At 38.4% G+C, this 272500-nt stretch overlaps 1 protein-coding gene across 4 annotated transcripts; it reads left to right on the top strand.

The window, feature by feature from the left end:
* Positions 1–80991: 80991 nt before the first annotated feature.
* On the top strand, positions 80992–200625 carry trps1 (trichorhinophalangeal syndrome I). 4 transcript variants are annotated; one of them, XM_081377142.1, is made up of 8 exons: positions 81008–81277; positions 86245–86304; positions 86621–86930; positions 113729–114549; positions 117265–118358; positions 129850–130432; positions 190394–190516; positions 197252–200625. In XM_081377142.1, exons 3-8 carry the CDS (start codon positions 86918–86920, stop codon positions 198362–198364), a joined length of 3747 nt encoding a protein of 1248 aa, XP_081233268.1. In that variant the 5' UTR covers positions 81008–81277; positions 86245–86304; positions 86621–86917; the 3' UTR covers positions 198365–200625. The 4 variants fall into 4 exon arrangements, with proteins under 4 accessions (XP_081233267.1, XP_081233268.1, XP_081233269.1 ...); XM_081377141.1 differs by lacking the exon at positions 86245–86304 and having other exon boundaries at positions 80992–81277; XM_081377143.1 differs by lacking the exons at positions 86245–86304; positions 86621–86930 and adding an exon at positions 100118–100167.
* The last annotated feature ends 71875 nt before the right edge of the window (positions 200626–272500 follow it).

The following is a 272500-nucleotide window of genomic DNA, read 5'->3' as shown; positions in this document are numbered from 1 at the left end:
AATTTAAATCGATTTTTTTAATTATTAAATATATATATATTTCATTACATTTGCCAAGCCACAGTAACTGGTTGATTTAGTAAAGACCGTACTAAACTTTTATAAAATGAAGATTCTTTGATAGAAATCGTGTTTGATAGAAAAAGTGATTATTTAATTTAATTTATTTGATTCAATTTTTAAATTATTAAATATTATATAACACTCATCATTATATTTGCCAAGCCACAGTAACAGGTTGATTTAGTACAGACCCTTAGTTGGAGTTTGCTTTTTAGAAAAAAATTACGGGAAGGATTTATTTACGGCAGGATTATTATAGTTCAACTAAAAATAAAACTATATTTTTTTTGGTTTATTTAAATAAACGTTAACTGAAATAACATAAAACTCAAATTTTCATTTAGTTTAACTTGATTTACTAAAATAAAGTATAGACATTTAAAAAAAAACTAAAACTTATAAATGACAAAAACACAATAAAAAGACTGAATGATACGGCACTACAGGTTACAGTCTGACGTAAAATTAGGAGTTCATATCTAGTTGCACTAGAAATAATCAAAATGTTCTGTAAATGATGAATATACTCCTGTATAATAAGTTAATATCTTGATTCACAGTTTGCATTGTTTGTTTTTTAAAGCAGATCTGTGTTTCTGAGTTGTGGCGTTCGCAGCGAGGCCTAACGTGCCGTCGCGTGTTCATACACCTGTGGGGCGGACGTGTGATGAATGCTGCGACCCGTCTCAGGTGACAGGACTAACTGGCTCCGAGCTGACAAGAGTCCCTGGAGAGTTTATCCAGACCCCCCCCCCCCCCCCCCCCCCCCCCACACACACACACACACACACACTGTCTAAAGTGGTAGGGGCCCGTGTCGTAATATATATATGTCAGTGGCTAAGTGACGGCACCATGGACTCATGGACTCCAGCGATGGTGGACATCGAGGACATGATGGGTCCATTTGTCATCTTTCTGTCAGGGTTCCTGGGGTGTTACGGGGGCGCTGATGGATTGGGCCGAGGGAGACGGTGGGTGGGTATTGATTTCAACCTCTAACTTTGCCAGAGAACCACAGGGAGCCGTAGTTACTGTATACCTGTTGTTGTCAACACTTGTTTGACGACTTTGTGCAACTTTGCCGTGAAACATTTGCTCATGAAAATAACAAGTTTATCACTGTGTTCACGCCACGGTGTTCTTTTTTTGTCAATGATAACAAAGCTGAGACCGTTTTAGTTAAAACATACGGTAGACAAAAATATGGTGAGAAAATATTATGCATTGTTTTCTGTAACAATGCGGAACATCAACAATGAATAACTATGACATTAAGATTTCACAAAATTAATAATTATGTGTGTGTGCGTATCAGGAGATCAGGTTTTCACAACATGGACAGTTTTTGCAAATTGTTTTTGTGAAATATTGATATGTTTACACTTATATTGTATGCATTTATTGATATAAGCAGTAATTCTCTTTTTTATTTATTATTATTAAAAACGGAGTACTGACATATTAATTTAATTAACTGCAAGTTTCCAGAGGTTTCAAGAACTGCATGTTCTTCAATAAAAATTGATTTTATGTCATTTTTAGCAATCAAATTTATAGAGATTAATGATATCAACTATCATTTATTAAATCAAATACTTTTATGTCATCCCGAGGCCCCGGACCCCTGAACTAAAGTGTTATTTTCAGTGTTAGGGAAAGTTTCTTAATGCATTACAATATTGCGGTTCTCATTGTAACTAATCGAGAATCAACCAACGGTAACAAAATGGCCATGAGTAACACACTTATCCCAGCAAAACCTGACAAAGCGTCTGTTGCTGTTGTTAATTGGCCTTTGCGGTTTTTAGAATTACAACAAACATCTGTAACACTTTATTTCAATGCTCCACTTTAGACATTCTACTATCTATAAGTAACTCTGCAACTACATGTAACTCTCCTAAGAGACTGTCTGTTTTAAATCTGCTTACACTTTATTCTGATAATCGCCACAGACAATCTACTGACTATAAGTAACTTTGCATGTACTTATTCTACTAACCCGAGTCTACCAATACTCTAATGAGAGTTAGTTTGCATGTAGTTGCAAAGTTACTAAGTAGAATGTCTAAAATGGACCGTCGAAATAAACATCTGCTTATACTTTCCTTTTTTAGGAAAGAGACAGTTTTAGTTAAAACATACGGTAGACGAAAATATGGTGAGAAAAAAAATGATGCATTGTTTTCCGTAACAACATGGAACATCAACAATGAATAACTATGATATAAAGATTTCACAAAAATATATATATAGATGTGTGTGTGTGTGTGTGCATATCAGGAGATCGGGTTTTCACAACATGGACAGTTTTTGCATATTGTTTTTGTGAAATTAAATTAATATATCAGTAGTATATATACTACTGATATATTAATTTGATTAACCACAATTCACAAGTTTCGGCTTATTCTTCAATAAAAACAATAGTTTATTGAGGAGGGAAATATGATTTGAATTAACATCTTGAATTTTTTCTGCAATACAGTTTTGACATTAATAATATTAATTATAATTGTTTTACTTATAGCTAGTAGAATGTCTAAAGTGGACCATCGAAATAAAGTGTAACCAAACATCTGCTTATACTTTCCTCATTAGTTCATCTCATATAAAATGCCAGAGATGACAAAATAGCATCTGAATTTGATGTAAGAATAGCTTGTTTCATGTTAAATCGGTGTAATCAGATCATCACCTATGCGTGACGGACTGACAGCCCAATATAACACAAAATGATGAATCACTTTTTTCCCTCTGCTCTTGTCTCTGTGGTATTTACTGATCCGTGCGCCGACAGAAGCGAGGCAGAATCAGATCGAAATCCTCGGCCCACACATGCTGTGCATGCTGGGAAGGGGTGATAAAAACTTAATTGCCGAGTGCTGCTTTACTGTCGTGTTTCTGCGGTGAGGCCGTGAATAAATTCCCCATGACAATGTCTGTGTTCTGTGAGTAAACACAACACTGGCAGGTCCTTGTTTGCATATTGTTAATTTGTCCACGTCGCAGGTGCTCTGGAAACCGATGTCAGCCGTCACGCTAACCTTCCACCCGCCGCCCACTGACATGTTAGCATTTGTCTGAGAAATGCCAGGCCACGGATGCGACATGGTGTGGTTTGGACCCGGGTGATGGACCTGCATGGGGTCCAAACACAGTTTTAAACACGAAACAAACCCCCTGTTTGGGTCTGATGAGGCCTGACTTAAAGATGTGCTGCACTCCATTTGCTGAAGTTGTTTCTGACGACAGTCGACATGAGGCGAGCTGTCAGTCAGATCCAGTCGTGTTAACTGCTGTTGTAAAAGAGTAAGCCGTCTGTAAAAAGTTTAGTGGCTATAGGAAAATACATGGATTGATGCAAAACGAGAAACTGGGGAGGGTTGCAACATTGTAACATCATCAGTTTAACCAATTATGAATGAGCTGACTGTATATATATATATATATATATATATATATATATATATATATATATATATGTGTGTGTATATGTATGTGTGTGTATATATATATATGTGTGTGTATATGTATGTGTGTGTGTATATATATATATATATATATATATATATATATATATATATATATATATATATATATATGTATGTATGTATGTATGTATGTATGTATGTATGTATGTATATATATATATATATATAATTTTATTTATATATTAATCGGATCCAGAATAAAAGTTTGTGTTTACATAATATATGTGTGTGTATTGTGTATATTTATTTTATATATATAAATACACACATATGCATGTATATATTTAAGAAAAATGTGTTATTTATATATAATAAATAAATATTTAACTTATGTCTAAATATCTATACAGTATACACAAGCAAATATTTACTAATATATACATACATATGTGTGTATTTATTAATACAAAATTATTATACATAATAAACACACATATATAATACATATGTAAACACAAACTTTTTTTTTGGATGCGATTAATCGCGATGAATCATTGCCCAGCACACACACACACACACACACACACACATACAGTATATATATATATATATATATATGAGTATCATCCTCCTGAAGTGATGGTACAGTAGAAGTTGTTCAGGAAGTATCTGTGCAAAATGATTTAAATGACTCTAAAAAAATGTTGGGTGTAACATTTCGTATTTATCTTGATTTGTGATCATGTTTTCTGTTCTATTGGTGTTACAACTTGATTAAATTAATTGATTAATTTGTTAATTTTAGACATACACTACCTTTCAAAAATGTGGATTTGTTAATAAAAAAAAAAGAAATTAATAATTTTATTCAGCAAATGATGCATTAAATTGGTTTAAAAGTGACAGTAAATATGTTTATAATGTTACAAAAGATTCTATTAAATTCTGTTCTTTTGAGCTTTCTATTTATCATATAATCCTGAAAAAAATGTATCACGGTTTCCACAAAAATATGATGCAGCACGACTGTAACATTTGATAATAATCATAAATGTTTCATGAGCATCAAATCATCATATTAGAGTGATTTCTGCAGGATCATGTGACACTGAAGACTGGAGTAATGATGCTGAAAATTCAGCTTTGATCACAGGAATAAATTACACTTTACTGTGTATTCACATAGAAAACTTTGTTTTCTGTTTTTACTGTAGTTTTGATGATAAATGCAGCCTTGCTGAGCCTTTTACATTTTACACACAGTATTTTGAAACTGTATAGTGTACATATAGATTTCAAAATTATTTTTATTTGTAGTAGACATATATAAATATAATATATGTGAAGACTTCAGATGCAAAAGCCTCTAAGAGCCATCTGAAATTTTCTTCTAAATGAGCATTTTTTTCAAGCTCGTATATTTAAGTTCAGTAATTTCACTTTAATGACAATTAATAGGTCATTTTCATTGCCATTAAAGTGAAATAGTCTTCATATATGTTTTATATCAGTTTGTTACAACACTTTCCATTGCACCCTATTATATTAATTAGAGCAAATAATAACTTTTCACCATCCTCATGTTTAAGGATATGCTATTTAAGATTTTAAACTTATTTTGCAGCCCCAGTTTCTCCCTCAAGGCTTCTGTGATTCACTCTGTGAGTTTGTGTTTGTTCTGTTGATTGTTTTTTTGGCCGGTGTGAATGTGCTGACTAACTCCTGTCATGCTTGTGCTCATATCCCCAACATTACAACCACAAATCCAAACCGAGAGACTCTTATTGATCTGTCAAAAAGGTGAAAAGCTACAATCACTAACACACCGCAATACAATAAAACCTGGAGAAAGTCGTTTGCTCGTACAGCTTACGAATAACTTTTTTGATATGTGGGTGCCAGTTTGGTTTCGTAGATTTAAAAGCAGGTTTTTGGGAATGACAAGTATTTGTTTCGGCGAACAGAGGAAAAAACAATCACATGATGCCTATTTTCAGCTATTACTGGCGTAAATCACGAAGGCGACCGCGCTGGAGTCAGAGTTAAAGGTTTAACCGGAGACAGAGTGGATGATGGGATTGCAAGGTACACTCTCAGAAAAAAAGGTACAAAAGCTGTCACTGGGGGACAGTACCCTTCAAAAGGGTTCTGATATGTACCATTTAGGTACTAATATGTACACTTTTGGAACTAATATGTACACTTTTGGAACTAATATGTACACTTTTGGTACCAATATGTACCTTTGAGGGACTAATATGCACTCTTTAGGTACAAAGGTGTACCTTTTGAAAAGGTACCGCCACAGTGACAGCTTTTGTACCTTTTTTTTCTGAGAGTGTACGTATATATGGACTGAAGAATTTGAAAGGTGTAAAACACATTTAATCTTGATGTGTGTGTGGGTCAGGTTTTGCCTGCATGACTCAAAAAATATAAAAACCTAAAATCAAAGGGAACATTAGCTTAATAAATATTTAAATTATGTTTTTTGCACACAAAGTTGCCTAAAATAATGTATTGACTGCGCTCTGGTTCAGCTCATAAATTTGCTAATTTTATTATTCATAACAGATCAGTCCCTCTCAGCGATGATGTCTCTTGGCCGGGTTTGTTGTTTTGTCTCTGAATTAGCAGTCTCAAATGTACGACACAGATGCATTTTCCAGAAGACTATTTATAATAGTCCTGAAGTGTATCTCCAGAAAAAAGAAAAAGAAAAGCAGTATTATGGGAAACGGTCGTCTGTCCCTGCCATTCCACACTATATTGTTGTCCATGATTTATCCGCCGTCTGTAGACGTGATGAATTTTCCAACATTCCCAATATCATTTAGCCAAAATGTGTAACTGGAGTCTCTCTTCATCAGTGCGATGTTGCTTAACCATTTTTTAGAATATAAAATACACTCTGTCAGTATGTGAATGCTAATTAAACTAACCACTAGAAAAAAGTGCATTACTTCTTTAAAAATCACTAATTTGTGGAGTCGTTCTATTGCAGCGGCGCCTATAGCTCTATAGGTTTCCTTTTGTGTTAACACCATTTTTCTTCTGCTGTCCCAAACCGACTTGTTCTGATTAATTAGCGTCTGAAGATTATCGAATGCAGGCACATTTGCTCGGCTCGCAGGAGTGTGTGAAGAAGTGTGTAAGTGCATCCAGATATCTGTTAATTGGCTCTCTGGATATTCTAGATGTGCTTTTTGTCTCTTGTTTTCCCTCATATCTTTAAGATCCCAACAATTACTCCAAGAGCCCGATAAGAGATATGATCACCGTCACGAGCGGCGCTCTGCAAACACAGCGTGACGCAATAGCGTTTTGCACTTTCTGGTTGGTCGGCTGCTCGTGGATTAATTATTCATTTACGGTAGTTTTGTACCTCAAACTCAAATTAGCTTAATTGAATCTTGCAAATATCACACACACACAATTGGGATATCTTCTGCACAACAGCTAGTTTTCGCTCATAATAGAGCATCTCCAAATGGCATCATTTATATCATGTCGGTTAATTAGGCAGCGGATTGGACTCAAGCGCAGGGTCATTGTTTATTTAAAGATTTTTCTTCTGCTTTACTCGCTCTGCAAATATAGAGAAAAGATGCACTGTGAAATATTTATCAATTCACTGAATTCTCATCTGAAAATGTTAAGGAGTATTTTTTTTAATGTTCTTTACAGTAAATAAAATCCCTGCCTTTACAAGCGTATGTTTTAGTGAATGCTGAATGGCATGAGTGTGAAATGGATCATTAACGTTTGCATGTGAAACACTAAACTTGGTTAAGGTGTTTCTCTGACTAAATTATTTGGCAAAAAAAGACAACTTACAGATACAGGTTTTATTTTACTATGCAAACACAAAATGCATAGAAAAACAAAAAGCTGTATTAATAACATATTAATAACATAATATTTTGTTGGTTCTTCCTTGTTTTTCCTAGTCCGGACGTCACTTTTGGCCAGTACTGTATTGCAGAAGTTATTGTGAACAAAGTAAAAACACAGTACTTTGCCAAAACTCTTTCTAGCACAATACGGCAAGCAAAAACATTTGCAATTTATTTGCAAAAACAATTTTTTGTTTTTGTTCTCATATGCTGGTGCAGAATTATGCCGTGACATTATGCTTTTATTGTCCTTTTCTAAAATGGATATTAAGTGAAAAGTACACCAACACATGAAATTCCAGATGTACTTATATTTTTAAATATGTACTGTACATATCCAAATAATTCAAATAGAATGTGTATTTTTATGAAAATGATCAACTTTCTCAGCATGTCCCACTTTCATCATGCATTGAGAGAAATATGAACATTAAGCTTTCTCTAGTATGTCACCAGTGATTAATATCACTTCATAATCTATTAAAACTTAATTTATTATTGTATACTAACACTATACCTTTTCTATACGTTTCTATACTTTCTAAACTTTTTTTTTTTTAATTTCTGTGTATTTTAAATATCTCTTTAAGGTTCATAGCCTTTGCAATAAAAATGTTTCCTGTTATATTTCAATATATTTTATCATCACTTTGCATCTACAGATCCTCTTTAAAATCTGAAATCTTGTCTGCTTGAATATTTCATCTGTAAATATGTCACTCTCTTCTGTCTGAATAAACAGCTGTCCAAACCCGTGAAGCAAAACAAGAAACACTTTTAAACGATTTTGTTTTCATTGCTTTCTCGTTCACCTTAAGTAAGGTCATTTGAACAGATTTTTCTGCTTTAACTGATCGAATTTTTCACTTTCTTGAATGTTCTCTAATATCAGATTTCACAGCAGACTGTGGACTTCACTTCTTCTGTCCAGAATAACACTTCAGATGTGAATGAAAAGAAGCCACTATAATCTGGAATGGCTTTCATTTTTTCAGACGGTAATATTGGTTCATCAATAACGTTGAATTCTGTTGCAATTCATGTGAATGTAGCAGTTTCCAGCAGCCGAACCACCTGTACTGGTGCTTCGAGGTCTCGTAATGTGCAGTGCGTACCGTCTAAACGCACACCTGCTAGACCCATTAAATCTGCAGAATGAAACTTTTCCAAGTCCCAACAATTTGACGATTTAATAGTGATCTATAAAAATGTGTGAGAGGGGCTCACGGGGAAAAAGCTGAACAGCAGGGCTCTCCAGAAACATATCGGTTCAGCGCCTGCACATTATAAGAGCCTGGCTCTCTGGCTCCAGTCTACGGGAATAGTTTTCTATGCAGACTGTGTGTCTCTCTCTCTCTCTCTCTCTCTATATATATATATATATGTACACCAATCTGCCCTCTTCCCCCATTCTGTCGATTTTGCTCCACTTGTCTCCGTTACTCTTTTGCTCGCTCTTTTTTGCAGACAGCTGAAAACTGGAGTGGTGGAATAAAAGGGATCATATGATGCAAAATGATTGACAGAGGCGGTACAGTTTAATGAAAGGGAGGAAAGAAACTGGCCTAATTTCTGCAGGTGAAAGGGATGCTGGGTAATCTGAGATGAATCAACATCCTAGTGAACAGTTTTGATAAATTGACAGCACATGTCGGCACCGATAGCCTCATGGCCAGCGCTGACATATAGCGTCGCTGCGCTTCAGGCGACCCGAGTTCAAATCCCGGCTTGTGGACCTTTCCCGATCCCATCCCCTGTCTCTCTCCCATCTCGCTTCCAGTCCACTCTATAGACCTTCTGTAGCTCCGCCCCTTTTCAGCACTGCGCTCGTTGTCTTTTGACTTCCGGTCGGTATTTTCACAGCGATCTCTGCGTATTTATGAATAAATGTCTCGTTTTAAAATCTTCCCGGTCTACTGACATTCGTTAAGACATCTGCTTTAAACATTACCTCGTTTCTCTGGCGCATAAGGTCTATACTATCCTATCACAATAAAGGCAAATATCACCAAAGAAAAAAATAAATCATTAAAAAATAAAAAACAAGTAAATTGATAGCTCATGTCTGAGCGCGTCCAGCATCTTTACAAGCGAGCGAATCCTCCTCGGGTGAAGATTGTCAGCGGTGATTATGTCAAACGCAGACATTTAATCCGTTTGGAGTGTTTAAGGTTTAGTGCGACAGAAATGAAGCAGAAATGTGCAATTTTCTTCACCCATTTTGCTTTATTTACTACTTAACCACATCAAAACATACTTGAGCCTAATTGTTGCTTCTCATAGTTGCTGCTTAAAACAACAATTACTATTTCGCCAATGAACCGTAGAGTCGAACCTCAAATGCACAAATTTCACAGTATTTGCTTTCAAAGCCCAGACATTTGTTTTGTTACTCATTATGAACAATATCATTTTGATTTGCATTTTCTTCAGGACTCCGTCAGATGACGGCTCTGCAGCTGTTTAATATTGTGCATCTCGTTTTCAAAAACTTGCACTTTAAAGTTGGTGTTCTCAGGACACTGAAACGTCGTTGAAGACGGTGTCGTGTAAACGGCCCCTAAGTTAATGACTTTTTACAATGGAAATGAATCAATTAAAAACTTACTTAAGGTAGACAGACAGTTTCTTCTAGAGCTGCTGTACAGCCAAAACAATACGTGTTGCATTAATTTCCTGTAAATCTGCTTTGAAACAATCTGTACTGTAAAAAGCGCTATATACATGAAGGTGACTTGACATTGAGATTTTTGCATTTAGCAGATGCTTTTATCCACAATGACTTCTTGTGCATTCATTTTGTCAAACATTTTTCAGTATGTTTTTTTTTGTGGCAATTTAACATATTTGCAATGCTTTTTTTCTACAGTTTATTATTTAAAGAAGAGTGTGTGTGTGAGTGTGTGTGCGTGTGAGTGTGTGTGTTTGTGAGTGAGTGTGTGTGTTTGTGTGTGTGCTTGCGTTCGGGAGTGTGAGTGTGTGAGTGAGTGAGTTTGTTTGTGTGTGTGTGTGTGTGTGTGTTTGTGTGATCAATGAATAATTGTAATTAGTGTAATTAATATTTCTCAGGAATCTCCTGTTCTGAAATATCTGCATGCTGTAACGCAGGCCTCAGCTGTTGTTGTAGTTTGCAAACAGACAGAAGACACACCCGAAACCTTTAAACCTCACAGACAGCCCTAAAATATTGTAATATAATTATGTCCTATAGGGGGAGCAAATCAAGCCATGATCAAACTAGGAGGAGTTTTTACATTTTGAAAATAAGTTTTAGAAAGAGTTATCTTCTGCTCGCCAAGGCTGAATTTATTTGATCAAAAATACAGTAAGAACAACAATACTGTGTATAAGAATTTTTTTAATTAATATTTTTTATTTTATATTAATATTTTATAACTTATTCCTACGATCAAAGCTGAATTTTTAGCATCATTACTCCAGTCTTCAGTGTCACATGATCCTTCAGAAATCAGTATAATATGATGATTTATTATCAATGTTGAAAACAGTGGTGCTGCTTCATATTTTTGAGGAAACTGTGATAAAAAATAAAAATAAAAAAGATTCTTTGATGAATATAAAAGTTCAAAAGAACAGCTGTTTATTTGAAATACAAATTTCACTTTTGATCAATTTAATGCTGAATAAAAGTATCAATTTAAAATAAATAATAATACAAATAAATAAATATATTATATATATATATATATACATATATATATATATATATATATATATATTATGAATAATGTATACTATAAAATATGAAAAAATACAATATTATATTAAATATAATTACATTTAACTTATTTTAAATTATATAATATATAAAATACAATTTACAGGACAGTATAATAAATATTATTCATTAATATTTAGTATAAATAATTAGATGTTTTTATTATAGTAAAAAAAAAATACTTCCATAGGCAAAGTAGTGATTTGCTAGTAGTAGACGGTTACAGGACAACATCAGAAAGTAGTGAGTTAAAGTCATGCATGACCAAAATAAACTTTTCCTGTCACATCACAGCAACAAGAAAAGCAAAAGTAAAATATATATTATGACACAATATTCCATGAATACCATGAATACTTTTATTTATGCATTATTGGTATTGTCTTTCACTTTCAAATTTACTGTTTAATCTCTTTTAGAATTTGTTCAATAACACAAATAAGATGTGGATCCCCTGTAAGGAGTGCGGAAGCGTGTAAGCGCCTCAGGCAACGAGCACTTAACTGAGGCCTCATTCAATACTGGTAATACAAACTACAGTATATCATAAAAACGAGCTCTATCCCAAGCGGAATAAAACAGTCATAAATGCAGCCTGCCGTGTCATGGCACAATTTAGGAGACTGAATGCAAACGTACCTCTCGGAGTCATTAGCCTGAAGTTGGCTGGCTTGATTTGTGTAGGAGAGTGTGTGTGGGTCAGGAGTGTGTGTGTGACAGGAGTGTGTGTGGGTCAGGACAGACCCTGAAGGACGAGTGACGGTGGTCGGAGACGAGCTGATCTAACAGACACGTGAGATAAGACTGAAAAATAGCATTGCAGGTTTATGCTGTCCTATCAGTGAGATGTAGGAAGGAAGGAGGGAAGGGAGGAAGGAAGGAAGGAAGGAAGGAAGGAAGGAAAGGAGAGAGGGAAGGAAGGAAGGAAGGAAGGAAGGAGGAGGGAGGGAGGGAGGGAGGGAAGGAAGGAAGGAAGGAAGGAAGGAAGGAAGGAAAGGAGAGAGGGAAGGAAGGAAGGAAGGAAGGAAGGAGGAGGGAGGGAGGGAGGGAAGGAAGGAAGGAAGGAGGAAGGAAAGAAGAAAGGAAGGAAGGAAGGAAGGAAGGAAGGAAGGAAGGAAGGGAGGGAGGAAGGAAGGAAGGAAGGAAGGAAGGAAAGGAGGGAAGGAAGGAAGGAAGGAAGGAAAGGAGAGAGGGAAGGAAGGAAGGAAGGAAGGAAGGAAGGAAAGAAGGAAGGAAGGAAGGAAAGGAGGGAAGGAAGGAAGGAAGGAAGGAAAGGAGAGAGGGAAGGAAGGAAGGAAGGAAGGAAGGAAGGAGGAGGGAGGGAGGGAAGGAAGGAAGGAAGGAAGGAGGAAGGAAAGAAAGAAGGAAGGAAGGAAGGAAGGAAGGAAGGGAGGAGGAAGGAAGGAAAGAAGGAAGGAAGGATGGAGGGAGGGAGGGAGGGAAGGAAGGAAGGAAGGAAGGAAGGAAGGAAGGAAGGAAAGGAGGGAAGGAAGGAAGGAAGGAAGGAAGGAAGGGAGGGAGGAAGGAAGGAAGGAAGGAAGGAAAGGAGGGAAGGAAGGAAGGAAGGAAAGGAGAGAGGGAAGGAAGGAAGGAAGGAAGGAAGGAAGGAAGGAAGGAAGGAAGGAAGGAAGGAAGGAAAGAAGGAAGGAAGGAAAGGAGGGAAGGAAGGAAGGAAGGAAAGGAGAGAGGGAAGGAAGGAAGGAAGGAAGGAAGTAAAGAAGTACGGAAGGAAGGAAAGAAGGAAAGGAGGGAGGGAAGGAAGGAAGGAAGGAAGGAAGGAAAGAAGGGAGGGAGGGGGAAGGAAGGAAGGAAGGAAGGAAGGAAGGAAGGGAGGAAAGGAAGGAAGGAAGGAAGGAAGGAAGGAAGGAAGGAAAGGAGGGAAGGAAGGAAGGAAGGAAGGAAAGGAGAGAGGGAAGGAGGGAAGGAAGGAAAGAAGGAAGGAAGGAAAGGAGGGAAGAAGGAAGGAAGGAAAGGAGGGAAGGAAAGGAGGGAAGGAAGGAAGGAAGGAAGGAAAGAAGGAAGGAAGGAAAGGAGGGAAGGAAGGAAAGGAGAGAGGGAAGGAAGGAAGGAAGTAAAGAAGGAAGGAGGGAGGGAGGGAAGGAAGGAAGTAAAGAAGGAAGGAAGGATGGAAGGAAGGAAGGAAGGAAGGAAGGAAGGAAAGGAGGGAGGGAAGGAAGGAAGGAAGGAAGGAAGGAAGGAAAGAAGGGAGGGAGGGAGGGAGGGAGGGGGGAAGGAAGGAAGGAAGGAAGGAGGGAGGGAGAGAGGGAAGGAAGAAAGGAAGGAAAGGAGGGAGGGAGGGAAGGAAGGAAGTAAAGAAGGAAGGAAGGATGGAAGGAAGGAAGGAAGGAAGGAAAGGAGGGAGGGAAGGAAGGAAGGAAGGAAGGAAGGAAAGGGGGGAGGAAGGAAGGAAGGAGGGAGGGAGGGAGGGAAGGAAGGAAGGAAGGAAGGAAGGAAGGAAAGGAGGGAGGGAGGGAAGGAAGGAAGTAAAGAAGGAAGGAAGGATGGAAGGATGGAAGGAAGGAATGAAGGAAGGAAGGAAAGGAGGGAGGGAAGGAAGGAAGGAAGGAAGGAAAGCGGGGAGGAAGGAAGGAAGGAGGGGGGGAGGAAGGAAGGAAGGAGGGAGGGAGGGAGGGAAGGAAGGAAGGAAGGAAGGAAGGAAGGAAGGAAGGAAGGAAGGAAGGAAGGAAGGAAGGAAAGGAGGGAGGGAGGAAGGAAGGAAGGAGGGAGGGAGGGAGGGAGGGAAGGAAGGAAGGAAGGAAGGAAGGAAGGAAGGAAGGAGGGAGGGAGGGAGGGAGGGAGGGAGGGAAGGAAGGAAGGAAGGAAGGAAGGAGGGAGGGAGGGAGGGAGGGAGGGAGGGAAGGAAGGAAGGAAGGAAGGAAGGAGGGAGGGAGGGAGGGAAGGAAGGAAGGAAGGAAGGAAGGAAGGAAGGAAGGAAGGAAGGAAGGAAGGAAGGAAGGAAAGAAAGGGGGGAGGAAGGAAGGAAGGAGGGGGGGAGGAAGGAAGGAAGGAAGGAGGGAGGGAGGGGAGGAAGGAAGGAAGGAAGGAGGGAGGGAGGGAAGGAAGGAAGGAAGGAAGGAAGGAAGGAAGGAGGGAGGGAGGGAGGGAGGGAGGGAAGGAAGGAAGGAAGGAAGGAAAGAAGGAAGGAAGGAAGGAAGGAAGGAAGGAAAGGGGGGAGGAAGGAAGGAAGGAGGGGGGAGGAAGGAAGGAGGGAGGGAGGGAGGGAAGGAAGGAGGGAGGGAGGGAGGGAGGGAAGGAAGGAAGGAAGGAAGGAAGGAAGGAAGGAAAGGAGGGAGGGAGGGAAGGAAGGAAGTAAAGAAGGATGGAGGGAGGGAGGGAGGGAGGGAGGGAAGGAAGGAAATAAAGAAGGAAGGAAGAAAGAAAGAAATTAATACTTGTGAAATTAACTTGTTCAATCATGATGATTTATCTCAAAGTTCAAGAAAGTGTGTTAAACCAAAAGTCGTTGAGTCTCACCTCAGTCGACCGTGAGACCGTCAGCGATCAGCTCATACCTGAGCGATCGATACTCTTCTCAATTAACCATGAACAGTGGGATGATGTCTGTAACTGTGAAGGATTATTAAGTGATGCAGTTCTCCAGCTAATGAATCTGGTGAAGGATCTGTGCGCTGCAGAAGTTGGTTATGAAACCATTCTCTGTTATGGAGCAACGGTTTAGAGTGAAATTGATCCTTTAAAAAACATCCAACATGGTCTCATCCTTCCCTTCAGACAGCTCGCTCTCGGAGAATGAGCCATTCAATGAAAGCTAGAGAGGTTTTTTGTCCAAACAATGGAAGTCAATAATCACAAAACGGTTTGTTTACCAACATTCTTCAAAATGTTCCACAAAAATAAAGAATTCCATGCAGGTTTGAAACAACATGAGAGAGAGCGAATTTTTACCAGGACACACACACACACACACACACACACACACACACACACACACACACACACACACACACACACACACACACACACACACACACACACACACACACACACACACACACACACACACTCACACACACACACACACACACACACACACACACACACACACACACACACACACAAATGAAAGCTGGTTGATCATAAACACATTCTAAATGTGCATATTATGTGAACATTAAATTGCATATAAATGCACATCCACAGATATATCATCTTTGTGTGAAATCGACGTCAGAGTTTGACAGGGTCCGTCTGTACCTGCTCATTTCTTTTTCCAGGGCTCGGGTATGTTGAACTAAAATAAGGCCGCCACAAGAATTCGCTGTGATGTTTCTAAAACCACTTTTCTGCAGATGTCATTTTAATTATGTAATGTCAAATCCGCACTACTTTTCTCTTTAACCCGTTTAGAGAAATGCTTCTTGTTTACGGGGGGAAAAGAAAGATGTATTCTCGTTGCACAACGCTATGAAGGAATGTTTAAACAGGATGCAGGTTTTTATAAGACTGGCATCAACGCTCGTCTGCCATGAATCATTCCCAAAATGATTCGAAATGCACAACAGGTTTATTAGTTTGGTGACGCATTAAGTCGAAGGAAACATTAATGCTGCTGCTGTTTGCATGTTCCCTGGAGGATAATGGCACAAAGTGACAGCGGCAATAAGTGAAAATAATCACTAGTGACACTTAACTGGACTCTTGGCACGAGCCACGACTATTCACCAGTCATGCCCGATGTTTCATCACGGCGACTTCTGACCACAGAGAGATGGGAACATTTCTCGACCCATGATGGCAGAGGCACAAAGCCTTGATTGTGCGGGTCATTAAGTTAACTAGTCTATTTTGCCTCAAATGGTCTCCGCTGTGAGTTAAGGTGAGGTAATGTTTATATAGCATTATACCGCACCACTTTCTGAAAATGAAAAGCTCACAATAGCCATATTCACACGCCGTTTTTCAGTGGAGATGGAGGGAAAGAAGGAATAAATTCTATATTCCTCCACTCTAATAGGTGTAATTACATTGGTGATATGGTAATGTAGAGTCTGTGCGAGGGGAACAAAGAGCCGCTTGTACGGCGCTGGCGAAAATCAGATGTTAATGATATTTCAGGACCTTGTTGAGTCTGGACAGCAGGGCTGGAGCACCTCGAGGGGAAATGACTTCCATGCCGAACCTATTTCAGCCCGTCTGACTGATACTGAGGGGGGGGGGGGGGGACGCGTTGGCAGACGATTTATCCATTTTACAATCTGGCCAAAGTGTGAAGTTAGGCTTTCAAGATGCCTATTTTTCCAGACGTGGCAAAATTCGTCACATTCAGGTTTACTGATTAGAGTTTTTCCCTTTATGCATGTCATTCCACATATACTAATGTTCAGAAAGTGAGATCAAGTGTTTCCCCGCCAGCGTTTTCTTGAGAAAAAAAAGTTGCCTGCATTTTTCCACAAAAGTTTAATGGCCCCCAGAATATTTGGTTGTATAATATCTGAATATGCAATATATTAAAAGAAAGAAAATACTCTCTCCTTTATAACATTTATTCTAGCTTTATGCATTCCTTTTTTAACAACACTTGAATGTGGGCAAGTTTCATTAAAAAGCAACATTTTGAGCTGAGAAAATTGCGTTTTTGTCAAAGACTAGATCCAGATCCGATTCAGAACGATGATGAAAACACAATTAAAAGTCCTGTTCTCGTCCTGGGTCGACGTTTCATTCAGTAACATTAGACATGCTTTATTTTACATATGCTATCGCTTGTTTCTGCTTCATCTTCACATGTCTTTTGATCTGGAGAGTCTGTACTCTTTCAGAAGATGTGTAACAGCGCCCCCTACCGTATAACAGAGAATACACGGAAAGCCAGAAAAATTCAGTCAATGGCGAGGAAAGAGTTAATAGTCTTAATCAGCAATTAAATTGATCAAAAGTCACAGTCAAGACATCTATAAAAAGATTCCCTAGTCTTTTGAACTTTCTATTCATCAAAGAATCAAATAATAATAATCATAAATGTTTCTTGATCATCAAATCATCATATTAGAATGATTTCTGAAGGATCATGTCACACTGAAGACTGGAGTAATAAAAATGAAGCTCCGATCACAGGAAAAATGACATTTTACAATATATAGTTATAATAATATAATAATATAATATTAATGCTCAGCAGCCTCGATAAGCACGAGAGACCCAAAAACATTAAAAAAATCGTAGCGACCCCAAACTTTTGGTAATAAGGAGAGCGGGAAAGGGCCCTCAGCGCGCACATAACCCAAGTCAAACAGTTTGCACTGAGCCCTTTTTTCTAAAGATAATTTGCACTTGGCTCGCTGTCGTTATGAGCACAGAAAATGCCAGATGGATTTTCCACAGCGCTCCCCTTGATGGGGCGTGTGCTGGACAAGTCTTGCCAGACAAATCCAGTATGAGTTTCTGTACCACAAAGGGCACTACTGTTTCATAAAGGAGTGGGCGAATGCCCAACAAACAGGGCTGAGCGTTTTAAGTTCACCGTGGGCTTTTACACAAATCTACCGTGACAAATACTCCGCCGTAAGGGGTCTGGAGATAAAATGAGTCGAAGGCAAATCACCAGTGCGAGTCTATTCTCAGAAAACAGCTGAGGTTTGAATCTGACTCGAAACTGCACTATTTTTCCCCAAATTTCGTACACACGTGTAAAATAATTTAAGATAATCCACTGGAATGAAAGACAAACATCCCACAGTAAACATGGCAATGAGAAGTTCTTGAAGCTCTTTAACGTTAGTCGACGTGGGAGGGATTCGGGATCAGATGCAGTTTGTTAAACGTCAGGACGTTAATTGTGTCTTTTGCCACATTGCGACTCAGAAGCTTATTACCTGTGCGACTGCAGTTTCCCAGGATTCACAACTCATTAGAAGATGCGTCCCTCGAGCTCCTATTACGGATATAGAAATCTCGGAAAGTCATAGTTAGCTTATCATTAATGACAAGACATTAAGTTGATATACAGTTCACACGCTAATTATAAAATAAAGCTGTTTTTACAGCAAGACAGCGAAACATGTTGTTTGTTTTTTAGACAGCACGGAGGAAAAGTTTCACCTTGCTGTCAGAGCTGAGAATAATAATCACTTTTATTTGATTATTAAACTTTTATTAATAGAGGAGCGTTGCATGTGATTTAGTGCGTATGTATAACTTATTTCAGTTTTATTTGTTCCCTTTCAAGGGAACTCCCGTTGCGTCGAGAATGACGCTATGGGGAACGCTTTGCGTGATGACGTCTTGAAGCACATGTAAAATCAGTCCAATGGTGTGGCGGAACGTCAGAGGCGGGTGACGTCACGTACCAGGAAGCTATAAAAGCCAGCTTTCTGAGTCTTCAGTTGCGCTCTGTGTGAAATCTGTCTGTATATTTGGTGTTGTCTGTCTATATCATATATATATATATATTCAGTATGGCGAGCGAGCAGCAGTTTAGAGTGTGTGTCCATCCCTGCCCGCGTTATTTAACGGGAGGTGACACACACACTCTTTGTGTTGTTTGTTTGGGAGAGGAGCATGCCCAGTCAGCACTCGAGGGTGGTGACTGTGTGCATTGCTGTGCGCTTCCATTGCGTACGCTCCGATCCCGCTTGGCTCGGTTCAATCCCGACCACGCTCCCCAGGGCTCGGGTCCCGCCGCTGTCGAGGCACGGCGTCGATCTCAGACCTGGGGTTCACAGATGGATTTATCAGTGGATGTTGAGACGGGCTCTGCCTTATCTCAGCATCCGTCTGATAGATCCAGTGCCTCTTATCAGGGTGTGGAAGCACGCGCTGCGGTTTCTTCCCCCCCGATAGAGGTACCAGTACTGCAACTATCCAGCTCTGAGGAGTTGGATGTTGTGAGTATTGTAGCTGAGTCTGAGGATTCGCCACCTCAGTCTCATGCGTTTGAGGAACTGCTCGATGTCATTACTAGAGCTGTTGACAGACTGTCTATTGAGTGGCCAGAAGATAGGCAGGACGTTCGTTCGAAAAGTAAGCTCGACGAACGCTTCCTGCCATCTCGTGCGCAGCCCCAGCGCAGGAGCCTGCCGTTTTTCCCCGATCTCCACACCGAGGTGTCGAGATCGTGGGCGAAACCAGTGTCATATCGAGTGTATACTGCACAAACATCACACTATTCATCCATTCACAATTATAAAGAGCATGGTTATGGGGAGATGCCGAAGGTGGAAGAGACGCTCGCGAGCTATCTCTCTCCAGCAACGGCATCTTCTCTGAAGGCTCCTGCACTTCCATCCAAGCCAGTAAAAGTTACTTCTTCCCTGGTTCATAAAGCTTATGCCGCCGCCGGTCAAGCTGCAGCGTGTTTACATACAATGTCCATAATGCAGGCTTACCAGGCTGAGTTATTGGGTGATTTTGAGGAGGGCGGGGGTATTAGTGCTGATACGGTGTCTGAACTGCGTAGAGCCACGGATTTGTCTCTCAGGGCCACCAAGGAGACGGCTAAATCCATCGGCCGCTCTATGGCAGCCCTGGTGGCCACTGAGAGGCATCTGTGGCTTAACTTAAGTGACATAAAGGACAAAGAAAAACATGTTCTTTTAGATGCACCAGTATCCACGCAAGGGTTATTTGGAGACGCAGTTAATAGTGCTGTAGCGAAGTCACAAGAAGCTTCAAAACAGGCAGCTGCACTTCAGAAACTTCTCCCCCGCCGTTCTTTCTATGAGGCTGCTGAGCGGGAGCAGCCTCACTCCTCTAAAAAGAGCGCTGAGCACCGCGCCACTCAGAAACAGAGCGTTTCCTCCCGTGCTCCCCCACAAAAATCTCGGGGACACGGAGGGCGCTCTCAAACCCAGCAGTCTTCGAGGGGTAAAACGGATCTGCGGACCGTTATTACCGCCAAGAAGGCTGCTGGGAAAAAGTCCTGATGTCTGAGGGCTCAGGACAAATGAGGGTAGTCCCCCCGAAGCAGAGCGGTTAACACCTCTTTTCACGGTGCCCGTCTCTCTTCGGTGCCCTCAGGGGACCGTTCTGCCAACCCTGCCGCCTCTGGCGTTACAGGGCGCAGCGGTCTCCGGCGAGCACATATCTCAAGGTCCACCCGGAAACGTAGTGGCCTCGGGATGCCCGCCCCCTCTGAGGAGGGTGCTAGAGCAGTCTGTTTGGTCGTTCCCTGCCGGTGCGCCGTTACAGGGCGACGAACCGACTGCTCAACAGCAGGAGAAAAATACGGTGCCGTCTCTCTTCGGTGCCCTCAGGGGACCGTTCTGCCAACCCTGCCGCCTCCGGTGTTACAGGGCGCAGCGGTCTCCGGCGAGCACATATCTCAAGGTCCACCCGGAAATGTAGTGGCCTCGGGATGCCCGCCCCCTCTGAGGAGGGTGCTAGAGCAGTCTGTTTGGTCGTTCCCTGCCGGTGCGCCGTTACAGGGCGACGAACCGACTACTCAACAGCAACAAAATCCAGAAACCAGTCTCGAGAGACTGGTACCTCTAGTAGAATCTTTGACAGCGTGGAAGCTACTGTCAAATGTTTCTCGTTGGGTCCTGCAGACCGTGGAAAATGGGTATTAGATACAATTCTAGTAACGCCCACCGCGGTTTATGGGGGTCCTGCCCACAATGGTGGGCCCCGAGCAGGTTCTGGTTATGGAACAGGAAGTAAACACTCTGTTAGAGAAAGGGGCCATAGAATATGTACCTCCCTCCAACAGGGAAACCGGGTTTTCAGCCGGTACTTCATAGTTCCAAAGTAGGACGGGGGATTGCGTCCCATTTTAGGTCTTCGAGGTGTCATGCAGCTCAAGTTCAAAATGTTAACATTGAGACAATCGTGCCACAGATTAGTCCGAGGACTGGTTTGTCACGATAGACCTCAAGGACGCATATTTCCATCCGTCCGTGACATTGGAAGTTCCTGAGGTTTGCTTTCGGGGGCAAAGCATACCAATATCGAGTTCTTCCATTCGGCCTGGCTTTATCACCCCGCACTTTCACCAAATGCGTGGATGCAGCTCTGGCGCCTCTGCGCCTCCGGGGTATTCGCATCACGAACTACATCGGCGATTGGTTGATTTTAGCTCAGTCGCATTAGATGGCAGTTCAACATCGAGATGTTGTTCTCGCCCATATGAAAGAGTTGGGGTTACGGCTGAACGCCAAGAAGAGTGTGCTTTCTCCACTCCAGAGGACCACTTTTTTAGGCGTGGTTTGGGATTCAGTGTCGATGCAGGCGCGCCTGTCATCGCCACGCTTCGATCCTGGCAGCTGTGAGAAGTGTAAAGCTAGGCCAGCTACTCACTGTCAAACAGTTCCAGAGACTGTTGGGTCTCATGGCAGCAGCTTCCAACGGGATACCTTTTGGACTGCTGCACATGAGGCCCCTGCAGTGGTGGCTCAGGACCAGAGGGTTTTTCCCCGAGGGGCAACCCATTTCGCACAATCAAGGTCACGCGGTGATGCCTACGTGCCTTGGTTATGTGGAAGAAACCTTGGTTCCTGTCCCAGGGCCCAGTGCGGGGAGCTCCTTGTCGTCGCAAACTGCTAACGACGGATGCTTCTCTCACGGGTTGGGGAGCGATCCTGAGGGTCGCTCATCTCAAGGTCTGTGGGAAGACCATCATCGTTCCTGGCATATCAATCGCCTAGAGATGTTAGCTGTCTTCCGGGCTCTGAGGAGCTTTATCACAGGTCTCAGGGGACACCATGTGTAGTACATACGGACAACACGTCGGTAGTCGCCTATATCAAGGGGGTTTGCGCTGGCACGCCATATCCTCTTGTGGTCCCAGGGGAAGTTGCTGTCACTCAAGGCAGCCTACATCCCCGGGGTCCAAAATATAGGAGCAGACACTCTGTCGAGACAGGGGCCGAGGCCCGGGGAATGGTGGCTCCACCCCCGAGGTGGTGGAGCTGATATGGAATTTATAAGTGGGTCTGTTTGCGTCTCGAGAGACGTCTCACTGTCCACTTTGGTTCTCCCTCACGCATCCAGCTCCTTTGGACTGGATGCTATGGTGCAGACGTGGCCGAGGCTACGTCTGTACGCTTTTCCCCCAGTTGCTCTGCTCCCGGGAGTTCTGGAGAGAGTTCGCAGGGACCGGGTTTGCCTGCTTCTTATAGCCCTGCGCTGGCCGGGCAGAGTATGGTTTCCCGATCTTGTGTCGCTCCTCGACGGGCCTCCTCTGGAGCTACCCGTCAGGAGGGACCTTCTGTCCCAGGCGGAGGGCTCGATATTTCACCCCCGCCCAGAACTGTGGAACCTGTGGGCTTGGCCTCTGAGGGGGCCCAGCTCATAGAGTCAGGTCTCTCAACTGAGGTTGTTGAGACCATTCTACAGTCCAGAGCTCCCTCCACGAGGAAACTTTATGCCCTGAACTGGAGAGTATTCACCTCTTTGTGTAGTGACCGTCGGTTGGATCCAGTCAACTGCCCAATTGGTACAGTTCTGGAGTTCCTGCAGGACCGGTTCACTGCAGGTCTGACCCCGTCCACCTTAAAGGTTTATGTGGCGGCCTTAGGTGCTTACCACATTCTTTTGGGTGGAATGTCTGTGGGGAAAGACCCCTTTGGTATCTCGTTTCCCTCGTGGCACTTGGAGGTCCTCCTCCCTTTCGAAATCGGACCAGGAGGCTAATAATTTGCTTGCCCTGTTCGGGCGTTAGACGCGTATGTCCACAGAGCTGCCCTGTGGCGTAAAAGTGACATTTGCTCCCCTAACAAGGGAGGTCCAGTGTCTAAGCAAAGAATGAGCAGTGGGTGGTTGAGACTATCTCACTTGCTTATGAGGTGGCTGGACAGCCTTCTCCTTTGGCTGTCCGGTCGCACTCTACGAGGAGTATGGCGGCCTCTAAGGCCCTTATATCAGGAGTTTCGTTACAGGACGTTTGTGATGCGGCAGGCTGGTCCTCACCGCACACTTTCGTCAGGTTCTACTCTCTGGATCTAGACTCTGCTCCAGGGTCTCATGTTTTGTCATCCTAGTGCTGCTCTATTAGATTACACACAGGACAGACATTCGTAGCTATGGAGGCGTTGGTATAGACGTTCCCCATAGCGTCATTCTCGACGCAACGGGAGTTCCCTTGAAAGGGAACGCCTCGGTTACGACTGTAACCTCGGTTCCCTGAAGAGGGAACGAGCGTTGCGTCGCCTTGCCATATCTCCTTCATGCCTGTCAGCTCGACTTCAGACTTTTACGAAGCTTTCGTTTTCTGTTTCGGGCCGGCTTTTATAGCTTCCTGGTACGTGACGTCACCCGCCTCTGACGTTCCGCCACACCATTGGACTGATTTTACATGTGCTTCAAGACGTCATCACGCAAAGCGTTCCCCATAGCGTCATTCTCGACGCAACGCTCGTTCCCTCTTCAGGGAACCGAGGTTACAGTCGTAACCGAGGCGTTTTCTTTCAGGAGCACATTAAAATGCAATTATTGTTTCAAACATATTGCAGGACTGTAAATTAAATATGGCATTTAGTCTTAATAGTGGATCACCGATGGTTGTTTTGGGTTGTGATTTGAGAGAGTATTGAGAGACGGGGCTAGTTGTCACACTTTTTTATTTATTTTTTACTTCAGTGAACATTTTTTAGGTTTGTTGAAAAATTGTGAAAGACTAATTATTTTATAGACCACATACTTTAAAGTCTTGTATGAAATGAAACACAAATAAAACAAACAAGTGAACATTTCCACTGTTATTTCTCAGGGGAAAATAAATAAATAAATAAATACACTTTTTCTGTTTTGTATTTTAGAATTTTATAAAACACACACACACACACGCATACAGAACATAAAAAAAATCATAAATGTTTCTTGATCATCAAATCATCATATTAGAATGATTTCTGAAGGATCATGTGACACTGAAGACTGGAGTAATAAAAATGAAGCTTCGATCACAGGAAAAATGACATTTTACAATATATAATAATATAATATTAATGCTCAGCAGCCTCGATAAGCACGAGAGACCCAAAAACATTAAAAAAAATCTTAAATCTTAATCTTAAAACCCCAAACTTTTGGTAATAAGGACTTTAAAGTCTTGTATGAAATGAAATAGAAATAAAACAAACAAGTGAACATTTCCACTGTTATTTCTCAGGGAAAAATAAATAAATAAATAAATACACTTTTTTGTTTTGTATTTTAGAATTTTAGAAAACACACACACACACAGAACATACAAAAAATTATTAATAAAAAAAAATATTTTCTGCATAACGCATGGTATTTCAGCCCTTGTAAACATTGTGATAGTATTGCACACTGCACAAGAGTCATGCACGTTTACAGCTCGCGTGAAGCTGTAAATCTGTCCATCGTTCTGTAATCGGTGTTGTATGAGTGCGGTGACATGTTTTCTGCGTCAGGTTCCACATGTTTCTCAAGCTTTGTCAATCTGTATCCATGCAAACAATTCCAAATCTGAATCTCAATACTCGTAATGTAAACACGGCCTTCTAATCTGTCTCTCTGAGTTTAGCAATCGTGCCCGGTCTTAATCTACGTGCCGGCTCGGCTCCTTTCCCTCTGCTTTTAGTTTGGACGCGGAGCTTTTATGTGGCATATTGTCTGACGCTCTTTGGAAACTGAAATGCATTACACCATATGCTGCGCTGCAACTCATTACGAGCAGTGTCTGCTTCAAAGGCCTGCGACAGATTGATCCTCTGTACTAAACCCACACTCAAATGCATTGGAGGCTGGGCTTTAAAAGGAATAAATCAGGTTTGAAATTGTTAACTCTATGTGATAATTCCTTGCTGGTACTGCTCTGAAAGCAGAGCTGCCTTGAGTTCCTGTAAAAGAGTTTTTTTTTTCGTTTCTATATTGTTTTTAATTAACACAACCGATCTCTCTGTCACTTGCTCTGAATGGTGACAGCAGTTTTTATTGCGTATGAAAATCTAGTATGAAGCTTATTGCCGGTGAAATTCCCCGAGCTTTTTGAACAGGGGCAACGGGGCAACTGTGAATAATTTATGTCCATCTAAGCGTAACAGTCTGTGGGAGATTTCATGCATCAGTGTACATTTTTAGCCCGAGTTTGAGATATTTAGCGGAGAGGAAAGGAAAATCATAATATTACATCAACCCCTCCCCAGCATGACAGCGACAGAACACAGCTCCCTTTATAGATGGCTATTTTAGTGTGAGTACATGCATATAAATGGATCTGATACACCTGCAGGCTGACATATACATACAGATATCTCATATGAATATATACATTTTGTCATATGACTGCGCAGCAGGTACAGGAGGGTCTCGTCCGGAACATCTGGCGTTCAGTAACGTCTTTGTGGTTGATAGGCTTGTAAAAGCAGAGACAGAAAGCACCATGTGACTCAACCGTAAAAGTGTCACAGTCCATTGCACTAGAAAAAGAATAATCAGTCATCAACTTCTTCAAATATTGGAAAACACTTCACTAAGCTGCCATCTGTTTTCGATGTAATCTGAATAAAAACAGTGTGATGTCTCAATTCTTTAATTGTAACTGTTTTAATATCTATTGCTTCGGTCCTAATGGTTTTACATTTAACCCTCTGGTGCTCCACAAGTGGCTGTCAAAAATATATATATTTTGAAATTAATGTGCTATATTTTAGTTTGATTATGTTTTGTATTTTTAAGGGGTTCTATGGTGCTACATTATATTTATGGCATATATATATATATATATATATATATATATATATATATATATATATATATATATATATATATATGAAGAGTTCAGATGCAAAAGCCTCTAAGTGCCATCTGAAATTTTCTTCTAGAATGATCATTTTTATCAAGCTTGTATATTTAAGTTCAGTAATTTCACTTAAATGGCAATTAACAGGTAGTTTTCATTGCCATTTAAGTGAAATTACTGAACTTAAATATACAAGCTTGATAAAAATGATCATTCTAGAAGAAAATCTCAGATGGCACTTAGAGGCTTTTGCATCTGAACTCTTCATATATATATATTCACTTGACAGATTTTTGCACAAGTGAAAAAGTAAATAAAAGTGAACCTAAAAAAGTTATAGAAGTTTAAGTTTATTGTTATGAAAAATGCACAAAAATACAATACATTTTTTTATTGGACTATAAAATATATATTTTCCAGTACATGTTTTACTCGAAAACTGCAAGAGAATCAAAGCCTTAAATCTGAACAAGTCATGTTCCAAATTTGAGGTTTATATCTCAAATAATGAGCTTTCAGTGAGATTTTGTTTGTGCGCTTACAAACGCTTAGTAGATGAAATCAGTTTCCCATTCATTCCCATTCGTGGTTCATTTATGACCATGAGTGGGACCATTTTTTTCAGGACCATTTAACCTTTTTGAATCATGTCCATGAGATTTTTTAACAAGTGGCAAAACCTTTACCAAGTTTTGTACCATTCCAATAAAGTAAAAACAAAAAACAACATTTTTCAGTCAAAAACGAACAAAGAGCACCGGAGGATATGAAGACGTTAAAATGATTTAAATTTGAGTTAAAATGAATAAAACAATTAATAAATAAAATATATTAAACTAAACATAGATACAAATAAAAATAAATAAAATAAAATAAAAATTAAGGAAAAAATGCTTTAAAAAAAAGAAGTGTATTTTCACCTCATGCAATGTTTAGCAAACATGCATGCACCATCTTTAATTCTGTAACAAAATAAAAAAATAAAACCTGAAAGTATTTTTGTGTTAATTTACATTTTATTAATTTCAAATATTCCCTTTATTCCCATTGGTTCATTTTGTTCCGTTTCGGAATGCTCTTAATCAATTCTTTGTTTATCATAAACAGATGCCACAGTTTCTTTTATTGTTAAACTTTGTTTACAGTGTGAATATTACTTCAAAATGATGGACATGACAGTCTGGGAAACAAAAGCAACATGGATGGAAACTAAAACATACTCTCCCCCCCATCCCCCCCCCCCCCCATCATCTGGTAACAAGCCTTTCAGTTTTTCTGATTAAACACTGTTTATACTGTTTGTCTGTTGTATGATACTGTATAAATCTCTAAACACTCAATAAATCCAGTGAAACTGTACCTAAATGTAGGTCAACTTCTAGACGGGATAAACAGAAAACCAGAAATCCTCTCACAAATTACACTGATTTAGAACTGTTGAGCGCTCACGGAGTCTCCCTCTAAAAATACTTTTCTTTTTTGCGAAATTTAGGATGAAAAAACATGGAAATCTGTCTTCATTCAGTCCCACTCAATTTATTCCAGAAATGAAACACTTTTATGTCCTTACACGCAAATGTGGGCCTCCACCGAGAGATCTCAGTGAGCATCGGCGAGCATGTGTGTCCTATTTGGGTCTTACAGTAACGTGCCATCTGTATTTGTGCTTGTAATAGAGTGATTAATACCGGGGAGAACATCATCACACACTCAGGCTCCGGGTTTTAGGCTGGACTATCAGCATGCAGCTCAGACTTTCATGTGCAGATCGGCAAATTGAACCCAAATGCTCTAATGATGTGCTTTTGAAATCATTCCTTATCTTTCATATGCAGTTACTCTCTGAAAACAATGAGGATATTCTTGCAGGCTGCTGAATATGGTTGTGAATATTCAGCAAGAAGCGGATCCGTGCTGCGTCCGTCAGAATATTTAGAGGTAATCGATATGACCCTGATCTAGGATAAGTGTTGGTGAAAAGGTCAACCTGGGGGGTCGTGATCATTTATTTGCTTGTTCATAGGTCACATCGAGTCGGAAATCTCTTCATTGACTCTTTCAGCTGATAATGGACTTTGCCAAGGAGGGGTCACTGACTTATGCAGTATCATTGACTTACATTGTTGTATGCAGGCCAATGTTTATTGAAGTCTGTTTTTAATGTCAAGGAAAAGTTTTTTTGGCCACTCTTGAACATTTCATTTTACTAGTAAGCTTTAAATAAATGAAAAGAAAAAGAAATCAGCTTTCTGGGAAGGGAATGTTACAGTTCAGATTTCTTCAGACAGACAGCAGACTGTGTGACTCAAATCTGATACGTTTTTTGTAGTTCTGAACAGCAAAATCCCTTGTGAAATCCATTTTTTTCTGTGGTTTAAAATCATGTGATTCAGTCTGAAGGATCCGAACTGATTTCAAGTAGTTTTCTTTTCTATTCTAGGTGCAGCATGTGTCACAAGTCATAGAAAAATGCAGTCATTTTCACATTTTCACACCGGTGAAGTATGTAGTTTCTGTGACACTAGTGACCAAACTCTCCATCTCCTACAGTAGCCACTCCCCAAACTCTCCTTTTGCTACAGTAGCCACTCCCCAAACTCTCCTTTTGCTACAGTAGCCACTCCCCAAACTCTCCATCTGCTACAGTAGCCACTCCCCAAACTCTCCTTTTGCTACAGTAGCCACTCCTTTAAACTCTCCTCCTGCTACAGTAGCCACGCCCCAAACTCTCCTCCTGCTACAGTAGCCACGCCCCAAACTCTCCTCCTGCTACAGTAGCCACTCCCCAAACTCTCCTCCTGCTACAGTAGCCACTCCCCAAACTCTCCTTTTGCTACAGTAGCCATGCCCCAAACTCTCCTCCTGCTACAGTAGCCACTCCCCAAACTCTCCTCCTGCTACAGTAGCCACTCCCCAAACTCTCCTCCTGCTACAGTAGCCACGCCCCAAACTCTCCTCCTGCTACAGTAGCCATGCCCCAAACTCTCCTCCTGCTACAGTAGCCACTCCCCAAACTCTCCTCCTGCTACAGTAGCCATGCCCCAAACTCTCCTCCTGCTACAGTAGCCACTCCCCAAACTCTCCTTTTGCTACAGTAGCCACGCCCCAAACTCTCCTTTTGCTACAGTAGCCACTCCCCAAACTCTCCTTTTGCTACAGTAGCCACTCCCCAAACTCTCCGTCTGCTACAGTAGCCACTCCCCAAACTCTCCATCTGCTACAGTAGGCACGCCCCAAACTCTCCTCCTGCTACAGTAGCCACGCCCCAAACTCTCCTCCTGCTACAGTAGCTAGTCCCCAAACTCTCCTCCTGCTACAGTAGCCACGCTCCAAACTTTCTTCCTGCTACAGTAGCCACGCCCCAAACTCTCCTCCTGCTACAGTAGCCACTCCCCAAACTATCCTACTGCTACAGTAGCCACACCCCAAACTCTCCTTTTGCTACAGTAGCCACGCCCCAAACTCTCCGTCTGCTACAGTAGCCACGCCCCAAACTCTCCATCTGCTACAGTAGCCACTCCCCAAACTCTCCTCCTGCTACAGTAGCCACACCCCAAACTCGCCTCCTGCTAAAGTAGCCACGCCCCAAACTCTCCATCTGCTACAGTAGCCACTCCCCAAACTCTCCTCCTGCTACAGTAGCCACGCCCCAAACTCTCCTCCTGCTACAGTAGCTACGCCCCAAACTCTCCTCCTGCTACAGTAGCCACTCCCCAAACTCTCCATCTCCTACAGTAGCCACTCCCCAAACTCTCCTTTTGCTACAGTAGCCACTCCCCAAACTCTCCATTTGCTACAGTAGCCACTCCCCAAACTCTCCTTTTGCTACAGAAGCCACTCCCCAAACTCTCCTCCTGCTACAGTAGCCACGCCCCAAACTCTCCTCCTGCTACAGTAGCCACTCCCCAAACTCTTCTCCTGCTACAGTAGCCCTTTTGCTACAGAAGCCACTCCCCAAACTCTCCTCCTGCTACAGTAGCCACGCCCCAAACTCTCCTCCTGCTACAGTAGCCACTCCCCAAACTCTCCTCCTGCTACAGTAGCCATGCCCCAAACTCTCCTCCTGCTACAGTAGCCACTCCCCAAACTCTCCTTTTGCTACAGTAGCCATGCCCCAAACTCTCCTTTTGCTACAGTAGCCACTCCCCAAACTCTCCTTTTGCTACAGTAGCCACTCCCCAAACTCTCCTCCTGCTACAGTAGCCACGCCCCAAACTCTCCTCCTGCTAAAGTAGCCACGCCCCAAACTCTCCATCTGCTACAGTAGCCACTCCCCAAACTCTCCTCCTGCTACAGTAGCCACGCCTCAAACTCTCCTCCTGCTACAGTAGCCACTCCCCAAACTCTCCTCCTGCTACAGTAGCCACGCCCCAAACTCTCCTCCTGCTACAGTAGCCACTCCCCAAACTCTCCTCCTGCTACAGTAGCCACTCCCCAAACTCTCATTTTGCTACAGTTGCCACGCCCAAAACTCTCCTCCTGCTACAGTAGCCACTCCCCAAACTCTCCTCCTGCTACAGTAGCCACTCCCCAAACTCTCCTCCTGCTACAGTAGCCACTCCCCAAACTCTCCTCCTGCTACAGTAGCCACGCCCCAAACTCTCCTCCTGCTACAGTAGCCATGCCCCAAACTCTCCTCCTGCTACAGTAGCCACTCCCCAAACTCTCCTCCTGCTACAGTAGCCATGCCCCAAACTCTCCTCCTGCTACAGTAGCCACTCCCCAAACTCTCCTTTTGCTACAGTAGCCACGCCCCAAACTCTCCTTTTGCTACAGTAGCCACTCCCCAAACTCTCCTTTTGCTACAGTAGCCACTCCCCAAACTCTCCGTCTGCTACAGTAGCCACTCCCCAAACTCTCCATCTGCTACAGTAGGCACGCCCCAAACTCTCCTCCTGCTACAGTAGCCACGCCCCAAACTCTCCTCCTGCTACAGTAGCTAGTCCCCAAACTCTCCTCCTGCTACAGTAGCCACGCCCCAAACTCTCTTCCTGCTACAGTAGCCACGCCCCAAACTCTCCTCCTGCTACAGTAGCCACTCCCCAAACTATCCTACTGCTACAGTAGCCACACCCCAAACTCTCCTTTTGCTACAGTAGCCACGCCCCAAACTCTCCGTCTGCTACAGTAGCCACGCCCCAAACTCTCCATCTGCTACAGTAGCCACTCCCCAAACTCTCCTCCTGCTACAGTAGCCACACCCCAAACTCGCCTCCTGCTAAAGTAGCCACGCCCCAAACTCTCCATCTGCTACAGTAGCCACTCCCCAAACTCTCCTCCTGCTACAGTAGCCACACCCCAAACTCGCCTCCTGCTAAAGTAGCCACGCCCCAAACTCTCCATCTGCTACAGTAGCCACTCCCCAAACTCTCCTCCTGCTACAGTAGCCACGCCCCAAACTCTCCTCCTGCTACAGTAGCTACGCCCCAAACTCTCCTCCTGCTACAGTAGCCACTCCCCAAACTCTCCATCTCCTACAGTAGCCACTCCCCAAACTCTCCTTTTGCTACAGTAGCCACTCCCCAAACTCTCCATTTGCTACAGTAGCCACTCCCCAAACTCTCCTTTTGCTACAGAAGCCACTCCCCAAACTCTCCTCCTGCTACAGTAGCCACGCCCCAAACTCTCCTCCTGCTACAGTAGCCACTCCCCAAACTCTCCTCCTGCTACAGTAGCCCTTTTGCTACAGAAGCCACTCCCCAAACTCTCCTCCTGCTACAGTAGCCACGCCCCAAACTCTCCTCCTGCTACAGTAGCCACTCCCCAAACTCTCCTCCTGCTACAGTAGCCATGCCCCAAACTCTCCTCCTGCTACAGTAGCCACTCCCCAAACTCTCCTTTTGCTACAGTAGCCACGCCCCAAACTCTCCTTTTGCTACAGTAGCCACTCCCCAAACTCTCCTTTTGCTACAGTAGCCACTCCCCAAACTCTCCTCCTGCTACAGTAGCCACGCCCCAAACTCTCCTCCTGCTAAAGTAGCCACGCCCCAAACTCTCCATCTGCTACAGTAGCCACTCCCCAAACTCTCCTCCTGCTACAGTAGCCACGCCTCAAACTCTCCTCCTGCTACAGTAGCCACGCCCCAAACTCTCCTCCTGCTACAGTAGCCACTCCCCAAACTCTCCTCCTGCTACAGTAGCCATGCCCCAAACTCTCCTCCTGCTACAGTAGCCACTCCCCAAACTCTCCTTTTGCTACAGTAGCCACTCCCCAAACTCTCCTTTTGCTACAGTAGCCACTCCCCAAACTCTCCTTTTGCTACAGAAGCCACTCCCCAAACTCTCCTCCTGCTACAGTAGCCACGCCCCCAAACTCTCCTCCTGCTACAGTAGCCACTCCCCAAACTCTCCTCCTGCTACAGTAGCCATGCCCCAAACTCTCCTTCTGCTACAGTAGCCACTCCCCAAACTCTCCTTTTGCTACAGTAGCCACGCCCCAAACTCTCCTTTTGCTACAGTAGCCACTCCCCAAACTCTCCTTTTGCTACAGTAGCCACTCCCCAAACTCTCCTTTTGCTACAGTAGCCACTCCCCAAACTCTCTGTCTGCTACAGTAGCCACTCCCCAAACTCTCCGTCTGCTACAGTAGCCATGCCCCAAACTCTCCTCCTGCTACAGTAGCCACGCCCCAAACTCTCCTTTTGCTACACTAGCCACTCCCCAAACTCTCCATCTGCTACAGTAGCCACGCCCCAAACTCTCCTCCTGCTACAGTAGCCACGCCCCAAACTCTCCTCCTGCTACAGTAGCCACTCCCCAAACTCTCCTCCTGCTACAGTAGCCACTCCCCAAACTCTCCTTTTGCTACAGTAGCCACTCCCCAAACTCTCCTTTTGCTACAGTAGCCACTCCCCAAACTCTCCTCCTGCTACAGTAGCCACTCCCCAAACTCTCCTTTTGCTACAGTAGCCACTCCCCAAACTCTCCTCCTGCTCCAGTAGCCACTCCCCAAACTCTCCTTTTGCTACAGAAGCCACTCCCCAAACTCTCCTTTTGCTACAGTAGCCACTCCCTAAACTCTCCGTCTGCTACAGTAGCCACTCCCCAAACTCTCCTTCTGCTACAGTAGCCACGCCCCAAACTCTCCGTCTGCTACAGTAGCCATGCCCCAAACTCTCCGTCTGCTACAGTAGCCACGCCCCCAAACTCACGCTATAGGTTGATCTGGAAAGAGATTGACAGATCTGAGTGGACTGCTCGAATTTTGTTGGTGCCTTTGAGGCTCAATGTTTACACTTTTGGGGGAGATAAACCCATGCATGACAGTACTCTGGGTTTAGATAATGTATTTTAGCATTAAAAAAAGGTTCATAGTTGAACATCGTCTGCACACTTCACTAGCAGTCTTGTGGGCCCTTCGGGAAGGGAAACACTGAAACAGTTGCTTACTTTAATTGACTATGAGTCCTGAACTGCCCTTCAAGGGCACAGAAGTGCCATTTGGAATCGGTCCATTCTGTCCATCCATAACCAACAGATACAATCTTTGTCTAATTACTGCAGCCAGTCCAATGACAAAGGAAAAAAAAAAACCTGCAAAGTAATTTAACTCTGTGTGCATTGATTGAAAGTAATTAAAGGCTTTGAAGTGAGAGCTATATCTTTTCAGATGTGAGATCTGTTGAGCTGGAAAGCTTGAGATTAAGATGTTTTGCATCAGCTTTCTGTAGCACTGGAGAATATGAAAGAAGAAAAATATGTGTAATGGAGACACAATGGCATGACAGAAGTGATATAGCAGGCTCTTCTTTATCAAAAGAATTGGCTGAAATGATGTTTCTCAATGTGACATGAGGAACGAGAATGGCTATGAATAAAGATGAGGATTCTTGCCCAGTAAGACTGTATTAGTAGAAATCAAACAACCGATGCGTGTGAATGCTAATAATGTTCAGAAATAGACAATTGTGTTTCCTTGGAAGACCTCTTCCTTATTCTGAGCTGTCTGGAAGTATGTTCAGTAGAGTTTCAGCTCAGCTTTAATACACTGTTGTCAATTTAAATGTAAAATACCCAGCAAATGTTTATGTCCTTCTATTTCAGTAATGGTTTTATGGTCAGTTTTCCCCTCAGGATGTCAACTGTCTTCCGATAGGAACTGAGGGATTTGACGGATCTGTTGAACCATGTTAAAACTTTCAGATATCGTTTCGATATTGTAAAAATCTATAATGCAATGTGTTAAACAAGCAAATAATTCAGCATTTTCTTTATTACTTACTTCATTCAAGTGATATCGTCCTCCATTCTGCAATCATTTCAAGTATGAGATTACTTCTATATTTATGCACTTGGCAGATCCAAACTACTCAGATTGCATTTAGGATATGAATTTGATCAATTCATGCATTCCCTGGAAATCAAACCCATGACATTGGCGTTGCTGCTATTGTAGCTACATGAAAGCATTATACTGTATGCATAACATTGGCTATACTTGTATAAATAAGTTAAAATGCAAAATGCATTTAATATATTAATGTATTGAACATAATTTAATTAAATATTAAATATATTTTTTTACATATACACTACCGTTCAGTAGGGGGTCAATATGATTTTTTTTAATGTTTTTCAAACAAGTCTCTTATGCTCATGGCTGCATGTGTTTTTTCAAAAGTACATTACAAACAGTAATGTTTGTGAAATATTTTACATTTTAAAATAAACTTTTTTATGATTTTAAAATGTAATTTATTCCTGTGATCAAAGCTGTATTTTCAGCATCATTACTCCAGTCTTCAGTGTCACATGATCCTTCAGAAATCACTCTAATATGATGATCTGATGATCAAGAAGCTTTAGTTTCAATGTTGAAAAGTTGTGATACGCTTTATTTTTTAGGGTTCATTGATGAATGGAAAGTTCATTTATTTGAAGTAGAAATCATTTGTAACATTATACATGTCTTTAACGTCACTTTTGATCAATTTAATAATGCATCCTTGCTAAATAAAAGTATTAATTTCTTTAAAAAGACAAAATCTTATTGAACCCAAACTTTTCAACAGATCATATTTTTTAAGACATCTCAAATCTTTAGGTTAGTGTGTTTCAGTCTTGGATGAAAAAAAAAATTGCGCTGAATATTCACATTTGGTGTGAAAGGACCATTTGACTGCAACTATCTTCAAAACCCTGAATGCGTTGTGAATGTGCTGCAGTTCAAGCTGAATTAATCAGAACGTTTGAGGAATATTAGCGCATTTCTCCTCGCAAGCACACGACAAACGGAAAGTGACAGCAGTAATATGTTTTCAATGGGACATAAGACAACTTTAGAAGTTGTGCTTTCCAGTAGAATTGCAGTAAAATGGAGGTAAAATGAAGATTGAATTGAGAATTCTCATCTGCCGCTGCTCCTCCGCTTTGTTCGGCCCAGTTTGAGGGTGTTCGCTTCTAGGGAGCATGTTTGCCAGAAACCTCAAAGAACATCTAAAACATGTTTCTCTCTCTCTCTCTCTCTCTCTCTCTCTCTCTCTCTCTCTCTCTCTCTCTCTCTCTCTCTCTCTGACTGCAGTGAGGGCAACACTGTCTCTTCTGCAGAGGATTATATCCCAGGAGCATTCATGACCTTCATAGTCTCACTGGAGAAGCGCTTGTTCTGAGAGAATTGGATTCTCTTTGTTGTGTCTGTTTCTTCATTCTCTTTTTAGACTTCTTAGTTAAGCAAGCAGGAACAGTGAGCCAGAACACTTCTATTAACACTGGTCTGTTTAACTTCTATCATCCTCATGGCCCTTCTAAATGATCATAACAACATCAAATATATGTGAACTGTTTTGGCACCACTTAGCACATGTATAAATAGGTATAAACACACATTTATGGAGGTTTTCTTAATTAATACTAGACTATGAAAACATGACATCCCTTTATCAAGGACCTCCATAGACATTGTTGATGCAACTTCTTGTTGATACTTTCAGCTTCTGCAAATACATTTTTTTCAACCAGATGTTACATAGCCTGGAAATCCAGACCTAAATGTGAAAGATTAAAGGTCTGGCATCGACTAATGAAAATCGGCCAGCTCGAGGGGCGGCACCAAGCGTGCATTTGAAAATCTCACTGCACACAATTGGATAACACTACGACCAATCACAACAAGCCCCATACGCTTAGCTACCAGCGGCGCTAACTGGTAGATTAGACTCTTGCCGTATCCGATCGGCAAAACAGCAAAAACGCCCTTCTTGCAAAGGAGCGATTCGAGCGGCGTCTTCTGTTCTTCTTTTAGATAAAGAGCCGAGTCTAACTTGTTCATTGTAGCGGCCAAAGCCGTTTCAAACAACTGGTGTTCATCCATAGCCATCTTGCAATGTTTACTAATGACTTCGACGTCACAGCGCTGTCGTCATCTCGCCTCTTGCCCGCCTATATCAGATAACCCGATGTGATTGGTGCAGCTCGGATACAAGGGCATATTTAATGAGCATCATTACTCAACGCCAGAGTAAACTCGCTGAGAAAATTCAACTTGTGCTCTCGCGAGAACTCTGGATTTCAAGGATAGGTGTTACATAGCGCCGTGTTGAAATTTTCATGCAAAGAAAGCATAAGAATAAATTAGATATGTTTTCCACAATATAATATGCATATGTATTTTATATATTTTGAGACACAATATGGATGAAATATAACTGAAACATTATGTAGCAATTCAATTTACAGTCCTGAATGTGGACTTGGCAAAACGAGTGACATTTTTGCTGTCAAGTTATAGTCAAAATGTTTGAAAATTATGTGAATTCTTCAACTACAGTCATGCTCTGCAAAAAATGCATGACCTTAAAGCAACACCCCACCGAAATAGGGTTTATTCACCATCTTTCCTACATTTAGATAGGTGGGCAATCGCATTTTTGTCTCAGTGCATGCATTGTTTTAGTTTGGCAGCGCCGCCGCTAGTTTAGCTTAGCATAATGAATGGAATCCTTTGTTGCCAGCTAGCATGTCGTGAGTAAAAGTGATAAAAAATAAAATAAAATAAAAACCCAATTACTTCTTGCGGCCTGCGTATTCACAACGAGTACAAATAGCAATGCAGATTAAGATGCAGATATTGACTTGGGACTATATTGGGGTGAAGCATAGAGATGTCACGCAAAACCTTGCGCCCACGTAGCAGTGTTTCACCTGTGCTTCACCCCAATATAGTCCCAAGTCAATATCGCCTAGTCTTAATCTGCATTGCTATACTCGTTGTGAATACGCAGGCCAGAAGAAGTAATGTGTTTTTTATTTTTGGATCACTTTTACTCACGACATGCTAGCTGGCAACAAAGGATTCCATTCATTATGCTAAGCTAAGCTAGCGGCGGCGCTGCCAAACTAAAACAATGCATCCACTGAGACAAAAATGCATTTGCCCACATATCTAAATGTAGGAAAGACGGTGAATAAGCCCTATTTCAAAAAACGGCGGAGTGTTCCTTTAACTACACATAAGAGTAGCCTAAGCTTCTTTATAAGCTGTCACTGATTACAGTTTTCTGCACCTATAGAGTCTTCCAGCCCGTTTGATAAAGCAGACGTGTTTCCTTCTGTATGATTAATCGATCCACTTTTTAGTACTTCTACTCCCTCCTCAGACCGCCAGAGTAACTCCTCTTTCAGCGATACAGACACTCTGAATTATTAACCTGCAAAACAGCCTTTTAACTTGCTCATGATAAACAGAATATGGCCTTATGCTGACTGATTTAAAACTTCTTGCCCTCTCAGGCCTGTGGAGGAGAGGATGTGGAGAGAAATCCTGCAGTGTGTGAGGAAGGCATGTCTTGACTTCTAAGATGGATCGCAAATCAATAATCAGTTCAGGAGATTCATGTGCTTGAATTCATAGTCCTCCCTCTTTCAAGACTCCAGAAAGCAACGAAAATAAATGAAAATGCACACTAATAATTTAAAAGCTAGTTGAGAAAACCTTGTGTGCATCCATTTGCAATCTTAGAGTACGTGTCAGGAAAATGGCTCTTTTTAATAAGTCAGTCAAAAAGATTCACGACTCGTTTTGAACTCAAATGATATTTTTTGCCTATTTCTTGTTCTAAATGACAGTGACTTACTGTATATTTTAATGTATATATTTAGAGTCATGAGATTTATTATTGAAACGTGGAAGTCTAATTATAAGGTTGAATCGACTGCAAAGGGATGTATTATTTGGCTGTCATGTTGGAAGTATAACTTTATTTTATTGTATTTTATTGACTTTTTCCCCTGAAACCCTGTGTTGTGTGTAGCTTAATCATATTAAAATGTGAAGCGTTGGTGTTTAGCAACTTACACGGTAACTTTAAAGAAGCCACACAGTTCCTCTTTCATCAGCGTTTCGGTGGAAATATCCCGTCTCCAGCGCTTCACGTAAACCCTTTCACAGTCTGTTACATTGCAGAAGATGGAAGTCTGATAAATAACCTCATTACAGGAGTTCAAAGAAAGTGGTCATGGATTGTCTGGAAGTTTCCATAGGCCGTGAGCCGGGTTCTCTGTTCTCCAGCTGCAGGCCTGCGTCTACAGTATCTCATCAATTCTGAGCTGATTGGGGTCACGTACCGTGAGGAAAAGATATGCTTTAGGGCTCCAAACACTGTAATAATGAGACCTCCTTTTTCCTACATTACCGAGGACAGACGTTGGTGAAATGTGATCACATATGTTAATGAAAACCACGATCACTTGCCATGTGTCCCAAATTGTATAGGCATGTTGTCAATGTGCTTTTATTCATCATAATTTCATTAACGTCGAAACTTTTTGAAACTTTTGTGTTGAGTCCTGATGACCATTGTTGTCCGCATGATCAAACACCATCATTTACTCATCCTTATATTCTCCCAAACTCACAGTACTTTCTTCTGAAATGTTTAAAACTGTGCATGATGTTCTAATTTTTAATAGAAAGTCATGCAGATGTGAAACAGAATGAGGGTGAGTAAATGAGACTTTATTTTTGGTTGAACTATCCCATTAAAATTGGTGTTTTCATGCATGAACACCTTTAGGATGAGCCTTAATTTTTCAAAATTTCCTCATCACAGAATATTAATTAGATGACCTAAAAATGTAGCAGGTCTCAAAAAGGATTTTTTTCAGGCCAGATTTATACTTTTACTTTGACTTGTTTTACTTACATTTTCACTGGCCCAATCACAAAAGAAGGATTGTTATTATTATGATTATTATTATTCAAGTGATATTATTTAATTTCTATATGTATTTTTTATATTAATATTTATAATATTTAACTGAATGGTTATTTTAATTTTTGTATTAATATTTATATAAAATATTTGTTTTTACAACTTTTTTAACTAAATGCTGGCATCATTGCTGGCCATGAAGTTATTTATTATTATCATTATTTAATATTTATAAAAAAAAAAACATTAAATTATTGTTGTTATTATGTTTCAAGCTTAAAAATCTAAATGCATTTTTATATTTTATATTAACTGAATGGTTATTTTTATTATTATTTTTTATTAATGTTTATAAAATGTTTTTTTTTTTCTTTTTCTTTAACTAAATGCTGCCATCATTGATGGGCATGAAGTTATTTATTATTGTTATCATATTGTTATGTTTCATGCTAAAAAATATATAATATATATATATATATATATTATTTATTTATTTTTAATAATTTTTTTACTTTACTTTTTTGACTAAATACTGGCATCATTGCTGGCATAAAGTTATTTATTAATATCATTATTTAATATTATTAAATTTTTAAAAAATCATAAAATGATTATGTTTCAAGCAAAAAGCATTCTCTAGACATGAATGATTCTGTCAAAGTGACCCGAAAACAACCTATAATCAATAATCCAGCAATTTATCTGATAAAAGAGATGATAGTGGAAAAAGGAGGAGACAGTGTGGAAAACTCCATGCCTGAGTGATCAGAGATGATTTGAGGATGAAGTATTGACAGGAACATTTTCTCATCAGTTCCTTTGGATGGAACAGACGCCAGTGACAGGAGAAAGACGCAAGGCTTTTATGGAATATCAATTCTCCCGCTTTCCCTGAGCTTCCATGGGACATGACAGGGAATTGGTTTTAAGAAGCGACGGGTCACCTGCAGTTTTCATAACTGAGAAGTGAATGGCAGGTAAAACTCCTAATGCACATGTCCCGAAGTGAAACTTGGGATGATGATTTTCATCTCATTTCTTAGTACCTTTCAAATGTTGAAATACTCCAAGACTGAGTAGTCTACTTTTCTTAGTGACTCTAAAATTGGCTGAATTTAATGCATGACTTGTTTAAAATGCATGAAATAGGCCCCTTCTCTTCAGATGGGCAGATGTTCTCAACACAAATTTGTTGCTATGAAAACCGAATGCAAATGTTATACTTTTCCTCAGACAGAAAAGAGTTTCAAATCATCAAGACCATTTTTCATTTAGTCTCATTTTGGCCTTCACAGTTTGAAAGCGAAATTGAGAGTGCTTGCAAGATCACATAAAGGAACAAACCTTGGCGTCTCTGAATATATGGTTTGAGAGGTACAGCGTGCAGAGGAAGCCTGAGAGCTAAAAGCACTTCAGAGGTCTTTTCTCCTTAAGGTTTGCATGAGATCAGACTCTTTATACGTGCAACAACTTGAGAGTGTGATGAACAAGTGATATTGCATCAAGTGTTCCCACTTATCACCCACTTTTCCATTCTAGGCCTGTTTCCATCCAAACTTTTTAAAATGAGCATAAAAAACGAATGCGCACGCATGCACATAAACTACGGTGGAAACACATTACCGAATAAATCCCTCCATGTGCATCAAAAAACCGGAGATAACCGGACTAACCAGCGGACCAGTGGCATCGCAGCGTCTCAAATGTTTATTTGGTGGCTCTGAAATGTCAAAGTCTGTCATCAGAATGATTTGGTTTAATTCCCTCAGAAGCGTCTCACACGATTGTGTTCACAAACACCAGTATCCGAATCCAAGAGAACATGACAGCGTTTATTGTGTTTCGTCTCTGAGACAAACTCATTTATGATGGAGGGAAAAACAGCCAGATTGCATCAACTTCCATTTTTATTACAGACATTTTTCTCCAATTTCCCATGAAGCGATGATTTTGCTCTCTTGAACACGTGGGATGGAAACGCTGCTTTATTCGCAAATGTTTCTTTAAAAAAAAATGCATTTATTACTAATTTTATTAGAAATTGTTTTGAATTTTATTCAAATGGGAGTCTAACTGTGAGAGTGCATCTTATCTCATAATTCAGTAATTTCATTTTCTCATCCTTTCTCTCATAGTCCCGACTAGTTTCTTAGTCTCATCTGATCTTCTGTCATCTTGTCTTGTTGACACTCATATCCTTTATTATAATCTCATCTCTCGTTTCATCTCATCTCATCACGTTTCCTCTCCATCATCTTCTTTCTCGTCTCCTCTTCTGTTCTTTTATATCTCATATCATCTCATCTCGTCGTATCATTGGACGTATCAGTTCTCGGTGAATGTGGCGTCCCAGTCCAGATATCAGAGAAACACAGAGTCCATAAACGTCCCGTGGCGCCGATAGGCCCTGCTCTCCTCCATCACTGATTAATTAAAGATCTCTCAGACTTATGTAATGTCATCCAGCTTGTGCTCCATGTTCAGGTTAGGCTTGTTCTCTTCACAGAATCCCTACTTACGATAATGGGTATGGTAATCCTTAGGCCAACATTCATGAATACAAGACTGAATTATACTGACATGACACCAACAATCCATTTAAACAGCCACTGAGAGCAGCGAGCTTTGGCTTGACACCTTTGCTTATGTTTCTGACTACTGATAGTTGTCTCTGTTCATCCTGAGAGTCAGACTCAAACAGATGTCTTTTCCTCGTCCTCATTTACACAAAAGAGCGAAGATGCCTCAGAGTTTCATTGCTGCCGAGTCCCAGAGGATCGCTTTAATGCGAGAGAGAGTGGCCGAAAATGTTCTTCTTGTATGACAGCCAAGATCATCAATCATTTTCCTTGTGATTTCGAATGCATGTGAATCCAATTTAGTGGATATTCGCTCTACAAAGGCTCTGCTAATGCGGTGCATAATCTGCTGGTTACACAATATACTGTGAACCAATAAGCAAATGATGTTTTGCCAATTTGATTGATATATGGAAATATGAGAAAAGTTTGTGCATGAAAATTCCAGCTGACATTGACAAAGATACTTTTTTTTCTTTCCACCCGTTCTCCCCTAATCGCAAAATCCACTGCACTCATAACATCAAGTGGGCAACAAATGAAAAATAGCTACACCACAATAGCTGGCAATATATTCGTCCATCCTGGTATTTGGCAGACTGCAGATGTGGCTTTACAGTTAAAGGGATAGTTCACCCAAAAATGAAAATTCTGTCAGTAATTACTTGCCCTCATGTTGTTCCAACCCCGTAAGACTTTCGTTCATCTTCAGAACACAAATTAAGATATTTTTGATTAAATCTGAGAGCTGGATCACTCCTCCATATAGGCTTCTATGTTATTGAAACTTGCCGGCCCAGAAAGTTAGTAAAGACAATGTTTAAAATAGTCCAAGTGACTACAGTGACTCAATCATAAGTTTATCAAGCGATGAGAATACGACTTTATTCAACTATTGATTTTCCTCTGTGTTTCTCTGAGTGAGTTCACGTAGTGTAACAGCGCAGCGCTTCTGGGTTTTACGTCAGAACGGAGGCTCACTATTGGCCGACGCTGGTCATGTGTGTGATGCTGGCCAATAGCGAGCCTCCATTCTAACGTACAACCCAGAAGCGCTGCGCTGTTACACTACGTGAACTCACTCAGAGAAACACAGAAGAAAATCAATAGTAGAATAAAGTCATTATTTATGTTTGTTTTTTGCGCACAAAAAGTATTCTCGTCGCTTGATAAACTTATGAGTCACTGTAGTCACTTGGACTATTTTAACGATGTCTTTACTAACTTTCTGGGCCGGCAAGTTTCGATCCCATAGAAGCCTATGGAGGAGTGATCCAGCTCTCAGATTTAATAAAAATGATCTTAATTTGTGTTCTGAAGATGAATGAAAGTCTTACGGGGTTGGAGCAACATGAGGGAGAGTAATTACTGACAGAATTTTCATGTTTGGGTGAATGAACCCTGTAATGTTCTGATATTTTTGTTAAACTTAATAGTAGATCAATGTCGAAATGCGATGCTTGAGTGCCGTGTTATTCATTATCACCAGTGCTGCGGAGTTTATAACTAAAAGCGTATTTCTTCATACAAGTTATGAAATTATTCAACAAGTTTTAAATAAACAGTGCTTGGTGTAAAATCCATATCCACATACACATCACATTGGACAATACATTATTTTCTATTAATATACTGATTTCCATATACAGTCTCAGACTCTCTTCAAATAACATTGGACCCCATTGGCTTTCACTATGAAAAAAAAAAAGATATATAAATATTATATATTTTTTAAATGTATAGTTAACCTTTTGTTAGCTTGTAGCACAGCTATCTATGTTTTGTTTAGCTTGACTGAAGCTAACCTACTTTTAATTATGAGTAGTTTGTACCATAAGAAGCTACAGTACCGTTTCAAAGCAGCTTCTCCACTGTTTCTCAGATCTGTGAGGTGGAAGAGTTTCAAGCAAACGTTGTGTAAGTGAGATATGAACAGTCCTTCACAGATCCCACAGGAGCAGAAACAGGCTCTATATGCTGCATCTTAAGTAAACACTTGTCATGTTCCAAGAACAAGATTACACGTGTCCTATATTAAGATGTGTCCCTTGAACATGCTTTTGGAATTGTTTAACTGTATGCTACTGATTAGTTTAGTTCAACTCTATGTTTTATTTCGTGAGGCAGTGAAGCTATGCAGTTCCCACAAAAGCTTTCTTTGTTTTCACACATGTAAAATCCCCCCGTTGACCTTTTGGCGTCACGTTTACAGTGTGTGTGGTGAACTCCAGCGAGGCCTGAGGTCATCAGTGGACATGAACACATGCACTTCACAGATCCTGAAAATAAGCTCAAAATGCACAGCATTCGGATCCAGTCAGATCAGTACAAATGCAAAATGGATGTAATGGCATTCTCTCTGGAGAAAGAAAAAACAACATGCGTTTTTGTTTCTGCTGTTGAAGTATGTGGTTTTATTTACTGTAACCATTTTATAAAAACATTTCCGTTTTTTTTTTTGTCTGATGCATTTAATCTGTCTGTTTGCAGGCTTTTTATCTTCTAGCTAAAAGCATAGATATATTAAATCAAGGGTTTTCAAACAAGGGGTGCTGCAAACTATCTATCTATCTATCTATCTATCTATCTATCTATCTATCTATCTATCTATCTATCTATCTATCTATCTATCTATCTATCTATCTATCTATCTATCTATCTATCTATCTATCTATCTATCTTCTAGCCATTTATCAATAATTGTTCTAGACGTTTATCAATAATTCCATCCATCCATCCATCCATCCATCCATCCATCCATCCATCCATCCATCCATCCATCCATCCATCCATCCATCCATCCATCCATCCATCCATCCATCCATCATTTCTGTTAATTTGATCGTCCATAATTTTTAGGCCTGTAGATTTTATTACATTCAGATTCACAGAATGTGTTAATATTATTATTTCACTATGCTTTCTTAAGTCAGAAAACATTTTTTTGTACAATTTTTTTTTCTTTTTTTTTTTGCAAATATACACACTGTACCAGTGTGAAATATACAAATACTCTAGAGGTATCTAATATTCCATTTTTTTTTCATAACAATGAACAAAAACTAAATAAAAATAATTTCTAATCAAATGAATTGTGGTTATGTATTGTATTTAAAACACTATTTAACAGTGGGAAAAAAACTGCATATAGTTTTGTGGAGAAAACAAATCTTAATATAAAGCTTTTTAAAACGTTTGCTTCAGTATAATGACAAAAACAAAAAAAAAAGACAAAAAAAATAATGTTGTCATAATATCATTTAATATTTCCCTCTGAAAGTATAAATGTGTTTTAGCTGCCGTTATATTTTAGGAAGGGGTCAAAAATGATATTTGGGATCATAAAGTTTGAATTTTAAAACTCTTCTATTAATTAAAACAAACAAACGGAATGTTTGGAAGATTTTTTCCTTTTAAAAAACACGACTCAGTCATTACTAAAACCTGGTTGAATGTTTTTTCAGTAGAGTCGGCGCTGCTTGGTTCTGGTCTATCCCAACATGCCCACTGTGATTTCTGTTTCTGAAATGTTAATGGCCAGGTCTGGCACGAGGTTTCGAGCGGTGCTCACGCGAAGAACCAATCAGACGGCAGTCATGGTCCTGATTGGACCCACAGCAGCAGAAGAACCGGCTCGCATCTTGATACGAGAGCGCGGGGCAATTTCTAATCTGGTGAAGGGGAGTTGAAAGGAAAGTGGAACCCTGGGTAATTCAGCACAGCAGCGACAGGCTTTTCCATTTGGACCCCAGGCTATAGCAGGCGAGTCCTCACATTTCGCAGGTCTCCGTGGGATTAGCCATTACAGTGGTGAAAAGCAGAGGTCTGCACCAGCTAAGGAGATCAAAGCCATTTCTCTTCAACCAGGACCATGCTAAATGCACAACTGGAGAGAGACAGATGCAGACCTACATGCCCTGACACATAGAAAGTGAGAAACTGAGAAAGACACTTTAAAGAGAACTCTTGGTTCTGTCTTCTTCACTCCTCCCCTTCACGTTCAGCACTTCCGTGTTTCATTAGATGTGTCGGGGATGAAAGAGTGAGGGATTTCTCTTCTCTGATGCATGCCTCTGCTCAGCTTTGCCTCAGATGGACTCGTGTCTGATTTGCTGCAAAGACACAACTTGTTCAATAAGTGCATGACATGAATTAGGATCGCACACAGCACATTTACTTCCCAATCATGAAACGAAACAGTGCTAAAGAAAACATGGAGTTGAAGAAACTAGTAGCAAATGAATTGAAAGGTGGTGGTAGAGCGGTCAAAGAAATATTCTGGTTTAACTCTCTCAATTCCCACGCTCGTGGAATTGATTATTAAAATTAAATAACTTATTAAAATATTTGGAACTTGTGGTGTTTTTTAAGGCCAGTGAAAAGGGAAATAATTAAAATTCTGTCATCATCATTTATTCTCCCTCATGTCGTTCCAAACCATGACTTTATTTTTTCTGTTGAACATGAAAGAAGATATTAGTGAATGAAGAAACGTTTCACTGTCCATAGAGTGAAAGTCACTGGTAACCAAAACATTTTTTCTTCTTCTGTGGAACACAAAAGAAGATATTAAAGAAAGTTTTTCTAGCTATTCTCAGCTCTAAATATTTCATTGGTTAGAAATGGCCTTTTTGAGTGTAATTTCTATGAATGTTTTTATTTTTTTATCCCAATGCATCTGACATCCAGGCTTCCATTATGAATCTATTATTGCATTTTTTTCCCCCCCACAAATTGAGTTTAAAACGTTTAAAAAACGTTTAAATGACTCGCTGTTGTAAACAGATGGTGTGCCACAAATAAATAACTGGAAACGTTTTATTTTAAAGGGATAGTTAACCGAAAAATAACAATTCTGTCATCATTTACCCTTCCTCATGTCGTTCCAAACCTGTAGGACTTTCGTTCATCTTCATAACTCAAATTAGGGTATTTTTAATGAAATCTGAGAGTTTTCTGTCCCCCATTGAAAGTCTAGGTAACCAAACCTTAAAGATCCAAAAAGGTCATAAAGGGGTCATACACCGAATCCACATATAAACACTCATAGAGCGACTCACAAACAAGCCTCATTAGTTCTCATGTTTGAGCTTCTGTGTTTATGGTGAATCACTCTGAATGTGTTTGTGTATCAAAACCTAAATTAAATCTGTTCATTATATAAAGCAATCGAAGACTTTTCACAAGACTTGGATTAAACCGCTCGATTCACATGGATTTGTTCTGATTTATTTTTGAATCTTTTAAGTTTTGGTTACCTGAGCTTTTAATAAAGGGGCAGAAACATCTCAGGTTTCATTGAGAATATATTAATTTGTGTTTCAAAGATAAACAGAGGTCTTATGGGTTTTGAATGACATGAGGGAGAATAAATGATCGCTCTGTAAAAAATATGATATGATCAAAGGCATGGCAACATATGTTTTTACGTTACTTTAACTCATAAAAATGATTTAAGTTATATGAGATTCAACTCGATTTGTAAAGTTAGTTTAAGAATTTAATAATAATAATAATAAACTATTTTCTATAGCTCCTTTAAAAGTAGCATCTCAAAGCACTTCACAAGAATGAGATACCATACAAACAATTAATTAATGAAAGGGGAATACAAAGTAAAACATACCATACAAACAATGCATTAATGAAAGGGGTATACAGACAAAGTAAAAAAAATAAAATAAAATACAAAAAGCATACTATCAAAAGTTCAACAAGTAAATACAAAAATCTAATGATGTTTTATTAACAAAGTTCGGGAGGAGCACGTTCAAATAATCAAGCAATCAATCAATCAATCAATCAACTCATCAAACAATTACCATGTCTACACTATCAGCATGAGAGGAAGCATATATATATATTCACTCTGTCAACTCACCTAACTTCCTTGACAGTTTTCAGCATCCCTCCACCACCCCGACTCCTCACTCTTGGCTTGTTCTTTCACAGCCAGGAATACGGGGGGAGTACTCTGGGTTCGGGCCAAATACCGAGCCCGGAGCCCTCTCCTCGGACAGCACGCCAAATACGCATTTATTCTATCTGACTTATTTGTAAGTGTGAACTCGTGAAATAATTTTAAGATAAAAGTTTAATTGACTATTTGATTATACCTAAACATTTAAGGCAGCAAAGTTTAGGTGGACATTTTTTAGAGTTTGACAAAAATTTCATTTTTGGCTGAACTTTCCCTTTAAGATAGTGCAGAGCTGAAGTATGCAATTAAATCCATTATCACCACCAAACAGAATCGCAAAAGTAATTATTGCTTTCAGAAGGCTTCCCCGTCTGGCCCCAAACACTCGCCATCGGTGAAACCTCCTGACAGTCCGATCTCTCGGAGACAGCTCGAGTCTGGGAAGTGGAAGTGTGGCTATGGCCAAACCTTTCTAATTTAATTGACTGGGACCTCAGAAAACTGGCAAAGGTTGCCAAGCTCATTATCTGAAAAAGATCAAGCTTTTAGCGTTGGTGCAGGAAAAGCAAGAATATAATTGAATGAGTAATTGGAATACAGTTATGTCAGAGAGCTTTGTTCCCTGTTTGCGGGGACTGTGTCAAGGGATGAACATAATTTGTTGCAACTTGCTCGCGTGAGGCGGGAACGAGGAAGAGAGAGACCGCGTTGAGTTCCAGTTACTGTAGAAACACGCTAACTACTGCAGTTACTACGTTCAGTACCTAAATCTCTTGAAAGAAAGTTTACGTGTTACGTCTGGAGTGTGTTTCCCGTACAACAACATAACTCGATGCTTCACTACTGTACGATACATCGTTGAATAAATCAACTAGCCAGTCACGACTGTTTCCCGAAACCATACTGTCGCAAATTGGTCGTTCAACCACGTTGGTTAATGATGTCTCGCATGTGATGGAGTAATAACTTTCTTTAATGAATCTGTTTGAGATCGAATTAACGCTACTGTAGATGTTTTGCTATAAATAATGGACATGGCATCTGAGGACTATTTCTCATTTTTCTCAGTTATTTCCAGATTCAATCATAGGCCCGTTCTTACGCACCAGAGCACGTTCACACATGCGCACTCTTCAAAAACAGTGATTTAAATCTCTTGACAAACTAAAAGACTAAATAAAAGATATACTCACCTAAAGGATTATTAGGAACACCTGTTCAATTTCTCATTAATGCAATTATCTAATCAACCAATCACATGGCAGTTGCTTCAATGCATTTAGGGGTGTGGTCCTGGTCAAGACAATCTCCTGAACGCCAAACTGAATGTCAGAATGGGAAAGAAAGGTGATTTAAGCAACTTTGACTGAAATAACCACTCGTTACAACCGAGGTATGCAGCAAAGCATTTGTGAAGCCTCAACACGCACAACCTTGAGGCGGATGGGCTACAACAGCAGAAGACCCCACCGGGTACCACTCGTCTCCACTACAAATAGGAAAAAGAGGCTACAATTTGCACGAGCTCACCAAAATTGGACAGTTGAAGACTGGAAAAATGTTTCCTGGTCTGATGAGTCTCGATTTCTGTTGAGACATTCAGATGGTAGAGTCAGAATTTGGCGCAAAATGAATGAGAACATGGATCCATCATGCCTTGTTCCCACTGTGCAGGCTGGTGGTGGTGGTGTAATGGTGTGGGGGATTCTTGGCACACTTTAGGCCCCTTAGTGCCAATTGGGCATCGTTTAAATGCCACGGCCTACCTGAGCATTGTTTCTGACCATGTCCATCCCTTTATGACCACCATGTGCCCATCCTCTGATGGCTACTTCCAGCAGGATAATGCACCATGTCACAAAGCTCGAATCATTTCAAATTGGTTTCTTGAACATGACAATGAGTTCACTGTACTAAAATGGCCCCCACAGTCACCAGATCTCAACCCAATAGAGCATCTTTTGGATGTGGTGGAACGGGAGCTTCGTGCCCTGGATGTGCATCCCACAAATCTCCATCAACTGCAAGATGCTATCCTATCAATATGGGCCAACATTTCTAAAGAATGCTTTCAGCACCTTGTTGAATCAATGCCACGTAGAATTAAGGCAGTTCTGAGGCGAAAGGGGGTCAAACACAGTATTAGTATGGTGTTCCTAATAATCCTTTAGTTGAGTGTAGATTGTACTGAATGTCAGCTTGCTTATTTTGCTCAAGATAAGGATTTATTGAGTCCACATGTCATGCAAACTAGAAACTCTGCTTCTAACCACAGGTCGAGATCTGTCGCTCAAACACACAACTCTGCGATGCTGTTTGCGAATGCTCGTTGGAACGATGGTTTCAGGAAAACACCGACTCGTTGAACTGCTGATAATGATGGAAGTTGCGACCATATTGGCTAACAATGCTTTCGGGAAACACACCCCTGTTGGGCACAACGGGCGACGAGGTCTCTCCACCTTTGCCAGTGTTGTGCAGAATTTCGACTCCCTGCCAAATGATGACCCCCCTCGTTGAAGTCAGTCCCTGATTGCCTAATCCTAACCCCACCCCTAATCCTAACCCTTCCCCCACAACTAATCCTAAATCTACCAATACTAGGGGGGTAGTAATTTGGCGGGGGTCAGAATTCGGCACAACACCTGATTTTGAGAATCCGCCGTACACATCGCTAGTGAAATGCGTTTATCCTCCAGACAGAGTTCGCCCATTAGCTTCCACGTTTCACATGCGTAGATTGCAGTCGGGACGACAATTTGTGAATCCTAACCCATGCATAAAAAGAACAACATTTATTTGAAATAGAATCTAGAATCTTAGATCTTTTGATCAATTGAATGCATCCTTGCTGAATAAAAGTATTAATTTCTGTTCAGTTAATCTCTGTTGACCATAACGTTTCTGTCTTATTTTCTATTTTTAAAGATGTCAACAAAGTGAAGTCAAATATTATGTGTATTTTTCTTCACCATCTGGATATGTGCATCTTCCTGGAGAATTCACTGTGAAATTGTGCAGTCGCCCAGTTTACCACCGTTATACACCGTTATTCCACCAGAATGCTAATGAACTTGATAACTTGCAAGTTCATGGTAAAATAAATAAATAAATAAATAAATATTCTTCACATTTTTTAGTGAATACTTTGTGCTCATTATGAATCTCTTTTATTGTATTATCGGTGTGACTCGTACTCATTAAAATCCTCACTGTCTGCATTATTTTTATCAAAATGTTTCCTTAGTGAGGAGACCAAGTTCAAGCTCAAGTTACTTTATTTGTACCCGGAGGTGGATTTTGTTTGCAGGAGTCCTCATACACACATATGGAAAAACAAAGGGGTGAATATCACACATCATTCAACTTAAGACAGTAAAAATTAGGAAATGACAAAAATTTGATTTCAATTAAAAATAAAAATAAAAATAAAAAGTTCTTACTGGTCCAGAATAATTAATACATACATAAAAGCAATAATAGAATAAAATAAATGACCATATCAGACGTCATTGATAGGATTGTCTTTTGAGAAGGTTATGACTGTGATTTAAGAAGTTAGGAAGTGTGTGTGATCCCTCCAATCACATGACAAATGATGTAACAGTTCTGCATCTACATATTCATCCTTACAAAATGTTATTATTATAGTAATATAGAAATTTTAAACATCATGCATTTAGCTCTTTTCCATGCAATTACAATTAATGGGGACTTAAGATTTCAAGCACCATAAAAGTGGTCCTTATTTATGCATGCATTAGTCTTCTATAGCCATTAGACAGCTTTGTACATATGAGGAACATTGAAATTTGGATAATTTTTTTTTAATTGCATGGGAGAAAAAAGCAAGTATGTTCTTTGAAATTTCTAATTTTTGGGGTTTCAGACAGTCATCACATCACCTTTGTGTGAGAGCAAAGCAAAAATACTGGTTGAAAACATCAGTGGTGTAAAATATAATGGCAGTAATATATAGTAACAGGCAAATATATCTTCACAACAAATTAAAAACATAACAATTTAGTTCTTAATATATTATTTTGAAGTATATTTATAAATAACACTAATGAAATGTACTATTTTTAATACAAAATCCTTATTGTTGTACCCATGATGTGAAGTGAAATTTATTTATTTTGTGACTTTTGTTTCCTTTTTGGGTAATCTTTTTTAAAACAATAAATATAAATATATACAATAAAGAATAAATATATTACTGTATATATGAACAAAATATGTTTTCAATTTTATATTTACCTATGTGATGAACCTTAGGTAGTAAATATAATGGAATTAATGCAAAAATATCCTCACTCAACAGCCGAGTGTTTAGTCCCACTGGGCGTTGAGTTGAAACTCTAATTGACATCCCGTGACACAAACGAGAGGTGATAATTGCCTTGACAGGCAAAAAAATTAGGCAGGTTATTTGGAGCAATTACTATGCTTTTTGTGTCTAGAACATTCGGATGCGCCTGTTACGCACTAATGGAAAGACTAATTAGACATTGTTACATTAGTTACTGATATCTAATTATTTGATGTAATTAAGCACAGCCACAGGAAAGATGTAATGCACTGACAAATTATTTGACGTTTTGATTTGACTTTTGTCCTGCTAAGGTGATGCAATTGATTTCTCCTCATGCGTGTATATAAAACATGTTTGCTTCCTTTTCAGAGGAAATAAATGTAGATTTTCAAGGGATAAAACATTTTTGCCTTGAGATAATTAATCTTGTCCTAATCTGGTCGAGATAATTAATCTCCTGTTGATGTTTGATTTATGTGCCACATAAATTGCTGTGCAACACTGGTTCACGTCACACAGTTTGTGTGATTTATTTCAAGCTCTCGCGGCCGTACAAATATTTTAATTTGCAAAACACCGCAGATTAAAAGTAAATCACACTTAAAATCCCACTTCATTACACATTCAAACGCACTATATTGTATCTGATAACATTATTAAACCCAGAATTCCCATGTGCCAACATAACTTGGTACCACTGATTAAATATGCATGTGTCTGTCTCAGGCCTTTAATTCTCTCTCCACTACAGCACAGGGTTATAAAGACATTTTTCACCATTCAGGGTTACATCAAAACCCCTATGGGTGACCTTTGATAAATAAATATAATCCTCTTTATATGTCATTGTCATTTTGTGATTTAATAATTCATGCATCAGAGGGTTAAACTTCAGTCATGCTGCTTAACCTGCAAAAAATAAAAGCAGGTTGACAGAAAAGCGGCTCTGTTGAGAGACGTCGAGCGGAAAAAATGACTTCTCCTTCATATATTTGCCCAGTGACTCAAACCGTGACCCCGTCACCCTCAGATAAAAGACGTCACATTTCTCTGTTCAAGAATGGAGATGTATGACTTGAATGGGGCTGCAGTGAAACTGTGTGTTTGGATGAAAGCAGGAATATTCATTGCATTTTGCATGAACATTTTTGCATGAAAGAGCCTTCAGGTTTGTTAAAAGATCAGCTAGTGGCTGCTAACTAGAAGACTTCTGACTGGATATACAGGGTACAAACCTCGAGCTTCATCTCCTCTGAGCAAGGCACTTAACCCTAGATTGCTCCATGGAGACTGTCTCTGTAATAAGTCTACTGTAAATCGCTTTGGATGAAAGCATCTGCTAAATGACTACTTAACATCCTCAATATACTGTATTGAATAGCTGCTGCCGAATGGAAAAATTGTGGAAAAGATCCAATAATTAGGGGCTCACATTCGTCTCATGATGTGCTCGGCTTTGGCTGTGTCAAGCACTAAATACCTCAACGCAGCTGAATGATTATCAGAGATCTTTTTGGCATAGATTGCTGCAGTTTAGTATTTCTGCTTTGTTCTCATGCTCCAGTGAGGTCTTGGCTGCATCGGTTTAAAACTGAGAAAACATCAGATTTACAGAACGGTCAGGAACACAGAAGCCAGGAGTAAATTGTCAAATTGCTCTTACTTTCCTCAAACTTAAACATTTATATATATATATATATATAAAAAAAAAAAGCTTTTGCATTTGGTACATTTTAAATTGTGTAATACTTCACAATATTGTTTTTATAGTTTTTTTGTGATAAAATAAATGCAGCCTTGGCGAGTGCGCACACGCACGCACACGCACGCACGCACGCACGCACGCACGCACGCACACACACACACACACACACACACATATATATAAAATAAAAAAATACATATATATATAAAATAATAAAATGTATGTGTATATGAAGAGTTCAGATGCAAAAGCCTCTAAGTGCCAGCTGAAAATTTCTTCTAGAATGATCATTTTTATCAAGCTCGTTTATTTAAATTCAGTAATTTCACTTAAGTGCTCGTAAGAAAGTGCACGTGAGTAAGTGCACATAAGTAAGTGCACGTGAGTTAAGTGTACATAAGTAAGTGCACGTAAGTGTACATAAGTAAGTGCACGTAAGTAAGTGTACATAAGTAAGTGCACGTGAGTAAGTGCACGTAAGTGCACGTGAGTTAAGTGTACATAAGTAAGTGCACGTAAGTAAGTGTACATAAGTAAGTGCACATAAGTAAGTGTACATAAGTAAGTGCACGTGAGTAAGTGTACATAAGTAAGTGCACTTGAGTTAAGTGTACATAAGTAAGTGCACATAAGTAAGTGCACGTGAGTTAAGTGTACATAAGTAAGTGCACGTAAGTGTACATAAGTACACGTGAGTAAGTGCACATAAGGAAGTGCACGTGAGTTAAGTGTACATAAGTAAGTGCACGTGAGTAAGTGCACATAAGGAAGTGCACGTGAGTTAAGTGTACATAAGTAAGTGCACGTGAGTAAGTGTACATAAGTAAGTGCACGTGAGTAAGTGTACATAAGTGCACGTGAGTAAGTGTACATAAGTAAGTGCACGTGAGTAAGTGTACATAAGTGCACGTGAGTAAGTGTACATAAGTAAGTACACGTGAGTAAGTGCACATAAGTAAGTGCACGTGAGTAAGTGTACATAAGTGCACGTGAGTAAGTGTACATAAGTAAGTACACGTGAGTAAGTGCACATAAGGATGTGCACGTGAGTTAAGTGTACATGAGTAAGTGCACGTGAGTAAGTGTACATAAGTGCACGTGAGTAAGTGTACATAAGTAAGTGCACGTGAGTAAGTGTACATAAGTGCACGTGAGTAAGTGTACATAAGTAAGTACACGTGAGTAAGTGCACATAAGGAAGTGCACGTGAGTTAAGTGTACATAAGTAAGTGCACGTGAGTAAGTGTACATAAGTAAGTGCACGTGAGTAAGTGTACATAAGTGCACGTGAGTAAGTGTACATAAGTAAGTGCACGTGAGTAAGTGCACATAAGTAAGTGCACGTGAGTTAAGTGTACATAAGTAAGTGCACGTAAGTAAGTGCACGTAAGCGCGTTCTCATATACACTATATGTGATAATAATAGTGTGTCCTTTTGATGAGAATTCCAGCAATTCTCCTTAATTCCCATTCTCCTCACACTTACTGTGAGTGACACGAGCAGCGGGAATCAGTCAGATCTCACGGCTTTGAGTAATGAGTGGTGTGTCAACCTGTACGAAGCCTCCATCAATACTGAACGACTGCGGTGCGATTACAGTCTAATGTAGACCCGCAGAGAAGCCTCGTACGCAGACCCGCAGGACGGGAGAGACAGTGACAAAAGAGAGGACACGTGACACGGACTGAGAATCAGCAATCTCAGGTGTGTGACGCATATCTCAGACTCAGACTGACTGACAGGTTTATGGTGTCGTGAGGCCAAAACATGACTGATAATTCCATCAGTGACTGTCCAGTTCAACAGACGTCCTTCAAATGTGTTGCAGTTTTTCAGTTTCAGATCTTGGTGTCATGGCCATTCAGGCACGTGACAACTCACATTTTTGAGCCAAGTATTTTGAATGCAACTCACACAAAAAAAAAATTCTTTATATTTGTATTTCCATAGACATAATGATTTTTATACTGCCAAACTGTATACTCTTACAATAACCCTACCCCTAAACCTACCCATTTTTACATTTTCGAAAAACATCACTTAGTATGATTTATATACAGTTTTCCTCATGGGGGCCGAAAAAAGTCCCTACAAGGACAAGGATTTCAGATAATGCCATCAATGTAGGATTTAACAGGACACACACACACACACACACACACACACACACGCACTCACGCACGCACGCACGCACGCACGCACTCACTCACTCACTCACTCACTCACTCACACACACAAATTTATAAAAACTTACTTATTTCCCTAAAGGGTTTTCTTTTTAGACATAATGTTTACAACTCATTTTGTAGAAAATGAATGCAAAATGCATTTACAGCAAAACACTTATACAGTAGAAGATTATAGCAGACCCGCTGGGATGGCCGGGAGGTTTTAAAGGAGAAATGTGAAGATTGTATTTTTATTAAAGAACACATTATTTCCATTTATTTTTCAGTAAAAAAAAAGTTTTTTGCTAGAGCTGTTGTGACGTTTAAATACTTGTGAAATCTTGGTACTCAAGTCTTGTGAGCTATTATTATTATTTAACCATATATGCACACACACACACACACACACACACACACACACACACACACACACACACACACACACACATATATAGTGAATATAGTATCAGTCTATGGAAGTATTTCAGTTGATGCAAAGTTCCTAAGAGAAAAAAAAACATGCTTTTTATGACCTACACACACATATTCTGAAACAAACACCCACACAAATCACACAAGCCGTTGTCAGGATGTGTTTCCCTGTGTAAACCGCTTCAGCTCACTGAGTTTATTGAACGCAGTGCTGCCTCCTACCAAGAGGTCAATGAAGTGCAATTAGTTGTCAGTGGGATTCATGTTTATTCTCTAATCAGGAACATTCAGAAAAATCAAACAGTGACTGTATTGTGCTCTTTTAATACATGCTCATTCATAACCGAAGCGCCGGCAGGAAACCTATGCGATCCGATGACTGTATTTCTCATGCGTCCTCAGCAGTCAAAATGGCGGCTCTTATTGACATCGAACGGCTTCAGCGCCTTCGCATAATATGAGGCCTAAAAATTCTGACACAATTACACTCTCCTCTCCAAACGAGTCTGTGGGCCGGATCTGAGGGCGCTCGGCCCGTCTCGCCTCAGAAAGCAAGGCTATTTTGTTTGGCACGGGCGTCTCGAGTCTGAGAGAAACGAGACCTTGTGTGAGCTCGAAACCGCTGGGTTTCACTCCTCCAGTCATTAGCAGAGAAAACTGGGCATTTCCTAATGACTTCACACTTTCCAACGCGTGGGTTAATCCATCTCTACTCAGGCTAGCTGTGTTGGAAAGCGTATAGCCACGAAAGAAGGAATAAATCTCTTTCTGTGCCATTCCGGAGTCAAAATGAGCTCACGAGCTTCAGCGAGAGCTCATTTGCGGTTGGTGAGATTACAAAACGGCGCACTGTTTTATCTGGTTACCCCGTAATATCTCTGCAGATGATGCCATATACATTCATGATCATTTTGGTTATACCCATAGAGTGTCACCGGGCAGAATGGACTCATTTGAATTGCAAGGTTAAATGACTCTCTCACAGGTTCATCATGGAGTGTGTGTGTGTTCATTACACAAGAGGATGAACTCTTTGTTTTGCTTTGAATGAAGCGGTGCTTCTCCATTAGGTGTTGAATAGGTAAATGGTCTTGATTCATATTTGAAAGCTGTAATCAAATAACCGGCAGTGACTCTCTTCCACACCGCATCCAAGTGGATCGCCGCTGCTTTGCAATCACACCCAAGCGGGAACTATTAACACTTATGAGAGGAGAATGCTTGGAAATTGGATTATTTTCCAGAGGGGAAATGTCATAGTTTTAAGTTACACTGGCTGAATGCTAACCGTTTTGGTTTTCGAGCTCTCAGAAGTCTCCGAAGTTGCCCTTGGATTCAAGATGCATTATCCACAGCCAACTGTATTGATCAAGATATGAAAAAATGAATCAGTTATGACGCCGTGCTCAAAGCAAATGCCACTGAAACTCCTTAAATAATAGTTTCTTTGTAAATTGTTGTTATTGATTTCTGGATTCCATGTCCTTGGCTTTTTACATCTAAACTGTATGTGGGAAACTGGATTGCCTGCAAAAGATTTAGATTTTTTTGATTTTTTTTTTTTCTCGTCAAAGCTAGAATGTAAATAAAGACAGAAGCAAATGTCAGAGCCCAACACTGGCATTCTGAGATGTGGTTTTCCTCTCGGATACAAAATAAGTTAAAGATGAAGTTTGGCCTCAAGCTCCCTTTAGATCTGAGCACAATCAATTTTGCTCTGGGCCTGTAATTCGAGGCCCGCTATGTCTTTTTTTTCTCTCTCTCTTTCGCTTTTTCTCTGTTTTTTGTCATTTTATGGGAAAGCCACATTGGCATTGTTGTCGTGACTGCTTGCAATGGTGGGTCTCAGCGAATGGGCAGAGATGGATGAAGTTAATGACAGTTTGTGAATTTGGTCTGAAGAGGCCCCGGCCTCACTCCTTCAGTGGGTTACAAATGAAACCATTCATCAGTGTCAGCTCTCAAACATACATATACATTTGAAGATGAAAAGGAGCCATTTAGCTCAAAGGATGAAATTATGTTTATCTGTAAATATAACAAACCCACTTCACAACTCAAAGCAGAAGGACGCAGGCGAACCTTTGATGGACGGATGAATCACTTTTTGATATTTTAAAGCGAGGTATAAAACCATCTGAAGGAGCTGATGTTGTATATTAATGTATATTACAAATCCATAATAAGCTACTCATCTTTTTGCAGTCCCACCACAGAACAGTAAATATAACGTTTCATGTCCTCGCTCTTTTTGCATTTGGATTATTTTTTAAATATTTTATTAAATCCTTCATATCATATTTAATTATCTATGACCTGAAAAGCAGCTTGTACATTTCTGGCCTACTTTAAAACTTCCCAGTGCAGCACTTTTAATGTCATGTACTACTTGTGTTGCATTTTTCCTCAAAAGTTTCTTTTTGAATAAGTGTCTACTAACCTTGCCGGTACAAAGACTAGTCCAAGACGGTTAGTTCTTGTTTGGCTGATTAACCAGCGTACTTTGACCATGTTGACCAAGCTTGCGGCAGTTGTTAAGCTAGTCTCCTACAATAGGCGTACATGCATCCAAGGTAAAAAAAAAACAAAAAAAACTTGAATTTTCTCATAATATTCATTACAGCATCAGCTCTTTTTTTTTCTCACAGTGTCTGAAACGGTTTGATAAAGGATTCGGTCTCTCTAAACCCCGCCTTTCTGAGAGCCTCCTCTGCTCTGATTGGTCAGATGGCCTAGTCAGTTGTGATTGGTCGACCGAATTCCAGCTCTCACTTGATCACAGTGATATGAACAGTAACGATGGCGTGGGTTTTACCGTGCATTTATCAATCTCACCAAAGTAGATTTGCTTTGTCAGCAGAAAACAGCGTCTTCTCGACACGAACAACACGAACCAAACTCTTCCAGTCTCAGATACACTAGTGTTTGAGGGCGGGGCTAAGCAGATGTTGTTTGTGGGCAGCCAATGAAGACCATAGGCTGGCATTATGCAAATTTGTTACAAACCCAAGTATGTTTGACGACTTGTTTCAGGCGGTTCAGGATCGAGTCTTTCTTTTAGGACACAATAACTCCATTTATCTGCACTTTTATCTGTGAACCTTTTGCATTCACAAACAGCTTACACACGACATGAAAGGTAATATCTAAAAAAAAAAAAGCATAATCGGGTCAAAACCTGACCAAAGTAGTGAAAATAACCTTTTGTGAGCTCTGAGAGAGTTGTGTGTTGTTCTTAAGTGCCCAAGCAGGACCTTTTAAAAGTAACACTATATCAATGGATAAAACCCAATCATGGTTTCGTGACTAAAGGGTCATGGGTGAAAAACATTTTGGCTTTTCCAAGAAGCTTTTAGCATTTGAGAACCAAAATAGATAGGCACAGGTAGGAAAAAATGACCCGTGCATGTTTACTTACAGTATGTGTGAGGAAATGATTCCCAATGCTGTCAAAATCTATACGAATGATATATAAATTACACCTCCCTCAACGGCTTGAGGAAACAGTCTTATTTCCATATTTGACTGGTGTCTGGCGCATACCCTGATTATAGCACATCAAAATATATTAATGAAAACATCACAGTTCCTCAAGTCTCTCTTGTCTCTGATACTTTATGCTCTGTTATGTTTTCAGTGGTGTATGTTGATGGATATATTCATAAAGGGAATTCGCTGCAAAGCATGTTTTCGGGGAAAATCCCCTTGCATTTCTGATTGTCTTTTGGACATGTTCAGGTTTTCTTAATCCAGGTTTCGACCCTGTACGTCTATGAGTCAGATCGCTTACTCGTGACAGGTTAGCGTTCGCTATGTTGATTCATTATATTCAAACAAGACCCTGGGATTTGGAATGAATCATAAGCTGATGGTAGATCAATATCTTGTTTGCAATTGATTCATTCATTTATTTAAGTCCACACCCCACAGTCATTCAAGTTCACAGACTGTTCAGCTCAGGCTATTGATCCCCTGGTAGTTGAACTGATAAAAGATGACATGAGTCTGATTTGAGTAGTAATGACGTGTTTCAACCGATGGACTTATGCTATGGCAGTCTGTCGGAGCTGTATAATACAGATGTACATTATACAGAGAGTGCATTACTGATTACATTAGGTCTTGGATTGGTGTTGGGGGTGCTAGTATATATATATATATTTTTTTTTTTTTTTTTTTTTGATGTCAGTGAGTTTTTTTTATTTTATTTATACTTTAATCAGTAGGATGCATTAAGCAAAAAAAAAAAAAAAAAAAAAATCATCACAATATTACAATATAAGACACAATATAAAAAATATAAAACAATATAAAATATAAATAATATATTAATATATTACAATATAAAAAAAAACATAAAAAATAAATACAAATATGAAGCAGCACATCTGTTTTAACATTAATAATCAGAAATGTTTTTTGAGCATTTTATTAATTTATTTATTTTTGGCTGTTAAAGTTAACACAAGCCCTAAAATATAAAAACATATATTAAAGTTTTAAATGTAAATTATTGACATCAATTTTCATCAAGTTTGATATTACTCCTTCATTCTTCTGTCTAAAGACTGATCATGAGATTAATTGTGGTTATTTTATTCTATTAACCACTTGCTTTTAAATAGTTTTTAATAGTTTTGTGAATAATAATAATACACTATTTGATTCAGTATAATGACAACATAAAAGCTAGATATTTTATTATGTGAATACTTATTATATTTAGTTGTCATTGTGATATTAAACAGCATTTTTCTCACACAGAATAAATGTTTAATCTATGGAAATACACTATTGTTGAAAAGTTTGGGGTCAGTAAGATTTGAAAGATGTGCTTTTAAAAGAAGTGTCCTATATGATCATCAAAGGCTGCATTTATTTGATCAAAAATGTGCTAATATGTGCTACATTACTCCGGTCTTCAGTGTCACATGATCCTTCAGAAATCATTCTGATATGATGATTTGCTGCTAAAAAAACAAAACATTTCTGATTGTTAATGTTAAAAACAGATGTGTTTTTAATGAATATAAAATTCAAAAGAACAGTGTTTATTTAAAATAGAAATTTTATATTGTAATATTGTGTAATATTGTGATTTTGTTGTTGCTTTTTTGATTCATTTATGCATTCCACTGATTAAAGTATACATTTCTTAACAAATAAAATACTGACATCAAACTTTTGAACAGCAGTTTATGAATGCAATGGGATCGTCACATTTGGGGGGTCCTTGAAGGGTCCTCCAAAAGCTGAAACCCTCCGTTCCAGTCATTTTGCTGAATCAGAAAGTAATGCATCGAACATGTTCCTGCTGAAAGTCGTTGTACTGATCGAATGCAGCTGTATTCTTTACTTCTAACTGCAGTCTAAATGCAGGTGAATCTCTGCTGGAGAGTCGGGTGTGTGTGTGTGTGTGTGTGTGTGTGTGTGTGAGACAGGAGGAAGGCTCAAGATACATCGCTGTGTGTTTGATAAATGTTAAAGGAGTTGAAAATTTGCCGCTTCATCTGCTCTGGATTATTTTGCAATCAACAAGCATATTTTCCTCAGTGAAACGCTGTCATCGGCTGTTTCTGCGAGCCATCCCTCCGTGAAAGTCTCCTGGGTCGGCCTGTGCTCCACTGGTATGTGCAGTTCATTACTCTCTGCTGGTGACCAGACCTGAGCGCTCATTCTTCACACGCTGAATGTAGATCACAGCCACTCAGGATCTGATTCGCCAAACAAGCCAGAGAATCTTGCTAATCAAGGACGTGAGAGGATAAAAAATAGATCCACAGGGACATACTTACAGACTTTTAACCTTCTTAACCTGCTCAAAGGTGCACTATAGAGCTTTTTTATGTTCAAAATGAACAACATTTAAATAATCAATGCACATCAATCATTCTTCCAATATATGTTTTTGTCTTACCCTGATTCACTATGGTAAGCCTGTTATAAGTGTTTAAATGTTAGCCCGAGCAGGATTGAAATCCGTGCATATCTCGTCATATCCGTATCCGCCCATATCCTAATATCCTAATACCTTGTCAATTTTTAAATCAAATTTGAAAACATATTTTTTTTCAATAGCTTTTAAAATATCTTGATTTTTATTTTATTTTTATGTGATTGTTTGTCTTCTTGGCCTTGTAAAGCACTTTGGTCAACACCAGTTGTTTTTAAACGTGCTATACAAATAAAATTGTATTGCATTGTAATATGATTTAAACAAAGAATGAAATAAAATGCAAAATGATTTATATCAATTTTTCAAAAATGATGGCGTTTGTATGCAAAAGCATGCATTTTGTAGCATGCATTCACATGCACCACCATGCAATGTGTGGGAAAAACATTACAAATCGAGTAAATATAATTTGTGAACATTTATTATTTTTGATTGTATGCAATTTCAGGTCAAACTGTCATTTTTAAATACATGCATTTTTTGTGTGTATTTAGGATAACTAAAGTGCTAGCTGAAATCAACTCTACAAAAAGACAAGCAAGTCAGCCATTTTATTCACTAGACGTGAGATGTGGTGAAAATGACCTGTAATTTGATGACAAGAAGAAAATATGATGATGATGGTTATTAGACAATGTAGTGAGAGTGTGAAAAGTGTGTTTTAAGGTTTATTTTCTAAAAGTTGAAGAAACATGCTTAAAAGTCGAATGTCAATCACATTATTTGCCTCCCAAGTTTTAGGCCGTGTTGCAACGTGTTGTGAGGAATGAAGCAGATATGTGAAGGTCATTGTGGGCAAACAGGCTTCTTAAGTGAACAGTTAACCATATTTTTTTTTTGAGTATTTTTCAGTGTTCCAGAATGAGTACAAATCTTGTGGCTTGTTCCTGTGCTTTGTGTTCTTGGACCGTTATCAACTCTCTCTTAGCGAGATGGGCGAGCGTATTGCGTGCCTTTCGACTGACTCCGACAACAACAAAAAATGAATAATTTTTTTTTATTTTTTTTATTCAGGAGCTTTCATAACTTTATCATCTTCCAGGCCGGAACGAACGGCCGGACTGTAATTATTACAGCAGCGACACTGTGTCGAGAACAGCATTCGGTCACCAGACATCTCCCACTGGCTCTGCTGTGACCCAGCAAACGTTGTAGTGGTCAGCTCTGTCGCCTTAGGCTGGAAAGTTGTGGGTTCCCGATGCGCGCCAAGTTTGAGTCAGTCCGCTCCTAAATCTAAAAAAAGAGGACTTGACGGTCAGACGGGCCGACCACAGAGACATCAGTCGGCCCAGGGTTCCCCTGCCTTCTCATGAAGCCTGTGGCCCGCCAGCCCATAACAATACAGGTTCAACCGGGCCAGCGAGAAGCGCGCTGGGAAAGACATTAGCTGGGAATAGCTTCGACCGGGACCCGCGCAGGGCGTGCAAAGACGTTTATGGGAACAAATATCGCCTTTTTTCTCATTGTTGTTGTTGTTTCTCGCTCTCTTTTCATCCCCACCTCGCTCTGTTCTTTTACATTTTAATACCCGCCTTTGAACAGCCCTTGTTTGATGAGGTTTTGCGATCTCCTCCCTGTGTTCTCTTTAATTGCCCGCGTTCAGTTTTCCAGCAGGGTCTCTAAAGATGAACGGCGTTTGCGAGCAGGGCAGTCGTGACTAGCGGCTAGGATCTGCGTGCCTGAGAGTATTGCCTTACTGTGACCACAGCTCTTAAAAACAGAAAATCCATCTCCAGTGTTTTGAAGGGAGGGGAAGAGCCATAGCAGAGATAAGTCAGCAGGGTTTGTCAGAGCGATTGGCCTGTTCTGGCAGTCTCAGAAAACGCCCATAGATCAGAAGAGATGCGTCTCAGAATGCGCTGGAAGATAACTTCCATTAAGAAACGTGTCATCTTATTTATTCATCCCTCCGTTTCAGTCACTATCCTTCTACCGAATCGGGACACACATGAAGTGCTGAATTTATGATTCCTTCTGGATGTGTGGTTGAGTGTTTTTCGAAACAATCAGGTTCTCCCGCCTCAAATCAATTATGCTTTGACCAAGTAACTAGCGGGACTAGCAAAGACAGTCCTCTGCTTCTTGGGCGTAATTGACTTTGGCATGTCTGCGTATTTGGCTTGGCCGAGCGCCTGTTACAGCTGTGCGGGAAATATTTCCTCAAGCTCGTTCTCCTCTTCTTCTTCTTCTTCTTCTTCTCTGGAAGATTACATTGTCTTTCTGATGTCTGCCAGCCAGCAGATCTGTGGCACACGGGTCAATGACGTGACGCTCATCTGCTCGTTTATTTAAAAGTGCATTGAAAATACAATCACTTTATTACACTCATTCTATGATGAGCATGTTTTTCCTTTTTTGAATTCATTTGAAAATTAAAGAATTTTCCTGTCATCAGGAAGAATATTTATTTATTTACGATATATTATTCATTCACAAAGAAAATTGGTGTCCTTAAAGGTTGGATTTTTCCTATTTTTTTAAATTAAGGCATTAAGTTCAATTTCCAAAAGATGATTTTTTATTCCTCTTTTTAGTCAACTTTAGCATGGGTGTCTAAACTTATGCATAGCACTGTATATATATATATATATATATATATATATATATATATGTATATATATATATATATATGTGTGTGTGTGTGTGTGTGTATCTATCTATCTATCTATCTATCTGTCTGTCTGTCTGTCTGTCTGTCTGTCTGTCTGTCTGTCTGTCTGTCTGTCTGTCTATCTATCTGTCTGTCTGTCTGTCTGTCTGTCTGTCTGTCTGTCTGTCTATCTATCTACCTATCTATCTATCTATCTATGTGTTGAAAACCCAACAAAGATTATAAATCTAAAAACGTACGTGTTTTTAATGCTCTATATGCTGTACTGCCGTCCACAGTGTCCAGAGAACAGATCGCTCTCATCAGTGTGCAGCGCTGCATTATATAACATCGATGATGGCGATTCTCAGCCCTCAAACGTGGCCTGTGATTGATACTGGATACCATCTATTTCTTGCTCAGCCACTGGCACTCACGCCGTAGATGATATTTCTTTCAATTGCCCTGCCCGGAAAATGAGGCCAATGTTTCCTTTCTTTCCTATTACCTTTCGAGACGCAGAGCGAACGGTGAAAGCAAAAAGAGGGCTAAAGCGATGGCAAAAAGCGCTCACAAGAGCGATAGAGAAGCGAGTGAGACATCAAATAATTCTCCAGCTTGACAGGACATGAAGTACTGGAGCTAATTGCAGGGATCAAAGAACAAAGGAATTCACTCAGACATGATTTAATGGAGGCAAGCCAGGAAAACCTGTTTCAATTACAGCAATGAGGGATATTCAAGCGGCCAGCAGAAGAGCCGGAAACTGCCCGTGGGGAAATCTCTGGCCATTGAGAGGAGAGTGAACGCTGAGAGCTCACACTCGGTAGGATAGTGCACAAATCAATCACTTGGGCGGTGGGCTTCAGCCAATAACACGTGACAAAAAAAGTAGATTGAGGTTAGGAGTTAGAAGTAAATCACTTCAGGGCATCAGCAGCCGATACTTTCTATCAGATTAAATGAGAAGGAGAAATAATCTGAGCGATGATGCACCAAAAAAATGGAGGATAGAGGATTTTTCTGCTGAGAAATAAACGTGCAATAGCCTTTGTTTGCTCAGGGCAAGAGGTAAAAACCCTTCCTTCCTCCAGAATGAAAGGCAAGGGGAAATGCCTGCCGGTGACAGGAAGAAGCAGATGCAGTAAGTGTTATTGTTGCAGAAACGTTGATGATTTTTTTCAAACCTGATGTTTGTCCACAAGGTTATTTGCTATGAAATCTTATCTGTGTGTTTGCGTGCAGAGAAGTCATTTTATGACAAATATAAACATTGGTTTGCATCAACACTTCTCTCAGGTGACTTGACAGCGATTGTGTGCGGCGGGAAGGAAACGTGTCGTCTGTTCACACCAGGAACGAATGTGAAACGGCTCCTGTCCTCATAATCATACAGAGTCACAATAAAACACTTGAATTCTGATTGGTCTGTATGAAATGCGTCTCCAGGAATCTGATTTGAATTGGATTTCACACTGTCCATTCATTTGGTTTGGATTGAATTGTAAAAATCAATGTCAATGGGTAGATAATCAAATTGCAATTGGATATGCAAAAATAAATAACAAATCTTGGAATTCCATGTGAACAAAGCAACATATCTATCCCACAGTCTCACTGTAAAGTAGATTGTGGAGTACAGAAATATATTGACAATATTTCATTTATATGTGCATATATGTATTATTGATATTATTATATTTAATAATAATATATCATTTTTTATTAACAATGATAAAAGAGGAATTTTTATTTTATTAGGATCATAATTTGGTTATTTATTTATTTAGGGGCCGTTTACACGACACGTGAAAACGGAAAAAAAATGTATGCTGGCAACTTTTTTCAAAAACGTTGATATGTAAATACATAAATTATATATATAATATATAAATACATCTCATCCCTGTCTGCTTTTGGTCAGCAAAAAAATAGTCCCATCCCAAACTCACCCCACTGTTTGAACAGAGCAATAGTGAAGCACACAGAGTTATTTATTTATTGTTGTCTCTGCATATTAAGTTGAAATAGGTGTTTTAACATAGAAAAGAATCACACGCTTCAGCTTTAAAATCGACTGTGTCTTCTCAAATGGATCTTGGCTCTGCCTTTCTATCTTTGTTGAACACAAAAGTCCCCTGTCTTCTCACTGATAGAGAGCACTTGCAGAGATAATGGTGAGAATCATCAGAGGGCATATCAGCTGTCCCAGATCACCTCTCTAACTCGGTTACTGTTGGAAAGGGTCTTGCATCGCTGGCCTGGCTGCTACTTAAGACGCCCCTTCAATTCCCCTCTCAGCTAAGAGCATATTTTCTACATTAGCATCACAGACGTCTGCCTCCGCCACCGACTGCACTCGTGTGTCACGCCTAAAGGGGTCAAAGTTGAGCTACTTAGCATGATGGACCTGTTAGCCCCTGCTGGTAGATGCCATAACTACAACATCATTTATTTTTTTCATGGATAAGCATTCAAAAGTACTAGGCAACATGCATATCATAAGAACTTCATTAGATTTCATTATACAACAGTTAGTTCCGGTCCTCGAATTTGATTGGTCGAACAGAATTCCATACGGTCCAATGGCACTGAGACTTTTTTACTGTTTGTAATGTATCACTCCTCTTTACACCTGTGCATTCGCTCATGGAAGCTTCCTCGTTACTTGTGGTGCAATTAGAGAATTGAGATTCCCAAGATGTCTGGGTTCGATCGGTTTCCGGGTCACGGGCTGGAGGATGAAGGGGCGAGAAAACGAGGAAGCATCCACTTTCAACCTGATTTCTTCGAGGGGAGGGATCTTCTTTCGATCTAATGGACGACATAAGTTTGCGCAATTTACATGTGAACGTGCCCGGAGACGACGGAAAAGCACTCGAAGAGCATCAGCTTTCGTTTCTGCTCTGACAGCCTCAAGACCAGCCGAACGCTGTGAGTGTGTGTTAGAAATCAGGAATGGTGAGAGAACATTGTGCTTGGGATGTTTTTCATCTTCAAACCAAACTTGGGTCTTCAGCTAACAAAGCTTAAATCCCGTTCAGCTAGAGCGCTTCCCATAAAGTTTAATGTTAGATCAGTAGGCAGAGAGTAGACAGTGTTTGTGGCTAGTTCGAACACATTCGATCACGTGAGCGTTTACACTACGAAAGCAATCCGGTCGAATGCGTAATCTACTACCTCTGGGAGTGGTGGAAATCAGACAAGCTCAAAACGTTTTAGACCCCGTTTACACCTGTATTTAGTGTCGTCCACTTGTGATCCGATCAACCAAAACGCATCTTGACACCAGGTGTAAACAGTGCCATTATGTGTATTAGACTCTTTTCGCAGGTTACACAGTTCCACCAGTAGATGGCGACAAGTGACAAGTTTTTAATAAACGATACAATTTGTTCAAACTCTCAAAGCGAAACCCCTCAGGGCTGCGTTGAAGTCCTCTTTTTTATTCCCTTTCCTCGCTAACTTCCCTCCGTCTCGTTCACTCGGATGTACGTCATTGCTTACGCTGCACAAGTGCCCACGACTGTACTGGCGAAACACTTGCAATGTGTTTAAATGGAGCGCACTAAACCTTTGATCACTTCTGGGTAAACTAAGTGCGAGTGAGTTACTGTTGTGACGTCACACTCGTGTTGCATTGTGGTCTATGAATCTGCATGAAGTACACATATGAGGATCCTCTGTCAAAATCAAGGGGTCGAGGGTCTGTCAAAATAAACTTCCCTCCTCCACTTAAAAATGGGAATGCTTAGGGAAGTTTGCAAGTGTATGTCTAAAAGTGGAGCTAAACGCAGCCCCATAGACTCGAAAGACTCGAGAGTTTCGTTTGAAACTATATCCGTTGGCGTAACTGACAACATTGTGTATTAAATGTAGGCTAGTCAAAATGTTGAACTATTGTATAAAAGCTGCATCAATTACACTAAGTAGATATTTTTTTCCTAGTGAATGAATTGTTTTGGGATTGAATCGGTTTTCAGAAAATGGGAGTCATGCTTGGAGCAAGTTAAGTTTCACATTTGAGTGAACCGACACTTTAATATGTGGCGACCACCACAATAACAGGAAGCATAAATGACTCAGATTTCCAGTTGCATCGTCATCTCTTGTCCTTTACTAGATTCAACACAGTCATTATAGTCGCTGGTCTCTTGGTGTCTTTCTGCAGCACAAATGATGTATTCATACTGCAGCTATCTGAAATGCCTTGACGCACATGTTGTTATTGCAGACATCTACTAAATGCAGCAAAGCACTTCTTTATTGTTATTGGTTCTATGCCAGAAACCACTCGACCAGTGCTGTCCTTGACTGAATCACTTGCTGTTTCGTATCTCACCCTCTTTGTTCATTGGTTTTAATTTGATTCCGTACAGTGTTCTGTGGATCATAAATGAAAGCAAATCAGTGATAGTTAAAAAGAGAAGAAGACTAATTCACTTGAACAGATTCGTGGCTAATGTGTTTTATCTGATCTGTTTGCCGTTGCATGAACACGTAATTTATCGCTGCCTTTTTACATGCGAATGATTAAAGGGAAGGTGCGGCGAGGATGATAAATGTGTCTGGCTGCATGTTCATATCAGCAGTCCTGTATCATTAGCATGGTGGGAAATGATGAGTCACCTGCTGTTTAACCAGTTCCTGCTTTCACTGACACACAGGAGAAGAGAAACCACCGCAAGTGCAGACACAGACACACCTTTTCCTCTTGTTTCCCTTCTTTCTCCTACAAACAGATCTGCCACTAAAGCAGCAGGTCTACTTCCTACAGGCAACAAATGAGGAAGTGATTGCTGAACAGAAATGAAGCTGACGAGGTATAAAGCTGAGCAGGGCACAAAGAAATAATGACCTGTGATACTAAAAACAGAGGGGTTGTGTTTGAAAGAGCCCGATTTAAACGTATTAAACCAGCCTAAGCCGGTTTGAGCCTGGCCATAGTCGAGTTTGATGGTTTTGACCGAGCCCGATCTCACGGGAAAACGTACAAATTCTACGAGGTGGCTTATTCGTACGAATTCATACGACCTGGCTCGTACGAATTAGTACGATTTTTGCAAAATCGTACATATTTTACGAATTGGCCAATTCGTGTGAATTCATACGAATGACCTACTCCTGACCCCGCCCCTAAACCTACCCATCACGTGGGTTTAGACAAATCGTACAAATTCGTACGAGCTAGGTCGTACGAATTAGTACGAATTAGCCAACTTTTTATTATTCGTACGAATTCGTACGAATTGGTCGTGAGATAGCGTTGTTTTGACCTGTTAAAGGCACTGAAATTCTGTCATCATTTACTCAACCTCTTTTTGCTCGAGTCTAAACAACTTTGGATAGTGAAGAACACATATTCACTATTAACTATATACGACTTTTGCCTAATTTACTGCTTATCGATAGTTAGTAAGTTAGTTAGGTATTGGTTAGGATTAAGGGATGTAGGATATGCTCATGCATTTATATGTGCTTTATACGTACTAATAAACAGCCTATAAAATCCCTTACGAAACAAAAATATATTGCAATATACTAGAATTTATATTGCAATACATTAGAAAATATATTTCAATGTATCAGAAACTTCCTCATATATTTGAAAATATATAGCAATGTATGGATGGACAACCTATTGCTATATATTGATTCATATATTAAAATACATTGATATACAAACAAAACTGTATTACATTTATTGCATGTATGTTTAATTTGAAACAAAGTATTTTTTATGAGTTAAGCAAGCTCATAGTCCAAATCAAATTTTTGCATGACATTCATTATATTTTACATTATATAGCCATATGGATGGGCCATATATGGCTATGTATTGATTCATATATTGTAAAATGTAGATGAGAGTATTATAAATTAAATTATCATTAACAGCAGCAATTACAACATTTTTTTTTTTTTTTTTTTTGTACACTTTGAATTCCCCCACATGACATTTCATCCTCAACATGACCAAAGTCCAACTTTCCAAGCGCACTCAGGCTACATTTACACGGAAACGATCTGAAGAGAAAACGCAAAAGTGATCACTTTTTATTCTGCGTTTAGACGAGCGTTATCGGGGGGAAATCTGCGTGCATATGGTGACGCAAAAGTGTGTGAAATTCAATGTAGTATGCACTCCAGGCGGCTAGGTGGCAATGTGAAGCACTGATCGGTGCCTTCACTGTCTAGCAAACTTTTGCGTTTTTACCATTTAGACGGAAACGCGACGGTGGAGCGTTTAAGATTTCCACTCTGGAGGGTGGTTTCACTTTTTTGCATTTTTAAGCCCCGAAAACGCCGTCGCCGTCTAAACGAAAGGCACATCTGATAAAATATTTTTACGTTTTCACCCGCGAGCGTTCTCGTGTAAACAGGGCCTCAATCACATTTTTTGTTAAGAGAAGAAATGCTTTGGAGAAATGCTCTGTGCTGCTGCCTGCTGTTTCATCAGATCTGCTCTCATCTGACTCTCTCTCCCCTGCTCACACTGGCAGCGGCGCCAGCGCGATCTGAATGCGCCACTCCTATTGGCTCTTAGCACCATAACATAACACTGCACTAAAGGATTGTTGTCCTGTTTTTTCCACTGAGGGATTGTTCTGTTTTTGTTGCACTAAAAACTGTTTTATTTGTTTACAATGAAGAACAGTTGTCATTCAGCTGCTGCTTTTATAATAAACCTCATTCAGTTAATGTGAACTATATCGATGTCTTATTCAGTCTATTATATTTTAAAATATATGACAGACATTGTACATTAGATTATTTCATATTTACCATGTATACAATATATAATATGATAATTATATAATATATTATGTAATATAAATCAATATATTTTTCAACATATTTAATATATGTTCCCATATAAATCTGATTATATTATCTTGTACATTGAGGTATATTATTGCATATAATTTTACATATATATTTACATATATATACAATGCCTCTTCCAATATATAATTTCATATAATGTGGGATATATTTCAATATACATAACAATATATTAAATAGTATAATAATATGTATTTATTCAATATATGAAAACGGCAATAATTGCAGTATTGTCCCATATATTGCAATATATAACTTACATATATAATATATTATTATATAATATATCATATGATATATTACTATGTCAATTTCACAATATATGGAGACACGTGAAATATATTGTCACGTAATATATTGAGAAATATATTTTTGTTGCGTAAGGGATGCATGCTAATAAGCAACTAGTTAATAGTGAGAATTGGTTCCTAAACTAAAGTGTTACCCTTTGGATATCATTGACTTTCATTGTTTGTTTGTTTGTTTTTTTGTCCATGCACCAAGATCATTTTTAATAATTTCTAGCCATTTTTATAATGATATTTTGTAATATCTTTGGGTAAACTATATTTTTAGGTAAACTGTTATTTCCAGCAAGACCATCAAAACTAGATAAAGCATTAGATTTTCTTGTGTTATTCCTGAGAAATTTGCATTCATGCATTTGCCAAACACTTTTATCCAAAGCAACTTGCATTGCATTCAAGATACACATTTTATCAGTTCTTGCTTTTTCTGGGAATCAAACAGAAAGCTACAGGAAGAAATGTCACCCAAGGCTTGATAAATATATATTTGACAGCATTTCATGTGCAATATTTGATCTGAATCTTAGTCTAACTCACTCTCTCGTTAGATTCAATCTGCTCTTCCTTATCCTGTTATCTCCTGATCCATTTTCAAGATACATATAATATAGGTTATATATATGATTGAGTCATTTGGAATGATCACGATAGCACGAAATTGTGTGATAAGTTTTCTGCTTTGATGTGAGTGCACACGGTGTTCTTGAGAACAGAGTATATGAGATACAGATAGGAAGACTGATAAGCAGCTCTGTCAGCATCTATCGCAGAGAAGCCTTATAGATTGCTCAGGAACATTAAGGTAGCCTTACACCTGCTAGCTAATCAAAGAGAAAATGGTGATTAAAACCTTCATGCTCACGGATTGGTGATGACCGGTAATCCATAGCACTCAATCAGTTACAGAACTGAACCTCTAAGAATATTTATTCTATTACTTTCTTTTGAAGTCGTGCTCATCTTCTCCCAAGATGGAATGAACATTCACTGCACAGCCACTTTTCATCACTTAAAGTGCTGCAAAGTCCATTAGTATCCTCTGTTATTGCCTGTGTGTGTGTGCGTGTGTGTGTGTAATGAAGTAACATCTACAGGATGTACATGAGTGGAGGAGACAGAGAGAGAAAGAAAGGAGAGAGATGGAGCACTTCAAGGCACAATAAGTATTTCGGAGTCACCGAGGACGTCATTGAGAGAGAAACTACTGGAGTGAAACCACACAGACCTGTTAGTGATATGGAAGACACTTAATTGAAGACCGTAAGCTGCGGAGAGAAAGGTAATCGTTCACCCTTATGTCGTTCCAAATATATATACGACTTTCTTTCTTTTGTGTTCCACAAACGGAGAAACTCAAAAGACTATTTTCCATGCAATATGACATCAATAAGCCATAACTTAGTGTTGAAAGCAGAATCTCGAATGTCCGCTCTCGCTCTACTTTGTGATCATGAATCAGACTGATTTGGTTCTAAAGTTCTACTTACTGACTCATTGATTCACACTCTCAGAATAAAAGGTCTAAAAGCTGTCAGTGGGGTGGAACCTTTTCAAATGGCACGCTTTTGTACATAAAGGGTGCATATTAGCACCTTAAAGCTACATATTAGTATCTAAAAAGAACAAACGTGTACAGTACCTTTTGAAAAAGGTAGCACCCCAATGACAGCTTTTGTACCTTTCTTTCTGGGAGTGCAGTACATACATGACTGTGTGAGTCTGTCATATTGACTACTTTTATGATACATTTGGGTGTGTGTTTTGTTGTTGCCCATTTAGCATTTATTGTAATTGTATGGAAAAGAGCAGCCAGCACAGTCATATTTTCTCTTTTTGTTCAACGCAATAAAGTCATACAGGTTTGGAACAACATGTGGTTGAGTAAATGAGGACAGAATATTCATTTTTGGATGAACTATTCCTTTGATGACAAAGCCAGTATGAATTTTTTTTTTTTTTTGAAGGTTTTATTTTCAACTTAGGTCAAGCAGAGCCTCTTTCCAGAAATATCTTGTATTAATTAATGCATTATTAATTCTACTGATATTGTTTAACCAAACGTTTGCTTGGCAGACAAGCTGTGCAAGAGGTCACCTGACTGCCATTGTTGAGGAAATTAAATAATTAAAATGGCAAGTAACCAAACAAAATTTCTCCAAAATTTCGCCGACAGATTTCTCCATCACTTTTTCAAAACTCCTTACACAGTGATCACAACATAAATGATGACATCTTTCAATTCACATGAATTTGTTTGTCACATAGACACAAACATTGGCTAAACTCTATGTACTATACAGGCCAATTAGTTTATATACTCTTTTCAAAACTCTTAATCCTCAGTTCAAAACCTAGCACAACACACACATGAATAAGACAGAAATTTGAATAATTTCTACAGTAATACCATATTGAAATATATTCTGAATCTTAAAAAATCAAATATCAAAGCAATTAGATGTAACTGAACACCTGCAAAAGTGCTTATTTCAGTTCATTACCATCCATTCAAAAGGTGATGATTCAGTTTTGTTCTGTAATGCAGACATTGGCCATGTCACATGTAAGCAGGAGAGTGTCATTCTTGTTTTGTAAAGAAACTACAAAAATGCTCCCTGATATATTAGTGTTTTTAGGTGTGTGTTTTATGATTGACAAAGTGTGTTTGTTGAGTGACAACCTTTGCTAGTGTTCTGGAAAAATGAGTAAATGGAATAAAACTCACTCACTCGCACGCACACACACACACACACGCTTGTTCGCTCGCACATACACTCACTTACTCACTCACTCACTCACTCACTCACTCACTCACTCACTCACTCACTCACTCACTCACTCACTCTCACAAACACACACACACACACACACACACACACACACACACACACACACACACACACACACACACACACACACACACACACACACACACACACACACACACACACACACACACACACTCACTCACTCTCTCACTCTCACACACACACACACGCACGCACGCACGCACGCACGCACACACACACACACACACTCACTCTCACACACACACACACACACACACACACACACACACACACACACACACACACACACACACACACACACACAAGCTCACACACTCACTCACTTACTCACTCACACAGACACACACACTCACTCACTCTCTCACACACACACACACACACACACACACACTCATTCTCACTCTCATTCTCTCACACACACACACACACACCCTCGCTTGCTCGCACGAACGAACGCACGCACACTCTCTCTCTCTTTCTCTCTCTCTTTCTCTCTCTCTCTCTCTCTTTCACACACACACACACACACACACACACACACACACACACACACACACACACACACACACACACACACACACACACACACACACACACACACACACACACACACACATACTCTCTCTCTCTCTCTCTCTCTCTCTCTTCACACACACACACATACATGTTACGTTTAGTTGTTGTTTTGGTTTCATTTTCATGGACTTTTAATTTGTTTCTCATTATTTCCTGTGTTTCTTTGGTTGTCGGAATTTTATTCGTGGAAATGTTCTCACCTTTGAACTCTCTCCAGTTTTAGCTAATGGTCTAATTAGTGCTGACACAGTGAATCCTGATATATGGAAGCCTTGCTCAGTCTTTGGGGCTTTATAGCTCTCCCTCTCTATCTCACTCCTCTCGGCAAGCCTCGGTTTAATCACTACAGCTTCTACAATACTTTAAGAAGAACAAAAGTATGTTCTAGAGACTCGGCTTTCAACGCAAATGCCAGCTCTTATTCATTTGATGCTGTGAAAGTGTTTTGCTCCCATCTTCTATTTTTGTTTTTGGAGGACGGGCAAAAATAATATAATTATTCATGCAGAAATGTATCTGAAAAATGTTTTACTCAAGTATAAAATTGTTTTTATTCTGGCCCTCCATCTATCACTTATTTTGCTCCTTGGAGTGCAAAAGTAATGTAGAAGAATCACCTTGAGCCGTTCTTCCAGTTCAAATTTCCCTTTTATTCAGAAGTTACACTCTGCAAATTCCATTACGATGCATGGCTGAACTGAATGGTAAAATTGAAAACTGCCCATTTATGAATCAGATTTGTGCCACATATAAAATATCGCCTGCAGGAGATGTACGTTGGGATTGTGATAGTACAAGACAATGCAAAGAAAATGATTTTTCTCATAATCAAAATTTCTGTTTTAGTTCAAATCCATTAGTCTCTGTTCATTCTGCTGTGATTACATGTGAGGAATCAATATTTAATTAAAAAAACTGTTGTTAATCGTTTAATAAACAACCCCCCAAAAATGATGCAGCACTAAAAATGAATATGCACTAATATGACATTTGTTTTATAGGGTTATATTTTTACTCACAGAAAAAGACTACTTTAAAGTTAAGAAACATTAAAAAAGTCTTTCTTTCTTTCTTTCTTTCTTTCTTTCTTTCTTTCTTTCTTTCTTTCTTTCTTTCTTTCTTTCTTTCTTTCTTTCTTTCTTTCTTTCTTTCTTTCTTTCTTTCTTTCTTTCTTTCTTTCTTTCTTTCTTTCTTTCTTTCTTTCTTTCTTTCTTTCTTTCTTTCTTTCTTTCTTTCTTTCTTTCTTTCTTTCTTTCTTTCTTTCTTTCTTTCTTTCTTTCCTTCAATATAATACTACATTATACTATTACATACAAAACTAATCAGGGAAGACCATTAAAATGCACATAAAAACATGGCAAAAGTGGATATGCAAGCCAATCCGTACATAAATATAAAGTGCTTTAAAAAAAAAAAAAAAGTCAAACCACTAACCAAATCCAAGCACTAAAAATAAGTTATTCCTTAACTCTCCTCAGATTAGTGATTTAAACGGAATGTACATTGCCTACAGATGTGCCTATACTGTTAAACCCATGCCGTGAATACGGATGAATCCAGATATTGTGACCGTGTGTTTTATTGTAACACTGTAACGTTCACTGGCTCAATGAAGGGCACGAGGTGTTCTATAAATATGACATATGATGAGTCTGGCCGTTAGCATGGACAGAGGAAAGGCTATCCTGAAACACTATCAAGCTCAGATATGCTCAGATGTAATATGTCTAGCAGAATGTAACCACCAAGACTAAAAATATTTCAGTGACGTTTACCTCATGGCATGATATCTCTATCTGAAATAAACAACACTGACTTGACTTCTCAGGTTTCATCTCTGAGAAAGTTTCGTCGGTACACCTCACGGGGTGGAGAGATGAAGCCCCCAAAATATGCTTTTTTAACAGTAGTCTGAATAGGGTTTTGTGGAACGCTGGAAGGAGTTCATGGAAACATGTAAAATATAATTTATGATTGGTTGAACGCTTTTTATGATATATGCATTTATATTAAATCAGTGAGTGGAACGTCTCTGAGGGAATTTTTCTCTGGGCCCATCATTGCTACCTGTGTCAGAAAAATAAAATAAAAATATTATATTTATTCTTTCAATGTAATCATGTTAATCCCTGGGAAACAATATTAAAAATGTTGGAAATCAGAGACGGTTTATTTTTTTTTTATGTTGACAGATTAGTTGTGTTACTTTTATAAGACAAATTCAGAGAAAGGAAAAAATAAACACAAATACAAAAATCATACATAATGCATTATTTTTCACCACTTTTTCCATTCATTTGAATATTTTTGCAAAGAAAAGAAAAGAAACAACTACACTGTGCACAATTCATATGCTCCTGAATTTTCCAATATAAATAATCACTCTAGCTGAGAAAGCCTCCCTGATCTTTTCACGTATTTCTTAGAAACTGAAATTGTATTGTTGTGCACATTTACACTTACAGTAGTGATCTAAAAATAAAGCAAAAATGAATTAAAATCTTCTGCTTTAGATTGATATGTCTGATTCACGTTTTAAACAGCTAGTGCAATATTAGTGATAAACTGCTGTATCTAAAATTTGTATTTATATTTATTTAAAACATTTTATTTATTTGAACTTCAAAATAAAATTAAGCAAAAACAGTAATGCTCTAGAGTCATTCATTTAGATACACTACTGCCAAGATTATTATTTTTGTATTTTTTTATGTGTGTGTGTGTGTGTGTGTGTGTGTGTGTGTGTGTGTGTGTGTGTGTGTGTGTGTGTGTGTGTGTGTGTGTGTGTGTGTTTGACAACAAGTGGTTGGTTCATCTTGAGCTTGTTATTGTAGACATGACTGGTAATTATGGACCTTTGGACTCATGGTTTATAGTTTTTTCTTGGATGAGCACAGAACTTTTAAAACTTAGAAGTGAAGTAGAAGTGAAGCATCTGGACCCCAAAAACATGTCAACATTTTAAAATGTTATGCACTTTGTATTATCACACACACACACACACACACACACACACACGCACGCACGCACGCACGCACGCACGCACGCACACACACACACGCACGCACAGACAAACTCACTTGCAATTTAGTCCTATATGATTTAAGCAAATTTGTAACTTTTTTTCATAATCAAGTTTTGCCTTTGCTATTTCATGTTAAATGGTCCGGTGGTATACACATACTCTCAGTGATCATTAATAGGCTACTCCTGCATGGATATTAATTAGACAAGAATGATCAAAATGCTGTTTACAGTAGTTTTAACTGGAGTATAGTATGTATTTCACACCACAGGACATGTCAACTTCCCGAAAGTGTCTCATGTCAGCTCTACCCTCATAGTTGTCAGAAACATCAAGTGTGTTCTGCTAGTTATTCCTCACTGAAATGAACACCTGTCAGTAAATGTTCACAGAATGACAGAGCGTTTCATTTCACTTATTTGGTTTCAGTTCTACATTGCTGAGCACTGTGGGAGATTTAAACAAATATGTGCCAAAAATCATACAGTGAAATGTATTAATATATTTAATTTATTAATATGCCTTCATCCCACAATATTCCCACAAACATTCTGATTTGCATTTATTAAATGTGTTTATAAATATTATTCTGTATATCCCTAATGTGTTTGCTAGGGTTTTTTTTTCTCTATTTTCTGACATTTTTTAATAACCCCGCAGAGAGGTCGACAGTACTAGATTGACTGCAAATAATAATAATAATAATAACCCCTTTGAGAAAATTACAGCTTGTCAACTCAATTCTCAAAATGTGGCTGTGACTCCTAATTTAAGCTCTACAGTTAAAAGGGGCAGTCGGTACTTTTTTCATTCTTTGCATGATTATATTATTTTTTTAGTTGTGTGTGTGTAGATAGATAGATAGATAGATAGATAGATAGATAGATAGATAGATAGATAGATAGATAGATAGATAGATAGATAGATAGATAGATAGATAGATAGATAGATAGATAGATAGATAGATAGATACTATAAAAAACTCAACAGGCCAGTTACTGAAAAATCATGATATAATTTTCACGCTGCACTTAGCATTGTTTTTTCTTTGCTGTCGGAACAGATGTGTGAACCAGTGCTTGAGATGGCTTCAGATAATCTCAGTGTTTCTTCAGTGTTTCTTCATCAGATCTCAGTGTTTCTCATCAGATCTCAGTGTTTCTTCAGTGTTTCTCATCAGATCTCAGTGTTTCTCATCAGATCTCAGTGTTTCTCATCAGATCTCAGTGTTTCTTCATCAGATCTCAGTGTTTCTCATCAGATCTCAGTGTTTCTTCAGTGTTTCTCATCAGATCTCAGTGTTTCTCATCAGATCTCAGTGTTTCTCATCAGATCTCAGTGTTTCTTCATCAGATCTCAGTGTTTCTCATCAGATCTCAGTGTTTCTCATCAGATCTCAGAGTTTCTCATCAGATCTCAGTGTTTCTTCATCAGATCTCAGTGTTTCTCATCAGATCTCAGTGTTTCTCATCAGATCTCAGTGTTTCTTCAGTGTTTCTCATCAGATCTCAGTGTTTCTCATCAGATCTCAGTGTTTCTTCATCAGATCTCAGTGTTTCTTCAGCAGATCTCAGTGTTTCTCATCAGATCTCAGTGTTTCTCATCAGATCTCAGTGTTTCTCATCAGATCTCAGTGTTTCTTCATCAGATCTCAGTGTTTCTCATCAGATCTCAGTGTTTCTCATCAGATCTCAGTGTTTCTTCATCATATCTCAGTGTTTCTTCATCAGATCTCAGTGTTTCTTCATCAGATCTCAGTGTTTCTCAGCAGATCTCAGTGTTTCTCATCAGATCTCAGTGTTTCTCCATCAGATATCAGTGTTTCTCAGCAGATCTCAGTGTTTCTTCATCAGATCTCAGTGTTTCTCCATCAGATCTCAGTGTTTCTCCATCAGATCTCAGTGTTTCTCAGCAGATCTCAGTGTTTCTCCATCAGATCTCAGTGTTTCTCCAGCAGATCTCAGTGTTTCTCATCAGATCTCAGTGTTTCTCATCAGATCTCAGTGTTTCTTCATCAGATCTCAGTGTTTCTCATCAGATCTCAGTGTTTCTCATCAGATCTCAGTGTTTATTCAGTGTTTCTCATCAGATCTCAGTGTTTCTTCATCAGATCTCAGTGTTTCTCATCAGATCTCAGTGTTTCTCCAGCAGATCTCAGTGTTTCTCATCAGATCTCAGCGTTTCTTCATCAGATCTCAGCGTTTCTCCAGCAGATCTCAGTGTTTCTTCAGCAGATCTCAGTGTTTCTTCATCAGATCTCAGTGTTTCTTCAGCAGATCTCAGTGTTTCTTCATCAGATCTCAGTGTTTCTCATCAGATCTCAGTGTTTCTCATCAGATCTCAGTGTTTCTCATCAGATCTCAGTGTTTCTTCATCAGATCTCAGTGTTTCTCATCAGATCTCAGTGTTTCTTCATCAGATCTCAGTGTTTCTCATCAGATCTCAGTGTTTCTTCATCAGATCTCAGTGTTTCTCATCAGATCTCAGTGTTTCTTCATCAGATCTCAGTGTTTCTTCAGCAGATCTCAGTGTTTCTTCATCAGATCTCAGTGTTTCTCATCAGATCTCAGTGTTTCTTCATCAGATCTCAGTGTTTCTCATCAGATCTCAGTGTTTCTTCATCAGATCTCAGTGTTTCTTCATCAGATCTCAGTGTTTCTCATCAGATCTCAGCGTTTCTTCAGCAGATCTCAGTGCTGCTGCTGGAGTTTTTCAGTGGTCACTGTCCCTTTAAGAGCGCGCGCTCTAGGGTGGCGCTTTCCTCCGCAAGGGCTTCTTGATATTAATAGTGTTGGTGTCTTGAAACTGACGTAATGCTTGGAGTCTGAGGTCCTGACAAGCGATAACATTTCTGATAAAGAACTGAGATCACTGCAAAAACCAACCTCCTTTCTTCCACCCCAGACTCAGGCGTTTTTACTATTAAACACAGTCTCCCAAGATTTCACGTGTACAGGAGCAATTCGCAATCTTACATCCCCATAAAAAAGAAATCATTCCACGAGATCAACAAACAAACAACACAAAGACGCTTCATGGCTCACGCCAAAGCTCCACCATCTTTCAGACTGCAAAGACTATTGCAATTTAATCAACAGGTAAGGAGAAAGCGAATCAATGAAGAACGATGTGGTTTTAGCTGTAGTTCCTGATGAATGTTATGTAATGTTGAGAATGATGAATCAGTTGAGTGCTACTTTGTAACGAAAATAAGAGCTCGGCTCTTCGGATTTCGAATTTTGAGGCTAAATTGCAAATTGAAATCGGCGACTTGTTACATTGTATCTCCCAGTAGTTGAGAGAAAATACTACTTTTTCCTTCCCATTTCTTTTCAGCCATTCTGTGTTGCAATGCGTTTTGCGCAACATAATATCCACAATGTAGCAGTTTCTCTTGTACGTTTAAGCCGCGAGGCGCCTTTTATTTGCATTGTTTATGCGTCGCAAGAAGCTAAACGGGTCCTAAGTAAAGTTATAGAAAGTTTCATTGGTGTGTAGGCTACTGTTTTTGCCTAAATGATGCTGAATGGCGCTTTCCACACAAACTTCGAAAACTTTCCGTATCCGATGATGTACGATAAGAAAACGCGTAGGCATGGCAACGCACTGAATGTTATATTTTCCACACACAAAGAAGCACAGGTTGTTTACATGACAAGTCTACGGATCGTAACGGGGGTTTTATCGCTATTTTTTGCGGTTTTATTCGAAGGCAGGTTGCGAAAAGATGTCTTTCTGTCGTTTCATTGCGTCTTTCGAGGCTATGGAGACGAGCAACAAAAGTTTATGAATAGCGGTAACGAGTATTTCTCATTTGGATGTGTGTTTTTTCGTGAATTGATAAATGATGGAACAACTTTATATTTGTTTTGTGGAGAACTTTCACACTTAGGTGTGTAGGTGTGTGTGTGTGTGTGGGGGGGGGGGGGGGGGGGGGGGCTGTAGTTCACAAAGTTTATTGTGGCGTGATGGAGCTTATCTAAAACTTTTCAAGGAATTTAAATATCTCTTTCTACCCTCTGAAATGAAGGCATGCATATAGAAATTGTACCTTTTGTCTTGGCATGTACAGTAATGCTTTTCTTGTTGATGTTATCCATCAACAGAAACTTTTTTTGAGTCAGTACAGACAACAGATACACACTTAATATGTCTTCTAGTTATGTGTGTATTCATATCCTATACATTTTGTGTGAATAGTTTGGATGTTCCTCAGTTCTGCAACTAGAGCCGGGCGATATACCACAATAAAATCTTTCAGATCATTCGATATCGATGATTAGCACGATAAATGTCACATTTTTATTTCTTTCAAGTTTGATGTTTGCTCCTAAGTGAATTTTGTAGAAACCAGACAGTTAATTGTGGTTTTAAACCACTCTTTATTGTAAGAACATGACACAAACTTCACGTTTTTAAACTTTTCCAGCCATTTTTCCTTAACGAAATGTATCTAATTCTAAATATATCTATCTAAATAATATACTGTATATTTCTTAGTGTCTGCATGTGCTAACAAGTGATATTGTTTCAAGGATTGTGTTATTTTAGTTATGTGTGTACTCGTATCCTATACTTTTTGTGTGATTATATGATATAAATATATTGTTTGGACATTTTTCACTTCTGCAACTGTGGTAATGTTTCCAGTTAATTTGGTTTTACAATCACTTTCACATTAGAATGTCATTAAGTGTGTGGAAACAAGTATTTATCTTCAAACTGATAAAATCACCCACACTTCACTTAAATGTGCCGTATCAAAGCGTAACCTGTATATCTGATTGTTATGATACAGATTCCCATGTTGGTTCCAGTAGATGAGTTACGCTGTTTCCTGTAAACTGTGAAAGTTGCCACACTCGGGCAGTCTGGAAATGATATGCTCTCTTTTTCTGTCTTGAAATGGTTTGTCGGTAAATGTTTCTTAATGACAAAGCCCGTGCAGGCTCATCATTTAGAGAAACTCTCAACTGTACTCATAGTTTCAGACACAGTCAACAGGGAATCTCAGCTCTGTCATCATCAGGCTTCTGCAGTCACAATCACTTTATCTGGTAACACTTTACAATAAGGTCTCATTTGTTAACATTAAGTTAATGTATTAACTAACATGAACTAACAGAGAGCGATACATTTGTTAAAGCATTTATTAATCTTTGTTAATGTTAGTTAATAAAAGTCCAGCTGTTCATTGTTTGTTCATGTTAGTTCACAGCGCATTAACAAATGTTTACAAATACAATATTGTATTAGTAAATATTGAAATGGCCATTAACTAAGAATAATACATGTTGTAGAAGTATTGTTAATTCTTAGTTCATGTTAATGAAACCTTACTGTAAAGTGCTGCCTTTTATCTTTACTCTTTTTGCAGTTGCATGATTATTTTTATAAATCTTTGAGGACTTTAAAATAGTATTTTTGTGCATCAAAAATATTGACCGATATTTTATTTTATAACTGATAACGATACCAAATATTTGCATGTTTATGTGCCCAATAACCAATATTTATGTATTGGTTTATTTCCGTTTTTGATGATTATATATCAACAGCATTGAACTGAACAAAACACATTTTAAAATCTATAATTTCTGCACTCCCTCCTTGCATACAAAACAAAACACACTTCAACGTCAATAAATAGTGCAAAAAATATAGTGCACAGTCACTAAAGTGTCGTTTTTAAATGATATATTTTATCAGGTAAACTAGCAGGTAACATAGCATGTCAAGATAATTCTAACAAATGGATTTCTTGAGTTTTTAGTCATTTTACATGTGGAACAGTCTAGAGATCAGAAGAAAGAAAAAATATCTCCATCTGCTTGGAATATTATTTCATTCCTTGTTCATCATGTGATACACGTAAATATGCGAATATCCATTCAGCGGTTTACTAGATTCAGTTCTCAGTCCACACAGAAGAATAAGATCCACATGAGTTGTCTGATAAGGCGCGTTTGAAGTGATTGAAAAGCTTGAGGTGTATTTGAAATGTAAATGACTCCACATCTGTGAGCTCTTTGGAGAGAGGCAATAGATCAGCGCTGTATAGTCAGGAACTTTACGGCTGACAAATGAATTTGGGCCTTGGTGGAGGGAGAAAGCAGCAGTGGGGGTCTTGCATTTGTTCTTCGTGGCTTCTGAGTTTGCACAACTTCTTTTTGGGCTAACTTCTTACCGCATCAAGATTTGCCACTTGTGTCCCAGATTCATGTGGCGTTGGTGCCGTTGAATAAGAAGCCTGTAGAGAAAATAAATGGTAGGGGACTTTTTTTTTTTAATGACAGAGATAGAATGGCTCACGCTAGTGTTTGCACATATTGTAAGTAGTTGATGACCACAAAAGTTACATTTTTTTCTTGGTTGTTAGAAAATATACTCAGACCAGATGATTATTTTTGCATATACTTTTTATTCATTTGTTGCTCCAAAAAAAATAAAATAAAACCCTGTGTAAGTTTGAATAACTTATAAGGATAACTGAATAAGTTTTGTTTGTGATTGTGAAACTCAAAATGATTGTGTGTTGTTATTTCAAACTTAGCATTGCAGTGAACGACACAGTATTTTATTCCAGGCAAGTGTTTTGAAATGATGCTTCAACGACTTTATAGAAATTCCTTTTTGTTTTGTTTTTTCGTGGTTAGAAATCTCCAAACATGGGAGACAGGGAAACTTTAGAATATTGTTTTTGTAGTCGCCTGATGAAATGCCAAGGTTTGCAAAGAGACAGCTCCTGATAATTGGTGCCCTTAAAAGCTTTTATAACATATATTTGATGTAGCCTGCATATGAATAGCTCGTCTTTTTTTTTTTCCTCCGGATTTTCAAGAATAAAAGAGCCGCAGTTCACAGAGGTCGTCCCTTGTCTCGTCATATGCTTTTCATCCTGTTTTTAGCAGTGTTTTGAAGTCACTAAATGGCTCTGGATGTGTGCTATAGACTTGTTATGGTGAGTTATATTGTAAGGCTTGCCATTTCTCACTAAACTTTCATGCAACACGAATGGATTTGATGCGAAATAACTTGTAAAGTGCGTTTTTGTGTGGGCGGTTGGTTTATGAATCTAACATTTATCTCTTGTTTTTGTCATTTGAATTTAAGTGAAATCTTGTTCTCTTTACCTTTTTTTCTCACACCCTGCGTGGGAATGAAACGCAAGGACCTTTGACCTGTGGTGTCATAGCAACCTCCTTTATCCTGTGAAAAAATATAGATTTAGCTTCTACATATCTTTGTGAATATCATGTTTTGATGGCTATTTCTTACATGTCACAGATGCAGCTGAAGTGTGTTTAACGACTCCCACAGATAAGACACAGTTTGGGTCTCTGACTCTGTCAGAGCTGTTTGACATCACTTGTTAGGCTAATTATGTGGCGTGTAATATTTTAGTGGTTAGCGTACATCTGGTAAAGTTTGCTGACTGAAAACTCTCGTATTCCCAGTAGAGTAGAGTAGGTTGCACTGTGAAACGAAGAAAAATAAGTCAAAGTTCCCCTAAATCTTCATTCTTACTCATTGACAAAAACTATTTTTTGTGTGTTTTTTTTTTTTTTTTGAGGAATTAAAAACAACTGACATTTTTGTTGCATATGCAAGATAAAGCGATGCGTGACGACAAACCTTTTATTGGTTGGTGTGGTTTTTCAAAAGCTAGCGGTTCCCGTTAGGCTAGCTTTTCATATGAGTTGGCTTCCCTGGACTTTTTTTTTTTTTTTTTTAAGACTAAAGTAAAAGTATTAATTTGCTTCAAGCTTCATCCCTCAAGCCTCTGTGCTCAGCTTTCATATCAAAAACTTTCTGAAAGTTTTCGAGCCAGCATTGCCCACTTCCTCTCCTCCCCATTCCGATGTGCCGAGTTTAGTTCATCCGCCGATCCTCTGGAACGCTGATGAGTCAGTTTAGCCTTTTTCTTTCTTTCTTTCCTTTCTTGCTATCACGGTGTGTGTTCTTCTACCTCGCAAACAGATCTTCATTTAGCTTTTTACGTCTTTTTTTTTTTCTTCTCTCCATCTCTCGGTGGCTGAATGTTCTCCATCTGTGTGGTCTGGAGACTGGTGCGGTTGACTATTGCTAACCTGACACAGGTTGGACAGAATGAGTCGAAGAAAAGGTTTGTTGGGGGGGAGGGGTTACGGCGGTGGGGGAGTTTTCCTTTGAGAATGTTTGTTTTCCTGTTTCCAATTTGGTCGGCCAGAAGGCCCGTACTGTCAGAGCTCCCATTCATGAACCCTGCTGTCAGACTGCCTGAGTACATGACGCAGGATTTCTCTCAGCTCTCTCTGCGTGCAGTGTGGTGTCCATGTTGTCTTTTGGTTAGATCCTTCTTTTCTAAAGTTATTTTATTCTGTGAATGCATGCTTCTTTAAAGTTGCTGTTTACCCAGAGCACTTCCTTCTCGCTGAACATGTGCGGTTTTGTTGTTACAGTGATCGAGAAGAACGGTGTGGTTTGGTCACCCTTCGCACCCAGGATCATCTGCACCTGTGAGGTCTTCTGAGAAAAGGAAGTACGGGACGGGCGCATTTCACAAGCGACGCACGTAGAGCGAGTAAAAAAAAAACTTTGTGAACACTGTGGGGAAAAAAATGGAATGATTCCCAGGCCAGAATGGATGTGGAATAAAGGATACCTCGGAGGGCTCCTCAGGGAAGGGTCTTTGGATACTCTGCCAGCTTTGATATCTGCCTCCCTGTTGGATTTGAGTGTGATAATGCTATAACCCAATGCTTAACAGAGGTATGTATACGTGCGATTGTGTGTTATGAAAATGCAGGGATTTCTGGCGGCGTGTGGCATTGTGGTTTTCCATGCAAGTCATGTAGCACGCACGTAAGGACACAGTTTTTGTCTTCGGGTTTTGTGTTAGGGTGATGTAGCTTTAAAACCTTATTTATGGTAACTTTTAACCCAGTCTTCCTGTAGTTTAGCGCAGTAATCTAGACCGCTAGATAGCTCAAGCTGTTAAAGCGCTTTGATCTTCAGCAAGGCCATCATCCCCTGCTTTGGCGTTTATTACGTGGAACAGTAGAATTTACTGACTTTCTTTTCCCTGACTTTTTTTTTTTTTGCCTATATGTGGGTTTTCTCCAGGGTAATAAGAGGCCACACAAGCAGTATTTTCTTTTTTGTGTTGTACATTTGTGGACCAGGTGATACTGTGGTCTGGTATTCTTCTCTGCCACTGTGTTTGTGGAACGCTGGACTTTTTTTTCATCGCTCATAAAAAAAAAAAAAATGCATAGAAGGATATAGATAAAGTTACCAGTTTGCTTTTTTACGTGCATTTATTCTTATAAATGGTTGATTATCCTATGTGCCACCCAAAAGCAAAAATAAATAGTTGTTTGCATTAGTTGGTTTTTGTGTTTTAAAGTCACGATCCTCAGTTATTTAATTATATCATAAATCATCATAATTGCATTAAACGTTGGGAAATTTTAATTTTGTTTTTAGAAGTGGTTTGCCAGCTTGCTCTGTACCGCATGATTTTCAGTCGAGCTAATGAACGTAGAAATGCAATAATCTGAAACTTCTGAAAGCGTCCGCATTCTTTGCGGTCTGGGTTGTCCTTCTTAAATGAGGTAATCTGAGAGGGTGTTATAGATGGCTGTTTTCTCCTGTGCCGAAATCTATAATAAACGACCTGTAACGGCCAGTGATTAGGGGATCCAGTCTTTGTGAACGCTGCCACAGTGGAGGTTTCTCTCGTGTGCCCTGCCGTTTCAGCAGATTTGCGTAATGTTAAACACATGCCATCTTCTCCAGTCTGGATTTCAGGGGAAAACCTGCTCTCGGGGATGGTAAAATGTGCTTGATGGTTTCGGTTGGTGTTAGGCGTGGGGGTGAAGCTGAATGGCAAGATTAACCCCATGGATCCTTAACCCAGAACTACGACACAGGCTTCTAGGTCAAGGGTCACCTGAGATCCCTCAGTGCTAATATGGGGGTCCAGGGGCCCCTGATGGGGCTTACTGGGTTGTAATGCGTTTGTTAGTCTTTTGAACTATTTTTTTTTAAACAAATTGTTGCCTGTCTTTCTCTGAATTTTGATGTGCTTTAGTGAAAATAATTATTTATATTCAATTTTAATAGTGCACTTTTTTTTTTAAATAGTTTTCGCATTTGAATCATTGGGATGCTGATCAGCAAGGCTACATTAATATTACATCAATATTTACTCAACAGATTCTTCTCCTTTCAAACATGACTTGATCTATTTCCACAAGCCCATATGTTTATAAATGCCCAACCCCATTTTGCTAATTTAGTGTTAATTTGCTTTAAAACTTGGTGTATTTGGTTTAAACCCGTGCGTATGACCCAGACTAAACCCATAAATGCTAATTCATGGCTGTGTTATTTACTCCAGCCGATGATTCTTCACTGTGATTTACTGATATTACACATTTAGCAGTATGTGGTGTGTTTGCACTAAAGTAGCCTATATTTTCAAAATGACGACTATTTGACCTCAGCCCACTTTTAATTGCATCTAACCACACAGTAGGCATTAGTTATGCTCATATCCTTATAGGCTCAGCTGTTATGCGCTGGACCATCTCTTTGACTCGCATGCCCGTTTTTGGGTATAAACATGGATTTATGCTGTGAGTTAAAGCTTATGCTTATTACTTGTACCTTGCTTTGTATAATTTGGTTGAGTTATGGTGGGGGAATTTGAGTGGTCTGCATAGTTCTCCAGTAGGTGCCTGTGTGATGTATGGCGTGCCAGTGTGCCGAGGGAGGCAGACGGCCAAATGTTTTCATAATGTTCATTTAAAAGTCTGATCATTCGCCTCCACCTCTTTCTCGGTTTTGCTGTGCATATAGAAATGTCTGATGCAGCAACACTTTAGTCAGCCACATAATGCTCAACCTCCAGTTTGTTACTTTTGAGTAATATAATGCCACCTAAGAAAAGTTTTTATTTGCAGGTAAAAGTGTAATACGCGTTTCTTCAGACGTGGAATTAGCATGTGAGCGTGAACCGGTTGTAAATGCAATGGAAATTCCACATCTATATGCATTTCAGGCCTGCTAGATAAACAGCAGAGCCTTTACGAACTGAGAGGTGACGGTCGTGAGCGCGCCTAATGAGACTCTCTAGTTCGACTCCAGTATTTGCCTGTAAGAATACAGTGAGCTGAGTTATTACAGACTTTTTGAGATGGTTGCAAAATGGCGGTAATGAGAGAGGAGCGATCCTGCCCGCGAATGGCGATGCCCGGGTCGTATTCGCCTGCCAATTAGCCCGATATTCCTCCACTCGTGTGGCACCATCTTGCAGTAACCCCGAACCGGCACCGAACTAATCTAATTAGATCGAGAACACAAAAATGATCCCGGACCACTGGCAGAACGCACAATAAGGGAGCAATTTATTCTCGCATGGTGTTAAAAAAGGAGGGAATGGTTGAGTGCAGGCCTGTTGTTTTTAGCAGATTGTTTCCGCAAGGCCTGCTCCATATGGTGTCGGAGAGGGGAGAAAAAAGCCCTGGAGAAGGGGGTAAAGAACAAGGGGGCAGAGAAGCTGCAAAAACAAAACTTCTCCAGTCAACCCTCTCTAAATTAAAGGGTAATGCCGAGCACACCGCACACTCAGGAGTTGTTTGTTTAAAAAGCCAAACTGCATTAATCAACGTCTTCATCTTCATCGCTAACAGCATGATTAATCTGCTGATTTTTCTCCCCGCCATTCTTTTTTTTTTCTTTCTTTCTTTCATTCTTTTTTTTTTTTTTTTTTTTTAAGTAATTGCCAATCCAATGAGCAGCTTTGACAGAGTGCTTCTGACCACATTGTTCACACATTGAGTGATGCCTGCACAGCGTCAGTGCACAGCAATATTATGCTTTTGGTTCAAAGCCCAGGTTCAGTTGCATAGTGTAATGCAGATCGTATTACGTGTTTCTGATACAATATTGTAGCTACTTTAAACCTGCAATAACTCTCTGAAGCATTTGCGCTGCGATCTTCTCCCCTCGGACCTTCTCAGAAGCGCCCTTTTGGCCAACTTTACCGTAGTTGAATAGCGCCTGGAGGCCATTGACAGGAGCCCCATGTATCCTGGCCGTGTCTTTGGCAAACACAAACAGTAGCCTTCTAAAGATTTCTCCATTTGTTTAGAGGAAGTCCCAGAGGCTTGTTACGCTCCCCAACCCCCTTCTCTTGTGGCTATCAGATGTTTATCCTGTACAAGGAGGGCAATTTACAAATGTAAGTGTTGTCACAACACAGGAGGAGACAAAAGGCGTCACGTCAGGCAAGGATGCACCTCGGTGTAAGAGCGCCATTATTTTGCAGATTAGGAGGGTTCAGGTGAATGTGGGACTGAGTGGCACAGCTACTGTTTGCTGTGATTTGTCTTTCTCCGTTCAGATCGGAGTTCAGGTCTCTCAAATGTCCGGAATGTGTACTTGATGATCAAGGATAGTTTTAGATGTCATATAATACAACTTCAAATCATACTGTTGAGTAGGCTTTTGATAAAACGGTAAAACGGTCTTTTTTCTTTATACTAGTTGTGTTTGATAAGTCATTGCTTTTATTTGTAAGTGCTTAATGGCTGATTTCAGGCTTTAAGCAATACATTTTACACCAATGCCTAAACGGGCATGATTTGATGAAGCAAAAAGCGATAAAGGTGATCTTTTCTAGCAAAAAAATGTTTTTTTTTTTCAATTATTTGCTCTCTATTTCTGATCCTATGGAGTGTATAACCTAATTTTATTTTCTTGTTGGCTGTTCTAGTGTTGCATCATACAGTATTTTTGCTATGAGCTTAGTGATGGTTCCCAAAAAATTAAAAATGATCAGTTACTCAAGTCTTTCTTCTGTGGAACATAAATTGTCATTTTAATAAAGTTTTTTTCTTGTGCGTACAGTGGAAGTCAGTGCAAACAAACTGTTTGGTTTCCATCATTCTTCAAAATATCTTTTTTGTTTTTGTATACAGATGTATGTTTATTAATACAAGTTTAGAATGACATGAGGGTGATGAATTGACTTAATTTTTTCAGTGCATTTAATGCTACCCATACACTACACAACTTTCAAAGTCTTCTTTTCAGACTACACACTGTAACCATCTGTTGTCACCGATGTCAGTTCTAGTCTAAATACATTTCACACTGCAAGAAGTGTATCGCAAAGAGATATAGATATTTAATCTGCTAAATGTCTTTAGGCATCGGTGATCTTTTAGGTCACATATTTGATAACTCATAGTGATTGTCAATCATGTGAAAAAGCACCGATTTGCCTCAGATTTGTTGGTGATATGCCTTAACTGACAGCGAGTGTATAATCAGGGCTAAAATTGTGTAGGTAAAAAAATTACGGAAAGTTAGGGTCTGTAGTTTTGCAAATAAAGAAATTTGGTCACACTTTAGATAAGGGTTCAATTCTCACTATTAACTAACTATATTAACTGTGACTTTTGCATCAATAAACACCTATTTACTGCTTATTAATAGTTAGGGTAGTTGTTAAGTTTAGGTATTGGGTGATTAAGGGACGTAGAATATGGTCATTCAGAATAAATGCATAAATATGTGCTTTATGAGTACTATTAAACAGCCCAAATCCTAGTAATATGCATGCTAATAAGCAACTAGTTAATAGTGAGGATTGAAGAAATGTATATTACTGTTTGCGATGAATGTGTTAAAGAACATGTACACTTGCATGAGATGAATACTGTTCACTTATTTAGGTAACCTTCCCATTATTGCATGCTTTAGCTCGTAGACAGACCTTAAAAAGAAGTCTATGGTTAATGGGCGCAAAAAAGTAATCACGAAATTTTTCGAATATCTTTCAGGCTTAGCAAACCAGACACTAATAACTGTCTGTGGTCAGACTTCGGCCTCCGATAGGCATCAGGCTGGAGGACATGAAGGCAGGAGTGGGTTTACTCTGTTAAACACAACACTATAGTGAGTCCTACAAGCTCCCTCTCCCCGTCTCCCAGACTGAACTCTGCTGGCTGTACTTCGTCTATGTCAGGGGAAGATATAGAATTAGTAGCTTACCAGGCATCCCTCCCCTCCCCATCACTACCCACACCATCCCATAACTCTTCTGGCAGGCCCAGGGAGCTGGTTCCTCATCTGTGGAGGCCGCCAGTCTCAACACCTATTATGGTCAATGGGCCTGGGTCCCTGTCAGGGCCTGCTGCCTTTTTGATTCACCACTCGCCTCGGATTCTTCCCCAGGTCGCCGTCTTTTTTCACCATGTCTTCGACTTCCAGATAGGAGATAAAATATCCATAAACAGCACTTGAAAGAGAATGTAAATGTTTATAGGCTTCCTGCAAGACTTATCTGATATTGTTCTTATTTATATGTCGGGGTCGGTTGACTTGGAGGCGGTCACGACGGCCGAACCGGAGCCAAGCAGCTTTTAGTGCTCCTTCGGCTCGTCCCTGCCAATTGCAGAGATTTAGGCGGACAGTTGGATGGTGGAGGACCGAGCCAGTGACACCAGGCTGGAAAGTATGCGGTAACAATACAAGTATGATTCGCTTCAGCACCTCCCACTACCTAAGCTTCACTCCAATGTAGGGCATTATTTGGGCAATCATTTCTCATCCTGTAGTTATATAATGAAGAAGCAGTGTTTCTCAGCCACTTCTTCAATGAGACAGCTGGGTCTTTCTCATCTGTTTGGTGCAGTTTTCAATGCACCTTGAGGTAGCTTTTGAGTTTTTTTGGGACCAGTTTTCTAATTGTAAAACAATTTCAGATCTATTTCGAATTATATTCTCTCTACATCATGTGAATACCGTGACTGCTCTAGATTTGTCAACAAACCTGACACCGTACGTTACCTCTTTTCTGGCATTAGACGGTACACCAAGGCACTCAGATTTCCCATGCAACATTGCTGTGCCATAAATCTGCATGCTTCGACCTGCATGCTATAGCTAACTGGGCCGCTGACTCTTTAGGAAGCTGTTGAGTGGAGAGCCAGGCGCTTGTGTAGGCGCCAGGGATTGGATTTGTCAATTGTGCTGATATGTTGGGGGCGATCCGAGCCCCAAGCGCTTCACTCAAGGTAGAGAGTTATTGTAAAGAGGCTCAAATGTAAAAGCTGTCTAGCAAACAGTCATACTCTTACACGCATTCACATGCACTTGCACGTACAGGCTTTACAGTCATTATATTTAGATGAAAAGTGTAATATTTGCTCTTATACAGTTACACAATTGCAACGAGACCAATTATGGCTCTCTAGTGCAGTGGAAACCACACACATGCGCGCACAGACACTATTACCTGACCTTTTCTCTGACAAAGACATTGCTAAAGAGAGAGAAAGCTAATTTTTTTACTGTCTCAAACATTGCCCACTGCTCATGTCTGAGGCGGGGGTTATAAGAGTCCAAAGAGGTTTGCATGATTTCAGCAGAAATTAAATTGTCATGGTTCTCAATACCAATTTTGAGAGCACAGTAATATATGCAATGGAACACACTAATTTAAAAGTTAAATGTCATTGTAAATATTAACAAATTAAATGAATACAGTAGCACGTAGCCTTCGAGTATTGTCCTGCTTTGCTTTAAAAAAACTATACTTAATTTTGTTAGCCTAATTTTGTGTGCACATCAAAATTGTGTCATTCAGAATGACCAGAGCAATATTTGAGATGCTATACATTGAAATTTTGCCAATATTTTTCTCCCTGAGCAAAATTTTAGTCACACGACTAATTTATTTGATAAATGTGTTTCCATCGTGGTTTATGTGCATGTGTTTTTATCAAATACATTTTTTTATCCACCTTAAGTGAGCATTTAAGCTTTTTTATGCACAGATCTTCAGATCTTTTTATGCAGTTTCCCTTATTTCAAACTTTTCCCAAAAATATGTGGATAGAAACTCGGCTACCAAATTGTGTATTTTGCACAAACAATACTGAAATACTGTTATATTGTTTTTAACTTTAGTATTGACTTTTTCTGTATAGTTTTATTTAGTACTGACTATTATAGTCACTACTTTTGACATCCCTATCTCCCAGTATTGCATCTATCTTTCACATCACAGGTGATCAAGCGCTCAAATCCTGCAGGAGTTTTTCCCGTCTTGAGGAGGCCATGTTCACCCAGCCTAATGATATGCGGCCTACTTCTCATGGTAAAAAGGCAGTGTGACAGACAGTTTGTGTTATAGATAGCGGTGACTTCAGACCTCTGCATGTCTAAGGTATCATCTCCGTCCTCAGTTTACTTCAGCCGTCTTGTTTGGGATGCCCTTTCTGCTAATAGTATGAATAGCTTGAGACCTAGTCGAGAGCACATGAGGTGGCATGTTTCTCTGCCGTCAGGTCATGCTCCTGCTTTCGATTTCTTTTCACGAGAAGATACGGTACTTTTTCAGTTACAAGTAAATCTTCGTGCATTGCAGCACAGAAACGAGTTGAGCTTCAGTAAGTGTTGAATGAGGCAGAGTTCCCATGATGAGAGCTATATGCAGGTAAGTCTTTGCATAAGGATCACAGATGGTATCAGAGGGTGTGGTTGTTTCTATCAAACAGCTCTGATGACTAATCGGTCCCAAGGCTATATGGCATTTGAAAGGAGAATCATTGTACTATGTAAATAGAGGAATCTTGTACAACCAGTGGGGTTGAGCTGCTAATCTTTAAAATAGAAAATGCTCTACGTACAGCACAAATGACTTGATGCTTGGTGGTTGGTGGTGCTTTTTTAGTCTTGGTGGTGGTGAAAGAGCCATGTTTACTTAGGCAGTGCAAAGTGTCCTAGGTAACTTGCTTTGTGTACAAGGGTGGAGATACCAACAAGTAGCAACTGACAAAGAATATGGTGTGTGTGTGTGAAGGTTTATCTGAACTGTTTGTGAACTACACGTGTTCAAAGGACCTGCCTGTACTTAGCGCCAGCAGCTTTTCCACTGATGAATCTCAAGGTTAAAGCCCTTATTGGTATGTTAAGCGAGTCTTTCCACACATGATTGTGTGCAAATATTTAGTCAGAGATGCCAGGTGACTTACCTGACTTTCTCAAAAAGCACTTAACTGTGGCTAATCACATCTGATCACGTTTGGAGTCTCTCCAGAGAGGCAGCAGAGAGACTCAATTACAGCAGGCCTCGCTGTCACCAGGATCTGCCTCTGGTTGTGGTTCTCTGGGCGATGTGATGAAGATAATGGGTTGTTGTTTTTTTCCCTACAGTGGCTTGAAAAGATTTCCTCAGCAAGTGACATTTTGTAAACGATGCTGCAGAAACGACCTTTGGCCTTTCACATTCAGCCAAACCAAGTGTCGACTTCCTAAAGGGATGTTCCAGGTTCAGTACAAATGTGTGTTTGTGAGATAATGTTGATAATCACAGATTTTGTAAAAAAAAAAAAAAAAAATACAGTAATTGAACTATACATGTTTTGCATTTAAAAAAAGAAATAAAAATAAAATAAAAATGTACACAAATGCAGTTAAAAATATTATTTTAGGGATATGAGAATTTTGGCCGATACCGATAACCGATAATTCTTTATATATGAAAGCCGATAACCGATATATTGGCATTCCATTTTTCATATAATTTTTTTAGAGCCTGATTACAAAAACAAAGGTCTCACCATTAAAACCATGTCCCAAGCACTTCGACATAAATCAAACAAAATTGTACAGTAGCATAGATTGAATCAGTGTAAGTTTTAACATTCATTTTACACTCCAATGGCCAACTTTCCTTACCAAAACACAAAAAGCTAAGACACTTTCCTTACTGAAGTGTCTCAGATAATTCATTATTTATCAGCTTTAAGATATCGGCCAAATCTTCTTATTGAACCGTTAATGATAACATTAAAAACGAACATATATCGTCCGATATATTGTGCATCCCTAGTTTATTTGTGATGTAAAATTATAATTTTGCAATGTTGTCTTTTGCATGCATCCCGTGAAAGTTGAGTGATTTTACATGGTCATGATGTAAGTACAAATAGTGAATTATTACAGAATTATACGGTTGATTGTGAATTGTCTCATGCTTTAAGTTTGTGGCGTATTTTTAAACTGAGGGACAAATCGGAATTATTTGCTGTGCTAATCGACATTATGCCACAAATGCTGTTGATGGAACTTGACTTGAACTTGGAACATTCCTTTAACTGTGACTTGAACGAAGACCCTGTGACTTGCTTTTGAAGTTTATTTTTAGACTCGCACGCAAGATATTACTGTTAGATTTACATGTGATAAAACACCTCTGCTCTCAGTCTTGTTTATTTATTTACTCAGAGTTCCCCAGTCTCAATGGAAAGTCAGGTAGTCGGTTTAAAATGGCTAGAGCCCTTTAATGAGTTTGTGAGTGTTGCTTTAGAGAAGCCTGAGGTATGTCGCAACGTTTTGTGCTTTTAACTCAGAGGGGAAATGCATCTCAAGCTGTGGTTTACTGTTGGTTTCACACTGTAGCTGCAACGGCTTGCTTTGAATAGTAAAAAAAAAAAATCATGCAGCACAGGAGTCGTCTCAACTTTATTTAAAAACTTTCTACCTGTGTTCAGTTTTCTTTTTGTCAAACTCTCGTTCAATCATCTTCTCAGCTCGTCTGAAATCTCTAGTTGTCTTATCTCGAGAATGACTCCATGTTTGGTGGGCTGCAATCAGACGTTTCCTCCTGGGTAGGACATCGGGGAGATGTCAGCTCGTAAAAACCTCATAACCATTTCAATCATCAAGGTGCAGAGAAGGAAATTAAAGCTATTGTTCTGCCTGCAGGGCCGTTTTAACTGTCTCCGAGTCCTTCATGGGAAAGTTAAAAAACATCACAGAGCGGGAGGTGTTCTGCTACTCCATAAACGGAGGAGTGTGAAAAGAGGAGAGCGGCCCAGAGCAGGGGGAGAACAGAGGGACCCGAGCAGAAGTGATTTCTCTGGGCAGCACATTAGGCAATGAACAATTACGTCTAACTTTTCCTGTTGCTTAATAAATATATTTTTAGATGGGTACCACAGCACTGCTTGATGTTTCACACATGTGGTGTGACTTGCTTTCTCAAATACAGAACTATGCAGAGCAATTAATTAGTTGTGCTGTTTATATAATGACTTACATTTTACCTTTTTATTGATTTTTTTTTTTGACATGAATTGACATCTCAATTTTTAATTCAACTATATGGCTCCAGGTGGCGCCTAAAAATCTACCAAAAGTATTATTTTACGAGTGATATTTTTGCTGTGAATTGTTATGATTTAAAAAAGAAAAGTCAATCACATCTTTTTTTTGGGTTGACGTATTAAAATTAGACTATGCACATCAAAAAACAACAAAAACGTTTCACTCAATGAGTTTGAGGCGAGTGGTAAAATGCGTGCGGGGAAAGCAAGGATTAGCTTTCCATGTCAGCAAAACTTTTTTATATCAGTCCTCATCTCTGTTGAACGCAGTTGTGCCAGAATGAGAGAGAAAGAAAGTGATGGACAATGAATGATCACCCAAGTAAAAGTGCAGACAGGCATTGTATGTCACGCACACAGTGTGGAGCTAAAAATATCCATAATTCTTGTTTTAATCGATACTAATATGGATTATTATTCTCAGAAGCTTTATTATATGCTGTTTTCTGTTGACGTGTGAACATTATTTGTAGCGCAGTTTTTTTCATTTAGAAGCTTAAAATCAACATAAGTAAAAATTGGCTTTTTCATAAGTGCACGTTATTCCATAAAATACATTTTTCGTCTTTGTGATCTTTAATCAAAATTCCATAACTTGCTCTTCCTCTGATATGAATGTCCTTTTCCGCTGATGTCTCAAATAGTTATTTAGGCAGTGTTGTAGCATGCATTTGATCTGGGTCTTTTCTGGTTTATAATGCCAACTCTTCAATTCCTAAATAAGTCCTGTCCTACGCCCCCCCTCGTTGATTGTCCTGTTTCACTCTTACATGTCACATCAAGGAAGTAAATTGTTGCAAGCGGCAATTCACGTAAACTTTAAAAAAGCAGCTATTTCTCAGGTCCTTTATGTGGTCTTTCTTCCCATCTGTCTCTCCTTCCTTTCTCTCTCTCTCTTTTCACACACACACGCGCACGCTCTCACACACGGTGGCGTTGGCGGAAGCCTGTTATCTGCAGTTCTCTCTAGAGCGCGTGATCCCTGGCCCTGTCTGGCAGCTCGGGGCCTGTGATCACAGGAAGCTTAAGGGAAGCAGTTGTTCTCTGTTGTCTCCGGTTCTAGCGTGCGCTGATTGAGTGCACAGGGGCCAGGTCATTCAGACAGGGGCCCGCTCCTCCCCTCCCCCTACACACTGCCTGACTGGAAGCCCGATTCGGGAGAGGTTTGGGAAAGGCTTGGCTTAACTTCTTTTTCTGGTATAATGACACTCTGGCCAGAAGGTTCTGGGTTTGGCAAATTAAGCAGGTGGTTGTGATTGAACAAGGCGATTGTGTGCTGTATGCTCACATGCAAGTAAGAAAATTGTAAGAGTCACTAGGGTTGCAAAATTTTGGGAATTTTCAAAGATGGAAACTTTCCATGGGAATTAATGGGAATTCAAGGGAATTAACAGGAATTTATGGGAATAAACGGGAATAAACTGGGAATTTTCAAAGTTGAAGGTTGGCTCTTCATAGGGAACTTAAATATAGTTGAGGAAAGTATATTTTAGCATAATCTTGACTAAAACAAACAGATGCCATTCAAATACATTTGAATATCCATGCCATTCCTCAATCACATGCACATAGCACACTGCTTACTGCAGGGCTACTGAGACCACACCCCCTACTGGCACTGTGCACTACTGAGACCACACCCCCTACTGGCACTGTGCACTACTGAGACCACACCCCCTACTGGCACTGTGCACTACTGAGACCACACCCCCTACTGGCACTGTGCACTACTGAGACCACACCCCCTACTGGCACTGTGCACTACTGAGACCACACCCCCTACTGGCACTGTGCATGCCTCCATCACATGTACAGAAGCCCAAAGACTATTGAAGCCACACATTTGAGCCTGTGGACTAAACAAAGTGAAGTAAGTTTTGATGATATTATGGGGAAATATATTTATTAAATGTTTAAATTGCAAATATCACATAAAAATGTATTCATCTAGTAGATAGCAAGCTGATAAGTTAGATTCTAAATAAGCAAGCATAACTTTATTTACCACATAAGTAGGGCTGGGCGGTATGACGGTAGCTATATATCGTTTCTACCGCAGAAGAAAATGTCAACCGTAACAGATTTTTTTATTCCGTGTATACCGCGACATGTAAATAAGTAGGCGTGGTTAACTCAGCGTGCAGCTTGTCTGAGACTGGGACACTGATATTTGTCAAAGAAACATGAAGAAAGACCAAGAGGATCCACAAAAGGAATTACGTTTTCAAAATTAACGTGATATTTTCGGGGGGGGGGGGGGGGGGGTGCAGAAGTCAACTAGAGCAGTGGTTTTCAAAGTGTGGGGCGCAAGGTTACTGCAGGGGGGGCGCGGGAGATCAGCAAAAAATAAATAAATAAAAATACAGCCGTTACGTTACGCGTTCAAGTGCGTGAAAGCGGTAGTGATAGCGCTCTTCTTTTATAAAGCGGCAACGAACGGCACTGAATCGTTCTTCTTCAGACCGTTGGAACAAGCCCAACATTGAAGTTGCTCGCCAAAGAAAAAAACCTCTTCAGCGGACCGAATCACGAGCTGCTATTGTGAAGTGCCGCGCGCGCTCTGGTAAGAAGACCAACCAGAAGCTGAGCTCGTGAGGCACTCTCCAAAGATGCTATATATTAACTTTTAATTATAAATTAAAAGTTAAAGTTCTGGTTTATTATTCTCTCTTACTGTTGATTCAATGACATGACAAATTAAAACTATTCCTGTTTTTCATTGCACGTTATTATTTTATTTTGTAATTTTTTTATTTTTCATTTTTCAAGGAGAAATACAGAAAGCAGGCCTTCAATGATTTCCTAGATCGAAGACACTTGTAAGTTTATCATTGCACGTTTTTCATTGTAAAAAAAAGTTCCACATATATATATATATATATATATATATATATATATATATATATATATATATATATATATATAATTAAAAAAAATTGGGGGGGAGGGGGGGCGTCAGATTTTTTTAAAGGTTTAAAGGGGGGCGCGACCAAAAAAGTTTGAGAACCACTGAACTAGAGCAGTGCAGCACACTGAAAGTTTAGAGAGACACACAAGCTCACAACGGGGCTTACTTGACAACAAGTTCATATATCAATATTCTAACGAATAGAAATAACCTTAAATAATGTATCTATCCGTCTCTTATGTGTACAGTTACTTTCAGAGTGGACGCGCAAGCGGTTGCCGTGGTAATGAATATTTCCAAAATTCCCCAGCTTAACTTCCCATGGAAATTTACCGGAAACTTTCCGGAAATTTACCGGAAATTTTCCGCCCCTTTGCAACCCTAAGAGTCACTCCATCAAGTTATATTTTTGGCCTTTTTATGGCATTATTGGATAGGACAGTGGTCAACCGATCTTTCTGATATGATATATATACACACATAATGTTTTGTCATGAAACTCTAGATAGCACTGTCCTTAACTCAATCTGCTTGCAATCACATTGTACAATTGTACGACAAATGAGCTTGTTCAGCGCACTTTCAGAAACCCTCCACCTTCCCCAGCTCCACCTGTATAGATCTGCTACTGGTAATGAATGAATGTTATATTGTACAGCAACAGCATATCTTACTTGCTCACAGTGTGTTGTTGAAGTTCTGTGCTTAATCTGTAGCAGCAGCAGATCTTTTCCGCCAAGACCAAATATATTAGTATTGTCATATCAATTACCATGCCAAAAACTCTTGAATTGTCATTGCAGAAATATACTGTATATTCACTTAATTTCAAAATGCATTTTAAGGGTTAGTCATTGTTAACTTTATTATAAACTTCATCACTATTTTCATTTGAATGAAACATTTTTCAAAAGTAGTGCTGAAGTTTAACAAGAATTGACTAACACGACTAACATCAGTAGTTATGATGAATCACTACCGACAGTTGTTATTATTTATATTCCCATTTACAATGAATGCTGTACAAGAGAGGGAGAGAGATAGTCTTTTTAAATGCAATGTTTGCATGCCATTATGTATATATTCCTGTTCCCACACATGAATGTTATATTGTTTTGACATTTCAGATCTATCATTTATTGTGCTGTAATGTTCAAAAGTTGATAAGGGTTGATAAGTTTTTGAAAGAAAACACTCTTATGCTTACCAATGATGCACTGATTTAATCAAAAATACAATAACAGTTATATTGAGAACTATTATTACAATATAAAATGATTTTGATCAAATATATTTTAAAACTGTAATATATTCCTGTGATCAAAGCTGAATTTTCAGCATCATTACTTCAGTCTTCAGTATCACACGATCCTTCAGAAATCACTCTAATATGAAGAGTTGATGCTCAAAAAAACATTTATTATTATTATCAATGTTGAAAACAGTTGTGCGATTTTTTTTTTTTCAGGATTTTTTGATGAATAGAAAGTTCAAAAGAACAGCATTTATTTGAAATAGAATATTTTGTAACATTATAGACATATTTACTGTCACTTTTGATCAAGTTAATATATCCTTGCTGAAGTTTCTTTCAGAAAAAAAAATATTTCTTACTGATCCCAAACTTTTGAACATTAGTGAAACGACATGATAGAGAGTTCAACAAATATTCAGCATTTGATTTCAAAAGCAACTACTGGTAAATCATTAAAATAGCAGCTTCCTCTATATTCAGATGTTATGATGACACACTGGAATGCCTGTCAAGCATGTTGCGGTCGAGTGCAACAGGTTTACATGTTCTGTAGTCTGACTTCAGCTCAGTTGATTAAGAGAAGAAGTGGAGGGAGGTGGGTTAAAACTTGCCAGCACTGCCAAAGGCAACAGTTTTTGGTGGTGCGTCTTTGATGTGAATGAGTTCTCATGAATAAACATGAAGGGGGGGTTGTGTTGGTTGTATTGTGTACCATTGACATGCCACGTAAAAAAGGGAAAAAAAGTCACAGAGAGGCAGTTAGTCACGGGCCCTTCTTATTGAGCACGTCACCCTTTCACAAGCTGCCTCATGGAAGGAAAACAGGGGGTGAAGAGAATTATGGGAAAAGCTCTTTATGTCTGACATGCCAACCCCTCCTCTCTCTTTACTCCACAAACACACTCTCTCTCTCTGTCTCTGACGTTTCTCTGTCACTCTTGTACTTTCTCCCTCTTGTATGCTGAAATGTCTCATTGCTTAAAGGGATGGTTCGGAGTAATTTCAACCTAGGGTCCTTTGCACCATGACCTCGAGCCAAACAAGGTCCCTTTTTTCCCTTGGTCGAACATTATTAAAGTTAGAGCTTATTTAGAGATATCAGCCGAATGGCTTAGTGCAGGCGCTAATGGATCCAAGGCTGTATCTCGTAAATTACCCCACTAATAATGCCCGGAATGGCACCAAACTTCTACAGTAGTACAAATAGGTTCTGTACTCATAAAAACGAGGCATTGGAAAGTTTGTAAGTACATCAGGAGTTTATTTAAATAACACTTGCCTGACAACTAATGCTACCGCTAACCCGGACGTCAAGGTCACTTCCGTGATTTGGGAAAAGCCTGTAAAAGTCCTGGCAGAAAACGAAGCATAAGGATGTAGTGTAACGACGCCCAGTTCCAGGAATGCACTAATATTTTGTTGGTAGTACCAGTTTGTAACAATTATTAGTAAACACTAAGTAGCTGTAGCATGAGCCGTCAGGCAAGTGTTGTTTAAATAAACTCCTGATGTACTTACAAACTTTCCAATGCCTCGTTTTATGAGTACAGAACCTATTTGTACTACTGTAGAAGTTTGGTACCATTCCGGGCATTATTAGTGGGGTAATTTACCAGATACGACCTTGGATCCATTAGCGCCTGCACTAAGCCATCCGGCTGATATCTCTAAATAAGCTCTAACTTTAATAATGTTCGACCAAGGGAAAAAAGGGACCTTGTTTGGCTCGAGGTCATGGTGCAAAGGACCCTAGGTTGAAATGACTCCGAACCATCCCTGTAAGTTGAGGGGACTTCCTGTCACTGAGTTGTGTGTTTCCAGGCTGGATGACTTTAATACAAACACTGTGGAATGAATCATCCTTCAAAAATCAAATCTTGTGTTTAATGCACAGCAGTAATTAATTGTGAAGATAAAATTGAAAGTTGTGAGGTCTAATTTTCTACCTGAAATGCATATTTCATATGTACACTACCGTTCAAAACTTTTCTTAAAAAAACAAACAAAACGTAATTAATACTTTTATTCAGCAAGGAAGCATACAATGTATCAAAAGTGACAGTATTTTTTTTAATGCTCTAAAATATTTGTATTTCAAATAAATGTTGTTCTTTTGAACGTTATATTTATCAAAGAATCTTGGAAAATGAAAATAAAAAAATTCAGCATGATATAATGATTTCTGAAGGATCATGTGACACTGAAGACTGGATTAACAATGCTGAAAATTCATCTTTGATCACATAATATAATCACAGTTTACTCTATATATATTATTCACATAGAAAACAGATATTTCAAATTCTAATATTATTATATAATGTTGTTTTTACTTTATTTTTGATCAAATTATTGTAGCCTTGTTGAGACTGTCTTACCGACCCCAAACTTTTGAACAGTAGTGTAGCTTCTCAAATCAATGTTTTCCTTCCCTTTTAGCTCAGGAATAAAAAATGAGGAACACCATAGTCCTCTTTGCTATTATCCCCCCCCCCCCCTTTTTTTTCCCTTTGCATGCTGATATTTCAAAGTCAGTGGAATATTGGGTGTAGCGTAGATCGGCGTTCCCGGACATCTGTATGGAGACAGATTTTGGCAGTACACGCCTCCTTCAAAGGCCTTAGTGTTGCAGTGGCAGTATTCGTTTTTTATCTTCCTCCTCTCGCACTTTGAGGACGAGAAGAGATTAGTATGCCATTCCACACACGCACACACACACACACACATACACACACCCTCTGAAGAAAGCCCTGTGTTCTGGCAGGCCTGTTGATTTATTTCAGTCTCTAAAGATGTCTCCTCACTTCTTGTTTACATTAAAGGTTGAATCTCTTGTGAGACGCTGCCTACATTCTGCACTCTCTCGTTTGATATTCAACTCTTCCATGTAGAATCTGTGTCCTGATTTTTGCAATCTGTTGACGACTAGATGCTGCTTACGAGAAACTGAAAAGATGAGATCATTGAAAAGAGATTGTGGTTGCCTTGGTAATAACCTTCTGTGTTTGTGTATCATTTGTGTTTCGCCACTGGACAGCAGCATTAGTAATATTAGACTTAAAGTTAACGGTGTGAATGAGGCGTACCGGGCCACAAACTGAAATGTGTGTTATTATGCAAGACATTTATTATAGGAAATGCATCATTGTTTCATTGTGTTAAAGACCCATTGATAGTTTTATTCCCAGTTGTGTGAGGACTGATGGCATGTATGTGCTGGTGTGCTCCTAAAAGTTGACAAAATAGCCTTTGCAGATATGAATTTAAAATCTACTTACTTTTTCCCTCAAACTATCCAATAAGTATTGTTGAGATCGTGCACTACACAGATTTTTGTCCGATCAAATACTTTCCTCTGATACACCTGCAGTCGACTAGCTGCAAATCATGGTTCATGACTGTAACATAACAAAAGCCTATAGAGTGCATTCATTCTATAGTCTCCATTCATTTTCTCCATAGGGGAATTATTTTTTAACAATCATTTACAAATCTTTTAAAGATACGAGGCTCTTAATCAATGGTATTTTATTTCTGTTGAAACCATCAGCCCACGTTATTTCAGCTTCGTTTTAAAATAATCAGTGGAATTCATGGTGAAAAACTACATTACCCATGATGCTTTGCAGAGCATTCCACCAATCAGAGTCGAAACAAGCAAAATGTGTCAAAAGATCTCATTAGCTCCGCCCACTGTGAATGACGTAATTGAGTCAGTCTCCCTACGCTTCCAAAATACTTAAATATTTGGATATATATGTATATTTTGCAATATATACTGTATGTAGGCCTAATCGACATTAGTAAATGAGTAGTTTTATATTTCTCCATCGTTTTTAATTGGATTATGCTGCTTCATGGGATTGTAGTTCTTTCTATCACTGAAGTCATCAGGTACATGGTCTTGTACCTTTACATTTTTGGCTGATTTTCAAAAATACTTTTTGACTTCAAATCAAAGTTTATAATGTTATGATTCTCTGGTTGGCTTGCTTCATGGCTTTTTTTTATCAAAGACTTTATTTGAAATCCCTACGGGAGAAATGAATGGGAAAAATAAAAAAAGGGCACTATTGCACTTTATTGGCTATTTTATTATTTAAAAAGGGACAATTCTGATTGATATATCCCACCCAAACTTCCTGTTTTAAGTCACGGATAGATGCAAGCAATTGTTGTTCTTAACCTGTCATTATTTTCTTTTCTTTCTTTCTTTCTTTCTTTCTTTCTTTCTTTCTTTCTTTCTTTCTTTCTTTCTTTCTTTCTTTCTTTCTTTCTTTCTTTCTTTCTTTCTTTCTTTCGTTCTTTCGTTCTTTCTCTCTTTTTTTCTTTCTTTCTTTCTTTCTTTCTTTCTTTCTTTCTTTCTTTCTTTCTTTCTTTCTTTCTTTCTTTCTTTCTTTCTTTCTTTCTTTCTTTCTTTCTTTCTTTCTTTCTTTCTTTCTTTCTTTCTTTCTTTCTTTCTTTCTTTCTTTCTTTCTCAAATATTGCTTATTTTAAGCCTAATGCATATATACTGATATGCGCTCTGGTATCCAGTTGTCCTGATGTGGTGAAGACGGTGCAGTCCTGCGGTCTCTCGATCCCCGTTGCCTGTTGCATCCTCAAAGTCACTTATTTCGCTGCTGCTCTTTCATTCAGTTTCTCTGGAAATGTCAGTGCACTTGATCGGCTGTTCCGGATCGCACAGGAGATTTGCAGACGGACCAACAACAGCCTGCAAATGAAAATAAAGTAAATGTAATTGAATTAAAAAGGAAGGTTCTTCCAAAGCTTACGATTGCTTTTATCTGCTGCTGTCCGGAAATGAACTTAATCAGTGAAACTGTAAATTTGAATTTCGTCACTCGTACTTTCAAGGAAAGAAAATCCTTTTTCAGATGTGTGGAAGAGAGAAACGTCCTGTATCCGAAGAAGAAAAATAAAGCACTTAAATGAAATCGACTCAGTGTCACAGCTTGGAAGTTATCTTGCTTTAGAGGCAATTATTTCTTTGCCATGTTTTAGCCCAGGGTCAAATCAATGTGACACACACAAGCCACATGGTTCATATGTGAGAGTGTGTGTATCCCCCGATTTGGGAGGTGGATATGGGTGATGTGGAGTGACTCAGAGCTCAGTTCCTCCTCTTGACATTTCGCCTTAATGATAATTAATTGCACTGCTTCTATCTAGCATCTCACATATGTGTTTTCCATAGACCCTCCGCATGCTTGAAACTCTGCTCCACACACAGACAGTAATGTGATTTATTCCTAATGTTACAAACGAGATTAAACTCCTCTGGAAGATGGATCGGGGTCCTTCGAGTCCTTTCTCGCCGCAAAAGTCTGCGGCGGTGACATCATAAAGGATGGGAGGAATAATAAAGGGGACTGTACAAGGTGGATTGTGGGATAGCTGGGGGAACACTTTAATGCCGAGTCGCTCTTAGACGTGACCGCACACACATGGTATGCCTGACGGATCCGAGTCGGGGCTAATTGCCATGTGTGCTGTTGAATATACCATTGTTAGGATGGAAAGCAAGGCCTGTTTTGGTTTAAAGTGACGTTTTTTTGCGCTTTTTTGTGCTTTTTTGTGCTTTTGTGGCCCCAGAAAGTTGATTATCGGCAAATCCCAGAACATGCAAGTAAAATCAGAAGGAAACGCAGTTGTTTGTTAAAGTTTGCTGCTGTACCAGTTGCTCATTTAGAAATTAATTCCTCTTCCAGCCATGACAGAAAGCAATTAGAGCGTATAGTTTCTCTCTCTCTTTTTTCTTTTTTTCTTTTCCTGTCTATTGCTTCAATTTATGATGCCGGTAAATAAAGGATGCAAAATGAGTCTCATCATTTTAGATCTCGGGGAACTCAATATTTCGGCTGACTGATCAGCGGCGCGCATGTGCCCGCACAACTGCTTTAGTATTTATGTGAGGGAGCGTCAGTGTGCGTGTGTGTGTGTGTGTGTGTGTGTGTATAGGGTTTGTTATTTAAGTCTCACTCAGATCCATCCCCGACGGACTGAAAGCACAGGCCTGAGTTATGAAGGGCGGTTTGGGTAATGTATTTTTAATAAACGTACTTTCTGGGTGGAGAATCTCGCAGTGTCCCAGCGCTCCATGGGGTCTTCCAGCTGTGTGTGTGTGTGTGTGTGTGTGAGAATCTCTGCTTCCATATGATCCTCCTGGGACCGGGATGCCGAGAGGATTACATCTAAACTCACAATGAAAGGCTGTAGGACACAAGTCTGGGACTGAAATAAAGCGGCTACGGGCTCGCTCACGTAATTGGTGGTTTGTTCAGTATAGTCAGAAATGGTTCACTTGGACATGAAAATGCTGTCATTATTTACCCATATTGTTCCAAAACAGTACGATTTTCTCTCCTCCTCGGAAAACAAACAGAGGCATTTTTTTAAATTGATTTTTCATACGGTTGAATGGGGAATGAAGATTTCAAACTTAAAAAAAGAATGCAAAATCACCCTAAACTAAAGTGTTACTGATTTAACACAAGGGCTGGGTGATTTTTCTGAATATTTACAATATAGCAAATATATTATAGTAAATAGTGCAATGTTTTTAATGCATTTAATGCATTCATTTTAATATATTTTTATTTAAGGACAGAATATATTTTCTAGATTTTTTTTTAAATAGTGTTTATAAGTTAAGTTGAGAGTTGAGATTTGCAAAGTTTAATTCTTTTACATCAGTATCAGTTAAAACTGTGAATTCAGTTCCATGAATCAGTTCAATGTATTAATGTCATCATGCGGTGTGATGTATTTAATGTATTAAAATGTTTTGGTGAAACTAGTAGTTGGTGCATTTAAGTTAAAATGATACAATGATTAAATATTAAACTTCTTTTAATGAAAAGGTATTTGGAAGAAAACATGCCTTGACTATTTTAACTAGACTTTTAACAACAACAGCAAAAAACTTTTAATACATTTTTTGAAAGTTATTTCAAAGTAAATGCATAAATGTCACAGCCTGCCCTATTTAACAGTACATGAATCACTCATAGTTAAAGGAAGGTTTTATCATCTTCCCGGTGTGTGTGTGTGTGTGTGTGTGTGTGTTAAGCACACTCATTAAGCAGTAATCTCTAGCTATGCAACACCTTGACATACACTCTTAACCAATGCAACTGTAGCGAACGCTCAAAACACCAGCACTTACAGAAACAACTATTAGATTTGTGGACTCGACAGTGCCGGCTTGGGCTTGTCCTGCATGAGTCGAACCCCACCTCTAGAAATCTCATAAGCGCTGACCAGATCACTGAGGAAATCCCCTGTGTTTGTTGTTGTTTTTGAAATGGGATCTCCTAAATGGGTTTGACAATGAAGATGACATATGTGGAGTCACATTGCCTCTTCACAAATGAGGCGCTGTGTGTATGTGGTGTGTGTTTGTGGGCGGCCCTTTTGATTCTAGAGATGAGCCAAGAGGAAGCCGGCCAGTGCTGAGTTTTTCACCGGGTTAAAGAGAAATCTGTGGTTGTTTTATGCATTTTATGCACAACATTAGTTTACTGTTCAGCAAATCTGTTTTTCATCTCTAGTTGATTTTAGATCATTGTGATGTTGTGAAACATACGAGTTGTTGTGAGTTGACTTGTGACTGTAACAACTGGATGATGCGGGGATTTGAATGAATTGGTTTAAAATAGTCATTGATATACATCTATATATAATATAGGTGACACTTTAGTTTAGGGTCCAATTCTCACTATAACTAGTTGCTTATTGCATGCAATAGGATATTGGCTGTTTATTATAAAGCACATATTAATGCCTTATTCTGCATCCCATAATCCACCCTACTACCTTACTTAATAAGCAGCAATTAAGAGTTTATTGAGGCAAAAGTCGTAGGTGATAGTTAGTTAATAGTGGAATTGGACCCTAATCTAAAGTGTGACCATAATATATCTGTGTCTTTATAATATATACTCATAAATATATACAATGGGCATGGTTTTAATTTCTGAATTGAATTTGGATTTTTATATGTCTATAAATGAAAAAGTGGTTTGGCATGATCTGTTAGTATTGTTTCCTATTTTAAAAAAGCTAATTGGTAATATTTGAAAAAAAGTTGACCAAATCAAAGTTTTGTTTTGCAAATTCTGGACGCTTTTGTTTGTCATTGACCATAATTTGACTATGTCATAATAATTATCCAAATATTAACAGAAAAATGCGGGACGCAGTTACGCCTGGGTCTGTGTGTGATTTAACTGTTTTAAAAAAGTATTTTTTATTTTATTTAGAACTTTGCACACACAATATGTATGCAAATGACTCATTGTGTGGTTCAGCGTGCAACATTTGCATCAGCTGGCGTGTTAATTGAACTATCCCGATGCGTTGCTCTTGTCATCGAGCGCTTCTCTCCACAGGAATGTTGCGTCGCTGCATTGTCAGTTTTGTCCGTGCATACAATGCTTTTTTTCTTTTTGTGTGTGTGTGCGTGTGTGTGTGTGTGTGATTAAAGCACACAAAGCTTTTCCATCACCGTGTCACAATGACAGTGAAGAAGTGCCTGTTGACAGGTAGTTTTCTCTGATTAAAAAAACAACTGTCAAAACATAATATAGTAGCTTTAAATCATGTGGCTGATGACAGCAATTTACAGCATTGTGTTAATTCTCCTCTCCAAGACCCCCTGGAATATTCCTCTTCTCCAAGTAACACTCAGTTAACACTCTCGTACGCTGTCTGATTGTGAGATAGTCGTGGTAATACTCACTTATAATTGAGCTTTGACTCCTGTCATTAGATCACATTATCTGAAGTGTCTCTGATCACTCGAGGGACAGTCCTGTTCTGTATTCAGACAAGAGCCGCCGTCAAACCATTCAACCCCCCTTACTTTTTTAATTAAGAAAATTGATTGTTCTGTCCTTTTCAAAAAGCGTATTATACTTTATTAAGTAAGTTCTTGAGTAGGCACAATAACAGAAGAGGAGCAGTTTAATATAGGAAAGGAAAGGAGGAGGTGGGTGTGGATAATAGTGAACTAGAGATTTGAATCGACTGATACAGGAACGCCGCAAATGCCTGGGATCTATAAAAGCAGATTATTCAGTTTCTGATGGCGGCCTGGAATGGTAATGTCTCACTGCTTCCCCTGCAAGTTTTAATGTAATTGTGCACCATATCAGGGTATTAAAAACTTTTCTCGTCCTCCCACTCCATTCCTTTTTTCCCTTTCTATGTTGGTTAAGATGTGTCTTCGTATTCGATCCTGATAGCAAGGCTGTACCTTTATTCTCAGAAAGGAAAATGAGAAAGCGCGTCTAGTTCAGTAAATCAATAGCTCTCTCAAATAGTAGCTTAATATGTTATACAAATTTTAAATTAAGTTAACTTAATCCACAGTTTATTAAACAGAAGCAGGGATCACATCGTTTAGATTTAAACTGATTCGACTGATTTATTGAAAATCCCCTCAAAATAAGATTTTGCTCACAAATGCTCAGTTATCATAATAATGGCTTGTGGGTCGCAGCAGAACTGAAAACACGTCTGTTCACGAGGCGTGGGAATCGTACGGGTTTATGATCGTGGTTCTGGTTCTGTCAGTGATTATTTTAGTACTTTGGGAATAAAGAAAAGTCATTTACATTTCATTTACTTCCCTCATCAGTTAAATAATGAGATCATTTAAGGTTTCAATAGGACACATATTACTAATCAGAAAAAAGTTCAAGTGTATCCAAACAAACACACTTGTTGCGAGAACTTCTTTAAATGACTTTTCATAGTCTCGATAGAGTTTCTTAGGCAAAAATGAAATCCAATAATTGCTCCTAATCATATAATAAATAAAATGTAAAATATGGAAATGTATCTCATTTATACAGTTATATATGTATGTGTGTGTTTATGTATGTAGCCTATGTATGTATGTACGTACATGCATACATACACTATAAATAATTATAAATTTATTATTATTTTCAGTGTGTGTGGTGCTGTCTGCTCACATGCTAGAAACATACTAAAATCAAACTATTTTTATTTATTTATTCCATGTATGCTTTTGACTTTTACTGGCCTGGAAATCTTTTTTTTTTTTTTTTTATTCCCTGATATTTCTAGGTTTTCCATGATGTTGGGAACTGTTTGCAAGGCATACAAACTTGTGTACAAAACCAACAAATGAGTAATCTTGCTGTGTGGAGCGGTAATTACCATTTAGTTTATTTGTCATCCTCATCAACACGTTTCAGATCATGCTGTGGCCTGCACGCAGTGTTATGTCTTTGATTGCGTTTCTTGATATGATACAATAATGATGTGCAGTTTTGGATGTTTCATGACAGTTTAAGAATGTAAGCTTTCAGAAAACGACATCAGCCATTAGTTACATCTGTGCCACCATCAGTCACGCTCGCTACAGACGCCGCTGATATTTGAATAAATCTCTTCTTCAAATGCGATCTCTTTTCAGCGGTGGTAATATGACCCAGACAGGTGTGTTTCTAATCACCGGCTGAAGTGTGTTTAGATGCCGTGATGCCTCAGATTCACAGAGTTTTAAGATGCTGTGAGTGATTTGACAGGGTGTGGTCATATTTGTGATTAGATTTTCTCAAGACTTTTATTAACTTAGCTGTGGTTAAGGTGTGGCCTCTCTGCAAAGCATGAATTGCTTTATTTAATATCCATTTGCATCACGGACCAAATGAGGAAATTGCTCTCGACGGTCTGTCGTAATAAGACAGGCCCCTGTTTTGTTAAATCATGAGAAACTGTAATTGCCCTAAATTGAAAGCGGCCAACACGCACACCATCTTGCAAATGCAAAATTATGTTTAACTGTGCCTTATGCTAAACCTTTCACAGAAATTCACATTTGTGCCAAAGGAAAGTCTAGTTAATAGTGCAATTTGCCTGCTATGAACAAACATGCATGATCTCATTGAGTTCTGATGGAAATTTTTTGCTATGAATCACTTTATAAATTCCACTTTTTTTCCCTCTCTCCCTATCATCTTTGATTTTGGTAACTGATTAAAATGTGTGTCCCTAAGCCACATCAGTGACATAAGTGCACAGATTTTATTCATTAAAACATCAACAACAAAGGCCGGCGCCGACATAGTCACTGATATTTAGAACCTCATTTGCTGTTTATGGATTGAGTTGGAAGAGCAGAACCATTTCTAGGGCATTTTGTCTCCGATTTTCGAAAATCAAACAACAATCAAAAAGCTTTTACAGAGAGCAGAATAGGTGCATTCATTGGCTCCAAAATTATATTTAGCATGCAAGCAAAGAGAACCACACATTGAGTGCGTTACTTGAGTAACGCCGTGTCCTAACCAGACGTGACGCCGCGACATCTTTTCCATGCTAATCAGAGTTATTGTCCTAACCAGCTACGACGGCGATACTTAATCATTCGTTTTAGAAATCGTTTCTATTTCTCCGACACAGAGGTTGGAACGACAAAATATGACGATGATAATCTCAGGTACTGATTATGAGCTTTATTTAACGTTAAAAGAATTGAATGCGAGTTTGAATACCTTTATGGCTGTATTAAAAGCGACAGAGGATAATTCACCTCAGATCTTGAAGGAAACGAGAATATTCTGAATATTGCATGAATAATTTTGCTGTCACAGGGCTTTCATTTCGGAGTAGGATTGCACTTATTGAGCATAATTTCCCTCAGATTATGTGTGCACATAAAGCCTCCTTGTACTAAATTGAGTTCTTTTTCATTGCTTATACTGTATATTGTGCTTAAACAGTCAAATACACAAAATAATGACAAAATGCCGGACTTGTCGAGAATTCACACCAGTTTTGTTTTAAGTGAATGTAAACACGCATGTGTACCAGTGCGATAGATCCGTGCGTCAGGTCTTAGTGACAGCAGCCTATGATATAGCCTAAAAATGGCAGTTTTTCCCCATGGTATCGATGTCAAAGTTGTGGCCAGTGAAATGCAGACTGGCTAGCAACTTTGGAAAACCACTAGCCACAGTGGCTGCTGAGCAAAAAAGTTAATGTCAAGCCCTTATGAATTTTATTATGTACAGAGAGACTCCGGCCACACGCCCAGTGCCCTTCTGATTGACTGTGATTTGTGATTGATTTTGTCACGTCTGGTAGTCGTAGTTGGAGGACAGACAAATTGCTTGTTGCTGGAATCGTATCACATTGCGTCTAGTTATTAACGTTGCTCTTCTCTTTTGCTGGGTTCCAGATATGGTGCGGAAAAAGAATCCCCCTTTGAGAAGCTTCGGCAGTGAAGAAGAGGAAGGCGAGGCGGTGGCGGCCGAGGCCACGGGGCCAGAGAGCGGGAACACGGGGAGCCAGGCCTCAGAGCCCGAAGAGCAGGAGGAGCCGTCCTCTCCTGGCCCCATCAAACCAGACAGGCCTGACTTACATTACTCCAGCCACAACCTGGCAGCGTCCTCCTCCAGCCGCGAGGGCACCGATAGCGAACCGCTGGACTCCGCCAACTCTCCAACAACCTCTGACCCGGGTGAGAGAGCGGACGGCGAGGACGAGCGGATCGATCTGAGGCCAAACACGCGGTCGGGCGGCGTCATCGTCAGCAACGGAGAGGACGCACACAGCCCACTCGTTTTCCTGGACTCCGTCAGCCCTTGTGGCGCTGCGGTCGAAGTTAAAGTCCCTCCTGTTACTCTTCATCCACTGAGGCCGATCGGGGGAGCAGAAGACGCCCCTAGTCCTCTGGGAGCGGAGACAGGAGCACCTCCACCCACCTCACCCAAACTACAAGACTTTAAGTGCAACATTTGTGGGTACGGCTACTACGGCAATGACCCCACGGACCTGATCAAGCACTTTCGTAAGTACCATTTGGGCCTGCACAACCGGACGCGGCAAGACGCAGAGCTGGACAATAAGATTTTGGCACTACACAACATGGTGCAGTTCACAGCCCAGTCACAGGCCAAAGACTCGGCGCGCCTCCTCGGCCAATCGGCTCAGAGCGGATCTGTGGCAGAAGCAGGGTCACCCAGGTCCTCCGTACTCAACGGCACCTACGACGTGCAGGTAATCTCCAAGGGATCAAATGTTTCTAAATACACTTGATGCATATGTGCTATGTCTATTTATGCATTTTGGAGTTTTGCGTCTTTTCTCTCATCATCTGTATTGAAATCAAATCAAGTCTCCCGTCTGCCTCTCCTTATTCAATTCAATTCAATTCATATTTATTTGTATAGTGCTTTTCACAATACACATCGTTTCAAGGCACCTTTACAATTTAGAGTGATCTGCTATCAGAGGTGACTAAGTTTTCAGAAATGTACATATACAAAATCACAGTTAGCTAATAATGCATTGATTTAAACAATGTACTAATTTAAGGCAGAAACAATTAGCTTATTGAAGTAATGAATACTTGTTTGTTAACAAATGATTTTGACATTTAGAAAAATGTAGCATTAGAGCATGTTGATTCAGAGTTTGCATCATCTGAAGTCTTCGCAGGAGTTGGCGCTTATGTAGAGCTCATTTCAGTTAAGATGCTGTCTTGTAGGGCAGCTGCCTATGTAGGAAGCAAGGCGCCTCCTTATGTTCTGGAGCACAGCTATAATCAGACCCATGGGTCATTAAGGCTTCAAAATGATGCATGCACATGCAACAGTGGAACTTAAAATGTATGTCACAGAATAAAACCACTTGATGCATGGCAAGCGTATATGATGCATGCAAAGTCATGCACACGCAGAAACTCGCACACTGATGAACATTGGCATGAATTCATTCTGAAATTTTGACTAGTCCTCATAGAGTCTGCATTTGTTCATGTGTGTGTTTTAAAATGACGCCATGAATAAGCAATCAAGCTGCTCCATTGAAATTGAAATGCAAGCGTCATTTGTCATATCACCTTGGTGATTTAGGATTTATACAAAACAAACAAACAAAAAATGTGAAGGAGATTAGTGTGGATCATGCTGGCACACTGCGTTTGGCTTTGTTCTGTGACTTTTGGCTGATTTATCGTGGCACCAGTCTCACTGTATCATGTTTAAATGGACCATTATGAACAGTTGCCTGCTTTGCACATGTGCATGTACTCAATCAAGCAAGCACACTGCGCAGCTCAGAGTACCTGAGCTTTTTTTTTCTTCTTCTAACAACACCGGCCACAATCTTTTTCAATTCAACATCAGCCTGTCTACAAATTGTCGTAATACCGTATAAATTCTTAGGAAAAAAGTTTGAATAATGAGTCTATTCAGAATTCGTTCCTCGTGGAATTTTCCATGCAGTAATATCGACGACTGCGATTTCTCATTTTCCCAATGAAAAAAGGGGGGAAAAAGAGCGTAGGGAAGCTGGTGAGGGGAGCCAGTGAAAACACAGCAGTCGATTTATTTGAAACGATGGGTAATGAACAGATGTCATAGTCATTTATCTGCCCAACTTTCAGCACGGTTTCACTCTTCACTTCAACAATGTCATGTTTACAATTTAAGCGTCATATTTAAGTTGGGTTTCTGCGTGTTGAGCCAAGTTTGGATGCGTTTAGCTTGAGTCAGTGCAGGGCTGATATTGCCCGGTTTACCAGCCAGATCTAATGATTTTACTTATTGCTAACTCATTGATGCATGAAATAGTTTAGTACTAATAATATTCAAAATATACTCTTTATATGTTATAACATATTGTGTTTATATATTAACTCCAGTGTGAATAAATATACATTTTGGACAAAATACCTATTTTTTAGGTATTTTAAACATTTTTTAATTTATTTTTTATTATTATCATTAACAATAAATAATAATTGTATTTACTTAAATGTGTATCATATTTCTTTTCCTGAGCTGCCTTAGTTGTGATCTTTTATTGTTATGGAGGATATTTTATATGTTTTTTCCCCACCATAATGTAAAAAATATCTTTTGAGAGACTCTTTCGTGGTGCAGTCTGCCTACGTTTACATTTAATCATTTTTTACAAGTTTTGAATTCAGCTGCTCAATTGCTCAGACAGACAGGTGATACAGGGCAACCAGCTGAGACTTTAAATTGGTCCACTTTGTATCTGTAATATGCATGTGTAGAATTACAGTCAAGCACACATTACGCTTCGCAGTGGGTGTTTATTTAATCATTGCTTGAACATACAGCTCAGGGGAAAGGGTCTGTCTGCGCTGTGACATTCCTTGAGTGTTTTGTCTGGAGCGTGACGTTGAATTCCCCACAGTGCGTATGAAGCTCGAGACCTCCCACTCATACTCTCTTCTGACTGTGACTGCCAGCTTCATATTCCATATGCACGTCTATAGGCTGGACTTTTATTGCATCTTCTTAAGCCGTTGACCAGCACGTCTGTTTTTTTTTTTTCATATGCATGCAATTATACTGATTTAAGAGAACTTAAATTTAATTTCAAAGTATCAGAACTAAAGTCACACCTGGATATTATTAATAAGAAAAGATCCATTTCGTCTCTGCTTGCATGGGTGCTTTGCTCTTCCACTTGTCTACAGGTTTCACATGTTCCCCATCTGCTCGCTGGAGGATTTTCGAATTCTCAGCGCTGAGAAGTAATAAGAACATAAAATGTGATTTGCCTTTGTGTGGTGATAACCGCCGCCTCGTCTTGGAGATTGGGAGGGTTATTGAAAGTCTGTTGTCTGCCTTATTATATCAGACTTCTATTTCTCAGTAATTCTCTGTAACTCACGGATGATTGTTCTTTCCCTTTATCTCATTTTCTTTCTTTGTCTCAACCTCCCTGCTCTCACAGGTGACGTTAGCCGGCACCTTTATTGGAATTGGGAGGAAGACGCAAGATTGTCAGGGCAACACCAAGTACTTCCGCTGTAAGTTCTGCAACTTCACCTACATGGGAAGCTCGTCTGTAGACCTCGAGCAGCATTTCCTTGCGACGCACCCCAACAAGATGAAGAGTCCACCTCCGTTCAACCCCAACCTGGACGACAAGTCCTCAACTGAGCGGAAGGGGAACTGCGTACCGCGGATCGGGACGGATGAGCACGGGAAGTGGGCGGATCGAGTGGCGGTAAGGGCCGAGGATGACTCGGTTGCTGGATACTCTGTACCAATCCGTGCGTCAGACTCTCCTAGCCTCACTGAAGGTGACGCTCCTGCAGCGTATTACTGGTGCAAGTACTGCAGCTTTAGTTGCGAATCCGCCAGCTCCTCTAGGCTTCTAGAGCACTATGAGAAAAGACACGGTCAAGCCGCCGTCAGGGAGGGAAGTCCAGTGGAGAGGGACAGAAAGACACGTGACGAAAACTCACATTTACGTAAAAAAGAGAAGACTGGAGCAACAGGCGACCCTGAAACTGTAGTAACCAGTTATAACTGCCAGTTCTGCGACTTCCGTTACTCAATGACACACGGACCGGAGGTCATCGTCGTCGCTCCGCTTTTGCATCACTACCAGCGGGTTCACAGCATTCACAAGTGCACCATTAAACATTGCCCGTTCTGCCCGCGTGGGCTCTGCACCCCCGAGAAGCACCTGGGCGAGATCTCGTACCCCTTCGCTTGCCGAAAGAGCTCCTGTTCACACTGTGCTCTTCTTCTGCTGCAACTGACAACCGGAGGAACGACCCCGTCCCCGTCCCCGCCGGCTCCCCGAGGCTCCGTCACACACCTGTGTGACCAGTGCCCTTTCACCTCCACTGATATTGACTTGCTTCTCTTGCACTATGACAGCGCACACACCTCTCACACCTTACTGGAAGTCAAACCAGAGGAGGAGGGATCAGGGGATGGAGGAGCGGGACCAGGGCGGGATCATCCCGGAGAATACGCCTGCACTAAGTGCCATTTCTTCACTGAAGTGGAGGAGGAGATCTTTCGTCACTACAGGTAACATTTCATAACACATCCATCTTTTTTAGATACGTTTATACACTACCAGTCAAAAGTTTTGGATCGGTACGATTTTTTATGTTTTTAAAAGAAGTCTCTTTTGCTCACCAAGACTGCATTTATTTGATAAAAAAACACACATAAAAAACAGTAATATTGTGAACTATTAGGTAACACTTTATAATAACGTTCAGTTGTAAGTCACAAAAAAAAAAACAATTTATTAAACATTTATGAAATGCATATTATTAGTTAATCATTAACTAATCAATTGTAAATGACTTATAACTGAATCTACAAAACATACATACAATAATTAACATTTCACTTATTAATCATTTATGAACACATAGTCATGTTTCATAAATAATTAGTTAATCATTTATTAATCACTTGTAAATGACTTGTAACGGAATTTACAAAACATACATAAAATGTTAGTGTATCACTTGCTAATCATTTATGAATGTTTTTGTAAATGATTAGTTCATCATTAACTAACCACTTATAAATGACTTAAAACTGAACGTTATTATAAAGTGTTACCAAATATTATTACAATTTAAATCAGCTGTTTTCTATTTGAATATATAGTAAAGTGTAATTTATTCCTGTGCTCAAAGCTGAATTTTCAGCATCATTGCTCCAGTCTTCAGTGTCACATGATCCCTCACAAATCATTATAATATGATGATTTGATGCTCAAGAAACATTTCTCATTATTATCAGTGTTGAAAACAGTTATTTACATTTTTATTTCAGGATTCTTTAAATTAATTTACCTGAAATAGAAAGCTTTTGTAACATTAAGCAATAGTTTGGGGTCAGTAAGAATTTTTATATTATTTCTTTGGGTGAAATAAATAAAATAAATCAGTACTTTTATTCATCAAGGATGAATTAAATTGATCAATAGTTACGAAAGATTCTAATTTTGCTACAAACATGTAGTGACCCGAACCATATCTAGTGGTCTTGAGGGTGGGCTTAATGGATTGGGTCAGTAAGTTTCCGTCTAGAACTAGTAACTGCATTGCAATTTCTTTGAGACCACCCATAACACTGGTGCAGTCACATTTTGATTAGCTAATTTTCAATGGCAAAATCCAGCCATTTCATTAGGAGTCCACACAAGCAGAAATTTCGGTAACACTTTATTTTACAGTGTTACGTGTGTTAAATTGTGCATAATTTCATGCAATTAACCCTAAACCAACCCCACTTGTAGTTTATTATTACTCAGTACTTAAATGTATAATTACACCGTAACACAGACACCTTAAAATAAAGTTTAGCCGGAATTTCACATGAAGGCGAAAGATTTTCCCCTGCATATTCCACATCCAAAACAGGTTCAAGCTAGTGTTTTTTGCATTTCCAACAGAAAACTTGTTTTGATAGTGACTTCTGTGTGTGTTATTGACAATAGACAACTGACCTTTTTTGACCACCACATTTTGCTAATATGACTTAAGATAGAGCCGATGAGTTTTGTGCTGGCAAATATCACTAATATTATCTTCACAAACTTATTTTTTAGCATTGGAATTACCTCAGTTTGTTAAATATATAAATATGATATATTATTAAACATTGTATCTCTTAAAATACTTATTTCATATTCTGAAATGTTTTAACTCATCATTTGTATTTATGTAAATATTAATACATATTATAAAGGTCCAATATTTATATACGTATGTATGTATGTATGTATGCATATATCTTATTGTAGCACAATAGCATTGGACGGTGAAAGCAGCTGTTGATTAAATCCAGCGAGCTTGTGTTACACATTTGTTTCTGTGTTGGCGGATTTGCTTTTATACTGATAGGTAACAGGTTTTCTTTTTTCTTTTTTTCTCACTTTTTTACTTGAAGTCGAGCAACACAGCTGAATAAACTGAAAATGCTAAACGTCAGGAATAGCTTTTCTTACAGCAGTCCCTCATTGGTTCTGATTTAGCTTGTCTTGAGGCCAGGTGTGCATGTAAATGTGAGTGCACTTCAGTGTTTGTTTTCATGTGTGTGTGTGTGTGTGTGTGTGCATATGTCCATTAGGCGTGTACATGTGGGAATCTATTATACCTTTCCATATTGTTTCTTTCACCATCTGTTTGGTATGTGCGGCGCGGATGAGCGTGGCTCTGCTTCACCTTCACATGAGATCTCAATTACTCTCCATTTTCTGCCAGAGTTTACAGGCATGTCTACATGTGCCGGTTTGAATTTACTGATAAAAATGAGTTTACTGCACCACTGAAATCCATATGTCCGCTTGAGTTTGGCACAGTAGAAAGAGAACAGAAAGGCACTTTGCTTAATCTAATATAAATGTTGTGTAAATACACCAAACCACCTCAATGCCACATGTGTTTGATATTATAGTATACTCTGCTATATTATGTGCAAGAACTTCTTCTTTGCAATTTCACTACTGATGTTTAAATGGGAAAACGAACCCAATAGCAACATTTTAATGCATGACGGCCATATGCTTTATTTCATTGCATTTATGCGGTTAATGCATTCTTATGAAATTCACTGAGCCCGGGTTCTCCCAAGGTTTTTTTTTTCTCCATTAGGTCACCTGATGGAGTTTTTCGGTTCCTTGCCACTGTTGCCTTTGGCTTGCTCAGTTGGGGATATTTGGGGATATTTGGGGATATTTAATTGAATTAATCAATCAACGATACTATTGATCAGCATTACCGAACGTAGACGTTCCACTAGAAACAAACATTGATGTATTGTTCTAATTTATTACTGTGAAGCTGCTTTGGTACAACCTGTGTTGTGAAAAGCGCTATATAAATAAACTTGACTTGACTTGACTTGACTGACAAATTCTTGAAATGTTTAATCTATTTTCAGTTTCACATTTAATATTTAATCATTTAGATGTTTTTATCCAAAGTGACTTACAAATTAGAACAAGAGAAGCAAGTTAAGCAATTTCCTACATATCACATTATTACAAGACTATTAATATTATATAAAAGACTATTCTAAATGCTAAATTCAGTACTGTGAGCAAACTTTTGCCTAATGATCAGGTCATTGCAGATAAAAACATCAGAAATCAATTGTGATATAAAGTTTTTGTAATTTTTGTAAAAAGCAATTGTCATCTAGCATTGTAGCTGTCTTTATTTCTTCTAAACCAATCTTGCATTTACTTGGTTAGTGAGATACACACACAAATGCATATGCATATATGAAATCCCAGGAAACAATGAATTGCACACTCAAGCTGATTACTGTTTGCTGACAAAAAATACAAGTCAATTGTCACGACAATGGCGAGTTTAAAGTGACTCTAATGTGTGTATTGCATATTTTATTATGCGTTTCATCCACATCTGACATTCAGACATTCCAGAACAGTTTATTGGAATCAAATGTCATGAAAATATTTGAATATTTTTTTAATAAGAATCGATTTCCAACCCATGCATAATTCATTCATACGTGCATAAGATAACACAAAGAAGTTACACATACTGTAGCTGCATGACAGACACATTTTTCCTGCTATTTAAACTTTTTTCAGTAATTCCACAAGTTCAAGTGTTGTTAAATGATCAACGGTCTAATCTGACTTGTCAAAGATCCCGGCGAACGAATCGTTTGTCAAGTTGGCGCTCATGTCAGGAAACTGTGAATCTGAAGGCCTCATACACCCACCTGTCCCCTGTGTGAAGGTTTGTGTGTGCTTAAGCCTTGAGTGACGTCCATCATGGTCCAGATGCCCAGGGCTGGTTGTTTCAGGTGGACGTGGAGCTGAGTGTTTTCAGCCTGTGCGTGCGGCCTTTCTGAATAAGGCGCTGTTTGTATTCAGAGCCCACAGCCTGGAACCAGCGAGGAGAGAGCAGAAATCAGACCTGTATGGGCTCCCTGGAGAGCTCCTGCTTCTCAGCTCAGACCGTTCCGAGTGTGTGTGTGCAAGTGAGAATGTGCATGTCATATTTTGTTTTAAACTACTTTTCCCCATGCAGGCTTACTGGGAGCATGAGAATTTTGTGTACTCTAGATCTTAGTTTATAGGCTACTGCGTGCATGTTTTCTGGGTTGTGTCTTCCATGTTATTGTATGAACATCTGTGTCATGGTATCCGGTTTCATTGTGTGGAAGCATTCGTTGACCTCTCTGTGTGTGCGCGTGAGGGATTGTGTGGTCTGTCGAATCAATGATACATAATATTTCCAGTGTGCGTATGTGTCTCTCCTGAACACCTCGCTATAGTGTAGATTTATGAGCAGAATCCTGCCCTCTAGTCTCCAAACAGCAACCCACCCACCGCGAACGTGAACCTGATATTGATGCCGTAGCCTTCCACACCTCGTGCCCACCCGATCCAGTGCGCACTCAATATATCACACTGCCCTCCAATTCGGGAAAGGGAGACCTTTTACGTGCAGGAGCTGAGAATAAACTGCATTGGATTTTAGACATGCTGCTTTCGGACTTTAGCTCATTGTGGGATTCACTCAGGAAGAGGGGAGTGTGTAATATCTGCACATCTTTGCATTTCAAACACTCATCCTCCATTGCTCGGATCAAAAGAGAGCCCCGCCCCCAAACTCACGCCATTGGCTGAGTCACAGTCGGACAGCTCAGGTGAACCGATTGTAATTCCCATCAATACTGCAAGTGATGACAAAATTATGTTCTTTACCTCTGCATAATTAGCCGTCTACGGTAGTGATGCGCTGAAATTAATTTCAAGTTTTAATTTAGCCAAAAACAACTGAAACAAAAAAAAAAAGTTTAGGAAATTTGGGTAAATGAAAAGGGTAAAAGTCTTAGTAAAAGTCCACCAAACAAATCTTACATATTGCTATTTTGGCGTCATTTTTGGTCACATTAAAGTGCGTCCACACGTTTACCTGTTGTAGTTTATCAATGTTTTGTGCATAACATACATGTTGAAACATTCAAAATGTGTCATAGATGAAATGCTAATTAAACGTTATATTTTATTTAATGATTTCGACCCTATTTAGGACGAAACCTAATTTTTGGGCAAAAATATTTTTATTTGTCAATTTCAGTGCATCGCTTGTCTAACTTTCTTATTATTAATATATGGACATTTTCTTTTACATATCTGACCTCAAATAGTGGATAAGAGCTAAAGAAAAATAAATGTTTTTCTCTCTCAGTCATTAATTGCCACACTGCAGCACTGGGAATTTTTTTCTACTTTGAACAATAAGGAAAGACAAATAAAATGTAAAATGTTTGGATTTCCTTAACCTCAGACATCATTAAACATTGTAACATGAGTGAATCCCGAAATAAATTCACCAGCTTCTAGGAATGTTTTACTGTAATATCTAAGATCCATTTTGAGGGTGGAAAGAGATTTTGAAATCAAGCATGAATGCATTAATAATTCCCATTGAAATCAATGAATATGTAGTATGAAGTAAACACTGGTGTGTAAGAGCCTTTGTTTTGTTTCTTCTGAGCGATGATTCTTTGAATACAAGTTTTCAAGTCTTTATCCCATTTATTGCAGGGTGTTTATGGATGACAGTCTATTATGTCATCGTAAGGCATCTTATTGCCTAAGGCTCATGACTGAAACCTTTCGGTTTCCCACTGATTCTGTCGATGAGGACTCCTGGCTTCCTTTTGGAGACCGAATAAGTGTCGGACTCGCACTTTCACCCCATACTGAGATTGTTCTCCGTCTAGTTTTTCTGTCACCCGCTCAGGTGAACGGCCATCTCCACTGCATTGTCATGGATATTGAGCCGGTGTGCTGGTGCATAGCTAAAGGCCTTCATGTTCACAAGCGCAGATTACTGCCACTCAGTGCCGTTATTGACATCGATATAGATGCTAATTCGTTTTTTCATGTTTTCAAGTATTTCCCCCCTAAATCAATGATGCTGTTTTGATGCTTTGCAAAATGAAAAGTGGAAAAAAGTTGGTTGTGATTGCAATTAAAATTGAAAGCATGAGGAAATTATAGTGTAGGAGGGCAGGTAGCATTAAATCTGGTTCAGTACATAATCTTAATCACTTACAGTATATTGATTAAGAAGAATTGTACACTTTTGAATGGTTACATGATTCTTGTTGGTTCGGCAGATTAGTTCTGACTAGGCCTGTCACGATTATGAAATTTGGCTGACGATTAATTGTCTAAAAAATAATTGCGGTTATGGCGATTAATTGTCAGTTTTAGGCAGTGCCGGCCCGAGCCTTTTGGGGGCCCTAAGCAGAATTTGATTTGGGGGCCCCCTCCCACCACGCGGAGTCACCTGTGCTTGACGATTATTGACACAATGTCACTCTATAATGTTACATTATAAATTAATACAATGAGGTTATGTATTAATACAAAATAAATAGCCTACTTAATAAAAAATAGATACTTAAATAAAAATGTTTTAACTTTTTCTTTACTCTTTTACTAACTCTTTGAAACTTCTGAAAACAAACTGTCAAAAAACATAGGCTATTAAAAAAAAATTATTTGCAAAATATCCTCCAACGTTTTGCAACCCTTTGCAGTTTGAATGATGTCTTATATGAACATGACGGAGTATGTGTTTATGTTTCCACGGTTCGATCGCGCCTGCGCCTCACACACACACACACACACACACACACACACACACACACACACACACACACACACACACACAACATATTCCAGCACTGCAATCTTGACATCGCAGACTGTTCGTTATAGCCGTAATAAAATATTATAATAAAATAGTCAAACTAACATATAAAAATTACACTGCTCTTTTTAAATAGTCAGTAGTAGCCTACAATTCGTACCATTCAGCGCTGCGCAGCCTAAGCACCGCTCCACTGTGATGATTCCAAGCCCATTTTTGCGCATGTGAAGAGAATGATTTTTTCCCTCGATATTGGATTTCAAGCACATTTTTGCGCTTGTGAAGAGGATGATTTTTTCCCTCGATATTGGAACGTGGGTGAAGTACAAAGAAGCCTATAATAAAGAATAGTTTACCATCCAAATCCATCGCGAATGTTTAAACATTTTGATTCTAATGAGAGAGATCCGCTTTCACTTTCGCTTTAAATTATTTCGTTTTGGCTTGTTTATAGTTATTTTTTTATTCTTGTTCTGTTCTGAATATCATTAAATTTAAAGGATAAATCATTGATCAAATCAAATTTGTGGGAAATGGCTTAACATTACCGTGTACTTTGCGCACAAATTTTCTATGCACGCGAGGTTATGCGCATATGACTCAAACATTGGCAGACACAGCAGCAGTTGTAGGCAGGTATATTGATCATGAAATCAGAATTTTCTTGTCTTGAATTATTAATCCATTCATTAATTTATGTCACTTGTTTAATTTAATTAATATGTAAAAAAAAAAAAAAAAAAAACTCGCTTGGGGGCCCCCTGGTGGCGAGGGGGCCCCAAGCAGCCGCTTAGTTCGCTTATGCCTCGGGCCGGCCCTGGTTTTAGGGCTTTGGCGATTAATTGTCTGTGTTGGGGCTTTGGCGATTATGCCGATTAATTGTCTGTTTTAGCGCTTTGTGCTTCATTCATTAAATAATTGTGATAAATTTAATCCTTTGTAAGTTATCATTTTGCAGTGTAAGATTACAGTTAACACCTTTAAATATTAAATAAATATATTCAATAGCTATGACAATTTGTTTATTAAACTTAGTGAGTGTATAAATCAGCAGCAAAAAGTAATTTTTGAAAACATCTGCACAGTAATTGAATAAAATCTAAACATGTTAATAAAAACAAATGTGCACAAACCATGATAATATGATACGCTTCAAAACAGAGCGGAACAAAGCGCGTATGCGCATCGCGGGTGCAGAATGATGTGCTTAATGCAACATGGAGTCACAGTGCGCAGCGCTGCACAAGTGCGCATTTAAAAGTTCACGGCACAAAGCGAAGAAATGTCGAGGCGAGGGCACAAATCCTAGTGTATATCAGTCCAACAGTTTATTGATCATTTGTTTCTTCACAGTTTTAAACTCCAGTTATTGCGCGTCTGATGCCAATTCATAGTCCTTGTGCTGTGTAGGCACACGGTAGCAAGCGAGTCGTTTAGAAACAGCAAAAAACTCCAAAATAAAGTCATTTTATGCAAATCCACAGCCCTTTATCTACAGATCAAGCATTATAACGTCAATGTCACATTGGAGAAAGTTTTACCGTGTATCCTGTCGTAACCGGACGACGCGCGTTGTTTGAATGCTGAACGGAATGATTGACAGCTGCAGACGAGTTTGTGAACTTTAATTTAACAATGTAAATATACTACTGTCCCTCACATTAAGCTATGGAATGGCTTCATGACTTTGAATATGTTGCTGGAAAACGTAATTAGTGCTTGTCTATTTATTTTGGTCCATGACTCCCCCTTGTGCCGTAGGCCTATAAAAGAGCGCAATAATCGCGGTTGTCTGAAACAATCGCGGTTAGATCAAATAATCGCGATCAGACGGTTATTTAATTATCGCGACAGGCCTAGTTCTGACCCCTTATACAGTGTTTACTTGTCTTCAGTCTGAGAGGGTAGAAAGACAAATTCTCTATCTCCTGTTTCTAAATCTTTATTTTGACCCAGTCAAATGAAATGAAACTCTCTCTTTTACTTGCTTATTAGAGTTGGGGACTGAGGGAGAGAAAGCCATCTCTAGGTCTATTCTCTGAAAAGCCAGTCCGACGTTGATGTTGTGTTGTGTTTTTATTTCTTTATTATAATGACAACTGATGATTCCTCAGATGGTTGGCTTTCTGAACGATCCACTGTGTCGTGCATCTTTAAATATTGGGAGATTTTTCTTCTTGGTTTTTGGTGGCGTTGACAGCTCTTGAATGTCTGCTTGAACATGTACTCATCTAATATGAGCTTTTTCAGTAATGCTACAAGCACCTCATTATCAAGCAGATGCAGCTGGAATTAACTATTTATTTTATTAATGGCCTTGATGTGTTTTCTTAACATCACAGAAAATGTGACAATCTGTCAGCATTTTAATTAAAACTTATTTGAGGAAATAGTCATAATTACTGTAGTAATGCACTATGCTTGTGATTGACATTAACAGATGTTTAGAGAAGTCAGGTGTGTATATACATACATACATACATATACATACACACATATATATATATATATATATATATATATATATATATATATATATATATATATATATATATATATATATATAATATATAATAACCGTTTTAATATAACTGTTTTAATTAGAATTTAAACGTCTATTTTTTTACATTTAATATTAATACTAAGCAGAAGCATTTTAATTGAATCATTAAGGAAAATAAATATGAAAATTAAAATAGCTGTTCTTTTTTTAATACATTTTAAAATGTAATTTAAAGTTTAATTTGTGGAAACCTTGATACTTCTTTAATGATTAGAAAGTTCAAAACAACAGCATTTATTTGAAATAGATTTTTTTCGTAACAATGTAAAAGTCTTTACTGTCACATATTTTTTATTTATAATAAAAAAATGTTGTGATCTACTTATGATTTGTCATTTTTGTAATTTAGATTAACTTTTAAGCAAATAATTGGAAAGTCAGTGTAGGATATAAACATGTATGATTAAGTTCAATTTAAAAACTTCACTGTTTCCAGAACTCATGCCAGAAAACAATCAGTTCTGGGTTACAGGGTTTGACAAACATATTTATGCTCCGTGTCAGGGACCAAAGAATATGATTTGTTTGGGAAGCAGCCCGTGCTTTGTTGGAAAACAGTCGAGTCTTGGGGGGGGGGGCGTTGAAGTAGCTATATAGTTTTGTCTGGTATTGATTAATGATAACTCAATGTGTCTGTGTGTCTCTCGCTTATGGTAACTGGTCCTCATAAAACAACTTCATGAAGTTTATATGGTCTTCAGATGTCCATTTATTTCTACATGTGCAAGTGTTTTTCTTTAGATTACCTTTATCTAAAATATGGAAAAAGGAAACAATGTTCATAGTTTTTTTTTTTTTTTTTTTTTACATTTTGGCCTAGCTAAAGAAGTTTTTCAGACTTTGCAAAGTGATACTTGTATATGTGTACCTAAAAAAAACAAAAAAAAAACGTTTTTCTGATGTGTAAACATTGTGTTGTGTGTAATCAAAGGTAAATGCAACGGATTGTACGCTTTCTCACACTTCACCGGTCGCTGGAATGCACCAATGTTTGATCTGCCCCTGCTTTCGTGTACCTAGGAGGAACAAATTACAGCACTGCATGCTGGGAAAGTCAGGCAGCAGCAATGATGAAAAGCACTTTTCCACTCTGTCCCTCGTTTAGTGTCTAGATGGGCAGAGATGTCATCTGGCTGTTTTGCTCTCTTTCGTCTTCTCCCGCTCTTTATCCGTCCCGCTTCGGCACCGAGTCAGATCGTGAGAGGCTGTTTACCGTGTAACAGATCTCAGATTTCATTAGTTTTTTTTGCTTTTCAACTGATTGGCCTTTAATATACGGACAATCTTGCAGTGAGATTAATCACATTTTTATATAGGTGTGTTTAATTTACGTTGTTGAGCAAAACAACCTTATTTTACTCATAAATTGAAAAACTCCATAGGAAAATCTTGAGGGAACCAGTGGCGAATTAGTCTTCGGGGGTTTTAACGTCATCACTGCATTACTCCAAGTTACTATTTTAGAAATAGTTTTTTTTTCTCTTTAATTCCAACATAATTGTATCCAAAGCTGTGCATATTCACTACGTTTTTTCTATGTCTAGTTCTGTTGGATGGATTAGATATCGGCACTCTTGAAACCAAAGCTAACTATTGTCAATATAAAGGGTCTTCATTTATACATAATCATATCATAAATGCCAGCCTTTGAATCCGTGATACTTGATGAACATGTTTTTTATTTACAGATGATCTTGAAAAAAGATATTAATAACATGATTTGCCCTGCCTTGAACTATCAACACTAAGGACTATCTTTGCTTTCAAAACTTCTCATTCAATGTAAATACTTCATTGTGGTACGTTTAGCATTTGAAGCCAAACCAAATTCATTTACCAATGAATGGCCATTGTCCAAGCAAATCTACTGATGCATGTAAAATAAGTTTTTTTGTGAGGTGTCAGTTTGACAGTAGTCGATTTCCAACAGCAAGCAGACGCTTATAGAAAATCATTGGTGTTTCTGGAGGGAATGTCACAGTCATTTACCTACAGGTTTGCAGACTGTTCATTTAGCCAGAGTTTTGAGCAGCTCTTTGTTTCCTTTATTTGGAACAGAACAAAGAGCCATTATGCAGACGAAAATAGCTGACTAAACCGTAATTACACAACATCACGGAGATTCAGACCTAGCTCAGGAGGGCAGAGACGTCAGATTAGGAGAAAGTACACGTAATCATGATGTGCATTCGTCTCTCTAGGGGTAGTAGGCGAAACGACGCTTTCCTGATCTTTTAAGAATGATAAAAATGATCCCTGAGACCATCTCTTGTCCTCTTTGCAGGAGAGTTCACGGCTGCTGTCGTTGTCGGCGTTGTAGTTTCACTGCCACGGACACCTCGGCTCTGCTGGATCACTTCAACTCGGTCCACTGTCAGGACCCCGCAGATCCAGCGTCTGCTCCTGCCAACGGATGCTCGGCCCCTTCGACCCTCCGCATCAAAGAGGAGAGCAAAGGTGACCTGAAACTCTACAGCCTGGTGACCCCAGAGCCCAGCCGAGCCGAGACGCTGCCCGTGAAGAGCGAGGCCCAGGACGAGAAGGAGAAGGGCTGGTTTGAAGGAGTCCGAGGCGGAGAGCAACACGTGCAGAGTCTGGTGTGGGTCCCTAAAGAGCGCGCAGGGGAGATCCTTAGGGGAAGCCCTGCCCCGTTCCCTCAATCCACGCTGGGTCTTCTGAACGCGGTGACCTCGGGGGTTAAAGACCAGCAGAAGCTTCGAGACTCATCGGGACTGATCTTCAGCCTCAGCGCTGATGCCAAAGCCTTTCTGCCGGGGACGCCGGCGAGTGGAGAGAAAGCCGGACAGCAGTTCTCGACCTCGACTGAGGGCAAAAGTGCCAAGGAAGAGTCTCAGTCACTCCTACGGGTAAGAGATGATGGTCTATGTCTATCCACTCTGTTTGGACTTCATGCTTTTCCTTTCCAGTCATTCACACTCTGAGGTCTGAGGGGTTTTCTGGGCCCTGGAGGGGTTTTGACATGCACTGATATTTGTGCTTATTTCTCTTACTCATAAGATTTTAATGGCTAAAGGCTGATCACACTGTTTTCAGGACCAGCTCTGCTGCAATAATATGTGAGCAGCATGCATTTAAAAGTTTGTAGTTTTGGGAAAATGACGTTTATTCCTGGGTTAGGGTTAGGGTTAAGGCACTGAAATAAGGCCATAAAACCCATGTGACCGCGCTCAACAATAAGGATTTTTTTATTTCTTTGTGCTGGCATAGTCAGTATATTTTCATTGGCCACACTAAAAAAGAAAATCTTACATGCATACATTTATTGCTAAAATGTTTGACTAAAATACTATATATATATACATACAACAATAATTATTATTATTATTTGTTTTAAATACAGATATATTTTTATTTGAGATATTTTTTCATATTTTTACATGTAATATTTTATTTAAAATATAATTATATTAAAACAAATAATCTATAATAATACAACACATTATTTTTATAAATTATTTTATTTAAAATATTATATAAAAATCTAGTAGTGTATTATCATCATCATAATATTGTCTTATTATTATTTGTGTTTTTAAATGCATATATTGTGTTTGCAATATCTATATATATATATATCTATATATATCTATATCTATATCTATATCTATATATATATATATATATAAAATTTTGTTTTATAGGTGTTTTTATTTTTAATTGTGTTGAAATTGGTACAAATAATTTAATAAGAGTATATGTACGATGTCAACAAATCTAAGAAAGTATTGTCTGCACAGCATTGACCCGTTCTGAATCTCTCTCACTGGCCGTCCTTGTTTTTGAGCCCTGACCTGAGAACATCTGCAGTGTTTCTGTTGGGCTGGAGGACCAGTGTCCACGACAGTGTTTACTGAGCAGCCTGCTTGTTGTCAAGCTTAAGTTGTGTGTGTATGTGTGTGTGATCATCCTGAAGTCAGTATGTGCAGAGACCCTCTACAGCTTAAAAACCTGGACTAACTAATTGATGCAGTTACGCAGAGCCATCGAGGTCCTCATCTCTGAGAGACAAACAAAACTGAAAAAACTGGAGCATATGCGTTCTCTGAGCTTTGGGTAGTGGACTATACGCTCAGATCTGATGGAAAGATATAATAGGGAGTAAGGGCATTGCAACAAATAACAAGACACTGGATTCACAGGTGGAAAATTAAAAAAAAAAGCCCTTTACCCTCAAATTTCTGATCACTGCACACCTCAGTGATGGAAATTATGACCGATAGGCCTTGTGAGGAAGCAGTGCTTTACTGGAGGCTTACTTCAGTTAAAAAGCTCACATTAGAGATCGTGTTTGTTAACACATTTATAGCATTTACTTGCAGCACTGTATTGATATCACTCAACAATTCTGGTTAGATCCTGCAGACTCTATTTAAACTTAGAATATAATTTTACCCTTAGACATGCTGCATTTTAAAATCTACTTTTTACACTGACTATTTATTCATTTTAGACTTTTTGACTATACATTTTAACATTACATTTTTAGAAATCGCCCATTGATTTACATGACATTTTCAGCATTCAGTGAAATCATTGCAGCGTTTGCATAATTGAATTGTGATTGGTCTAGTCATCCTTATTTACCATTTATGACATACGCTGAGGATCATGTCATTGTTAAAGCGGATCGCATATGATTAAATATATTTACGTATTCTTTTGCAGCCTTGCAAGCCTTAATGTTGCCTTCATAAAATGCAAATCTGAGTTGAAAATTCCTGTAAATTCTCTTCTGCGTCAATGTCAGAAGATGAATACATATCATTAAATGTGTGTTGGTAACAGTGAGCTGTATGTAATGGCTGTATACATCTGTAACAATGTATTGCGTTTCTTGTCTTCCCATATTCCATGGTCTCTGTCAATCGGATAACATGGTGAATCTGACACAGTGGTTTCAGCTGCACAGAAGCATGTGTTGCGAGTCTATAAAAATCAGGACGTATAGTGTCTCTGTTATACTAGTTGCGATCAGGGCTTTTTTTCTCCACACAGTTGTTAAAGGTGAGCAGAAAAAAGACAGGCGGAGACTGCTTAAAGATGCACAGCTAGTGAAAGCAGGAGTTCTACAAAGGCTTTTTTATGTAATGTATTCACTGTCTGACATTTCCAGTAGAATTGGGCTGCGGTTAAATGTTAAATGCAAACCCAAGGTCGTGCGATGGTGTGTATTCAACAGCTCTGTATATTTATGTGCGTGTTAAAGCTCCCCGTTCTTCTTTGATCTTCACGTCGACTGACAGCAAGAGGAAGGAGTGGCTCTCCCGCAACTTTCTGACATAATTTCCGCTTGTTTGCCTGTATTTTAACGCTGAGCTCTGAGTAACAAGAGGCCCCTGCTGGGAATCGTTCCTTCCTGTGCATCTCCAATCCAAAAGGCATCACTGTCTGATGTAACTGGCCCCAAAAAAAAGAAAAGCAAGGGGAACGGGAATGGGTTTTCCTCCCTGGATGGTTCTGGAAAGGGTTGGCAGGAGAGAAGGCCAGGCGTGGTCCGCTCGGTGGTTAAGTCATTAGGCTAGGCGTGTCGAGAGTGTGTGAAAGCTTCGGGGTGGAGGTGGAGGCCTCGCTCTAGCCCTCAGGAAATGTTGAATCAGAACATTTTTTGGGACTGCTAGGGCTTAATGGGACTCAGAAGGGATCTGAAGTCCGTCACAATATTTTTTGAGTTACCATGACTTGGCGTGTGAGTCATCTATCGCATTATGAAACCCGGCTCAGCCAGGGAGGGGTTCCTCACCGAGGAACCTGAAGAACCCAGTCTGGAGCCAAAGCTCACACAGACCTGATTCAGGTCTCGGAGAGGAGATTGATAACTGAGACGGAGACTTTGTGATGAGGGGTTTGGCTTGGGAGGTGCTTTTAGAAACTGGAGAGCTAATGGTTTCTTTCCTGCTCTTCCTGGTTTTTGTTGCATATTTGCCTATTTAGTCTTATTGCGAGAGCAAAAATCTGAGAGAAAAAAAGAGATTTTGATATCTGAACTCAAGCACATAATAGTGAAACATTAGTGATTCATCATTTTTTAATTCTTTTAGTTTTGTTGTTGTTGTCTTCCCACCTTCACATATTAGATAATGTGTTCGCATTATATGCCACCTTTGGCCAACTTTTATTAGCCGTTTGCATTAATTGAGAAAAGAAAGACCTGCATCGCCTACAATTTCTATGATCTTCTTCCAGCCTCCCACTTAGTGACTAAGTTACCACAACTTGATAGAGTGGGATAAAGTTAAATTTCACTTTTTTCCTTCACAGTTTTGAGTTTATTTTATGATATACGTGTTCTTTTGTCAAAATTAGCATTTAAAATTTTGATCTACGTTGGGCTATCCTTCAACTTCAGATTATTTTACACTCAAGCATGAGCATAATTTTCCCTCAACGATGAATCATTGAGCAATAATGTAGAGGGTCTGGATGCCAGCTTTTCTTTTGGAGAAGAACTTAGTATAATGTATCATTTCTGTCCATTATGAGCCATAGAAACCATTGTATGTTAATTTTTGTGTATGTGTGTGTGTGTGTGTGTGTGTTTGTGTGTATGTATCTCTCTCTCTCTCTCTCTCTCTCTCTCTCTCTCTCTCTGTATATATATATATATATATATATATATATATATATATATATATATATATATATATATATATATATATATATATATATATATATATATATATATATATATTGCTTTATCTAATTTATATTATTTTTTATTAATATTTTTATATTAGCTTTTGAACTATTTTACATTTTTTGTTTTCATGTTAATTTTAATTACATTTTTGGGTAATTTTGTTATGTGCGTTTGTCTATTTTGGATTAATTTATTTTTATTTCAGTTTTTCATTAGTTTATTTATTTCCAGTTAATAATTTTAATGCTTCAACTTATTTCAGTTTATTTGCCAAGGTAACATTTGGAGATTTAATTTAGCTTAAGTTTTTCAACTAATATTTATATTTTTTTATTTCTGCTTTATTTCAATTAACAGATTAGTAGGTTTAGTTTTAGTTATCAATATTAACCCCTTATCTACATTCCTGTCCATATTTACACCTATGCATTCATGTTAGGACAGTTGATTTGTATTTTAAGGAGTTTTTTTCTGACGTCTAGCATTGTTATAAAACATCTAGTGCTACTCCTTTTCTAGCCGATTAATTGAGCCTTTAATCAACTAATTGTTTGTTTATATGAATTAAAATAGTTCAATATATACTGTGGGGAATACTAAACCATAATGAACCTTTAATATATAGGCATAATATAGCTCATTCCACGCTCAAGCGCACACATAGCTTGCTGCAAAGCTCCGTCAAAAATAATGATTATGAATGTGGCAAGGAGACATTTTGATTTATTTATTAATTAACTAGAGTTATCTGTGTCACTGTCAGTGTCAGTGAAGTTGACAATACTGACTCATATTCCATAATCAGAGATTGGTTTCAGAGTAGACATTTCAAGCTTTCTATAGATATATTTCTCATGCATGTGAGGTAAGCAGCCTATACGCTGAGTTTCGGTTCATTGATGTGCCAGTTCACGGAGACCGAGACGGCAGAAAGCGCATTCTGTTTGCTTTCTTTAGTTTACAAAGGCACACTCTTGTTGTTATTGTGAGTTTACTTTGATAAAAGTACTTTACAGTTTAGAATGATGTATTACTCTTATCTGTATGACCGAAATGACGTAGTATTATAAGTTTCCACTGTGAACTCCATGTTGTGCATTAAGCGCTCTAATACTTTAGCTTCCACACTCCGCACAAACACTTGAATTAGATATGTGCCTAATAATAATAGCGCACGGTTAACGTTAGAGCGAGCAAGCGAGTGGCCAAGTTACTTCCACGTTTCAAATGTTAAGCCATATTTGAGGTCGACGGATGATAGGAGAACGTTTGGATTTCCTACTGAAGTGTCCGGTTTGCCCTTGACAGTCAGTGACTCTGATTTCCAGCTTCCTCACACCCATAGAGAGCCGTTCTCCCCCTGTGTCAGCGTTCGCCTGCTGGCCCGTTACCGGCGTCTCCTCATGCCAGAGCTCATTACTCCTGGTCCAGTGTTCTCCTGCATGCTACCCAGAATCCAACTCGTCCAGCGATCAGCAATTAACCCCTCCGGTGAATTGTGGCTGTGCCCTGCCACACAATCATTGTTTAGGATTGTGTTCAAAAGGGACACTGTTTTTTGCAGTTGACCTCCTGCCAGTTGCGGGTCACGTTAATTGCCCCAGATTGATATTCCCGCTGTGCTCGGTGCTGGAGTTGGTCAACCCCTGGAGCAAACGGATATGTTTTTTCATCTGTGAAGACTAATCATGCGGTTATCCTTTTATGTTGCTTCTTAGTGCACTTCAGTATCTCTAAAGATAGTCCTATTGCTATTACCTAATTAAGCCTCCAGCCACAAACCCTGCAGATCATCCCAGTGCTCTTTTACTACTTAGACTTTCCTAACTTAACCCTCTGTCTTTTTAGTTTTGCGTGAGGATCTCTAGAATAGTTTTTGATGTGATTTGCGTTGAGAGAACTTTCCTACCCTTTGTCTGATTTGATTATTTTGACTCTTTAAAAAAAAAAAAAAAAAAAAAAAACTCCAGCCAGAAGTCAGCAGATGTGAGGATTACTGCACTATTGGTACCAAATAAAATTGTACAAATAATTACTTTTTCCAAACAGGCTTCCCAAACATTTCCTCCAGGTGCCCATTGGCCAGACAAACAAGTAGTTTTTTACATCGATTAAATCTAGAGATCAACTGGTAGAGATGCGAGAAACATATATCTCCATTGAAGGCCATTCAAAAGTAGCTATGTAAACCAAAGCATTTTATTTTATTTTATTTTATTTTATTTTATTTTATTTTATTTTATTTTATTTTATTTTATTTTATTTTATTTTATTTTATTTTATTTTATTTATGACTCCTAAAAGCATAATATAATATAATATAATATAATATAATATTTATGTATTATATTATATTATATATTTATTTATGAATAATTGTTTTTTTTTAATTAAAAGTAGTGTTAAAACTCTTTGACAAGGACAGCAACGATCTGTTTGCATCAAATGAGAGAGAGAGCGAGAGAGAGAGAGAGAGAGAGAGCGAGAGAGAGAGAGAGCGAGAGAGAGAGAGAGCGAGAGAGAGAGAGAGCGAGAGAGAGAGAGAGAGAGAGAGAGAGAGAGAGAGAGAGAGAGAGAGAGAGAGAGAGCGAGCGAGAGCAATAGAGAGAGAGAGAACAGGCATGTGAAGCCAAACTTCTGGCTCTCAGCTCCGTTTTTTTTCTCCGTTTCCTTTTGTTTCTCTTCATGTGTGGTCACCTTCCCTGGAACTTTTTCCATCCCAGATTTCTATTTAGATGTAAGTGTGGCCACGTTTGATCCCAATCTGACACCAAGCCTGGCTGTGGATTCCAGCGTCCAGCACCGCCTGGCCCACATCAAAGAGACAGGAGCCCCTTTTTGTTCCTTAACGAATACAATCTGCCATTTAATTTGTGCGCCGTGTCGGATTAACCGGGCCTCCGAGGAAGGTGACATTCGCTGTTCTCTCCCTTTCCTTTTTCACATGCTTCTTCGCCCACCTCCTTGGGTTGTAGTTCAGCAAGCATTTAGTTGACGTTAAATATGCCGTGCGGATAGACAGCGGGAGAGAGAACTGGTGAAAGGATGAAAGGAGAAGGAGTCTGGGTAGATGCTGATTAGCTTCACTTTACAGCCTAATGAAGAGACGGCTTACCTATTAGTCTGCCGAATCCGAGTGTCAGGTGCCAGGCTTCAGGATTTAGGAGACGACACTGCTACAGAAACCGTTGCGATGCAACAGCAAGCTTGTATGTGGGAGCGATGGATCAGGAGGAGGAGCCAGAGTCCTCTAAACACACACACAACACAAAACAGTAGTGCTTGGCAGCATGTAAATGTGTGATTACCTTGTGGAAGGATGTGCGGGCGGAGGTGCAGTGACACGAGATCCGCAAAAGCAGCTGTTTTACCCAAGGGCCAGACGTCTTCTCTAACCAGGCTTTACCAAACCTGAGGCTGATGTTTGAAGAATGATACGCTTATCTCCCACATATATACTATCATGATAATTGGGTGCCAAATCGATATGTATTGCGATTTTTATGAATTGCAATTCTACAAGTATTGAGCTTCGATATTACTCTGGAAACCCAGAGTTCTCGCGAGAGCACAAGCTGAATTTGCTCAGCGAGTTTACTCTGGCGTCGAGTAATGATGCTCATTAAAAATGCCCTTGTATCCGAGCTGCACCAATCACATCAGGTTATCTGATATAGGCGGGCCAGAGGCGAGATGACGACAGCGCTGTGAAGTCGAAGTCATTAGTAAACATTGCAAGATGGCTATGGATGAACACCAGTTGTTTGAAACGGCTTTGGCCGCTACAATGAACAAGTTAGACTCGGCTATTTATCTAAAAGAGGACAGAAGACGCCGCTCGAATCGTTACTTTGCAAGAAGGGCGTTTTTGCTGTTTTGCCGAACGGATACGGCAAGAGTCTAATCTACCAGTTAGCTCCGCTGGTAGCTAAGCGTGTGGGGCTTGTTGTGATTGGTCGTAGTGTTATCCAATTGTGTGCAGTGAGATTTTCAAATGCATGCTTGGTGCCGCCCCTCGAGCTGGCCGATTTCATTAGTCGATGCCAGACCTTTAATCTTTCACATTTAGGTCTGGATTTCCAGGCTACTTCATTATTGCAATATATTGCGCTTTTTGTTTTGGGACAACATTTTATCATAAACTTATATGGACTGTATACGACGAGTCATATTTACAAAAGCAGTTTTATTCCAGGAGCATCAATCAGTATCATCCTACAAAATTGTCATTTTGAATCCTTGGACTTCACCGTGGTAATCTCTATCACTGTATTTTTTAAGATTATGTGCCAGATTTACTAACAGCTTACTCCAGCGCAAACCCACTTTTGGTGTTAAAAACTACTGTCAAGATTTACTAAAGACACGCAGTGAGAAATTAGCACTGAAAAGGTGTGGACACAGTTATTTTTGTTTTTTACAAAATTTGACAATATTTGTATTTTTTATATTTATTGGAGTTTCCCTTTCAGATGCAAAATTCATGGGAGGAGAGTATTTAAATGAATCGTGCAAGGTGATTTATTAAGGTTTGCGCTAGCCAATTTACAGTTTTTTTGGACCATTATTTACCGACCCAAAAAAGCACGTCTTAAACCAGACGCTGATTTGCGCTGCTCTTGGTAGATTGTGCTGGTCATTATAGAAATGATCCGGCTGCGCTGTTCTTTAATATGCGACTTGTCAGTAGATCAAGCGCAGAACTTTCCACTTCCATCAGCGTTTTTTTGGGAATTGCGCTGTCATGCTAATTTGCCCTGTTTAGTAAATCTGGCTCTAGGTAGTTTCACTGTATACGACTGAGTAGTTATATAGGTTTATAGTGGCTAATTTTACTGTCAGGAGTACATAGAATATGAAAACATTGTAACGTCATATAATGAAGGCTTTGATTACTATAAACATAATTTTAGTGACTTCAGTGCAGGTTGCATGATGCTAGTAGGTGGTGGCAATTGAATATGAATTATATCAATTGTGAATCTTGTTTCCCCCCCATAGTGTGTTGACTCTGGATGCATGTGGGAGATATGAATGAATGTCTATGTTTTGGTGTGTCCATGACATGGAGTGGCAGATGTCGGAGAGGTTGTTAATCTGGTTGCACAGGTGTGAAGTTGAAGTGCTTTGCACCGTTCTGCAGACAGATGGTCCCCCCCCCCCTCGCCTTTCACCACCGTTTCTGCAACGTAAGGCTTCTCTCCGGGTATCGTGCTGACTCGGCAACCCCTTCATGCACATCCGGGAGCGTAATGTGGAGAAGCGTCACCCAATCTGCCCATCTCAGTGCCATCTCCAGCCCCTCTCCAGGTGAGAACGGCCGAGCAACCGGTGTCATTTTCTCTTGCTGATCCCCAAAATACCAATTCATTTCTCTCAAGTCAGATTTCCCTGCACCTGCAGAAAACCACTGGGGCTAACAATTAATTTCTCCAAGCACATCGTGTCCACATGCCTCTGAATGCACGATTACCCTCCGAGTATCAAAGAGGGATTGTAGCTTAGGAACAGTAAACTTTGATTGCAACAAGCATGTTCTTCATTAGGGATCTATTAGAATCTGTTTAGCATATTTATGTTGCATATGGATATGTTTTGCATATATCTAGATCAAAGGCTTGTTTGGATACTGTACACAGGAGAGCATTCTTGTTTCTTTTTAAGATGGTAAAAGAACATGCTAAAAGTAGAAGAACGATAATCAGTTTTACATTGTGCAGGACTGCATTTTAAGATTTAGATTTTAGATCAGATTTAATAGAAGGAATAAAAGTGTTAGCTGGAGCGATTGTAGCATTTGTTGAAAAATAAATAAATAAAATGACCCTATTGTATAACTGGTTTAATGCTTAATTTTGCTGACTAGTATTCACCATTTATATGGTACAAATTATCTTTAGCCATTGTGAATAATGTGCATTTTAACACACAAGCCTTATTGCCTATACTCATTATTATTTACGCCAGTAGGTGGCGAACAGAGACTGTCTAAAAGTAAGTGAGTCATTGAATCATTGAATCAGCGCTTCGTTTAACAACACTGATTAATTTAGGAACGAAAATAGGGACTGTGTTTGAAATCGCACCCTACACCCTCATTCACTATTCCCTACATTACTCCACTAATATAGTCCACTTGAAACAAGTGAGTGAACACAGACACCGAGTGCGCTGAAAGGGCTGCATAATTTGTTCTTGCTGTTTAATAATCATTTAAAACTTAGCAAACTGGCAGCTCCTGTAGTAATGAAAAGATTGATCTTGAATTTTAACTGTGTGTGTGTGGTTGAACAGTTTTATAAAAGTATTATCATTCTTGCAGTCTGAATATCAGCACATATTTTGAACACCAGCACTTTTCTATGATATTGCTTGGATGTAATTAATGAATGTATGAATAATATTGTTATAATAATAAATAATTATCATTAAATAGCCCCTGTTCCCCCTGTGGTTCCTCTATTCCGGTGAAATGCAGTACTAGTTAAACTAACATTGCTTTTTTTTACTGTATTGTTCATTGCTTGCTACTCTTTACCATTGCAAACACCTGTATCTTCTCCAGCTTTTCCTGCTCTCGAGTGAAGAGCAATCTCTTTGTATTGTGTTTCCAATTTGTGTATTTATTATGTGACAAATACACCTTAAAGTTCCTTAACCATAGCACTCAATTGACTGCGAAAGGTTCTCAGGCCTCGAAGTGCGAGTAAATGCAAGCACAGCGTAAATGAGTCATTGCGAGGAGAAAGGCTTGTGATAAACACTACGTCTACTTCGGGCAGGCCTGAAATGAAATTCATTAGGTCTGCCATCGTTTACATTTCCGCCCGCTGCCTCAAATTATATTTAGTGACAGCTGCTTTGATAAGCCACACTGTATGTTTCTGGGACTATTGAATTTCCATCGGGATTTCTTCCTTAATGTGTTTCATTTTCTTCTCTATAGCCTTTTCTTTTTCTCGTCCTCCGTCCCCTTTTATAATGGTGTGAAGCCAGTCCTGAGGAGGAATATTACATGGTTCCACCTCGCCGGTGCAGATGAATGGGGTGGGTGGAGCCGTTTCCCGACGAGACGAAAAAATAGGCAAATGATAAATTATCTTTTCTTCTGATCATCATCGTAAGTCTTTAATTACTGATGACATTTTACAGATGACCAGGCCCTCTAATCTCTCTCTTCAGCCGGCCCTACCTGTGTATACAGCTGAGTTTCACAACAGAACAGTTTTTATTTTCTCTTTTGCTCTTTATTGTTGACTCTCTGTCTGTTTAGAGAGCTCTCCACATGATACAGGGACCAACTTGGCATACAGGACACTTTCCATGAAGGTACAAAATAGGGCCATTCTCTTTTTCTTATTCAACAAATGGTCAGTGAAACGAGGTGCTTAACCTTTAGAAAATGCTGATCGTGTGTCCCCAAGAGGTCAAAATAAATATTAAATGAGCTGCTTTCTCTTTCTATTCATTTTAAATGAGCTTTGCAGGTTTTACAACCAAATTTTCGCTTGAATAACAATCAAAGTTTGAATAGTTTTTGGTAATGCAAATGGGTTAATGAAGAAAAAAAAACGTTTTGAATAACAATTCAACAGATAATATCAAAAATATGCCTATTTTAATATTTCAATGCTTTTTATACTGTTTTAAGTTGTTGGATACATCGATACCTAATGAATTTCATTTCAGGCCTGCCCGAAGGACAGGAAGGAGACAGTTTTAAGGGCAGATACAGACGTTTGAAGTTTAAAACTAGACTAGTCATGCTAGGTTTATATTTTTTAAACGAACATATCTTGAAGATCTCACAAAAAAAGTGCTAAAACGTTTTGAGATGTCAAAGTGTACCTTATTCTTGGAAAGTGCCACAGATTCCTGTAACACTGCTGGTTTTTATGCCACAAAATTGTGGGTTACCAACTAGAGAGGCCATGAAAGGTTGCAATTTACCTCAAAAGATTAGAAGCACAACACAGTGATGTTTATCTTTGTGTGTCTATATCTTGCCAATAAAATACATGTTTGTAGACCATTTTCAAGATGGTATTATCTACAACATGAGCTGTTTTCCAATAGCACACAGTCCTTCCATCTAATTTAACTGGGCTATGCTTTCTATGCCCAGTTGTTCCTAGCAGAATGGAAGCTTGGCAGGATTATTGGTTGGTTGCCCTTTCAGGAAGTCGGCCTCACTGACAGAAAGATGACCAAGGTTATTTTCCTTTGGTGATAATAAGTAATGGCTTATATAGATCAGTGAGCTCTAATCACAGATTCCTCCCCGCATCTCATTACTTCAACATTCTTTTAGCTGTATCAGCGGCAGCGGTTCTTGGGCGATAATTTCCTCATCGTTCAGTGCTGAGTGGATCAGAGTTCTGGGCGAGATGCAACGGAATGACAATCCGCTGGCCAGAAAAGAGGAGGCAGAGAACAGACTGTACCTAAAGACTTCTTTTATAAGAAATACAATTTTTGCTAAAATGAGAAGAAAAAAAATGGAGCTGATTTTCTTTGTCCTTTTTTCTCAGAGAAGCTAATTAGAGTGTTAAACTTTTAAAGCTGTATTTATTTTTATTTTTTTAAAGGAAGATCCCTCATTAAATTCTCTCCATATTTCTGTGCTTTTTAACAAACACTTTGCAATGCACTTGCAATATTTTGCACTGATTTTCTTTGCCCTTTTCTGGTCATGTAGATAAAGGCGAATGCTGCAGTTTGATTTGAGGATAATACACTTCTTCCTAGGCCTGCTGGATTAATCATAATTGATTTTTGTAAATGTAAAACGATTATTGTGCCGCTTCCGCATTCAATCAAGCGCACCTTCCTTTGAGTGAGTGTTGTGAAATGCACTCTACTGTTGCTAAACTGCGGGACGTGTTTGATATTAAACAGAGTTATTAACAGCGCATTAAAGGGATACTTCAGGATTTAGCATTAAGCTTTGTATCAGTAGAAAACCTGTAGTATTTTCAAATTACCATGCTTTCCTCCCTCATATCCCTCTGAGACGAGAGATTTATGTATTTTTTGTCGTCCAAAATGTCCGGGATTCGGCTTTTGCTTTCTGCGGTCGCCATTCATTGTTTACATGCACACCTTTTGTTTCAATCTAACTGAATTCATTCCGATTGGTGAATCTGAATGTAGAGTTTACATGAACGCTAAACAAGTGATCGGTTGATGTGCGTTTTGCTAAGAAAATTCCCGCTCCTCCGTGAGAGATACGAGACCGGTGCGTCTTACAGCTGCCGCTCATCAGTAATCACGCCACTGGCCTCGCGCCGTTCTCCCGCGGCCCTAGCCTCGTCCTGCTCGCCACAGTGAACATGATGAATGGCGACTGTAGAACGCAAAAGCCGAATCCCGGACATTTTGTGCGATCTCAAAAACCCGGGCCGACTCGCCATGGAGACTCACTAGTAACTTAGCTTTGTTGTTTAACTGCTTTCTTACAGGTAGGCGTGGCTTGGGAGTGGCCTCCTAGGGCAGCGAAGCAAGTGCATTCTGGGAGTTGTTGTCTTTCATCCACATGAGCCAAAAAATAAATTTTCTGGCTTTTCTCAGTCTAGAAGGCTCCAAATTCAAAAATTATTTCACACTTCTACTACCTAAATGACCCAATTTAAATACACATTCATCTTTCCAGAGGTGAAGTATCCCTTTAAGCTGCAAAAGAGACACTGTTTCATGGGCGGCTTTCTGTGTGCGCTCTGAGTCTGAGCCGAATGCGGATAAGCAAATGGGCTTCGGATATGCACCTTAATGCGTACACACAATGTCAAAATGCCTTTTTGGAGAGTATTCACATAAACACAGTAGGTTATGTATTAAGTATACACGTAATGTACACAGTTGGGTATGAAAACGCATGTGTAACAGTATATTGGATCCGTGCATTAGCTCTTAAAGTGACAGCAGCCTAATAAACCTGATGCAGTCTAGGAAAATCACTCACTGAATAACTGAATAACTTAAAGGTATAGCGGAGGATGTTTTACTTCCTGGTGGGTAACCTAAACTATTGGTCCTCCTAATTGTCAATCATTCTGGTGAATCAATCAAACTTTTCAAAAAGTGGAGAGGGCGGGTCTTATCTAAAATTTGGAAAGATCCTCCGCTATACCTTTAAGTTGCTTTCATAAGGATTCATCTATATTTAATGTGTACATTAAGATTATGCAGTGTTATTTTACATATTCAATTTTTTACTTATCTGAATACCACTGTTAGTACATCTTCATGAAAAATTAGTATTTTCATTCTGTTGTATGCGTTAATTTTGTTTGTAATTAGTTTATTTGTTCTTGTTGTATTGCTGACTGTTTACTTGTATTATGTATTTATTTTGAGGCCCTTTTTCTTACGTTAGTTAACCTAGTATTAGTTTTTGATGAAGGATTGATAATTCTGTGATATTTAGAATGACTCATATCATGAAATAAGACTTTGATCATATCGTGATTATGATTTTCTTTTTTCTGTCCTGCAACCTTGCACATAAATCTTGAACAGCTCGTCCACAGCTTGGGCTCAGTTTGCAGACTGTTTCGGGTTATGGTTTGAATGCTCTGCTTACACAGAACTTATTGTTCTTTTATTGCCGTTCTTAGCAAGTTTTTGTTAATGTCTGTGTTTGTTTGTCATCGAGCGTGCGTGTGTGTGTTTCCCGTCTATTTGTGTTCTAGAACCGTGCTAATGCTGCTCAGACAGGAAGTGGAAAAACTTCCCCCACATCTCGCAGACGAATTCTGTAACAGAGTGCCACATTTTATGAGCAAGGACGGGAGGGAAGAGAAAAAAAAAAGTGTGTGAGTACCTGCTGTAGTGTACGGTCTGAGAGCATGACCTCACCGTCTGAGGGGGCGGAATACACTGAGCCGTTTCAACAGTCTTCCAGGACGCCCCTGTTTATTTTTGTCTATGGAATGATGGGAAATTTGACTGCTGCAGAAACAAACTGACACCCTTGTGCACCAGCCGGCCAGTGTGCGTTTGTGTGTTCGTCCTGTTTCTGGGGTTTGGCTGCTCTGGGCGGGAGGAGGTGGAATGGAAAGGATGGCGAGGTTGTGAGCAAAGTTTGCTGTTCCGTGGCCCATAATGGTCAGATTGTGTTTAAAGCTGAAGCAAGACATAATCGGCGGTAATTCACTCATGTGTCTGTCTGCCATGATTACATCCTTCTCCACCATCCTAAATCAAGTCCTTTCAGTTACGGCCAGCTGCTCTCATAACATGTTTGCTCAGCGTCGGTTCCATACGCCACGTGAATTTCCACGCCGTTTTTAGCGAGCGATTAATTTATCGACTTTGAGTCTGAATGGCACTTATGTCAAGTTGCACCGCACCTTCTGTTATTTTTGGCCGCACGCCTCGCTTAGCCTATATTCGCACAGAACCGGGAATGTTTACGCCATGAAGAAAAGACTTGCAATGTTATGGAAACCTGATGTTATGTGCAACTATCTTTCCATTTGAAAGCCCAAATCCAAACGTGGTTCTCCTTATGTTGCTTTATGTGGTAGCAGGTTGGACCGTGTTCACTGTTTTGTGCGCCCACCCTTCAAACGTTCCAGCCACAGCTGCACCGAATCACCTTGTTAAATAGTGCCGGAAACCTGCCTCCTTACCACCCACGTCTGCTTTCATTCACCAAAACCTTTATAATGATAATAAATGTCAGCGATAATAAAACTTTGCCAACCCCACCTTCCCGTGACGTTATTTACATTTTGAACCCGAGCGCAATTTTAAAACGAGAGGGTGTAACGTTATCTGGGTCGGGAGATGCCATGCAAAACACAAGCACGCCCAATATATCGTTGACAAGCGTAATTTCTTCACTGACAGGACGGTGGTTAGAGTTATTTTTATGCTTTATTTGTGTAATGCACTGTTTTTTAGTATGAATCATTCATTCAATTCTGCAGTCTCATGACGGATATGTTTTTTCTTTCGTGTGTAAAATGTCTTGTAGATGTATAGCATGTTAAAAAGGTTTGAGGTGGGGTGCAGGGATGAAATGGTCAAACATCTGGTTCTGGGGTGGGGTGTTCGTGATCTGTCTCTCATTTGTCCTGATTCCACTTGTTTCCCATGGTGGAAACCCCTCGTATGCCCTCTCTCCATCACGTTTCATCCTCTTCCACCATGAATAATACAGCGTTTAATACAGAACTGCAGCTCTCTCTTGTTGCACTTCAGGGAAGCGACAGTATCATCGCCTGTTCGGATCTCAGCTGATATTGTACACATTTGGTCATTACTCAACCCTGAACCACCTCAATCTGTAAAAACTAGGACGTTTTGATCAAATTATGTGTGTGTTTTTTGTAACATTGTTTTCAGCATTTTTGGGCACTTTTTTTAATTGCACTAAATTTGTCTTAAAGTGATAGCACATCTTGTTTCCACAAATTTGTTATTCAGATACACTGTTTCAGTAAACCATCAATGTTATTTTAGTATAATTTATATAATGTAGTTTTTATTGATATTTTGAATTAGACTTTTTATATTTTCAGTTTTCATTTTAATTTGTTTAGTTTTAGTTTTTTTCCCTTCAAATTCTGTTTTAGTTTTTGTTCCATTTTAAATTTGCATTTAGCTTTACTTTATTTTCACTTCAGTTTTAGTTTTAAATTTCAATTCAATCTTAAATTTCTAAACGTCATTTAGGTTTTTTTACATTTACTTTTTCAACTAATATTTATATATTTTTCAACTTCATTTCAACGAAAAACACACTGCCTACTGCTTTAATATGGCTGATAAAACCTGAAGACCTTTCCTCCTCCATCATGTTTTGCATTTAAACCTTCAACTTATTCAAAATGAGAGCAGATCTAAATTTGGATTGTCAAAATGTCACTAAAGATCATATCTGCATTTAACGATGAAGCAATTGTATATGTGGCGTCATTCAGAAAGCCAGGTTTGCGCATTGAACGGTGCCAGAAAGAGCCCTAATAATGCAGGAGGGGCCTGAAACCAGAATCCGAGCGGAGCTATTTATGACCTACAGAAGAAGATGAGAGAGATGAAAAAAACAGTACTGCATAATTTGAATGTTTATATGAATTATGCTTTTGATTTACTGACCAAAGCTTGCTTGTTTGAACACAGAGGTCTAATTCCAGGGCCAGGCCGACTGCAATGAGACATCTGTTTTAACTATGCACGACAAAAGTCATTGACCTGACAGAGGATTTACCAGACTTTTTTTTTATTTTTCTCTCCCTCCTCCTCTTTCATGTCCTTCGCTCCTGTCTAGGGTGTGAGACGACAGCCGCAGCGTTGCGTGTAGATGAGACGCTGTGCTCTGTACCCTACTGCAAATGAACATCTGGCCGGCATATTGGTTCCATGTGTGAAAATGAGATCCGTCCGAATAATGACCAGTCTCAATCAGGAATCAGGGCTGGGGGATGAATGCACGCTGATCCTGATTTGCTCGACAGTTCAAATTGGCAGCACCTTACATAATTAAGGAGCAATTGGCCAAGATTAGGCGGGCTTCAGACCCTGACCGATCATTAATTTCGAGCCCCGTCTCAGGGTCTGGCCCCCTGCTTTTTACTACCCCGCCGACCTCCTCTGGAGTTTGCCAAAGCACTATCAGCTGGTAGCTATTTGTCAGAAACCCCCTCATAACGACCTTAATTGTTTTAGACAAACAAGCAAGCTTGTGGCCTAGGCTTTTTATACAGGAAGACATGGCTTCTTTGATCCGTGCTATATTCTTTAGCGAAGCCTCGAAGCTATTTACCAAAGAGATTTATCCACAGACAGACTGATAGACAGACAGACTTTGAGACTCCAAAACAGCCACTTTTTTGACTCTCGGGCCGATTTAGAGATGAAAGAAACCCCAGTGCTTAAAGGGATGGTTCACCAAAAAAAAAAAAAAAAAAAATTAACTGTACGGATCTGTTTAGTTAAAAAATACATTATAAATGGAAGTCTTACAAACAAAAAAAATGTATGGATCTTTTTATGAGCACTTTTTTAACTTTTTAATTAAAACCAAAAATGTCAGCAACTGTGCTGATATTATAATGAAGAAAAAACTCAAGAATGATAAGAAAGACTTGAAAGTAGTTTGGCAACATATTATAATATTATGTCTAAAAATAATTTCCATTGTTCCGTGGAACCCAAAAGAAAACATTTTGAGTAATTTTTTAACTGTAAAAGTAAAACTTTTGATTGTATCGGGGGAAAAAAAATACTTTTTTTGTGTTTTTGGCAAAAAATCTCGGGTTACACTTTATTTTAAGGTGACGTAGTTACATTGTGTTTACTCAAATAAGTATTGAGTAATATTAATTAATGTAAATATAAATTAAGGTAAGATACTTGTGCATAATTTACAGTGATTACTATAGTAAGTACATGTAGTAACGTGTAACTACATCACCTTAAAACAAAGTGTTACCGAAATCATATTAACATGAGGGTCAGTAATTTCTTTTGGGTGAACTTTCCCAAACAATTAAGCTTTGCACAATAATTTCAGCCGAGCTAAAAAAAGCACTGTAGAAATGTTTATGCACGGCCGTGTCATTTGTCATATTACTCAGCGCAGGTGGCATTTGAGGCGAGTGTGGCATAATGTTAGCATATGAGTGCTGACGGTGGCTGTTATGCTTCATTAAGGGCCATAAATGCTGCCTTTGTAAGGGGGGAAACAGTTTGCTTGCACACTATTTGGCAGCGGTATTGTAAGAGTGAATCCGCTGACAGCTTTTCCAGGTATCACGGAATGACAGCACACCCAAATTGTTTAGAGTGAACACTAGCTGATTTGGCACGACGATTCTCAGCGTGGTACGAATAAACAAAGCGCAAACATCCCCATTGTTTACAGGCGTCGCTCCGCAACGGCTCCCGTCCATCAAGGCTTCGGTGTCAGTGATGGAACGGGTCCGAGAGAGGAGGAGACGTGATCAGGAGAATGTGCAGCAGCCCTAAAATGAAAGGGGCAAGTCCATATGTGTGATTCTCTAGCCGTAAACAGCTCGCAGCCAGTGTCAATTACGACGTCAGACGTGACGGCAGCTATAATCACAGCAAGATGGACCGTTCTCACTCATACTTGTCAGGACATCTGCGCGCTGAATCACAGATCGGTGTGCATGTTTTCTGGCTCGCTCTCACGCTGCGCAGTGGAGGCTTCTGGGATCTGCAGGAAAAACGTGGCAGCGGGGCATCAAACAAACAAGCCGGCGTGAAGCGTGTTCGTCTGCGTACGCCCGGGGGCCTGACTTTCCTCGCATTCGTTGCAGATCGCTGCCTGCTCTTCCCTCTTTTCTCTTTCATTTCCCTCTGTAATCGTGTAATGGCTCGAGGACGCAGTGCCACACCTACACTTCTCTAACGATTCCCTTTTTTTCAGGTGTCGGCACGCTCTGATTGTCTTCCTGTGCATTTCTCAACATCGCTCTGTAACAACGTCTTCTCTTTTCTCTCCCGCTATCTTGCTCACTCCGCAGCTTTGTTTAGAAAGGGGCCGTGGAGACAGGAGAAAGGGGGAAGAAAATGAGAAGAGGGGAAGCACTCTGTTTTTGTTATTAAAAGATGTTTTCACTGTGGAATGTGTGCATTAGCTGTAGATTGTTTCCTATTAGCAGCTTATCTCCAAGGCTTTTGGCTAAGGGCCTGGCCAGAGCTTTTTTTTCCAAAGAGAGAGAGAGAGAGGGGGAGAGAGAGAGTGTCAGGCTTGATGAGAAAGAGCCCATGCAGTGCCTGGGGAATTAACCACTGCTGCCATAGAAACCCTGAAATCCATGACACTGGCAGTCCGGTTTGTGACGTGGCAAACACCCTTGGCTGACCAAGCAGAACTTGTGCCCTCACCTCAGGAAGACTGAAAGCAGGAGAAAGAGTGAGAGAGACAGAGACAGAGACAGAGAGACAGAGAGAGAGAGACAGAGAGTGAGGGGGAGGGGGGGTGGGGGTTAATGTCAGCTTGCTTTCGTTGCACAGATTGTTTGAAAACATGAGTGAAGGGAAGATTGTAGTTTAATAGAGTGGTGCAGGTATGACGTCACTTTGTAGACCAAAACGCAGAAGCGAGTTAGCATTTTAGCGCTTCCGGTTCCATAGTCCCGAAGTCAATGGGTTTTTTGAATGGGGTTTTGGTTAAATGTCTGAAATAAGGTCAAGCACAAGCTCGAGACACTTTCACGTTTTATTCTACGGTCGAGTTAGCATCACGCTGGTTCCCTCGACAAAAATCCAAAAGGATTTTCCTGTAGGCTTTTGGATTATCGCTAAAAACAAGCTCTGTGATCGACAAAATGATTTATGATACTTGCACTTTTTGTCCATCTAGATAATTATCACAGATGAACACAACTTTTATGAATTTTGAAGCCTAAATGCATTCGCCAGAAGTAGGCTAAAAACGAACTACACCACGGTCCCACAAATTCGACGTCACCATCACTAAGCTTCCGACAACTATAGAATAGCTTGAAAGAGCACAATTATAACCATAACGATGCTGTAAAAGTGGACTGAGTTTACCTTTTCACCGTGATGACGTTTCATCTCCTCGACAGCCTCTGTAGTCCTTTTTAGCAACCGCCTTTTTCACGACACGTTTAAGCAGAACTTGTAGATTTTTATTTTGTACTCATATATATTTGAATTGCTCAACTCAAAATATTTGAGTAAGCTAATAGAATAAATAAATGGAAATCCCAGCCCAGTTTCAGTCAAATTTGAGTTTATTTCATATAACTCAAAACAATGAAACAATTTAGATTACTTAACGTGTAGGTTTTGTGAACTCAAAAGAAAAAGAAAGTTAATTTGGTTGAACTAATTTGTTCAATTTGAGTTGACCCTACTTAAACCAATTGATTATTTTGAGCATAAGGTTTTACAATGGTGTTCACTTAAGGATTGCTCTACTTCTGTGTGACACTTGTTCATAAAGCCTAAATTCAATCTGTTCATCATATAAAGTGATTGAGTCTCTTTAGAAAATTTTGACTAAACCGCTCAATTCATATGGATTGGTTTAACAATCTCTTTATGAACTTTTTAAAGCGACATATGTTAGTGCGTCGCTGTTTATGGAGGGACAGAAAACTCTCAGATTTCGTTAAAAAGATCTTCATTTGAGTTCCGAAGATGAACGAATACGAGGGTGTGTAATTAATAACAGAATTTTCATTTGAGTGAACTATGCCTTTAACAGTCCCACACTTTCTGTCCAACAGAAGTTCTCCGAGAGCTTGTAAAAACCATTCCTGAACAAATGTGCGCACAATTCTCAGCATTCCTTCGCAGCTGCACCGCTCGGGTTTGGAAAGTACTAAAGTTGAAAAACATGGTGTTCATATTCACTTTTATGGAGGACTAATTAGGGATTTGTGTGTTTTCACAAACAGGTTGTTCATGGCTACAGATGTTAAGCTTCCTCAGTGTTTGCTGAGCTTGGCCCGTTGGCCTGGACTACCGCAGACTATTTGCTCAGGATAACTTCCTGCTCATTGCTGTTTCAGCATGCTTTCATTTGTGTGCATAAAGCTAGAGATTTTATTTTTATGATGCATCATAGATAATTCATGAAATGAGTGTGGGTTTGTGTTGGGCGAGTTGCTAAATGTGTGTTACGGAGATGGGCCCGCAAGTTAATGGGACCCTTGGCAAATCCGGCAGGAAAAAATAAGTCCGGTTCTGCTCGGCCCCTCCTGGTCATTGGCTTTTTATTTTTAACTTCATTGTTGTAGAAAGGAGGATCAGGGCTGACAGCCCTCCTGCCAGCTGCACTTTTATCTCTCCAGCCCTTTCCAGATGAAAAATACCTTCTGCATTTACAAAAAGTCTGTTTTTGCTGTGCATTCATTCAATGGACCGCCCTTTCTTTTTAAACAAACATAAACATTTCGAGATTTCAGTTAGAGATTTCTCTCCACAAGAGGGAGAAAGATCGCCTGGAACATAGCGAATCCTGCAATGAAATTTGGCTTAATCCTCGTCTCTCATTGCTAACTCCCCACAGATGTCCCTCTGCCGGCTCCCAAAGGCAGGTTCTGTTTCAGCCCAACTCTGGTCAAAGTGACTTAGCCTGTGTAAACCTTGCGACTGCCATTGATTAGCAGTTGTGTCTCTGCCCTCCTCAGACAACACTGCTGGGACCGGCCCATCCATGCTATTTCTGGACACTCCAGTAGACCAGATTTCCTCCCAGAACGGCTTGTGTTTAGAAAGCAAAGGTTATTTATTTTTTGCGAAACAGAGAAAGGTGTACATCATACTTTTTGACAGGAAAGGTACGATGCGATATATTATTCATGCGTGCCTGGCAGATAAAACAGTCAGTGTGTCTGCTAATACACTATTATATATATAAAACTGAATTTAGGCACTACAGCAAAACATCAATTATGAATGGGCTTTCTAAGGGTATGCCACTGAACTTTGTTTGCTCACTATTTACTGCTTTGTTTATTTATTTTATTGTATTTTTCCCCCTTCTGGATTCAGCAGACCTGAGGCTGGATTCTCAAATCATTATTAGGAGTGAAATTTTTCTTAGCTGCTATTTTCCTCTTATTTTCTAAATTAAATATAAAGTTAAGAATCTTTTATGTTATGTGAAAACGTTTCTTAAGAATGTTCCTGTCTTTATTCAAATTTGAATAAAGAACAATCTTAGAAAATGCAGTATTGTGAAACATTAAAACTTTAAACAACTGTTTTCTATTTTAATATGTTTTAAAATGTAATTTATTCCTGTTATGGTCACATGATCCTTCAGAAATCATTCTGCATTTCTGATTACTATCAATGTTGAAATCTGTTGTGCTGCCTAATATTTTTGTGGGAAAAAATTATACTTTTTTCAGGATTCTTTGATAATTAGTAGCGTATTACTACTAGTAGAAACGAGAAAACATATTTTGTTGGAATTTTTATTGGCTCGAGGTCATGGTGCAAAAGTCCCTTGGTTGAAATTACTCCGAACCATCCCTTTAAAGGTATAAGTGTGTATCATTGATGGAACTGCATATGTGCTAATATAAGTAAGGTATAATGTAGAGCGAGGCGGTTGTTATAGCGAATACAACCCCGACAGGGTGATCAGGACCCCGACGCGAAGCGGATCTTGAATCCTGAAGGGGTTGTATTCGCTATAACAACCGCCTCGCTCTACATTATCCCGCTTATTACATGGCTACCTACCAAATAAATCAATAATTTGACACAAAATATTGTTTTAAAAAGGAGTTTTTTTATTTAAAAATGATTGTATTGATTCCGCTAAAGAAAATAGTCCGTTCCGTCTCTACGGTTAGAATCCTGCATCCATAGCAACGCTCTGTTTTTCATGGCAACGGTGTGTTATCAAGAATTATTACATGGCTTGGTTGACTTCTAATGTAGAATGCGGTGTGTTATTTCTTGATAACAGACCGCTGCTAAGGCCCCCGTCCACACTACTGCGTTTTCGTTTAGAAACGGAGAATTAAAACGAATACGATCTCCGTCCACACCAGCGTTTTAGCTGCGTATTAGAATTGATCTCCGTCCACATTAAAACGACTGAAAACGCGGATCACGTGACCATTCACCAACACTGGGCATGCGCGTGCCGGTGAAAACACAACTTCATTGATAAAATTATCCCACCATGCGCTGGTTCTTCCCGGGTTAACCCAAAACCGACGCTCCATGTATGGTCGATACCGCCGCTGCACACGGGAATTGTCACAGATCGCTCGAATAATAGCTTGCCTCCGAAGCGACATATAGCAGTGTAGGCAGTTATAGCATTGTAAAATGCAGAATTTACTTGCACAACAGCTGCTAGCAAAGATATACGCCATGACTGATGACACCCAATCATAGAGCCGAGCGTGAGCCTCTACTACGTCATCGTTTCTAAAGTCCTCCGTTTTGACCCGTCCACACTAAAACGGCCTCCGGAGATTCAAAACGAAAAACGGGTCGGCAGCGTTTCTAAACTTCTCCGTTTTGGGTCTCCGTTTTTGCCGTTTTAGTGTGGACGGGAGGTGCAAACGTAGCAAAAGGTCTCCGTTTTTAAACAAAAACGCAGTAGTGTGGACGGGGCCTAAGTATAACACACCGTTGCCATGAAAAACAGAGCGTTGCTATGGACACAGGATTCTAACCGTAGAGACGGAACGGACTATTTTCTTTAGCGGAAGCAATACAATCGTTAAAATAAGTTAATACAATCAATAAACTCCTCCTTAAATCAATATTTTGTGTCATATTATTGATTTATTTGGTAGATAGCCATGTAATAAGCGGGATAATGTAGAGCGAGGCGGTTGTTATAGCGAATACAACCCCTTCAGGATTCAAGATCCGCCTCGTGTCGGGGTCCTGATCAGCCTGTCGGGGTTGTATTCGCTATAACAACCGCCTCGCTCTACATTATACCTTACTTAACAGACCGCATTCTACATTAGAATTCAACCAAGACATGTAATAATATAATATAATATATGTGCAAATTATTATCGTAAGGTACTAAATCACTTTATGTATTGATAAGGTATAAGTGCGTATCTTTGATGCATGTGTATTTTTCAATAATGCACACATACACTTTTCATGGCTTTATGCAATATATATCCGGTATTTCTGGCATCAACAGTGTCGTAGTAATGAAATCTCTTCAATATATGCTCTCATTCGAGTCTTAAGATTCATGGTTTTCTTTATCAAATGCACATCAATACAGTATGGAGCTGAAGTTGCTGGTGAAATGCAATTTCCTTCAAGCTCCCTAGAGGAAGCACTGGGTTAAACGGAGAGATGTATTCAGCTTAACGCTCACTAAAAGTTGAATAAAGGAAGAATAAAATGAGATTTCAGTAAGATTTGGTCTTTTTAAAGACATTAATACTTTTCAGCAAGGATGCATTCAATTAATCAGAAGTGACAGTAAAGATATTTTTAATGTTACAAAAGATTTCTCTTTCAAATAAATGATGTTCTTTTGAACTTTTGAATCCTGAAAAAAATCATCTGTTTTCAACATTGTTAATAATAATAATAATAATAATAATAATAATAATAATAATAATAAATGTTTCTTGATAGCAGCAAATAGAAAACAATTGTTTAATATTTGTAATAATTTTCACAATATTTTTACAGTATTTTTGATATTTAGAATTTGTGTGTATATATATATATACATATATATATATATATATATATATATATATATATATATATATATATATCATTATATATGATCTTTATTAATTAAGCAGCATATCATTCATTATCATTTTCTCACTTTCCTCTTTGCTTGCTCTCCTGTATATTCTCTCTCTATAGTCTCTCTCTCTCTCTCTCTCTCTCTCTCTCTCTCTCTCTCTCTCTCTCTCTCTCTCTCTCTCTCTCTCTCTCTCTCTCTCTCTCTCTCTCTCTCTCTCTCTCTCTCTCTCTCTCTCTCTCTCTCTCTCTCTCTCTCTCTCTCTCTCTCTCTCTCAGCTTTTAAAGAGCACAAAGACGTGTGCAGTTATGCAGTGGAACAACGGCAGCAGTCGTTGATGAGCTTTCGTTCCCAGTGTAGTTTTTCCTCTCGCCCGTTTAGCGAGGAATCATTACGATGAGGGACAGAGTGTGTGTCTTTGTGCAAAGCGGTAAATTCTGCAGGAGGGAAATAATGTGGGTCCTCAAGGCCAGCGCCATGGCAACGGGTGGATTATCAGGCCAGTGGTGTGTGTGTGTGTGTGTGTGTGTGTGTGTGTGTGTGGGCTCCAAGTGGACACAAAGAGCAGCCGAGCAGCACCAGGACTCTGACTGCTTTCATTAGCCTCATCTGGCAACACACATACACACACACACACACACACACACACACACACACTCACACGCATCTCTGGATTCCTCTTCACAAAGCCATACTCTGTTATCTGTGTCCAATTAACTGAGAAACATCTTACTTGGATTGTCTGTTTATTTCCCGCTTTCTTCCTTTGTCTATCTCTCTGTCTGTCTCTCTTTCCATTCAGTCTCTCTTTTCTCTCTCCATTTTTTCCCCAACAACTCTGACCACAACTGTCACACACAACATTAACTTACAGCCATATTTTATCAGTACAGAAAAGCAGCCTTTAGTCATGAAGTCTGAACTTGATTGATACCAGACGAGGCAAGCTGTTGAAAACGCTGTTTACATTCCCTTACGAAATCAGATGAGGCCGTTCTCTCGCTAGTACACCATATAGAGCCGTGCAATCCAAGAAATGGATCACACAAATATCCATGAATTTTGTCTCAATTAAATATGATTAAAATGATTTATTAAATCATTTATAAAATCATTTTAAATGACAATAAATTGTAAATAAATGTATATATTATAATTAATGTAAGAACTATATACACACACACACACACACACACGCATGCATGCATGCATGCATACTTGATGCAATATGTCTCAATTGATTAAATATTAATTACACAATAATTTATTAAATTATTTTAAATTACAATGCATTTTAGATAAATATAATATTATATAAAGTATTATATACTATTATTTTTATAATTATTCAATCATAAAAAATATATATATATATAAATAAATTACATATGAAATTCTGATTATTAATAATTTTTAATATATTTTATGTATTTTAGTTTTAAGATTTGTGGTGTCTTTAGCTTGTAAAATGTGGGAAGACACATAATGAAACGTCTTTACAGTTTGATCCCTTTAACGCAGTACTGAATGAGTTCTCTTTCCCATGAGCCCAGAAGCATTATGGGTATTTGAGTGAAATACTGCTTTTGTCAGGCCTCTCGAGCGGGATATATTACGTATTATTTTCTCATTTTGAAGTTCTCTGTGTCGGTCTCATCAGAGGATGCGTTTGACATGTCAAGAGCCTCTCTTTCTCTCTCATATATTTCTCTCCAGGCTTTCACTCTTCTGGTGGAATATATAAGCTTTAATGCTTGTGTTCTTCTCTTCGACACAGTTCATCTTTCATTATTATGTTTTTAGCTGATTAAGTGTGTGATGAATGTTAATGCATTCCCCTCAAATGGGAGTCTTGATAATTTTGCATAAATTCTATACAACCGCATAGCAACAGCTTAGCAGCAATTTTTGAGAATCATTTCTTCCGATTTTGAAGATATTATTATGAGAATAAAGGCACGTTCACACCAAGAATGATAACTATAACGATAACTATATTATCCAGTGGACAATAACGTTCTGTGTGTTAAAAGCCGCAGTTTTGTCGTACTGTAGCTTTAAATGCTCGAGCTCGTTACAGCAGGATGGATTCTGATTGGCTGTTCATTTTTTTTATAGTTCATCAGCTGGAAAAACATCATTCTGAAAGTGATTCCAATGATATTGTTTCTCTTTGCCGTTATCATTATGGTTGTATTGTGCTTTATTGTTATAGTTATCCCTCTTAATGTGAACGGGCCATAATCCTACAGCGACACACTTGTCATACACAGGCAGTTCTAAAATAATAATTGTAAAGAATAAAGCATGTCCTAGATTATCTATTTCTTTCCATCTTTTTTCCTCTTTCTTTCACTCACGCTCTACCTCCCCTTTCCTAGTCTATCTACACACGTTCAAAGGGGAAAATGAACAAATTAATAATTGAAGAGGAGAGCTGAAATTATTCTCCTTGCCTGGAGCTTGTTTCTTTCTTTCTTTCTTATTTTCTTCTCCTCTCTTCTCTTTTTCCTGGAGACTCAGGTTGTTTCAGTGATATTGAAGTTGCATGAGTGTAGTCCACAGGTAATGTCAAAACATACTGTATTTGCACAAACCTTTCTTGATCCCCATCTGAATCATCTTTATTTCTGAATGTCGTATTAAAGTTGTGTTAGATCTGACAGAGTTTTAAATGTCGTAAATGTTTTATATTTAAATGTCACTGGTTCCAGTAACCTGATATACTCACACATTCAGGGTCTGTGGCTCGTAACCCAGTGTCATTAATGGACTGTAATGTACAAGATTTGATTAGAATATTGCATTTAATATAATGGGTGTTACAAGTCATTACAGGGGTGATTGGAACAGTCGTAAAGTTTTATTTCAGATCTAAGTGTTACAATTCTCTCCGTCCTCTGAGACTTAAAAAAAATCATTTATTTGTCTTGATTATTTGTTCATTTTAAACTATCAAGTGTAGTAAGCATTGAATAGCAAGCATTTATGTGTGTGTGTGTGTGTGTGTGTGTGTGTGTGTGTGTGTGTGTGTGTGTGTGTGTGTGTGTGTGTGTGTGTGTGTGTGTGTGTGTGTGTGTGTGAGAGAGAAATTGGCACATTATTTTGGTCTATTATATCTACATACGCAAGTATTTACACACACACACCAAAATAATTTGTAATATGGTATAGAGTGCTAACAAAGTCTTTTACACACACGCACACACACACACACACACACACACACACACACACACACACACACACCGAAATAATATGAAATATGGTATAGAGTGCTAACAAAGTCTTAAACACACACACACACACACACACACACACACACACACACACACACACACACACACACACCAAAATAATAGGAAATATGGTATAGAGTGCTAACAAAGTCTTACACATACACACACACTAGAATAATATGTAATATGGTATAGAGTGCTAACAAATTCTTGCACTCACACACATGCACACACACACACACACACACATATGCATACACACTCTCTCACACACACACACACACACACACACACATATGCATACACACTCTCTCACACACACACACACACACACACACACACACACACTCACTCTCACCACACACACGCATGAATTTAAAACCTGGCCCCCGCCGCGCTCAGAATGAATCAGCCAGTGTCTGAAGATTGATGGAGAGATAAGGGAGGCTTTTTTAAGAGGAGAGCTGGAAACATGTGTTTTAAATAAAGGCTTCAAGGCAAAGCCTCATAGCCAGTGTTACATTACAAGGAGAAGAGTAAAACACAGGGAAAAACATGCTTCAGCATTTTATATCATCCCTTATCGGCTCTACAGCTGGAAGTCTGGTGCACTTAAACTCTTCATCGTGAATCCATCCCTCTTCCCTAATCAGCAGAGAAATGATACGTGTGTGTGTGTGTGAGAGAGAGAGCTCCGACTGGAGATTCAGAAGGCCTCGCTCAATGGAAAGACTCATTTTTTTCTCCTTAAGCTCCTGTGTGTATGTGTGTGTGTGTGTGTGTGTGTGTGTGTGTGTGGTGCCTGCAGGGCAGCTGAGGGTAATGTACAGCACACAGATGGATGGAAGTTAACAGGCTTACATACTACTACTTTTCTTCCTCCTTTTTCCTCGTCATTTTTCTTTTTCATCCCGTTTTCCCTTTTTTCCCACCCCATTTGTTCTTTTCCAGTCTGTCAAAGTAAACGGTGGGAAGCGTAATCCCCTTTTCACGTTTGACGGCGGGAGAAATTAAGGGTGGAAAACTGTCTCACTCATTCATTCACTCTCTCTCTCTCTCCTGATTCATGATTCTCGTCTGTCCCACCGTGATTCGTCGTCAAGCGAACGTCCCTCACTGGATGTCGTCGTCAGATTCGCAGTGACGCAGGCTGAAAGAGTGTGTGAGGTAGCGGACTCCTTGGGTTTGCGAGAAGCTTCATGTTTGGATGAAACAGCTGTGTGTTGTCACCTAGTCACTCTTTAATGTTCTGTGTACTTTACTGGAGGATCCTCCAGGCCGTCATCATTTCCTGGTCTGTGTGAACTGACAGAACACACACACACACGAGTGTATCCTGCTAACCCCTTCAATGTGCCTTTCTGGGATTGTATGATTATAATGTAACTTGAGATCAATCTGTTGTATTTGCTTAAGCAGTATCAATGTTACTATAGTCTCTCTCTCTCTCTCTCTCTCTCTCTCTCTCTCTCTCTCTCTCTCTCTCTCTCTCTCTCTCTCTCTCTCTCTCTCTCTATATATATATATGTATATGTATGTATGTATGTATGTATATATGTATGTATATATATGTATATATATACATGTATATGTATATATATATATATATATATATATAATGTATATGTGTATTTACATTCATTCATACATACACACATACACATACACACACACACACACACACACACACACACACTCACTAAAATAATGTTATATGGTATAGAGTGCTAACAAAGTCTTACACACACACACACACACACACACACACTAAAATAATGTTATATGGTATAGAGTGCTAACAAAGTCTTACACACACACACACACACACACACACTAAATAACTGAATTATTAGAATATAAATCATCATCATATTTTTTTGCTCTGTGTGCCTGTTACCTTTCTAGTTCATGCTCATCTCTTCTTGATAAATACACAATGTATCCACTTCAAGTGAGTGTTTTTCGTGTGCATTGGCACGCAGCATTGTTTTTAATGTAATATGCCAAAATTTGCATAAAAAATATGTATAATCCCGGCTATAGGGACTTATTCACCTTGTTCTTAACGTAAGAGCGGATGCAACCATTTGCAACTTTGAATGCATCAATGCTTCCAGTTATTTTAGCTGTACGAAAACAGTCCGTTAACCTTCTTGATATTTGTTATCATATTACTTTATTATCATAATCATAAACACACTGGTCAGCCACACAGAGAATAGCTTCTTCAACACTCCAGCATTTCCTTGGCTAAAGCAACACTTTAATTTTCTTGAGAAAATATTAAAATCTAGTTTTTACAACATACTGTTGCTACTGAGTAATTTTGCGTACGAGTTGTTCTACCGAACTGTGGCTAAGTATAGACTAAACTATGCAAAGGTCTAAAAAGCATGTGGTGTTGGGTGGTTTTGTTAGCTACTTTTATCGCTCTCTCTATCTCTTTTCATTTCCCTCTCTCTTTTTTTTTTTTTTTTTTTTTGGACTGCAATGCAGAACTTCTTAACCCCAATTTTTGATTTGGCTGTCGTTCCTAACAAACCGAGGGAGTCTGTCTGCTTTTTGTTTTGTACTAATGAAACACTTGTTCTCAAATTGAGCTGTAAAACCTGCCGTCTGGATAAAACTGTTATGCTCTGCGTGTGTGTGTGAAGACGGCGTGTGTGAAATATGCCTTCTTTTGGCCTTCCCTTTGCTGAAATGGTGGATTATTATTTAATATTGGAGAAAATTCAAATAAGCCGTATTCCCAATGAAGAAACGCAGTATGGATAACAACACAGTAGCTGCTGTCCATCAGCATTCAGATAGACTCATTTTCATTGATTCGACAATCCGAGTTTAATTCGCAAAGGACTGTTTTTCATTTAATGTCAGTTTTTTTTGCAGCCGTTGTGTTTACCAGGAGGGAGAAAAGACTTCTCACTATTATATGTCTGTAATCCTCCTCGGATGCCGGCGTTTAAACCTGAAAAGATGTTGAAAGCTAGTGGATGTGCAGAATAGAGATGCCGTATTGAGATGTTGTAATTGAAGGCCAGAAAGGTGAGTTGCGTCAGTCTTCACAAGCATCTCCTCCTACAAGCCCAAGGGTGTCCTGGACATTTCTGTGGTATAAATTAATAATTTAGATATATTTCCCAGTGTTGGATCAGTGGAAGGTACAGCAGAGATCGCAGCAAGGGCCGGCACAGCAAGAATTAACTCCAATCCCCAGCGAACGGAAGCTTAATCTGTATTTAATGATAAATAAAAGATGAAGGGGAAAACGACAGGGATATGCAGAGTCGGTCTGTTGTGATTAAATTGGAATTTGGAGCAAATCCACTGTTGCGTGGGGAGTCAAAAAAATGATACTATTCCAAAAACCTTCTACAAAAGATTCTTAAACGGATGGCGGATGGTGTCGATTGTGATTAGGCATGCTATGCTAATAAAAACTCATTATCACATAACGACAACAGCCAGGCTGGTTTCCCTCTCTTTTTACCCCAGACTTCCGCATTTCACTGTCAAATTGTGAACAATTAACATTGTTTCCAAAGACTTGCAGCAAGTTGGAAGCCTGCGTTGTTCACATGGGACGTAAGCAAACCAGAGTTTACACCTGCAATAGCCTGGAGTTTTTTTTTTTCCTTTCTTTTTTTTCTGTTGTATTGTGGCTTCTAGCTTAGCTATTTCCTGATTATTTCAAGCTTCGCACTTAGTCGAAATAGAAGCAGCTGTATGTACGTTTGGATAGTAGGATGGATAGTAGGCCTGTCGCGTTAGTTTCTAATCACAGAACAGAGAACAGAAGAGTCATTATCTAGCAGGGAATAAAGAATTAAGTATATAAAAAACACTGTTATGAAGTAAAGATGTCAGATGTGTTCCTTCATAATAAATTATAAGTAACATGAATTTATTTGTATGATGATTAATCATCGGCACAAAATTCATGATCGTGTCGGGCTTAAAGCTCAAAGTATATTTCAGTCATCCGTGTTCCACGATGGTTCGCACACCGTCCACGTGGAGTCCATTTTTCATATCCGCGTATAAAACAGCACATTCTCAAAGTGAATGTTTAGACAGAAATGTCCACTAGGTGGCAGTACTCAGTTGTTATGTATAGAGGTTATGCGTGTGATGGAGTGACTGAGTGGCAGAAAGACTGAGTGGCAGCATTGGTTTTCAACACGAATGGCGTGAAAAACACAAAACACATCTAAAACGGGAAAGAGCTTTGAGATTTGACTGTACAAATAGATTTGACAAGAAATCTGAGCTGTAATTTTAGAAGCAAATGGATCGCTGCGACTCATAGAAACAACTGGATCCAGGCAGTGAAAAGTGGATTTGCAGTTATTATTTTATGTCAATATGCTGAATTTTGTGGTAAAATCATACCCTATATATTGTATTGTTTAATATTGTATTGACAACTCATCAGTTCAATATTTACCATCGTATATTCTGCATAATTGGATGTTTTTATATAAACACTGACAAAAAACTATACAACTTTTAGGGCTGGATGATATATATAACATTGATGTAAGTGATCACCCGGATTTAGACCTATATTGTATTTATATAAAGCGTTCACAGGCAATTTGCTTTATGCATTTCCCCGGCGTCGAAATCAGGCACATATAAACGTCAGGAAACACGATTCCTGGCGGCATGTCAATATCCATGATCACTGGATCTTTGATGAAGTTGCAAGGAACACTATATCGAGTCCAACCTTTAGTTTAAATTGCTAATCGTTCGTTTTACTGACGTTTTCCATATTAAATCCAGTCACTCAGCAGCTCTTCTGCCACTCAGTCCAGCTGAGGGAGTGTGTTCATTACATTCCCTATATAGTGTAGTAGCAGTAGTCGTTGCATAACACGCTGTTCCAAGAACGGTTAACAAAGCTGCATATCATTCTCCATCATTTTTGTTTTGGTTACTCTTCTAAACTGCATGCAATGACGGATCCGCTACTTTTCTTCTTCTGTCCTGTAAATGACACGACTCAGTGCTGCCCCCTGATGTCTTGTAGAATACAGAAAAGCAATTGCACTGTCCATCTGTCGAACTCGTCCATCCGTGGTCGAGAATACTTTGAAAGCATGTGCAGACGTGACTGAGCTCGAGAACATGAAGTTTACCCCGTGCCTTAGCGGACAGTTAGACGGAAAAGTCAAACTGCAATCTATAAATGGCGTTTAAGTTTAAATTGACTTTAGTTTGCGGTCAAGAAACAGTGGTATTGTCGCACACAGATGACTACCTGTGGGGCGCTGGGCTAATTTCACAGGCTGTTGAGTAGCTCTCGAGACGCTTAGCATGTTCTGTTAGCGCGACAGCTCGTCTTCCTGTGAGGCAATGCGGATTCCTTCATGCTAAATCAATTACGGTAACTATTATTAATCTATCATGCTGTTTCTCCATGCTGCCCTCCCTAACGCCAACGACTCCCATTTCCTCTTTTGAAAAATGGCCGTTTTGTGTTGTGTTTTTCTTTGTGCTGTGTTAAAGAGAAAAAAGACAACAAAACAAGGCTATTGGTAAAGTGATAACATCTGTTTGGAGGCGCTGGATGCCAGGAGTAGAAATGGTTTCCTCTTGTCTGGGCCAGCGAGAGCCTGATGTTGTGCAGATGTGCAGCTGGGCCCCAACTGTAAAAGTTATAAGTATTGTCATAACATTGTTCGACTTCTCCAGTATTTCCTGTCTTCTGCTTAGCACTTTATTACGGATCCTGGACAGTGTCCAGCTCAGGAACGCTCGGAGAGAGAGGGAGAACGTGAGAGGTGATGGGGAGAGAATGACTGATCTGCGGCGTTCACTGACGTCTGTTCTCGTTTTGATGCCGTTCGAGTTGTTGGTTAAATAGCGTTGCAGGAGTTGAGAGGAATGGGAGGATGATTCTCATACTAATGTACAGGGAAGAGGACAGTGAGAGGCAGACAGCTTTACAGAGTTGTCAGGTGAGGGAAAAATTCTCAGTACTTTGCCACTGTTCCAAATCCTTAGAGTTACCCTACATAGTACACACTTAATTGTGCTGCCTCTTTAGAAAATTGAATACAGCATTTACATTAACATTCGAAAATAATTTTTTGATTTGTTTATGCAAGACTGCATTTATTAGATCAGTAAAGACAAATTCTTTTCTATTTTCAACTTTTTAAAATGTAATTTATTCCTGAATTTTTGTTTTGTTTTGTTTTTTTCATCATTACTCCAGTCTTCAGTGTCACATGATCCTTCAGAAATCATTCTGATATGCTGATAGAAAGTTCATATAAAAGTCATTTGAAAACGTAACTCTTTTCTTACTGGCCCCGAATTATGTGCATAATAACAATGCAATCCCAGAGTGCATTGCATCATGTAGGTCCCAGGTGACAGACGCTGTAATAGAAAGGTTGATCAATTATTTCATTCAAGACTGACAAGTATGGATAAAATGTATGCATTATTTTACTCTATATTTCTATTTTACTCTATTTTAATTTTTTTGTAAGATTTTACTCTTCCTCATTGTTAGTTTTTAATTTAGTTTTAGAATTTGTAGCATCATTCGAGTCATTACTTTTTTGTTTCAATTTTTTTCCATTTAGTTTTTATTACTATTTTACAAAAGCATTTGGAGTCATGACTATTTTAGTTTAGTTTCTGTTTATCCCCATTTATACCAGTTTTTATTTGAATTTTGCTTAACAGTTTTTCATTGATGATGATAACACTAGCTATGTATTATGCTTATTAAAAATGGTTTACATAAAACTCCATTGAAATCAATTGTGAGTCTAGTCCCCTTTGCAGAGGCTGATTGTATAGTGTGCTTGTGAAGCGTTTCATATGATCTTATGATGTTTAGCATGCTCCCTATGAAGTCAGGAGACGTCGAGGCGGCTCGCTAGGGTTTGTAAAAGTATCCTCTTGTGAGAACAGAAAGCAGAGAGTGGGCATGAGCACCAGCCGCTTCAGCCGAGGCTTGTGTTCATTTCCTGTCGAAGATGCCGTCTCCAGACAACAGGAGAAAAGGCCCTTTCTTTCTTTCCTGAACTTTCCGTCTCCCTCACTTTCCTCTCGCATTGACACGGCTCACTATCTCCGGCTTTAAAACTCACAGAAATGTTGCTCGCACAGTCAAAACCCAACCTTTTCTCTCTTGCCTTCCACTTTGGCCGGGAGCCATTGATAAAGAAAAGAGCATTAACACACTTGTATTCTCTGCGAGTCTCCATCTTCAGCACAGTTTTCTATCGCCTGGAGCTCTGCTGAACTCGCCTCTCCGTTCTGGCAGATTTTACAACTGGCCTTTTTCCACAACATGTGCTTCAGCTCCTTTGAGTGATCAGCATGGTAATCTTTGATTTCCATGCAGATTCACCATATTCCCAGACATTATACTTAACAAGCGTGCCACTCGAGAACGTGTCTGTCTGGCTGTCAGTCATCTTTCATGCATTCGCAACACTTTCACAGAGAAGCGTTATCATCGCTGGAACTCTGCGGGCTTCGTTGTTTATAATCAGAATGCATTGCTGCTTTGTTTCATGGATTTAGCTGATAATGTTGTTTGAAAAAAACATGCACCTGGTAATAAAGCTTACAGTCCCCATGGCGGCTTCAAGGCTGAGGAAAACACAGATGGAAGGAGTGTGTCAGGGGAAAAGTTGCAAGTTGAAGTGGAATGACAGAAAGAAATTCACATGTAATTCATTGTGGGAAACAAAGTGTTTTTCCCGCCCTGGTCGACAAAAGTTCATTTATTAAATATGTTAAAATAAATAAACTAGCATCTATCTATCTATCTATCTATCTATCTATCTATCTATCTATCTATCTATCTATCTATCTATCTATCTATCTATCTATCTATCTATCTATCTATCTATCTATCTATCTATCTATCTATCTATCTATCTATCTATCTATCTATCTATCTATCGTTCTATCGTTCTATCGATCGTTCTGTCGTTCTATCTATCTATCGTTCTATCTATCGTTCTATCTATCTATCTATCTATCTATCTATCTATCTATCTATCTATCTATCTATCTATCTATCTATCTATCTATCTATCTATCTATCTATCTACAGTATCTATCTATCTATCTATCTATCTATCTATCTATCTATCTATCTATCTATCTATCTATCTATCTATCTATCTATCTATCCATCTATCTATCTATCTATCTATCTATCGTTCTATCGTTCTATCGATCGTTCTGTCGTTCTATCTATCTATCGTTCTATCTATCTATCATTCTATCTATCTATCTATCTATCTATCTATCTATCATTCTATCTATCTATCTATCTATCTATCTATCTATCTATCTATCTATCTATCTATCTATCGTTCTATCTATCGTTCTATCTATCTATCGTTCTATCGTTCTATCGTTCTATCTATCTATCTATCTATCTATCTATCTATCTATCTATCTATCTATCGTTCTATCGTTCTATCGATCGTTCTGTCGTTCTATCTATCTATCGTTCTATCTATCGTTCTATCTATCTATCATTCTATCTATCGATCGTTCTATCGATCGTTCTATCTATCTATCTATCTATCTATCTATCTATCTATCTATCTATCTATCTATCTATCTATCGTTCTATCGTTCTATCGTTTTATCGATCGTTCTGTCGTTCTATCTATCTATCTATCTATCTATCTATCTATCTATCGTTCTATCTATCGTTCTATCTATCGTTCTATCTATCTATCTATCTATCTATCTATCTATCTATCTATCTATCTATCTATCTATCTATCTATCTATCTATCTATCTATCTATCTATCTATCTATCTATCTATCTATCTATCTATCTATCTATCTATCTATCTATCTATCTATCTATCATTTAGCCCTATAAAGCTTCAAAACTGTGAATGTTATCAAGCCGACAAGGTTTTAATACTTCCTTACATTCAAATTCAAATTGCAGTTCTGCATCGTCGTTGCTCCCTCAATTCAAATGCAATTTTAAATCGAATGTGAATTTAAAAGGCAACTCAATTCTATTCTGAATGACGCACAACTCCTGGTGTGAATGTGAGTATGTGTTTGCACACGTGTGTGAAACCGCTTGAGAATGAATCACTGAATCACACTTTAACCGTTTTACAGCATTGGAAATTGGAAAATGAGAATAAACAGGTAGAAGAAAGCCGTGTGTGTGGGATTCCCCTCTCGAAGAAATGCTGAGTCACTATGGAGGAGGTGAAACACTACGCTCGTAGTCAGTCAAAACTGTCATGTATTTGCGTTTAGAAAGTCAATCAGCAGATGAACAGAAACTCCTGGTGTGTGTGTGTGTGTGTGTGTACTTGTACAGCTATCTTTGTGAGGACCAGTTTGAGTTTTAGACCATTGGAGTGAGGACAAAGAGAGTAAAGTGAGGACATTTTGGCTGGTCCTCAGTCTCTGAGAGCCTTTAAAGGCCTGTTTGACGGTCAAGACTTGGTTTTAGGGATACGGTTATAATGAGGTTAAGGGTCGGATTAGGGTCAGGGGTCGGGTTAGGCACTTAGTTGTGATGGGTAAGGTTAGGGTAAGCGGCTAGAGATTGCATTGTGTCAATGAATGTCCTCTTAAAGATAGATGTACAAGAGTGTGTGTGTGTGTGTTGTGATGAGGCAAGAAAATGTAACTATCATCTATACCTAAAACGTTGCTAGATTTGTGTTCATCTGTTTTGGATAAAACGTACCGCTCTTTTAGCGCCACTCACTGGACATATCACTTTGAAAGTGTCACGAAATGTGCAAACCACATGAGCCTAATCTGCAATGAATCTGATCCTTTTTTCTGTGTATTTTTACTATTAAATCAAGTTGAGAAAGTAAGTTGGGATGAACACTTGACAGGCAGGATTCAAACTCACGACTTCTGCATGCGAGCCTCTGCTTTACATGTTTGAAGCCCACAGCCCAACAAACTGTATTTATAGTGGAACATGAAAGGCTTTCTGAGACGTGTCAGTCGCGATCCCACTGCGTCAGACATCACTCACATCCACAGTGTGTTCACATCTCACAGATCGCCCATCATCTGTCATCACACCAGTGTGTTTGTGTGCTGCTGTTTCCCAGCGCAGGGCGTGTAGGAATGAGACGTTAATATCGGATGGGTTTAGCATGTCTGATACTGGTAAGCCCCCTCTCGCGATGACGTAATGCTTTCTAAATAGCACTCCTGCAGCTGCAGCCCTCAGCTCTCGTTTCAGAGGGGTTTTCTTCTTCCTCATCCCCTCATCATGCTTTATTCTCATGAAGAATATATCACAGGGGATAAAACAATGGAGACTCTGGTTCTCTGCCAGGTCTGTTTCTTACACTTCCTCACTCTCATTTTATATTTAGATCTCATGTTTACAGAATATTTCGCTTGTTGTAATTTAACCAGTGCAACCCGAAAGGAGTTTTTCAGCCAAGTGCTTGATGCTCTTTACAATCAGAGTTATATGTCAGATATGGGTTTGCAACAACACAAGGATGATTAACTGATGAGTATTTCCGGTTTTGAATGAGCTATTCCGTTAAGCTGAGGCGTTTGTGTTTTTATGAACACGTCTCTTTCGCTCACAGTTTCGCAGTGCCTGCAAATGTCAAGGTGGCCACCTGTGAGAAGCAGAAAATCTATTTCTCCTCTCCACTCTTGCATGGGTAGTGACCCTTAAATTGATTTCTGAGTTTTCTGCCTCTGCTCTGGCATCTTAACCACGCTCTGTTGTTGAAACCGGGGCGCACCTTTCCTCAGATGTTGGCCGACATCAGCACAAAAGGCATCAGAGTTTCGCCAGTGTGGCTTTGGTTGTCGTCAGTGTTAGAAACATCCTTTTATAGAGGTGAGACGAGAATCTTTGCAATAAAGCACCGCTACTTAACACGTACTGTAATTAAAGTTTTCTTCTTGTCATCATCACATTGCACCTTGGTGCATTTATATAAATATTCAGCTGATTTGCGTCACCGGTGTACAGGTAAATTGACTTTTTATGCTTGAATGGCTTCAAACGCGATTCATCTGATCTGAATTTATAATGCATTACTTGTTTGAATCTTTTGTTTCAAAGTTATTCCTGATGTGAAGCTCTGATGCCAGACTTATCATTCTTTTGTTAGGAGTAATGTTGTATTTTAATAAAAAAAAAAAAAAAAAAAGAATTAAATGAGATGCCTTTCACTTGTAAAATATTGAATGCATGTTATAACTGAATAGCACATATAACTGTAATGTTGTGAGAGATATATATACATACATATATATATATATATATATATATATATATACATATATACATATATATATATATATATATATATATATATATATATATATATATATATATAAAAATAAATATAATACAATATATATATATATATATATATATATATAAAATTACTGATTTATTTATTTATTTTATATTGTCTATTATATGTAAATTATTTTTTATTGTGGATCTTGAACTTTCCAAAGTAGTCACATGATGGGTGAAATGTGCATATCTCACATCTAGCTGTACAAAGGTGTGAATTTCCCCTGCATACATCCTACACACACACACACACACACACACACACACACACACACACACACACACACACACACACACACACACACACACACAAAGCATCGACAAATAGACCAAACATAATTACTTATGTTTCCCGGTCTGTCAAGTTGTCTGGAGTCGACACACATGCATGTAATTGCTCACAGTGGGATATCCAGCAGGGCAATTGAAAACATTCAAGTCAAGCAAAATAACAGAAATCTAATTAATACATGGCTAAATCTTTGCATACCCCTTTATTTGTCCTTTAACCTCCCAGTAAAGCCCTCCTCCTCCTATAGACCCTGTCAGAAGATGAGCAGGAGTGTTTTTCCTGAAGCATTTCTAAATACCTGAAGCATCATCGGTTCTTGCTGATGTCATGTCGCAGATGTTCCTCTCGCTTTAAATACCCATTTGAATTCGTACAGCGGGTCAGCTCTTGTAATTAAGTATTGAATACTGCTCACAGAGGCCATGCTGACCTTTCACTCAATTATCGATTGAGTTTTGACAGCCTCTTGTTACAAAGGTGAATTAGGTCCCACGAGCCTCATGATGTCACAGTGTCTCTTACCGGTGACATCAACGAGCGCTGTGTCTTCTGATTGGTCCGTCGCATCCGTGACAGACAGCATGATGTGCATCGGAGACATTCAGACCACGTGTTAGCTGAGCTTATTATGTCTGAAATGGAGCTCATGTCATCAAGGAAATAAAGTAGGTGTTGGGTTAATAAAGCTTGTAAAGTAATAAGACTATTAGCAGTTTTATTGATCTGACTGGAGAGGATTCAGGATTCCATATACTTTAGCCACTTAGGTTGATGGATCCAACAAGAGAAGGACATTTTGGCAGACAAAGTGAAACTGTTGTCATTGCTTTAAGGAGAGGTGTGATGTGTTTCAGTCCACTCGATAAAGCAAAAAGACAAGGTCATGCATAACTGCAACTTGGATTTATATATATATATATATAGCTTTCCATTGATGTATGGTTTGTTAGGATAGGATAATATTTGGCCGAGATACAACTATTGAATATCTGGAATCTGAGGGTGCAATCGAAACAATGTAAAATCACCTTAAAGGGATAGTTCACTTTGAAATAAATTTTTGATATGTTTTAGCTTACCTCAAGGGCATCCAAGATGTAGGTGTCTTTTTTTCCACAGTAGTTTCAATTTTGATATTTTTAGGTCAATCCGTTCTTGTCTGTCAGTCATATAATGCAGGTCTATGGTCACGGTCTCAAAACACAAGCACAGAGTCCAAATTAAAACAATTCCCCATCGTCCAAATGAAACAATTCCCCATCATAAGTACACACTGATGGCCTAAGACACGAAACGAGCGGTTTGTGTGAGAAAACGAACAGTATTTATATCGTTTTTAGCTCTTGAAAACAGCACACCGTCCAAATGGTCTGACGGCGCGGGCGGGTATAGATGTATACATAGATGTCGCATTGGCTACGGTTTCGTTCCAATGAACTGCAGTAGTGAAGGCGACATCTAGTGTATACATCTATACCGGCATAGATATATACACTAGATGTCGCTTTGCTACGGTTTTGTTCCAATGAACTGCAATAGCCAAGGCGACATCTATACATCTATAACTGCCCGCGCCGTCAGATCATTTGGACGGTGTGCTGTTTTCAAGAGCTAAAAACGATATAAATACTGTTCGTTTTCTCACACAAACCGCTTGTTTCGTGTCTTAGGCCATCAATGTGTACTTATGATGGGGAATTGTTTCATTTGGACGATGGGGAATTGTTTTAATTTGGACTCTGTGCTTGTGTTTTGAGACAGTGACCATCGACCTGCATTATATGACTGACAGACAAGAACGGTTTGACCTAAAAATATCAAAATTGAAACTACTGCGGAAACAAAGACACCTACATCTTGGATGCCCTTGAGGTAAGCTAAAACATATCAAAAATTTATTTCAAAGTGAACTATCCCTTTAAAAAAGTTGTCCATTTATGTTCACGATTTTGCTGCATCCACTCTCAAAAATAAATTTTGAATATATTTACGGTAGGAAATTTACAAAATATCTTCAGGAACTTGATCTTTACTTAATATTTGAATGATTTTTGGCATAAAAGAAAAAAATGTAAAATTTTGACCTATACAATGTATTTTTTGCTATTGCCACAAATATACCCATGCGACATGTGACTGGTTTTGTGGTCAAGGGTCACTTTTTTTTTTTCTTCTGATTATATACAAATACTATGTACTGTCCAGTAATTTCAGGTTCAGTGAAGTGAGTTATTTTGGATTGTGTAGCAGGCATTCATACAAGAAACGAGAATCAATCCAAATGTATGTATCGACTTGAATGAAGGAATGCACGCGTGCTCGATGACGTGCATATTCTCTACGCCGTGGGTTATCAAAGCACATATCCACATGCAGCAAATTCTAACATCTTCAAAGAACTGGTATATCTCTCAGTTCATGTTTAGATGACATTTACAACATTCAGGGCTCTCTGCTGAGCTCAGACTAGCTTTTCTTCCACGTTGCACTGCCAACTGAAATAGATCAGTAACACAATCCTTCTAGTCCACAATCGAGGGTCAGCCTATGCATCGGAATTCAATAATTAGAGCAGAAATAAAGTTCTGTAATCAGTCATTCTCTCGGTTCAAGGTTTCACTGTCTTCACTGAAAAAGAACACCGTGACCCGGGTCTCCACTTCCATCAATTCCTTTCACAGCAGTTTTGATTCCTGCCCACGCTAGATGGGCTTCGATCCGCTGAGCCAGCGACGCGCACCGGTTCCGCTCAAGCCTGAGCCTGTTTGTTGTAAAGCCACTGACTCCACGCATGCAATGAGCACGCTCTCCCCGCAGACTGAACACAACACAATTGTAATTCATGTATTGATCATAGCTGCTGTGCTCATCTCTTTAGGTTTTGGTGTGAGACATACTCAGAGAATGGTCGTATCCCATAATACTCATCAGTCGGCAGTGACACTCAGTAACCACAGGAAACAGCTTGTGGTCAGGATTTACCTCCCGTAGAACACACACATCTTCCTTTCGTCTCATAAAAACACTGATCACACGTTTAATTGTTTGAGAATATTTCGTAAAAAAATTTTGCAGCAATATTTCCATACTGTACTGTTGCAAAAATGTAATTTTGTCAAAAGTTCAAGGCAAATTTGATCTCTCTCTCTCTCTCTCTCTCTCTCTCTCTCTCTCTCTCTCTCTCTCTCTCTCTCTCTCTCTCTCTCTCTCTCTCTCTCTCTCTCTTCTTCTCTCTCACACACTCTCACACACACTCACACACACTCTCACACACACACACACACACACACACACACACACACACACACACACACACACACACACACACACAATATATATTTGTTAATAGTTATAAAATGTTACACACACACACAGATATCTAACTATTAATATAAATATAGAAATGTTTATTATAATGAATATAAGATATTTATAATAAATATACAAATATAGAATATATAAATACATAAATTATGTTCATACAAAAATATGAATTGTAATTATAAATTAAATTATATAAAATATTTACAAATAATATATATATATATATGTATAAATAAACATATTTTTTATTATAGTAATATAAATGTTTATTATAGTTTATATAAGATTTTTAAATTAAATACACAAAAAATAGATAGATAGATAAATAAATATACAAACATATAATATATAATTATATAAAAATATGAATTATATATAAATGATATATAAGTGAAAATTGTCATCATTTACTCACTTTCATGTCGTTCCAAACCTGTCACTTCTGTGGAGCACAACAGTTGATATTTGTAAAGATGTATTAGTGTTTTCTTTTCTGAAAATGATGAGAGGATTTGAAGAAGCTTTCAACACTGATCCAGCGGTGGAGGGTCACACATCTGCACGAGTCCTAATAATGAGACGGCACAACACACTGATTACACTTAGTGTTACCGCCACTTAATGCTTCACGCTCACTTCCTCTGATGCAGAAGTCACATCTTATGAATCTGTGTGAGTGAAACGAGTCTTTTACACCATTACACACTTCATGAGAGCTGACAGCAGGTCACACTCTTTACGCCACGCTCTATCGGTGAGATTTATCCAATGTTTTAACATTGCAGAGGTCGATATCTTGTTTATTTAATGCAACGTTTATGACAAGGTGCAAACATAAAAATATATTCAGTGTAATAGATATTGGATTTCATTTATTGAATAAATGAGGGTCAACACTCTCATCTGTGCTAATATAACTCAATCTCTCAGTTTTTGTGTGCTTGACTTTCAGTGCTTCATTAAAGGTCCCATGACATGCTACTTTTTGTAGGCTTTAATATAGGCCTTAGCGGTCCCTAGTACTGTATCTGAAATCTCTTTCCAAAAATTCAGCCTCGGTGCAGAATTATAGCCACTATAAGCCAGTCCCAGAATGAGCTTCCTTCAGACAGGCCGTTTCGGTGTCTGTAGCTTTAAATGTTAATGAGGAGGAGAAAGGCGGCGCTAGGTGGAGGGTGGGTGTGGCCTTGACCATCTGCGGCAACGGTAGACCATGCATGTTTACATTGGATATATTGCAATGGCACGGAGACACGCAGTCGTTCAAGCATTTCAGTTTGACCCAGAATCTGATCCGGATGGAGAAGCAACGGATGAAGAAGTTGCAACTCAGCGGCTCCAGCAGGACGTTTCCGAATGGTTAGTTTATAATATTATGTCTGGATACGGTACTTTATTCGGATGGTTTAGTTATTATCATGTAGCTAACGCTAACCTACTGTTGCCTTTTCACGAGAGATCTGTAACGTCTGTATTTATCTTTTATTATTATTACAATTACATCAAGCTCTGCGATCTTGAAATGCGGATATCGCGCACGCCGTATAACCAACAGGAAAACGGTTATCCAAATAACAAAGAAGTGTACAACACTCGTGTTACAGTGTGTGTATTCACACACATACTTGATGCTATCTACCTTTACATTAGCGCAAGTAACTGCATAGCTAATGTTAAAGCCACATTCTACGTGTAACAAGCTAGGTAACCATAAACAGTAAAGCAACAACTTGTATCATTAGTTGACTTACTTGTCCGAGTTGTGTAACGTTAGCTGAGCCAAAGAGAGTTGGTACTGATCCAGACTTTAGTTTCAGACGTTCAGCAAGCCCAGCTCGGTATTAACCCTTCGGTGTTCATTTGTACATCCAATTATTGAGCAATTATTATGCTTCGCTCGCTCAAAAGCCATGATATCTCTCGTGGACAAACTAAAATCGCGTGCGCGCGTTCCTACTTCCTAGCTCATTTTCTCATGGGCGAGAAATATTCTCTGGGCGGGCAAAGCAGAGACAGGGGAGGTAACATTCCTCCTTATAACGTCACAAGGAGGAGATTCAAGATCAGCGCGATTGAGCGTCCATTTTCTCAAAGGCAGAGAAAGATAGCAAAAGCTCGATTTACACCGATTAAAATTTCTAGAAACTTGGGGACCATATACAGGCTAGGGGAACTCATATTAATGTTAAAAAACCTCAGAAAGTGAAAATTTCATGTCATGGGACCTTTAAAATCAAAGTGTCACAAAATGCCTACACACCAAAGACCTCAGATGGGATTTACAGTGGCTACATTTATTAAAACTCCGCAAACCAGCACATTTAGGCGATTGGAGGGGTAATTAACAATGGCTAGCTAGCAGCAAAGGTCAAGACAGAAAGTGTGTTAACTTACAGGCACAGGAAAAATGCTGAATGTGTTTCGTGGTTGAGAGGGTCAGTTGCACCTGATGAGAAAGAGGTTGGATGTTGGTGTCTTTTAGATATTTTCGAGTTAGTGTGAAAATTGGAAAGTGTTTGAATTTGCCTGAGGGCAGACGGGTGTCCTTTGAGACACTTCCAGATGGATTGGGAATGGACCTTAGCGTTGCTCGTGCCCATTAAAAACACTCTGGATCCTGTGGAAAAGTCCAGCATATATAGAGTATACAAGTGAAATATTACAAACCTAGTTTCATCATATCTGTATGTTTGTGCAATGCGTTAAGGGCCAGTTTCTACTCTTTGCTGGTAAATTTTGGTATTCTTTATATAATATTTCCTGATAAGATTCAGTTCCAGTAACTGTTCATGCATATGACATGCATATTAAATTTTACTCTACAGTAAAGGCATAATGGTTGAAGGAAAGGGAACAAATGACAGCGTTCATGTCTGCATGTGTGTTTCTGAATGTGAAGGCCTGAAATAGACTGTCCTCCTCGTACTGACCTGTGACCTGTGACCCGCTCTGATCAGCCCAGTGAAGGGGAAGGATCCAGTGTTGGGAAATGAGCTCTGGCCGGGTCAAGGTGAACATGGACAAGAGTCTTTGACAGCCTGCAGAAAAACTCTTACTTCCTCATCCATATTTTCCCTTAGTTTTAGGACTGTCAGATGATCACACATTTTAATCAAATTAATCACATATATATGTTGATGTCAGGAGGAATGATTGAATGTTAATTTGTCAATGCCTGTGTATGTGTAAATACAGTGTGTAAATATATATATATATATAGCAGCACAACTGTTTTCAACATTGATAATAATCAGAACTGTTTCTTGAGTATCAAATCATCATATTAGAATGATTTCTGAAGGATCATGTGACACTGAGACTGAAAATTCAGCTTTGATCACAGGAATAAATTACATTTTTACTATATATTAAAATAGAAAACATTAAATTGTCAGTCCTAGTATTCTTATTTTTTATTTTTATTCTAGTCCAGAATCTGGTAACATGAGTGAATGTGTTGCATTTTTCTCAATGCAAAATGATCAGATTATGATACTGTTATGTTTACATTGCAAGAATTAATATGGTCTGTTTTTGCCTCCTATTTCTCCGCGAAATCTCACTTCCAGGAACTTCCCTTTCAGTCCGATCTTGATTATGACTTGATTGTGTTAGTGGAGCGTCAGTCTCTCCTGCAGACTGATGGAGGTGTTGGCCTCAATCCCCCATTATGTCTTTCCCGTATTCCAGCCATTTAGCCCCGGATTTAATACAACAAAGTGCCATTCATTTCCACACTGCCTGAAAACTCATGCAATTATCCAAATTTAGCACAATGAAATTTACTCAACTAGCTCAAAAGTCTCCCAGTCTTTAGCAGCTAGTTTAGAGAGCTCACTTGTCCAGGGTTGCTAGGCAATTACAACACATGAAACTCGACTCGAGAAGCCGCTCTCACGGATAGTATACTTTTCCCAAAATTCCACAGTCTTGCTGCATAATCAACATGCCTTGTTCATTTTATCAAATCGTATGGTGGTTTCGCTAAGCCGCACTTTACCAATGCAAACAGACACAGAGAACTGCTTTTCAGTGTAGTCAATGAACATGTACTGTTAAAGCACTATAATGGGCCCTATCTTGCACCCAGTGCAATTGACTTTGTACACCGACGCATGTATCATTCCTATTTTGCACCCGACCCACAGCAGACTTTTCCCTCCACAGATGCACGTCGGTAAATTAGGGAATGAACTTGTTCTCCCGGGGGCAGTTCAGCGAAAAGAGGAGGCATGTTCCGGCGCAAACGTTCCCCGGTGCTATTTTGCAGTTTCAGAAAACAATTCCGCGTTATTCAGATGCTATTTTAAGGGCGCATGCTTGGCCATAATGTAGCGTGTGCACAACGCGCATACACTTTGCTTCTCTCATCTACACAGACGCAGCAGTTGACATTTTTGCAAACCATACATAATTAGGAAAAATATTCCACATGAGGGAAATCATTGTGGTGTCCATGAAGATGTGAAAAAATAGGCATAAATCTAGCTTACACATTTTACCCAAATTATCATACGCCTGTTTAACTGAAGCTAATTTGGGTGGGTTTCTCCATCCCCATACAATGTCACTTCTCTGTGTTTTACGGCCCTGATGAGAACGTCGATCTCCTCGGCTGTGAACCGCTCCTGGCAAATCCGGCGTTATAATAGCAACCCGCCATGGAACAAGCGCGCCTGCTCTTAAAGGGAATGTGAGATGTCGCTCTGATTGGTTTATTTCACGTTACGCCCAAACCACACCTATGAGTAATGAAGCTAGTTCAGACCAACCCATTTTAGATTTTGCGTCAGGCGCAAGAGTCATTTATCGTCTTCGTATTCTATCGTATAGTCATATTTCGCATTTGATACTTGTGTTTCAGATCGTTAAAATAGGGCCCAATGTCTGAAATGTTCCTTATTCCTTTTCACTCCTTTTGTTTTCTTGTAGATCTTAAAGGGACATTTCACCCAAACCTGAAAATTAAGTCTTCATTTACTTACCCTGGTGTTGTTCTAATTCCGTACGCCCTTTTTCAGACCACAAAATGAGAATCTTCATAAAATGTTGCACTCGTGCTCGTCTATATAATGGCGGTGAACAGCAACCATCATCAAACTTGAAAAAAGACGCAAAATTATCAAAGAATGATCCCATGTGATTTGTCGTATATTCCAGGTGTCCTGGGTGTATATGATAGGGTTGTGGTGAAAAACAAAGCTTTCACATTAGCACTTTTGCTGCGCACCCGGGTTCGCTTGACGTCAGAGTTCGGTTCGTTTGGATGATGTGAACGCTGTTTTCCGAACCGCAAACCGTACCAGAGTCCGCATAAAAAGTATATTTTTATATACTGAGGTAGTTATATAAATATAATTTGAAATACCGTGTTTGTGCTTGTTCTCACTCACTTTCCTGACAAGCATGACTGAGGCACTGCAACTGCTAATTACAGTACATTTGCAGCAGATAGACTTCGAAAACAAAACCAAATGTTCAAAAACCAAGATATAAGGTTTTTGGAGTGAGGGAGCAACGCTGTGCATTTACCTGCTTTCTCCTGCATCACTGTAACTCAGTAACAAGCTGTGATGATGCAAACGCTTCACGGTTCAGACTCAAATAATATAATGTGAACACAATCCAGCGGGAGCAGGGAGGAGGAATCCAACTCTGGTTCAGACCAGCCAATCGAACCAAGTGTGAAAGCATCCTTAATGTGTTATTTAACGTAAATCCCAAGCTTGTCCGAGGTCTTCTGTGCTCGAGCGCGCGTTCATGAGACTCAGCTAGTGTCGCAGTTCACTCCGACTCGACCAGAAACTAAATACAATCCACGAACCTTCTTCTCTGAGGTGAATATCTCTGTTGTGTTCGTCGTAACAAGAAGTTATCGAGTTCAATAATCTGTGATTCTGACAACCAGAGTTCCAGTCCGGAGATATTCAACTCAGTGAAGAAAGAGAACGGGCGTTGTATTTCATGTCACGTTTTTATCGATCTTGATTTCTCGCAGCTTGTGTGTTTTTCTGGGCGAGTCGGAGTGAACTGCGACACTAAGAGTCTCATGAATGTGAGGATTTTCATTAAATAATACATTTAATTCCAGTTTGTTTTTCAGCAAACCCTATCGTATCCACCCAGAGCACTTGGAATATATACGACTCGTGTCGCATGAGATCATTCTGTGAGTCTTTTTTAAAGCTCTGGTCAAAAAACAACAAAAAGAAGGGCATACGGGATTACTACAACACCAGGGTGAGTAAATGATGACTTCATGTGAACTGTCCCTTTAACACACAAGCAAACTCCGCTGTGCTGTCGTGTCGGTCAGGAGCGTTTTGTCTGAGCTCAGTGTCAATATAAAGTGTTTTGAGCCGATGGCCGCTGAACTATAGAAGCTCCATGGAGGCTTCATTAGTGTTAGTTTCTGGCGGATGGTCTCTTCATGTGTTCTCTGAGTGTGTGAATGATTTCTGGGCAACATGATGGAGGTTCTCAGTCTGAGCCCCTTGGAGTTTGTCGAGCTACTGCTAATTTTAGCTTAGTGGGACATTGCCTTCCCACAGCTTATCATTTTTTCATCTACTTTACCCCCTTTTCTCTCCAGTTTTTCCTGTGACTTTTGAGTCATCCTGCATACGTTCTATTGGATTGCTTTGTAACTTATGTCGGTTCTTTCTCACGTTGACAAAGTTAAGCTGCTCCTAATATCACATGACGCTCTTAATACGCAAGTCTGTTTGATGCAATATATTGCTAATATGTTTAGTTTGAGAGGTTTATAATGCATACATACAGTATTTGTAAGCCTAGTCATAATCAGGTTATATGGAAATGTACATTTGAGGTATAAAACTGGTATGAGATATATAAATATCACCTTAATTTGTATGTAATTTGATTTGGTATGTGATAGCTATGGAGAGGCACATGCAAAAGTTTGTGTTAATGTGTGTTAAAATATAAAAAGCTTCATCTCTGTGCATTATGACATTTTTTTCTACAAATATTTTTGCAACCTCTTTAGAGTTATGAAAGTAACTTTTCATAACACTTTTAAGTGATTACCAAGAGATGAAAGTAAGAGAACAAATAAAAGTTGAGCTTTTCAAGTAATCAAAGTACAATCAGGGAAAGGTGGTTCATTATTCACATTCTAAAGAAGTTGCCAAGGATATTTCTACTAATGTGTCCCATCATGCATTGTTGTATAATATAATGATGCAAATCTAATAAAAGACCATTTGAAAATAATGTTGAGGACATCTTGACAAATGCACAAATGACAGGTTGCCATTATAGCCTGATGCTTTCATAAAAATAATAAATAATAATAATAAATCTCCAAAATCCTTCCAACAGTCAGTTTTATTAAGTTACTGTCTTAATGTCTGTCGCCTACCTCGAACCCCTGATCCAGGATCAGCAAGCTGCTTCAACCAGATCTGACCATGTTTATCAAGTGAAATGGTGTCACTGCTATATCAGATCCCACGCAGTCACTGCCTACACCACAAAATCTCTCTCTCTCGCTGCTTTCGAGTGGGTACGTTTGCCAGATGGTTCTCTGAGGTGAAGCGTATGAGTGTTATCCTTGTGAATTCGATATTTTCTCTGAGCACAGTAAAATATTGGGTTCTGAGTTACAGGGCAATTATTGTGATGCTTCATGTCTGACAGTGAAACTGATATGAGCTGAAAAGCCCTGGTTATATTTTTGAGTGTTTTTCCAGTTGGCTTAATTGCGCGTAAATGGAAGACGAGAGTTTGTGTGCTTCTGCTAGGTGTGAATACCTCGGTGTGTGTAAGTGCATGTGGTTTACTTCTGTTCAGCCCATTCTCAACAGTGACGTTCTCGTAACGTGTGTGTTGCAAAGCCACAAATGTACAGCAGCAGCAGCCCACGGCTTACTTTAGCAAGCTTATGTGAAATGTACAGCTGAGAAACACTAGTGGAGTGGAAAATGTCTGTCATTGTTGGCGTACGGGGCGGCTCACATTCAGGTGTTGTGTAGTATAGACTGTCTCTCTCCCACACATAGATCGCCTCACATGTCTCTGTTGGCCTGTGTTTCCCCTCCAGGGCAAGGTGAATTGAGGTTTCTGTCCTTCTTTCCACACAATATTACAGCACACACTATTAAAGCAAAGTGTGCCACAGTTTTGCTAGTGGCAGTTCCCACAGTCTCTATTTTATATAGTTTAGGGAAGGGAAAAAAAAAATCGGATTGTTTGCCCTGGGCGTGCAGATTGAAAATATTTGGCAGAAACTTTCAGAGTGAAGTCTTATTTTATAAGATACTTCTCAATCCTTCCAATCTATCTGCTGTTTCTCAATCCTTCCTATATATCTGCTTCCAATATATCTGCTGTTAAATGTCATATATTATATTATATTATATTATATTATATTATATTATATTATATTATATTATATTATATTATATTATATTATATTATATTATATTATATTATTTTTGCAACATGCGTCAGTTGGCTGGTGACATTGCTGAAGGCCAAACTAATATACAGTAATTTCAGTGACATGCAAGAGTGTTCATGTTAAGCAAAAGGAAACATCTTTTAAAATATTGTTTAAAACACATGCCATTTTTTAGAAACTCACTCATGTTGGTTTAGGGTTCTGAACTTTTTTTAAGAAAAGTCTCTAAAAATGCCTTGTGGCATGTAATCAAGTAAACATAAATGTATACATAAACATAAGAGTGTACACATCTTTATTATTTTCAAAATATTTTTATATAGATTTAATAAAGATAAAGTTTAATTTTTTTTATTTTTTATTCGGCTTGAACTAACCTTTATGCTGAATGTCATATTATTATGTTAAATTTTATATTATTATTATTATTATTATTATTATCTGATATTTTAAGAGACTTTACATTGAAAGTCAAATAAGTAATTTTTTTTTTTTTAACCAAACTACTGTTAAAGGATTGTTTTAATGGCTTTTTAGAATTCATATAATATGAAATTTTTGCTTTTATGCCCTCCAAAATGACCACAATACATTTTTATTCAGAAATTAAAAAATCATAAAAAGTTTTACTCAAGTTGTGTATGTACAGTATAAATTGCATATTGAATGAATTTCTGAAAAAAAAAAGAATGGATTCACACCAAAAAAAAAGTCATTGACCCATATATGTATTCATATTCAAATATCATACAGCCTATAGGAAAATTCAGATCTATACATTTATTCAAATATTATTACAAGTCTATTAACAATTTTGTGAGCTTTTTGTTTTTCTAAACAATGTTTTTGCATAGTATTTTCTTTTTGCCAAACAATTTTGTCTGATATACCTTAACCAAGTACAGTGTTTTGTTCTTCCCTCACATTTAAAATATCTGAAAAACATACAATATTTTCATCATATTTGGATGGTTTAACCGAGCTTGTAGACGATGTTGATTTGTAGATCGGGCAGTAACCCCTCGTCCTCTCTGACACTCGAGCAGGTGTGCTGGTGAAGTCATGCCTGAACTCTGTGCTCTCTTTCCCTGCCCGTCATTGTCAGTCACTTTAACTATTGTCCTGGGTCAGCTGGCCCCATGTTATGACATCCAGGACGAGTCGACGCAAACAGCATTGAAGAGAACCTCACAGAGATGACACATTTAGAGGCCAGCTGTGGCGTATCCGGATTTCCTCTCCTGTCACCGGGACAGGATTTGTCCTCGGAACTGATTCTCAGAAGAGGATACCACATATCTAAGGAAGACCTAGATAAGGGATACGGGTGTAGCGATAGTGTCAAAAGGCCTAATGCCTTTGTAGCGGTAAGGAGAGACCGGAGTATTGTTCGGCCTCTGGAATAGATTATTCCAGAATACATAAAGCCGCATTCTATTTGCAGGAGAAGGAAGGAGGTCTTTGATTTTTTGCAGTACAATAGGCGACTCTCATGACTGCAACCATAAGCCCATTGAGTGCAAATGGATATCTGCGCTTCACACTTCCATATAGAGAGCCGTCTGTCTTTGATCATGTCCTCCGATTCGATCTGATTTGGAGAGAAAGCCCAGGCTCAGATGGTCTCGTGTAGCAGCGGGGTACGACGTATGGCAGGACGAAAGGGATGGATGGGGATTTGGATAGAGATAACAGAAGGTTCTGTCTTTGAACGGAAAGCCGAAGCCCATCTCCTCTGAGAGTTTTGGTGTTAGCTAAGGGAACTGGTCCGCTGTGGCAGGTTTCTCTCTTTCGTTTACTGTACATGCATTTCTATGCTGTTTCTAGATCCTCATGGTGAAGCTACAGTTGCAACTTGCATATTTAACATGGGAGATTGGGGCCTAGTAATCAGTGGCAGTGCTTCTCAACCATTGTCCACAACAATATTCAAAAGCCACTAGATTCCGTTTAAATCTCTTAAAGTTTTAAGAGCTGAATGTTTGCTCTGAGATCCCACTTTTTTAAACCAATGAATTTAAATGGCTTTTCCAGTCATGATTTACTGGAAAGGATGATCCATTCCATACCGACTTAATTTATTTTATTTTTTTTCACAATTTCTATTCAATAAAATACAGTAGATTTCGGTGTAAAAATCTATATTCATGGTAAAATAGTTCTAGAAATCACACTTTTAACATTAGGCTACCTCATAAATCCTGGCTTTCCAAGAAAGTGAAAACCCTGGTTCTTCCAAAAAAAAAAAAAAAAAAAATTGAGGACATGAATCAAAATAAAAAACATCTTCATTTTTAGTTGTTTTAGCTTATTTTAATGCTTATTTTCAATTGTAAGTCATCTTGAGACCTGTTTGCTGGTTGAGAGCCACTGCTATAAGGTTTCTAGTTAACTAAGATTTTGAGTCAGAAGTCCAAATCCGTGTTGGTTTACTATTTCAATTTCACTATTTAGGCTGTTTAATGGCAGATTCACCTTCGGACCATTTGAAGTGAAAACACTTTTTTCTGGGCAATAACAACTTTTATAGACACTTCACAGACTTTAAACTTTCAGAAATTTTAAGTTTACAGACATTCAGAAAAGTAGAGCGTACCCTGAGAAATATTATTCGTAGAGTAAAAGGTGTGACAACTACTGTAGCCCTGCTCGCCCATACCTAATTGAATAATTGCTTAAAAACTCTTCCGATTTAGATGATTTGAGACCGTCCTTATTACTTTTTATAGACTTCTTCCTGACGTGAAGCATATCGAGAGCATCGTGAAGAAACGAGGACGTGATGTGGGAATATTACCCTGAACTGTGGCCTCCCAGATTCTAGGAGGAATGAAGCTTTCACGGAATATATTAAACCTTATTTATCAAACTGAATTATATAATTAGGACTCCGTTTCAGCTAGAGACTTCGGATTTGCGTAAACCCGGTAAAACATCCACCTAAGATAGGACTTGATGGTTCGATATGTCTGCAATTGTATCCAGATGTTTGCCGATGGCGTTTCGCCGGTACCGCCTGAGCCTTGAAAAGTTGATGCAGGATTTCAGAAATTGAAATTGTCAGTAGGGGTTCACCTAATTTCCCCGCAACTGATTAAATAATTGTTTATTTAATGTAAGAGGCCCCGCGGATTGCCTAAGTGAATTACATGTAATTTCATTTCACCAGCTTTGTGTGCAAATCGCCCCCTTTAAACCAAAGAATCCTCGCTCTTCCATCCAGACGACATGCCAAATGCGTTATTATCCCTTATTTTCACATATTACATCTGTGATGTGTCTCAGTCTCCAAGCATCGCTTGCTTCCCCTCATCATTTTCACTGTCTCTGCTTTTAGGCATGATTTTGCCGTCCACCTCACCAGAACTGACTGTTGGATTGACGTTGCAGAGGCCTGAAAATCTCCCTGGTGCTGAAAGCTATTATTTCCAGGTCATTTTTCATAGACAGCGCATTGTTCAGTGCCGAAAGTTCACAATGGGTGCGAAACTGGTTGCAAAACCTCGAGAGCAGCTGATTACCATAATAGTTTTAAGACAGAAAGGTGTGATGTTTCTTCCCCGCCTCTTTCACCTGAGACTAGAAGCTTTTAATGGAGAGCTTTATGGGATTGTGGGAACACGCTTGTTAAATAAATAGATGTAATTAGGTCCTGCCTCTAATTACTTCAGATTCCTCTCACCAGGACCGAATTAGTCGGACTCCCTAGAGCGCCTAGTGTTAGGCATGCGTAATCAATCACGCACAAACAGAAAGCACAGGCTACACCCACAGAAAGCACCAGAGTGCAGCACGGTCATTCATCACAGCCCGCAATGCAAACAAGAACAGCCATTTTGTTGTTTACCGCGAGAACCTCTAACCCTGGCCTACCTGTGCACATACCTTTGTCTGTCTGGAAATGTCGAAATTATCCAGCTTATTATGACGCCTCATCCCGAGTGCAGATGAAAGGTATGACAAAGTTTGTTCTGGTTATGATGGTGGTGTTTTAACCAGTGATAGCGCTATGTGATAATGCATGGCTCCTCTAGCGAATGCCGTGACGGATAGCAGGATCACGCAGATACAGTGATAAACTGGAGCAGGCCTGGGATCAGACAGGACCTGGGATCTCTACGGCCCTTCTAGCCCGCGGAAAAAAAAACAATGCATCACCTCACAGCACGGCCAGACATGGCAGGCGAGAAAAATCGCCTTACACTTTGGGAAAACAAAGACAATCAGGGCTTTCTCTTGTTCGCCTCCCCTCCTTCTCCTTTGGTGAGCAGCTGCAGCGAGCCAGGCAAACGTGCGGGATTTTTTTTATTCTTATTTTCCCTTGCCAACTTGTCCTTTTTCTGAGATGTAATGGAGGGAGAAAGAGATAAAACAACAGAACCTGGCAAGGCAAGGTACGCATACGTTTTTACAGATGGCGGTCCAGTTGATAATTGAAAAGGAAGTCTGGGATTTTGCACCGTTCGACAGGGGAAGGCTATTTCTGGGCTTTCCTGTGTAATTGACCCACGACCCCCTCCTCACAGACATTCACATCTCAACTTTTTCACACTCCCACTTTATTTGACCCTGCCCTCATACGTATAATGTAATGCTTGTGCCATGTTCGCTTAATATATGTATTTTTCCTTTAGATGTGTGTTGTGCCTAGTTATCAGTGGCAGTGCTTCTCAACCATTGTCCACAACAATATTCAAAAGCCTTCTAGATTCTGTAAATTAAATTTTAAATCTCTTAACGTTTTAAGAGCTGAATGTTTGCCCTGAGATCCCACTTTTTTAAACCAATGAATTTACATGGCTTTTCCAGTCATGATTTACTGGAAATGATTATCCATAAGGACTTTTAAAAATGTTTTTTTTTTTTTTTTTTTTTTTTTTTTTTTTTTTACATTTTCTATCCGATAAAATACAGTAGATTTTGGCATAAAAATATATATGCACTGTAAAATAGAGCTAGAAATCACACTTTTTCAATTAGGCTACCTCATACATCCTGGTTTTCCAAGAAAGTGCCTGGTTCTTCAAAGAAATAAAAAAGTTTTTGAGGACAAGAATCAAAATAAAAAAAACATCTTGATTTTAATGCTTATTTTAATTTGTAAGTCATCTCGAGACCTCAGAGTTGTTGTCTAACTCTGGATTGTTTTGGAAGTCCCTCTGACCTGATATTAGTCCAGCCAGTTGTTGTTGCAATCCCTGTGTCTAGTTTGTGTATATTTGTTGTTTATTAGCAAGTTCCTGCCGAGTTGTAAATGTAAGTTTTTGGTTGAACTGAATCATGGTAGGAAAACTTGTACTCACTTGTACTTTTTAAAATAATATGTAAGGCATTGGGTTATACAGTGAACATGTAAATCCAATTTTTTTTTACTCTGCCCGTTGATAAAAATGCTGGACATACAAGAGTCTGATTAATTCTAACATTGAAACAGCCATTATCACACAGACGCAGATACGATCAGCCTAAGTGTCGGAGCTTTTGATTTATTTCATTTTAAATCCAACACTTTTGGCTCACTAACTCTATAAGCTTTCTGGATGGCTAAACAGGAGGCCCAGCACAAATGAACGATATGACCAACAAGACAAATGATCAGATTTGTGTAGGTTGCATGTATATTAACTCTCTGGGGCTGTTGTGCAGTGAAGAACTGCAGAACACGTGTGAGTGATTTGGCTCTGGAGCCCAGAAGGCCAGGGAGAGAAATCCACATAGCTGATGACGGACACTTTGTTTGGCTTGTAACGCTAGAACAGGATAGGAAAGAATAAATCAATCAATCATGTCTGAACTGTCAGGACTAGCATGTGGCCCTTTAAAAAACCCCACTGAGATCAGAAAATATATACATTCTCGCTTAAAGGTTGTAAGAAAGCACTGATTTTGACGTTAATGAGCCGTAATTCGATTTTGAGATAATCTTCCAGCAAGGTATTGTGGGTTTGTGTTGGAGGATATGCCTGACATCTTGCACTCTTAAAGCGATAGGTCACCCTAAAAATATGCATACTCATGTTGTTCCAAACCTGTATGAATACTTTTTTTTTTTTCAGACCACAAAAGAAGATATTTTGAATACTATTTTAGTCTGTTTTCTCTCACAAATATCTCGTTTCACTGAAGGTCATACAGGTCTGGAATTACAAACTTGCATATTTAACAGAAGTGCTGATAATATTAGCATCTAAAACCATCAACATACTTTTTGTAAGGGATGAAACTATTGATTTGGGTTAGTGTAATGCTTAAAGGGATAGTTTTGTCATCATTTACTTATGAGTTTGTTTCTTCTGTTGAGCACTAAAGAAGATATTTTAAAGATTGTTGAAAGTTTTTTTTTTTTTTTTTTTTTTTTTTTTTTATTGAAACAATAGCAATTTACAAAACCAAATAGGGAACAATACAATGCCTATTGCAAAATATACACTTTTCCAATCATATTTCCATCATAAATGTCAATGTGTGTAAATACAACACATACAATAACAACAAACAAAACAAACATTCTTTAACCATTTTAGAGGGGGTGCAAGGAAAAAAATTAAAAATAAATAAATAAATAAATAAATAATACAGGTATAAAATCTTACCAAACTTAAAAGGAAAGAGACTCATACATAGATGTATACAATTCTCCAAGCGTTTGATTATCTTTGGATAAGTGTTTTAAAGATTCCAAGTATTTTTTACATTCATTTTTAAAGTAATTTAAAGAGGGTTTACTGTTACTCCACTTACTTTTGTGTATATGGTATTTTCCCATTATAATAATAATGTTTAAATTGTATGACAACTTTTCCGAAAGAAAGATTGTTGAAAGTTGATGGTAGACATAGTATTTGTTTTTCCTACTATGGAAGTCACTGGCTACCATCAACCGTTTGAATACCAACATTTCCTCACAATATCTTAATTTGTGTTCAACAGAAGAAAGAAACTCATACAGGTTTGGAACAACTTGAGAGTGAGTAAAAGATAGTCATCATAGTTTTTGGGAGAACTATCCCTTTAATGTAAGGGTCGAGTCATTATTGCTGCGGAGAGCCATTAGAAAAGTGTTTATGAATCTTCATTGAGTAACTTTTGTTTTATGTGCACAATAAGGGCGAGAGATCCCTCCCTCTCTGCCTGAAATGCTGCGTGCATCAGAATGATGCTCTGCGGTTGCAAAGGCCAGTTGTCAGAGTGACTTCGCATTTGCTGATAGCTCATGGAAAACATTGCTCCATCTCATTAAGTTATTGCCATCATTTTTATTCTTTATGGCCGTGCGGGCTACCGTCCCTCATTCTCTTTTCACATTCATTTTCTACATATCTATGATTAATGGTAGATGTCGAGCCGTAGAGTGAGCGAGCATCTTCGAAGGTGAGATCATAATTAGTTTAGCTGTTGCAGGCCCTCCAATGGCGCATCTGGACGGAAAAATTACCCTATAGGAAGCTTGGCGGCGCCCCAAAACTTTTTACTGATACGTTGTGAAACACCCGATGAATCAAGTGCCCCTTTCCCTGCCAAAAAAGCTCTACCGACTCGATGCCAAAATTATGTCTGCAGAAAGCTTTCCATTCTAAATGTATTAGAGCACAATTAGGAGCATTGTACTTTTCTGGCAGGAGAAATGTGCTCCCTGCGCAAGCCGTCTGAAGTTAGGCTAAATAAATCGTACACATTCTATAAGCCTAAACGAGTTTTACAGGGGCCATAAGCGAGATAATTCCTGTGATTTGCCTCGGCTGACTCTCGGGATTCACTTTTTAGTTCTGTCCGTTCCCGGCGGATGATTCATGCGGCTATATCTCTCTCCTTTTTTTTTTTTCCCTACTTGAGCTTATGTTTTCCCCTTCTCTCACAGTCGAGTGCAATATTTCAAGCTACTAGATATTTTGAATTGCGGCCATGTATTTAAAGGTTCACGTCATGCATGTGTTTGAGAAGAGACATTTATTGAAAGATCAAAATATTTATGTCAGGCCGGTGCGAGCGACCCAGTTTGAAGCTGGCGGTGTTGTCGCTGACACAGTGGTATCTAACAAAGCCTATACATCAGAGGAAGGTTAATTAGTGTTGGAATCAGCTTGTTTCTATTAATCATGCCTAATCCTGGCTTTCTGATTGGACGCATTGTGTCTGTCTCCATCAGAGCTGTCAAATCCAGCTACACCCTACTGAGTCTTGGGATTTTTTTTGCCTTTTTCCTACCTTTCTTGCTCTCTTTTTACATTCAGCTTCCATCTCCATGCTGAGCTTGAATCTCAATCCTTCTTTTTCTCTGCAGCTCGCATTTTTTTTTTTTTTTTTTTGAAAACTCATTTGGGCTCTCTTTGTTTTTTATGATTTCAGAGACGGCGGGGCTCGGGGGTCTTCTGCGCCAACTGTCTGACCACCAAGACCTCGCTGTGGAGGAAGAATGCCAACGGCGGCTACGTGTGCAACGCGTGTGGCCTCTATCAGAAGCTGCACTCGGTAAGGGGGAAACTAAGAAAACATCAGTGCAAACGCCTCGCCAGCCCACCCACAAATCGCAGAAACAGAGTTCAAATGAATGGAGAGGTGACAGCGTAGCAGCTTCGGTTTGATCGCTTCATTTCCGCGCTGTCAGGCGAGGATCCCGAGGGAATAGCCCTTTTGGCCTTCCCCATACCCTGAAGCCAGCTAATGGCCCTATGGAAGTAATTTTGCACCAGCTGGGAGCCCTACTTCCCACAGTCCTAACAAACACCTGACCTTAAAACCTGAGACGGACACAATGGCTCCTGGCACAACCTTAAAACCCCAGTCGAGACTGATGACTTTCTTTCTCGCGTGGATCACAAAAAGAGACGTTTAGCAGAATGTCCAAGCTGCCTTTTTCCATACAGTGGTTCTAGTTCCCATTCACCTTCATAGTATAGAAAAAAGCAGCTTGACATTCTGTTAAATATCTCTTTCTGCATTCCAAAGCCTATAAAAGTCATATTTTTTGGAAGGGTGAACAAAAATAATTCCTCTATGGAGAAAATCGTTTTTAACGTTTAAAGACTTACTTTGAGCTACAAGGTTGTTAATCAGTGATAAATGCTTTTGTTTAAGCCATCCGCCCTAATTATTTATTTATTATTTTTTAAATAATCGTGTTTAACAGCAGAATTCCTGGTGAAAAACTACATTACCCAATATTCCACAAAAAAAATCCAACAGTCAGAGAATTATGACATATATATCTACTTTTCTGCTTCAAATCAAAGTTTTTAGTGTTGTGACTCACCTCGTGGCTGGCTGATTTGATTCATAGCTTATAACTCTTTAAAAAATCTCTGAGAATAATGAATTGGAAAAATACTTCCGGAAACAAGGCCACTGAAAAAGTGGGTGGACACTGTTGCACTTACTCTACACACGCTTTCAGCTTAAATGCATAAAGCAAAGTTAGAAAGTGTGTAATTGTGCCCAAAGAAAAGAAACTGCTCGTTTCTGGACTGGGTCACAAAATGACTTAATTTGATTTGCTTCATTGCCTCGCAGTTTTCTGCCCTCCCAATTTAATTCTGATCTGAATGTCCATCTGTGACTGTACCTAAAGCTTTGTCTGCATCCTTGAAAGTGTTCTAGTGTTCTTCTACTTCCTTTAAAATGCTGTCTGGATAAACATGACGAGTAAACAGACATGTGAGTGATTAAGCCGGAGAAACAGAAGCAGTATTGTGCACGGACTTAACGTTGCTTTCGCGTTTAATCTTTGGAGCTCCTTCAGAATTAGGTCAGGTCTGTGAGTGTTTCGGTTTTTTCCTGTCTTGATATGCAGTGTTGGAAGCGCTCTTTTTCCTCAGTGGCCTCGGGCTTTCGGGAGCAGAGCCTGGGTGGCACGGACTCGGATACAGGGGCCGACTGAATCAGTGTGGTCGACTGGGGTAAAGCGGTCAGGCACCGGATCACAACAGGCTCTTTCAGGGGCCACGGCACCTGGTGGCTCGACCCCGCACATCTGCCTCATCACAGAGCCTGTGATCAATGAGCGCTTCACAGCCAGGCCTGTGAAATACTGTACGCTCTATTTACTGCCCCACATTAAACACTGTCTGGAGTAAATACGTTTCCTCACACCGTACGTTTTTCTAACTTTGACATTTATGTTGGACTTCCATCAGTCTTTGCTCGGGGTTCCTGAGACACAAACAGTGGGGTGGCCGTGGCTTTCAGGGAAATGGAAACCATTTTTGATAGCTTTACAACTGAGATCACATTGATATTAAAAGCAGAGGGAAGATGGATTTAATGAGAGTGGCTTCAGGCCTAAAGTCAGTACACGGAGAGAACAATGAGATATTTATGAGAATTATTGCTCAGATGGCTTACTTGTTCTCACTTTTTGAGCTGAATTTCATGTCTTTACAAGCATTTTAAAAATCTAAATTGTAATGAATGCACTGATATTTATTGTTATTGGTGGATTACCACATTTATATGCAAATAGTAGCTGTTTTATGGGAATATTCATTTCTACTAATCTTATGTTTTATTTGTTGGATTGTCTTGGTTCTGATTCCAGTTACAAACAATGATTCGTCTCCTTAACAATTTTATTTTGAAATGTTGAGGAAGCAAGAATAGACATTGATTTGAAAACAGTTCAAAAGTTTGGGGTCGGTATGAATTATTATTATTTTTTTTTTTATGTTTATGTTTATGAAAGACATCTCTTATGCTGAGCAAGGCTGCAATTATTTGATCAAAAATACAGTAAAATCCTGAAATATTATTATTATTATTACAATTTTAAATGGTTTTCTATTTTAATATATTTTAAAAAGTCATTTATTCCTGTGATGCAAAGCTGATTTTAGTCTTGAGTGTCACATAATCCTTCAGAAATCATGCTATGCTGATTTGCTGATTAAGAAACATTTCTGATTATTATCAGTTGAAAATCGTACTCTCCCCAAACTTTTGAACTGTAGTGTACAATAATAATAATTCAGCATTTTCATTATTGCTCCAATACCCATATCTTGTGTTTAGTGAGATTGAGGAATGTTGTGTGTTTCTGCACAGCCCAGGCTATACAGAAGTGACATGCAAACCACTGAAAACCTATAAATAATCATAGGAAATGCATTTGAAAGTTGATTTGCGACAGAAAATATTGTAATTCACATTGATCTTCTTAATGGCAGCAGATTTTAATATGGCAAGGCGACTCTGTCCACACTGGAAGAATGTAGACAATCCAGAACGTTAATGAAGGAAATACATAATAATCATTGGTTCTGGAATATTTGATGTAATCTGTTATGGCCTTAAACCTTCAATCCATTAATGAGAGCTGATACTCTCCTCTTCATGTGTTCAAGTTGTTTTTTTATTCACATTTGTACGATGATTGCATCTAGTTCTGGTGAATTTCCCTCGGCTTGTCTACAAAACTAGCAAAATCATATATGGATCTGTATTTTATTAGTTCTATCTCAGTGCTCATTTTTGATGATACTTAATATGTGTGGTGAGATGATCTAAAGCCAGCGGTGGACTGAATGGACAGTCTTTTCTTGCTCTTCTCCATGTTCTTTCACTGTAAAGTAGCTTCTGCAGTGGACCATCAGGTTGTGTACACGTCACACTCCACTAGAAGCTAATAAACAAGATGTAGAGACGTCTCTCGAAGCCCTCAGGATCCCTCGAAGCGCTGCAGATTGGATGCAGGATTTGTTTGCGTGATGTTTCTGTTTCTGGTTTCAGCTTTAAGATGCTGAGTCATCTTCAGTAGTTTAATTCGCGGAGCCGAGGAAAGACGCTGGGACTGTTAGTAGAGAATGTCTTGCAGTCTTTCAGGTTCTTGGTTTGATAAATAATCGAGTGACTGTTTCAGTGATGGCGCTGTGACGCGGGCCAGCGGAGACTGTGTCCTTCATGTCCGCCTGGCAGTCGGCTTCCAGTAGTATTTTTATACTTTTGAATAAAAACTTTTATATGCTGTACAGAAATCATTTCATAATAGCACCTCATAAAAGCACACTGTAGAGAGCCCTAAATGGAGGTCTGGACTCCTCATGCCAGAACACATTGCAATAATAAATGTCTGTCAGATTTTATCTTCTAATAATCGGACCCGACATGCGCCGTAGCTGTGTGTCAGTGCCCGACATAAAACTCAGCGTCATGATACTTTTCTATGTGGGACGCAGAAAGAACATGTCGAGCGTTCTGAACTCTGACCACCCGTTGGAACAAGAAAGCCCAAAAGATAGAAATAAATCAAATAGCTGGAATAGCAGACAGGTTTTGTTCACGGACAGCGCGGTCGAGATGGTGGAGCATTAAATACCTTTCAGTGTTTAAAACAAACTATTTTCTCTGTTTCACACGAGGGTCTTTAGATCTGAGGCACTTAAAGCACATTAAAAAGATAGAGAGACACCCAAGATTGCTGACTAGCTATATTATTACAAAATATGTATTTATATACAGTGTACTGTATGTATACAAAAGACAACTTTTTGTTATTAATACAAATACATTTTCTTTTTGTGTCGTACACAATTATTATTGTTTATTTTTTATTTATCTTATACAAAATAAGACTTTTTGTATAATTGATTTTCTTTTTATCTTTGTCATTCACATTTATTATAAATATTTTGTGTGTGTTTTTTGCACATTTTAGTATCATACACAATTATTATATTTTATATATTTATTTTATACAAAATGTGACTTTTTTGTAGAATTAATGTTCATTTTGCGCCATGCACATTTTAGTGACGTACATATTTATTATATAATTTTTTGTGTATTTATTGTGGGGGGAGGGGGGTAGTTGCACATTTTAGTGTCATACACAATTATTATTATTTTTTTATTATTATTATTATTTTAAGAAACACAAAAAGCTATGTCTGCTAGAATGATCTCCTTTTCTAGTTGTCTTCATACTGTGCAATGCTTAACTTGTATTATTAAATACTGTGCAGGACCACCAAACTTAATCCCCATTTTCCCAGTAGTTTTATAGTAAGTAGATGTAATCAATGGCTTTAGTTTTAGACTTGTATTGTCTCTTTTCTAGTTTGATATTTGAAACAGAAAAGCCAAGAACTCATAGCCAACTGATAAATCAAGCAATGTCCGTTTAAAAAAAGGAATAATCCAAAGTTGGCCAGAAGAGATGTCCGCTCAGTCCTGTGCAGTGAGGGCCTGACAGGGTCCAGCAGTAGAGGGCACTCTTTCTTTATCTGCCGTTTATCCCGTCCTCTCTTCAGACAGACAGCCGGCCTGACGCTTGCATTTTAACACCATCCATCACAGCGCATTAACTGAAGTTAAGCAACACAGAAAGATTTGTTTTAGCTGTAACTCCGGCCCCCAGTGGTCAAACATTCTTGAAAATATGCATCTCCTGTTTCTTCCCCCAGAACATATGGTGCGGAGCCAAAGGCGGTTGATTCAGGCGGCTTTGTTGGAGCTACATGTTTGCATAAATAATTTTTTTACGTACGGCTTTTAAAGGGTACCAGAGAAATATGTTCCTTCTCTCATACTGAAACACTTAGCCATCCCAAGCCTCCCGTTCTTTCCTTATCCGAGCTACAAAGGCGAGTGGCGACCCGACGCCTGACGGGACTCCTCTGCCAATTATCTCTGGCTCTGGGTGATCGTGGGTGATCTCTGGCTTGGAAGAATGTGTCTGGCAGTGTAGCAGAGACTAGATGAGTTGCGTCACCTTACTGAAGTTTCCCCCGAGCCGCTGCCTACCAGGACAGAATCTCGAGCTCAGGAAAATAGATTACAGACAAGTGCTCCATTATTCCCTCCAGTCGCAGGTCTGCCACCAGAGGAAATATGCATATCTCTCATCTCTCCAACCACAGTAGTTTCCATTTTAGCGTAGACGTAGAGGATGAGAAATGAGAGGGAACATACGATTACCTCTGGCGCTTTCTCGTAAAGTAGCACAATTGATAACGATTCCACTCGTCGATTTCTGTCTCTCTCTGGTAGTCGAGCTGAAAATCTCTTCTGTTGTTCGCTCGTGTGGTTGTGGACTCCCTTGTACTTCCTTGAATTTTAGAGCTTGGCTATGTAGTCCAGTGAAAATAAAGCTGTAATTAATAGGCATTTGATGGCAGATTATTACGCTAACCGGCATAATTACAGGAGTGTGTCCTGTGAGTCCCAGAAGGGATGACTGATCATTTGACTGAAATCACAATATTAGATCAAAGACCTGTTTATGAGGCTTTAAATGAATCTGGTTCAGACTCACACACACACAGGGAAGCTTGTGAGTATTTGTTTGTGTGGTTCACACTCATGGAGGTTGTAAAAAAAAAAAAACATTTCCAAATAAACTATTTAAATATAATATTAATTAATATTAATATTAATTAAATATAAGACTCTCTGGTTGCGACTTTGTTCTTTAGGCTTTTAAAAATGTAAATTATTTGAAATGTATTCTTTGTATTCTTGTTGTTTTAACATTGTTTTGATGATTGTGGTTTATCTAGCAAGTAAATCATAATTAAAAACTACACCTCTGTAATTATTCTCAAAAAAAAATGTAAATATATTTTTTCAAGGTAAAACATTTTACCTTGAAAAATGCAAATGCATCCATTTTGTACAAATTTAATGAATTATTCATTACTAATTCATAAATATATATATATATATATTTTTTACAAAATATAATGTCTTCATTATATCAAGCTATTTATCGCTTTTTTGCTTTCCTGAATTTTTATTGTTTATTCGAATAAATGTATAGATAAGAAAAATTACAATCATGTCATTGATACCAATGCCAACAAAGATATAGCTAATAATTCATAAATACACTAAAAAGCCTTTTTTTCAATATTTACACGTCAAATTAAATTGAATAATCCTTACTTAATATGAATTTAGAAACTAGAGCCTAATAACACACTTTATATAAATCTTAAATGTAATTTATTTTTTATTTTATTTATGAATACGAATCACATATGCTAAATGGTCCATTCCCCTGTTCCATTAAGATTTATACAAAATGTTTTATTAAGCTTTTTACTCATTTCAAATTCTTAATACATAATATGTAAAGATTATTCAATTGAAATGTGTTCATCTTGAAAACTGTATAATGAATTGTTAATCACTAATTCATAAATATGAAGTATTTTCATCATTTCAACCACAACTTCAACATAGCTCTGAAAAGTAATTTCCACGTCTCTTTTCCAGACCCCCAGACCGCTGAACATTATCAAGCAAAACAACGGCGAGCAGATCATCCGTCGACGGACACGCAAGCGCCTGAACCCGGAGCCCGTCCCGCAGGAGCAGGTGGGGTCCAAACAGCAGCGGGTCAACAGCGAGGAGCGTCTCAACGGCAGCCCGTTGGAGAGGAGGACTGAGGAACCCGGATCCGACGGCTCTTTATCACGTGCCGAGGCCCAATCCCAGCTGGCCAAATATGAGTCTTACGGTCCCTCAGGACCCAAAAGTCACCCTAGCCCCCTCTCAACCCACGCGTTCCTCGTCAACCAGACGCTGGAGATCCACAAGCGGATGCCTCCGCTGCATATGCACAAGAGTCCCGCGGATGGAGGGGCCGAGGGGAACGGGCTTGGATCGGGACCCCACGTTGGGGACGGTAAGGGTGGCTCGGAGCGGGGCAGTCCCATCGAGAAGTACATGCGCCCGTCAAAGCAGGCCAGCTACTCTCCTCCTGGAAGTCCCATTGAGAAGTACCAGTACCCGTTCTTCAGCCTCCCCTTCCTCCACAACGACCTGCAAAACGAGTCAGACTGGTTGCGCTTCTGGACTAAGTACAAGATGTCAGTGCCGGGCAACCCGGGTCATTACCTGAGCCCTGTAGCCGGCCTTCCCAATCCGTGCCAAAGCTTTGTGCCTTACCCTGCCTTCAGCTTACCTCCTCATTTCCCCCCACCGACCCCATCCAGTCCCGAAAACGACACGCCTCTCGACCTCGCCATGAAACATTCCAAACCCAGTCCGACGCCCAACGGGACCCCCGTCGCCGAGAAACGAGCGTCGCCCGTTTCCGAGACGGAGGAACCCGAAGAGGAACGCTCTACTTCGCAAACCCCCAAACCGGAGAAGGTGGATCAGGCCACGCAGGACGAGCTCTCGAGTAAATGCGCTCACTGTGGGATCGTGTTCCTGGACGAGGTCCTGTACGCCCTACACATGAGCTGCCACGGGGAGAGCGGGCCCTTCCAGTGCAGCATCTGTCTGCACTCGTGCTCCGACAAATACGACTTCACAACTCACATCCAGCGAGGCCTCCACCGGGCCGTCCCCGAGGCCAGCGCCGAACCCTCCAACCAATGAGTCCCAGCACAACCAATCCCAGTGCTTGAAACGTGCCAAGGCGGATCAAGGTGCCTAATGCTAGAAACTTCAGTCAGCTTAGCATTTCTGTAGGAGCTCCCAAACACACACACACTCTTTTAAAGACTTTTTGAAGACATCGGTACATGTAGCTACTCAAGATATATTTTCGTTAGTCCAGATGTGTAATTTTCGACAAGGCAGTTCAGCAAGCACGGTACATCCACTCAAACTCAATGCTTCGTCGCCGTCATCGTCGTAGTGTGTATCCACAGATTTATGAAATGTCGAGATGAAAATGAGGATGTGTTTCTGCATGTGTGGCTCAGTGTAAGAAACTAACAAACATCCAGCATCCTCAGGGAATGTGTATGGCTGAATTAGACAACATTTATAGTTAACATACTAAATGTCTTATGGTTTTCTCTTCGTTTTTCTGAAGTGAAATTGTTAGGTAACTCAAGTCACGGAATTCCATCGGAACTTTTAAAGCTGCTGCCTTAGTTGCCGGGATGCAATTCTTATTACTCTAGAAATTTGGGAAGGAATAAAAAAACCTATTTTTTTTCTAGGTTGTTAATAGTAAAATCACATTATCAGTGCCTGATATATTGTACAAAGTATTTTCTACATGAGATGTTGATATGCATCTGAATAAGGGCCCGGAGTTTGGCTCTGACAAACGTTTACATTTGCAAATGTAGCAAAACGACGTAATGAAGCAACACCTGAACTTTTCTTTTTCCACGAAAACAGTAAGACAATTCAGTTTCCTTTCCTCCAAAGGTGGAATATTACACAAAAGTACTATGTTTTTCTCTTTGGCCACAAAAGGGCACTATTCATTCCGAGCTTGTCGTTTTCTGTCGCCTCTCCTCACCCGTGTACATGTGCTTGTTAGTCGATGAAGAAGCTTCTTGCATTGGATTGAAGTCTTCCTGTATTTTTCTCCTGCTCTTCTAATGCCGAACATTCGAGGGAAGCAGATTCTGCTGCGCTTTATTTGGTCCTTTTATAGGAGCCAGTGCTCTATAATATAAAAAAAGAATAACTTTCTGCCAGTCTAAATTTATTGTTCCACCTTTAATTCTAAAGAGCAGATGTTTTTAAATGATTGAGATGATTCTGCGTTCTGTTGATGAAACTTAATAACTGCAGGTGTTTCTGGTGCCTTTCCATGGCAGTTGTCTCAAAGAGGCGTAACATTATTTATATTGTTGTTTCACCCAGCTGTACTTTGGTTTTTGCTTCATGTGGAGTCGAGTGGACAACTAACTGTCTACCTGAGCAACTGAACAAGTAATAATGAGCTCAGAAACAATCCAAACGTGATTCGTCAAGTCAAGCGCTTGATATCTTCTAGAAAGCTGTTCACAGTTCATTTGAAAAGGGGGGAATAGCATTTGAACCCTCACAGGTTCTGTTTTTGTTTGCTTGCAACTTTTTTTGTCGTTGCTGCGCTTGTCCTCCGCGTTCACTCCTCTTCACGGCCACAGGTTCAGTGAGTCTCTGCTCGGACTTCATACAGATATTATTTATATGAACTGGGGAAAAGAGGAGAGGTCGAGGCTCAAAATGTCTCTTCGTCTTTCTCCGAAACTAGCCTTACAACGCTGCTTAACTGCAAATGCCTCTTAAAGATAACTGAAATCATTATAAACCGTCGCTTTTCAACAAACCATTTATACAGTTGGGTATTAAATAACATATGATTTTTTTATTGTTATTTTTTGTCTCTAAATGTTCATTTTAATTTGAAAATGTTAATGCTTGCACTTCAGTTACTCTGTTGCAAAAGAAAGATGAAATGTGTTATTAGCATGCTAAGTACAGGTACTGCATTATAATAAATGAACGAGATCTTGCCGATGTTCGAAGGTCTTAGCAATATTGAAACACAAGGAGTATTTGATGGAGCCTGGAAGCTTGTTTGGTCAAGGTGAAGGGCATAAATATGTAAATGTTTTAACCATTATTCTTAGAATGTTATTGTTTTTACACTTGCTGCATTTAAAGTGCATAGATGATGATTTTAGGATATTCTTTTTTTTTTTTTTTTTTCTTTTTTTTTCAGCTGCCACCTTAACTTTGTTTTATTTTGTTTTGTTTTTTCTTTCTTTCTTTTTTTTTTGTGTGGTAGGTTTTTACATGCAAAAAGATTCAATAAAGATGGCAAAGATGTCTGTTACATCTAAACTTGAATAGTAATGATGATGACGATGATAATAATAATGATAATAATAAAATAATAAAACATTTTAGCAATTATCTGTGTACCTTATTGTGTATCATCGGAATGTGTTTGTTTTTAAATCATTGTAATTTTATAAATTAATTAATCATTTTTATTAATTCTGCTCACTAAGGTTGCATTTATTTGATCATTTATTTGATGTCATCCAGTCTTCCAGTCTTCAGTGTCACATGATCATTCCAATATGATGATTTGATGCTCAAGAAACATTTCTGATTATTATCAATGTAGAAAAACATTATACATTTTTTTAATTTATTTGAAATATAAATATTTTGTAACATTATAAATGTCTGTACTTTTTATCAATTTTATTTACATTTATGCATTTAGCAGATTCTTTTATCCAAAGAAACTTACAATAGAGGAATATAAGCAATTTAATCCATACTTTCAAATGATATTGCACAAATGGGTCATATGTTAGCATTTTCTATTAATTTATTTAAAGTAAATTAAAATAAAGTAAAACTGGATAAAACAATGTTCCCTGTTGTTTTGATGGCAGCTCTAATGATACTTCTGTTCAGTCAGGAGAGCTGATCTGACCTTTTGACGGATGATAAACTTCTAGTCCGAGGATTGTAGTGTCCCTGTGCTCGCCGTGTCACATGACACACAACCGGATGAAACCTCTGACCTCTCACAGCGCTGTGAGGAACTGCTATTGATCGCTGGCCAATAGTTTTGTCCCGTGTCCTACAAGACTGTTGGTTAAAGGCTTGTTATATCCAGTCATTCAGGGCAGGATCCGGTCTAAAGCACTGATACGCTTTACACAGATTAACTGGCATGCTTATCGTGTATCAAAGTCAAGACTTGTGTTTTCAAATATTCAAAGAGAAATATTCCTGACAGCTGGCATGTGAAAACTCGAAGCTTTTACAGAAAATCTATTAATATGAGTTGAGCTAATTCCAATAAAACATTCACAAAATACAGTTTATTGTGTAAACACTGAGAAAAAGAAAAACAAAACATTGCTGTAGAAGAAATTTTTCACTCAGAAATTGCAAGTAATTTTCAGAATTACAAAGAAACGGCAAGTAACACACACACACACACACACACATATATATATAGTGACAATATATATATATATATATATATATATATATATACACAATAAACTTTGTGTATACTCTTATTAATGCGAGTTGAGCTAACTTCAATGAATTCGAAAAATATATACACGATAAATTATATCTTTTTTTTATAGTTTAACCATGCTATATGATCTTGTTCTAAAATATATTTTTCGGTGAATATTTGAATAATGGTGAGACAGAGTGATCATGATAAAGTGAACGATGAATTTTCGTCTTTTGATTTGGCTTTTTCCGTGCATGTTGATTCCATTTAAAACATTCCTTTGAGATTAAAGTGAGGATGAATGGGATCCACAGCTGCCAAAACCCTTTCCACAAACTCTTCCAGTGACAGATACACCGTGTTCATGGCCTCCGTTTCTCCTTCTGCTCTTTCTTATTCTTGTCCGACTAACTCACCTTCAAAGTCAAAGGCCATCCAAACCTTGAGGAAAGGTCCTGACCTCAGTGGATCTCAGTGAGTCTTTGAAGACAGTCCTCTTCTGGACATGAAGCTCTGCTCACTGTGGGAGTCTGAGTCTGAGTCTGAGTGACTGTCTCTCGATGGAGGAGCTTCACACACACACATATATATATATATATGGGTGGATTTACTCCAGGCAACATTTCTTGTATATTTCCACCCACTGCTAGGCTACTTAAAACAACGACGGAAATAAGCACAGTTACAATAGTTTAAAGGGTTAGTTCACCCAAAGATGAAAATTCTGTCAGTAATTACTCACCCTCATGTTGTTCCAACCGCGTAAGACCTTCGTTCATCTTCGGAACACAAATTAAGATATTTTTGATTAAATCTGAGAGTTGTCTCACTCCTCCACAGGCTTTCAGAGGGACCGAAACTTGCTGGCCCAGAAAAGTTATTAAAGAGATCGTTAATATAGTCCAAGTGACTCCAGTGGCTCAATCTTAAGTTTATCAAGCGACGAGAATACTTTTTGTGCCCAAAAACAAACAAAAATAACGACTTTATTCCACTATTCATTTCCTTCTCTCTGGGCCTCTAGTTGGTTCACGTAGTGTTTTTGCGTAGCGCGTCTGTGTTACACGTCACCACGTAGGCTCACAATTGGCCGAAGCGGGTCATGTGTGTGATGCGTGATGCGTGATGACGTGCAACACAGACGCGCAGCGCAAAAACACTACGAGGCCCAGAGAGAAGGAAATGAATAGTGGAATAAAGTCGTTATTTTTGTTTGTTTTTGCGCACAAAAAGTATTCTCGTCGCTTGATATACTTAAGATTGAGCCACTGGAGTCACTTGGACTATATTAACGATCTCTTTAATAACTTTTCTGGGCCAGCAAGTTTCGGTCCCTCTGAAAGCCTATGGAGGAGTGAGACAACTCTCAGATTTAATCAAAAATATCTTAATTTATGTTCCGAAGATGAACGAAGGTCTTACGCGGTTGGAACAACATGAGGGAGAGTAATTACTGACAGAAGTTTCATTTTTGGGTGAACTAACCCTTTAATATGTGTTGGGGAGCGTTGCTATAGAGAGTAATGATATTGTATTGCAATTTGTAGCACCGTCAAAGTCAAAAGCGAATCAAAACTAGTTTGCACATCATTTGAAATTGAAAAGGTTTAATGACAAAATATGGTTATGGTTACACTTAAAATAGTTACAAAATAGATGTGATGATGATAACTTATACCATTAATTGTACCCAGCATATATGTAAAATGTTACCAGAGAGAGAGAGAGAAAAGAGGATAATTTGTTTGTTTATTTAATTATTTATATCCTATGATATTACAGAATTATTTGAAGTGTATGACTCAGCATGTCAAGTCAGCTTTATTTTTATAGTGCTTTATGCAATGGAGATAACAGGAAAATATGTTTCATCATCCAGCTCAGTTCAGTTCTTATACAGCAGCGTCAGTACAGTCAGATCAATAATATGTTGTATATTAAGTGTCACCAACTAATCAAACCAGAGACGAGGAACCCAAACTCCATCAGGAGACAGAATGAAGAAAAAAGTTCTCCAGTGGCCATCAAACCAACATGATGTGATTGTTATTGGTACTTCCTTGTGCTCTGCAAAACTAGTTACATATCTGAAAAGCACTGAAGATGTTGTCATTATAGCATAAGTTGAATGTTTTATTGAGGTGGGAACAGCAGTTCGGCTGCTCGAGGCCAGTGGACAGATTACATGATCTGAAAGTGAGAATATCACAATCAGAACAGAATCTCGGCTGACAGCGCAAAGATCCGGCGGGATCACAATCTCATCTCTTCTAGTGTGGTCAAGTACTCAGAGTCTCAGACTGGCCTCGGGCATGTCTATCTTTGTGTAGATAACAGTTTTGGACAAATCAATGACAGACAAACATATTTCTGTTCCCATCTGAGCGATTAAATCAACCCCTGGTTCTTGTCCCATTCTCGCTGGCCATTGGCTACTAACTTTGAACTTCCTCATTATACTTCACACACTGCTTTACCGAGAAAGACTTGACATGAAGCCTTGATTTGAGGGTAAAGCACCCAAGGCCAATGATGTTTTCCCCTCCCTTGCTTAGTTTTCATCAGCGCTGTGTCCTTGTTGAGCAGTTTGATTATCTATCAGCCAAAGAGGGCGCTTTGCATGTAAACTATATTCAGTCAAAGATGGAGGAAGTCCTTGAATATCAAACATCTTCACCCAATATGCCACTTTTCGGGTCATCTGAGGTGGAGATATGCGCTGGTTTGGGTGTTCATGTATACTTCCACTACCAATTTCAAAGTAAAAAAAAAATATAAATTAAAAAGAATTTTTCTTTCCCCAGGCAAATGTTAAAGATTGGTCTGATTTCTGACAGTAAAACTGCAGTAAGTTCTGGTTGTGGGCAATTATCCCACTCAAAACACCAATTAAGAAATGAATCTTGACACAGGCCAGCAAATCAAAACGGAAACTGATATTGTTTTTCTGCTTTCTGCGCTGTTCATAACTCAGTATCAATTAGCAGAACGGTGAGGACACTGTCCCATTCCCCGATAAGAAGAAATAACTTTGAGATCCCTTAGTGCTTTGCCTCCTCAAGTGCAAGTGAAGATATGCCTTTTTTTCTCATTTAAATCACAATGGAAATTTGTACACAATGGGCTTTATCATAACAGGATGATTATGTACGCTGGGCACAGGCTTTATCTTGGCGAAACACGGCCACTCGGCTGACCTTTGTCCGGCTGCGCAGGCGTTCGAAGGTGCCATTTCTCATTGATACACAATGCACCCTGTTCAGTGCCCTTCAGATTTTTTTTTTTTAATTTTTTTTTTTTCAGCTGTACTAATTCCTTTTTCCACTTTGCAGAAGACTAGCTAATTTCACTCAGGCCGTAATTATCACCTGGCAGGTCTGGAGAGGTAGAACACTGTGCAATGAACAACAATATAAATCTATGAATATAAATTGTGAGATTGTCAAACTTGGCCAGAGCTGTTGCCTTGACCTAGAACACCCTCATTTTAATTCCATTTATTTGTATCGAGCTTTTAACAATGCGTATTGTTCCAAAGCGGCTTGGCAACCCCAGATTACAAACTAACAGTGACTGTATCAAGAAAGGACTTTCTAAAATGTTAACTTTATAAAAGCAAATGAGGATGAAACTCTCAGGCTGGCACATTTTTAAAGTCACCATAAAACAAAAAAGGATTATTCTTTTTTGTTTTTATGGAATATTTTAGTATTTATTATGAATGATTTATTCGTGCTCATCCTAATTTTCTAAAAAATTGATTGTACCTTATAATCTTAAATCAAAATAACTGCCCCTCCCTCTTGCAGTGACTTCTCTTCTCAAATGACGTGTTTACTAGCGTGAGGGCGGGGCAACCTGTCAATCACATGAGATCCACCAATAGCAAACCATCCAATCAATTCCCCATGGACAAAATCAAGCCCCTCCCTATATTTTAGTTTTCTTGTTCCTGAAGCCATTTCACTTGGATATACATCACAATAGGGAAGAAAAGACTATCACAACTTCTGTTTTTATGCCGACTTTGAACAAATTTACACAAAGTGGGCATACTTACATGCAGGGCCTAATACCTGCCAATAGTCGGTGAAAAATTGATTAATCCTTATTAAAGTTACAAAAGTTATTCAGAGAAGTCAGAGACGGATCTTTGTCTTTTGTTGTTTGATTAACATTAAAAATACAGACAGCAGCAGAAATATTAGGCTGCTGTCACTTTAAGAGCTGCACGGACCCATACTGACACACATGCGTTTTCAGATTTATGAGCGTGTGCTTCAGTAAGTAGTGAATTGAGTTCTCTTTCGAACTATTTCAATTGGCCAGGCTTAAACTTTCTTGACAATGCACCACTGGCCAGGCAACTGTCCCGAGTGTCAACATTGTATTGTTAGAACTCATACAAATTTTACCAGCCAACTGGCGACTGACACTTTCACACACTCGCCAACAATGATTAACTCACATTTGGTGCTTGGCGAGTGTTAATTTTAGGCCCTGCTTACATGCATGGGTTCATTTGACCAGACCCAGCTGAACTCACTGTAATTATTTAACACATGTTTAAAAGATGTATGCAATGCATTAAATTCCCAATAACACAGCAAAACAAGACAGTGGCTAGGGGCTCAGATTCATATAACTAATAACCAGTTTCTTAAATGAATAGCATAAATAATACTGAAGTGCAGCGGTTACATCACTCTGAAGTGAATGGGGAAAACACTAAAAATAAATCATGCCTGCTGATCTTTTTTTAATTTTATTTGCTCAGTTTTTGACTAAAATAATTCTGCACGTCCGATAACAGCACAAACCCTTTAAAAATAGCTCTTATCTTAATTCCTCGAGGTTATTCCCCGTTTTTGATACAGGCTTATCAGAGTGTGCAATTAACCATTAGATAGCTCTGTGACAGCGGGTCACCGAATGTCTTTCTTCTTCATCCCTGTGAATGTTATCTAATTATCGCCTCACCAGCGATGAGATTCGCTCCAGCTCAGGTTGTCTTGTGATACAGAGGAAGGAGAATCTGAGGATGCACATTGCTCTAATGTCACAAACCACCAGCGGCCAACGTCGTCCCCAGAGACAGAGACATCTGAAGACGTTGAAGAAGCCACATTAATGATTTATGAGTGACCCGACTCGCCCTGAACTCACAGACACTGAATGACAGGCGTCACACCGCAAGGCTCAAGTATGGCACACAGACAGAAGAGGACTGTTGAAAGGTAACTAGCTTCCAATTCAATTTACTCTTAGGTTTTTTTCTTCAAAAAAGGAGTCACTACACTCTGTAAAAAGCAAACTACCCTTTCTAAGTGTTAAAGTCAACATAAAAAGGAAGTTGCGCTAGTCTTTTCTTCCCTATTGTGGAGTGAAATGGCTTCTGGAACAAGAAAAAAATGTATTGTAAATTTTGTCCATAGGGAATTGATTGGATGGTTGTGGTTTGCCTTTGGTTGATCTCATTTGAGTGACAGGTTGCCCCGCCCTCGCGGCAGTAAACACGTCATCAAGGAAAAGATGTGGCTGCAAGAGAGAGGGGAAGTTATTTTAATTAGCACGAATAAAAAAATAAAAAAAATTATTTGCAGTGGGCGCTGATAAGCAAACAATGCACATTTATTTTTGTTCATTTTTGTTGATTTGGCAGTTATTGCATTAATTGCAAAATAATAAAAACAAACGAAAGATTGCTCAGCACTCAGATGAGGGAACATGCTTGGACAAAGCAAGCCAGCAAGTTTAAAACAATTCACCATAGACACAATTAAACCACAGCCAAGCGGATCTATTAAAAGGAAAATAAACTCGTTTGCTTTAATGGATAATGCCAGCTGGAGAGAAAACGTATCTTTAATGGCGTTGAGGAACACACTCTTGGACAGAAGCAAGGCAGGTGAGGCAACACTACTCTTTTATTTTAATGAGCTATTTAAGTGTTTTTAATGCGGTTTATACAGTTGCTTGTGTTTTTTAAACATATGCTCTTGTGGTAGGTGTGGATTGAGTGTGCTGTGATGAACGTAAATAACACAGTGTGTTCAGTTTGTTCGGACTCGTATACGTGTCATTAAATCCTGTATGATACAGATGTCATAATTCATGTGGGTTTTTTTACACGGTGAAAACTGAATCGCTTCGTTTCAACAAGCGAACAAACACTGCAAGAAGCGAGACAGAAAACGAGAGTTCACGCGGGCATCAAATTGACCGGAAGTCATTATCTGCGTCCGGAAGAAACGATTTTGAAGTTTGAAGTTCGAATACTCGGTAAATAAATAGCAAGCGTACAACTTTAAAAAGTTCCTCATTTAATTCAGTAGGCCTACATGACAGTATGCAAATTTAGTATTGAGATTTCAGGGCACTTTAATGTAGATCTACATAAAGATATTGAAACATTTACAACATAAAGCTCCATTTCTTTCTTGAATTATATAAAGCTGGGATTTTTTCTACAGGAAATTTTACATTTGTGAACATGGAATTTTGCCATTTAAAGAATAAAATGTATTACATAAACCCGAATGCGCTTATATAGGCCTATACGGTTCTCCAAAAAGACCAAATAATAAATTGTAGGCACATGTGAGGTGGTGTCCATGCTCAGGGCCTCCTGACGTCATAATCTAGCATGAAATATATATATATATATATATATATATATATATATATATATATATATATATATATATATATATATATATTGTTACCCCACAAAACATTTTTACAGTGTATGTCACTTTGCTACTGACTGCAATAATTTTGTGGAAGGTCATGAGTAGAAAAAGCAATTGATACTTTTTGGAGGGAGAAGTCTACTCATTCTTCAGCAGTATTTTTCTTTCTTGTTATTTATTTATTTGATTCTTTTGGAGTACTGTTATTTATAAAGCTCTGCGAGAGGTAATAAGCTCTTTGACCTCAGAGATGAAGGAGCCGGCCCCGGATGAGATGACGACCCGTTTATCTGGGATTCCAGAGGCCATGATCGCAGCAGTGAAAAACGACTAGTAAGCGCTAGTGACACTGCACAGTATATAGATTTGACATTTGTGAGCTGAGCTAATAAATAGTGCGCTGACAATGCCGGGGTTTGGTTGTAAAAGGAGACACTGTCCCGGACATTTATCTACAACTGTTGACTCAAATTTCCAGAGCTATTTATCATCCTTTCAATTATGATTTCACAATGAAACCACACCCCCTTTTTTTTTTTTTTTTTTTTTTTTTTTTTTTTGCAAATGCCAATTTATCATGCTATTAAGCTATTAAGCGACATATTTTCAGTCGTAGGTCTACACTCAAATAAGGAGTTAATTTCCTGTGTCAGATTTTGTCTCCACAGCCCTTTCCCCTCATTGCTCCCTTGATTACAGCTTGTTAAAATTCGCCCCATCCAACTTATTATAAAGATAATAAAATCAAACCATCCAGCTAACATGTCTGCAGATCGGTTTGAAGTGCGAATTTGTGTTTGCAGTATGAAGACATTATATAATTCCCATTCCCTAAATATGTTCCGATTCACAGGCTCTTGATTATTCCAGTGATTTGATAATAATGATCCAGTCTTTGATTTATTATTTTATAATGCCAGTTTTTCCTTGCAAATGGAAGAAAGGTTCTCTCAGCTAAAATGATTTAAATTATATAAATAATTACATATTTAAATTCACTAAACCAATGGAAAATATCCAGATTTCCACACATTTTTCCTGTCTTGTTACATCAGCGATAGCTGCATTTACACTAGAGACACAAGAAACATGAATCAAGCAGAACCAGAATGACTTTGTTGTGTTGAAATGTTCATTCCACTAAGAAACGTCTTCATATGCTTGATGGACCACAAGATTATTCAACAACAAGGCAAAGGCATCAGCATGCTTGTAAAGCAGCTCTTTAACTCTTTAGAGATGTAATGGAACATCTTTAACCCGTTCCTAAAAATCTGGCTGTGTCGTCGTCTTCTTCAGTGTTGAGAGAGATAATGAACTGTGCGTGATCTTCTGCCAAACCCATGATTCTTTGCGGTTCTGAGAGCGTTTGAGAGCACATTTGTCATCAGGTGTGTGTGAGGAGGCAGTGCTGTAATTAGTGGCTCCCGTACGCTGAATGCCAGCATTAATTACTCTGAGTATTAATGAGAAGTTATCATGAACAAAGTTTCAAAAATCCACAGCTCATTTATCTGGGTGGCATCTCGACAGCCTGACTAATGCAGGATGTCACCAGGCTGGAGTTTAATTAAATGCGTAATGCAAGCTTCTGTTTGCTCTGTGAGTCTTCCTTGTGCTCCAGCCTGACTGCCAATGTCAATGCACAAACAGATCTCTCTACTGATCTGAGTCCGGTGTTGTGACTTTTCCCCCCACCATGTACAAGGCAGGTTAGTGGATCAAAGGGTGTTACGGTAAAGTTGGCATGAAATGGAAGTTGCAGTGATCTTAGGGGCGGGGCTTGATTTTGTGCATGAGGAATTGATTGGATGGTTGTGGTTTGCTATTGGTGGATCTCATGTGAGTGACAGGTTGCTCAAGAGAAGCGATGATGCTGCAAGAGGACGGGGGAAGTCATTTACATTCAAGATGGAACATGAATTGAAATAATGATGTGCATGGATAAATCATTTATAATAAATACTGCAATATTCCATAAAAAAAAAAAAAATAAATTAAAAAAAAAAATATATATATATATATATATTTTTTTTTTTCATGGTGATAAAGACCTACCAAGATACAAACCCTTTAAGGGTGGTCTTTTTTTGTTTTGTTTTTTGTTTCTTTCATTCATTATAGATGAACTGATATAGAATTTTTCCCTGATATTGGTTCACATTTCCAATAGCCAGTAAGCATGCAGATTTTTTTTTTTTTTTTTTACTAAATTCTTTAAGCAACAATATCTGAAGGATTTAACCTTTTGATGCGCATTATACCTGCCCTTTGGATTTATGTCACTTTGCATGATACTGTAGATGATGATGATGTCTAAGGTTAAGTTTAAATCCTGTCTTTACTTTGAAACATTGTTTCCTACTAAACAAACTATAAAGTAATAGCATTTTGGGGGGGCTTTTTTGAGAGACTTACTTAAAGGGGGCTATTCATCATTAAAAACATGACTGACCAGATTATCTCTTTTAAGATTCATTCATTCATGCACATATGTTGTTATGAATTGGTTTGTTTAGGCTTAGTCGTTTGTTCCGCTGAGATTTTAATTTTGTCTTTCATCTAGAATCCTGTGTATCAAATTCAGACGCTTTTTTAAACATTTATAAGAATGTGCTCATGAAAGTCAAGTAGGCCCAAAATTAGCAAGGAATTGGATTTTCACAACAAATAAACGGTTGGGGGGAGACTGTGTAATTTGACTTGCTAAAAGGAAGTTCCTGTCTCTGCCAAAGCTAATTATTCTCCTTATCTGGGTCTTGGCTCTTTAAATACGTGTGTGGAGTTTGACTTTGGGTCCCTCTGGCATGAGTAAGTTTACATTATGCTCAACACATGAGAATGATGAGCCATATTAAATTTGCACTGAATTGACTTTATTTGACTCTAGTCAGAAATATTTTTGGCTGCTTTTGCACCTTGCTATTGTATATTTTTGTGAGATTTTGCTGACTTTAAGCAAACTCACTCAGCTGTCTGCTTCTGCCACAGTTTAATCCTACATGATTATGATGTGAGCGGACTAGAGTTGTTAAAATGGAAAAAAACGTTTGTGCATGAGTTCCTATGCTCTCTTATATAGGACATGAGTCTCACGCGTTTTGCAAAACAATGCTTTCTATTTCGATTCAGACCTTTTGGGTGATAAAAATAAGCTAATTCTTAAAAATCAGCACTTCCTCATAATCTAATCTAAGCAGGCCTTTTCTTTTATTTCTTACTCTATACAACATAGAATATATAAAATATAATTGTTTTTTGGACAAGAATTGAGGGTATTCCTTCCGAATATCGATCTTCATAAACATTGTTCTTGTTCCCATATCTTGACATAATAGTGTCCAAAGTTTCTGATGACAGTTCGTCGTGTAAATGCAGAGTTATGCATCTGTATATATGCTCTATTATTTGATCATCATTTGATGATTTATTGCTGCTGTGTTCAATAGACACTGCACACAAACATTTTTAAATTAAATTTGCTCTCAGCCTGCTTTCCAAATTCACCCTATGTGTTACTGACGTCTAAAACTTGTGCATACGGAGTATATATGTGGATAGAAATCTTGTTTCTTACATGCAATTTATGAAGATGCCACTGTAAAGAAATATCGGAATCACTAAAATATGGTTAAAAAAGGCTTGTGCAGGATGAACGTTGAGGTTTAGATTTAGCCATTTATCTCCCTCATTGTGTTTCTCCACATCTCTCACAAGCGTAATATCTGCTTGCATTCAGCTGAGATTGAATGTGTAAAATTCTGTAATGCATCTCAAAAGATCAATAGTGCAAGATTAGATCAAACGCCAGATTAAAGATGTCATTTATTTCAGACTGCAAGCCTGTCTGCTGCTGGTTACCTGTAGTGGCTGTCACTTAAATGCTATTATAATGCAGGATGATGTTGTTGGTCAGCATTCAAAGCCACCCTGGATTCTGGATGACCAGCTGATCTATATCTGACTGAGCAGTCAAGCGGTCAACATGTGAAGTAAATCAGCTCATCTGTATGTGTCAGCACAGCTCAGACACACACACAGATCCTGCTAGAGTTCACAGCCACTTTGAATCACTTTCAGTCATTGAGATGTAAATACACAGTTTACACAGCAGGCATATTGTGGATTTTATTCAGGTTTGTTGGGTTTATTAGGGTTTCTTCTTTTCCAGTTTATTTTCATTTCATAAGTGTTTGTAAAAATAGAATATCAAGCTGTTTGTTCTGTCTTGATTTCCGATGCGATTATAGTTATAGTGACCAAAAAATATATTTAGGGATCCCCAACATACCACTGGCTGATTGTAGAGGTTTTATTTTTGAATTAATGTTGGCTGATATTTGATATTTAATTGTGCATGCTAATTTTCTCTATTTTTACATTTACGTACATTTTACACCTTTGCCGTCATCCAACACTCACTTAAGGTTTATCTAGTTTTATAACACTGTTCAATCAAATCTTTAAATAAACATTCTTTTTTTTTCATGCTGTACATTATAATATAGTGATGCCTACAGTAAATTCATATAACACCACTGATTTTAGTTTTTAAACCATTTATTTAGACAAAATAGTGTGGAATTTTAATATCAGCCAAATGAAAATAACAGTATCAGTCTATTTTTTTATATATGTGCATCCCTACAATAAAATGAATTCATATTAATTGAAATACATTTATTAAAAAAAAAAAAACATTTTTGATGATCTTGGATTATATAATATATTTTCACTCTTCAAAACACATGATGATCTTGGATAATTATTTTATATATATATATATATATATATATATATATATATATATATATATATATATATATATATATATAAAATAATAATCCAAGATCATCATTTGTTTTGAAGAGTGAAATTTAGCCGTCATAAAACTGAATGATTTAATATGTTGACCAAGGACATTGAAAACCTTGGGTTAAAATCAGGGCTAATTCCAAAATCTATTTACATAACCCTGAACCACATATCTTTGGTTTCTTCTCCTGTGCCTCTGTCCTGACAGCAGCACAGCGAGAGTCGAGTCAACATGCCGACACAACAGTCCTGTAACTTGTGTACAAGTAACAGCTGTGACAGTCACACCATGAGCAGTGAGCATGTAAACCATCCACTGTGTGTACATGCACCCTCATAATGCCATTATAATGAGATTTAGGCAATATTAAAATGACAGTTTAGCACATGTAAACACAATAGCCTACTTTGTATTGATGCGATTAAGCTCACAATCGTAGTCACCATAATCATAGTAAGATATGTAGCATATTGCAATTTTTAATGGCAATATACAGGCATGTAATCCCATCCCATGACGTAATCACATTGAAAGGTCATGCGTGACGTAGGCGGAAGTATAGTGTTTACAGAGTGAACGTGCAAAGACTAAGTCAAACGGCATTTACAAAAAATAAAGATAAATAAACGATTTTGAAGTTGGAGGAGAAAAATAGAATGTTTAGTTTATCGCCCTACCCTAACTTTTTGAACTGGAACACGCGTGATCTTTCAACATGATTATGTAATATGTGGCGCATCGCAGTGCTAGTGCAAGACGAGCATTTGATTTGTGGTTAAAAAGTATATATAGGCCTATATTTCTTTATTTTATATAAAATGACTGATTGTTTTGCTGGATACGACCCTTATTCCTCGGCTGGGATCGTGTCGAGACTTTGAAGCTGCACTGAAACTCACATTTGGACCTTCAACCCGTTGTCCACTATATGGAGAAATATCCTGGAATGTTTTCCTCAAAAACCTTAATTTCTTTTCGACTGAAGAAAGAAAGACATGAACATCTTGGATGTTTTAATTCTGAAGTGAATTAATCCTTTAAACACACCATAAGCGCTCTATCCAGTGTTGTTAGCTTTTACCCCCCAGCAAGCAATCTTACACATGTTGTTGTTCCACATGTTCGATCTTTTCCTGCAAAAACAAACACATCCTCTCAGCGTCTGCGCTTTGTGTTTGACGTGACTGAGACACACACACTGAGAGAATATGACTCCTCCGGATGAGATCAGAGAGCAAAGTTGGACCTGACGGCACTATGAATTAGAGCTCGGGATCTCTGTGGGATCTCTGTGGGATCTCGGAGCCGGCAGCAAGTGCGCTGGACAGTGCGATCACGTGATCAGACCCTGGAGCACTAATTAAATCGGCTTGAAGTTGCAGCAAATTAAAAGGAATAAATTAAAGTAATTTACTTGTCGACCCTCCGCCCACCTGCCATGTGAAATGAAGGCTTCATTACAACCTTTCACCTCTCTTTCCCACTGTTAAGGGTTGCTGGAGTGACCCATAAGAAGTCTATTGATGGATCTGAGGGTGCAGGACACAGTCAGAGGTTCAAGTTCAAAGTCTCTCTGTGTTTTCTGAAGAAATGGCCATGATTTGAGGTAGGTTTCATGCTCCCTGCTGTCTCTCTCGCAGTGCATTGTTCTCAGGATGAGTTTACACTTCATTTATTAGTTGAGCGGACCTGTCTCTGGCCACACCACAAATGTATATCATGCTGCATTTAATAAGACTTACAATTATACTTGTAAATGTTTGTGAATTACTTTGGTTATTTATGCATGTTGCCTAGACTAGTCACATCCATATTTTTCTGCTTCTCTGCTTTCCAATTGTCTGGCCTTGGTGACACATACCAGCCGAGCGAGGATTTCATAAATGTATCCACATTCAGTTTGTTGTTCCCAAACTTTTTTAGAATGCCAAACCCGCTGAGGCATTTAACATCCTCCTGCGTAACATCCCTCTCGTCCACTTACACTGCAGTCATACCTTCCAGCCAAATTCCTTAAAATTCTATTAATATAATTATTAATACAATAAATGCGTCTAGATGCATTTACACACTGTTTAATGACGATCAGAGGTTGGGATGAATGCCCTTACAATATCATGAGAGGTTTTAAATAAAACATGTTCAGTATAGAAATATGAAATGATGGTAAAAACAAAGTGATACTTTTAAATATTAAACTAAATCCGCCAGTAGGTGACGGCAAGTTACTGATTAATTAATTAATTAATTAATTAATTAGTTCGTTCGTTCGTTCGTTCGTTCGTTCGTTCGTTCGTTCGTTCATTCATTCAGTGGCTAACTGTATTTATGAATGGGTCATTGAATAATTGACTCTTCTGATTTGACCAAAGCCACAGATTCGTTTGCTAACGAATGGAGACACACAACAGCTCTGCTGTGGCTTTCGTTTGAACTATTATTTCGTTGCAAAATAAAGCAAACAATACTGTGTTTAAAATGTACATCACTTAAAGGAGACCTATTATGCAAAATTCGCTTTTACATGGTGTTTGATCATAAATCCATCCACTCCTATTTTTTTTGGTCCCAATAAAACATAAGCAGTGTCTCAGAACAAGCTGTTTGCAGATTGTAGCTTTTGGGACGGCACAAATGTTTAGGCCCCGCCCACAAATGCTGATGGACTCCGCCCTATCAGCATAGACCCCGCCCCGAATGTGAGTTAATGTTAATCTCAAATGAGCTGAAACTTCCGACACATTCTGGGGACACCTGACACTTATATTACATCTTGTAAAAAGGGGCATGATAGGCTCCCTTTAATATTACCCTTTTGTTTGTATAAAGTGTGGAAATTCAAGAAAAAAATGCATTCTTGCTCGTATAATATCAACATTAAAAACTAGAACTCATACAGGGTGTGTTTTTTGTATCTTAGAGAGTCTGCCAAAACAAGAATTTCATCTGCTAGAAATTTGGAGGGTTACCTGGTTTGAGTGCCAACTAAATATGATGAATTATTGATGTGCCACTAAAATCTGTAAACAGGATTAATGCACATAAATTATGTCAGTATTGAAATTAGATTGCCATATTATACACATCACCAGAGGTAATCTCTGTCTTTTTCAGGGTGTTTTATGTGTTTGTGTTGTCCAGAGATGGGTATTAATCTTGTTGAGGGGAGCGTTTACAGATTTAGGGATCTACAGTTGTTAAAGTCTAAGGCCGGTTTGATCATTATCATATTGATTGCTGTAACTGAAGCCTAGATCAATTTAGTGATATCTATGGCCCTGTAATTCAGTTCATAATTGTGACTCTATATCTCACATGCTTTACATCCAGGGCCCAATGAAATCTGGGTTTTCCCAAATTCCTTTTTTTCATACATTTTTCTGGCTTCCTTTTTAATGACTTGATCACCAAAAAGCATGTCTACACGCATGGATGTTAAAAGGTTATGTAGTAATTTATTAACATTTGAACTTTTCTGGATTCTATTTTTTATTTAAAACAAATGTATCATCAAAAACGTGATAATCAAATTAAACTTTAAACAATCAGTCAATCAATCAATGTTTTAAAATGTTTCAAATGAAAATGCAATAATTCTTTTACAATAAAACATCACATTTTTGGAAAAATAAAGTGCTGCACAACATATAGGTGTATAGAAATAAAAAAAATCTCTTGATTGTGTGATATTACTTAATGTTTTCATGTATTTTGTCATTTAAATAAGTACCCTGATAATGCTTCTGATGTCATCCTCTGCTCTTTTATAACTGTATGTGTGTGTGTGTGTGTGTGTGTGACAGCACACACTGTCAGCTTAGCTCAGGTCAGTGTCTGTAAATGTATGGAAATGAGCCGGTGATCCCTGCTGAGTTTCCTAATGTGTTCATCATTGACAGTGATGAACAGCCCCAGTGCCTCCATAAACTATAGTTTAGCAGAGGACACAGTGGGAGGCAGAACATGAAAACAAGATCAAGTCATACAAGCCTACTTTCTTTTCTATCTCTCACTTGTTCTCTCATGTCCGCTGTTTCTCTCACTCTTTGTCCAGTTTTACAAAGACTACAAAGGATGCTGCTTATGCTTTGAATTTCATCTGTAAATCAATGTTATGGTCTCTTTAAAACATCATATACAATATCAAGGTTAGTCATCAGATGTGGTGGAACACGCAGACTGCTTTAATCCTGCATGCACTTATCAATATGCCCGACAAGTCGGACTCCCGTGTCAATATACATCGTACTAATCCTTCCTCTGACATCAGGGGAGGCGCAGCCTTTAGCCATGTCCGAGTCTTACATTTCTCTAAGAATAACCTTATTTAAGCCCCTCAGCCAGAGGTGTCCTGAATTATGAATAGGAGAAAAGCTTAAGCAAACCTTATGAATCCGCTGAGGTAGTTTGAGAGCTTCATGCAAGTTTGACTGTTTACACCTGGAATTAAGTGAACTTAAGTTCACCTGGAATTAAGATCAGTCTCTGGGATCGGTGGTTTGTAAAATGCATCATGAATGCAAAACAAACAAAAAATACCTAGCGATTGGCATGGTTTTATTTCAGTTAGCCTAAAAGCTGGTTTGATTTGCATTGAGAGATGATCTTATGGAAAGTACCCCATGCCAATCTCTAGGTATGGTGAAGGCTATGTGATGATGTGGCCTATTTTAATTCCAAAGGCCAAGGGAACTTTATCAGGATGCATAGTATCCTGGCTCCATGAAGTAACTGGCCTTTAAAAATAAAAAATCTGCCTGCCTCTATGGGAATTTAACATAGGGGTGTCCAGACTTATGCACCCTGTATTTTAAGGAAGAACATTTATTTATTTACGATACATTATTCATTCACAAAGAAAATTGGTGTCCTTAAAGGTTGGATTTTTCCTTTTTTTTTTAATTAAGGCATTAAGTTCAATTTCCAAAAGATGATTTTTTTATTCCTCTTTTTAGTCAACTTTAGCATAGGTGTCCAAACTTATGCATAGCACTGTATATATACATATAATTATAGATATATTATTATTATATCTGCACTAAGACAAGAATAAGTAAATGCCACTTCAGTGTCTTTGAAAACTTTGCTATATCCTCAGCAGGAAGACATATGTAAAGACTCATGAGGAAAACAAACCTTGGTTTAACTTTGCTCTATAGTCAAAGAGCGCTCACCACCATAGGGCCAGACAATTTATCATCTGACATGTTCCCTGTTGCCATGGATACATTGCCTCCTTGGCATGCAGTGGAGATAAAGCATTGTCATGTCTCTATCCAGGAGTGGTAGATCAAAGAGCAGTAGTTTTACTACATGAATGGATTTCCTCGTGGGCATATTACCTTTAAGGTCTCTGGAAGGATGCCTGGCCGAAAGTTGCATTTACATGGTCTGAGAGAAATGGCAATGAAGGGCTTTAACTGCGCGAGCATAAAGTCAAAAACAAGCCTCGCTTGATGCGGATACTACTGTTGAATGTCACTGTATTTATAATGGATGACTCTGTTTCCATGGTGTAAACAATACAAAGCACACATATAAATATGCATGTATAAATCATTATGTGTTCATAGATGTGCATAAATTGCTCAAGGACATTTATTCTCATTCCTGAACCAAGTAATGTTCACAACTTTGCTGCTCACTGTGTTCCTGCTGTTGTTAAAATAACCGCGTCATCTGCAGCTCTTAATGCGGTTCTTTACATCTTTACATCAAGCAGCGCGCACGAGCTGAAAGGGCTTGAATGAAGCGTGTTTGGCACTAGATACAAATATTATAGTTATAGCTCCAAAACATCATTACCATAAACGACCATGAGCGCTTGTGGTGTGAACTGCTCCGTTGTTTTGACACGCTGCTCACTTGTAGAAACGGTAAAACGGCACAATTTGAATACCATTTGAATACCACTGCTTTAGAGAGATGAAACACATGAATGCTTGTTAATACTTGATGTTAATAAGAGTTATTAAGCGCAATCCTTTGTGAAAAAAAACTCAATGCAGTGCTCGCGTTGACTGACACACAGCTGAAGAAAAAGCAGTATCTCGCTAACTTGGAAATTCAGAGTTCTCGCGAGAGCACAAGCTGAATTTGCTCAGCGAGTTACTCTGGCGTCGAGTAATGATGCTCATTAAATATGCCCTTGTATCCGAGCTGCACCAATCACATCGGGTTATCTGATATAGGCGGGCCAGAGGCGAGATGACGACAGCGCTGTGACGTCGAAGTCATTAGTAAACATTGCAAGATGGCTATGGATGAACACCAGTTGTTTGAAACGGCTTTGGCCGCTACAATGAACGAGTTAGACTCGGCTCTTTATCTAAAAGAGGAACAGAAGATGCCGCTTGAATCGCTCCTTTGCAAGAAGGGCGTTTTTGCTGTTTTGCCGACCGGATACGGCAAGAGTCTAATCTACCAGTTATCTCCGCTGGTAGCTAAGCGTGTGGGGCTTGTTGTGATTGGTTGAAGTGTTATCCAATTGCGTGCAGTGAGATTTTCAAATGCACGCTTGGTGCCGCCCCTCGAGCTGGCCGAGTTTCATTAGTGGATGCCAGACCATTAATCTTTCACATTTAGGTCTGGATTTCCAGGCTAGCATCTCTCAGGATGTGATCATGAATTCAGTTCTTATTACGCTTGAATGGCCGATTACCCACACACAATTATGTCAAAATGCCCATGGTGAGGATGGTAAACAGTTGGGTGTAAACTGGATGTGTATCAGTATAACCGATCGTGCATTCGTTCTTAAAGTGACAGCGGACTATTATTATACCTGATACTCTCTGTGTCGTTAATGTTAATCAAACAAAAGAGAGAATAACTTGCTGCTCTAGACTGAATAATTTAGTAGCTTTAATAAGAAAAATTACAGTGAAGACTATGCAGTATTTTGTTTTTAACATTTGATTATTATTCAATTTCTGAAGTATTTCTAATACCTGAAATATACTGTACATGAAAAACTTAACTCAATTAATTTGTTTTGCTATATATTTGTCCTATTGTTTGTAATTTGCTTCTTTGTTATTGTTATAAAAAAAATATTAAAAAAAATAACTACATTTATACCGTTATTGTGAAATAAAATTCCTCATATCATGAAATAAGATTTTGGTTTTCCAAAGTTACTAGCCACCCAGCATTTTCACAGGCCACAATTTTGACATGGGGAAAAACTGCCATATACATATTTGTAATATCATCTCATAATTTGGCAGCAGATTTATTAGGCTGCTGTCACTTTAAGACCTGATGGATCCATTATACTGTTACACATGTGTTTTCTTTCTCAACTGTTTACATTAACTTAAAACATAACTGATTGTGTTTACATGAATACTCGCCAAGACTGGCATTTTGACATTATTATGTGTGTATTTGACTGTTTAAGTGTAATAAGCAGCATAAAATAACTCAATTTAGTGCGGCTAGGCAGCTTTTTGTGCGCACACTGGGTGTGAGCACACAATCTGCGGTAATGAGTAAAATTATGCACAATCACACGTCGAAATTCAAGCCTTGAACAATATTCATCCTGAGCAAATGAAACGAGTGAGTGAGGAGATGTGGGTTTGTGTGTAACTCGCTGTCGGAGAGAGAAAGAGCAGCTGGTATCCTGTATCTATTCTGCAGAAAATGAGTATTGGAAGCGTTTCAGATATTTTTGTATCGGTATCGAAAAATCTCTTTATTTTTGACAACTACTTAGCACATAGTTTATTATTTCCGATGCCCTTTTAAAAGATTACATTTGAAAAATGTCAAAAGTGGCCAAACCTGCATTTGGCGGGGTTGCGTGTGTTAATGTCAAGCCCTGGTCATATCGCCCACTGCTACTATCATGTAATTCATTTGATTTAAAATCTTGCATGAGGGAACTAAGGGATCCCCGTCTTTGTTTTTGTCCCTGTGAAGTCCATCCCAGATCCCAGTGGAAGTCTGAGCTCTGTCACTGGTGTCAGACTGGTGCTGATTTATTCATGAGACCACTTCCCACAATAACTGTGTTTAAGAGCAGCTCGTCTGGATGTCGGGTCCGGTGGATGACTGGGGTCCTCCGGAGTGTGTGGTGATCAGAAACTTTTTCATGCCACATCAGCTTATTGTGTGCAGAGATATATAGATCTTGGAAAGCGAGCTTCTGCGCTCCGATGGACGTTCAGACGTGGGTTTGGCTCTGTGGGTATGCAGGCTGATGTTTCCTGAATAATTCATGAGCCACTCAGCATTTTAAGTGCTCTTTATTGAATTGCACAGGCCCACGATTTACCGACATCACTGGCCGAGAAAATTGGATGTTGCATGTAAAGGAATAGTAAACGGAGACCCAAGAAAATGTAGGATGGTTATTTTACAAGCGCACTTGACTCTAGCCATACTGTACATGACACCTGGAGAAAATGGCGAGGCTGAACCAAAAGTTTGGGAAGACTGCAAGAACCTTTATGAGGATTAAATTTGTACCTAGTTTGTTCACTGCAAAAAAAAAAGTTTTTGATTTTGTTTATTTGGTGCGAACATTTTTCTTTTTTTTTTTCTTTTTTAAGAATCAGGACAAAAATAGAGCATAAGAGCATACCCTGTTATTTCATGCAAGATCAAAAACCTATAGTGTGTTCATATGTTACTATTGCTTAGAAATGTTCTTCACAGAACAAGTTGCTTGGCAACAAGCAAGTTCTTAGGACCTGTGATGCACAAAAAAACATTTCACCATGATGACTGATTTTCATATGTGCTTCGTAATTATCTGTTACATCAACCATGCAATCTCACCACGCACTTTTAGTAATCTCACCCGTTTTGTCTTTTATCACGGTGCATGCGTCATGAAATATTGAATGGCAATATAAGTTTTCAAAACATTTATGCATTGAGTCAGTACAAAAAAAGTGTTCTAGGTCATATGGAAATTAAATATAACTTTTATGGTTTTTATTACCAGATTGATCAGGCTATCAATTTTCATTTGTCACAATGGCTGAGGTCTAGTGCTGTAATTGGCAAACGAACGGGTAAAAAGCTGGTAATAAAGATTCCTGTGCAGGCCATATCAATTCTGTATGTACTAGAATCTATAAAGAGGACAAATAATGTAATGGGACAGTCAGAGACACATGCAGCCCTAGATATTTAGTTGAAATCAATGTATTGTTTAATCAAAATGTATGACAAAAATCATGTTTATGTGAAAAGCACTGATTAATGCATTTTTATGGGTTAACAAGCTTCAGATGAAAGAAAAAAAAACACTGTGGACAAAATGTAGGGAAACACACCTGTAACATTGCTGAGGAAGACAAGTGAAGACAAGGATCTAAACGCAGGGTATTTAATAAAGTAACAAGGAACACAGAACTCAAAGGTAAAAGGAACAAAACCAGGGAATCACAGAGGCAACCATTACATGTACAACAACTGACAAAGTAACAAGTGAAACACAAGGGCTATAAATACACAGGGACAAACAAGCTAAACAAGATAACAAGGGGGTGTGGCTAATTAGAAACACCTGGGGAGACTAATCAACATGAAAAACTACATAGGACTACAAGACTGAGCACAAGACAGGAAATGACAAAAGAACACACAAAACAAGTGGAACACAAGACAAGAATCATGACAACACCCATATATATATATATTTGTCAGAAATGGCAGCTAGCAGATATGAATGTATATTGCTTTATCACATCTCTTGTTGATATGAGTTAACTTGGTCTTTTGCTTATATTCTTTGGCATTTTAGTTTTCACAAAACAAATAAATAGACCTGTCAGGCGCACTTTCCATTGGAATAGGCACAGAAAATGGATTGACAGTGTTTGGAAGTCAGCGTTGAGGCTGATCAGATCAGCACAGTCATTTACTGCCTGACTATGAACACTGTGTTATTGAGCTGATGATGAGATTTCCCAAAGGCCGGAGATAGCTGAAGTGTGAATGTTCTCTGTTGGGCTTTTAGGAAATTCACGTGATTAACATGGATTGAATGACCTTAGAGCCGCAGGCATCTCAGATAAGATGCAAAGTTCAAGCCTAAAGAGGACAGTAAATCAATCGCGTGTCCCTCTTGCTGCACGCATGACACTTATGTCTGATGCTAAGAGGAGGCTTGATTACACGCACAGCATTGCCATGAGCTTTGCCGAAAAGAACAATTAAACGTGGATTGAAATTAAAGTACTTGAGTTCAAGTTCTCAACAGTACCTCTCTGTTGGACCTGTATGTGAAGACATCATTGAATCAGCAGTTGAAGAGTGTATGATACACAGAATGACCTCGTTTTTGTCTCTTGTTCTTGTTACACAACCTCACTACACCACAAAAGCTTGAGGTCACTAAGACGTTTTTTCTTTTATTCAGCATTAAATTTGAAAAAGTGACAGTAAAGAGATTTAGAATGTTAAAAAAGATTTCTATTGCAAATGCTGTTTTTAATCATCAAAGGATCCTGAAAACAAATGCATCACGGTTTCTACAAAAGTCTGAAGCAGCACGCCTGTTTTCAACACCGATAATAATCATATAAATGTTTCTTGAGCATCAAATCAGCATATTAGAATGATTTCTGAAGGATCATGTGACACTGAAGACTAAAAGTTCAGCTTTGATCACACTTTAAAATAGATTCAAATACAACGTTTGTTTCACAATATTACAAATTTCACTGTATTTTTGGTCAAATAAATGCAGCCTTGATGAGCTCGAGAGACTTCCTTTAAAAGCATGAATTAATCTTACCGATTCCAAACTGTAATCTAATTCTTAATCTAATCTTAATCTTAATCTAATCCCATTGTTTTAGTCCTTGGCGTGCCAAACTTGTATCGCTACATCATCCATCAGACCATCATGTTCATTTGCGTCTCCTTTATTCCTTACTGGAACTATCATTTAGAGAATCACTGCTATATGGAAATGTGGTTGTCACTCACAAAACTTTGCAGTGTGTATGTGGTCATTTTATTTTGAATTTTTCTGTTGTTTGAAGCTAAAATCCTTTGTGCTAAATACCCAACCGCTCATTACCTGTAAAAGTGAGTTGCCCTACGGCATTTAGCAGTGGCCAAAAAAAGACTTTCAACCCACTTTTGGTTCAATTCCTCAATGCAAGCTCTGAGATGACGAATATAATTACAACTTGAGTGTTTGTCAGGAAACAGGAGGTAAATCAGCAGGGAATTATGGGTGGTAGGAGAAAAACAGACATTTCTGATTTGTACAGCAATAAAATAACAGACTAATACCTGTAGAATGCCTACACAGATGTCTAAGACTTTAGACACCATTAATGAGTTTGAAAGATGCCATGTATGAGTTTCTTTCTTCTGTTGAACACAAAAGAAGATATTTTAAAGAATGTTGGTAACTAGACAGTTTACGGTAGCCATACTGTATGTTATTTCCTACTATGGAAGTCAATGGCTACCATCAATCGTTTGATTGCCAACATTCTTCAAAATATCTTCTTTGTGTTGAAGACAACTTGAGGGTGAGTAAATGATGACAGAATTTTCATTTTGGGGTGAACTGTCCCTTTAAATCATTTTACCAAATGTATATAAACTTTGTGACTGTACAGGGAAATTGTGTGATGGTGGGAAAGATAATCTGAATTTGGCAAAAACACATAGTTCACGGTGTACAATGTCATTTTCAGTTGTTTGGATGGACGCAGGCTTCATATTCCTTAAAAAATTATAGATAATAAATATATAATAAATATATAATACAAAAAAATTATATATAAGACAAAAATAAATAATACAGTACCACCCACATGAAATTTGCTCATCCTTGCCTTGTTTGACATTTGAAAAAATACGCTATGAAACTTGTCAAATAAATTTGCATGCGATTACTTTGAAAGACCAGAGAACTATATAAAGACAAAGGCAAGGGGAAGTTCACAGACCAGCCTGTGATCACTTCTCTACAAACAGCATTTGTCTTTTTGTTCTGCTGTGTTTTCTTGTGTTGTGGTTAAAGGGCGTGACACGCATGCGGTAACTGGATTTGATTCTAATTCATTCACATAAAACCCCAAGGCTTTCTTTTCTTTTCGCATTTTCCAGTGGAGATCTTTTAAAGCAACTCCATATATTTGCACTTGTTTGAGTTGAATTGTTTGCTCTGCGGAAATACCCTTTGTTTTTATTTGAGAAGCTCATGAGGTCGTTGTATTGTGAAATTAAAATGAATCAAACAAACAAAAAAATGCCTGGATCATTAATTAAAGTAATTTGTACAGATTACAAATATTCCTTGCCATCTCTCAATACTGTATCAGTTATGCAAGAATTTGAAATTGCCATTGTCGGAATTTTACGGCTTTCCGTATTTTCACTGTTATACCGTAGGTGGCGCTGTTACACATATTCTGAAAGAGTACAGATTCTCCTGATCAAAACACAGGCAAAAAAAGAGCAATAAAAGCTTATGCACATTAATCTTTGGAAAAACAACAACTTTTGTTGAAAATGTTGCTTTTGACTTACCAACATTCAGGTGTTGATAAAAAAAGAATGCATGAAGCTAGAATAAAACGCTTTTTTATTTAAAGCAGAGGCTCTGTTCTTTTAGTAATGAAAATTATCAAAAATTCTGGCCCTGGCTGGCAACTTCTTCTTTCTTTCTTTTTTTACGCTGGTGGGGAAATAGTTAACATTTAAGTTGCATGAATGACTGTGACCAATCAGTGTCTCTCCATTGTTGCTATTGCCAACACATGATACAAATTAATTTGAAGCTCACTTTCATTTTTGAAGATTGCATAATCAATAATATTTTCAGCGGAAGGTCCTGTGAGTGGCATTTTTACTAAGTCACATCGACTTCAATTATTTTCAGGATGTTCGATGACATCCTAGTCGTCCTTGAGTCTTCTAACTTCAGATGAGCCATTGCCTTGAAAGAATAGAGCTTTAGATTGGGTTTCTGCCTTTCATGACCCTCATCACTGCAAACTTATCATTAATGAACCTGACCCAGAATCATAATTAAAAACATAAGATTTTGTGTGTCCTTCCAAACTAGTTTCCTCTTGACAATCACTGATGTTTTCTCTAAACCCCCACACTGTCAGCAGAAATGTCAATATCTTAAGTTATTAAATGAAATGTGATTCATGTATAGCTGACTTATTATGAATTAATGTTTAACCCGTTTAACTCACGTAATCTGGCAATCAAACATATTTCCAAGCAAATAAGCATATTCAAGAAAAAAAAAAAAAAAACGACTTTTTCCTTATTTATAATATTTTGGTTCAATATCGGTAACTGGCTAAAACTCTAGAGATTTTTATTTATAATTGTGCATGCATATTTTCCCTATTTTTACATTTAGATTACTTTTGCTGTCATCTAACATTTTTAATACACAAATAATTTAATGAATCACACTGCATAAATTCCCTTTTAATTATTGATTTTAAATAATTGATTTTTGTTGTATTGTTCTTTATTTAGACAAAATATGGCGTTTTAAGTTCTTGCCCACAACATATAAATGGGTATCAGTATTTTTATATCAGTGCATGTCTATTTTCTTCACAGTTGGATCATGCACAGTATGTGTTAAAGTAAATAGGTTCAATTTTGATTTTATGTTGAGTTTAGACATAGCTTTATGAAACCCAACGTTGTTTGTATTTGTATTTTTGGTATTAATATTGATGCAGGAATCAGTCGAGTTCAGGAGGTTAGACAGAATGAAAGAAAAGCTTTAGGTGAAGCACTTTTCAAAGCGAACATGGCGATCCGGATAAATGGATGGGTTTGCTTTGAAGCGGTTGTGTTAAGGGGAGTGGACACCTGGTTATCTTGATCAGAGCCTCGAGGTCATGCGTCTGGAGTCACGAGTGATGGCGATTCTGTGTGACATGACACATCTTTGACATTTAATTTCACCCATCAGATAATGGCTAAGAGGAGGATGGTAGATCATTTGTGTCACTTCGGCATAAATCTGTAGAGAATGTGGGTTTTATAGGATAAAAACAGAGGTTGCAGCCACTAAAACAATGAACAATTGAGCTAAATATGGCTCTGGCGTGTTTCTTGGGACAAAATGGTGTGATTTATCTGCTCTGCATATTCTTAAAAAGCTCCACTTTGAGTGTTTTTCCATGTTGTTCAGTCGACCATGCTGAAATATGGCACAGCTGTTGAGCTTTTTTCAAAGTCTTTCAAAGCATTTAAGTGAGAGTAAATGTATCACACTTTAGCATTAACTCTGACTCTATGTAAGTTGTGTGCATTCTATGACACTTTCAAAAAAGCAAAGCGATGATGTACATAAATTAATCATTTAAAGCATGGTCTTATCAAGGGGAAATGGAAAAACCTAGATGGATACTGGTGAGATATATGTTGGTGGACAATAAATGAGCTTGCATTTGCCAAACCTTGGCTGTGCTGTTTTAGTGTGTGTGTGTGTGTGGTGTGTGTGTGTGTAGGGTGAGTGTGTGAGTCATCCTCCTCTTGGAGAACTAAAAATAGATAATTCATTTGGCAGCTCTGGACTTTGGATCATTTAAAAAGAAAAGTAACCTCTATCACTGTAAGAAAAAATAAAATATTTTTTATATTTTGTATAGTACTGATAGGATTTTGGCTGTTTATTATATATTTATTAATGCCTTATTCTGCATGAGCATATTCTACATGCCACAATCCACCCAATACCTAAACTTAACAACTACCTTAACTATTAATAAGCAGTCATTAGGAGTTTTAGGCAAAAGTCATAGTTAATAGTAAGTTTTGACACCCCTATGTTAAATTCCCATAGAGGCAGGCACACATCATCACATAGCCTTCACCATACCTAGAGATTGGCATGGGCTACTTTCCATAAGATCATCTCTCAATGCAAATCAAACTAGCTTTTAGGCTAACTGAAATAAAACCATGCCAATCTCTAGGTATGGTGAAGGCTATGTGATGATGTGGGGCTATTTTAATTCCAGAGGCCAAGGGAACTTTATCAGGATGCACAGTATCCTGGCTCCGTGAAGTAACTGGCCTTTAAAAATAAAAATCTGCCTGCCTCTATGGGAATTTAACATAGGGGTGTCCAGACTTATGCACCCTGTATTTTAAGGTAGAACATTTATTTATTTACTATTACATTATTTACATTATTCATTCACAAAGAAAATTGGTGTCCTTAAAGGTTGGATTTTTCCTAATTTTTTTTAATTAAGGCATTAAGTTCAATTTCCAAAAGATGATTTTTTATTCCTCTTTTTAGTCAACTTTAGCATGGCTGACTAAACTTATGCACAGCACTATATATATATACATATATATATATACACATATATATATATATATATATATATATATATATATATATATATATATATATATATACACACATATATATATATATACACACATATATATATATATACACACATATATATATATACACACATATATATACACATATATATATACACATATATATATATATATATATATATATATATATATATATATATATATATATATACACACATATACACATATATATATATACACAGGGCCGGCCCGCGGCATAGGCAGTATAGGCAAATGCTAAGGGCGCCACTCATCCATAGGGGCGCCAAAATGAGTGAACGAGTGATTTTTTTTTTTTTTTTTTATTAAAAAAAAAAAAATAATAATAATACTATTTAAACCATTACTTCGAAATACTACCAAATAAAGCAAAACGCAAAAAGCCCAGCGAGTGCTTAAAGTGCGTCAGAAAAAGAGCGCGCGCGCGATCAGTTGTTGGTAATTTGTTGTGTAGCGTGCGCGACGCCGCATCCAATGTAGACAGCATTGCTTTTGGTTTGCTTTTGTTTGTTTTAACACACTCAGGCTCCCCTGTAGAAACGGACCTGGCAGCTCGCGCCAGGTCTAGACACGGTGAAAGTTTCCTGATTGTGACGGATGGCCAAATTTACATGACACATTATAAATTAGCATTATAGTCTGCAATAAATACAGTGTCAAAAAGAAGAGAAGAGGATAAAAGGGGATAAAGACAGGTAAAGTGCATGATGTAGTGAATTAACAGTATCTAATTGCATAGTAGTAGCCTAAGATACTATAATTTAATGGCATTTATTTTAACCTTAAACTTAATGTTAGCAGTTGTGAGTTCTCCAGAGGCCACAGAGAGTGTGATTTTGTATAACAATCATGTCAGTTTTAAGACGCATTTTTTATCACTTTTTTAATTAATGTTTTACACTACAGTTGTGCAGTTTTGGGGGATATATGGCATTTTTTAAATTTATTTGCAAAAATTAGTAATGATATTTATTTACAGGTTTATTAAAAATAGCAAAGTTCACATTAAATCTGTATTGTAAAACGCGCTATAAAAGATAATGGGTACTTGACTTGAATGCTAGATGTAATACACTACAGGCCAAAAATTTGGACACATTACTATTTTTAATGTTTTTGAAAGAAGTTCTTCTATCATTTATTTCTGCGATTCTGTGAATTTTCAGGATCATTACTCCAGTCTTCAGTGTCACATGTGACATCCAGTCTATCACATGATCCTTTAGAAATCATTCTAATATTCTGATTTATTATGAGTGTTGGAAACAGTTCTGCTGCCTAATATATTTGATGAATAAAATGTTAAAAAGAACTGCATTTATTAAAAATAAAAATAAATATTTTCTAATAATATAAATCTTCTTTACTATCACTTTTTATCAATTTAACACATCCTTGCTGAATAAAAGTATTGATTTATTTCAAAAAAAGAAAGAAAAAAAATTACTAACCCCAAATTACTGACCAGTAGTGTATATTGTTGTTACAAAAGATTTCTATTTTTAAAACATTTGCTTCTTTTTTTATTTTTATTTTTTTACTTTTTATTCATCAAATTATCCTAAAAAGTATCACAGGTTATGGAAAAAATATTAAGCAGCAGAACTGTTTCCGACTTTGATAATGAAACATCATATTAGAATGATTTCTAAAGGATAATGTGATAGTAATGGTCCTGAAAGTTCAGCTTTGCATCACAGAAATAAATGATAATTTAAAGTAAAATGAATTGAAAACCAATTATTTTAAATTGTAATAATATATCACAATATTACATTTTTTTTCTGTATTTTTGATCAAATAAATGCAGGCTTGATGAGCAGAAGAAACTTCTTTGAAAAACATTAAAAATAGTAATGTTTCCAAACTTTTGGCCTGTAGTGTGTGTGTGTGTGTGTATATATATATATATGTATATATATATGTATATATATATATACTGTATACTGTATATCATGAACACAATGACGGGGTGAAATGGGCTGTGATGCATGGGGCGCCAGGTAAAATCTTGCCTAGGGCAGCAAATTGGTCAGGGCCGGCCCTGTATATACACATATATACACATGATGTATTTATGACTAGTTGAGCTGTGAATTCTTCTCACAAAGTCATTTTCACTTTCAAGTGTCTGGCAGCATCTCATTTTGAGGCAAATTATTACACAGGAGAAAAATATCTCCAAACAAAAAGCGCCTAATCCTCTTTATTCGGCTCTTTAAAAGTGAGTCTTCCGCAGGGATAATGCATTAAGCCAGGTTTGACACAGTCACTGTACAGCTTTGCCGGTGTATTTTCTGGCTCTGTCTGCATGAGACTGGCCTTGTGCACCCTCTGTAATTTCCGAGCTTTTCATGGACGGAGATGGTGAACGATGACGAAAAGCCACAGTGGTTTGCCTCTCTCTGCATCACCTCTTACTTTCAGAACTGCATATATATATATATATATATATATATATATATATATATATATATATATATATATATATATATATATATATATATATATATATATATATATATATATATATATATTATTTTTTTTTTGATGGGTTGTTTCAGGTGTTTAAGAACAAAGTGCTTTAATTTTACAGTAATTATATTAGATTCTATCTAAAATGAAGTGAAAACAACTCATGCATCAGATAAACAGTATCTTCCTTAATAAAGTAATGATGTCTTAAAGGCTCATTTCAGGCAAAAATGAAAAACCCATATGACTTTCTCTTTTCCTTGGATCAGAAGTGGCGAATATTTAAAGAATATCCTTTTTCCAATTTCTTTTTCATTGAAATGAAAGTGAATGGAGACCGTGCCTGTCAAAATAATGACAAAAAAAGCACCATTAAAGTAGTTCAAAAATCTACCTTTTGTGTTCCACGGAAGAAAGAAAGATATGGGTTTAAAATGAGTAAACGACAACAGAATGTTACTTTGTGGGTGAACCATTCCTTTAATCTAGGTTTAGGAAGCTGTTGAAATCCAATACACCTGTCTATTATGTTGGTAATTAGTAAGTATAAAGGCCCATTTAACTATAAGGATAACTATATTAGCATCCACACCAGCAGACGATATCATTCAGTTTTGTCGTCCTCAACTTTAAATGCTCGAGCTCTTTAAAGCAGGATGGATTCTGATTGGCTGTCAATATTTTTATCGTTCATCAGCTGGAAAAAATCTTTCTGAAAGTGATTTCAACAATATCATTCCTCTGTGCCGTTATAGTTCGGACTCTGCTATTCTTTTATATTTAGAGTGATTTCTAGAACTTTATCTTTATTGTTATAGTTATCGCCCTTGATGTGAATGGGCCTTAACAGTTAGAACTAAATTTCTGCTCGATTTTAGAAATGTTTTATTCAGGTTTCAGTTTTCTCTAGCCTTTGTATGCATCAGTAATGTTTAATTTAGAGTTTAATTTAAAGCAGAATAACTTTATTTTATTATTATATTTCTCATTTGACATAGTAACAAAATCTACCACAACAATGAAATCATATGCATTGAATATATTTTGTTGCTGAATCTTTTCAACTGGGTGAAAGGGCTATTAGTTTTATATCTACTCAATAATAGAGTAGACTATACATGATTCTTTGAACCCTTAAATTATCCTAATGTTAATTATTATTAGTAATATTATTAAGATATTTTTATTCATGATATAAATGTATTAATTAATAATGAAGTCTTAAAAAAATATGATCAGTAAGTCATAGCAACATATGTTTTTAAATTACTTTTACTCATCAAAATAATGGAAGCAATTTTTTTAAAGTTATATGAGATTCAGTTCCATTTTTCAAAGTGTAGGTGATATAAGAACCTTCACATCTATTCTGAATCAATTATTAGGAGAAAAGGCACATGATGCATGGTACACATCACTTCTAGAAAATAATAAGTTCAATATATATATATATATATATATATATATATATATATATATATATATATATATATATATATATATATATATATATATATTCGCAATGCACGAGGACTACATCTATATATAACATTCAGCTGTTACGATCTGTTCCTGTTCAGATGCTCAGGTCATCGTTTAGCCATAGAAACAGGCAGATAAAGTAATACACCAATGGCAGAGAGAATCTGTAACTATTGTGAGCTAACTTTGAAGAGCTCTGTGATAGAAGACGAGAAGCATTTCTTCTATGACTGCAAATATTTAAGAAATATTTAGGTGACCTCGCACTTGTTGGTAATTCTGTATTATACATGTTTCAAGGCTTGTACCTTGGATCCTATTTCATGGTTTGCATTCTCAAGCCATCGTTTTGTGCAAATGAGCGGCCGGATTGCATTAAGGGTTTTCTGTTAGAACGGTGTAGTGTTAGCGGCTCCTAAGTTAATAACTAATGATTGTTCATCAAAACTAACTTTATCTGGACAATAACTTTATTCTAGAGCTGCTGTAAAGCCAAAACAATCTGTTACTTTAATTTCCTATTATCACTGTAAAGAAAAGAGCATTCGTCATGCTATTGTGATTTTGTGAAACTATGTATTCCTGAAATAAATTTGAGAATTGAGAAATATAATATTTAAGTTGAAATTACTTGTACAGGCAAATTTAACGAAGCAACAGAATGCAAGTTTTTAAGTTGAAATAGCCTATGTGAGATTTTGGTAACACTTTATTTTTCAGTGTCCTGTATGTTACATGTACTTACCATAGTAAATTATGCATAATTACATGCAATTAACCTTCAACCAAATCCTACCCTAACCCTATAGTAAGTACATGTAGTTGCTTAATATTGCTCAGTACTTAAATATATAATTACACTTTAACACTGACACCTTAAATAAAGTGTAACCAAAATGTTTTTACAGTAATAACCAAAAATTTGTTTGTGCATCCCCCAGATGCTCTAGGTCTAGATCCGGGACCTGCAGTCGAAATCACTGGTGTTAAAATGTCTATCCCTCACCTTAAACTGATGCATGTATCACCTCAGGCCACAGTCTCATGAGAATAATTGTAGTTTTATCAAGGTGTCTCACAGCCAGCTCAGTGCCACTCATTCTGACAGCCAAACCATGGGCTCACAATCCCTGTATTTGTCTTCCTCTGACAGTCTTAGAGCACTTTCAGAGAATGTTTTATTTTAAAGAAAGAATGGTGACTGTCAAAAAGTTTGAACAACAGTCAGTGGTTGTGAGACTGAGACCTGAACGGGGTTTAATAGTTTTAAAACCTATAGGGTCAGATAACTAATAATGAGAAGTGACCCTATAGCGTGATTTATTCGGCAGTTCTTGATAAACACAATCAGTCAAAGTCAAGGTGGACGGACCTTGATGGAACAGAGGAATAATAATATCATTTTCAAAATGATCTGAAATATACTTTATCCTTGCAATACAACTATTGTGAATTCTGTTTGAAAAACGGTAGAGTGGGTAGAGCACTTTTTACATTAGAGCCTGTGTTTTGTGCCTTTCAACACATTCTGGCGAAGTAGAAAGACTTCTTTTACACACGTCTCCCTGCTCCAAGCAGCAGGCCTTTAAAAACCTTGGGAACAAAAAAAGAAAAATACTTTTAAAGCGAATACCCATGGTATGGTGGCTTTCTGAGAGAATCTAGGTAAAATAAACGGAAGCTGAGACATTATCTCCCTGAAGTTTATAGCCAGAAACTTTTTAACTCGACTTCATAAAGAATAGTCAGAAACGCACCTGTTTTCCCACCAAGAAAACAGTCCGTTTTTGTCTGAGCTCCTGTTTTAATGTAATTTTACTTTTTACTTGCAATTACGCCTGGAGACTTGTTTTCATCTTGTTTGTCATTGACTTGCATCAGACTGGAAAACAAGGCAATTCAATTTTTAACATTTCTTTTTAGATGCTGAGGGAGCTACATGAATTCAATTTTGTGCTAATCTCTTTGATTTGACAAATATGCCTTTCGGTGACAACTCCCCCCCCCCCCCCCCCCCCAAAAAAAAAACACACAACTCCAATCAAGAAACACTTGCTTCAAATTTTAATTGCACTCTACAGTTCCTAAGACCAATTCTGCCGTATAGCACGCAGAGAACGTCGTGAAAGACCACAGAAATCCTCAAATTATCCGCTCAAACTCAGCGAGACAGTCTTAAAGTCAAGTGTTAACCTTACATGACCAGAGGAAGAACAAAAAAGAGCATTTTAGAATTGTTGGAGTTTGATGTTCATTTTTTCCCCCTCGCTGTGAGCACACTGCACATATATTCTTCCTTTGAAATGTTTTGACCAAGTTTCCTTTACAGGAAACGTTGAGGTCAGTGCTCGTCTTTCAATCCAGAGGCAATCTCCTATTCCTTTTCAAATGCGCTGTGCAAATCCCTGACCTCGGATTTCTCATTCCCTTTCACGTGCATCTGTAGTTTAATAAATGAATATGAATGCATGTGACAATGAACAAATAAATAAGTGAATTAAAAATAGTAATTTCAAGAAAGAATGGAGAATTGAATTGAGAGATTGAGCTTGCAATTGGATTGTTTAGGGTGTGTGTAAGAGATGACACAACAAATGCTTTTACATGAGTCATTGAAAAGTGTTATAAAAAAAAAGTAATTATACAATTATTTGCATGACAACTTTTCATTCCTCTAGGTGTCTTTCTGTAAAGTAGCAGCTGGAATGGTCTGTTATACACCCAAATGATGTTAAAGTTTTCTGTAAAACATAATTATGAAGATGGCACTGACTTCATCGGTCGAATTATTCAATTTTCAGCTTGTGATCAAGACAGATGGTTTACAACAGCCTTTAATTAATATCCTTCATTTATAATAGAATGTCTTTCAAGAATATGTGATGATAGTTTTATGGTTGATCGTCTTTGCCTGAATAAATGACCAGTGCGGTTCTTTACCTTCAGACAACAAGTCAAGCCTCATTGGTTGGCTGTGCTGGATATGAAAATGAATTAAATTCTGTGAATAATCCCTCAGTATTTTGAACACAATTTGGGAGTTCGAATAGTGGGACTGAGAAGTCATTGCTATGTGTTTTTGTGAAGTTATATATTCTGTAAGTCTCCATTCTCACATTTACTTTGCCATCATTAGATTGTGTGTGTGTGTGTGTGTGTGTGTGTGTGTGTGTGTGTGTGTGTGTGTGTATTTAAGCTATCTAAATGGGGACATTCCATAGCTGTAATGGTTTTTATACTGTACAAACTGCATATTCTCTCCCCTTAAACTAACCCAACCCCTAAACCTGCCCGTCACACACAACTTTCTGCTTTTTTACTTTTTTTAAAAAACCTTTAATTACTTTGTTTTTATACCAGATTTAGAAATGAGGACATCCATAAAGGGAGTTTCTTGGAGATTTTGGTCACTTCTGGGTACAAATTTGTCCCCAAAATATAGTTAAGTAGACACACACACACACACACACACACACACACACACACACACACACACACACACACACACACACACACACACACACACACGCACGCGCACACACACGCACACACACACACACACACACACACACACATAGACATAGATATATATTTACATTTACATTTATGTATGTATGTGTGTGTTTTACATCAATTTAATGATCAATTATCTCTCTCTCACTCTCTCTCTCTCTCTCTCTCTCTCTCTCTCTCTCTCTGTGTGTGTGTGTCTATGTGTGTTGTTATGATGACTATTATTATAAAAAAAAAATTCAATCTATTTAATTATTAGACTTTTTGTCATTCCAATTCAAATCCCACTTCATCTTCCTGTGGGACGTGGTCGATTAAATTCAAATTAAACCTCTTCAATGGTTTTTCCCCAACCCTGGTAACCTCTGATCCAAGGTCAGTCCCATTGTTTCGTGACCTCGGATGGCTAAAAGCTAGAAAGAGCATGTACCCAGTGCGTCCTCGATCCTGTGACCACACGAAACGAGATCTACAACACGTGTAGAGGCTGTTGTGCGGGACAGTCGAAGCGGGCCAGGGTGTGTACGTGCTGTGTGACCTGAATTACACTTAACGCTCCGATTGATTAAATCCTGGAAGCTGCTGAAACTCCTCTGCGGAACGGAAGGTGCTCTTTCAATCACCCCGTGAATTTCGTCATGCTTTGTGTATCGAGCCTCAGCCACAGGAGACGCACATGGATAGAATAACTAAGGCAGCCGGGGAAAGTTCAGAACCAAGTTCACCCCGATCACCCCAACAGGTTTGATTCCTTCATTAAAAGCACTCAAGTGAATTATAAGCAATTACAGTCATGGAAGCGCATTTGGGAGCATGTGGCCCGTCTCATGTTTTGGCACTCGCTGTAAACAACGGCTGGTCTTTGTTGGAGAGTTCTTGAACTCGCAGCCTTCTTTCTCGGTTCCTGAAACAGTGTCTAAATTAGGTTGAGGATGTGATACTAAACTGTACGGGTTTGATCTTCATTTCACCTTAATTAAAGCGTGGCTTTTGGCTCTTTGATAAGAGGATGAGAATGCTGTGACTCCACTCATTTCCCTACAGCTCTCAGCCAGACCTGGATTACAATTAGACAGTAAGATGGCAGGAGTTTCAGATCAAGGGGCAAGTGATAATAATGATACTGGCTGCAGAAATACAAGACAAGGGTGTAGACATTATCAACCATACTGAATCAGCAGTTTACATGTACAGGTATGACAATCATGGTCAAAAACTGAATTTGAGCATGCTTTAACCAAACGTCTTTGTCTTTTGATTAATACATTTATAATATGACAACTCTCTGAAGAATTTAGCATGGTAATGGATATGACAATAGCTGTTTCCATCCACCTATTTTTATGCACGTTTTGAGATATCGCATAAAAATAAAAAAAACGCTGGATGGAAACGGCAAGATGCGCATATATTCTAAAAATGCACATAAAAAACTTGCATAGATTTTTTTTTTATCCGATACGAAAACATAAACTACGATGGAAACACATTTACCATCTAAATTCCTCAATGTGCATCAAAAAAGACACGTGACTTTGCGATGGGACGGCATAACTGGACCAACCAGCGGACTGATCTCATCTAAAAATGCTGTTTATTAGGGGTTCAAGCATGAAATGCTGAAACCCTATTGTAATTGTAAGGATTTGTAAAACTGATCGTGCAGGCCAAACCGTAAGGCCTAGAGACTTGAAACCTGGCCAGATGGTAGGCCTCAATTTGGGGAGAACCTATCAGAGTATGACCCCGATTGGCCCATAGGTGGCGCTACAGCAACCAAAAGTACAAAATCGCTCATAACTCTTAGACCGTTTGTCCTAGACTCAAGGACATCCTTACACCACTGTAATCCCTGGCTCAAGGCGGACAAAATGTGTATCTCCAATTTCGATTTAGGCAGGAAAAATGTTCTGCTATGTCGAATTTTGTCCAAAACCTGCAATCACGTGATGCATATCAGTTGATAGATCTCCTCATTCTGAACAACTTTGCCTCAAGAACCACTGCTGTGAATCAATTTGTTCGTTAAATGCTAGCAATTATGTTAAAAACCTACTTTTGCGAACTAGACCTAGGTTTTTCACCCGATCAGAACCAAACCAGTGCAGTACAATTCTTTGGACTGGAATTATAGATCAATAATTGTCAAAAAAAAGTTGAACTTTTCCCTTTGGGTAGCAATAACAGGATCATTTTGAAAAATGGGTGTGGCAAAAAACACTCAAAAGCCTAGAAATCCTTAATGAAAACTCAGAACTTCATGAAAATTGGTGAGCATATGTGACATAACATTCTGAACAAGCATGCAACATTTTATGGAGATCTGACCATAGGTGGCGCTATAACTGTAAAAAAGCTTTAAAAACAATATATTTCATTAGTAAATTGCCTTATCTGCTTAAAGGCCTTAAAGGCTTGAACCCCGATAAATGCTGCTTGCAGCTTTAATTTTATTAGTCTTTAGTACATTAGTCTTTAGAACAACTGTTTTAAGGAATTAAGGCTCCAGTAATTATTATAGTATTAAAAGAGTCTATTCTAACACAGGTCATGTGAAGTCCTGTAAAACCCCGATGTTTGCACAGTTTGCATTACTTTGAAATGATGAAAACATGCATTACTCGTCACATGATAACATTAGTACTGCAGCATTAAGCAGAAAACAAGACCAGAATCTGACTGACGTGCAGCGACCCGATGGCCTCCTCCTTGCATCATTTCCGAGGAGCTCACATTATTATTGTGCAGCGAATCCTTGTTTTTTTCAGTAAATGTGGAGTATTGTGAATGCACATTATTTATTTGAGTATAATTAGCAGTCTGGTTGTATAATAATGTGCAAATGTATTGCTGTGTGCCTAGCTTAATAATACACACTTCAGCCAGCAGCACTTGTGATAACAGTGTTGTCTAATTGAGTTAATCTTTTAAACAAGTAACAGTACAGGAAGGTTTGTCAGTCCATATTACAACAGACCACTAATGACTTACAATTATAAACTGATTGCAGAAGCCTTGTGAGAAGCACATGCCCCCTCAGATTTGGGGTATTTAATTTGTATTATTACTCAGTAAAATGGCTGAAAATAATCTAAATTTGGTCAGACGAGTCAAATGTTTTGCAGATCAAATGTCTGTCATTTCATTTCATTCCAGATTAGACTATCTAGACCATATATATCATTAAATATATATATATCATTATCATAAGTAGAGAGGAAGGGAATGTGATGTATTGGGTTGTAAAAGATAAAATGCTCTGGGCACTTCTTTGAATTGATCTATATTGCATCATGGCAGTGCACATGTGATTATCTGTATGAAACCCACCATAAGGTTTCCTATGTAGGTCAACAAACACTCAGGTGTCTCTTTTGAAGAGTGTGTGTGTGTGCATCTGCTCTCCAGCCTATGAACCATTACATGCTTTTTTTTCTCTTAGAGAGCGAGACCGTATGAAGTATGTCCTCTCCACAAATATGTGCACACACTCGGTGGAAGGCAGAGTTCACTGTGAATGTAGAAAGAAGTGACAGGGTTACAGGAATACTGCACTGTTACATTATCATCATCACCATCACAGTTTGCTGCTGGCTTCTGTTGCCGTCACAACGTTAGGACCAAGATGCCTGGCATTGAGCGAGCCACAATTCAATGCAGCTCAGGGGATCATGCTGACCGTTAGTGACCACAGGTCAAAGGTTATCTGAGTCTGTCCTTTAACTGTGTTTTTAGTCCACTATAATGTTTACAGATTTCACTTCCATTGTTAGATCCATTGGTTTTTTGTGGTAATCAACATTATGTTAAAAGTGCACTTGTATTGAGCCCAGAATATCCTAGTTTACCACATATATACAGTGAGCCTGAATTACCTGGAATTGAAGATTTCATTTTATTTGAATTTATGGATTTTTAGAATAAAGTTGTTTTGAATAAAGTCTGGAGAAGTTCTTCTCCAAACCTGTCTATGCATGAAACTTCTCTATTAATGACTTATTAAAGATTAAATAAAGATGAATTTGAATGCATATTACTCTGTCCATTCTGTCATTAAGCATGCAACAGATGCAAACAGTCAATTTATTCAGTGTTCGGTTAAATTACATAAGGGTGTTATCACAGATTGTGTTGGTATGGCATATTGTAGGTGTTAATGAGACATTGTGATTTTTCTAAACCTGGAAAACAAAGGAAATAAAGTGTCGGGCACACACACACACACACACACACACACACCAATAATCACAGGCTTAACAATTCCCTATACAGCGACACAAGTCTATTCTCGGCCACATTCTTTTTTTCTTATCGTGTTGTCATTATATCCAATCAAATACACAAGACAGAACTGAAATGAGCAGTGGCTCTTGTGTAGAGTAATGGATCCACAATGTTTCAATCCTGAGAAAGACGGAAACACACAGGCTAGATTGAACGGCCATGAACCCTTTCGTCTCGATTCATTGACATCTTTCTTACAAATTCAAATATAAAAAGCCTCCTCGACCCATTCACAATCGCTATTCAAACACCTCTTTAGAAATCAATTTGTCTCACTGTTCTGTCTCGTTTGTGATTGTTAATTAAGGAAACTTGCCGCAATTGCGTTGTCGAATTAGACCTCGTCAGCCTTCTGTGCTTGTAATTGTTGCTCTCGATGCTTTATGCTGGTGTAGTAGCCCTTGATTGCCTCTTGCATATGCATTTCACCGTGAATTACTTTCACAACACAAGCAGCTTTTGATCAGGCCAGCGCAAGTGGCGTCTCATCCTGTGTGGCCATTTGCATTCTAATTCCATATTGACTTGATTTCCAAGGTAATTAGAGACACATAGCAGAGCATCCTGGCAGATTCATTCTTTTACTTTTTCTTTTCATTGACATTTCTTTTATTGCGCGAGGGCTCTGTGTCGACGAGCCGTACAGGAAAATTGCGCAAAAGCAAACAGATTCCACGCACCCCCCTGAAATGATAACATTTTCCCCTCCATCAAATTATCTTGTAAATGAGAAGAAAATGGCATGCTTGCCTTCAATTATGGGAAATGATAGTGGACTGCGTAAAAACAAGCACCTTTCATGGTATGCAAACGCTGCTAATTTGCTGGTTATGATTCCTCTTTAAGCCAAAACTGCATGCAAAACTGCACAGATATGGAAATGACACTGGCATTTTTCCCGGTCCTTTTTAGGGCTAGTGCACCGTGAGCCTCATTGTCTGCACTGCCGTAAGTCTCCGTAGTGCTGTGTCTGATTTGATTGGGTGATCGACATGGATGTAACCTGCTGACGAAATTTCTCATTGCAATTGTGTTGAAATCAAGGGGTCAAAGTGTAGCTGGATAGTGGTGGACAAAAAACATCTTTCTCCATTGACGGACATTCAAAACTAGGGTTGTGTTCTGACAAATTAAATTATGAAGCAAGCTACGGTAAAATTTTAAATTGAATATAATGAGGTAAAATGGTAAAATATTAAAGTTTTACTGAATGTCCTTGTATTTTGATGGTTTGATCAAACTTGTAGGGTCATTAAAAACAAATATCCCCTCTAGACGTCACTTTTTAATGTAGATAAAACATTAAACCAACACAAGGGGGAGCACTGGGACATTTGGGCAATTACATTTGACATCCAGAAGAAATGTTACTTCCTGTTATTTCAACTTTTTCATTGACCTTTTCTAATTCTAGTCTTTTTTGACAGGTTATTATATTTGGTTGAAGGAGGTAATTATCCTCACAGCATGGATCCAGGGTTTACTTCCACAAAGATTTGAACAGATGTGTGATGAAATAGAATATCCTGGAAATTATTGTGAAATTAATCTGGTCTTTTTCTAAAGAAAAGAGCATTAAGTGGCTCCCGGGATAGGACACGGTCTTATTGGACTTGAACCTCGGTGGTGTTTGGTGCTGAAAGAATGTGGCCATTTCATGTTCATCTTTGTGTAAATAGTTAATGAATTGCAGGTGATATGTGTATTTAGTTTGGAATTAATAGAATTTTAATACTCAATCAATTTAGAAAATTTTGATTTTAGAATATTAGCCAAAAGTTACAAGAATTTCCTTGCTTAAATATCTGTTTTCTCCTGGATACTTGCATTGGCGGTCTCTCTCTGTGTGTGTGTGTGCGTGTGTGTGTTTAGCAGTGGTTTGCATGAGCCTGGAGCCTCAGATCTCTTAAACCTCATGATTCACCCAGTGGTCTTCAAGGCGACTGGTCATTTTGTGTTCAAACATGCCTTGAAGAAACCTCTTTAGGAAGCAGGTGCCCTGCGCTCTGAACCATAACACTTCAGACTAATGCTTTTACCAGCCATTGGTGCCTGTGTGTCACTGTCATCTATGTGAATCACTCAATCACTTGAATCCCTCCCAAATTATCACAATAAAGCAAGCAGGTTTTACTCTACACAATAGCAACATTTTACCCACAAAAATGTAAAATAAAAAATTACAATATTTTAAAAACATGTTAAAATTAGTTACAGAAAATATAATTATTTATGTTTCAAATGATTTATCATAACAGGATGTTTTATGTTTAGTGATCAATCATTTACACAAAGTTTGAGGCCAGTAAGATTTTATATATATATATATATATTAATACTTTTATTCAGCGAGGATGCATTAAATCGATCAAAAGTTACAGTAAATATATTTATATTTGTATTTTAAATGCATGTATATTTCTTTTTAACTGTTTAACAATGTTTCCACAAAGTTTCCACAAAAAAATACTATACTGAGCAGCACAACTATTTTCAACTTTGAAAATAATCATAAATGTTTCTTGAACAGGAAATCCTCATATTACAATGATTTCTGAAGGATCATGTGACACTGAAGACTGGAGTAATGATGCTGAAAATTCAGCTTTGATCACAGGAATACAATTATTTTAAATTGTAAATAATATTTCACAATATTAACTGTTTAACTTGTAATCAAATAAATAAAGCCATGGTGAGCATAAGAGACTCCTTTCATAATAACCATTAAATATTTTTCATCTTACAGATCCCATATGACATATCATTATTGTGAACTGGCTAAACAGTCAAAATTATGAAGAATTCAGTATAAACTGTTTATTAAAGGATTCATTCAAAAAGAATTATAGTCTAATTCGGTCATTGTAATACAAGTCTTCTTAAGTCAATTTGTTCATGAATGCACAATGGAGAATGACATTTGAGAGCTGCAGTATCTCATGGAGGGAAGTATAGGGCGACTAATGAGGAAAAAAATATATAATTGTGACCCTGGATCACAAAACAAGTCACGAGTCGCACGCGTATATTTGTGGCAATAGCCAACAATACATTGTATGTATTGAAATCGATTTTTCTTTTATGCCACAAGTCATTAAGATATTAAGTAAAGATAATGTTCCATGAAGATATTTTGTAAATTTCCTACCGTAAATATATAAAACATGTATTTTTGTGAGTGAATGCAGCACAATCGCTAACATAAATGCACAACTTTAAAGGAGATTTTCTCAATGTTTTCAATAGCTGTATCTCGGCCAAATATTGTCCTATCCTAACAAACCACACATCAATGGAAAGATTATTTCAGATGATGAATATATCTCAATTTCAAAAAAATTACCCATGTGACTGGTTTTGTGGTCCAGGGTCACATTTATTAAAATAATAACAAAGGGGTTTGAAACAACGCAAGGTTGATTTTTGTATGAACTGCTCCTTTAAGACGTTGTTTTGAATTTCTCCCTCCTCGAAGAATATTCCGCAGTGATATATGTCTAGCAGTGTTCATTTCTTGATTGGTTAGGTTTGAAAAGGCCAGAGAAATGAGCTTAAACGTTGGTTTAGCTGAGTTATTCCTGTTGTTGTTGTTCGTGAGGGAGTTTAGCAGTGTGAGTCAGAGCTCTCTCACTCCTCAGTCAGAGGATGTTGCCACTCTTAACTGGTTGGTATGCCAGTGTGTAAAAACTAATGGCCACATCTGTCAGGAGCAGGGAAGCAGGGCCAGGATTTACCTGACAGCTCCAAAACTGAGCACAAGCCAAACAAACAGCTTTTTCCATCTGTCACATCACCTCTGACTGTGTGCCGTGGGCCGGGTTCAACTAGTGGACGACACCTTTTCACACTGGGGACAGGAGGAGAGGTGGAGAGGTGGAGATGGAGGGATGCCAGACTGCTTTTCCCACAGGTGCCAGGGCAGCAGAACGGTGAATGAACAGAGCTCCTGTCTTATCCTATCTGCCTGCGTGAGGAGTAAAATATGACATCCACATCTATAGTGGAGATGAATGCTTGGAGTCAGCATTTTGGGATTTTTTTTTCACTCTCTTGCAGGACTCAATGATAGGTGGGAGGCTTGTTCAGGCCTGTTGACAGAACCAACACGCTTGCTCAGATGGGCCAGTGCTGAATTTTATATGTTGTTGTCATCCTGAGCCCCTTTCACACAGCGTGATGATCCTAGTGTGAAATTGCCGGGAAATTGCCAGAACGCCTTCTGTGTGAACGCAAACACGACCCGAGATTGATGCCGGGTCGGGGACCTAGTAACATTGCCGTGTTCAGTCCCGCAACGCACGCTGTGTGAACAAAAGCCGTCATCAATGCCGTGTCGTAGTGATGACGCTGAAGCCGGGTTCGTTCGCCAGCTGTGAAACGGTACGTAATGCGCTAGTTTATGATCGAATCAGAGAAAAAAATGTACAAGCGTGGTTTCTGAAGCTGCTGACACATTACATGTCACGTCGATGTCACGTGTCTTTCAGTGTGAATTAACCAAAATCAAACAAACCCAGGTCAAATCCCGGGTCATTTTATCCCTGTATTTTCCGGAATCTCTGTGTGAAAAGGGCTTTAGTGAACTGCCCAGAAAGCCCTCTGTGAAGGCTGGCTGTGATTGGATAATGACTTGGATTTCGAAAATTGTGTTGGTATAGGGTTAAGGTTTGGGTTTGGTTTGGATTAGATTGAATTGCTTGGAATTATTCATACTGATTTTTTTATTTTATTTTGAAACTATTTTCACTCAGCAATTGCTATTAAATTTCACAAATAATTACAAAAAAACAGTAAGTAAAGATCCATTCACTTTAACGATAACTATAAAGTTTTAATAATCATTCTATTTAATTTTTTGACAGCCAATTTCAATCCACCCAACTTTAAAGAGTTGGAGCATTTAAAGGTGTAGATGACAAAACTGCAGTGCACTTATAATAAATCGAACGTTATCATGCGTTGGTGTGGATGCTAATATAATTGTCGCCATAATTATCTTTATAGTTCTCGTTGTTGGTGTGAACGGGTCTTCACACATTGCATTACATGTGATATTTTAAAGTAGAAATAATGAAATGGTATTTAATTGTAAAACATACTACAAAAATATTTTTTTGTATTTACAACTTCGAAAAATCATGTTTACGGTGTATGGTAAGTAACTTTGTCGGGATCAAATAAAGTGTTACCAAATATTGGCTAATTAGTTAAAGCAAGTTAAGCTATCAGGCTAATCTTTATGGCGTTCTGAAATATCAGGATAAAGCATTTATGCATTTTGAGATTGATGCATCATGCTTTCACAAGCTTTTCTCACATGCATCTGTCTTGGTGCTATAGGCTTATCTCTAAGACGTTGTTGACGTTGCTGAAATTATAATTATGTTCCCCATAAAATCTTATATTTTTTAATACTTTATCTTTAGGCTTCAGATGAAGTGCCTTGAACATGCATGAGTTCATGTCATGTGTTCATGAGTGTCAAGTGTATAACATACAGCTATTATGGCAAAATAGTATATAAAAAATGTATTTAAAGTTGTGAAGTAATGGAAATATGAACAGATGTTTTCTTCTATATTGTGACGTACATCTGATTGAAATGAATTATCTGGACTTGGTTCCATCCATCGGTTTTTGAATGGAGGCTGATCTGAATGCAAGTGTAACTGCAGTCAGTAAGAATACAAAGTTTATGAGGACAAAATGATTGGAGAAGTCTGGCATGCGTCATTAAAAATTACAAGTGATTAAAAAAACATGCATAGGTGAATCATTCACAAAATGATCAATAACATGCATTTACAAAATTAGTTTTTATTTCATATCGACTTTGTGCATTTTTAAAGAAACACAAAATAGCACAAAAAGGCTATAGTAATAAATGCACAATGCTTGCATGAATAAACAAACAAACAAATTAATTAAATTATTAGGATTTTTCCCCTTCTTTCAGGTCAGTTAAAGTAAAAACCTTTGGGTAACACTTTAGAATACTGTTCCTTTATTAATGAATAATTACACAGGAACAAACGAGTAACGCACTATTAACGTTCTAGTAACTACTAACTAACAAGAAACTCTGACTAACAAATTAGTAAATAATAGCGCTCAGATGAATGTAGTAGTTAATTCATACCTCCCAGAGAACTACTATACAGGTTCATAATTAACTTGAATAATGCATAATGTATAATATAAGGTAATGGTAACCCACTAGTAATGACTCAAGTGTTACTACATCATTCTAAAGGAACTAATAATTATTTGGATCAGTATTCTAAAGTGAAAAACCTGAAATTGATTAAAGTCATTGCAAGCTTTTGAGATTTTTGTAAGATTTTGAATATCAATTCCTTCCGATGGATTTGGTAACACTTTAGTCATTACAACTGTGTTCCTATGATCTTCACTTTAGAATACTGATCCAAATAATTAGTAGTTCCTTTAGAAAGATGTAGTAACACTTGATTCATTACTATCCAAAACCTTACAAAAGCCTTAAAAGCCTACAATGACTTCAGTCAATATTAGGTAGTTATCATGTTTTTCACTTTAGAATACTGATCCAAATTATTAGCAGTTCCTTTAGAAGGCTGTAGTGACACTTGATTCATTACTAATGGGCTACCATTACCTTATATTATACATTATGCATTATTAATATTAATTATGAACCTGTATATAGTAGTTCTAATAGTCTTCAGTGAGGTATGAAAAATAGTAGTTATTGATTAGCTAATAGTGAACTACTGCACCACATTTGACTAATTCTTAATCAGAGTTTCTTGTTAGTTAATAGAAGTTACTATAATGCATTACTCATTTGTTCCTGTGTAGTTATTCATTAACGAAGAAACAGTTTTCTAAAGTGTTGCCAACCTTTGTTGTTGAGCCTTTGTGTTGTCTTTTAGACTGAACTATGAAATCTGAATAGTGAAAGTTGCATCACATATAACATCTCTTCAGACGCTGGGTGTAATTTCCTGAAGGACCCTCACTGCTCCCATTCTTGAGGCTTGAAATGCCTCTCGAAACTTCAATATATAGAGTGAACACCTTGGATCATAGCACTTCAAGTTTTGCACAATTTGACACAGCAATTATCACATGCTGAGTATGATAAAGCAGTTCTCCATGAATTTGTAATGGAGCCACATGTTGTTGAACAGCGCCTCGATTAGAGCGCAGCTGTACAGAAAGTGACGGGAGGATTGTGACTGTTCACCCATGAGCACAATCTCTAGGTTATTCATGGTGCTCATGCATCACACAGATTTGTGCCATGGACATCCACCAGTGCAGTTTTGGACTGGGCTTTGGTTTGCAAGGTTTTCCTGTAAGTTAATTTGGGAGTAGAGCATCCAAGCAAATTGCATGCATGACGACTTGACTAGTGACATGCATGCCTACAGTACATATACGATATTGTATATGTTATTTATCTTTATGCTTCAGATGAACTGCCTTGAACATGCATGGGTTCATGTCATGTGTTCATGAGTGTCAGGTGTATAATATACAGCTATTATGGCAAAATATAAAAAAACAACTTGTGACAATATACAATATTGTGTAAAATACATTTCATTTTCAAATGTTTGATTTTCTGAACTCAAAATAGTAAGCTTTTACAGACTTGAAAGTTCCAGTAACTGGAATTAAAAAAACTTAGTTGTCAGAACTTGAAAAACTTAGCTGACGCAACTTAATAATTGTAGTTCTTCAAAACTTAAAAAAATAAGTTGATATCTTCAACTCAAAAATTCTGTGCAGTCGGTTGCCTTGAAAATTTGAGTTGAACTAACTTTTTCTTTTTTCGTTTTTATTGCATGCATAAAACAGCTGTAATGCAATTAAATCAGTAGAACTGTATAATCCTTGCAAATATTGATGTAAACTTGGATCTACATTTATCACATTGAAGAAAAAAAATGTAAACGAAGAATCAGTTCACATATTTATTGCATAACTTCACATAAATTCACATAACTTGTCGTTCTCTCTTACCTCTAATGCAAATCACATGCTAATGATCTTCCCTCAGGTGAAATTTTACCCGAGTTGAATGAAGTTGCTCATATTTTCATAAAAATATGTACATCTGATAAACCATATATATTTTACACATACATATACACCAACACACACAAAGAAATAATTAATATTAATTGCATTTATGCATTTTATGTGGGGCCCATTTATTCAAGGCGGTGCTTTGTGTTTATGCATCAAAAGGCCTGTGTTTAGACTTGCATCGTTTTGCATCCTGACTTTGTTTTGTGACCTTCTCTTCGTGCATTATTTCTCCAAGGCGTCAGGCTGTTAGCATGTTCTGTTTGCCTCTACTTGTACTAGTATTCAGTCTGTAGATCATACCCTCAAACACCAGTGTTATTGTACTCAAACATGAGGGCAACAGTCCAGAGGAGCACTTTATTTCCCTTTATGAGTGCACTTTATCATTCATTAGACAAAAAGAAGCACTGTTGATGGAACTTTTCTCACCATTTCTTTTCACATAAAGTGGAAATTATGGCAGCTGTAGTCTTTTTTTATGTTGTAATGTCTCGTATGCATGTACTGAGGAGATGAAGAGTGGCTCACCTCAATTGAGCGGAACAAAACAGACAGGGTTAAGGACCTGAGGAGCTGTGGGATTTCATTTCAGAGCTGTTTGAAGAAGCTGTTTTAAATTTGAAATAAATCACTTTACCCGGACTCTTCTGGAGACTGAGCATGGAGGGCGATGAGTGTAAAAACTCTGCCTTGTCAAACTCTTCTAAAATCAAGGTCTGGGACGGTGCATCCTTCTCTTGGGTTTTCTCTGGAAAATACTTGATTCAGAATGCAAGTCAGTGCCGTGATCAAATCCCCCGTGATTTGTCTCGTTCGTTTCTGCTTTGTTCCATCAGTTGTTTTTCACACATTTGTTTACTCATTTTTTATTACTTCAGCAAAGCTAAATAAAGATTTCAGCAGATGTGATGTGAGTTTGCTATGAGCACAGAGGTGTTTAGAGATGCGGATAGTTCTGTGCTGACAGAGTCTTTCAAATAAACCATAATTATAGCGGATAATGAAAACTGATATCGTTGCCATTCAAACGTCAAACTTAATGCATATTTTATTTCCATTTCTTTTGAGATCAGACTGTATCCGGCGGACCCCCTGTTATACTTCTGTGGACCCCTAGCAGTCACAGACCCTCTTTTGAAGATCTGGTTTATTTCCCTGGATCTACTGAAGTTCAGAACTTGTCATTTGTTTGTTTGTGAGTTGATGAATGTCTCCCAGCCTCCTCCGTGTTCAGTCTGGGGAGCTAATGCTACACGAGCTGAGATGTTAACCTGGTTTCTTCTTCTCTTGAGAGATCATCCCTAGCTTTCATGTGTCATATCTCTGTGTATCCACTGCCATTTGGGAGACCGAAGTCACATTTGCCTTGATCTCTGATCAAGGATTGAGATAGATGAAGCTTGGGCACAAAACGTACTGTGGCCGTGTTAAGAGGTTAATTAGATGAGAACGTCTCTGCATGCTGCATCATGTTTTCTATTCTGTTCCTCTATCAGAAGATAAATGCCAATGTTCCCTGCTTGTTCTTTTGATGATACAGGATCATTAGAGCAGATATTAGCTGTGCTTTTACCATGGGTGCAGGGTGTTCTTCTGGGACAGAAATGCATTGTGCCTCTTTAGGTGTGTCTCTCTGACAGAACATGCCCTACATTCACTGTCTATCTGGAGCAAAATATCACCTAAACATGTTTGTTTGTTAAAAAAAAATTGGTGTCATAAGATTTGTAGGGAACAATTTTTCATGTGAATCAGATAATCTCTTTTTTCCTTGCAATAACTGATTCATTTAATGGACTTTTTTCTTTTACATACAATATATTATTAAGAATGGCAATAACACTATTAGAGCTTGTTTCCGCCACGGAATGAAACGATTTAAAAGATCATTTACATTTTTTTTTTTCTTACAAATGTGAGTTTATACCTCACAAATTCTGACTTCTTTTGTCAGAATTGTAAGATATAAACTTGCAGTTGTGGGTTATAAAGTCAGAAACTTGCAATTCTGACTTGTTTTCTTGCAATTGCAAGTTTAAGTCTCAAATTGTATTTTATTTTATATAGTTATATATATATATCTACATTTTATTTTTCCCCCAAATAAAGTGGATGTTAAAAACTAAGACTGTCAGTTGTTTTAGTGCTCATTAAATTAGGCATTATAATGTACAGTATGAAAAATTTCTATTATTTTGAGATTTAAATGTGATCTAAATGTTACAAAGAAATTATGAACACATGCAAAAACAAGAGAGAACAAGATAAATATTAATAACTGATTATGTTGTAGTCAATTGAATGTTTTTTTTTTGTGTGTTTTTTGCATAGTAAAATAAAACCTGTAGTTGTAGCAATTTTTGCCTAATCATTTTGTCAGATAAATACCTTAACCAAGTTTCGTGTTTTGTTCTTCCCTTACATTTAAAATATAAAGTATTTTCCTCAAGTCGTATGGCTTAATCAAACTTATAGTGTCATTAGAAACAAATATCCCCTCCGGACATCACTTATGGCCACTGCTGTATATATCCATAATGAAATAAAACCACTTCATTTCAAATGATGTAACATTGGGCGATAACCAATAATGCAAATTCCTATATGTATTTTTAAAAGATTCAGTGTGAGTTTGAGTTTCATCTATGCAGTTATAGGAGGGAGTGCATGATTTGCAACATAAATATGCCAAATTAAAGGACAGCAAGTAGCCTTTTATATCAGTTGAGCAACTTGCCAGTATATTGAATTTAGAACTAAATTATGATTTAAAGCAAATTTAATGACAAACTCCATGGGTTTAGAGTGGAGCAGGGTTGCATTGCATCAGAAAACCTCTCAAACTTTGAAATTAAAACAAAATGAAAATGGCATGCATATTGAAAGTACAGGTGTTGAGCTAAAGCGTGATCTCCCCTGTGGCTCACGATGTGCTGACATCAGCGTTCCAGCTGTTTCCAGAGGTGAGAGGGCTGAACATCACGCTGACTTTCAGAGCTTTAGAAGTCAATGGCGTGTTTATTTATCCATTTATTTTCGGCCTTTCACGTCTGTCATGATTGAAAGACTTATGTGTTTACTGCAAATGTACTTTGCGGTCGAAAGAGTCAGAGAGCGAAAAAAGCGTCATGATTTAATATACTAATTATCTTTGTCAGCTAATTAGAATTTAGCATTTTGCTGGTGTAAATAGTGAGCAACGTGAGCACCTCGGCCGCTGCGGGGAAGAAGCTGTCGTCAAGCTGAGAGCTTCGCCATTCACACGCCGGCTTCAGCCTCATTAATTACGCTCAGTAAGAGTTCAGATGCCGTGCTAATGACTGAGAGTGGCTCTGAATGAAATCAAGCACACAAGACGGCTCCTTTATTTCCCTTATCCCTGAGAGCTCTTTTTATGCATTGAAAACCTTGACTCTAATGGATTTCATACTCTACTCATGCTGTCATGTCATGTGTGTGTTTTGTGGGTCTCATGTTCTCTTGACATGCTTCTCATCAACATTTATAATAAGTAAAATCAAAGATTAGAGATTTACGTCATTAACCGATGGATCCCTGACCTTTTCATGATTGTATATCGGGGCCGTGTCTTCTGAAAGGAAGAAGCGAAGTCTCTTTCTCTGCATTTTTGTATTATGTAAATTCATGTCCCAGTTCCATTTGTTGTTTACATGGTTTCTGGGTCGGTTTCATTTTTGAAATCGTTCAAAATGTGGTGTCAGTAAAATTATTATTTAAGTCTCTTATATGCTCACCAAGCCTGCTCAAAATATACAGTAAAAAAAGTTTCACATTATGAAACATTATTACAATTCAATATAGCTCTTTTCTATTTGAATATATTGTAGATTATTCCTGTGATCAAAGCTGAATTTTCAGCATCATTACTCCAGTCTTCAGTGTCACATGATCCTTCAGAAATCACTCTAATATGATGAAGAAACATTTCTGATTATTATCAATGTTGAAAACAGTTGTGCCGCTCAGTATGTTTGTGGAAAACATTATGATTATTTTCTTTTTTAGGGCTCTAAAGTTCAAAATAACAGTGTTTATTTAAAATGAAAGTCTGTGATTATGTAAAAATCGTTACTGTGACTTTTAATCAATGTAATGCATCCTCCAATCAGAATCAAGTATTGCAGAGAGGTGTGTAATAACCACATATTGAGGTTATATTTTAATCTCTCATTCTCTTATTTTCATCTCATTCGAGATATTTGCACCATGATGCATGAAACATTTTCTTTCCTGCTTCTACCAAATGCATCTTAATTTTACATTTTCAAGGAGCAACGATTACGATGTAAACAAATGAAATATTTTAATTAGGGACAGTGCTCCCTTAAACAACCTGAATCAAGAAAAGATTAAAAAGTTCAGATTTTATTTGTTTGTTCATATAATTCTATTGGGAAACATTTCATGAGCAACGTTCAATGTATTTTTTTTTTTTTTTTTTTTTCCATTCCCTGTTCCTGGCAGAAGAAGAGAGAAGCTCGTTTGTGAGAGCATCATGTGTCACTGCGATTCCTCAGCTGATGCTCGTGACCTCCAGGTGACCCCTGTGAGGGCCAGTCCCTCTTTCCTTCCCATTCTCCCCTGTGTACAGACTACCTTCAAACAGAACAACAACTCCAGCTCACTTCAAAGTGGCCTTTTTGTCTCTCTAGCATATGGCGCTTGTTGTTTGATGTCTTAAATGTCTTGTCATTTACGATAGAATGCAAATGCACTGAAGTGCCAGACCAGACATGCATGTGTGGGTGATTCCTTATGTAATATATCCATCTGGAGAATCAGTCTTAATGTTTTGATATGTTAAAAGCAAACGATTATTACATTTCATAAAGGCTGAAACGTCTCTGAACTACAGTAAATTGCAAGATTATAAGTACTCACTTAAAAATGTTGGGTTAAACATAACCCAACTATGGGTTGGTATAGCACCTTCCCAACTGTGGGTTATTTTAACCCAGTGCATTGGGTTAAACTTTAGTTGGGTTAAAATAACCCAACAGTTGAGTTAAATATTTATTTTTATTTCTAGAAATTACCCAACGACTTAAAAAATGACCCAATATTTTGGGAAAGTAACCCAACATATTGACCCAATATGTGCAACCCAACGGTTGGGTTAAACACATAACCCAATGTTTTTTACTGTGTAGTACTGCTGTGGACACACTCAAAATTACTAGTTCACCTGTAAATTAAAATATTGTCATCACATGCTCAACCCTATGTTGTTTTTCTCCCGTCAAACACAAAAGGAGATTTTAGGCAGTATGTCCGAGCTTGTGAGTACTAAAGTAAGTTTAGATCTTGGCGTAATAGAAAAAGAGAGATAGAGAGAAGACAGATGCTCACATACAGTACGCTATGTCACCCTAGCGAACTCAACATTACATTAACATTAGTGCATGGTTCTCGTTGGTGAACCAGCTCCTAAAACCGTGCTTTTTAGAACTGAAAACTAATATTCCCAGAACATTATGGATGAGTGAATGCATATGTATATACAGTATGCTTCATTTATTGCTATAGCCCATTTTCTGCTGAAAGCCTTGAACGTTTAACTTATGTTTAAGTATCTTAAGAGCCTGAGGCAGAAAATCCCTTGTTAAGACAAGCTTTTCTTTCAGGGGTCTTAATAGGGGATTAGAGGAATCCTCTGGCCGGAGCAGGCATCTGAATTTAATCCACCTTGTAAGATTGCCTTTAATTGTCATAACCTGACAGAACGGAACAACAGAGACTAATGCGAAGCTCTAAATTAGCCATAGAGAATTAAAATATGTCAACCTGGTGTTGCCGGTCACGAGGATCTGCATCCTTACATATAAATGCTGAATAAAGTGGACAAAATGGACCTGATTGGTCTGAGAGGGCTCTTCCCACATCAGAATTACAAGAATACACTGGAGATTGTCATGAAATAAGCAGATAAATGCTGAGGAATACATTATATGTTTTCATTCATTTTAATCCCTTTGTGTTTTTTTTTTTCTTGGCTGCTGAAGAATTAATTGGAATATTTTAACGTGAGGCCGGACTCTGAAGGATTCTCCTTCATTCGAGCCCAGCGTGTGCCAGATATTTAACCCATTAACCTTTTCTTCTGATTGGAGAGGAGTGCTGCTGCTCTATAAAAATACCATTGCAGAGTTATCTTCTCTCTAAACATTAAATGACCAAAATTACCTCGGTTGGACTGCTATGATAATGCACTTCACTGTGATGAATAAAACGCCATCTTAGATGGAGTGGATGGAAAGAGAGCGAGATAGAGAGCAAGTTAGATCACATGATGAGAGGTCTGCTGTTGTTTTAAACGCACTCGATGGTCTGGTAGAGTAAAAAACACCTTTGAAGTTTTTTTCTTGGTGTCATAATCTTATGTTCATGCACTTGAATCTTTAACAAGAAGTTGTTTTTTAACAGCAACATGGACTTCAATGCCCTTTGCTCACATGCACATGCTTGTTTTAATGCTGTACACTGTGTGCTGGGAGACTTTCTGTCGTGTGCTTCTGGTTTAACGCGCTTCAAGCTAGCGGCTTCACTTTGAACTGGTGTAATGATGTCATGCTTCATCTAATGAGTCATTTTATGCTGACATATTCAAACTCCACGGTGTCACTTCTAATGAGTTTCATAAACATTTGCTTTGAAATTTTAATTGAATAACCCTGTCATTCTGCAAATGTGATATGGACATATATTTTTGCATTTCCAAAATCATCTCAACCCTTTTGAAGCACCTAAGGCATGTGCAAAACCTCTTTATCTGAATATTTAAAAATGCATTTCATTTGAACCTTTAAATGTCTCTACAAGAGATCTGCAAAACCAAGCTTTTTTCCTCCTTCTGTGACCAACTATAAAGTGACAGAGCTGATAAAACTTTGCTCTATTAATGTTTAAAAATTATGGTTTGCATACTCTGATGAGCACAGTTTTTCATACAAAAATATTGCATGTAAAAAAAAAAAAAAAATCCAGTCCAATGAAAACACAAAATCGTTAGCCAAGACGGTACATTTTTTAAATTAAAGTCCTGGAAGTCCTGATTGTCCATGACCCCATATGATCACTAGGCTTTTTCCTAGTGCCTGACACTTTCTTTTTACAGACTTTGTTCTCTACGGACACAAACTAAATACTTGTTTTTAGGTAAAACCATGCCTTGACAGGGAATGGATTGACGTCCCGGTATTTTTGCGTAATCTGTCCAAGCTGTGATCATCACAAGCAATCGATTCATTGGGAACTAAGCTAAACCGGAACTTGGTTTGGTTTGTAGCCTGTGTGATGAATCCGATTCTCCTTAAAGCATTTACTCCGAGACAGTGAATAGATTCCTGAGATAAAGGTCTAAGACACATTAACTGTAGAGAGCTTAAAGGATCCTGTCTAAGGTAGAGGGAGGGAGGTGCAGATTTCAAGGGTGTCCAATGATCCATGCAAGACTCTGTTTGCACCCAGTCATTTACTCATTTCCACAGGTGTAGATGACAGAAACGGTCTCCCATTTGCTCATTTTAGACTTTGCTGGCAGTGCAGTCAGTGAAATCACTATCATTAGCTCAAATCTCCTCTACTTGTCCTTCCTCTCGTGTTACTGGAGGTTTAATTGTATGCAGTGGAGCTCAAAGGCCTGAAACCACATTGGACATTTTTCCTGTTTAAGTTTCAATTTGTAAACATAAAAAAAAAAAGATATTGGAAAAGAATAAGACGTGCACTTTTTATGTGTTGCTTTTCATACATTTTCTTAAATCACATGATCATCAAGTTTCATATAGCTCAAGTGCTTCTGTCATTCAACGCAACAGAGAGCCAAACAAATAATAATATCTTTTTTTTCTGTTCATTTTTTCATTTTTATGCTGATAGTATCATTTGTGATTTTGTGTTAAAGCATTCTGGTCTCAGACTTTTGGTCCCCCATATACGTATATATTAATATGACTTATTATTTTTATTCATGTTTATTATTATTATTATTAATAATAAGGTTACACATTATTATTATTATTATTATTATTATTATTATATCATATAGTATGTGTTTTTGTTACAGTATAATTAGAATTTTAAATAATAGTAATATTAATTAACAACACTATAGGGTTAGGAATAGGGATTGGTTTAGAGTTAGTTGCATGTAATTATACATAATTTACTGTCATTAGTACGTGTAATGTGGCAAGGACACTGTAAAACAAACTGTACCAATGATAATAGTAATAACATTATTATTTATGTTAAATTATTATTTACAAATACATTTTTGATTTTTTTCCCCATAGATTTGTAAATATATCAGATCAGGTGATGGCAGCTTATAATGAATAATTAACGATTCCATGATGAGCTGAAGCAAATATATCTTAGTTAAAATATAACTATATATAATATAAGTCAAATTTACATTTAATGTTTTAGGGCTTTTTCACAGTTGCTCAAAAAAAAAAAAAAAAAAAACGAATCTAAAATCAAAAGTAGAATCAAGTGCTGACAAAGGTTTTCGGCTGATATGTTCCCCACTTTTTAAAGCTAAGATTGTGCGTGCGTGTGTGTGTGTGTGTGTGTGTGTGTGTGTGTGTTAGGACTGCAGATGTGAAGGGGTGAGAGAGGACTGATATAGAGTGAAACAGTGCACTTCTCTTGGCAGAATCACATAAGTTGGATTTGTGGCTTTTTCCCCTTTCCTCACACAGTGCTCTTCAGATGGGATTATTTGTGACATGTGGGCCATCTCTCCGCAGAGGCTGGCTCTCATTAAATAGGGACCTTGGGTACGTAACCATGGAGAAGATGGGACCGAGTCTGACCGGTCTCGGCTCCTGGGACCGGTCATGAAGCGCTGCGCTCGAGACAGCCGGTTACCCAGGCAACGCAGAGACCCTTTCCACTCGCAGTGTGAATCCAAGAGAAAAACAGATATTAAAGTGTCAGCGTGTTTGTTGGGACGAGGCCCATCTGCATCTGCACTGTGACTGTTTTTAGGGATGCACAATATATCGCTACCATATTGGTTATTGGCCAATATAACCTTTTTGTATAGTGGTCTATTTTTAATATTTAAAGTCACCATGAAGTCAAAATGTATGTGTGTGTATATATGTGTAATATATATATATATATATATATATATATATATATATATATTTTTTTTTTTTTTTTTTTTTATGGAATATTGCAGTATTTATTATAAATTATTTACATGTGAGCTCTGCTGTACTTTTAGAGTTACAGGCATGCAAACTTTAGAAAAATAACATTTATGGCTCTCAGACAGGTATATTCTATGCAATTGTGTTGATAGAAAAAAACTAGATACATTTCTAGTTTCAACATTATTTGTTCTTCAGACATTCCTCTTAAAATGACATTCCTCTTCCTCTTTTACTCATGGAGCTGCATTAAGATCTCCACATCTCTGGGCTTGAACCACATAGGGCCTTTAAAATGAAGATACCAAAATAAATGTTTGTTAAGAACCAGAATCTAAAAGGATATTAAGATATCTTTAATATTTCTTGAGTTACAGGCGTGCAAACTTGGGGGAAAAAACACAATTATGATTTTTGCCATTTTCTTAACTTTCACCGTTGGCATATAATGCAACAAATATTGCTAAAGTCAACAGATTTAACTAATAGACCTACCAATCTCTGTGTGAAAATAAAATAATGATGCTGCCGTCTTTCTAAAGTCATTTTCTCCCCCCTGTAATTTGGCTCCGAATCTCAGGTGAAAATTGTCATTTTGACTCTCCTCTACAAAACTCTGAATTACTCAGTAAATATACATTCATAATATTTTGGCTTCTTCATTTATGTATTTCTTTCACCAGAAAAAAAAAAAAAAAAAAAAGATCAAAATCAAAAAATTTAGCCAGGGACTAAAATATTGAGATGATAAAAAAAAAATCAGGTTGATAAAGTTGCTTTGATAAATAACTAAAGAAAAAGAATCCGAAGTTGAATGAAATCCCCAGGCTGTGTTGCTGAAACTCTAGTAATAAACAGAGCATTATTGTGCATAAAACAATTCATCTGTAGTAAACTATGACAAAGACTAAAATTACCACTACAATAAAACACCAGATCATGTTCTCATTGCAGATAACAAGGTCGCGCAGGCCTCGTGCATGACTTTACCAGCAGGAGGCGTATATTAAAGAGTGTTTCCAAAAGCAGACAATGTATTCCCCTAAACGTGACAAACAATAAAACATGCCATCTGTCATGGGTGCCGCCGATGATAAACCAATACAAGTGCGTGCCGAGTTTGTGTTGCACTTAGGCAAATAAATGATTGTCTATAAGTCTGGCTGTGGCTTCATAAATGCCTTGCAGGGCTTCTCCAAGTGACGACTTAAATTTGCCCACATGGGCTTTATTTGTTGATCCTTGGACTCAGGCATGCGTGCCCGCTGGGTAGAAGTAAATGGAAAATTTGGAGAGAAGTGCATGTTTTTTGCTGCATTACAATGGAATGTTTCCCATCTCTCTGTCTCCCTAAACACTGCTCTTATTTCTCTCGTAATGATGATGGATTGGATACGAGGACAAAACAACAGCAATGGTATTCGACACTGTCTGTATTCCATTTTTTTTAGGCTGTTGTGTTGTTTATTTCTTGTTACCCTGTTTGAAACTGAATATATATGTGTAATTGCTTTAAATGTCTCTGTGTTTGTAGTTCAAAGAATATGATTTTCTCTACTGAACCAGGGGTGAAATACGCTGATAAAATGTTGCAATTTCCGGTTAACTAATAACAACCAAATTCTATAAGAATAGTAGCAATGATGGTCCCTGCTTCAGACCTCTGATAATATGTATTTTCATACAACAGAGTGAATGATAGATGATAAAACTAATGAAAACTGACAGCTAGAGGCCTGAAGGCCAGAGTCTAGTTGGCACTAATTAAAAACTAGTCGTGTCATGTATATTGGCCTGTACATTAGGTAAACTTACATTTTTGTAGGGGATGGTGTGTATTTTTTTAATACCAAATTAATTTGAGCAATAAACCTAATTTCATTTGTGCACAGAAATGTTTCTTTTTTTCTTTTTTTATTCATGTATCTTATTGTGCATTTGGTTACACTTTATTTTAAGGTGTCATTGTTACAGTGTAATTATATATTTAAGTACTGAGTAATATTAATTAACTACATGTACTTACTATAGGGTTAGGGTAGGATTAGGATTCAGTTGAGGGTTAGTTGCATGTAATTATGCATAATTTACTGTTATTACTATGGTAAGTACATGTAACATATGTAACAAGGACACTGTAAAATAAAGTGTTACCGTGCATTTTATGTTTCTAAGCAGTAAGGCGAGTTGAATCCAGCACAGAAACCCAAACGAGTGCTGCAGGAGGGCTGAGCTCCAGCATTGTGTCATCACAGGTTCATTGCAATGATGCGTATTGATGTTAATGTGCTTAATGAGGGATATAGGTAAATACATGTTTCAATACAAGTTTCCCAACTTGTCTGAGGTTTTAGTGCAACCTCTACTGCAGCAGAATTTAGGTATAAAACTACAGGAACCATGCATCCATCCATCCATCCATTAATCCATCCATCCATGCATCCATCCATTAATCCATCCATCCATCCATCCATCCATCCATCCATCCATCCATCCATCCATCCATCCATCCATCCATCCATCCATCCATCCATCCATCCATCCATCCATCCATCCATCCATCCATCCATCCATTAATCCATCCATCCATGCATCCATCCATGCACCCATCCACCATCCATCCATCCATGCATCCATCCATGCATCATCCATGCACCTATCCATCCATCCATCCATCCATGCACTCATTCATCCATCCATGCACTCATCCATCCATCTATCCATGCATCCATCCATGCACTCATCCATCCATCCATCCATGCACCCACCCATCCATCCATGCACCCACCCATCCATCCATGCACTCATCCATCCATCCATCCATCCATCCATCCATCCATCCATCCATCCATCCATCCACTCATCCATCCACTCATCCATCCACCCATCCATCCATCCACTCTTCCATCCACCCATCCATCCATCCATCCATCCATCCATCCATCCATCCATCCATCCATCCATCCATCCATCCATCCATCCATCCATCCATCCATCCATCCATCCATCCATCCATCCATCCATCCATCCATCCATCCATCCATCCATCCATCCATCCATCCATCCATCCATCCATCCATCCATCCATCCATCCATCCATCCATCCATCCATCCATCCATCCATCCATCCATCCATCCATCCATCCATCCATCCATCCATCCATCCATCCATCCATCCATCCATCCATCCATCCATCCATCCATCCATCCATCCATCCATCCATCCATCCATCCATCCATCCATCAGTTGAATCTACTGGGCAAAGTTTAAATAACCGAATTAATATTCATGAGCCAGGCTTAAAGCTTTTCACGTCATCCTTAGAACCTTGGCGGTATATAATGCCTATTGAAAGCTATCCGTGAACATTCACCTCACCAGTACATGACCAGCATGTTCCCATCTTGGCTTCATCTTTACTTACTTTTTTTGAGAGACAGTCACCTGAGATGTAAATGCTAATAATTCACAGGAAAACGACTATCCCCCAAGACCTTCACCAGTTACGCTCCTGTACTATTGCGGCAATGGATCAAAAAATAATAAGCGTGATTCAAAAATGTAAAAATACATGTAAAAATATATTGCAAAAACTAAAAAAAATAATGCAAAATTATCAGAATAGCAAACAATGTGGTCACGGATCAAAATATAATAAGTGTGAATAAAAAAATAATAAGCATGAATAAAAACTAGGGCTGTCAAAAGATTAATCGCGATTAATCGCATCCAAAATAAAAGTTTGTGTTTACATAATATGTGTGTGTGTACTGTGCATAATTATTACACATGCATGTATATATTTAAGAAATATTTGCATACATATACTGTATATATATGTATATAGTTTATATTATATATAAATATATTTTTTTATATATAAATATTTTTTTTTAAAATATATACATGCATGTGTGTGTATTAATATATACAAATTTAATTATACACAGTACACACACATATATTATTTAAAAACAAACTTTTATTTTGGATGCGATTAATCGCGATTAATCTTTTGACAGCCCTAATAAAAACTTAAACTTATGTTCATGTTTTCTTTAAAATTATGTTTTCCTTGGTTTTATTACTCTGTACTTTGAGCTGTACTTTGGATTTTTTGCTCATATTTAATTTTTTTGGACGCTTTTGCTGTTTTTCTCTGCACTCTTCTTTCCATGTTCTGTGCTTGCTCTTCCAAATGCTGCAGTTGGAGTTTCATGTAAATTAGGGCGGGCTGAAGCGTCACCATTGGTCCACTAGTTCCAGATTGACAGCTCCTCCTCTAGCCAATCAGTCGAAGAGGGGAGTTGATGTCACTCCAATGGCTTCTGATGCTCACTAATACAGGCAGTAATGAGTCCACTTTTAAGAAATAAATGGGCATTTACTATGGTTTTCTCTTAAATAATTATTTCATCATAATGCACAGCTACTTTTGAGTGCCTGGCATTGAGAAAGATGCTTTTTGCCAGTATAATGGTGTAGTTTCTGCATCTACCAGCAGGGGCGAACTGGTCCATGTCAACCAGCTAAACTTTGCCCTTTTGGGTCAAACTGATAAAGGCTTGACCAAAAATCCGAATCCACCTTGACAAATCACTTTTATTGATACGAGTTCAAATAAAGCTGTCACCCTTTGAGTGTCCAGGTCTCCACATTGATCACATCTCCTCATGTTGCCGTGCATCGGTGTCATGAGGGTGAGGGGTGCGTGCTGTAGGTTTGACACGTGGCCCAAGGGAGCCATTTCTCTCGGTGTCATCCTCATTAGCACTCTCTTCTTTCTCTTCATTTCAGTCGGCTGCTGTTTCCAGGGCTGAAGGTCAAGGAAATGTCAACCTCTCTGGATGTGAACCGTTTTATTGTGTGCTTCATTAGAATGCACATATTCACTTCTGCTCATATCTCTACCTCTCTTTCCCACTTCCTCGCCGTTATCACTCCATCTCTCCTCCCTTCATTCTGTAGCTGAAATGAATATGCACCTGATAACAGTAATTCCAAAGAAGAGTGGCAGAAGGGACCCGTTTTTAAACACCGCACGGCTAATGCAGGGAGAGATGGCAAAGACATGAGCTGAATATTCTGGCATTGTTGCAGTCGGAGATCATGTGGCTTATTGTATTGTTTGTTGGGTGCTTGTGAGATGAATATAAAAAGACATAAACGGTATAAAGACAGAGTTTGTGTTGTTGTGATATCATTTAGATGTGAGTAAATGTCTTTTCAACAAGATTTAAGAATTGGCACATTTTTCGATTCATGGATTTGAATTACTGGCAACATCATGCAGGATGTTCCTTATTGTAATTGAATTTGAATGGCAGGAAGAGAAATATAATGAATTGTAATTCAATAAATTCAGTATAGTCACACAAGAGAGGAATCTCATTATCTCCAACACTTTTTTTTTTTTTTTGCCTAAACATGCATATTATTTCACTGATATGTAGAATATTTTTCTCAGCCAGTTAGGCAGATATAATACTACTTAAAATAATTAACACAGCCATCAAAATAGAAGTTGATTAGCCATACAGCTAATGCAAAACTGTGGTGGGCATGTTTCTATGTTTTGCATGAGCTGGCTAATCAACTTCTATTTTGATGGCTGTGTTATTTTGACATGATTTTTCGTGATATACAGTACTGTGCAAATGTCTCAGGCATGTTAATACCCCCCAAAAATGGTTTTAAGTCAGTTATTTCTATCTTTTGCTGTAGTGTGTCAGTAGGAAATATCAGTTTACATTTCCAAACATTCTTTTTGCCAGTAATTGTAATAATCCAGTGAGATTTGTGTATGCACGAGGAGTCTGACAACAGCCGGTATGATCTGATCTCGCCATCATCGAGTCCGTCTGTGATTACATGAAGAAACAGAAGAAACTGAGACAGACTAAATCCAGAAGAACAGCGGGAACGGGGGGGTACATACAGTACTTTTGCACAGTACTGTATGTATAATTTGTATGCAATTATTTTCATGGAAACACATGACTAAAGTAGTTCCAGGCAGGATTTGACCGCATTACACTTTTATATCACATTTCAAACTGGGTGTGAATTATGTTCTAATAATTAAATTATTAAATAAATACATACACACAGTAAATATGTGTTTATGTGGCATTTTTAGTTGAGATGTGAATGCCGCACAATCCATGTGCACATGCATATGAGAGCAGAGCACTGATATGTGAAAAGCAGAGAGACTGAGCGTTGAGGAAGGCCAGCAGAAGATGGGTTCGGATCAATACGCCTCTTTGTGTTGCTTGTCACTCTGGCGTTATTGACGTGACCTGTGGACCTCTTTGGAGATATCATGTCAGGGACTCAATCAACACATTGTTCCAAACCTTTTTCATTTGGTTCTTATGTGATGGTTTCATCCTCTAGATGTCATTCAGCATTGTGGGTGAACAGTCGAGAATTGTTCTCTTGTTCAACTCAGTGTTCAATAAAAATTTGTCACCTTAGATTTTTCCAGATCTACATAAAAAAAAAAAAAAGTAGAAGTACATTTGAGTTGCGATAATACGATGATGTGAAATTGCATATCGGATTATTACTCCTACTTTGAAGATCTGCCGGAAATACCTTACGATATTTAAAGTATTTTCACACTATACGCTGCATGAATAGTGCAGTTTGTGAATTGTGATTTGGTCTGTGTGCAGCAACTATACTGAAAATAAAAATATTTCCCAAGTCGAAAGCTCGTAGTGCCAGCAGCCCTCATGTTACAATCCTCCCTAAACTGAATGTCCAAGTGGCTTTTAAAAGCTTGTCTCTACACCAGTGCAGCTGCCAGAAATTGGAAGCAGTAATTGCAAAGGCTCTCTCAGCTGCGTACGAGATGGCGTGTGCACAGAGTGATCAGTTCCTTCATTACACACTGGATGCACCCACATGCCTTTCTAGCACAGAAACAAGACAAAGAATTCACTCTACAAAATGCTGGGTTGAATTGACCCAATTTGGGTTGTTTTGTAACCTTCGGTTGGGTCGAATATTGACGAACCCAACTGTGGGTTATTTTAACCCATTTAACCCATGAGAATGGTTAGATTTATGCCAGTTCATTTTACTAGCTTATTTTATTTATTTTTTTTAAATATTTCTAGGTTAACTTAAATCCTGTGCAGTTTTGTAAAACACACTTCACAACCACTGTGTTTACACAATACATACTTTATATTGGTTGAGCGCTGTTCTACAGTTTTTATTCGTGCATACAATATCACCTATATTTAAACTTGTTTAACAAACATTTTAGAAATAAAATGTGGCAAAATGTGTCCACCGATCTTTGGTGAAATCTGAGCCGGTGCCAGAGCGTTCAATCAGAACATATTCAATTATATTCAGTATTATAATATTTTAGGCAGATTGTGTTTCCATCATGCAAAATGGCCGACAAGTTTAGCTGACTCTGACTGACATCTCATCCCTGTACAGTACTGGCCAATAGTGATGTCCGGCCTGGGAAAAGTTGTGCTTGGAGTCGATTGTTTTATTTCTGATAATGCAATGAAACGTAAAATTGTGCAGACATCATTTTTGGCCATACTGTCATACAAAGAAATTATGAACACATGCAAAAACAAGAGAGAACCAATGAAATTTGGAACATTTTGAACAGGGAGCTTTTTGTTTTTCTTTTTGTTTTTTGTTTTTGCCTTAGCTGTAGTTTGCCTTTTTTGTGATTGATTTACAGCATACTTCAGAATCTATAGATGAAATATAAAAAAACTAAAATGATAACAGTATATATACTCTATTATATATAAAATAATATATATAAAAAAATCTAATTCTAAAAGAATGCAGTATCCACATCACAACTATAATGATAACATTACAGATGGAATCTTTTTTTTTTTTTTTTTTTTACAGCCGATGAACAATAAAAAAAAAAACATTGACAGCCAATCAGAATCCATCTCGTGCTCTGGAGCATTTAAAGCGAAAAATGACAAAACTGCAGCACACATTTATAATAATCGACATCATGATAACTATATGGATGCGATAGTTATCATGATCTTTATAGTTATCATTCTTGGTGTGATCAGGACATAAGACCACCGCTGGAACAAAAGCTTCTGTCTTCAAAACATTAACCGTCCGTTTAAATTCAAAGCAAAGTGCAGTAAACTAATTACACGGACAGTTCCCTTCAAGCAACATGAGGTTTGTGACTATCTCAAGGGCACAGTGCAGATTGCAGGACTGCGATCTCAGTTACTCTCCCATTCCAGGGTCACCCTTATTGCAAATTAATAATGTGGAAACTTATTACTGTTGCCATGATGAATATCTAAGTATTCTCACTGCATTTTTAAAGCTGACTGAGACACAAGCAGAATAAATAAGTGGGGCAGATTGAGAAGCTTATAACTGTGAAGTGTGGATTCTCTGCTTTCTCATATTGCAGTTTTAATACGCAAAGACTGTAAATGAACCAGTTTTAGGTTGACTCCTGAAGACTGGCTCAGTGACCATCAAAACATAAGCAGTTCAACATGGCAATTTATGGTTGAACGCAGCGTTTAGGGGAAGGAACTCTAGGATGGGAATTTTGAATTTGCAAATCTTACAAAATTATTTTATATATATATATATATATATATATATATATATATATATATATATATATATATATATATATATGTTGATTTGCCTGATATACATATTGATATATTGATTTGTTGATATATGTATATATATGATATGTTGCCACCAATCAGCTTACTTACTTGATCATTAAAAGTATTTATACAAGATAATAATTTATATTTATTGTGTAATATGGAGGTTGCACATATATTTTCCATGCTTTCAACATGGAGGAAAAAAAAAAGGAGAAAAGAAAAACCTAGCAGGGACTTTAATATTGATCAACAGACTGAATCTATTTCTCGCTGCTTTGTTTCACACAATGGCTGAAGGCTGGATTTCATCTTAAGTTATTATTATTTTTCAACATCTCAGTATTTTTTCTTTTTCAACCCCGGAACATTTATTGTACATCAGAAATATCTACATTTAATTAAAAATAGAAAATGAGATGATCAGTTACTGCATGTTAATGTCTGTACACTGTAAAACTAAATGTAATTTTAATGGTAAAGAATGTAAAAATACTATAGTAAAACCTGTAAATTGACATTCCCATAATTCCCTGCGTGCCTCTTTACATTTGATGGTACTGTATATTTTGTTTAAGTTACATTTTATGTTGCTTATGTAATGTTTATTGCATTATTTTTGCATTACGTGTTGTCATGGTGTTTTGTATTTGTGTGGGTAAATATATTAGTATTTATCTCAGCTTTAATTAATTATGTGTCTCTTTTACCACTTGTACTATTATGGTGGTTATTAGTATATTATAAAGGTACAAAACAGATTTTATTACTAGATGGAATAATAAAAAGGACCTTTGATGCTTTTTACATGTTCAGTTTTCTTTAGTGTGTAATGTTGATGTTTGAGCAGGAAAAAGCTCTACAAAGTTACAAAGCAAAGTTAGTTATTCTCTATATCAGTGTCAGTTTCTGAACTTCTGAAACGCCTCCATTGTAGCCTTCAGTTTTCTTTTGGGAACAAACACGTCACAATATTCCTCATTTAAATAATTCATACGCAGAATAAAGGGGCGGGGCCTGGTTGAGTTAGTTTGTAGTGTGTTGAAACTGGCGGTTATGGTAAGGGGCGGGACATTTCCCAAATACACTCGAAGCGCTCAACCAATCACAACACACTGATCCAGCTGACCAATCAGAGCACAGTGTGTTTTTCAGAAGGAGGGGCTTCATAGAGACAGGAAGTAAACAGAGCGTTACTGACAGACTGGGAAGAGAGGAGCCGCAACAATGGAGAATATGAGGAGAATAAGCAACATTCAAGCAGGAAAACATCTAGGCTACTAGTAGAGCACAAAATCAAGACTTTCTAAAAGGGCATAATAGATCCTCTTTAACATTATATCAGTTAATGACATATACAGTTTTCAAATTTCACAGGTTTATTTTGTACAGAGTAGTATACTGTATGAACTTGTGAAAAATATATGAAAAGCAGAAGATAAACAAACATCATCGTAATCATCATAATAAGCCAACTTCATGCATCCGTGCCGTTAGGTGTCAGTATAAATTCGAAGAGCTATCAAGCGTAAACAGAAACCTTTCAGGAGCTCATATCATCAGTCACTCTTTGCACGCAATCACATCAGAAAGTCCCAACAAAAGCTTCCAGAACCTGTCTGTCGAAGGCCAGGTGCTTATAGCTTCCATTATGAAACTTTTATGATTCGTATTTATTCTTGCATGCATCAGTAAATACTGTGATTCTCAAATTTCGATTGCAGAGACACACTCCCGCAGAAGCGCTCAGGTGTTCTTGCGGGACGTCTCTGCGGCGCGAGCGCACGGGCTGGTTCATTAAAAAGAGGACAAAGAGTAATTAAACAGCAGAAAGAAAGGGTCATCTGTATAAATGAACATCTGTTGGCGGAGCAGGGGAGACGGAAAGACACTGGTGAGCGTGTCTGGATGGAGGAGAGAGTACAAGTCCTGTGACGCTCTCTGGAGAGAAGAGCAAATAAAGAGATCTGAGCCTCAGCTGTGCTGGGAAAGTTCACCGACTGCTGGAATACTAAAGAGCGTGATTGCCGTAATAACCAAATGAGCCCTGAGCCGTGTTTTAGGATTTTGACAGGCCAAATAAACAGGTTCATTGCTTCCGAAATCAGCACCTTTGCTTCTCTCGGCAGAATCCTTGGCATTGTGTTGTATATATTGCATCGGGCCGTATCACGGTCTGACACACAAATGGTTGCCCTTGATAAAAATGTCAGTACAGAATGATGATATGAATGTTGAAAGTCTTTTTTTTACATACAGATGATGTATCTAGATCAACATGCGCAGGATGTCTTGTTTGTTTGCTTTATTCATGACCTTTCTGTCGACTGAGCGTATAGTTTGCATACTTGGCAGTAAGTAAACCTTATTGAAATCTGATTCATTAGTACATTCATCACATTTTTCTCTTATAAAGCAACCTTCAAGGCATAATATTCGTAACGTTTCTAGAGCATCTTGTTGGAATAATCAATGTAATATACTTTGGTGTGTGCTGAGTATACAGCATTACTCAGTGGAGGGATTTTGCAGCCATCAGCGTCGACATCCGGAGCATTCCTGGGGTTTTATTGTGCATTAGAAGAGAAGGGAGGGCGATATATGGCAGGGATGGACTCCGGATCTGCCACAGGCAGCAAATGAGCGTTAGGAGCTTCCAGTGGAATGCAATTACTCGTAGCAATCCGGCCAGTGGCACAGTGAAAATTCATGACATTCATACCATGAGTCTAACTTTCAGAACTCTCTGTACCAGCAAGCACTGGGAGGATCCAAAAGGAGAAGCAGGAGAGGATATAAACCTGTCACAGATAGGTGGCGAGTGCTAGCATAGTTATTAAAGACAAAACAGATGAAATCTGAGATTGATGGCCAAAAAGTTTTGACTTTTCTTTTTACAGTGGGCATGTTTACATGCACAGTATTACTTGATAACCAGACAAAGTGTATGTGATGGTAATGTGTTTTTTTATATTAAATAACAAGTACAGAAGTAATTGCGATTTTTTTCTCTGCATGGAAATGCAATGTCCGCTAATAAAGAGTGGCATGCACTCGACATTTTGCATTGTTCTACAGGTCATAACTGAGCATTAGCTATTGTCTGACTCTCTGAACCAGCAGCTTGATCTCATTAGTATTCATAACATGTCAATTTTTTGCTTGTTTGGATGTTAACTGAAATGCACAATATGACGAGGCTGGTCCTACCAGACTCTCATACATTTCATGTGTTCAGAGAGTCTGGCCACTCTCCATTGACAAGCGTTAACTTCCTTGAAGGCGGGTACTCTGTTAAAGTTTAAAACTATTGGATCTACCCAGAGCCACTCTGGATCTGCCATAACCAATCGCTAGCGTTCGCCTTAGCCAACTCATTCACCACTAACGGAGCGAGCTGGAAAATCAAACATGGGGAGGAGGGCCACAACATCATGGCCACCAACAAAACTCAGCAAACATTGTTCTTGCTCCGGCTTTAACTTCTGGATATTCGGCAGCGTTGTCACAACGGACCGAATGGCTTTGCTCGCATCTTTCTCCACCGCCATTACTGAACTACAACTCAAACTAGCGCACAACCTCAACGTCATCGTTCTCAGCCACTCCCTCTGTTCGCTGATTGGACAGGTAAAAATTGGCCGGAGAAAACCTGCGAATATAACGCAAACCCAGACGACGTACTGAAGGAAAATGAAAATTGAGCAGAAGTACGTAGGAGGGCGGAGCCCAGGGGCGTGTCTAGAGGGTTGGCACGGGGTGGCACTGCCCCTAAACATCATTGGGCTAGATTTACTGTCAAACTGACAATGTCCGATGCCATTGGATCAGAGCACTGTCAATCACTGGGTTGAGAATGAAAAGAGGACAAAGTCAGACACAGCAACAGGACATCCAAGGTTTCTTTAAGAAGAAACCATGTCAGAGACAGATTTCATGCAGAGAACGTACACACACACACACACACACACACACACACATTCAATGTTTGTGTTGAGAATAAAGCATGTTAAATGACTAATTAATGCCTATGTGATGTTTTTTATTTATTAGAACAAAACTGTGTGGTCCAATCCATGCAAAATACAAAATGATTTTCAGATTCTTGTGTAGTGCCACATTTAATACCATCTATATTAGGGTACTGGGCAGTTTTTTAAGATTTTTTAAATCGTGCTTAATATTTTCTGAACAAGTATTTATTACCATTTGAATTTTCCCATGGCCCCCCCAGACTAGTTCTTGGTCACCCCCCCCCCCCCCCCCCCCCACACACACACATACACATTTATAAAATCCTGGAATCACCCAATATCGCTACAATATGACTGCATCTAAAACAAAGGCACTTACTTATGAACAACTTTAGGAGCCTAAAAATCTTCTGGAATCCTGTACATTGAAATTGAAATTATAAAAATATTTCAAGTTACATTTTACTATCATATGCATTTACAAGTTTGGGGCCAACAAAGTTGTTCATAAATACAATTCGTACATTTTAGATGCTTTACATTCCAGTGTTTCCATAAAAACTTTACGTACGAATAGAATCATAGAATTATTTTGCTGTAAATCAGACGTTGTAGTGTCTTTCTCCAGCAGAATATCTAACAGCAGCAGAAGAGAAATAAACATAATTCAAAGGGAATTTTTCTGACCCCATTGGCAGATATTTATTTGTTGTCTCAAGCACAAACTCACCTAATTTTGATGATTTCCCCCCCCCCCCCCCCAGAAAACTGGTGGGCTTCAGTGGACTGGTGTGGATCCATTAGTAAATGGTTAGAACAAAGTTGTTTTTGCGAGTTGCTTTGAATCTAAGCCTTTAACGCTGCCTCCAGGCTCACATTCTTTATATTGACCTTTTGAATGTCACACACCACATTTAATGTAATTGGCTTCTTGTTCTAAGAGGTTTAGAAACTGGGAAAGGTCAGCAGTATCATATGTGATGATTACATGGTATCACGCTGACCGAGACGGTGTCTATCGGCATCAAGCTGCTAAAAGCTCTGCGTTCACTCGTCATGTTGCTCTCCGCCTGTAGAGACACTCGCACAGAAGAAACGCGTCTGAGAAAAACACCTGATTCCACACCTGATTCCGTTCGCAGGGCTTCAGATACATAATGCTAGTTTGCAGGTCAGCCTCAGGTTTTGCACACAATTGAGTCCCCAAGGCGTACTTTGAGAGGTGGCACTTAAACCTCCATTAAGTTTTAGAGAATTAATCAAGTCTGAGGCGAGACCCACGTCATTCCCTCCAACATGAAAATCATTAATTATTAGCTCTTAATCAGGAAGTTAATGAATGTGAAATTCCTCCCTCTGATATCAGACCAATTATTAATCAATAAATATTAAATAAGTGGCAAGAAGAGTGGAATATGTACAAGAATATTAAGTTGTATGAAACTCATCCGGAAATAACAAACAGACTTTTTATCATTCGACTTGATCTACACCAGATGTCGTATGGGTCACACAAGGTGAAGACCCAACTTTATGTATGTTTTGTAAGATTCCCTTATCTGTCAAAAAGATTTCATTGGGATTGTTTTGGACTTAATACAAGCAGAATGCTCTTTTATGAAGTTACTTAAGGACATATTTAATAAGATTATGCCTGAAAAGGTTTTGGATTTTTTTATGTTAATTTAAAAAATCTTGTATAATATGACTTGCTGTTTTTGTTTGTTTTCTTTTTATTGTATTTATATGATATGTGGATTTTTGTAATTGAATTTTTGCCATGAAAATATAGCTTTGAATGCTGACATGGCAATAAATAAAATAATCTGAATCTGAATCATTTATTATTAAACGCTTTGTGCATCTTTTAGTTCATGCTCTGTAATGAATGCATTTTTAATTCGATGTCACCCAGTCTTTGGCTCATGCTGTCACTCGGAGCACTTTTTAGAGGTAAATGTTATGACTTGTGAGTTATTTCAAAAAAGTGAAGTGTTCATGAAGCATCAAGTATGACATTTCACATTTCCTAGAAAGAAAGAAAAAAGCCATGCAATAGCAGTTTAACATTATAATGACTGTAATTGTAAGGTGTTCTGTAAACGAGGCACCTGCCAGAAAGATAATGTCGTTCAGCTGGTGCTTAATGAATGTTTTTGAGCTGTAGTGTAGATGTGCCGTGTCTCTCTTGATCTGTGAGGCAGCTTGAATATAAAATTCCCCTGGAGGAGTTCAGGATTTCAAGTGTTTGTGACTTTTCAAAAATCTGGCA

Source organism: Scardinius erythrophthalmus (genome assembly GCF_964197995.2).
Source record: "Scardinius erythrophthalmus genome assembly, chromosome: 10".
In the NCBI taxonomy this organism is placed as follows: domain Eukaryota; kingdom Metazoa; phylum Chordata; class Actinopteri; order Cypriniformes; family Leuciscidae; genus Scardinius; species Scardinius erythrophthalmus.
The sequence above is the reverse complement of the archived record's forward strand: the minus strand, read 5'-3'. Positions and strand labels throughout refer to the sequence as shown.

What these genes read in the sequence shown, in the direction of transcription:
- trps1 (XM_081377141.1), top strand. An exon ending in AGTCTCAGTCACTCCTACGG is followed by an intron (nt 130,433 to 190,393) that starts GTAAGAGATGAT and finishes TTATGATTTCAG; the next exon opens with AGACGGCGGGGCTCGGGGGT. An exon ending in TCTATCAGAAGCTGCACTCG is followed by an intron (nt 190,517 to 197,251) that starts GTAAGGGGGAAA and finishes TCTCTTTTCCAG; the next exon opens with ACCCCCAGACCGCTGAACAT.